This window comes from Onychostruthus taczanowskii, unplaced genomic scaffold (genome assembly GCF_017590055.1).
Source record: "Onychostruthus taczanowskii isolate IOZ18803 unplaced genomic scaffold, ASM1759005v1 scaffold32, whole genome shotgun sequence".
Classification (NCBI taxonomy): Eukaryota; Metazoa; Chordata; class Aves; order Passeriformes; family Passeridae; genus Onychostruthus; species Onychostruthus taczanowskii.
Window position 1 is genome coordinate 2,382,335 of NW_024500572.1, and position 213,140 is coordinate 2,595,474.

At 46.9% G+C, this 213,140-nt stretch overlaps 8 protein-coding genes across 38 annotated transcripts in view; 5 read left to right on the forward strand and 3 right to left on the reverse strand.

Moving 5' to 3' along the window:
- Positions 1–2,728, forward strand: part of CDK2AP1 (cyclin dependent kinase 2 associated protein 1) — a 14,766-nt gene extending 12,038 nt beyond the window's left edge. The window contains exon 4 of the mRNA XM_041410077.1: positions 1,858–2,728. Within this exon, the coding sequence (XP_041266011.1) occupies positions 1,858–1,925 (68 nt within the window). The 3' untranslated portion in view covers positions 1,926–2,728. The remainder of the gene's footprint in view (positions 1–1,857) is intronic.
- A 1,209-nt stretch (positions 2,729–3,937) lies between these two features.
- Positions 3,938–5,881, reverse strand: MTRFR (mitochondrial translation release factor in rescue). Its single transcript, XM_041410076.1, has 3 exons — positions 5,797–5,881; positions 4,865–5,175; positions 3,938–4,172 (listed from the first exon to the last, which is right to left on the reverse strand). The coding sequence occupies exons 1-3, from the start codon at positions 5,864–5,866 to the stop codon at positions 3,960–3,962; spliced, it is 594 nt and encodes a 197-aa protein (XP_041266010.1). The 5' UTR covers positions 5,867–5,881; the 3' UTR covers positions 3,938–3,959.
- A 3-nt stretch (positions 5,882–5,884) lies between these two features.
- MPHOSPH9 (M-phase phosphoprotein 9) lies at positions 5,885–29,717 on the forward strand. Of its 10 annotated transcripts, XM_041410069.1 has the most exons (25): positions 6,220–6,485; positions 7,241–7,320; positions 8,496–8,628; positions 8,852–9,002; positions 10,221–10,310; positions 13,210–13,634; positions 13,876–13,999; positions 14,786–14,876; positions 16,094–16,215; positions 16,587–16,712; positions 17,479–17,915; positions 18,498–18,656; positions 19,598–19,685; positions 20,571–20,786; positions 21,615–21,662; positions 22,024–22,088; positions 22,520–22,621; positions 24,184–24,321; positions 24,468–24,643; positions 25,362–25,526; positions 25,844–25,964; positions 26,287–26,390; positions 27,205–27,395; positions 27,763–27,831; positions 28,736–29,717. In XM_041410069.1, the coding sequence occupies exons 3-25, from the start codon at positions 8,522–8,524 to the stop codon at positions 28,835–28,837; spliced, it is 3,417 nt and encodes a 1,138-aa protein (XP_041266003.1). In that variant the 5' UTR covers positions 6,220–6,485; positions 7,241–7,320; positions 8,496–8,521; the 3' UTR covers positions 28,838–29,717. The 10 variants fall into 10 exon arrangements, 9 of the variants coding, with proteins under 9 accessions (XP_041266000.1, XP_041266005.1, XP_041266006.1 ...); XM_041410066.1 differs by lacking the exons at positions 6,220–6,485; positions 7,241–7,320 and adding an exon at positions 5,887–6,179; XM_041410072.1 differs by lacking the exons at positions 6,220–6,485; positions 7,241–7,320 and adding an exon at positions 5,888–6,179 and having other exon boundaries at positions 17,845–17,915.
- Positions 29,718–33,877: 4,160 nt separating this feature from the next.
- On the forward strand, positions 33,878–157,192 carry PITPNM2 (phosphatidylinositol transfer protein membrane associated 2). 10 transcript variants are annotated; one of them, XM_041410444.1, is made up of 28 exons: positions 33,878–33,987; positions 36,774–36,947; positions 46,522–46,621; positions 93,601–93,774; positions 108,543–108,757; positions 109,977–110,098; positions 111,412–111,645; positions 118,060–118,383; positions 121,212–121,307; positions 124,420–124,524; positions 125,382–125,452; positions 128,103–128,347; positions 128,795–128,984; positions 130,005–130,124; positions 130,442–130,653; positions 134,690–134,865; positions 135,227–135,397; positions 137,330–137,479; positions 142,398–142,562; positions 144,369–144,572; positions 146,279–146,427; positions 149,049–149,165; positions 149,805–149,921; positions 150,230–150,378; positions 151,019–151,168; positions 151,246–151,429; positions 152,647–152,775; positions 153,036–157,192. In XM_041410444.1, exons 4-28 carry the CDS (start codon positions 93,697–93,699, stop codon positions 153,366–153,368), a joined length of 4,206 nt encoding a protein of 1,401 aa, XP_041266378.1. In that variant the 5' UTR covers positions 33,878–33,987; positions 36,774–36,947; positions 46,522–46,621; positions 93,601–93,696; the 3' UTR covers positions 153,369–157,192. The 10 variants fall into 10 exon arrangements, 9 of the variants coding, with proteins under 9 accessions (XP_041266378.1, XP_041266380.1, XP_041266377.1 ...); XM_041410446.1 differs by lacking the exon at positions 33,878–33,987 and having other exon boundaries at positions 36,009–36,947; positions 130,005–130,112; XM_041410443.1 differs by lacking the exon at positions 33,878–33,987 and having other exon boundaries at positions 36,011–36,947.
- On the reverse strand, positions 157,002–164,367 carry ARL6IP4 (ADP ribosylation factor like GTPase 6 interacting protein 4). Of its 6 annotated transcripts, none has more exons than XR_005953112.1 (7): positions 163,438–164,367; positions 160,776–160,973; positions 160,110–160,448; positions 159,596–159,713; positions 158,395–158,464; positions 158,015–158,198; positions 157,002–157,140 (listed from the first exon to the last, which is right to left on the reverse strand). XR_005953112.1 is itself a non-coding variant. In XM_041410457.1 (6 exons), the coding sequence occupies exons 2-6, from the start codon at positions 160,963–160,965 to the stop codon at positions 158,142–158,144; spliced, it is 774 nt and encodes a 257-aa protein (XP_041266391.1). In that variant the 5' UTR covers positions 160,966–160,973; positions 163,438–164,367; the 3' UTR covers positions 157,254–158,141. The 6 variants fall into 6 exon arrangements, 2 of the variants coding, with proteins under 2 accessions (XP_041266391.1, XP_041266392.1); XR_005953111.1 differs by lacking the exon at positions 157,002–157,140 and adding an exon at positions 157,254–157,714; XR_005953110.1 differs by lacking the exon at positions 157,002–157,140 and adding an exon at positions 157,254–157,745.
- A 151-nt stretch (positions 164,368–164,518) lies between these two features.
- On the reverse strand, positions 164,519–170,099 carry OGFOD2 (2-oxoglutarate and iron dependent oxygenase domain containing 2; the record flags this gene model as incomplete). The annotated part of the gene is made up of 7 exons (XM_041410401.1): positions 164,519–165,129; positions 165,674–165,928; positions 166,154–166,278; positions 167,015–167,114; positions 167,587–167,697; positions 169,528–169,584; positions 169,662–170,099. Coding segments are annotated over 7 exons (1,365 nt in total), but the record flags the coding sequence as incomplete, so codon positions are not given.
- Positions 170,100–177,975: 7,876 nt separating this feature from the next.
- On the forward strand, positions 177,976–191,824 carry ABCB9 (ATP binding cassette subfamily B member 9). Of its 8 annotated transcripts, none has more exons than XR_005953105.1 (13): positions 177,976–178,112; positions 179,549–180,239; positions 180,575–180,689; positions 181,141–181,271; positions 182,307–182,512; positions 182,895–183,092; positions 184,657–184,785; positions 185,928–186,116; positions 186,652–186,825; positions 188,231–188,390; positions 188,477–188,613; positions 189,666–190,154; positions 190,475–191,824. XR_005953105.1 is itself a non-coding variant. In XM_041410456.1 (13 exons), exons 2-13 carry the CDS (start codon positions 179,627–179,629, stop codon positions 190,414–190,416), a joined length of 2,391 nt encoding a protein of 796 aa, XP_041266390.1. In that variant the 5' UTR covers positions 178,017–178,112; positions 179,549–179,626; the 3' UTR covers positions 190,417–191,824. The 8 variants fall into 8 exon arrangements, 2 of the variants coding, with proteins under 2 accessions (XP_041266390.1, XP_041266389.1); XR_005953103.1 differs by having other exon boundaries at positions 189,666–190,108; XR_005953104.1 differs by lacking the exon at positions 190,475–191,824 and adding an exon at positions 190,247–190,274.
- Positions 191,825–197,821: 5,997 nt separating this feature from the next.
- Positions 197,822–211,436, forward strand: VPS37B (VPS37B subunit of ESCRT-I). Its single transcript, XM_041410190.1, has 4 exons — positions 197,822–197,978; positions 205,410–205,581; positions 206,132–206,214; positions 207,320–211,436. The coding sequence occupies exons 1-4, from the start codon at positions 197,874–197,876 to the stop codon at positions 207,821–207,823; spliced, it is 864 nt and encodes a 287-aa protein (XP_041266124.1). The 5' UTR covers positions 197,822–197,873; the 3' UTR covers positions 207,824–211,436.
- The last annotated feature ends 1,704 nt before the right edge of the window (positions 211,437–213,140 follow it).

Here is a 213,140-nt window from a genome sequence, read left to right on the forward strand (position 1 = left end):
TTGTACTGGCAGTTCTCTCCTTCTCTAGCATGACATGCTTACTTTTCCCAACCTTCCTGTGGTCCTTGTGATGAGATTGGCTCATGCATTCAACCCGGAATGGGAATGTTACTGTGACAGACTAAGTTCAGCACCTTGCAAATCCCCCTCACACTTACCCCAGACTACAAAGCTTTATTTAAGGCTCAACCATTATGGAAGAGTAATATATCTGCCATGACATGCAATAAAATGACTAGTAGCTGTTCTGGGAAAGGATGCAATAAAGTCTGCTGATGAGTGGTAAGTGGAATCTGGCCCAGCTAAAATCAATGTTGCTGGAGTCTCTCTTTATTGCATTGCCTGAGTCAGTATTAATAGATCATGAATGGCAACAGGCTAATGGGGACAGCTTGAGAGAGACTGAGAGAGATGCAGATGTTCTCTGGACTGGATGGTTTAGTTCAGTGAGGAAAAAGTTGCTTTGCTTCCTCTTGCAACAAGGTAGGTTTAAGATACAATGCTGCCACTGTGACTTGCCAGTGTTGCACAAAATCCTGAATAAATACTTTTTGCTGCCATCTTTTGGTCACAAAGGTACCTCTCTTTCCATTTTGGGAGCCTGGTGGCTGAAGGAGCATGTGCAAGTGTGAGAGCAGAATGATTGAGGGTAACACGTGACTGCTGCCTCCATGGCCATGGAGGTTATCCCTGAAAAAAGTCCCTGTCCCCAGCTCTGCCCGCTCCTGAGCACTACTGACCTCTAAAACTGGCCCAATTCCCAGTGTTCTACATTATTCAGAGTAGTTCTGCTGCATGAACTGGGCATCCTGCCACCAGATCCAGGTCTAACACACTGCCTTGAGTTCATGTTTCTGCATCCCACAGCTGCAGCTTTCCTCCTCCGTGGCACTTTAACCCTCTGCAAAGCCTTCCACTCACCAAGTCCTCCCAGGTCGGTAGGCTCGCTGTGATCTGGGCTAGCAGCCTTCTAGAAGCCTTTATCTCCAGAGATTAACCCCCATCTATTGCCTTACTACCCTTCCTCTGCCTTGTTAAGGAGCATGATGAGCAGAGAAATCACCTTCTGTCTTGCCTAGTCAGCAAAATACATAAAACTTTGTTGTGAGAAAATCTGTCCACCTCTCATTTTAACACCTACCTCAAGCTCTTGTTCTTTCAGCAGCTCTGTGAGCATGAATCCACACTTAGTTCCAGGATTATGAACCAGAGTCCAGATTGCTGGAACTCAAGGCTACAGGACTTGTAGTGGAAAATTCCACAATATGTCTGTCAGATGAGAGCAGCATGTAAAGGGGTGATGATTTACGCTGGGAGCTGAGCCAGGGTTAGGAGGTAACTTTTTGCATACACAATAAAAAAAAAAAAATTCTTCTTTTTACATGAAAGACACAACTTGTCTTTAACAGTATTATGATGGCTTGGATTTTGATGCATCCTCCCAGAGGAGAACTATCCCAAGGCATTAAGAGCTTGCTAAAATGACTCCCCAATAACTTTGTAATTTGTTTCACTCCACTAGCAAAATAACTCACTGGTAGGCAAGATGCTTTTTTCCCCCCTTAAATCTTTGATTTTAAGGAGGCCCACACTGCACATTAACATCTACCTGCCACTGCAGACTTACAAGTTTTACTGTGTTTTCATTCCTGGTTTAGTCCCTTTTCAATTTACAATGCAAGTTTGGGAAGGCACACTTGTTTAGTGGCAGCTGATGTTTGGGGAGCGAGGGCTGTCCCCTCTGCTGAGGCTTTCTGTGGTAGCCTTGGCAACTGGGGACAGAAATACATAAACCTTCCTGTGGGCTGTCACTGCAGTGTGGCCTGAATGGGATGATTTAAACCAACTCTTCTGCAGGCATTATCCATGCTCGAGGACTGGTTCGGGAGTGCCTGGCCGAGACGGAACGAAACGCGAGATCCTAGCAGCTGCAAGGTTCTGCATCTCCTCGTGAGGAAAAAGTAACACTTCTTCTTTTTGACTCTTCAAACATTCAGACAAACTCCTTTACTTTGAATGTTTTAGCGTTCTTGTTTTGCCCTTGCAAAAATGTACAGTTAAGAATGGGGAAAAAAAAAAACCAACAAAAGGGTTTTTCAACTTACTGAGGGTTTGCATTTTCTAAAGAAGTTAAAACTCCCTAAAATGTTTCTAAAACATGGAAACCGAAGTGCATGCAGAGGAATGCTCTTTCTCTCCCAGGCTGTATTTCAGTTCTCTTCTTATCCAGCCACAGCCTCATTCTGTTTGTTTGTTTGTTTTTTTTTCCTTTGACTATGTTCACTTATCCCCAAAACGTCAATCTTTCAAAGTTTGACATAAGCTCTAAGGATTTTTTTTAAAATAAATGCAGAATAGCATGCTGTACCTAGTAGTCTGCTAAGTCACAATTTGTCATACAGCATAGACCCTGCTTAGAAATAACCTTCCCCTTCTCTTATTTTTCCTTTTTTTTTGTTCATTTTGCATAAACATTTGCATGACTGTTAGTGCTTTGAAGTCCACTTAAAGTGCATGAGCTATATGGAAAATAGGGAAACCTATTAAATAATAACAAGGTCCTGGAAAGCTAATTTCTACACTAAGGCTGGAGATTTCAGTTTAAAGTTTGCAAAAAAAAAAAAAAAAAAAGAAAAGAAAAAAACGTTCTGGATAAATTACTAAAACTGTTATTTGCATCTTTGTATGTATTTATTACTTGACGTAATAAAGCTTATTTTCATTAACAGTTTGTATTAAAACTATGTACAGTCACTTTAATCAGATTCATACTCCAGGAGCAAGAACTCTCAACAGATAAAAATTAAACTTCATGCAGGAGTTTAGGAAAGGTCAAGGCAAGGGGCCTGCAGATTTCTGGAGCACTCCATCCATGGCACAGGGTGCAGCTGGTCTCTGGGACAAGGAGGTGAAGTTCTAGAAGTCTCTGTTGCCTTCAAAATCCATACTCTGGCTTTGGGTCACCAAAACATGGTGGCAACTGGTGAGGGTGCTGTCCAAAAATGAAAGAGAAGTTCTGGTTAAGCTGCTGGAATTGTTAGCAGGACACAACCAGGGAAGATGTACTTCAGGAGTGGCTTCAGAGGAATGGTGACAAAGGAAACACAGCTGCATTTGTTCCTATAAAATGGGACACTGTCAAAATGAGTGAAGGTACCAACACGGCCAAGCTGAACTGCAGCACAGCATAAACATAACAAACACTTCTAATTAATTAATTAACAGCTTGGATGAACTGGACTCTGCTGCCTTGGGAGGCAGCTTCCAACACAGGCAATTTTTCATCTGTAATGACTCAGTTTTACCCCTGAACTGGAGGGCCATGAGTGACCATCCCTGACCTGCAGGAGGGCCCTCCCTGTGCCCCAGTGCTCAGCACCACTCCAGGTAAGCTCTGGAAAGCTGCTGGTTAAACTTAGAGCTGAGTAGGACAGAGCATTAGTTCAGCTGATGGGTCTGAACCAGTGACTGGTGTCTCTTCAGCAGCAGCTCAGTTCACACCACAAAACCAGCATCCAAACCTGCTCACAGTTTGTAAAGGATTTGTGTCACTGCCTGGGTGAGGATGGGAAGTGAGAACCTTTTAGTGCTGTTCTCATGTGCTGCAGCTCCCAGGAAGCAGCCCGAGGTGTCATCTGCACAGAAGGAAATCTATTGATTTTTTTTTTGGTTTGTGCTAACAATGGTGGAAAGCTTATAGCTCCTCTTTAACAAGGATTCCTTTATCTCCTGGACCTGGCAGAAAACCTGATTGCTGAATGTGATTAATGAGATGATGGCAGGGAGAAGCAGGAGTACATGAGTGCTTTTATCTCCTCAGCTTTGCAGGAACAGCAGGTCAGCACTGGGGTTTCAGCTGTGCTTATGAAGCCCTGCATCATTTGTTAGCTGGAAAACTGTTTGGGTCTAATGACAAACAATTCTCTTACCCTGCTAGGGCAAGGCAATATTTCACATGTTTATTCCTTATCCAATTGTTGCATCTCTTTAAAAAGCTTTTTCCTTTCTAGGTTTTCCTTTGCTCTTCTTTTTTTCTCCTGCTTTTGCTTCTCTGATGTTTTCTTCTCTTTAAAAACATCACTGTCTTCACCTTTGTAGAAAAGGTCAACTTTTTCCTGCAGGATTTCTCTGGCAATCTTTCGGTTCTTCTCCACTGATCTTGTCTGATGACACTGAAGAAATACAAAGGACATTTTTACTTAAACCTTAACTTAAACCTTAACTTAAACCTGTCTATTCTTCAGCCTTCCCTTTCAGTCTATACATTCCTGCCATTAAAGAAAATCCCCTCCTCCCCAAGCCAAGAGCATCCTCCCACCAATAACAGCTGCAACTTTTAAATCCAGATGATATATTTTAATAATTATTTGCTACTGTAACTCATCAGACTGGCTTTTGCATTAATCTTTAATGCTTCCCATCTTACCCTGGAAAGCTGCTTGAGTTTAACTGAACTGTGTCTTCCCCTTGTGACAGGAAGCAAAGATTAATTTCAAGGTATTAATCCACAAGAAGCAGGTAAGAGAAATGCTTAAAAGGATCTGCAAAGTGATCAACTTGCTAAGGAACAGATTCTAACTCACATGAGGGACAGGAATGTGACAGCTACAATGAAGATTAATTTAATTGGAATCTACAGAACTGTAACTGGGTGGCAAAGCCAGGAGAAGGAGCTCTGACTCCAAGTTTGTTTATCTGCTGACAGGCAAGACTGCTTCTTGCTGAGGCTCTTTACTATATATATATATATATATTTATATATAAACTTTTCCTCCATGCCACCTGCACTGTGATTATGCTTTATTCTGAAAGGACACCTGGAAGTCCTGATGCAATTTGACTCAATAAAACAAAACACAATTACCTTCACTACAATCCCAGATGGAATATGCTTCAGGACAACACAGTTGTTTGTCTTATTTGTGGCTTGACCTCCTGGGCCATCACCTCTCACAAACTGTTCTTCCAACTCTGCCTCATTTAGTTCAAGGAGATTCAAAGAGTTGTTTTTTCTTGCTGCCTGAAGCAAGGGAAGGCTGGGCAGAGAGAGCTGCTGCTTCCTCAGAAGCCACCGTGCCCATGGTGGTGTTTGCACCGCTCTCAGTAAGAATGCAGAGTGAAATAAACCTGGGACATTCATACAGAAACCAGGATGCAACTTCTCTGGAACGAAACCTGGAAAGGAATGGGAGAGAGGAGTTTGCCATGAGAATCCTTGTTTTAAGATGAGCTGCTTTAGCTGTACATACTGAGCAGTATTTCAATATTCAGATTTGTTTTCACGGTTACCTGAACTGGTTTCATTTGCCTTGAAATATTTACCATGCTGAATAGAATTTTGGTTCTCAATATAATTACGTTTCTTAAAATATTTTGAAAGGGATCTGGAAAACAGTCAATAAAAGAATACTCCTACCAACACTTGGAAAACACTAAACATATAAAAAGAAAAAAACAAAACAACAGAGGGAAAAGAGGTTATTTCAGTCTTACAGTCTGACCTGTAGAGACTAACTGGGAAGCTGATTTTTCCCAGGTGAAGGAATTCACAATATAATCAATAAAGGTGTGCCTGAAGTGTGCATTTTCCTCATGGATGATGAGGAATGGCAGCTCCTACTCCTGTCAGTCTTTAGTAAGGCATTAGGTAAGCAACTAAAAGACTACATGCTTGAAATACTTTATTTGGCTCGGAAGAAAATACTTCAGTGTGTGAAGAAGTGCCACATGGCAATAAACAGAAAATCCGAACCAGGCCAAGCCCGACCCCTCCGGTCCCGCTCGGGCCCCGCTCACCTCCACCGGCGCTCCCGCACCGCGCATGCGCACGCCGCGGGGAGGGCGGCGCTGCCGGACTGATTGGCATATGGGGCGGCCAATCACTGCGCGAGAGGGGCGGGGATGGCGCTCGCCCCCCCAATCGGTTCTCTCGGGGAACGGCGCCGCGGCGCGCGCCAATCCGCTGGCGGCGGCGCGCGGACTTTGCCGCGCAGCGAATCAGCGCGGGAGGCGCGCGCTCGAGGCGGCCAATCACGGGGCCGGGCCCAGAGCGGAGCGCCCTCTACCCCCGTCCCCGCGTTCGAAACTCCCGGCCGGGCGGTGCAGGGCCGCGCCTGTTCGTCGCTTCACGGCCGCGGGAGGAGGAGGCTGCCGGGCGCCGGGGGCTCCCAGCGATGCGGGTATGAACCGAAAGAGCCCGCGGGCAGCCGGCGAGGGCAGCGCCGCCGCGCTTGGCCGGGCCCCCGCGCCCCATCCCGGAGCCGCGAGGCCGCTCCCAGCGCGCCGCCCCTTTCCCCGCAGATTGACGGGCGCTACAGCCAATCGGAGGCGGCGGCGCTGTCAACATCGCGGAGCGCGAGGAGCGGCCGCCCAATGACAGCGCCGGGGCGGGGCTTGGCCTGAGCGGGGCGGGGCTGCGGAGCCGCTGTGGGGCGCTGGTGAAGGGACGGGGCCGTGGAGCGGCCGCGCCGAGTGCGGGGTGACCTGTGAGGGGCCTGGGCACGGCGGGGCGAGCGCGGCGCCTGCGGGCGGACGGGGCGCACGCGGAGCCGGGGAGGGGGTTACGGACGCACGGGAGGCGGCCCCGACGGTGCGGACGTGGCGAGAGGGGTCCCTGCGGGGCCTGAGCCCTCGGGGCGGCCGCTGCAGCCCCGGACTCGTTGTGCCTTCTGGGGCTCCCTCAAGGTCCGTGGGCAGGTGGGGGCCTGGCGGCGGCGGGGACCGAGGCACCCTGTCAGCGCTGAGGGCTCGGAAGGAGTCGGGTCTGGCTCAGGAAGCGCTGCGGAACCTCACGGGCTGTGTCCGCGCTGGCGTTAGCATCCAGATCAGCGCCGATATTTCTGAGTTCAAAACGCCTCGCGGCTTGTTTTCCGCAGCCGTATAAGGACCGTGCTGGGCTGTGCCATCGATGGGTGACAGCGCTCCCGCAGCGCACTTACAGCTCGCTAATATATATATATATATTTTTAATCGAGAGCAGACTTCTAATGAGGTTATGAAACGAGCCTGTGTCACAGCTAAGTCCCACCCATTTGCTGTGCTGCTGAGATAGGCCACCCATGATTCCATCCTGGGCTTTCGGGGTGACTGATGCCGCCCCCATCCCCTGCTCCAGTCACTCTCCAGCCTCAGCTTGAGCTGTCGGCTTAGCAGCCTGATAACCTCCGAGTTTTGCGGGCTTCCGACCTCTAGAAAAAGAAGAAAGCTATGTTTTTTTTCTTCTTTTCTTTATCCCACGAAGCTCTGCCAGAGGGATGTGTGTGTCTGTGGTAACTTCCTTCCAATTCTGGCATTTTCAGCCCTACCCAGAGGAGATAGTGAGTGAGTACCCAGAAAACATTTCTGCTCAAGCCAAGCAGGCTCCAGTAAAACAGGAGAAAATAGGACAGTTGTCCATTAGTTTCCTTCTGGTGAAAATATTTTATATTTCTCAAAATATTAGAGACGTATCTCCAAGAACTTGCAAATAATGAAAACTTGAATCTGTAAAAGCCATCAGCCCACAAGCCCTGTAAAGAGGAGTTGTGCTTTGGAGGTGTTGTGCTTCTTTAAGGCAGCAGGAATTTATTCTTAGCATTATCAGACTACCAAGATGATATTTCTTAATGGCTCTTTTTGCTCTCCATCCATGAAATGATCATAAGGTTTTTCTACAGTGTTAGAACACAGGCTGAATTCACCAGGGTGTACAACATGCTGAAATAAGCCCTATGTAAGAACTGCTTAATTAATTATTTCAAGGGTTTTCTTCGTGAAAGTATGCAAACTGGAAGAGTATTTTAGTCTCTTTACAACCAGTCTGCTTTGAGTGCTGTAAGACTGTGGCCCAAGTATTGTGTATTTATTTATTTATGATGCTTTCAGTTAACCAGCTGCTGTTTTCAACCAATGTGGGATTCCTGTTTGACTCCTTTTTTTGTTGTTTTATTAGTTGGTCAGAAATGTAGCTCAATTTTTAAGCTTTCTGATTTAGTGTTGCTTAATAACAATGAAAAAAGTGATCTGTGAAAAAAGTAAGCCAAACATTACACCCAGAAATGGCAGAGTTGGTCGACCCCAGTCTAACTCAGTTGATCTCAGTTTTATTATTTTTGGTGAGTGTGTTTCTTCCAGTGAAGGTTCAGCTCTCCAGTCACAGCTAAATATGTTGGTAACAGGAGATTTCACACCTTGCACATGGCCTGTGGAGCCCCAGATTTAAGAAAAAGAACCAATCAGAGCCTGAGAACAGGGTTTTACCTGGAATGTTTTGTATTTCCAGCCCAGTGTGGATGTGTTGGGAATCCTTGGCCTTGTGGGAGGCCCAAGGCTGAGTGAGCAGCACCTTCTTGCAGGGATGGCACAGAAGGGAGGGAGCCTGGTTGGGGAATATTTGCACTTTCTGGGGTGGTTTGGCTGCAACAACTGTCTCTTCAGTTCCAATTCTGTTTTTTTTTTCACACAATAAAGTCAAATGCTTTTTTAAAGAGAGTGATGTTTATTCTCTCTGTTTTCAGGGTAATGTCTTACTTGGGACTAAGATATGGAAAACAGCAATGTGGTGAATTGTGTCCAAGAAACCCCTTTGTCCTTTGCAGACTCTGATGTCAGAAACACCCACAGCTCTGTCTGTGGCTTGAATTCTAACAGGTAACGTGCTGAAGGAACCACTAACAAATACTTTGATTATTTTGGTTCTGCTTAGTTAGCATGCCTTCACAGTAATATTGGTATTAGGGTGATATTTTTATTTCAGCATGATGAGAGTCCTAAATTGAGTGTGTAATTCTCTTCTGGCAGTCTGGCATATGCAGTGTATTGCTGCACACCTGACACAATAAATAATTGAGCTGTTTTCCTTGTGTTTCACTAGAAGTCCTTCATCCAATCCCAATGGAGTTTCTGGTTACTCAGGGAATACCAGGTCCTCATTAAAGCCTGGTTCTGTTGAGCTGCTTGCCTCCTTTATGCAAGATATCCAGAACATTGGACATGCTAACTCAGAGATTGTGAGGAACTGTGAGGTATTTGATATTAAATTTTGTTTTTAAAAAGTGGTATGAATGTATTTGCTTTGCATTTTGGAAGGCAAATCTAATGATACAATTCACAGCAAGGTCTGTGTTTATTCTTAATGATGGGACAGATCCTTTTACAATAAATGAACTAATCACCTGGCTGGATTTTACTGCAATTTTATTTTTGTGTTTTACAATAATTTGTCTTTATGCCTTGGTGTTTTATAAAATAATAGTATTATATTAATAATTTATATATATTATAATATAATATGGATCTGAACATTTTTTTCCAAAGTTACAGTAAAGATAGGAAGTTCTTGAACTGAAAAATTTAAACCATTAAAACTGTGTCACATCAAACTGGTCTGAAATAATCCTAGAAATTAGAAGGGTTTTTTTCTAAAAATGGTTCTGTTTTGCTTGATTTATTTATACAATCCATTTGTAAACGTGTAGGGGATTAGTTTGTTTCCAGATTTAAACCAATGCAAAAACAATTATATGGTTTTAATGAACTAATTCTCCCAAACACTTTTTGGAACGTTTTTTGTCCTTTTGTATTTTTAATTTTACGATTATTTTTAGTTATCATAAGGAGCATCAGTTTTGCACACCATGGGCTTCTTCTTGCAGATTTTTGAGCTCCCTGGCTGGGATCCATCCAAGTGTGTGTTGACAGATGCTTAATTTGGGTTCTCTTTAACACCTCCAGGAACAGAATATTGATGTCTGTGTCCCGTGTCCTGTGCTTCAAGCACCAGGCTCCATAACATAAAATAGTTTTTGAACATCAGATTTTGCCATGTTTCATGAATGCTGTGTATGTGATTTTTTAAAAAAAAAATTATCTCTTAGTTTCCATGACACAATTATGCATCATGGCCTTTAGCTGGAATGCTGAGGGGAAGAGTTTCTTAGTGAAGTGGATGGACAGAAGGGTGTTTAATTCTCAATTTTAGAATTGCCTACAATTAATGGAACTGGAATCAACCTTTCCAGAATTTGACTGTTCTTTGCTGGCAGCTGTTCCTACTTTTAGTTTCCATTGATTGGCATGGTGGGGGCTGAATGTACTGTGGGGTGGGCAACCACAGTGCTCTTACTCAACTTTGTATCATGTCAACACCCAGGGATGGCACTGCAAAGCTATTTGTAGCCAGAGAAAAAGGTAAGAGGTGCAATATTTCTGTGCTTTAATTATTTCACTTTGTGATTTAATAGACAAGGTGGATACAGCTGCTGAGACTGGTAGAAAAACAATGCCAGGAACAAATAAATGCCCAGCAAGAGCAGTTCCACCATCAAATCCAGGTAAGTAATGACTGTTCATGGAACTAGATAAAGCTGAATGATCTTTTTTCTCCCTCCAGTCCCATGCTCCTCCAAAACAATGCAGAGGGGCAGTTAATGGAAGTGGATGACTGGAGTGCTGTTTAAAGGAAGCATGTTTGAGACAGCCTTGGTTAATTAACAAAGTAACTGTTAGGAGCCATTTCAGGAGTGATTTGTGGATTATTTGTTTTCAGTTATTTTGTTTTCACGAACATTTGGTTCAGAATGCTCACCTGATAATGTGATTTTGTAGGTATGAGGTTTTTATTAACTGTTAGATGGTATAATTTCTAATTTTGAGACAATATAGCTTTCTTATAATTTAAAAAATATTATACAATTTATCATCCCCTCATCTAGAGAGTATATAGCCCAGGAAACCATCCCTGAACACCCATTTCACCTTCAGTTGAACAGTTTCCTTTCTGAGAATGAAAAATAACCCATGTGAAGATTCATATTTTTGCTGAACCCTGTTTTTCCATTAGAAGAAAAGCAATGTATTTGTATATATAACAGACAGTAAATACTGTAAATATATAATGCTTAATATCTTCATCATTTTGGTTGCTGTTTTTCCCTTCCCTTTCCTGATGCCCTCCACACTAGTAGTAATCAGCAGTTCCTGAACTGAATTACCAAGAGGTACTGTCCTTTTATCCTATCTCCTGTTTCTCCTGCCTCACCTCCCCACCCTCCCTCCCCCTTTCCATCTTGTTATTTTCCTGTTTCCTTACCCTTGCTTTTCCTTCCTCTTACTGTAGTGGTTTGATTCACTTGTTGCTGATCATAGTCTTTACTAATCCATTGTGTTGGCTTTGGTGGTTTTTGTCTTTTTTTTTAATAGGAAAGGCTACCTCTGGAAGAGCTGAGGGTGTGGTGTCAGCAGGGGCTTTCTCACTGCATGGGCTGCCACACTAAATACAAAATCAACAGCTAGAACTGAGCTATTTTATGCATTAAATAAAATAGATGGGGCTGTTCCAAACTTACCCTGGTGTGCCAGTGACCTAGTGAAAACACTGAAACACAGGCAGATCAACACATTCCAGTGAGAGTAATAAAAAGACACAATAATAATTATAATAATAATCTGCTTTTTGTGGTAGAAAAGCACAGACATAACTTTGAGATAAGGTTTGTTCCATGCTGGGTTTCAAGACCAACTGTATAAAAATCTCCATCCATATGAGAATAGGGATAAAAAAACCCTTGAGTTCCTTTTGGAATCAGTGGGCTCAGCCCTTGGCTTATGTGATCTATACAATAAAAGATAACTGTGCCAGGGACAAGCTGGATCATCCCAAGATCAGACTTTATCAAAGAGATTTTAAAAACAAAGTTACAATCCCAAAACTGTAGAAAGTACATCTTATTTTTCCCTTTTTTCTGTCTTATCTTGCAGTCTTTTGTGACTATGCAAAAAGAGGTAAAAATGCAATTTAATTGGAATAGGAGCCTTTCACTTTTCCTGCACAGGGTATTAATGACAAAGATTAAATGTCAGCAGTGAATCTGATCCTCTCTCCCCCCACTCCAGTTCTGTTCTTTCCCTCCTATTCTCCCTTCCCTGCCTTCCTGACAGTTGGATCACAGACTTAAAATACAAGTGGTTGCTGCAGTCATGATTGAAATCATTAGCAGAACATAAAACTTTGTAGTGGAAGGAAACTTCATCCCAAGTTTTTTGTTTATTTGTTATTTTTGGCAGGGAAAGGCTGAAGTGAAATTCAGCTGTTTGTTCTATTGCAAGTTAATAAAAAATCTGAGGCTTGATCCTGACTAGCATTACACGTAGGTTCCTCTGAAATTAAGTCTTCTTTTTTATTTCTTACTTGAGAGAATAAATCTTTTTTGTTCAATTTGTGCTCTCCAGTTGCTATTCACATGTGAGTAATGTACTGTAGTTCTGTGAAAAAACATGAGTTCCATGTTCTTAAAATTATTGCAAGTTTTTTCCTTCTTTCTTTCCTGAGGGAATTAGTTTGAAATATATTCTTGAAAACAATTCTGTGCTCTGTCCTGTCATGTGCAAGAGTTGTGTGCTCCTGCAGTTCAGTAATCTCAGTTGAACTCTGCAGAAGTCCTGGCCACAGGCACAAATGTGAAATCTCTTCACAGCCCTTGGCAAAAGCATTAATTATTTCTCAGAGCTGTTTCAGTATTGCCAATGCACAGCTGTAAAACTTAGAACTTCAAAAAATTACTTACCTAATATACTGAAATAAGTCTTGTAGACTAAAGAGTAAGTGACCTGTTAAGTAATGATCCAGTTTTGCGTTTGCTTCATTCCATCAGACACCAAAACAATCAAAAAGTAGAACTTTGTACCATGTGAACCTAACAGCAAAATATCTAAATTGGGTTTTTAAAGTCGAGTTTTATGCAATAATCTTGCAGAGGTACATTATTCCTATTCTCATGATAGAGTAATGGTTAATACTTCCATCAAAGCATCCTTGCAGTCTTTGAAAATGTATATCCAAGTGGAAAAGTGTTTCAGACTTAAATTTAGCCTGGATAGTTTGTATTTCTTGAGCTGGTTGGTCGGTAACTATAGTTCTGAGGGCAATTAGTGAATACATTCATGCATGTTTTTTACATGAATAAATGACTACTGAGACTCGTAATTCACTGCATGGAATTAAGGATTGTTCCCATGGACATTTTACTGTTATTTTTACTGTTTTATTTATATTTTACTGTTATGCACAGTATGTATTTATCTACTTTATGCATGAGATGTCTGCACATGAAAACCTGGAGTTACATGGAATAAATACTCTAAATCTCCCACTAACAACCCGAATGGAAGATGCATCTAAACAGGAATGTGATTTCTGATGGGAGTTTTGCCTTTTTTCCCCACCCCGTGCAGCTGATTCAGGATGAGATAAAGGAGCTGGTGAGTTTGCAGAGCAGCACCTGGGCCAGGAGCCGGGCCGTGCCCGCCCCGCTCAGCCACAGCTTCCCCTCGCTGCCGAGCCCCATGGGGATGTGCTCGGAGGCGTTTGAGGAGCAGGGGAGCCTGGTGAGCCAGCTGAGATCCGCCGAAGGGGAAGGCCAGCCCGAGGCCTCGGGGGTGCAGCAGGAATGTGCGGGCAGCGAGGCCTCCATGAACAGCGGCTACGGCTCCCTGTCCGCCTCGGAGCTGAGCCCGGGGCTGCGCGGCCCCGATCAAAGAGAGCTTGCAGCAAAAAAACCACAGGAAAATCGTTCACCGGGAAGGAGGGATAGCTTGGTTTTTCCCGCTGGGTTGGAACATAAAGCTGATGAAGATCATCAGTGTGGGAAAAAAGCCAGGTAAGTGATAAACTTTACAAATCTGGTCATTTATTATAGACAATCCCCGTTCAGTGAAAGTCTTTGGGGACAGGTCTGAAGTTGAATGGAGCCTCTGGATGTTCTGCTGCTTGATAGATAAATGTATTTATTTAGCATGATGTTTCTGAGTGATGCAGGTGTGCATCTCCAGTGTTTAGCTGTTGTAAATAAATTTAGGGGAAATATCTTAACATGTATGTGTGTGTTTCTTACCACCTAGTAAATCTTTAACATCATGGGCACAAAAGTTGAAACAAACCCAACCAAAAAGAGTAACTGCAGATGAAGTATGTGTGAACTCTATGCAAGAAAATGAGAGAGTGAAGAGATTACCACTTGAGAATGTAAGTGTCTTTTTATTTCATTATGTTTTTCTAATGCTATTCTTGTAACTGGTATTTTTTCAGAGTTACAGAATGTTCTCATTCAGTATATATATATGCTGAATATACTTTCATATTTTAAGCATTTGAGTTCCCATTCATATATTTAAAGTTCATGTGGGCAAAGTTTATTTCTTGGATCATCCCATACTTAGGCACAAAGCTATTTTGGCTTATTTTATTCATTATCTAATTTTTGTCTTAACACCTCCCTGGGTGGTACATGTTCTCTCCTTGTAGAGATAATGGCCACACTCTCAGCTGAGGCTTCAGGTCATGGTAATTTATTGTGCCCTGTAATTTTTGAAAGATCTTTGATTTCAGCTGGTGATGCTTCTTCTGGATTCTTTGTGTGTTAAGGCATTAACCAGTTTGCTCAGGACAAAAACACAGGCACATGTCTTAGGAAATATCAGTTTAATGATGTGGCTTAGCTTAGTTCCACTTTTGGCTGTGATTACCCTGAATATAAATTCTGTAGGTTTGGATCATGCTGTATAATTGTATTTAATCTTTTTGCTTAAAAAGACTCATAACATTTACATGCAATTTTAAACCTTATACCCTTACTTTTTTTTTTTTCCCTTGTCTTGTGATTTTCCTTCTGAATTTGTTTTTCCATTGTACTTTGCTTAAAAAAACTCATAACATTTACATGCAATTTTAAGCCTTATATCCTTACTTGTTTTTTTTTTCCCCTTGTCTTGTGATTTTCCTTCTGAATTTGTTTTTCCATTGTAATTTTAGACAAACCTTACTGATGCTGCTTTGCCACCATACACTTTTTACCTCAATCAACCCAAGGAAAGTCCAAATTCTGTAGTGTCAGAAGCTTCAGGTATAGTTCATTTCTTGTACTTAAATTCCCTTTCTTTTAAATTCTCATTTTTAAAACTCATACTGGAATGCATCTCTGATAACTTCAGGGAGTTGAGGAGGATTTAAGCACTGACAAGCTTTGCTATGGCATTAATTCTGCTTTTTGCTCCTGTTTTCAAACTGATGGCAGCTCCTGTGTACTGCTGCTGGCAGATGTAGGACATGCAGCAGTTGGGATTTTTTTCCAAATTTCTCAGCATTTTAAAGCTGAACTTTATGTTTAAAACTGTTTCATAATGGAATTAATGTTAATATCATGGTAGGGTGTGATGCATTAGCATCAGTGGTGTGGTAATTAGAGGAGTTCATGGTAATAGAATCAGAATTCCTTTAAGCCAAGGGCATGATTCTATGATTGTGTAAATAGACAAGAACAGAATAATGCAGTGTGTAACCTGGTGATTCTTTAATTCTGGGGGGAGGGTTGGTTTTTTGTGTTTTGGTGAGGTTTGGTTTTGTGGTTTTGGGGGTGTATGTGAGGGGTGGTTGGTGGTAAATTTGCATGGGTTTGGGGGTTGTGGTTATTGGGTTTTTTATCAAAGCCACACAACTAATTAATGTATTTTGATCATAACAGGGTGGATTCATTTCAGTAACAAACAGGGGCACAGAGATGCAGCTCTGCAAACTGTGTATAATTATTGCTTCTTCACAAGCCACTGAGAGAGGGACACATTTAAGAGATTGGAGTGGGATTGAGGCTGTGTCTGTTCCTCTTGTGCCATCCCTCTTAGCCCTGGTAGTTTGTCTTTGCATGCTGCAGAGTGCTGCACAAACTGAGGAGTTTGTAATATCAGGGGCTGCCTGGGATTATTCCTTGGCTGGTACCAGTTTTAAGTGCTATACTGGAATCATTAGAAATGTAAGTTCATGGTAAATGAGGATTTGCCCCTTGAACACCAAATCTGTGTGATTTAACTGATTTATAGCTTTTCTCCCTGGTGCTATATGGTGTGAGACTGATTATGTTGCCTGTGCTTTGCATTGAGATTTTTGTAACTCTGGCCTGGTAACAAATGCTCTAATGACATCCTTAAGCACTAAATGCAAATAACTAATATACTATTTTTGTTGCTGACAAAATAACATTTTACTAATGGGTTTTGGATTCCTGTTCTATAGCTGCCAGCTTGAAATCTGTAGAATTAATTTTCTTTTGGTATTTTTTCTCATCAGGACTTTCATACTGGAAATTAGATGAAAAGGAGATGTATCACACTTTACCAGAGAATTTCAGAAGTGAGTTGCCTGATGTTTTCTCCAAAAGTACCACCAGTACAAAAGTACCACCAGTTCAGGTAAACTTTGTACATGTTTAAAAGTTGTAATGTAGTTGCTTTTTTGTCTTTGCTGTTTGCCTGTGATGGAGAGAACTCTTTTGTTATCTCAGTCTCTCCATACCCTGGCTCTTCATTATTCCTGCACCCCACTAACCTCACTTGGAATTTACTGACCTTTTGTCATTCAAAAGAAGCTGTGTATAGATGAGAAGTGACCAACAAATATGTTAAAGGTGTATATGCCTTGATAAAAACCCTTTTTTATCTTGAATAAAGCTGTGTGTTCTGAGCTGCTTTATTAGCTAAACTCACCCCAGAACTTGCTTATCTCTGTTGGGGGTGGAGGATTGTGTTCAGAAAAAGTAATGTAGCAATTTTACCTGTTGAAGTTGTCTTCTGCTGATGAAGGGAAGTTGTCATCACTGAAGGAGATTTATCATAAAAGACAAAGGGAAAACAAGCAGATGCCAGACCAGAGCTTTATGCCTTCTTCCCAGCCAAGTCACCCACCAGAGGTAACATTAATTTCTTTACATCACGGAGCAGTTGAGGCTGTGTTGGGCTGGTTTCACACGGCTTGGCCCCTGCTGCCACCTCCAGAGTTATGCTGGAACAGCACTTTGAGCAGCTTGGGAAAGGATCCAGCTTGGAGGAACCTCTAAGAACAGCCTGAGCAGAGAAGCACCTTTGCTGCACAACCTTGAGGATGCCGCAGGGACGGATCCGCTGCTGCTGGGGCTGCAGCTGCTGAGCTGCACCTGGAGCTGCAGTGGCAGGGTTTTCCTGCAAGACAAGTTTGTTCCACCCATGGAACAGAACAGGCACAGGTTGTGGAAATGATTCTTTCTCATATCTTTTTTTTAATAGCTCTCAGTCCTGTATATAACCCAGTAATGGTGGCTGCTGTGTGACTGTATTGTTTAGGTAATTGATGAAGTGCTTTTGTAACCCTGCAAGGTTATTGTTTCAACACACAAACAGACATCCTAGTCTTTCAGGTTGCATAACTGAAATTTCAGAGGTTTTCTACAAAGCTATAGATCTTGGATATGTCCTTTATTAATGGAAACTTAGAAAGCCAAGTTGCAATTATTGGAAATGTGTATTGTCATTTCAGTGTTGCAGGTGCCTTCATTTTGTTTGTCACTTCCAAATGATTGTAATAATATTCAGTATAATACTTGCAGTATGTTGTATGGTTTGCTGTTGTCTTGGGATAAATTTTGTTCTTGTAAATGGAATTAAATCACAGCTTTTTTAGCATTGTAACTTATTTCCCAGATCTTGACGTTGGACCCAACCCTGCATATGAAGCCAGGCCAGCAGAACCAGGGACTCTGTTTTTTCAGGACTCCTGCAGACTCTGCTCCCTTTTCTCCAGACTCTATGGCAGAGCCCGGATTTCCAAGTCATTGTGACACAGACTCTTTTTCACAGACAAGTCATTCATCTCAGTTAGATGATTCTCCAACACCCCCTGCCAGCAGCAGAGCTGTGCACTTGGACCTGTGGAGAAATCACCCATTCCAGGGTGAAAACAGGGCCAGCTCTCCCTTCCCAGTGGCTTACAGGGATGCTGACAATGATAATTCTGTCAACACTGAGGAGGAAGAAATACTGACTCTAACTCCATCTTCTGTTACTCAGTGTGCTGACAGCAGTTTGCCAGATTACAGCCTTTCAGTGGCATCTCTTGAAGATCCCGTGGTAATGTCAAAGTAAGTGATTTTTTTCTGTTTTAAAAGTCAGAAGTTTGGTACTTTCATGAAAGGAATGAAACAACAGTAGTGAGCCAAACAAAATATGTGAGTTCTCTTGGTCATGTCTCTTTACAAATAAAAATAAAAATACATGCTTCCCTCATAGGCTGTGTGAGGAAGTTCACTTAGGCAGAGAATTTCAAATTTTTTGGAGGGGTTATTTTCCTCTTTAGAAACAAATGTGGAGAAGCACAGAATTTACTGTGTTTAGGTAAAATAAATATCCTCCATGCACTGTTGAAGCTCTGATGATTTGCACTGGACTATCATACAGGGCATTTATTCCATGTATGAGGGCTTGTAAAAAAGTAAATTGTTATTTTGTGTTTGTATATATTATTTGTATATAATAATCATAATATTTACCTCTATTAATGTGATGACAAAGCTGTCTTTGCTTTAGGTTGAATGCAAATAGAGTTTTGTAAGAGACATGTATATGCTGAGTTCATTATGTGCAAATGAATCCAGAATCCACAAATGAATCCACATGGTCATGTGGATGGCTGGAATTTTCTAAAATTCTTATATTGAAAATAGGATTAGGCAGAACCTGAGGGAAAAACACGCCCGACACATCGCTGATCTACGAGCTTACTATGACTCTGAGATCCAGAGCTTGAAACAGCAGCTGGAGTGCAGCCAGAGAACTGCTGCATCTGAGGAGCTGAAGAAAATCAATCAAAGCCTTGCTGACAGGTACTGTTTGTCCTTCTTGTCTTTCTCTTTATGTGGTGCTCTGTATATTTTAAAGACCGAGTATCCTTGTTGGGAATATCTTGAACAGTTTATGTCCCTCTTCAGTTCTGAAGATTTCATGCATCTGTGATACTAATATTTCCCTCTTAAGTATAAATTTTGCATTATTTCATGCAGTTGCTAAGTTGTGGCTGCCCCATCCCTGGTTAAGGGGTTGGTCAGGGCCCTGAGCTGCCTCATCTTGTGGAGGATGTCCCTGCTCTTGGCAGAGGGGCTGGAGCTGGATGAGCTTTAAGGTCCCTTCCAACTCAAAACTATTCCATGTTTCTGTGAAGATCAGTTCACTGTTGTTAGACAGTAAATGTGGTGTTTGGACCAAAGTTCTTGTTTGACCTGTTTTTTTCTGGAGCCAGTGCAAGCTTTCCTCAGGACTGGCTGGCAGGCAGAGGTGGTCTCAGCAATTTGTAATGGAATGATTTGTGTTGGGAAGATTCTGCTTTCCTGTCATGCTGGTGAACATCATCCTCCTGTACCTTCCCTGTCACAACCACAGGTGGCACAGGACAAGTCCTGAGTTCATTGGTGCCTTTACCCTGGAGTCTGTGTGCCCCAGCTGTGCCCTCCATTACTTACAGCTTGAGTGTTTGCTGTACAGAGAATATTGATGTGATTTCTGTAGAATTATTGCCAGTTAAAACACATATTGCAAATTTAGACAGCTGAAACACTGCACAAAATTTGTGTGTTCCCAGTTTCCTTCTCATCCCAGGCCACCACAGCCCTTCTGAGCAGAGACTGCTGGGGCTGAAAAATGTGGGAGGAGATCACAGGCGGGGCACCAAAAGTTGTGGGGATGCTTGAGGAGGGAAAAAAGGCTACAAAATGTAGGTTTATTATTTGAAAATTTCAAGAGATTGGTGTAATGTCTGTGTTCTAAGTAGGTGTGACCAGTTAGATTCAGCTCTGAATGAAGCAAGTGCTCACATAAAAGCCCTTGAAAATAAGAATAATCAGCTAGAAAAGCAAGTGGTAAGTATATGTTCTTAAATCAAGTTGCTTTTTAAGTAAAAGGGTAAAATAATGAACTTTTTCATTAATGAGCTGGTCAGTCTTTCCATACTTCTCTTTTGTTCTTAACCTTTCAAACTTTCCCTTAATAAATAACATCAGCCCACATGTTGCACAGTGACTTTCCTACCTGACTTTCTTAGGATTCCCTACTTGAGCCATCATCACTGTTGCTCATGAACTTTTTTCCAGGTTAGCAGGGATCAAATGAAGTCTAAGAGTGAAATACTGTGATGTCTTTATCACGTTCCTCTTTAAATTTTCTTAATTTATTTATTTTGTTTTAATTACTTTCTTATCAGATCATGATTAAAAAAATCTCACTTATGCTGGGGCAAAAATACTGTCTTTAAGTATAGCTGCAGTTTTTCTAGCTAGGCCAGACCTGTTTGCTTGTGCATAAATTAATGCATAGCTGCATTAATTATTAGTCAAATTAATTAATTATTAGTCAATTAATTATTATTAGTCAAAAACCAGGACACTTGGTCATGACAGTTGAACTTTGTCATCAGAGTTAGACACCTGCAGAGACTAATCCCACCTTCTTTCTGCATTTTTCTGTGCTGGGAAATAAAGCAGTTGGATGGATTGGAGGCTTCACCTCTAGATATTTAAAATCCTGTGACATAAATACATTTTGGGTGGGTTTAGTCTTCATTTTTATTCTTTCCAAGTCAAAGAAATGAGCAAAAATCTTGTTTAGTTCACGTACATGTATACCCTTGTTTTCTGTGCAGGCGATTTTAACATAATTCTTTGAAATAAAAATAATCTTAGAAATAAATAACCTGTTAAGGAATAAGAACGTTTCCAACACTCTGAGGGATGTTTTGTGTCCTGCAGGCAGACTGGAGGGAGCGTTTCTATGCCCTCAGTGACAATTCCAAAGCCCTGCAGGAGCGGCTCGAGGAGATGCGCGCGAGCCACAAGGAGAAGGACAACACCATCAGCCGCCTGCAGTCCAGGCTCAGGGAGCTGGAGGAGGCTTTTGAGAAGGCTTACAAGTTATCTGACAACAAAAACACAAGGCTCCAGGAAGAAAACAAAATGTTTCAAAATGTGAGTAAGAAAATGGATTGTGATGTTGGCAGGGGGACGACAGCAAGTCCCGGGTGTGAAAAATACTCTGAGCTTACAACTGGGAAGTCTTAAGGCACAACAAGAAGACAGAAATTCCTCAGCTGGCTCCTTGCTAGGCTGGGTGTTGGAGGGAAATGTGGACCTAAAAGATACTTTAAAATTATTTAAGGCAACAAGTGTATACTTGATGAGGTAACCCTTGCAAAAGTCTGTCTCGAGAATTGTATTACTCTAAGTTGAAGGTATTACATGAAATCATTTTAGAAAGTAATTTTTCCTCTCTTAAGTTTGTTGGAGATGGACTAAACTTTTCATACCTCATCCCAACTTGCTAAAAATGTTCATTGTGTATGATTTTTAGACTGAATCTAAGGAATTACTCCTCTGATTCTTTAGGAAGAGCTTTATGGAATGTTTAAATGGACTGGCAGAATGGGTATTAGCTGGAATTACGTATTATCATTCTCATTCTTTTTTACAATTGAAATTTCAAAAGACCAATTCACTTTTAAAGTCTCTGAGGAATCCTACTGGTTCATTCATTCAGTTTCTTTAGAGACAAATAATGTGAAAATTAGAAAGACATTCTGTAAGTAGCTCTGTCTCCTCTTGTCCTGCCTATAACTTTTTGTTCCAATTGGAAGATGATAAGAAGAACTTAACAAATACTATTAAAGTACATTTTGTATCCCCTGTAGTGCTTCTGCATGTGTTAGCCAAGCTGTTGAGATGATTTTACAGCAGCCAACAAAACTGTTAATTGACTGTGGTCTCACTGTGGGTTGGTGTTCTTTTGTTTTGTTTTAGCTTTTAGGAGAATACGAATCCCTTGGAAAAGAACATGAAAGAGTAAAGGTAGGCACACAGTGGATAATTAAAAACCCAAACATGCAAACTTTGTGATAATATTCCATGGAATTAGCTGAATTAACTTAAATGTTTTGAAAAAGCTCAAACAGAAAGATCCATATTTATCTTTACTGATAACTTTCTCTTCAGAGTCCTGGAGGGAAAGGGAAGGAAACTGGAATCTGTTATTTTCCAGTCATAGGCAGCAAAAATACTGCAAAGTCAAAGCTGAAGAAATTTAATGGACCCTTTGAAGTAGGAAGGTGTAATTGATGTGTTGTTTACAAGACTGATGTGGAGTTACTTGGGTTTTATTTAATGCACTTCTGTAGTTTCTGGGCTTCTTACATTTTTCTTTGTGTCGTAGGATACATTAAATACTACTGAAAACAAATTACTTGATGCAAACACAGAGATTTCTGATTTGAAAAGGTAACTGTGAAACTTACTATTGTTTTAACAATATGAAATACAAACTGTGGGCTAAATGTCTACTCCCAGAGTGTGAAGGCTGTAGATCTTTCAAGTTTAATCACATTTTATGAAGCATTTCATTTTGCTTCATGCTGCTGGTACAAACTAAAAATCTCATTAATTTAGGATATGCATTTTTTTTCTACTTCCTCTGCTTCCACAGCAGCGTTGCCTGGTGCTGTCTTTCTGGCCAGATTACCTGATTTAACTTCAAATTGAAATACATATTTATATCCATATTTAGGCAGAGATGCATAGACAGAAATGCAGCAGTTGCTCTTGTTCTCCTGCTTCATCCAGAAAAATCTGAATAAAAATGGGCAAAACTCTTAAGAAATATGATGTTTCTTTTATGCCATTTAAATCATCTCCTAATGCATCTTTTTAAGGACAATTTTAAAACTTGAAGCTCAGCTCAAGCAGGTGGAACATGAAAATGCACTGAAACTTCGCCATATAAGTGAAAATCGTTTAAGAACCCCTTGTGCCAAGTAAGTGAACATTCAGACATGAAAACAATGTGTTCTAGAATAACTTTTAGCATGTTTTGGCTAAAAATGGGTCAAGATGAGGTCAGTCCATGGGCTGAACTGGATTAAACACATGTGATGTAATGCAGAGATTGGATGTGCCAAGAAATAATTAAACCCAACTGAATACTCTGGCTGATGCATCTCTGGCTTGGCCAGCTGTCCCTGCTCTTCCCAAATGAGTGTTTGCTAGGTCTCAACTGCTCAGCTGAATTCCCATACTCCACAAAGATCTTGGAATACAAACTCATAGTCCAGTTAGGCATTGGAGGTTTTTCCTTGTGTGTCATTGGTTTGAAAGGCTGATTCCTGCTCAGTGTGGTTCTAAATATCATTTGTACAGGTAACCTGAGAGTAGAGGGGAAGTTCAGTTAGAATGGACACTCTGCTTTGAGTTGGGATTTATGTTAAAGAAATTCAAGTTGATCTGTGCACTGGTTTTGTTTGTTTGAGGGTTTTTTATCACGTTTGAAAGGCCTCAAAAGCTTTGTCCCCCTCTGGTTTTTGTTACTCAGTTATGGCCTGTTCAGTGTCTCTCCCATTTCAGCAGTGATGCTGTGGAGCCCAAAATGACAATTAATGTGATTTGGGGATGTCCATTTGGATGCATTGAACAGGAGTATCTTGGGGAGATTTGAATTTTGATGATTACAAAGACAGAAATAATTTATGTATTAATATATTAAAGGGACAGATTTCTGTTTAGAGCTCTTTTTAATATTGATGAACCAGACCCCAACCATGATCAGAAGAAAGGAAGGGCTGGACATGGCAGACCATGTTCATCAGGGAGGGGGATGTTAGAGCCAATATGGATTTAGAAGTTAATCTGTCCCTAACTGATCCCAGAGGCTCAAGGAAAGCCTCATTCCAATTGAATGCCCAGCAGGATGGATTTATAGAATAGTGCCTATAGTTCATAGCTTGGGTAAACAAGTCCCTTTTTTCCTAATTATCTGCTTTCCTGTGTATAGAAATCACATTTTTCTTTTGATATCTCAAGATAATGATCTACTAATTAATACTTATTAGTTGATATTTGTCACTCTCAGGATATCAATGCTGGCTTTTTCTTGGTTTTTTCTTTTTCTTTTTTTTTTTATTTTTCTAATAATTGTTGTCCAAAGGAAAGCTGGGATCAGATGCTCTGAACTACTGCAGTAATCTCCACCAAATGTTTTCGTTTAATTAGTTGAGATCTACTTGCAACCCAAACCTGGGTCTGAGTAAGCAGCATTAAATTACAGGAAGATCTTTGTGGAGCTCTGCATTCTGAGCATATTGTGTAATTTAGACTGAAACCTCAACATATGGCTTTTTTTCCCCCCCCAGATATTCTATTTTTACCTTACAAGCATGTTTCAAAAAGCAGATACTTTTTCCACAGTATTTACAAGTTCATTGTATATTTGTTTACTGGAATAAATTTTAGGTTTTTCTTAAAAAACAAAACAGAAACAAACATAAACCCCTCTGCCAAACTCCAAAGCCTTTAATAATTTTGAAGCTTTTTATTCCCACAGCAAGTTGGGAACTCCTGATGTCAGCAGGCGAAAGTGGTTGATACCAGGAGCTGAATATTCCATCTTCACTGGGCAGCCTTTGGAGGGCCAGGAAAGCCCCAAAGACAACAGGCTGGAAGAAACCTATATTCCTTCTAGGTGAGTTGGTTTCTGAAACTAAACTAAAATCTGAACTAAATTTTGCCATGGTTTTTGTTTATTCTGTTCATGTTTGGGTTTATGAAATGAAATAAAATAAAAAACTTGATTTTTTTTTTTCCTTCCACCACCTCACACTCTTTAAGGCACCATTCTCCTCCTGAGAAAGACTCCTCACAGGAAGACTCTTCAACCAACACAATAGAAAAGAAAGAAAATGAGATATCAGAAGCACCAATTATAAAAGCCTTTAAAGAACTTGAAGAAGGAAAAATTGTTAAAGATTGGGGTACACAGACAGAAAAAGAAGATGCACCAGCTAGTAACTCTTATTTTTATATTCCTGAATGTGTCTTTACTGGCTGTTCTCTGTTTGCATGTCTTTTGGCTTTGGTATTCTCAGCATTCAAATCCACCAGGCTTCAGTGGTGGGATAAAAACAGTTTTGGCATGCAAACTTGTGGGGCTCTCCTAAGAAAATTCAAAGTTAGATATCTTAGTGATTTGTTTAGAATAGAGGGGAATGCAGAGGTTGTTGTTAGGTCTCAAGCTGAAAAGTAGTTAATGTCCCCTTTTCTAAGAATATCTCAGTATTTATAAACAGTTAATGGAGTCCTAACAAAGCTCTGGCTGCTGTACATCCATTTCAGTTTCCCTGGTGTTGTATGGGAATGGAATTGAGGAAGCTGAACTGCCCTGAGCTGTTGTAACAATTCTGATTTAGAGAAAATGCTGAGTCTTTCTTGAAATCTTGTATTCTGGGCCTCAGGCAAGTCCTTCAGCCTTTCCCAAAATATGCTTTTGTCCTGATTTCCACTGTTTCTCTACCAAGCAGTGTTACTCAGCATAATTTCATCCTCACACACTGCAAAGATCTTTTTTCCTGAGTTAAACTGTTCTGTGGGTAGGGAGAGAGACTTGAGCAAAACAGCACAAATAACACTGATGTGAGGGAGAAAAAGCTCAGTTCAGGGGAATATTTGTGAATTCTTGTGTTGGAAAAGATGGATTAATAGAACAATTTTTTTTCTTTTAATTAGAGCCATCAACTCGACGTCAGACTGTTGGGTTTGTTGAACCTTCTGTGGCTGCAAACCGATCTCCAGAGAAGGGGAGAGACCAGCACAGACCCAAACGCTTCAGCTCCCCCTCTGGCCAGAGGTCATCGTCCCTTCCTCCTGCAAACAGGAAATCCAGCACTCCCAGTCAGTGCTTTTCTCAGCTTTGCTTTGTGTCACTCAAACAGCAGAATCAAATCATGAAAGGCTGCTCTAGAAGATGGAAAAATAGGGGCAGGGTTTTTGCATTGTTCTGGCAGTCTGAAAAAAGTCATGCCTGTAATCACAGAATATGTGAGGGTTCTAAGTTTATTTTCATTTTTGCATGTTGTGATGCACTTCTCATCTAGTTTAGATAAACATGTAGACAGCTTTGAAGAGCATTCTTTTAAGCTGTAAGCACATGAGTGGGAGGTACTGCACTGGGGAGTTTGAGGTAGATAAACATACTTTGTCTTTTGCAGCAAGAAGAGAGATAATGTTGGCACCAGTGTCTGTGACATACAGCCCAAAACGATCTCCAAAGGAAAACCTCTCTCCTGGATTTAGCCATTTGCTCAGCAGAAGTGAAAACACAGTGACAAGGTAGGAGTCTGGTGAACACAGTTGTGTTCTGATCATTTTTACAGCAGCAGAGGATGTTTATTCAGGCTTAATGCTGCTGTTTCTTGTTCATTAAATGTCCTCAAAAATGAGTTGTGAAGATTTCTGAATATAAAGCTAAGTTGTGTTTTTAAAATCTGGCCAGGAAAATCTAGAATGATTGAACAGGATTTAGAAGACTTAGAGTCTTCTTCTAAAAAAAATTAAATTGTTTATTCAACCAAAAGGTGAAAAAGTAGAAAACAATGTATTGCTTGATACATGACTTCTAACAAGTAATTGCTGTGTGTTTCCTGCTCTGTAGATTTGATATACTTCTAGATGACCTGGAAACTGGTGCTACTTCTACTTTACAGCACAATAATCCAAGGAAAAGGCTCCAGTTTCACTCACTAGATGATGTAGAAGGTAATCTGTCAAAGTGGAGGGAAAATGTTCTTTATTTTTGTACCACCATTCTTTCCACAGTGCTAGAGCTGTTTAACTAGAAAGCTGACTCCTTACTCTGTGAAGTCCAACTTTTAAAAATCCTCTAAAAGTTGCCTTATTCCTGTAGACAGAGAAATCCTGTTCATACAGTATTTTATGTGTATGTCTGTGTGCACAAACACAGTGGAACAAGAAAAATAATGAAATTGAGAAAGGAGGGCAGTACATTTCCCTGTGCTTAACTCAGTTATCCAATGCATATCTCAGTGAGGTCTGTATTAAGATGTACACACTGAGTCTTACTAATAAAATCCTATTACTAAACACTGCATTATGGACAGCAAAGAGTAACTAATAAAACCAGTTGTTTCACATTTTTTGAAATGATTGATCTTTTCTCCCTTCTGTAGTTTCTGTCACAATGTTCTGCTTTTTGGTTTTATCCATGCTCTTATTTAGACTGGTGTTTGCATGACAACCAGTCAGCTTGGTGATATTTGGAAATGTACCAGTAAAAGTAATTCCTAATTAGTACAACACAGGAATCTGGTTGTTAACCAAAAAATATGCTGTGTTTGAAAGATCCCTTGAAAGATGACCCATACAAATGTTTTGCATTCCTTTGGGAAGCTGTTCATGGCAAGGACTGAGGCTTTGCTCATCCCTCTCCTTGGTTCATGCACTGCCAAAACCACGCTCCTTGTGCTGCCATTAGTTTTTTTTTTGTCTGTCCTATGTAACAATTTCCCAGATAATTACAGAACAAATAAAAAGATCCCTGTTCTGTTGATAGGAAGGCAGCATTCAGGTGCCACACACAGCTCCAGTAATGGAATGAAGAAAGCAGCAGCTTGGGAGGAGAGGAACCAGAGACACGAGGCAGTGCAATCACCTTGTGAGGAAGACTTCAAGTACACAGCAAGGATTCCAACTCTGGCTGAAACAGAGAGGCTTTTTGATGAGCTGACTCACGAAAAGCAACAGGCAAAGATTATTTTTGTTTTCAAGTTGTGAAAAATAGTAATTGTTCTATGAGAAGTGAGGGATGGAGCCGTTTATCCATGGAATGCGTGGCTGAAATCCATCCACAGCTTCAGTGTCACTTCAGGAATGTGCCATTATCCTTCCCTGCTCTACTTGCAGTCCTTCCCTGTCCCCAAATTCATTAAAGGAGAGTCACTGTAACAAACACAGTGTGGGTGGGGGTTGGCACAGCATTATGGTGTTAAAGAGCAAAACTCTCCATGTAGCTGTAATCCATACACCTCACCTCTCCTTCTGTAAGAGGAGTTAGGAAGGCTCATATTGGCTCTTGAAACTAATTTACAGCTGAAGTGTTTTCTGTTATTAGATTGAGGCTGCCCTGAGCCGAATCCCTTGTTCTGGTGGAAGAATGACCTTGCAAGCAAGACTAAATCAGGTGAAAAAGCTTCTCTGTATTACTGTTCTCTTCTGTTCTTCCACAACTGAGAATACATAATGTAGAGGAAAGATCCTCTAGGTAGTGAGTGTGATTACTGTGGGAATTTTTATATTGGTTTTTATGTTAGGGTTTTTATATTGTTTAATATCTTCTATTTTTTGTACATGGGATGCATTTTGCCAAATTACTGGAAGAATAGTCTGTTCTTGTGCTAAAACTGAGAGGGAGATAAAGGCAGTGCATTAACAAAATGCAGTGACTATGAAATAGATCCCTGAAGCTGCAGAGAGGATGTTGTGCTGTAGGAGAAATTGAAAAGTTAGTTTTAGTTTGGTTGGGCTTTGTCTCCTTGAAAGTACAAAGTAAGAAGGTTAAAATAACTGGTTTTTAGGTGAAATACAGGAAGCTTTCTATGGAAAACTCTGCAGACTCTTTTAATAAAAACAAGTCTCAAAGTTGTCTTTTAGAGGTCTCTGCAAAGCCTTCAACTTCAGCATTTCCTGAATTGTAATATCAGGGTGCATTATCAGTTTATCAATTTGAAATTAAAAGTGCATTCCAGTAAATCAGTACTGCCACACACTACAGTGATCAGCTGTTTCCTAGATATGCCCAGTATTCCTAAATATGCCTAATATTCCTAACTATCAGCCTGTCCTAATTCATGTCAGGTTTCTCTTGTGGAGTTTTGTAAGTCACATGTTAAAAAAGCCAAAAAATACAGAAAAATAACATGACAAGTTTGTAGGTCTGGTTTTTGGGTGGCAACAATGCACCTAAGGCCCCAAAAAGGATACCAGCAATATAGGAATGATAGCAGTTTCCTAATTTTAGAAGGATAATTTGATTTCTTAATATGTCATTAATACTTTTTGTTCTTTCTTTTAACTCCTCCTTTTAGGAAGCCCTGGAAGATCGTTTGGAAACAATTAACAGAGATTTGGGGTTGATACGAATGACTCTGAAGAGGTTTCATGTTTTGAGAACCTCTGCAAATCTTTGACAGTTCTCTCTCGACTGCAAATATACTTTTTTTTTTGCACTAATATATAACGATGCACTCAGTAAATGCAAATTGTTTTGTATTTTTATAAACCCTCAAAAGTAGTTTTGCAACCATGTTACCCTTTACAAACAGCAATATTTTGTACTTCAAACAGCCACCTCTATTTTAAATGTATTTTGTTACACCTGAGAAATCAATGTTTATCCTGTATTGTAATATTTTTAGAAATATCAATTATTTTTAAATAGTGATATACAATTTATAATAAGAAACTAAAAGGCAGCTTGTTTTCAGAAAAAAATGGTAGTGTTACCCTTTTGCACTTGGTTTTCCTCCACCATTTTATAAATATTTATGGTGTGATGTAAATATTAGCCAAGAGGAGATTTTTGGACTTTAATACAAAAAGCAACATGAGTTACCTGTGTTAAAGAGAACCACTGTTCTGTGGTAAATCCTTTTAATTTAAACCTTTATCATGGATGTTTCTCACTGGGACAGAACTGTGAGCAATACTTGCACTGTGGCTGGCTGGGGCAGGAAAATCCTTCTCTGCTGGATGTCATGTCCCCCAGCAGTCACAGTGAGGAGTATTTTGATACTGTGAGTACCAGGATTCACCTGGCAGCAGCCTCCTGCCTCCCAGTGAACAACTCACCTCCAGGACTGGAACTCCTTACCTGAAGTTACTGGTTCCATGTGCCAGCCTGGGTTTTGTGCCAGTGTTCTGTTCGTGTGCATTTCATGTATTTGTGAACATAAATTAATTTTTCTTGGTGAAAAAAAATACATATTTGCCAGTTGATATATTGTTGCATTACTGTCCAACATTGATATTTTGGTTTGTATTTTAATATTAAATAAATGTTTAATTAGATTCTTTCCTCCTGCCCAAGTACAGTAATAGGCTCTGGGATATTACATCAGAGATAATGTAGGTTTTAATCATATTGTGTGTTTCAAATTCTGTCCTTGTTCAAGATGTTTAGCCACCAATGATGTGATTACAGGGCCAGAATAGCTGTCATAAAGGAAGCTTGAGAAGGTCTGATTCTAAAATTAGAGTGCTGTGGTTCAAGATATTTGATGAAGAATTGTCCAACCCATGCATGATCTTTTCAAAAATTCTGTAGTTTTTGCAATCCCTTCTACCCTGTGGGACTTCCAGTGCAAAATCAGAGCTGGGGAGAAGTCAAGGATGGGAGTTTCTCATTCTCTCCTTTACTCTAAAATGCAGAAATTGGGTTTGAATGGTTGGAGAGGACTTACTCCAATGTATTTCCAGTCTCCACAAAGAGATGTACAATTCTGATGGCATTCCGTCTTCTCACTGGTAATTTTTACTTAGAGGGCTGGAGGGGGGGAAAAATAATCTTTACTTCCCTGTATAACTCTTTTCAGCTGCAGTTTTCCCACTATTCTTTTATTAACAGGTACAATTTTAAAGCATTCTTCAGAAATATCAGTCAGCCAGCAGGGTTTTTCCAAGGAATCCATCACGGGAAAAATTCATGAGTCCAGTAATGGTCTTGTTTTCTTTCATCAGTGCTACAGCAAAACCAAAGAATTTTCCTGACAGACATTAGAGGCAAGAAGGTAAATCAGCTCAGCTCTTTCAGTGCCTCTCCTTGTACCCTCCCTTCATCTCCACTTCATTCTCTCCAGCACTATTCATATTCATGGACTCTTTTTTATTACATCCAGAAAACTGAATTGTGAGTCAGAATTTATTTTTTAATCAAAAGTCTTCCTCCATCTGTTGGAGCTCTTTAGGCTATTTCTGTTCTATTATAACACTGAAAGGGGGGAAAAAGTGTTGCTTTGAGTAAACTTCTAGGCCAACCTTCTCGAGTGTCTGTGTGACCTGTTCAGTGTGGTGCCTTTGGCCTGATTCATCAGAGGGGCAGAGAGGCTCTGCAGTTCCAGATTAAATCAGTGGGAGGCCTGAATGCTCAGTGCTCCTGAAAATCAGACCCGAAGCACCAAAAACTGGGACACAGGGAGTGTTCACTGCCTGCTGGCCCTGCCCTTTGCTGGACGTTGTCCTTTTGTTTTTAATCCCCTTTCAACTTCCTCTTAACACCAGAAAATTGCCTTGTTCTTTCTTTGAGGACACATAAGGATTTCCAGATAACCAGAGAGGCTTTTGCTTCCTTTGTGGAGGACTTTAGTCATCTTCCTCTTGTGTTCTCACCTGACACCTCCCAGCTATGTTGGTGTTTATCGCCTTTCCAGATCTGCAAGGTCCTGCCTGGAGCCCCAGGCTCTCCTCTGCCCCAGTCTGCCCTTGCAAGACACTCCCAAGCATAGTTTTCTCTGTGACAATAAATATTTCAGCTCCTCCAGCTCTGAGATTTAAACTTCGGAAAATAAAATTTCTGTTTGTTCACATCTCTAGAAAGCAAATTTAAAAAGTTGTAGCTTTGATAGGTGTAGGCATAATCTACCTTGCACAAAGCTGAAACGTGGACCACAACTTAGTGTGGCAGTGCAGGGAGCAGTAAAAAACAAACTGCGAGCACTTCGCCTCTGCAGAGAGGGAAGGAGCGCCGGGATGATGGATCCTGAATGAAAAACAACCGCAGGAAATTTACAAAGCTTTAAAAGGCCACGGTAAATTTCATCGCACGGTCTTTTCCTGAGGTTTCTGCATAAAACGATCGCCGAACTTTTTGCGATTTTTATTCTTTCCCACTGAGCTTTTCAGAGAGTAAAGCTCGAGGAGCCACCAGCGCTGCTCCGGGGGCAGTGAGGGCACGGCGCGGGCTGGGGCTCGGGGAGCGCCGTTACCCTCGCTGCGGGCACCGCTACCGGCAGCGAGCGGGCGAACGAGCCCGGCGCGGAGGAAGGCGGTACCAGCCCGGGGATCCCCGCACCATCCGCTGGATCTTTCCCGGCTCTTTCCCGGCTCTTTCCCCGGTACCGCCGCGCCTTCCCCTCACGGCGGGGCGGTCCCGCTGCCCCGCGCTCCTCACCGCGGCCGCCAGGCGGCGCCCCCGCCCCGCCCGCTCGGCTGAGGGAGCGCGGAGCGGCGCGGGGAAGGAAGTGGCGGCTCCCGGTGCTGCCGGTGCGCGGGGCTCGGCTCGCTCGGCAAGCGGATAAATCCGCGCGGCCGCCGTGCCACGGCAGGGCGAGGGCAGTGCCGGTGCGGGGCTCTTCGCCTTGCCCGCTCTCTCCTCCCCCGCAGCTGCGGCGGCCCGCCCTGAGGGCGGGCGGGGGGCGGCGGGGCGAGCACCAGCACCTGGCGGCCCCCGGGCCGGCCCGGCAGTGCCTCGGCGGGGGCGGGAACCGCTGCGGGCCTGAGGGGGGCTGAGCAGGGGTGGCCGGGCCCTCGGGGCGGCTGCGGCTCCGCGGAGGGGCCGGTGCGGCGCGGGGGCCCCTCCCGGGACCGCGGAACGGCCCCCGCGGGCCGCGGTGGGTCCCGGCCGGCACCTGGAGGGTACCGCGGCCTGAGCGGGGCCGGGCTGTCCGTCCTCCCACGGGATGCGGCGGTAAAAGTTTCCCGATGGAGCAGTCGGTGACCGGGAGGGCCCCGCGGCCATAGCAGCGCCCGGCACCGCACGCCAGGGACGCGGGACCGCAGCCCCGCGCTGCCCGGCTCCGGCGTGTGGCACGGCCGGTGCCGGGCTCTCCCTGCGCTGGCGGGCTGCGGGCGGCAGGCACCGCTCCGTGCCCGCGGGGACAACCGGGGACGAGCGGACAGACGGACAGAGCACCCTGCCCGCCGGCTCGCGGCACCCGGAGCGTTCGGGGCGGTCATGGCTCGGGGTCGGAGCCAGCCCCCGGGAGGGCTCCGTCCTGGGCCCCTTCCTCGGGTACCGCATCTCCGAGCCTTGAATTTCACCGAATTGGGTTCTGGCAGAAGCCCCCGGTGGAGGTTTTGCCGTGCGGTGGCCTCGGACGGGGCCAGGCCGTGGGGAGGGGCTGCCCGGGGGTGCCTCCATCGCTGTGGGAGAAGAGGGTGAGACCCGCAGCAGCCTCAAAGAATAAATGCCGGTGACTGATCATAGCTGCGGGACAGCCCTGTGGGCTGTCGGGGCTCGAGACCCCTGTGTGTCAGGGCACTGCTGGGTGGTGACTGGGAGCTGGCCGCGCTCCTCGGGCAGTGCTTTTCTTTGCGGGAGTGGGAGGAAGCGATTCTTCCCTTTGGAAAGAGCAGAATGGCCATTCCTTAGCTGGATGATGGGCTGCAAGAGGAGATTGTTTCTGCTGGGCCCGGCTGTCCTTTCTCCTGGCCTCCCCACCCCTTGACAGAAGGAGTCCTGCCTGGTGTTCCCAAACAACCCGGGGCTCCATCCTGGAGCGTGCTGCTGCTCCATGGCTACAGTGTGAACAGCTCCAGCTTTTTGCCCAGCTGTGGGAGGATTAAATCCCTTCCTTCACGTCCTCTCCAGCTTCTCCTGTTCCACTGGAGGAGCAGAAGCACAGAGTGCACTGAGGTGCTCAGCCTGGGGCTGGGAGCATCATTCAGGGAGCCCCTCAGAGGAGCACCCTGCTCAGTCAGCTACACAAGTCAGTCCTGTCACATTTCACGTTTAAATGCCATGACTGAGGTGAAGTTTACTTAAACTGTGTGTTTAAGGAAAAAAAAAGTTTCTTCGTGTGTTGGTACCTGCTCTAAAGTGAGAGCTTGCATCTTTGTGTTCTGTGCGTCTGGAAGCTGCTAAGTGGAAATTTGATGTCAGGAAGCGTCTCCAGTCTTTGAAGACATAATCCGTGAGTGCTCAGCTCTGAACAGGAAAGTGGACATAGATCAGCCTTTGTGGACATCAGAACTTGAATGGGCGGATGTTTGAGTGCATGTGAGAGTATCAGTGGCTGTAGGACTCCTCATCCCCCCCATGGCACCGATTCCTGTTCCGTGCCCACATCTTTTTGCTCGTGCTGTATTTTTATCGCCTGGTTTATTTTTGTCGTGACTGCTTTGTGCTCCGGGTAACACAAGACGACTGGCTGCCTTTCAGAGTTCAGCACTGGCTTCTGGGTGAGGGGTTTTCCCCCCACCCACTGTTGAATAGAAGACTGCTGTTTGTAGGGCAGCCCTTTTCCTCCTTTTCCTGTGGCAGACCTCGTGCCTCCGATGGATCTCTGAGTGCCTGGTTATCGTGACAGGTAACCAGCTCCTTGCTGTGGCCGCGCGCTGCTCGGTAATTGAAGCTGCTCCTCGTGATACACAGAATAAACAGGCATGGAAGCAGTGTTGCAGACTTGTCCTGGCTTGTTGTTTGTCTCAGGATTTCTGCTTTGTGGTCCTTGCAGTGTGTTCTGGTTGTGGCAGCATCTCTGAGAGGGGAAGAAATGAGCAGCCGGGGCTGGGAACGCAGCTTGTGCTGCTTTTGATGGAGCAGACTTCTGCTAGGCTGCTGGGCTTCATTAATCATATTTAAGTTTCTGTCACTAACTTTTAATTAAAAGCATAGTTGATACCACTTTAATGAACGTACAGATGTTAGCCATCTTCATGCATAAAAATGCTTTTTAATTCCCTTACTATTCCCTTTATGGCCCTTAGATGCTTTTGTTGCCATCTAAACCGTGTACAGTAGCAGCTGTTTATCTTCTTAATAAAACTTTTTCTTGCATCTGTGTTCGGGAAACAATAATGATGTGAGTAAACAGTTCCCTGGCATCCTTGAACAATATTTTTTCAAGAACTTGGCAGAAAGGGTCAGAAGTGGTGCCTAAATAGTGAACTCCAAGGCTCTTGCTGACTATAGCCCTGAGCCCAGTGCAAGTCACCTGAGATTGTTGTCTGTTCTCAGGCTTATGTGAAGTGATGAAGAAAATAAGAATCCCTCAGTGTATGACTTTTGATTCTGATGAGCTTCACGAGGATCTTTTCCCCAAATGACAACTTCTTATTAAAATATCTTTTCTATTTTGGGTTTGCTGCTGATGGTGTGTGTCAATGCTTTGTCGCTTGTTGTGCATCTAACAGCCTGAGCATTTATTGTGATTTACCATCTGGCACGTGGGAGTTTTATCTAACTTCTCATTTTACTTGACAGCAACCAGTTTGGAAAGACCTTGTCCTGGGTTTTTTTTCGCCCTAATAGAAATTCTCAAAACTTAAAACTGACAATGGGGCTAAAAGGTTTTGAATTTAAATAATCACTCTCTTTTTATTCACAAATTGTTACTGTTTCTGTTAGCTGGCCAAAGAGAGAAGCAGCACATCCTCCAAGTGAGCTAATTTAAAGAAGGTTCCTCCAATTAGTCCTAAGGAGCCTTAATCTCCCCTCTGCATTCAAATAAAACTCTTGTCAGTCAGTTGCTGCCTTGGCAGCCTGAGTGGAAGGCTTCGGAAAATGGCAAGTGAAAGCTGATGCTCGCTCCTGAGTACAGTTTGACTCATGCCTTTCATGCATATTCACCATAATGTCCTGTTCCAGGACAAGCAGGATCCCTCGAGAAACATTTCTTCTTTTAAGGTGTTTTTCTTTTAGGCTTCCTCTTCTTAGAGGTTCAAATAAAAGGAGAGGCTAGAAACAGGCATCGATGTGTTGCTTTGCTTTATTTGTATTTTCTTAGAAGGAGAAAGCAACCCATGGTTTTCTTAACAGCCAATTTCTCTAAATGGTGAAGATGCCTTCTCATTTAATTTTAAATCTGGCTGACGTAGGGTGTGATGCAATTAATATTTCTGTTTATCTCCCCAAATTGGTAAAATATGCCTAAATTTAATTTTGAGCCCAAAAGCATCTTATAAACAAAAATGTTCTGTAGTTTTCAGTGTGAATGGAAATGGAATAATTAATGGGGGAGGGAGGAGGGAGTAAATAAAACACTTTTTATTTATAACTTTATTTCCTGGGTGTTGGAGGAAACCCAAGTGCCACAAGATTGTACTGGGGCAGAGTCTGTCTGAGCTCACCCACGAACTGAGAGGGAATGTGGCTTCTCTAATTGTGGTGTCCATGCCAAGAGTCCTAGGAAAATTTAAATGAACAAAGTAATGGATGATATTTGGATGTTCTTAGTGTAAGAAGAAAACAATCTAGCCTGGGGCTGGCCCAGATCCTGTCACTACAGGGAGTTCTAATCAGCACCATGCCAAGTCAATAGACAGAGCTCCCAAAGTCAGGCTTGTGCATTTTCCATAGGAAATAGGGTTTGCTGGTGTGACTGGATGGTGGTTTCAATTTTTCCTTTTAATTGAACTAATATTTCTTAAATGCTCACAGCAAAATGCTTCAGTAAATCCCACCGGAGAACTTAGAAACCATTTGGAGAAAGATATCTTTCATTTTGAAGGAGGGAGGGGGAGGTGCAGGGGACCTCCTGAGGGATGGCAGGATCTGGAGACAGAGCTTCCCCTTCCTGCAGCTCTTCCTGAGCGTGTGACACAGGGTCAGGCTTCACAGGGGAGAAGAGAGAAGAGTTTGCTCAGGCAAGTGGAGTTTTTGGGCAAATCTGGGTGCAGGGAAAAAATCCAGTTGGCACAGGGCTAAAACCTGCCCTGGGGAGCTTGGCCACTCCTGAGGAGGTGCTGGCTTTGCAAGGAGAGGCCATCCAGGAGGGAAATGGGAGGGAAAGCAGCACCTTCCTGCCTCTGGGCTTCCTGTGCCAGGGGTGGTGAGGAGGGTGAGCAGGACCCTTGGGTTTGGTGGCTGGGTCTGCAGGGTGGGGGCCTGGCAGTCCCGGGGTCATTGTCCTGGGCTCATTGTCCCGGGGTCATTGTCCCAGCAGCCTCGGACCTGGCGCCGGGCAGGGACGCACATGCCAGCGCCCTGAGTGTGCCCAGGGTGCCACCAAGGGCAGGGACAAAGCACACACCTGGCTGAGGAAGGAGTGCTGATAGCAGCAGGGGCAGCCACGGCAGAGTCTCGGTCTCCCAACAGCAGCACGGGCTGAGTTTGGCTTCTCCTGACCCAGGCAGTGGTTGAGAACTCCAAATTAGATTTTTATTTTTTATTTTTCTGGCTTTAAACAGCCTCCAGAAAATCTTGCTCAGACAGATTTGAAGACCTACAACATCCAGAAGTCTGCACCCCTGTGGACCTCAAGTTGTTTTCCTGCAAAAATAACCCTAGCCTGAGTACCTTGGATAGCGAGGACTCTGCGCAGCTTTTACAGTCCTGGCTTTGTGTTTGGACAGCTGAGATTGGTGAGTGCTGAGGTGTGGGCACAAACCTTAAAACTCTCCAAATCCAGGTGGGATTAGGTGAATTGGAGGGAGTCCCTCGATGTGATAAGGAAAAGTGATTTGCCCCGCATGACTTTCTTTAAACAGCTGTCTCCAGTCGGAGACCAGATACTGGGATTTCTACTCAGGGGTTTTCCACCAGTTTCTGTGGTCTCATCATGGTGGGGGGAAGAAACTGAGATCCAGAAAACCCAGTAGTGGAACAGAGGTGGTTTGCTGTGAGCTGGTAATGCACAGCTGGTGAGGACTTGGGGAAGAAAATAGTGAATGAACTGCTGAAAGATTTGTAATTCACCATTGGACAGGGATTCCTGTAATGGGCAGGGAAGCTAACTCTGATTTGTTTGGATTGCTGGCACTTACATAACGATCAGGGAGCTTCAGGATACTAATTCAGGCTTAACCCTCAGAGCAGTGACCTGGGAAGGCATTTTAATGGCACGATAACCAATTTGGAGGGTGGGAGTGTGTAATCACATCAGCACTCTGAGGTATGTGGGCACTGCAGGGCGAGGCCACCTTATCTCTGGCTCCAAAGAAGTTTGGTATTTGCGTGACTTAACTCTGGATGTGTAGAGGGACCTTAATTCCATTATGTGCTTTAGAAGGTTATGGGAGGATTTCAGGTTTTTCTGGTACAGCCGTGGTAAACAACAGTTTAGCTTCAGCTGTGTTTTGTACAGGTATTCGTAAGGAGTTGGGTTTGGATCATTTTGTGTCTCTCTTCAGATGGTATGAGTTGGAGTCAGAGTTATCCATAGCAAAACCTGGAGAGCTGTGGGCATTTCTGAAGAGGTAAAAAAAATAATGGGCTGCCATCAGGTACTACCTGTTTGGAAGAACAGAAAAACAATTTCACTTATGCATTTGTATATAAACTTGGTGTAATTATGTTTTGTATACATCAGAGGACAATTCAGTGGGAATAATTCCACTTGTAATTTGTTTCAAGATCAGTACCATAACTGAAATAACCTTCTAAAGGTACAAACATGGTAGAATCACTTTCTCTATGTGGGTGGCTTACCTATTTTAATGTTGCCTTTTTTTTTTTTTTTTAAAAAAAAAGAAGGAAATAGAGATTTAGTATTTATCATATGAGATGAAATTGAAATCTAAATATTTACATCTTTTCACTGGATCTGGGGTTGAGCACCAGCTGTAGGCGTTGCCAAGCTGTTTAAGTTGTCTCCTCCACAGAGCAGGTTGATTTCTCCAGGGTGGTGGAGAGATGGAGCCTCGTGTTCCTGGCTCTTATTTTCTAGCCTGGCTCTGCATCTGGAAATCCTTCCCTCTGTGGGCTCTGTGAGCCGGCCTCACGTTCAGAGGGTGTTCCAGCCTAAACATGCTGAAGCTAGACATGTGTTGTCTCCACCAGAATGCAGAGTAAACTGCAAGCTGTGAAACTGGAGGGGGAGTCTGGGACACGAGGATGAAAATAACTCGAGATATTTGGTGGAAAAGAGCAGGAGGGAGAGGAAGGCCTCTCACTTGATTTTTCTCTGCCATCCCATCTCCTCAGTAACATCTTCTGTGCTCTTCACAAGCAAAGGTGGAGGATCACTTCTGTCTTAAAGAAGGGTAAAACCAGGAGCAGACATAGGAAATGTTGCAGGCACAATTCAGCAGAAGAGACACTAAAATTCCTGAAATTTCTGTCTCTGGTTTTGTTTTGCTTTCCTTGTTCCCCTGTTAGTTTCTTGAGCAGGCTTGACATGGGGCTTTTAGGTTTCTCATCCACCAAAGTGAACTGATGGAGAACACATAGCCTGTTTTGTTTTCCCTCTCTTGTTTCTGAGGATCATTTATCCAGACTCACGGGACTCTTTGTTTGTCTAACCTGTCTCTGGCTTGTAAAACATTGTTCCTTGTGTTAACTTCAACAAACAATAAACATCTTCCATCAGATATGCTCAAAAATGTGTTTAGCCTGGGCACAGCTGTTTCTATTGAGACTAGAACAATTTTAATGCTCTCTTTTGCTTACATTTAATACTTAAAAATAAGTTTTTCAGAAGGGCATCTTCATCTAGCACACTGCCACTCAGAGAAGAAAGAGCATATTTGGAAAAGCCTACTTGAAGGATTAAACTTTTTTGTTCAGCTTCTGTGTGTTGCCCTGGCTTCCCAGTTTTCATTTATTCTTTTGTTTAGAGCAGGGAGAGATGGTTTCACTTGCCTTGCTGGGGGTGGGCACTTGGGTATCTTTAGGTCAGATCTTCATATCTGCCAAACATCTGGGCAGAGAGGATGGAGAGGAAGGAGCTTTCTGTCCTCCTGCCTGTTCCTTTGTACAGGTGCCCCAGCAGCAAAAGGAGTTTGACATAAAGGGGAGATTTATTTCACTGTCTAATGGAGCATCTGTATTATCAAAGGCAGATATGTCTCCCTGCTCTGTCTTTTGTTGTCTGAATGTCATTTTGCTGGTAGAACTTGTGCTGTATTCCTTGTTATCAAAGTAGAACTAAAAGAAAAAAAAAAGAGGTGATGCTTTGTCTTAAACATTGTTACCAAAATCATCAGCTAAACCGTGTTGAGTGAGGATTTTAATTCCTGGTTTAAAGATTGAGTATAATTTGGCTTTCAGACCTCCCATTTTTCCTAAATCAAGTTTATGGTAGCAGCAGCCATGAGTGTCAGTTTCTGATTATAAACAGATTTGGAGCCACTAAAAACCTCCTTGAAATCAGTTTGACAACTGTTTGAGAACCACCTTTTTAATATTCTCAGCAAGTTCCCTGCTGAGGTCTCTTGCAGCAGCCTTGTAGATCTTGTAGATGTTAGTCTTTCCTGCATATTTTATTTTAACTCGCTCATAAGCTTCCTAGGAGAATGCACATGGATAAGCTTTTCCAAGCTTTTGAAAAATTCATTTTTACACGGAAACTCGGGCTCAGCGAGATGAGAGTTGAGTGGAAACTGGTTGTGCTGTGCTGGGGAGTGCAGCACCTTGGTGCTCAGAGCACCTTGCAGGGAGATGCTTTTTGCTTTTGTTTGGTTTTCTTGAGGCTAAATCCCAATCACTCCCTGCAGTTTCTGACTCCAGGTGGATCTCTGGACCTGCAGGGGAGTGGAGGGCGCAGCAAATTCATCACCATGGGAGGCAGTGGGATGGGCTGGGGGTCTCAGGGTGCACAGGCTCAGGTGGGAGAGGGGAAGGGAGATTGGCTGGTGCTGGTTTTCATTCCTGCAGCCTGTGACAGCCCCTGGTCAGAGCCACCAGGCTCAGAAAACCTGAGCAGTTCCTAAGGGAGCATCACCCTAGGCCTGTGCTGCGTGCCCAGGGCTCTGCACTGCAGGGATCAAGGGATATTCCATCTGGAGGTGGGAAAAACAACCCTGGCAGCCTTTCTTTCTTCGAGGCTGGCAGGAGCAGAGTCAGGGACAGATTTCCATTTGACTCATCCGTTGTTGAGATGGTGACACCCTTGAGTCACATTAAAAACGAGACCTTGTAGCTGAATTGGCACATCACAGAGCAGGTGTTTGCTGGGGTTTTTGGGGGTTTGTCCTTGTTTACAAAATTATTTTTGCGTTCACTGATGTGGGATGAAATTGATGAATGGTGTTGCTGATGTTCTGGGTTAAAAATAACAGGAAAACCTGATTCAGGTGGAATGCTGGAAGTTAACTGTCAAGATAACCTGCTTGAAATAGTTGTAAAGGCCTAAAAAATAAAATAAAATAATAAAAAAGATGAGTGCCCAGTAGCCAGATGGTTGGAAGAGAACACCCCACGATCAATGAGGCAATATGTAAATATTTTCGATCATTACCACAGTACTGCTGTGTTGACATTGAAATTCAGAGTGTTATTCTGTGGGACTCCTCATTGATCAGCAGATGAGCTCTGATAAAACAGAGGATGAAAGCACAATACTGAGCATTATTATGGATTGTGGATTTCATTGACAAGGACAGGCTTCCATCAAGGGCTAGGAATGGATTTCAGACGCTCTTTAAGCACGTTGCTGAGCCACTGTGTTCCTTTCTGGCTGTCAGCTACCAATTAAATGGTGTTTTATTTCTTGAGCTGCTTTATTTAAGGTGAAATACTGCATAATTGACTAATTTTTCTGTGCTAATTGCTACAGTTATATGGGATGGGGCAAGGTGGAAGCTGACAGAGTTCTCCACTTGAAATATACCTGGCTAGAAATGACTGGAAAATAATATCAATCAAGCTGCTGAATTAAATTTTTTTTTCAAAAAGATCCTCCTGAAACTGGTTGTAGAGACCCTGTCTGGCTGAGTCACTTAGAAACCTTCACGGGGTGATGGCATTCTCATGAATAAAACATGAAGTGCCTTTGGCATAGGCAGGTGCTGAACCCACCCAAAGGCTTTTTCTTCTTTCTCCTTAAAAAAAAAAATCCCATCGGTTTTACTGCTCTCAGAGGGGAGTCTGAAGCTTGACACTAAATGGACTCTTTTGAAAGCTGCTTTTTAAGATCTGCCCACCCCAAAGCAATCCCAGCAGGGGCTGCTGCTGGTGGTTCCTGGGCTCCCAGCCTGGAGGCAGGAGGGAGGTTTGGGAAGGTGATGTGTGTGGGGAGCAGGTTGCCACCTTGGTGTGATATTAAATGTGACTCTTCTTGTTTTACATAGACTGGTGTGAGGTTCCTAAAAATCTTATAAGGGTGCAGATAGAATGCAGGGTTTCAGTCTTTTTGAAATACTTTTTTCTTGCAGTTGATCAGAGCAATAGGTTGTAACATTTCCCATTTCATATAAGGGAATAAAGACTTTTAGGAAAGGATTAATGACTTCTGAGGAAAGAGGGAGAGGACTCTTGGCAAATGAAAAGCTCATTATAGCTACAGCAGGGTCCAGAGCCCAGGCAGCTTCTGGAAGCATTTTGCTGTTTGTTTTCCCTCCCTTTCCCTTGGGTCTGGCTGCTTACAGTGCAGCCAGGACCTTGTGCTCCTTTGGGAACGTAACCCCGGGGCACTTGGAAGGTCCAGATGCTACAAACATCAGAGAGGGAAATATGGTCTCAGTGCCTTTCCAAGCTCTCGTATTTTCCAGTTAACTGCTGCATTTCTCTTGCATGTTGATTAATTTCCTGGCACATCCTGGAGCCTCTTCCTCCGATTAGAGTTCTTCAGGATTTTGAATTTATTTCCCTGTGGTTTGTTGATTTTTAGTTGCTCACTTGTATCCCGTTAGTGCTTTAGGGTGGCTGGAGGGAGAACAGGAACCACCTTTTCTGAGGATAAAGGGCTCTGGAGACTCTGTGGTCTGAAACTGATGCTCCCAAACCATGGGCATGTGGTGTTTGACCACAGCTGACACTCGGTAGCGCTCAGAATTTATTCATGCAGATTGGGCAAGAGCAGGAGGCTGAGCTAGACCAGCTGTGGTGATCGTGAGGAACAGTTGTGCTGGTTCATTTCTCCCTGCAAGGCGGTGCTGTCAGTGCCTCTGACTTTGCAGAAGCTTTTTTATTGCCTTGGCAGGGCTCTCGAGGCCGGTGAGTTGAGGTTTGGGGTTGTCATCACTTGTGTTCAGGTAATGGTGAGGAGGGAGCTCTGCCCATCCCACCAGTATAAAGTGATCTAGTGGTGGCAGCGATGGTGCCTCCTGGAAGGACTGGAAAGTGAAGTGCAGCACATCAGTTCAGCAGAGAAGCCAGCAGAAAGCATCTTATAATTAATTAATCATCCTCCATGGAAAGGTAAATGCCAGTTCTGTTAGTGCAATGTGGTGCTTTCAACATTGTTGGTAAAAATGAGCTGTGTGGCACCTCTGCCTTCTTTGCAAAAGATATTTACATGTGAATCTGTCTATTAATAGCTGTGGGCTGTTTTCCTGTGCCTCGGGTGCTGCTGAGCTGTCGTGCTGCTCCAGAACCAGAGGTGGTCTTTGGTTTGGTTCTGGGCTGCTCCAGTGCCCAGATGCTTCCCTGAAAGCCTTTCGAGGAAGGGAGGGAGTTTGTAATGTTCCTTTTTGCAAATCACCCACAATAAAAACGTTGTTGCAGCCTTTTGGGAGCTCTTGCATTAACTCACATTTCTGTGTTTTTGTTGTGTTGCTTTTTCCTGGTGGTTTGGACAAATGTGCCCCTTGTTTAACAATGCTGAATCCTCCCACACTTCAGAAGTGTAATTTTAAAGCAGAAGCAGTTTAAACCGTGTAATTGATTTCCATTTAGCACAGAATCTTTCTGAAATGCAGACAGGGTTAATGATTATAGAAGAGGATGAAAATCTGACAATTTTTAAGTTTAAATTTTGCCTTGGTAATCTGTTCTCACACCTAAAAATAAGTAAATTAAGAATAGCATCAGCGAGGCCTCTGCAAACTGCAGTGACTTTAAAAAGTGATGACTTGGGAATACAGTCAAGGTGAATTGTTTATGATTATTCCAGAAAACACGTTTCATAAATGTCATAATGTCCTAGGCTACATTAATTATCTATTACTTTTAGTGTTTGCTGCAGAGAAAAGGCCAGTGTTTCTCTTTTCCCAGAGGCAATACTTTCAGTTTTTCTTGTAGAGAAATGTTTTTGCTTTTAATCACTTTTGATTGCATGCCATTAACAAGTGTGCTGAGAAATCAGTTCTTCTGTTTGGAACAATTGCTGCAGACTTACTGTCACTGAAAAAAAGAACTTTTGTCATCCTTCCCTAATCTAAACACAGGGGAAAAACCCCAACCTCAGAACAAAAAAGAATAATGGAGGTAGGAAGATTGATTTTTCTTACCTAGAGGAGGCTTTGTGGCTGCCCTTCCAGGTTTGCAGGTACCCACTCTGGGGGGCTTTGAGATTGGCCTCACCCAGACTCTGAAACCCTTTGAAGCCCTGTGTCCAGGCCCCGCTGGTTCTGAGAACTGTTCCCTGCTCAGCAAAGCCAGACAGAGCAGGGCCCTGCTCTGACTCAGTTTTTCACATTTATTTACCAAAGTGTGGGTTGTAGTGGATGGTTCTTTTAGGAGGATGGTGTCTGGCATATCCAGCACCTAGAGAGACTTGTGTAGCTTGTGGAAAATGGGGAAAGAATGGATATGGACAAATTCCAGTGTGTTTGAGGAATGAGTTATTGTATAACCCATAAAATTGGTAAGGCTCAATCAGACTGGATGTGTATTGAGTTAAAAACTACATAGCTATAATGAATCCTTTCAAAAGAGAAAGGGAATATGAGGATTCTTGTTTACTTGCAAATTATAATGGTAGAATGGCTAAAAGGACTAATGAAATACTTGCTTTCATAAAAAGGCATTTAAAATTCCAAGGCAAAGCAAGATTAAAATGTTGTATTTAAATATATTTCCATCATACAGATTTGAATAGTTCCTTTGGAGAGAAAGTCCTTTGGGCTTTGCATCATCGTATTGTATGTAACAGTAGGGGAAAAAACACTTTACACTTCCCTTTATGAAAAGAATTTTTACTTAAAGCATTCATTAAGAATTTAGTGGGTTAATTCTGCCCCAAAGTGCACATACAAAATACTGGCACAGGTATCAAATAATTGAATATTTTTTCTTCAGTTATCAAGAGGATATAATTTTAAAAGTAGTGGTGATTTTCAGTGTTTATTTTGTTGTGAGCCTGAAGAATTAATTTTATTTATCTTCTGGTCTTGACTGTATTAACGTTGGCAGCAAGATCAATAGTCAGTGAAAGAAAAGAAAACTTAAGATTCAGTTTCAGATAAATTCTGATTGGATCCTAAACCACAGAGCCACAGAGTGGACCTGTGGTTTCCAGTTCTGACAGATTCAGTCTAAAAGGTGCATCATGGAAGGTTTTGAGATAGGTTAAGCAGCTTGATGTCCAACACTTTCAACATTACTATTATTATTATTATTATTATTATTATTATTATTATTACCACCCAGCCTGGGAAAGCAGAAATGCCATTTGGGCTCTATGTGCCTGGCTCAGCTGTGAATCAGCAAATGACGTTAATAAGCATTTGTGGACTAAATATATTTTTAAGCTGTCTGGCTGCTTGCTCCTGGTGAGATTTCTGAGATTAATGGTCCTGAAACGTTACTCACATTTGCTCTTCCTCCAGGATGAATCTGACCTGTGCAAGCACTATTATATTTTTTAAATTGCTGTGCAAGAAGTTATAAGAGTGAAGATCGGTTACTGGGTTTTTTTAAGCTGTTGGCAAGACATAAATTTATGTTAACTGAAGCAGTGTTTGCAGCTAAAGGTATTGATGGTTTTTCCAAACATTTCAGTTTCTGTAGGGAAGGAAACAGGGTGTATTGATGTTTTATTTATTTTTTGTGTAACACTTTGGTAGCAGGTGCTGGTGTTGAGGCTTGGATCCAAGTCCCAGTCAAGGAGATGTGCTTTTATTTGTGTGGTTGTGCACCCAGATTTGCATGTTCCAGTGCAAAACACAGCCCCTGCTGCTGGGAGGGAGAACGGGGAAGGACAGCTGTGCCCTTTGTGACCTGAAGGGGAAAGGGATAATGGGGAGTTCAGTGAGACAGAAACAGTTTTAATGTGAGCATGTGGGAACAACGACGTTCCCCACTCCATCACCCTGTTAGACCAGTGCTGAGAGAGCCCTGGCTCTGCTCTGCTGCTGCTTGGAGGACAGAGAAAAAAAGACATTAAAGAAGACCTAGAGGAACCTGGATGTACTTGGGGAGATCATCAGTAGAGAGGGTAGTGGAGAGCACATGTGTGTGCCCTAAGGTGCAGCCCAGCTGCTTTAAAAGCAGCATTGAAACCATATTTTAAAAAAGCCCAGCATTAAAATCAGTTTGCAGTGGATGGAAATAAAGATGAGACTGCTCAAAGAAATCTCTTAGAAAGGCAATGGGGCTGCTTGGAATGTCGAGCAAAGCAGTAACTTGCTCTGGTTACAGGTTCCTTCTGCCCTCAGCCCTCCTGACAAAACTCAGCCTTGGGGGAGAGCCTGGAACAGGAGTGTAAGTGGGGTGCCTGGGCTTTCCCCACCTGGGTTTGCCCTCCTGGGTGCTGCTGGTTTGTTCCCTGTGGGAGCTGCTGGCTCCTTGCTCCTCCAGTTGTGGAAGGATTTGTGGGGATTGCAAGGGCAGCTCCAGCTCTGCTTCCACCCTCAAACGTGGGATCCTGCCTAGGCTCTGGGGGCTCCCTGGAAGAATCTGTGGGGTGCTGGGTTTGTCTGTGGTGTCTGCTCCGTGGAAGTCACTGAGCTCCAAGCTCAGAAGGGAGATGCTTTGAGGAGAAGAGTTGTACAGAGGGAGCACGTGAGAGTGGTCAGTGCAACGTGTGTGTTTTTTCTTCTCTCTTTTTTTCCTCCTTAATTTCCATGAGTTAGAGATGACGATGACTCATGGTTTGGAACACACTTTAAATCCCTGAGGTGCTCATTGCCGCCTACTATCACGTATTGAATTTCTGACATACCGGAGGGATGTCTGCAGAGAAACTCTGATGTGCAATTATAAAATGTTGTAGCTTTATGTTGTTTGCATAGCAGCCATTAGCATGGTGTAACTGGAAAAATAATGCAGCTTTATTCTTGCTCTTGATTTCCCATGGGCATGGCAGTTCAGCTACTGTGTTCTGTCTTTTTCTAGGATGTTGACACATGTGGACCAACAGTGACATCCTTTTTCAGCAATGCTGTTTTTGCTCCCTCCTGCATTCAGAAGCATCTAGAAAGATTTTTTGCAGAAGGTAGGTTCTGACATTTCAGCTGGATGGCTGTTCTTTTTCTTCTGGGTTAGAAAAAAACATTTAGATGTTACTAGGGAGAATGGTAATTTATATGAGTGATACTAACTTGCTGTTGGTGAGAGGAGATTAACCTTAGCTTTGGTTCCACTTGAATAAATGCTTGGGGAAAACATGGTGAAATGTAGGCTGGAGAATGGCTGCAGGAGCTCTTTGAGAAGGGCTTGCCAGTCACAGGACATGGCTGGTTTAAATTGCATAGATGTGTGCATTGGTAATAAATTTCTTTTGAAAGAAAGCTCACACTCTGCCTTTTTCTGTTTAGTCAGCATCCTTTTCTCCTTAAAATATTTCAAATAAGTAAACTAAAAGGGAGAATGGCTGCACAGGATGTGCAATTCATATAATTTTAAATTTAAATCTTGGGTGTGTTTTTTTTTCTCAAAAAAAATCTCAACCTTGTTGATTTTATTTGTATTGAAATAAACAGTAGTACAGCCTCATTTACTACCATCAAATTGTAGTTTCTACCTTTCTTTGTCCTCTGAACTTTAAATTTGTTTTACATTGCAGTAGGATTGAGATGCAGAACTTCCCAATAAACAGTGTGGAAGAGGAAGCAGTTACCCGTGGTGGCTTTTAACAAGGAAAAGTGAAGAGATTGTGTTTTTTCTGAATGTGTGTACCTTTTACTCCCTTATGCTGTAACCTTTGCAGTGTTTTTTGGGTGTTCACTGTGTGTGTCCAGCTCCATCCAAAACTCTTGTGTGAATTCTAGAAATGTGTCTCATAGTGTGAACTCTCACTACAAAATTAGTGGCCGGAGTTTTTTGGTAGACGGGGGTGTCAGCCTTTAGCCTGACTGCACCTTCTGCATCTTCTTTTCCTCCAGTACATTGCTCAGCACTTAAGTGTACCATTTCCTTTATCAGAAATGATCTTTTTGACTCCACCAAATGTTTCTTTGGGGTGATACTAAAATTTAACAATAGTCAGGTTTTGCTTCAAGAGCAACGAACTGCTGAGAAGAAGAGAAGGAATAAATGAGTTTGGATCCAAGACTGTTCAGTTACCAGACTGAAATATGTTTTCAGTCTCTCTGGGTCACAGCAGTTACACTGAGACTGCAGTGACACCAGCTCTGAAACAACATGCAGTATCTTTATCAGAAATTGTGGAAAACTAGGGGTGATTTGAATACCTTAATTGTCTCCTGTCAGGAAATTGGTTCCCAGTGAATTCATTGCCATTCTCCAGGTTGATTTCCTTCCTGAAACCTCTCTTTGGGATTAGCAGAGCCCAGTGCCAGGCTGGGTAGGCTGCTCCTGTGCTGTCTTGTCCCTCTGTGGAATACCTGATTTCCTCGGGAGAGAGCCCAGCAGCTCCTGCCTGCCCAATGCAGTTCCAAAGGAGCTGTGGCCAGGTCTCTCTGGGATCAAAAGCTGCTTGAACAGAGGAGTTCATGCTCAGAGAGGCATTAATTGCCATGTGAGTTTGTGCTGCTGTGCTGAGGGGGAACATCTGTATCCCGAGAGCTTTGCCTCCTGTTTTAGGTCACACACTCCCTCACAGGCTGTTGCAGAGGGAGCATTTTTCTCTGAATTAGCCATAACAGCAGAGAAGAAATGCAATCCTTGGCAGAGCTTAGGGTTTGCTTTGCCCCAAGGCTGAGGCTCCATTCATTTAGCTTTCCTGAAGGATTTTACAGGGCTGATGAGGTGCCCAAGTGGTCATTAATTCTCTGGGTAGGTGAGGGGAAATTGCCTCCAGAATGGTGTTCACAGGAAAATGAATCCCTGCTCTTGCGTCACTAGAGAGGAGTAACGTCTGTGAGCTGGCAGGTAGAGAATGTAGGGAGAGAAATGGGTTTTAAACCTTGTCAGGGAATGCAGTGCTCATGGAGACAAAAAGCTGAACCACCATGTCCAGGAAAATGCTGTAGGTACTGGGTAATTTCCCCCTCTGTTTTGCCAGCATCGCTGTGCAGCCCTTTGTTTTTCCAGACCTGAAGGCTTTCAATCCAAACTGCTGGACAGAAAGAAAATTCTGGGAGAATGCTCCTCTGCAAGTCATCCTTGGGAGTATTTTGCATAGAACTATTTCAAAATCTAGGAGAGTGTCCTCAATCCCTGCTGTGAGCAGGGCCCGAGGGACGTGTGTGCAGACATGAGCTGTGTGTGCCAGGGATGTTGGGAGCTGTGGGACCTGGCAGGGATCCAGGGGGAATGCAGGGTGATCAGGAGATGGGGGGTGTTGATACAGGATGGGGAGGGACCTCCTCTGTCCCTCAGCATCCTCACTTCCAGCTGTCCTGGGCACTGTGCTGCCTTTTTGTGCTTCCACTGTTCCTGCAGCTGCAGAAGCCTGGAGGGGATGAGTGTTTCCTGTCTGTAAGGAGAAGCAGAGGCTGACATTGGGCAGGAGGATAATAAGAGGAGAAGGTAGATGAGGTTGAATCCAAGGGTGCCTGAGAAAATGTGAGGCAGGCTGGGGACAGGGGACTTGTGTCCTGGGGAAGTGATGTCCCCTCTAAGCAATTTGTAAAGCCACTGAAGGAATGTGTTGTGTCCTGTCAAAACCAGCATTGGTTTGCATTTGCCTCCTTCTAATGTCCTTCCAGCACTCCCTGCCTTGCCTGCAGCACCTGTCCCTGTGCCTGTGTCATGCTGGGCTGTGATTTTCCACCCCTGGCTGTGTGATGTGACCAGCTTTTCTCCTTCCAGAGCCTTATGTCCTATGTGGACACAAATTGGGCCTGAATCTTACTTTTGAATCTTACTTTTTCTGCACCTTGTACTTACCAGGGGACTTAGTGTGGGACCCGTGACATGAGAACTGAACCCCTTGCAAGGGGTGAGTTTGTGGAAACCGACTAAATGCAGAGAAATCTGTCTTCATGTTGGATCCTTCATCCGCTGGATTGAAAAACTCACTGTAAAGAGTTAGATCAAGGGGATAACACTCCAGGGAGCTGGGTGACAGCAAGGAGAGGAGCTCTGTTTGGCAGCATAATGGAGCAGCACAATTGTGACATTTCCCTGTCTCAGTGTGTAAAGGCTGACTTGCTACTGTGCCAGGCAGGGAGAAGGGGGAGCTGCTGAGAGGTGAGGAAAGGAGAATGGAATCTTGTAAAGGTGGGAGAGAGTTACAGGTAAACCCATTTAGACCTGCCAGGAAAGGTACAGAAGGACCCCTTTTCAATAAGAAGGGATCTGCTGAGTCTTCTGTATAATCTGGCACTATGAAATTTCTCATGGAAACAGGGGTGAGTTTTTCTTTTGGTGGTTTTCCTCCTTTTACAATAGAAACACAAGACACAAGGAACTGTTTGGACATACGTCTTTAACTGAGAGGAAAGGGCTGTGATGCTGCTGTGGTTGTAACCACAAACTAACTGACAGTTTCCTGCTGCAAGTAACTTTCTATAGATCTAAACCTCCTTCATTTGTGTTTGTTTTTCTGTGCTGTTTAAATATCTGAGGAAGATTGTGTTGCTGCTAGGCTTCTATTTTTTGACAAAGTCTTTGTTATAATTTTGGGGGATGGTGGCATGAAGAGAGATCATTACAACACTGATACATACTCAGGTGGAGTCCAAAAAGTTTCTGTTACAATCTGGTTTAATGTAGAAGTGAAGAAGTAACACCATTGAATCAGACTGATTTTGCAGTTACATTTGCATGTACAAAGCTCTGTTTATTTCTGAGGAGAAAAGATGTCATCACGTGAACCTGCCTGTGTGGCTGAGATGCTTCATGAGATATTTCCATGGCATCATTACTGGCTTCTAATTCTCCTGCCTCCTTCCCACCCTTCTCCCCTGTGATGTGTTAAATATCACAGCTGTAGAAATGAGGGCACGTTTTTTCCCTGCTGTTCCCATTCCAGCTGGAAAACTTGGACAGAACCTTCCCTTGTGGTTTGTGATACTGTAAATAAAGGCTTGGGAGGTCACACGTTTTCCATCTCAAGTTATTTTGATTCCAGAGCTGGAATGGGAGAGGAGGAGGGAGGAGAGGAATAAAAATAAAAACAAAAACAAAACCTCAAACTCTTGTAGCTTATTGTGGGAAAAAGAGCTCATTAATGCAGAGGGAAAGCAATTGGGAAAAAGGCCTTTGCAGAGAGGACTTCGTCTTTGACTGAAGCTGCAGCTTGGATAATTAGGGTCAAAGATTTCAGAGGAATCTTCTATAAAACTTTGAAATAAAAGTTATCTACAAGCCAGAGGCCCTGAACACCAGCTCTGTGATCTGGGGCCGTTGCTGGGCAGTTGCTCTCTGCCTTAAAAGGTGCATCAGCCTGACTCTCTATAGGCATGTGGGTGAGTAATTCTACCCATGTCCCTCTGAATATGGTTACTCATACTCTTAAATGTCAGTTAAGTGGGCTTTAAGTGTGGAGCTGAGAAATTGTGGTTGTAGGTCTCACTGGCTGTGGTCGGGTGAGCTGGAGTCGCATTTGCAGCCTGGGCAGTACCCGTGGACTGGGATGTGGGGGTGGGAAACCTGTTTGCACATTTTATCAACGTTAGTGGTGCAGTTCAGCCTTTTGAAAATGCCCACAGAATCGTGCTGCTGTTCACAGCTGGTGTCCCACATCTGCAGGCTTGGGCTCCTCAGCTGTGTCCCTTCTCATGCTGGTGTTTGAGGCTGTGCATACACGCAGAAAACACTGTTTAGGCTTAACCTTGTTGTGTTTTCCTCTTTTGGTATTTGTATAATCATGTTTTGGACTGAGTAAGAAATGAGCTCAGGACAAGGTCCACTGGGCTTTACTACCTGGTGGTGATATGCTGGGTGTGATGAATGTTGTCTTGGAGAGGAGACGCTAACACTTACTGGAAACTGTTGCTCACTTTAGTGGAGTTCTGCAGAGACCTTTTCCTGGTAATGATTTTTTCTGTTGGCTTTTTCATCAAAACAGGATACAAAATGTGAATATCATTTGTCACCGCAGAACTCACATTGTACCTTGACACTACAGAAGTATTTCTTTTTCCATAAACTGTTATATTTATAATGTACAGCAGGAACAAAAGAGGAACATTCCACATCTAGATGTTAATCTCTGCACCGGGTAGTCTTTTGATTCAATAACTTTTCTTCCTTGATCTTCTTTTCCCATTTTTTTTTCTTTAATAGGCACAGGACATATGGACATAAAAAATAATGGCCCAATTTCACCCCTGCTGTAGCTCATTGACGTCATTAAAGCTACAGCAGGGATGACTTGGCCCAGATTCTTTAAAAATAAGACCTGATGAACAACCTCTCCTGGAAAAGCTCTGTGGAGAAGGTTGTCCTGAGCACAGCACAGAGCAGATGGGATGCAACTCACCCTGACATTTGATACCATTCCCCTTGATGCTGTTCCATTGAGATGCTGGGTCCTTCCTGGAGGGGACAGAAGTCTGCAGATGTTTTCCAGATGTGATTTTACCATGTCATGATAGTGTGATGGAAAGGGGCAATTAATGAAGTGAGAGAAGGGCACTTAGGGCAGAGGCAGGTCTGGGTGGAAACCTCACTTACTTGGAAGCTGTCTGTGCCTGAGGACTGGGCTTGGCACATGGTGAGGCAGAAGATGGAAATGTAGAGTTATCTGTGAAAAACTGTTGCTCTAAGCAGGTTTTTAGGAAGATGGTTTAAGTGTGCTTTGCATTTTTGTACTTTTTCCTCACATCCTCTGTGATGTCTGGGTCATTGCCACACAAGGATCAGCCATCTGAATGTGGCAGTTCCTGGCATAAAGGAGCACTGCAAGGTTCAGTATCTCAGGGTAGGTCTAAGGTGCAGCTGCTTTTTCAGGGCATATTTTCCTCCTTAGAACTGGGAATAGAAATAGAAATTCTAGGTAATGTAGATCAAAAAAGGCAGCATGGATCATGGCAGAATAGTAGATATGACCTTAAGTGCTGAGTCTGAATTAAGCTGGAAAATGTGCTTTCAGATCTGAACACACTGAAATCAGAAAGGTGAAAATGTGAAAGGTTCTCAAGAGCTGTTGACTACTTTCTGTTTACTAAAATAGTGGTGGCGATTCATAGGTGGTGACTCCAAAAATCTTCATGCTAGCATACAAAGTGAGTGTTTTACTCACTGTTATTTATAACTGCAGGAAGAAACACCCTTTAGAGAGCAGTCAGAGCCCCAAAGCTGAATCTGAGCTGGGTGAATGCCTGATCACTTTTTGTAAGGCCAGTATCCATTGCCCAGGGTATCTTTAATTTAACTGAATCCTTGGTGGTTATAACTGGCCAAGCCAGGTTCTCTTGCAGTGAGTCCAAGAAATCAGATAGTTCTTTTTCTGATGCCAGACTCTTCTGGTCCATTGAATATAACTGCAAGAACACATAGTTCCTAAGGAGGAAAATGCTTACTGTGTTTTTGGTGACAGCTGAAGCTAACTTGGGGGAGGGCAAGATGGAGCAAATGGCACTTGTCTGCTTATGAGAGCATGTTCATTTTAAGGGAATTTGAGTTGGAAAGTTTTTTGCAGTGAAAAGCCAGAATAGTGTCAAAGTGACATCGACTAGTATAAATAGTGAAGGGAGAATTAAATCTTTAAAATATATTCAGTTCTTTGATTAGTCATCCAAAACTCTGCTGGTAAGACATTGAAAGAAATCTGGGCTTAACCTGATAAATGTCCTTCTAGTGGTGGAAAAAGTCATAAAACCCAAGAATTTAATTCATGATATCCAGAGAGGCCATGCAGCAGCTGGCAGCAGACTGCTAAGGAAGAGTATTAATCCTAGAGGAAACAGGGAAAAGGTAACTGAAAACTCTGCAGCCTTAAGGACTTTTGGAAGTAAAAGATATTTGTTGTAATGCAGATAAAGATGATTAACTTTTTTTATTGCATAGAATACACCCTTGTCTGATTAACTATTTTGCTTTGAAGTTCTCTTTCCTTGTATTGTCTCAATCTATTTCAAGCTCCTCTGTGTCATTGTGGGTGGACCTATTTAGGATCTAACCCTGCTTTTACTGAGGTTAAAAGCAAAATTTGATGGGTGTGAAAAGAACCTGCCCTGGGACTTGGAGTGAACCCCCACCATCTCTCTCTAAGCAGACTGATGAGCATAATGGATTGAATATTTATGCCAGTTCCAATAAAACCTTGATGATTGCAGAGAGGGGTTGAGAGAAGATCTTCTACCTGAGTAAAAGAATGTATGAAAATTTTAAATTGCATATCTTTGTGACTGACCTATAGCAGTTAATTTTCCAGAGCCAAGACTACGAAGTCATCAGTTTTAGCAGAGTAGAGAAATGATTAATTTCTGGGGTATACAGAGATCTTTCTTAATAATCAGAAGCATGTCATCTGGTTGAAAATACAATTTTTCAGGAAGGAGGGGAGCTGTGAATGGGCAGCAGCTCGTTGTTATGGATGCAGTCAGACAGAGCACAGGCATCCCCGTGAACCAAGCCCGGCTCCCTCTCTGTGGCACTCAGGCAGTGCTGGGAAATGATGAGCTACAGCCAAGTCTGGTTCCTCTGGAACGTCAGCGCGTGGCTGTCACGCTGCACACACGTCCCTGGGCTGTAGGAGGTTATCAGGGAGATAACCTGGCTGAACCCCAGCCACTCGTGATGGTATCTCAGCTTCACAGCCTCCAGTGGAAACTCCAGGAAATTCCAGTTCCTACTGAGGCAGCGTGTTGTGTGTGTTAATCCCTGTGCAGGGGCTGTGAGGGGAGAGAAGGGCTCACCAGCCCACGCACTGACAGACCCATGTACCTGTTTTGTTTGTGAAGAGTTAGGAGTTGAAATCAATATGCAGATCAGGAGTGCTCTGAGTACCTAAAGAAAATCCTTTGACTGTGGTTCCTGCATCATCCCAGCAGTTTATTAGAAAAATAGAAGGAAAAAGAGGGGGAGGCAAATACCATCTGTATTTATTCAGATTAAAAAGGAGTGTGGGGATGGAGCTGTAGGGTGAAGGGGAACTGTTCAGTGCTGAAGCAGAACTTTCAATTTATTTGATGGGAAATTTTAATCTATTCTGCATGATTTAGCTGTTAAGCTCTAGACTCACTTCAGCTCATCACCTGCTAAGTGCTTTGGTTCCACTGGGTACTCTCAAGTCCTGTAGAGGCCCATGATGTTCAGCTCTATTCCTAAGAGCTGACAGAGGGTAGGAAAGAGTGAGGTAAAGGAAACTTTTTAAAAACACTGTTTGTGTTTATAAAAAAAACAAAATAACCTTGAAATTAATTTGAGCTATCCCCTTGATCAATGACTCTACATTGTCCACTAATTCTTTTGTATATATAGCTAGAATGCAGCCTACCACTAAAAGTTCTCTTCATTTCTTACTATTTTGAGGTTTATTTTGATGGATTATGTTTCTAGGTAACAGTTGAAGGTTATTTCTGGGAAATGCTGCCAGAATGTTTATTAACATGTGACTAGACCCAGGTAGAGTCCCTTGAGAAAATCTGGCTCTTCTGTGCACTCTCAGCGAGGGGCAGTGACTGTGCTGGAGGGTGAGAGTCCTCCCCGTTCCCTGCCCACGCTGGGCCTGGAAATAACTCTGTCAATAGTAGAAATGTCACAGCAGGAATGACTCGCTGGATGTGCCCAATTCCGTTTATCTAAATGAGCTGTGATCCTGGATTTAATGTGCTGTTTCATACTTAAGATAAGAGTCACATGAATTAGATTATTGTTGGGAAAAAAAATAGAGGGGTTCTGATATAAATACTTCTGTGGGAAGTTTGGAGAGCATTAGCAAGTCTTTTTACATTTATGAACAGCAGTGGTCAAAGCAGTTTCCTGCAAGAGATGCTTTCCACATGATAGGAGCTCTACTCATTAAAAAAGCATGAATTGGATTAAGAAGTGTAGGGTTATTTTAATTTGCCTTTGAGTCTTCAGATGTCAATGCAAGCTTTAATCAGCAGCTGTGCCAGTGAGGAACCACCTCGTGAAATGGAAAGGGAGGATGTGGGCAGAGATGCTCCTGGCCGAGTGGTTCAGGGGCTCCCCTGCACCCTGAAGGGTCCTGCCCAGCAGCTTCTCAGTTCTCCAGGACGGCATGAGCCCTCATGATGCCCCTTTTGTGAACCAAAGATGTTCCTGTGGTCTGTGGAGCTGAGGATGTGTTCAGCAGAGGGGCAGCTGTGTGAACAGTGGGGTGGGTACCCAAGAGCACTCCTGCCTTAGTGTGAGACTTCTGGGTAAGGACATGTGGCAGAGGTAGTAAAAGTCTTGTGACATCAACAGCTGGCTGTCTCCTGGGCAGTTGTCTGATGCCTTTCTTTCAGGTGGACTTCAAAATACTATTTCTTCTTCCTGCTGGGATCTTTCTCTGCATGTGAAACAAACTCCTGGAGCCCTTTGTCTTTAGTTTCACATCACCCTTATGGCCTGTGGTGCCCATTGCTTTGAGCACCTGGCTGTGTTCCCCAGGGTTCAGTGGGAGATACAGCAATGACAAATGTTAACAGCTCAAATTCTTCTCTCTGTGTGTGCTTAAAAAGCAAAACATCATCTGTGTTGTTTCAGAGGCAGGGATGAGCAGTTCTCTCCTTCCCTGTGTTCTCAGGGCATGGATGCTCAGTTTTGGCTCAGTACCAGTGATTTTGTCGTGAGGAGGCAGAAGCAGGAGGGCACAGAGGACGGCTTTTCTCAAGGCCATGGTGGGTACAGCAGTAATGCTCATGTCTGAGTGGATGGCTGTGTTCTGCAGGTCATGATCAGGGAAGAGGCATATTCCCTGGACAGGGTGGCAGGAAGTGCAGGAGGTGGGGCAGCAGGAAGCAGTTTTCTGATCCTGAGCTCCTGTTGGTAGAAAAGTTGTACTTGTTCTTATTTCTGCTCTGGCTCTGTGCTCTTGGCAAAGCTTGTGTTTAATTTTGTGGGATGTTCAGGGCAGTACCTGCCATCTCTCTAGACAGCTGTAGTCACTCCTCTTGTTATCACCATGGCTGTTCACTGGTGATAAAGGAGAAGCAGAAGAGGAACCAAAATCCTGATACTTGGGAACAGTGCAGCATTTTATTTGAATTGTCTCTTGTAGCAGAGAGAGTCCAGGCACTCTGGGGATCTGCTTCCTTGAAGACCTGAAATGCACTTTTATTGACTACTCAAACTTTGAAATCATGATGGGGCAAAGTAGCAAAATCATTGGAAAGAAATCTTCCCTCCCCACATCTTAGTGCTGTCTTCATAGGTGCCTCTTATGAATCTAAATACCCTCTGTGCCATTCCCATATAAGCTTGCCTCCACTGCAAATAAATATATTAATTTAATATCACAGTTGCCTGAAATCAAGTGGCTCCAGTGTTGCCAGACTCATGTTGCTGGTAGCTCAGGGGGATATTCTGCCCAGCAGAGATACCGATGTGCTGCTGCTGCATTGTCTGTGCTGTGACCATCTGACATTGGCCTTCCTTTTGCACCAGAGCAGGATCTGGTAACTCACACTACCAACCTTTCATAATCCTCCCTGCCATGCTGATTTAATCAATTCTCCATCTCCTTTCACCCATGCCATCACACACACCCTGACTGTTCCACTTACCAGCTTTCCTGCCCTGTGGAATCTGCCTCTTGTCCTTATCAATGCCTGGCATCAAAGTGCAGCTTGGGGGAGTGCAGGGTGCCTGCTGCTTTTGCTGAGGTGTTCCCTGGGCTATTCCCAGTCACTCCTGAGCTGTGGGGTTCTTCTTTCTGATGTCAAAGCAGAGGAGTAACTCTGGCCAGGGGCTAAACTGCATCGAGCTTTTGGAGATTAAGCTGATTGTAGATCTCTCATAAATAAATCTCTCTGTATTAATAAATAAATGCCTGCAATAGTTGCATTATTACAGTTCATGAAAGCTTTCAGAAAGAGAAAAATTTCCTGAATGAGCCATTTCTGCAGTCTCAGCTGGCTTTTAAAGACTGGTGTCATTAATTGAATTTTGGCTTTTCCTCTGGAATGGAGCCTGTGCTTTTTGCTTGAGCATATGGTTGATGTACATGAAAGAGAAAAGGAGGAGGTAAAGTCTTCAGAGCTACTTGCATGGCTTCTTTGGCCATCAGGTTACTGGGGAGAGTGGGCAGCCTTTCAGTGGGGCTGCCCTATACTTGGGTCTTTGAGGTGTGAGGCTTTCCCCACTGAAGCACACGTCATGGTTGTTGGCTGTAGAGACCTGGCTGCTTGTCTGCTGCTGACTCATTCTTCCTGCAAAATTTCTCTTGAAACCACAAAACATGGTCTATATATTACAAGTAGCCAGATTCTTCTTTCCACAGGGAATGATATTTGTTGGAAATCTATCTTGCCTAATTCAGAGCATCGCAAATGTAATAATTAAGTGCTCCTTTATTTCCATACTCATTTGGTGGGGAGATAATAGCTTCTTTTTCAAAACAGGGCTTTGCCTTTTGAAAATACTCTGACCAATGTTACAAAGAAACCATATTGCAGCCCACCCTTAATAGCCACTGATTAGAGGGTCCTTTGTGAAGTGTTGTCTGTTTCTGACATAAATTAATTAATGTGGAACCAGCAAAATTCCTATGGAAACAAAGCAGAAGTAAATTTAATACCAGATGAATGTGTGTTTTGGGCTATGAAAGTGATCATGAAACTAATTTCTTAACAGGACCACTAGAAGAACAAACAAACCTACAGAGAGGTGGTTGTAAGCCTCAGCTAGAAATGTATGTTTGTGGATATAATTAAACTTTAGTTAATAATGTATTGTCCTCAGTCTTGGCAGAGAGCTGTGCTTGGGCTGTGGCTACACGTCCAACGCATTTTTACCAGATTAACTTCTCTGTGCAGCCTGGTCAGGAGCTCTCCAGTGGCTGCTCTGCATCTCTGCTCCTCTGTCAGCTCGGAGAGCACATGAACCCTTTCCTGTGGCCCTGGGTGGCTGTCCCTGTCCCTGTCCTGCTCTGGGGGAGGCAGGGGGCAGCTGGAGAGACTCAACAGCAGCCTGAGGAAGGATGCAGTGTGTGAGGGTGATGCTTCCTGATGCACTTTTTGCATTGCAAATCCTGTTTCGTAAGTAAGCCGCTTCCACCGATACCTTAAACGTCTCTCAGGGCTTTTCTTCACCTGCAAAAAACCAAAATATCATCAGTGTCTTTGAAACCTCTGTGCTGAGCATTATATGATTAAGTTGTACTTTTGAAGTGACGGGTTTGGGCATATAATTTTCACGACCATCTTTGCTTTCAGGGGTCATAAATACTGGTTCTAGCTGTAATGAAGTGCTGTACTACTTACTATGTTCTTATCATTGTGTGTGTCTTTTTGTTTAAATTACTAAATCACAGTGGCAATGGCCATAATAATGTGGTTGTTTTATGTCTTGGAACAGGGGAAAATAATTTTATTTAGTTGGAATAATGTAATTGTAATGTGCCTCTGGGTTGTAGTTACAGGGGGAGGTGGTGCAGGTGGCTGCCAGGGCAGGGCTGTTCTCTGGATGATTTTCTGTGGCAAATTCCACAGCCGTGGAGTGGCAGCACATTTGTTTTTAATGGAACAACTTGTGAGCAAACACTGGGATGTTTATGATGACAAGGAAAGTACTAGAAAAATAGAGGCTATAAAATCCCACTGGTTAAGGGCAACACATGGATAATTGGCTCAGTCAGGTGCATCTTGGGGGAGGGGATGTGGATCTGAGATCTCGTCTAAGCCATTACTGGCTAAACACTTGAGCTCTTTGCACCTCTGAAGGCTGTCTGTAGGGAAGGCAGCTCTGCCTGGGTGGTTTTGTGAGGCAAAGTGCCAGGGAAGGACTCGGAGATCCTCTGATGGAAACTGCTTTAGAGATAAGGTGTTTATTTCCCCTTTTGAAGGGAAAAGATGTGTGATGGTATCTTGAATCAGGATGACTGCACCAATTCAGATCTAATTTGATAAATGAAGTATAAAGGCCCAGTGAATGACCTTCTGTAAAATGCAAGAGTGCCTGAACTATTTGTTCTCTAAATCTTGCTTCTCATCTCTGTATTTCCTGCTCATGCTGTTCATTAGTCTCCTGTGCCCTGTTGTTTTGGGGCTGATAATGGATGGCTGAGTGGTGATGCTGAAAACAAAGCTCCTGTATAAATAACCTGCTTTTCTCAGCATAAATTCTTGTGGGTATGGGGCACATACCCACACACATTTTTTTGTGTTTGTAGCTAGTCTCTGACATCTATTAGTTTTCCTTATGTAGCCCCTCGAAGTTCAGTTGATTGAGGCATCTCTTTCCCTGGTGAAAGCTTACTTACACTGCTGTGGCTGCACACGGACTGTGGTTTCTTTCCAAATGAATCATGAGGGTTTTACAAGCTGTAAAACTTCTCTGGAGAGCTTAAGGGTGTGACCAGCTTACAAGCGTGGGTGATTTTTTTTTTCCCTTTTTCTGGTTCAGAGCTGAATATATCCTCAATATCTGCTTGGTGGTTTAGATTCCCAGCAGGATTTGTTTTTCCTTTAGATGGGATGCAGCAGTATCCCAGACTTTTGTGGCTGCCTGCAAAGCTTTGCTGGGACTCCCTTGGGGACTTGGGTGTAGGGAGTGATAAAACTTCATTAGTGTAGTTTCCTCCAGCCAGTGTAAACCTTTTATGAGCAATAAGTTTGTGCATTTGGAGAACAAAATTGCTCGTTTCTCTGGCTGGGCTTTACTTAATGTAAATGTGTCTTTTTGCCTTCCACAGCAGCTCTTTGGCCAGGCCTGGGGAGGCAGATTTGACCAGTCCAGCTTAGTCCAAACCACTTCTCTCCCAAGCTGTTTGTTCTCCTATCATTCCGTAGGTGGTGGAAGAGCCCTGCACAAGGGACTGTGGGTTGGCAGAGCTGCTTCCCTTGGGCTCATCCCTTTTCCTGCTGGGCTCTTCTGGCAGGGGGGTGACAGCTGGGAGGTCTGGGATGTACTCTGCCACTGCCTGGACTTGGAACATGTGAGCAGCCCTGGGGAGAGCTGGCACATCCACACTTGGCTCTGGCATGTGTGCTGGGCTGGGGAAATCTGGAAACCAAGGGTGTTTGCAGTAGTTGGAGCTCTGGGTGGGGGCCTGTAGGAGCATTTCTTGCACGGTGTCCTGCAGGGCTCATCCCAGGTTCCTGCTCTGGTCCCTCTGCTCTGACTCAGCCTTGGCTGCCCCAAAGAGAGACTTTCTCCAGAGCAGGGCACTGGCCAAGAAATCTGGAGCTGGCAGTGATATGGAGCTGGCAGAGGACAAACCAGCTGGTAGGAACTGTCAGGCGCTTTGGGAAATAGAGGGGAATATTTTTTTCCCTTTTTCAGGCATATGCCAAGGGTAGGTGGTTCAGAAGGGGAATACCTGGCACATTATGATGCCAACTTACCCAGCTGCCCTAACAGGATACTTTTGCCAGGAACCTTTGGACCTATTCTTCTTGGTGTAAACAAAATCAAATAAAATACTTGTTACTATAAATAAAATTAGTATGATTACCTGGAGTCTCTGGAGGCACCTCACACGGTCAGCATTTGTTCCTTTCTGCCTCTGCCAGCAATTACTGGAGAAAGAGAGAACCATCAGTGTGCACAGGCATCAGCCAGGCAGCATGGAGGCTCATAATAACTTTCTTCTATGATAAAGGAGATATTTTTATACTCTGAATTTTTTATTTTACTTTCCCCCTGGTGGGAGAGAATTACTGGTGATGATAGTTGGTAGAGCAGCTCCTGTTGGGAAGCACTGAATGGAGGAAGGATTTATTGAAGGGAATGTGTTGTGAATTCCTTTATAACGGACATTTCTTCTTTCGCCTTTATTTAAAGAGGTTGTTTATAACTAAGAGACCATTAGCGCCCAGGAGGTAATTTTGCTGTAGCAGTACCTTATTGAATGAAAGCTTGGTAGTCTGTTTCTGGATGGAAGCCTTGGGAACAGCTCCTGTGTAATGCTGTACCTAAGCTTTTTTTTCATTTCTCCTTTTTTATACTTTAAATTGCAGTTGGTGCCGTTCCTTCCCATGTAGTTGAATGAACAGCTTTGTGAAGTACATGTCAGCATTTGAATTATGCTTTTCATTTACTGTAGCCAGTTCGAGGCCTCTCCTTTTACCCCCAGGGTTTCTAGAAGGTTTCTTGACAAATCTCTCTTTTCACCCCCAGCAGCCCAGAGACAAAAACCCAGGAGCTCCTTTGTGTGCTGCTTGGCTGCTTTGCCTGGCTTGCTGATGCTGCTAGAGAAATTCTGTGATTTTTGCAAATGATACTAAAATTAGGGTGTGGCAGAAATGTGCTCTGAAGAGTCCTGCTCAGGTTGCTGCCCAACAGCTCTGAGGAGCAGTCAGAATTTATCAGTGTAAAACCCTGTACACTAAGGGAGTCAACACCACAGATTAACTGGTGCGGGATGGTGAGCACTCAGCTTCCCTTGTTGTGTAAAGTGGGGCTTGTTACTTCTGGCTTGAATACTGACCTCGTACTTACAATCCTATGTCTAAAGCACCTGCCAATCATTCCCCACTGTAGCAGTTAAGAGGTAAGAGAGAGAAGTGTATGGCAAAAACTGAGGATCATTGCAGGAGCTGTGTTCCTGTTTGGTTTAAAATAATCTTTCATGTGATCAAAGAAAGGGTGATGTGTTCCTAATTATCTCCACTGTAAAATCTTTTGAGCTGTTGCTGCAGGATGTCTAATCCAGAAACCTCTTTTGGGGATAAAAATGGTGAAGGAAGGTCATGTGTATTTTGCATCTTGCTCCTTTTACCCTCCCTTTAGTTAAAGCATTTGGGATGGAATACACTGAGCTACCCAGGTGCAGAGGATATTACAGATTTCCATATTGCAAGCCCTAATTTTAGCTTCTCTCTGCAGGGTTCATGCCAATATTCACCCACTTGCATTTGCACTTTGGGTAGCACTCATTACACAGTGTGAGCTTCGCACATGTGCCACTCCTCCAGCAATGGGGATTTGTGTTCCCTCAGCCAAACACAGGGGTCTGCGTGGGGCAGGGGCAGGTGGGAGGCTGCTCACAGCTGGGGATGTGTCCCTGCAGAGCACCAGGCTCCCTGCAGCCTGTTGGAGCCAGTTGGATGGGAGCAAGGGGAAAAGAGCTCTGTAATTCCCTTCTGCTCTTGAGTGAAGTGGAGAAATGGCTCTGCATTGCACGTTGTGCACTTTGACTGTGGAAGGACTCCCAGTCCAATTTGTCAAGGCAGAGACTTGACGTGAGTCCAAATGTACTTGACAATAGTCTCTCTGCTGTCAAAACCTCTCCTCCTCCTGTGATAAAAACACAGCTCCAAGAAACACTCCTCTCCTTCCTTCCTGTGTCTCTTAAGAAAGACTGCATCCCAGAGCTGCTCTTGGGAGGAAGTTTTTTCCTGGATTCAAAGCACTTAGCCGTTTCCCATTAAAAAGATTTGACAGAGCAGTGCATTCAAAACAAGATAGCCACGGAGAATTTGGGTTTATGCTTTCTTTAATTGGCCCACATAAGATTTTATTTACTGATAGTGTCCAAAGGGAGCTGTCGAAACATTGCAGAAAGAGTGAATGTGTCCATTGTGGTAATGTGCTTTTGATAAATGCATTATGGCATAGTTATGAAGTCAGGAAGAAGCCTTAATTACTGTTATGAAGCCATTAGAGTCTAAAGCAGCAATTTCAGCTCTTGTTGCAATTGTGTTTTATATTTCTTCATTGAAGACTTCTGCACCAAAAAAAAGTGCTTGTTTTAGAAGGGAATTTATGCCTTTTATTTCCTTTGCCTTTTTAAAATGATGCAGGAGTGACTGTGATAGCAGTGAGCTCCACAGATTCACATAAATAAAAAAATCCCACAACCTTTGTGCAGAGATGTACGGGGAATTCATGCAGGGAAGTGATGCTATATGACCTGCTGATTGTTTTCTTCTGTTAATATGGCATAAGAAATGACTGAGCTTGATTCTCCTATGATAAGAAAAAAAAAAAATAGGGAGAGAGGGGGAAGGATTCGTCTCCAGGAATCTCAGGCAAATATTCCTCTGGGGTGTGAGAGAAGGAGACAGACAGACAGGTCTTGGAAAATTTTTATTAATGAAAATTGCTTTGGGAGATCAGTCAGTTCTATTATTACCTGCACATGGGGTCAACAAATTGTCTGTCCCTGGAAGCCTTTGTTTTCCACATCATCTGTTCCCTAGCACAGCCAGAGTCTCCCTTGGATCTCCCCTGACAGCCACCACAAAGCAAATTGTTTGGAGCTGACTCTTTTACCAAAAATGTGTGCAAAAAAAAGAGCTTTTTTTTCAGATGCTTATGATCTTTTAATGTTATAAGTTATTCAGCAAAAGGCTGTTTAATGTTCACTCACCTGGTTTTGGTGCTTTGTACGTGTTCTTTGACTCTTGTGTAGCACGTTAGTTACAGCAGATGTTAATTTAATGGTGTGAACTCTGTTGCCCTTCAGCGTACAAGCATGTTAATTTCAAAACCAAAACTGACCAACGGGGTTGTAAATCAAAGGTTAACAGGCATAACAACACAAAGGCATTGTTTGCTTGCTTGTTAAACTGATAGTGAGCTGCTTTCTTAAATGGAATATTTCTTTAGCAACAGGAAGGCTCAGTACAAGTTGTACTGTTATGAGAAAGGAGGAATGAATGTTACTTAGTGTTTTTCCAAAGCTGATTGCTTAAAATAATTGCAGGTGCAACACGGTAGGGCTGATGGTTTTTACAGCAGCTGTGGGAAGCAGCTGTGGGTGCCTCCAGCCACTCTGTGCCAGCTCTGAACTGGCTCTCTCTTGGCCTCAGTCTGGGCTCTGACTTTTGGCTGTTTCTTGGAATAGATTGCCCAGAGAAGCTGTGGCTGCCCCGTCCCTGGAAGTTTCTGTGATTGTAGAAAGCAGCAAGGATCTTTGCTCATAACCTTTGGAAAGCAGCGTTAGAAGAGCCCTTGCCAAGAGCAGGAATATCCTCGGTGCACCACACCTCCCAGGCCGGCAGGGTGGGGGCCTCCACATCCAGCACTGTGGGGAGTCTTGGGTCATGTTGTTCGTGCTCAGTCTGGGACTCAGCCCCTTCAGCTGACACTCAAAAGATGTCAGAGATGTTGAGAATGTCTGCTCAACATGTTGGACCAGTTTTTAACTTTCCCAAAGTGCGTTTATCTTTGCTGTCCAGGGTGGTTTGTGAGGGCTCTGACCTTGGCATGGTTTTCCTGCTTGATTCAGTTACAAGTAATTTAAAACAAAGCAAAACTCCTCCCAAACTCATCCCCAGCCCCCTCTACCCCATCACTTAACTATTCCAAGGCTGTGTCATTTTCCTCTCCATGTGCTTTCAGCACGCTGAGCTGGGGAGGGTGATGATGGTAAATATCACCGCCTTGTTTCCAAAAGCTGTTGGGTAAGATCTCTCACTGCAGCATCTGAAGCATTACTGGAAATATTCAGAACTGTTACAACAACATCTCTGCATAATTTGTCTTTTCCAAAAGTCTTTCCCTTCCCTTAATTTTGGGTGGAAGACACTAATCAGAGAGATTCAGGTGTCAGCAAATGTTCCAAGCTCCTGAATCATGTGGCAGAGAGCGAATGCTGCGACATTCCCCTTCCCTTTGGATAGCAACATTAATTCTCAGAGTGCACTGGTAGTGCTGCTGCAGTTATCATCATATCTGTGTATTTTCAAACTGAATGTGCTTGCAGTCATGATGTTTGTCCTGATTGACTATTGTTAGAGGTGTTCTGGAATTTGGGTTGACTTCTTGAAGTCTGGCACATGGCATAAAAATTCTCTGTGCCTCATCTCTGTAGAGTGACAACACTACAGATTAAACCTAAGTATTACTATTCCCAAGGAGCTAGGCTAAGTATTTTTTCCTCTCCAGAGTACTCTACACTGTATAGCTTTACAATTAAAATGGATGTATCTTTACCTACTTAATCTAATACCTATTATTTCCTCTTTGTTTCAAATTTGAGTAATTTATGGCAGTTCATGCTTCAGAGGTCTAATTTAAATGAATTTGTTCACAGCTGTAAGCTTATAGATGTGTAAGGTAATGTGAAGCTCAGAAGAAAGACTGGAAGAGTCCAGAGGAATTTAACCAGATGATTCCCCTGCTCTCCAGGCATGGTTCTGTTGGGTTGTCATCGTTCCAGTCACTTTCACCAGCCTCCAGCACAGCCCTTCCACAACTGTGTGTGTATTTATTTATTCAGAGCATCTGGTGTCAATGTCTAGCTTGCAGCCTGGTGCTGTTTGACCATTTTGTAGTTTGTTAAAATGTTCCCCAAAAGGTTCCTGGCATTACTGCTGCTGCTTAGTCTGCATTTCCACTGACAGGGGCTGCCCAGCTTGTCCCTGCCCCGGTGAGGGGATTAACCAGTTCACCTCTGTCCCTTGCATAGTTCCCTGGGAAGTTTCACCCCAGTTCCACACACACATCAGTAGATTTTGAAACCAACCATTCATCTTCAGGCATTTGGGGCAAATGCCGCCAGAAAATGGCACAGAGGACAAAAACTAAATTTGCCTTCTAAAATCCTTTCAGCTATTAACTACTACAGATATAATTAGAAACACAGGCAAGGATTATTATCCTGTAAATGCCTTTCTAGTCTGTTCTGCTTTTGTAACCTTTTTTTTTCATCTGTCATCCTGCCTCGCTGCGTTGTTTCTCCTTGCAGCCTGGCGTCTCCACCATCGTGTCCCATTGCTGCTCAGTGCTTTGCACTGACTCTGTTTGCTTTCTCCCTCTATTTACGTCAGAGCTGTCGTCGCTTGGCTCTGCACTGGTGTTCTCATGAAGCCACCATCACTCAAACAAATAGGTGGTTCTTATTGCTGCAGGAAAATGAAGAGCTTCTCTCTGCAATCAGTCTCTCCCCAGGCTGCGCATCTTCCGCCTTTACACTTGGTCGATAAGGATTTTTGGAGTTTTTGTTTCGTTGTGTTTTTAAAGTGCCTCAGATAGTTGAGGCTTCGTGTAAATTGGTCCCTGCAGGTGCTGGTGTGGGAGGCAGAATGGGTCCCTTGGAGCAGGGATGCAAGTCCAGGCTGGAAAACCTCCAGGAGCTGCCTGGACATGGCAGAAAGGAAAGCCATGGCTTTCCTGTAAGAACATGCCCCAGTTTGCCCAGACCAGACACCTGAGAGCCCCTGAGGGGGCAGGGGATGTGCCTCAGCCCCTGGAAATTCACCTGAGCTCAGATGGCCGAGCCCTTCCCTGCCTGAACACTGTGGTGTGCTGGAGAACCTGGGTGAGGAGTCATCTGAGGTGGTGTGAGGGTGCTGCCCTGAAAAACCCTCCTTAGGAACCACACAGCTTTTCCTCCCGCAGCTGATCACCTCAGGCAGGACCTCTGCAGTGTGGTTTTGTATGTGCACTTCCATGTGCCTGTGTCAGTGAGAGCTGAGGGTGCTCAGCAGGACTGAGATCCAAGGTACACGGGCTGGGGCACCCACTGAGCAATGCCAGAACCTTGTAAAACAAACAACCCCCCCTAAAATCCACGCTCATCGTTTCCCAGACACAGCTGAGATGCTCAGCCCTGCCCACAGGGAGATCGATGGTGTGTTTGGACTCCCTGTTGCTTTCCGTGGAGGTGAGTGTGTTTATGTTATTTAAGGAGTTGGTACATAATCAGTCTTAAAATTAACTGCCTGCCTGTTGACTTGTCACCCTGTGAATGAAAACACATTGCTTGTAATTTGTTTGACATTATTCTGTCCTGTTGTCAGGCTTCTAATTACATTTAGAACATAACCCAGATGTCTGTCTGTCTCCTGCCTCTTTTTTTTAAATTATCATAATTATTATTATTATTTATCTTTTTTATTGTCAAACATAGAAGGAAGTATTTCTCTGAAGTGATGGAAGTCTGTTTGTTCCTCTCTGTTTTCAGGAGATAAGAGATAAGCCTGCAGCCACCTACTTAAAACTGCTTCTTTTAAAAGGAGGTGTCACTTTGGGCATCCAAAATTGCTGCTCCTTTGTGACTTTGGACTGACCTCTGTGTGCTTTAGAGGCATTGAAATATGTTTCTGCTTACATGAAAGTAGGTAGAAGGTACAGCTTTCTAAATACGATCACACTCCCCACCTTATTTATTTTTAAAGAAGAGGTAAATTGCTTGTGCTTTTAGAAGTTTAAAATATTAATGTATTTAAATATATCAGTGAAAGAGAGGCGAGGCAGAAGGGGTTGCCCTTTCAAAATGTGCACAAGTGAGCAATCTTTCATGGAAGCCATTGGATAAGCCTGTCATACTCCTTGCCAACAGTGGCTTTGGATGATTAGAAAAGGAAACTCAAGCTGTTCACTGGGAGGTTTTATTGCTCCAGCCCTATCCTGTATTTTCCTCAAACCACAAGATTTTAAGCACCAGAGCCACAATTTTTCTACAGAATACTGGATCACCAATGTGACCAAGCCCAGTTTTCCAAAAGCATTAAGTCACTTAAACATCAAAGGGCTGATACTTCCTTAATGGGACTTCTGAATACTTCACCTCTGTTCCTACTTGGAGAAAACTCTGTTGCCCACTGAACAAGCTCCATTCTCCTTGTGGTGGTTCTTTTTAAACTGATTTAAGTTTGTGAAGCAATAGGAGTTTGTGATAATTGTTTTTAGGGATTAGAAACTTGACTCTTGCTCCCTGCTGACTTGGGTTTTTGGTATTATTGATCACCAGCTACCCTAGCTCTGAGCTGTGGAGGGTTACTGTTATACTTGGACACTGTTTTCTTAGGCAAAATAGTCAGATCTGGCTAGTTCCAGCAGGAGACAGATTTTTCTGTTCTGCAAAACCTTGTTCAAACAGAGCTCGTGGTAGGGGAGAAGGTGAAAGTGTATGAAAGACACAGTGGGCTGCCATAAGAGAGAAAAACTGGGAATAAAGAATAAAGGAAATAAAGCAAGTTTCAATACAAATGATACATGTGAGCCTTAGGCACAGAGACTGCAAATTATTATGTGGTCCCTGCCATTAGTACAAATACATCCCTGATTTTCCCCTCTGCATCCCAGCCAATGGAATCTTAATGAAGGACAAACTATGCAAACAAATTCCCTGAACCACTTGTGCCCCAGCTTGAGACCAGCCGTGTTCTGCATCGCCTGGGTGGCTCCGTGTCACTGGGATTGTGCTTTTTGATCTGCTGCTGTTGTTCCGTGGGGTCTGGGCATCTGTCAGTCCTGCCACCTGTGGAGAGGGCTCCTGGCTGTGCTGCCAAAGGTCCTTTGAGTCTGTAAAACTGCAGGGACAGAGAGTAAACCTTGGGGTTTTTTTGTGATGGAAGAGCCGCTTCCAAAGGGACAGAGCTGGTGAGTCGTGTTGAACTTGGCTGAAATGCTGCTGGATTTTGCAGCTGGGAGAGAGGCTGGAGAGGGGGATGTTGTCACTTGAAGTTTCTCTCTGATCCCTTCTTGCTTTTGTTGGCAGCCAGGAATTAAAGAGGGAAAAGGCATTTCTGGCTCTGGGCATCTGGGCCCAAGCCTAGCTGCCACCTCAGTTGGCCTCAGCCACTTCTGAAGATCTTGGTCCTTACAGGAGCTGACAAACAAGAATGAATTGGTGACTCACCAGCACAATAATGTCAGAAATGCTAGTTTTATTTTGCTGTGCCTGCATGTTCTTCAACCTGTAACTATTTATGCATTTTTTAGCCTGAAGAGAGGCTCTTGTGTCCATGAGAGCAGAGGATGAAAATGCAGAGTGGGTGCTTTTGGAAGAAAAGTCTTTTTGGTGCAGTGGGATGCTGCAGGTGGATGGCTTGGCTTTCACCAATATCAGGAGGATTGGCAGAGCTTGATTTTAGTCCAGGTGGTTGGTGGAGCAAAAAAAGGGTTTCTCTAAAGGTCGTGTGTTTGGTTTTCTCGCTTGTTTTTTTCTCCTGAAGCAGCACAAAGGAGAACTGTGTTAGCTACCTGCATTTGAGATCAGGAAAGCTCTGTCCATGTGTGTTTTCACAGGTTGGGGCTTTAAGTGACAAGTTAATTCTCAGATTGAGGAGGGCGAAAAATCCTTGGAACAGCAATGAAACTATGTCAGTTTTGGGAAGGGGGAGAAAAAGATCTTCACAGAAGAGGAAAATTATGCTAATTTACAGTTCAGCTAATGAAGCAAGAATTTAGAAGATATAACAACATACATTTCTTGAGTTGTCTTTGTATTTATTAGTTGCTGTGTTCACTGAGCGTGGTTCCAGGCTTTTCTTTCTTTTCAATGCTGAGAAGTTATCTTAATAAATTAAGGGATTTATTAGCAGGAGCTATGTGTTTTCCAGTCTTCAGCCAGGCCCACCTCTTGAGGATGCCTGAATCCCCTCGTGTTTCTCTTTGAGCAAAGAGCAAAATGGGCTCCTGGGTGTGAGCATGTCACACAGGTCCCTCCTCAGCTGTGGGGACTCTCTTCTGTCCCTTGTGACAATGTGCTCGGTGTCTAATCTGTATGGATTGTGTGAGTGATTTTGATTTGGTTTTTTTTTTCCCTAGTTTGACTTTCCTTCTCCTTTTAGCCATTCTTTCTTGTTGTTCCACAGTATGCTTGGATATTAATCATATGGTATTCAACCTCTCCCACTGTGACAATAACAGCTGCTTGATCGTTTTTGTAAGAATTTTTCCTTTACAACTGCAGCCTTCCAAAAAAATCAACCAAAAATACCCCAAAGAACCCAACCTATGAAAAACCCAGTAAGGCTTTGAAGAAATGTCAGTGTCATTTAAATATGTAACACACACACTTGGGCTTTCTCTCTGTACCTGCTGTCTAATTTCCCTTCTCTCAATAGCTCTGACTAATCCTGGGATCTTTCCCTGTAGGAGCTCTGCAATTTATGAATAGAGCAAGTCCTATCTGTGGACTTGTGAATGCTCAGAGTATGTGGAGTGCTCAGATTAACAATGTGCATAAATAGCAGAGAGCTGAAGGACAAAGTCCTCAGAATAACAATTGGGAGGAGATGACCCTGTGGAATATGTGGTGAAGGAAACAGCTTTCCCTTGGTTGCTGGCACCCCTGAGGGTGAGGGTGTGTTTCTGTTGTGGGACTTGCCATGAAGAATCAAGTTCAGCATCCAGAGATGATGATCTCCTGAATTCTGCTGATCCTAACAGGGTAGTTTTTTTGAAATGGTGCTGAGGGCATCTGCAACAGAAACAGTGATTTTTCCTCTTAGTGCAGCCCTCCTGTGTGTGTTCACATCACTCTTGGTGTTCCCCTCTATCTCTGAGCTATAAAGGAGAAAACAAGAGTGCTGTTAACCTGTCTAGTGCTCCTCTGGAAACGGAGAGCTGCCTCTCCATCCTCACCAGGAGCAGAGAACAAAGCTGCACCTAACATGCTCTCCTGACAAAGGCTTCAAGTGCTTACCAGCCCTTCAGTGGATAAAATCCTTGGAGCACAATGCTGTTGCTTATTTAATTACTGTTACTACCTAGTGTGTTTAGGGCAGCAGTTTAAGTGTAACTGGCATAAGGGATTTGCTAAACTCATTACTGGTTCTGCTTGTAACAATTTCTCTGTCTCCCTGGCCCTTCTTGGGGAAAAGAATCCACTTAAAACATCTTGAAAGAAGGGCTAGAGAGAGCCTGCTGAGGCCAGGGCAATTCAAAGTATGTGGTGGCAATGTTGATGCTCATTTTCTGCTGGGTGTCTGGAACTCCTGTTAGCATAAAAGATTTGATACACTCGTTTCAGTGCAGAATAAGCATAAAGTGCCCTTAGCTGTGTTTCCAGGAGGCAGCTGGCACACGGACCTTATCTCTCTAACATTTCAGCAATGATAAGGCATCTGTAGCTCTTTCCATGACACAGTTTAGTAAATCCAGCAGCAGCCCTTTGCCTGACTCGCAGAGAAGATGCGGAGCTGCTTTTTGAATTGGCTGCACAAAGTGGTGTGTGATGAGCACTCTAAAATTGGATCATTTATCTGTAAGTGTGAACTCTGATTTCAGTCTCATTGGGCTCTGGCTGCTGTGGTTCAGTTTTCCTTGGTCATCCCTGCACAAGGATCTGCTTCACAGCAAGGATAGAGGCCAGGACGTGTCACTTTTTGGTTCTGCCTTTGCACATCTCTTTTGTAGGTAGTGGGAGAAATGTGCTCCTGCTGTGCTCAGGGACGGGGTGCTGCCAAGGAAATTCAAGCCTGACTGGGAGCACTGGTGGCTCAACTTGGTCTTGGGCAGGTGGGGCTGTTCTCGTGTGTGTGGTGATCACACTGCAGTAAAGATCAGTATCTTTTCATGATATTTCTGGGACTGTCACGAACTGGTGCAGCTCCATTATTAATGCTGACCTTTTCCCTGCCCGATGAGACATCCATCTGCAGCATCCACTGCAGAGGCTCAGGAGAGCAGCATCCTGATCCCTGCTGTCAGGAACAGTCTCTTTTCCCCTCGTTGTGAACCATCTCTTGTGATGTTTCCACATGGCAGCCCCAAGTATGTAAAGACGTGTGTGTTTTCTGTGAACACAGCTGCTGCTCTTGACCCATCTGCCAGGAATTCTGCTCTTCAGACACAGCTTGCTTCCTCCTGGTGTCTGTCTCCCTGTTCCATCAGAAACAAACATTTTAACACAGCTTTGCTTAATGCAAAAGAGTAACACACTCTCCTTTTAAGGGCATGGTTCAGAGAATGAATGAGTGCAAGGATGGGCTGAATCTCCTGTCAAATGGGTGGTTTCGTTTGGACAGCTGTATAAAGTATTTGTTGCTGTGGAAAAACTCTTCTTCAACTGCATACAAATTCCCTAAGCAAGTGTGTCTGGGCAATGCCAAACCTGGTTAGTGTAGGGTGAAGCTTCTTGGGAGTCTCTGTCTTTCCTGCTCAAAAGAAAACTGAGTGAGTCCATGCTTCATCTTTGAGTTTTGCTCTGCTACATGAGCTTTCTCAGCAGCACAACCAATATTGGGACAGGAGAAAAACCAGCAATTTGTTTTACTATTGTAAGGAAGGAACAAAGAAAAAATATTAAAAACCCCTCAAACACAAAATAAACTTAAGGGCAAGCTGCTTTTAAAACATCTGCCTCTCACCTCTGCTAAAAAGGGGATGTAACTGAATTATGGAGGGCCTGGATCATGCTCTCAGGAGTCTTTCCACACCATGGTCATGGTGCTGCCAAGGGTGTGCTCACGAGATGTCCTCTAATCCAGTTAGAAGAGCTCTTCCAGGAACCATATCATTATAGAGTTGGGAATTCTGGAAACTGGGTGGATGCAGTAGCACAGGAGAGCTGCTGTGCTCTTCCCCTCTTTGAGCTAAAAATGTCTCTGGAATGAGCCCTGGCTCTGCTCCTGCTGGCTGGGCACAGCGGCCTCCAAAGGGCTCCTCTCCCCTCCTGGTGCCCTGGCTCTGGCTCTGGGCAGTGGCAAGGGCTCTGCAGGGCTGGGTGAAGCCTCCTCTGTCCTGCTGTGCCTCTCTTCCCTTCAGGACCACCTCACTGATGAAGTGATTGGTTCTTTTTCTCCATCAGGAGGGGCCTCCTGACCTTTGCATCCCAGAGGTTAAATTTTTGATGTAAACGGGTCTGCTTTGGTCCATAGGTCACATTGCCTGTGCCTGGCTCTTAACCAGCAGAGCATCTGATGGAGGTTGGGCTTTCTGCCTTACAGGGCTGTGATTTGGTGGGAAATAGCGACAGGCACAGGAGGAAAATCAGCTGCAGCCTTTGGGCTCCCTTTTTTTGCTGTTAGGTGTTTTTGTTTGTTTGTGTTTGTTTGCTTGTTTGTTTTACTGTGCTGAGCCCTGGCCACTTTGCTTGGCCACCCCTGATATTTGGTAAGTGTGTGCTCTTTTAAAGAGGAGTAGCAGCTTCTGAAATTCCCTCTGTGCTGCAGTCTCTGCTGTGAAGGACCAGGATGGGCAGTGACTCCAGAGGAGCAGCCCTCATCCCTTAGAAGAGATTCCTCACTGTGAGGTTTCTGCAATATGATGTTGGATCTGATGCTGCCGTGTCCAGAAGACATCTGGACCTTTTTATTGTAATCATGTTTGTGCATTCAGACCAATTTTGATGGTTATGAAGGTTCAAAAAAATCCCAGAGATCTTAATAAGCTAATTCAGTAACTGTTTGTGGCTTTTGTTGTTCCTCTTTGTTGTGAGGACAGAACTGGTTCATGCTGATGAGTGCTGCATGAAAATTATATTATTAGTAATTACTGGTAATTTCTGTCTGGAAGCTTCAGGTTTGTGGGAGCACTTGAATCCATTTGCTTCTGTGTTCCCTCTGGCTTGGCTGTAGCGTCTCACAGTACCTCAAGACACTTGAGCAGTTCCCTTTCCTCCATGGCAGCTTCTCACACCAGTTCTGGGTGGCAGAAGCAGTTCCCTCTCTGTCCTGACGTGGATTTTCTGTCCTCAGGGCATCACTGAGGTGCTGAGGCTTCCCCCAAGTGAAGGGAGCAGCTCCAGCCCTTGTTCATGAGGGATGTCAGTGCAGGGTGATGGCTCAGGGATGAGGGGGAAGGCAAAGGACCAGAATGTGCTTCTACATTTTCCCTTTAAAATTGTAATTTTATTTTAAATGTGCTGTGGTAACACCGTGGTTTCTGTCAGCTGGCAAAGTGAAGGATTAGTCATAGAGGTTTATTTTGTTTTCTTCTAGGGAAGCTGGCAGAAAGGTAGAAAGAAAAAAATGTACCATTAAACAAAAATCCCTGGAAAAACAGCAACCCTAAACCACCAGTTTTTCAAAGAAAATGACATATTGCTGTATTTGCTCTTCATGGGGAGCATCACCTGGCTATGGTGTCTCAAGTCCCTCTTTTAGATTTAGATTAGGGATATTCCTGATTTTTGAGTTGTGCATGGAAGCATGCATTGGAGATAATTATACCTGGCTTAGCTAAGGGAATAAATGTAAGTACTGCTTAATTCTCCAGCTTGAGAGTTACCTTTACTCCTTGTGCCAAATACTGAGTTTTTTCTTCAAAGATCATCATTGGAATAGAAACATTTTTATCCCTCTCTGAGCCTGAGATTAATAGAGGAGGACTTCTTAAAAGCTGTGTCTTCTGTTTTGATTTGGTTTCCAACATCCTAATTACTTCTACTTCCAGCCATGCCTCTGTATCTGCTTTCCTTTCATCTTCCCGACTCTGATTGGAAGTAGCCTTAGAGCACAAAAGGAAGAACTTGGCTGTAGGTGAGACAAGCAGCGTTTGCAGAGGAGGAGGGCCCTGGCTGCACCTTTCACAGGACCTGCACCCTGGGAACACTCGGGAATGCAGCTGGAGGTGGGGCAGCCACAGGGTCATCTCACACAGCTCTGGCAAGGGCTGCTGGTTTGAGATTTGCCTGGGAATAAATAGTAAGTAAACCCTGGATATACTTGGAGAGGCAGTTCCTGCAGATGTTCCAAGCTTTTGTGAGAGGAGTGAGCAGGAAAAGCAGGGGGGCTTGCACCTTTTTTTTTTTTTTTTTTTTTTTTTTTTTTTTTCCCTAAGCTGTACTAAGTTTATCCACATTTTCAACCTGTTTGTTTTGGATACCCAGCTATTCTTAATAAACACCTGATTCCTTACTGCTTGGAGATGCTGATGGGGTGGGGACTCTGGGGTATAAGTCCATGGCTTCTGTCCAGGTGACAAGGTGGCAGCAACTTTGATTCCTTGTGTCAGCATCTCTTCATGACTTTTTGCTCAGGAAGGTCAGTAAATAACTTGTTTTCTAAGCAATGGAAGGTTCCTAAGCAGGATGAGTTTATATTTGTAGCTTTGTTTTGAATTTTGTTGTTATTGGCTAAAGAAATGCTTGTGCTCTTCTGGTGCTCTGTGAACTCAGCTGCTGTGGTGCCCTTCAGTGCCTCTGGATTCGGAGTGGGAGGAATGCTTGTTATTTTGTGTGATGGAAGGGCCTGGCTCTTTTCAGACTCGGAGATGTGTAAAACCCTCAAACGCCAAAATGTTGGCAGAGTGATGCTAAACTTTCCTCTTGACCAGATAAGTAACGGGAGATTTACTCTGAATTGTAAAATAATAATTTCTCACTTGTTATTTAATGTAAACACTGATTTTTTTTTTTTTAATGAATTTATTTTCTTGCTGCCCCCTCCTCCCCCTGGGGAGAGATCTTTAGCAGCACATGGAAAATGTGACTGACCCACAAAGGTCAGATTCAGTCTACCCTTCTGCTTTTCTTATCCTGCTTGTCAGACAGCGCATCTAGCTTGCTTTATCTCTTGTCCAGATCTGTTGGTTTTTTTTTTCTGTATACCTCATTTTTTTTGTAAGTGTGAATTTTAAATAGAATTTCTATAAAATATGGTGGCAGTAGAGCTGTTCCCTGAATGTAATTTACTGTGCTTTATGGCTTCTGCTGATCTTTTTTTAGTTTCTTGCTACGGATGATATTGATTGGAGTACAGAGTTTTTATGCAGCTGAAGGGAAAGGTTATGCTATTACAGATTATATATATTTTTAAAGACTGTCTTACAGTAATAGACACATACAGGCAGTGGTTACCAAAACTCATTATTAAGTAGCTGTAAAACCTCTAACAAGATAAACTGTTTAATGTATTGGCTAGTTAGTGTCTTTAGCCCTGCCTTTGATGGCGTGGTAGGTAGAGTGTATATTTAGAAACTAATTCCAGAAAAAAACCATCTGTCAGACTAAAGTATTTCTCAAGACCTGAAGAAGAATCCTGTTTTTCTATTTTTCTTAAGCAGAAAATCATGTGCTCTGCATGAAAGATGCTGGTGGTGAAGCTTTAGGGAACAAACAGGGGCAATGGGTTTGTAACATCCCAGCCATCCCAGGAGAGGGAGATTCACGTGGCATTCCTGCTGGGATGGAGAACTTGGATGAACAGAAGAGTGTTGATGTCCAGATTCACTTCCAAACCTCCTGGATTTGGGGTTGGCTTTTATTCCTGGCTTTGGTAGTAGAGCTCAGGGGTGTGCAGTCAATTGAGCTTAGCACCAGGCACGCTGTGGATGTCATTCCTCTCTCTGGAAGGGCTTTGGAGATGCAGCAGGCATCTCAGGGAATGATTCAGTTTGTAACAACCAGCCCCCTTCCACGCATGTTTGTGCCTCTCCTGGAGGAGCTGCCTTGCTTCTGCCAAGCACTGGAATAGGGCTGGTTTTCCTGAACATGAGCAGAGCACCCTGAGTGATTTAAAAGCCATTGCTAAGCACTCCTGTCTTTTTCTTCCCTTTTCTTCTTTTTCTCTTTCCCTTTTTTGATGTCACACAAAACCACTCGTTTGAAGTAGGGAAGTGTGTGATAGAACATTTAACTTCTTTACTTTTTTTTTTTCTCTGAAAGTGGCCATTAGCTCAGCTCATTAGCTGAACTTGTGTGCTCTTGGTAGTTTGGGGTGCCTTGGGGTTTTTTTCTTGGATTTTTTTTCCAACAGGGATGTGTATATGACTGAAAGAATCAATTGTTTCTCTTGCACATCCCAATATTTATTTCCTTAACTGGTTCTGCTAATGAGGAAAATGTACGTTCTGAAAGGCTTTAAACACACTAAAGAAAAGTTAAGGAAGCTTCTTTATTTGTAATGACACTTAACTGCAAGAACTGACCCATAAGTAACAGGGAAAAAGTTGCTTCTAATACCAACAGCTTTGTCCTCTGAAATACCACTCCTGGGAATGTGTGGTTATTCCCACCAGGCAGCCTGAGAGATCTGAAAAAAAGCTTTATTGGCATCAGTTGTGTGTTACCTGTGTTAGTCCCGAGTGCCTGAGCTGCTGGGGAGCTGCGGAGGAACTTGCACATGCAGATTTTTTTCCACCAGAATTACAGATTTCACCATGTGTGTGTTTTATCTTGTCAGTTTTTTGAGGCTTTTCTCTTTTCCCTCCGTGGTTTCTATGGGAATGTCACGAGTTTGGGTGGTGTGTGTAACTCTCCCAACTGCAGCACAGTCTGTCTCTGTATTGCTTAACTTTCGGGGATTTTTTTTGGTGCTCATTTTGTGATGCAGGACAGGAGCAGAGGATGTTTAACATTTAACTGGGGGTGCCAGTTACAGGGATGGCAGTCACAGATGATTTCTCCATCCTCTGGAGGTGAAACAAGTAAAAAAGCTGCACAAACCGTTGTTTCCACACAAGCTTGAGGATGGACCTTTATCATCCCCAGTCCCCTGGGGAGTGATGCAAGCTGGGAGCCATCCCAGGGCTGGAAAGTTGGTCTGGGGAATGAAGGAGAAGGGAGATTGCTGTGGCTGACCCCAAGAAGGGCACTATTGAGTGGAAGGTTTGTCTCTACCACCTTTTTCAGAGGAGCTGGTATGTGCTAAAACATCTGAGGGAACTGGGAGTGTTCCTAGCCCTGGGCACAGCGCTCCATGCATTTAAAAATAAAAACTGCTGACATTTCTTTCAGCTGTCCTTAGTGTGAATCAAAGCACTCTGGTTTCCAGTATTTCTCAGCACTGACAACACCAGGCTGGGCAGCAGAGATATTTTAGCCCTGCATACAGGATTAGTGGTGTCTTAGGGAGGAAAATGAGGCACCTTGTGTTCCAGCAAATGAGCAATTTACTGTTCACTGAAAAAAGTCTGGTGCTGCCTGGTGGATGGGTCTGTGTTTCGCAAGGCTTTTGATCTGGAAATGCTGTCAGTCACCTGCAAGCTGAAGAGCTGGAAGAGGGTTGTGCTTGCTGGTAACTTCATGTTCATTTGCTGTTCTGGCTCAGGGAGCTTCTTCCAAAAACTGTTCAGTGCAGATTGTGCGAGTGTCTTTGGGTGTAAGAATTGAACTGCAAAGGTATAAAGGAATTTAGTTAACGAATCCCCTTCCCCTTTTAGAATGTGATAACTTAAGCTTCAGTCCTAGGGCACTGCAAACCCTAAACAAGAGGTTCAGGTGGGATTTTGGAGACAATTGCCTGTGGTGCAAATACCACATTTTGCTGATTTCTCTGCTTTTAAAACCTCTTTATGCTCCTTAGCTTCCTGCCTGGGTGCTCCCCTTGCCCTTGGTCTGGCAGCATTTCTGCTGGAAGAGCTTTTGGGCCACTCAGGGTGAAAGACACAACAGGAATACAGTAAATGATCCCCTTTGTCCTTGTCCTGGCATCACCCCTTGTGCTGCACCCAGAGCATGTTGGTTTGGATGGGGAGAGTGGAGGAGCCTCTCCCGGGAGAGTTTTTGTAGCCATTCACAGGAAAGCTCTTATGGAACATTGCTGGAGGTGTGGATAGCACTGGAGGTATTAATGCAGGCTTTTACCACATCATCTCAGCAAACCATTTTCTCCAATAAATGTGACAAGATGACATGGGGCTTCCAGAGGAATTTGTCCCTGAATCCTGGAGGAGCTCAGCCCTGGGAAGTGTTAGGGAGGCTGACACTGCTGTTTTGGGAATCTTGGAGGTGATTGCTGGGGAGAGGAATATGAGAAAATTGCTTCCTTCTCTTTCAGATGTGTGCAATTTGTAACTGTTTGGCTAATCTGATTATCTCATCTTGCCTGGGATGACAAATGGAACAGATAGCTGTGCTCTGCTCCGTTGGGCCCTTTTGTGCTGAAGGAGCACATGACCTTATTTTGAAAGAGTAAACTCCTGCAGGAATAAATACTGTAAAGAGAAAAATGCTGCTTTCTCTACTTTCCCCTGTGACAGGCTTCAGAAACTTGTCCATTATTCTGTAAAACAGTGTAGGTATAATCTGTCTGTCAGCATGGAACTGGAAAATATTTTCAGCTCAAAATAACCTCCACAAAGAAAATGGCTTCCATGTGATCCCCTATTCAGAGGAAAGCTACTGGACTTTAGTCCTAAATAAAGATTCCAACCCACATTGGTGCTTTAAAGAGCAGTAGTGGTTGTCCTAAATTTGACTTTACCAAGTCCACTCTCCTGCACAGCCCTTTGCTTTGGTCAAGTCAACAGAGCAAGTTTCACATTGGCTTCTCTTTGTTGCTGGTGCTTTCAGTTGCTTTGAGAGTGGCTTCAGTAGTGTGAAATGCAAGGAAAATTTTCCAAAATGTAATTATTGAGCCATCACTTAGCTGGCAAGTCATTTTCAAAGCTTGCCATTGTCCTTTTGTCCTCTTTATAATCGCTGGGAAAAAATGCATTAACCTGTGCTTGAGAAGACAATGATTTGCTTGGTTTTTGATACAGTCAGACCTATTTATTTTGTCAGCAGGAGATGCTTCTAATGTATTTAGCAGTAAATCATCCTCAAGCCAGGGCTCTGAACAGCTCTTGCTCGTGTTCTTTCTCCTGATGGGGCTGTGGAGACGTTGTTGCTGAATGTGCAGAAGAGAATGGCTGTTCTTCTTTCTCTTCTAATTTCAGAGATCAACAGGGATCAACTGCATTGCATTTTTAGAAGTAACAATTCTGGTTAGTTTGGAACTTGGAAGCTTTCTCTCCCATTAGCTAATTAGGACTATTATACTCTATTGTCATTATTGTCACTTGGTATTTTTGAGAATCAAGGGTGAAAAGTGACTGTATAAAATGAAACTCATCAACGAGGCTCCCTGAGCCTATTGTGAGTCACCCTCGCTGATTTTAGTGACAAAAATAAATCTTCTATTACAACTGTTGACTCCTGCAAGCCCTGCAGTTACTCATTGCAGGAGCTGGAGCTGGTTTGTGCCTTGGAAGAGCCACTGTCACCAACACGTGGCCACGGATGCTTCTCACCCATGGGTGGCTCCTGTCAGCCAGGCTCTTTTCTTTCCACCTCTAGCTGAGGATAAGTTGTTAAGCTTTTACTACCTCTTGGATGGTTTTGCTCTTTATCAATTTTATTAAAAATGCTGAAGATGAATAGTGCTGTCCTGAGGAAGGAGGGGCAGCTGGTTCTTGGCAAAAGCTTGTGTTTTAGTGGAGAACAGAGAGGATGAGGTCCTGGATTTACACAATTATTGATAACTTTTTTTGTAAACTAGAAACACAAATTGCACACCTGAGCAGCTGACATAATCTTCTGGCAGTGGTCTGTGTAATTAAAAAAAATTTTCAGCAGCTTCTCACTAAAAGTATGGGTTGTTAGTGCTGCCATTGCTTATGCTTTGCTTTTCTTCCTTGTAATTGTCGTGACTGGTATTTTTGGGGCAGCTTTGCAGCTTTTCTATTTTCTCCCAAGTTGGCTAAAAATGCTGGTCTCACGTGACATGATAAATATTCTCTTGGAAACTAATGCTGTATATATCCTGAACTTCCTATTCTACTGATGTCTGGATTCATTCCTGAAAATTGCAGGAGCTGGAAGAAAGGTGTCCCTTTTTATTGAAGCCTGGGCATGTGGCTGTTAATGGTCTTAAGAATAGCTTGAATGGTCTCTGCAGATAAATCTTAGACTGGAATGTTTTTGTTTGCTTTAGCTTTTAGGTGGTATTAGCCTTAGCTGTAACCTCTTTCAGTTTCTGTTATCATTTAATAAGGACTTCCTAGAGCTCTGATGCTGCAGTGAAATCCATGCAGAACGTGGCTGTGGCTGCAGCAGCGAGGCTGACACGGAGCACGGGGCTGCTGCTGTGCTGCTCTGGTGTGCAGCTTCTGCACTCAGTGCTCCAACTTTCCCCTGGAATCATAGGGCTTTTCCTGTCTGTGTCTCCAGGACACCTGAGTGCACATTTCTCAGACGTGTTGAGAACTGCACGTTGCTGGTGCCCAGCCCCAGGACTTGTCCCTGCTGTCCTTGTCTGAGCTCCCACCTGCTTCTGGGCAGGTCTGTGGAGCCTCAGCACTGGCTGAACACCCACCCAGAAGGAGGCATCTGCTTTTGTGTTACATGTGATGACAATGCTTAACCCAAAAACTCAAGCTTGCAGTGGGAACCTTTCGGTAAAATTACTGTATGTCCTCTTTTAGTGACACACTCCAAATCCAAGCAGGCTGTGAGGTGCTGGTGGGTAATCCTTGGGTGGAAAAGGTGTCATTTGTGAGCTCTTCCAGACAAGGTCCAGCTCATGGATGAGCGTTTGCTGTGTGTTAGGGCAGTGTTGTTTCGGTTGATCCCAAGGTTTCCCACCTGGCTCTTGCAGGAGTTGAGTGTGTGCTGTCACTGCTGGCATTGCTGGGAATGCTGCTCCCTAACACCCTCTGGAACCCGTGAAAGACCAAGGCCCTGTTTGTGTTATTGATTTCTGGACTTTGCTGTCATTCAGGATATTTGCTTACTGAAAGAAGGAAAATAAAAGCAAATCTGCAGAAGAGAAGAAATGGAATTTTTAGGCTAATGAAGCTGTATTGTGTCTGACAAATGGGTGGCTAATCTGCTGGAGAAGGGGGAGGGTTGACTTTTAATGAGAAGTTATTACATGTTGAATAGCTGTTAAATTGCTGTATTAATAAAGTGGACAATCCTCTCTAGCTTGTCTCCTTAAAGTATTCTTTTAATTGAGAACCCCCTTTAATCCATTATTTTAAAAATTAATTAACATTTTGAAAAACACTTCTTTGACTGTGGTGGCCTGGTTCAGATTAAATTGGGGTTATGTCATGACTGCTTCCTTATGTACTTTAGTTGTAATTTATGGACTCAGTGGATAACACTAACTTCCTAAATAAGAGCTTAACACTTCTAAGAACAAGACTAATGGGCTGATTTTTTTGGTCGCAGTTCTTTGAATTGGCAGCAAACAGAATAATAGAAATGAGATGAGAAAACAGGGTCCAGTGCCTGGAGTGAGAACTTCGATATTATTTTCAGTTCAGCTCTTGATTGTTTTGACTGTGAGCCAGCACTTGCAGTGAATTTTGGACTAAACTATCCAAACTTTAATCTCCCTCAGGTATTGCATTTCTTGTAGACTTGTAGCAGGCAGCTTTTTTTGCACAGACTAATTGTCCTTCATGCCATGTTGTGATCAAGCTGGAATGTTGAAGTCCTTTGGCTCCTCTATTACACTTCATGGATATCCCAAACCCTCCAGCTTTGAGTGGTTTTGACTTCCCACCTGTCAGTTCTGGGGTTTTTGAGAGGCTGTCCCTCAGGACCAGCAGACACGTGTGCTCTGGACGTGGCTGTCTAAGAAAGCCCAGCTCCTGAATCAGGTCACTGTTTACAAAGCAGATTTATGTCAGATATAAATACAGCTGTAATGCCCTTTAGCAAAGGGCATGCGGGGCTGTGCAGTGCTCCTGCAATCCGAGAGCTGGCAGAGCTGGGTCAGCCAGGATGGAGACATTCCCAAGGTGTGAAGCAGCTGGCCAGGCCATGGCAGGGTCAGGGAACTGCTCCACTCGGTCAGAGCCATCCCTGCAATCTGAACCGAGGGGTTTGGACGCTTTCTGCTCTGTGCTTTGCTTCCTCAGCTGCTGTCAGGCTGGAACAAGGCTTCCATCCAATGGTGCATCTCATGAAAAGGAAAATTTTGTGCCTGAACCCTTCGTAAGCTCGCTTTTGTAACACTGTCTTGTAAGGGACACTTCAAAAAAGAACACCCTCGAAACAATTTGGATATTTGTTGGGGAACCAAGGAAAAGTTTATTTGAATGGGTCTCGGGGGTCACGAAACAGATTTTGTTACTTTTGTTTTAATTTACATTAAATTGCTTTTTTTTGACCCACATGTGCAGCGTGACACCTTGTTGCAGGACACCCTGATGGACTTGTGAAACTGAATTTGTAGTTGGAGGAGGTGGTTGAAATCCCATTTAATTTGAGGAATAAAACCACACATGAGTCCTCAAGGAACAGGAGAATTCCACCCTTGGGAAAGCTCTCTGCTTGCTTTATCAGGCTGAAACCACAATATGTGCTCTACGGCTGTTAAATGCTTTGATACATCCAGAAATTTTCTGTAGAAAAGAGAATTGTTTCCTGGAGAGAATTCTGAGCGAAGCCAGATCTTGGCTTTCTGAAACCAGTGGCAGTGGGAAGGGCTGTGGGAGGGGTTCAGCAAAATGGGTCAGAATTAAAGGCCAAAGGATTTGCTTCAGTGTTTTGTCTTGTGGATTTGACAGCTGAAATGTCAGTTTAGTTTGTGATGTCCAAGATATTAATGCAAAAATTGGGTTCAGAGCACTACTTAATTGCATCTGAGAATATTTTCCTCAGCAAGGATTATTTGATGGGGGTTTGGAGCTACTGTTGTGAGGGTTTCAGCATCTTTTGATCTTGAGTAGTTTCTTTCCTTGTCATTTGTAGAAACAGTAGGTCTGTAACCCTTCTGGAAGAGGGAGGGTGGATATTTGGTTGTGGCTGTGCTGGTCTGAGTGTCACAGGCTGCCTGGACAGCTCTGCCAGTCTTCATTCTAGTTACTGCATTGACCAAACCTGCATCTGCCAAGATTTCAACAAATCACTAAAGTTCTTGAAGCTCCCATGTGCTTTCTGGCAGGAAAAAGATTTGTCTGGGGGTGGCAGGAGTTGGGGTGATATGTGTGCTGGGCTCCTGGGGAAATTTTATATTTTCAAGAATCGTTTTATTTTCTGCAAAAATTACTGTTATCTTGAAAGGCAGTTGGTAAGAAGAAAAAAAAATCTTCACTTTTTTTTTTCTTGCAGAATCGTGCCAGTTATCAGGAAAACTGAATTTGCTTGAGCTATTCCACTCCCTCCTCTCTTTATAAAAAAATTATTTTGTGGAAAAAGTTGGATCCAATCTTGAATCTGCTCTGTCACCAGTTCTCTCTTGGATATTGGACCAGATAATTTTCTGTCTCAATTTCCTTGCAAATGAAGGATAATGATGGTTGTCCCTGAGGCCAGGGCAGAGCTTTAATGTATCCCTCAAGCACCGGGAGCTGCTGCAAGGAGCAGGGCTGGGCCCCAGCCAGGCACTCCTGCTCCTGTGGCTCTGCTCTGGGTGGGTGACTCAGAGAATGTTGTTTCCTCTTTTCTTGCCAGTACCTGCATTTGTCTCCTTAGGTACCACTCCTGTCCTTGGCTTGGGTGAATTCATCATTTGTTTATTTTTTTTTTAAAGTCCTGGCTTTAGTTTCCAGTTTCAGCTCTATTTTCAATGATCATAGTGTGTCCTCTGGGTTGTATTTTTTATGGAGTGGGCAGAGTGGGGAAGGGGTATTTTGGGTTTTCCTGGAGGAGGTGAAAGCTGGGGGTGTGGGTGACCCCTGGCAGTACCCTGGGGTCTCTGCTGCCTGAACTGCCCTTGTATCCTGGTCTGGAGGCACGTGCAGAGCTCCTGGGTGTTGTGCAGCTGCAGCTCTGGCTCCGGGCAGCAGCTGGATGTGGGGCAAAGCCAAGGCTCTGGTGCCATCAGCAGCTCCCCAGAGAGAAACCTGGAGCTGCCTGTGCCCAAGCTGGGGCTGTCCAAGTGGCTGACAAAGCTTTGTCCTTCCTTAGACTTCTCAAAGAGGAGTAAGGGACAGAAATGACCCAGCAATTTCTTACCCAGACTAAAGAAACAGAACTGGTCTGGCACTTCGGTCTCCTCTGTCTCAGCTGGCAAAAGTGCTCAGCTGGAAACACCCTGGAAGCCTCTAAATGGTGTGGGTGTATTTAGAGGCTGGTTGTTCCATGTTGTGGTTAGCATTAAGGATGATTTGCAAAAGCAGTAAGATGTGGTGTTTTAAAAATGCACCATCACTCCGTATGTGGGATGTGGAATGGTGGAAGGGAACAAAAATCACCAGCCCAAAATGTGCTGACTAATGAACTGAAAGTGGTTATTGATTAGCTGTGCACTTTCATTACCCTGCTGCAGTCTGAGAGCAGTGAGCGATTCTTTTTTCTCTATTAAAAAAAAAAGGAAAAAAAAAACCGTTCAAAGGCGTTTATAAAATATTTAGTGTAATTATTTCCAAGATCAAAACTCCAAAGAAATTACCCAGCCACAGAAACCTTGTTAATCTGTTGGTGTTATGGATGAAAGACGCAACAGAGATATTAAACATTTACTGCTCTTGTGCAAAATGGCCCTGTACTTTCCACCTCAATTGCACCATTATTCATCAGCCTTCACTGCTGTGTCTGTCTTGCTCCCCATGTAAGAATTTTAGGTGTCATTACAAGTTTCTTCTGATGGAGTGGGACTTATTTTCTTTTTCCCCATTTTGCCTTTAGGCAAGGCAAGTCTCAGCCTAATGAAACCTGTGAAGTATTACAGTGCTCTAACACTGCCTTTGCAATGGTACAATGTTTTCCTCCATGAAATAGTCTTTTTAAACCAACTTTGAATGCTCATTTCCTGTTCCACATGACATTTGCATAAGTGAGGGAATGAAATGGTTTTTTCCATCAGGACTGTAACTGCTGAAAAAGTGAAGTAGCTGTTGATGACCCTTTTCAGTTTGAATGGGGAGTTACTGAGGAAGCAATCCACAGTCTGTCCAATGTTGACTCAAATCCCAAAATTGCGTTTTAGTGTCTCAAAAGCAGGTTTAGTGGATCTGCAAGTATTTGGAGATAAAAATTCAAATTAACATTGAGAAATAGCCTGAAATGGGCTGATGGTTGGAAAAGATGAGCATAAAGACCCATGAATAAATAAGCTATAAAATGGGGAATGAGTGCTGTGGTTGCCATTCCAGGAGAGGTGGGATATGGCTGTAATGGGTTTGGGACTGAGGGGCTTTCAAGTGCCTTGTGCAGCAGGGTAGGAACAAAAGTCACAGGAAATACATAAAGCTTTGGACTTCAGCCTCCCTGCTCTCAATTTCTTACTTTCATGCTTAGTGACTGGGAAGATGGAAGAGTGGGAGTTTTCATGACTTTCTGCTCTTGATGTTTTAATAGAAAACTGGGATTTCCAGTGCAGCTACTGATGGAGAGGAGAGAGGGGTGGTGTGGACATGGACATTAAAAGCCTGGATGGATTTGTGGCTGGGATTTTACTGCTTAATACAAGTGAAGCCTTGACCAGCTGGAGGGAACTGCACCAAGCTCCCTTGTGTTCCCTCTCCTGATTTCTGTCAGGAAGAGGGATTGTAGCACCTGGAGCTGTAAAGTGTAAATGCAATAACCTCCCAGGGATGCTACCTGGGAAATTAGATATGTTTATTTTGTTTTTAAGCTTGCCTGCCTCCCATCTCCCTGCCACTGCTGCCCACAGTGTGTAGGCTTCTGCATGCCAGTGGCCCTTCAGACTAATGGATGTGCCACCAACCAAAGAAAAATCCTGTCCATGCTGTTTGCCTGTGGCATTCCATAGATTTTTCTTTACAGCAGTTGAATGAGCTGCCAGCAATTTTCAGTCTGTTTTCAGCCAACATGCTGTACTTGCCACACTGTCAGTGCTGCTTTTATTTTTGTTTCCCTGTGTGTGTATATATATATGTATGTCTATATATATGTGTCTATATATATATATTACACATCTATATTTTTGTATTTTCGTGTGTAATGTTGGCCTGTTTTCAGTGGATAATGCTGAGTCTTGGACTAAGAGCAACCCCATTAAAAGCAGGATCTGCCCAGTTCCTTTGGCTCACCAGGCTCTGCAGCCTGGCCACAGGACACTGGGGTTTGTGGCTGTTCTCCTCATGCAGACTACTTGGAAACGTTTAAACTTTAATGTCAGCATCCTTTTTAATATTTATCTTTATCCCCAGTATCAGCAAAAGGATTAGAGGCTGGTTTGTCTTTCCCTCTGAACTCATCTGTGGCTCGAGTGTGCTTATTAGTTCTTTTAATGGCTTCTTTATTAGTTCGTTATTGCATAACCTCCAGGCACGGCAGGACTTGAAATGTTAATTTTCCAACCAAAGTTCAGCTGATGGACTTCACCTGATCCCCCCGGAGTCCCTGTGTGCATGGGGAGGGCTGGCTGGCCTTGCACCACACCATCTCTTACAGAGCAGAAGGAAGGCAGTCAGTTTTTCCTCTCCTGGGTGTTAAAAGAGTAATAGGAATGGAAAGTACAAAAAACCAGCACAATATCCGAGAATGTTTAAGCAGAAAAGGTGGTGGGTGTTGTGCACACTTTGCTGTGGTGTTACTTTCCCCCTTCCCCTTCTCCTCATGTTGCTTTGAGCCAGTATTTGGCTGCCCAGTGAACTATAACAAGATTTAATAGCTCCAGTGTCGCTATATTGCATTTGGACTGCTTCCATCCTTCAGCTGTAATAAACGTCTACTTTACAATGAGCTCTTAAATTCTATAAGTGACGTCAAATTGTATCTAATAATGGCAAAAAGATCAAGTACTGGAAATGTGACTTGCTTGCCCTGTCTTACCTAGCAATGTTTGTCCTCAGCCCCTCGCTGTGCTGCTTCCTTCGAGAGCTCTGGAGCTTGCCCCACACCTGGGAAAGCTGATTGCCACAACTGCTTGTGCTTTCCTTGTGCCCTGGCTGTGCTGCAGGCTGTGGCCAGCCCCAAGGGAGCTCCAGCTGCTCCAGCACTGGACTGCTGCAGTTGTGCAATGTGGGCACTTGTTCATTAGCTGCTGATTCACTGTGGGATGGGATCTAAGCTCAATCATGAAGCTGGGATGTGCAAACATCTGCATGGCAGTTTTTCTCTCTGAAGATGTGACAGATGAGATGGGGGATTAGGACGAATGACCCTGCCCAGAGTCACACACTGACACAGTGGCCTTGGAGCTGAGAGCGTGTGAACTGTGCACTTTTAAGGAGCTTTAACTTTTGATGAGTTTTTTCTTTTTTTTTTCCCCAGGCCTGATGAGTTTTAAAATCTGCTTAGCTGTCAGTGAGCAGGGACGACCCACACTATGAAAACTGAAAATTGCTGATTTTCAAAGGCTCGTTCTCTCTCTTCAGTTTAGTGTACGTGTGTGAGAGAGACACAGTTTTGAGAGTAGTGATGAGTGGTTTGTGGCCACAAAGCTACTAAATAGAAATGTTGAGGCTTTTTAACCTTCCAGTGTAGACATGGCTTGAAACAGTCCCACTGGAGAGATCACTTTGGTGGGGTTGGGCAAGAAGGGGAGAGAAGGGAATGGTAAAATACGAGCACTCATTATTCATCTCCTTGGAAAAGCCTCATTAACTGTGTTTTCCCCTGACATTTACAGAGTAGTGATCAGTCATGAGAGATTCACAGTGACACGCTCCAGCCTAGAGTGTGCTGAGCACTCACAGACCAAGAACCAAGACACTGTCCTGTCTCCTTCCCGTGGAGCCAGCAGAGGGATGTGGGCAGGACAAATGCCAGCCTGTGCTGGTCCCTGTGGTGGATCTTGGCTGTGTGTGCCACATCTTTGGAAGAGGATTGGGCAGGCAAGGCTGGTGAGTTAGGGCTGAGCACGGCTTGACAGCCAGGCTCTGTAGATACTCCTGGAAAGCTTCTGAGAGGCAGGGACACTGTGGACAAGCAGGATCTGAGTGACGGGGAATGGTCTTTGCAGCAATGCCACTCTGGACAGATAAAGCTGAGCAAGACTGCTCTGGGCCAGGAGGGAAACTGCCGCATTAATCAAGGTGTGAGCACCGAGGCTGCCTTTGAAAACTGCTGACTTAGGCCCGGGGATTCTGTTTCCCATTTATGCTGCAGCTTCTAAAGGCATAAATAAATCCAAGCACAGTAAGGATGCAGTGCTTCCAGTCATGGAAGAGCGCTGTGTCCTCCTCCAGGGAGCTCTGCAGGAGAGGGAAGATGGCTGGGCTGCTAAGCCTGATCTTGCTTCCCAAAGTCTAAGAGTTTGATCCACTGACATTTCTTTGATATCGCTTTCTTCAAGGAAGCATCTTCTTGGGGGATAAAGGTGATGTAGAGAGCCTAAGGAAAGTTTTTAGGGAGGAAGGTGAGGTCTTCAGGTAATGCCTTCACTCATCCTTTTGCCATTACAGGTTTGGCTTGCTTTTCTTACAGGTGTTTCTGTTAATTATCTTAAATTTCTTGGTGATGTGAAAATATTGCAGGGAGAAATTTTCAACAGCTGAGTCAAGAATATCAATCCTTAGCTCATGAGTGTGCTCTTTCATAGAGGAGACTTTTCTCAGCTTCTGCAGGGAGCACAGCCCTTAGCAGGCAGTGGGTGATCAGAACCTGAGACCTGGGGCTGGGACCTGCTTCTGCTACCAGCTGCTGTATAAGCCTCCATGGTGGGTTTTCCTTTTAACTTTACAATAGCATAAAATGAACCTCCTGTGTGAGGCTGGAAAAAGCTCATTATAGTTGCTCTCTGTCATGTCTCTTGGAAAAGGGATGCAGCATCCATGGCCTGAGGTGGGTTCCTGCTGCTGGGGCATTGCTCACTGCAGCCCTGAAAAGCCTCTGCTCAGCAGCCTGAGCATGGAAAAAGTGAGCTGGTCAAAATTTGTCATTGAGGTGACAGCTGGGAAGAGTCATAGCAGCTCTTTCGTAGCCTGAACCCACGGCATGAGTGGTTCTGCTACCCTGAACCCGCCAAGGAGCTGGGATTTCTGCTGTCACACTCAGTTTCCGTCTCCTCAGGGCTAGACTGGGAAGCCTGGCTGGGATTTGGCCTCCAGCACTCCAGTAGCACACTTTAACCACCCTTCACACACTGAACTTACTCCTTAATTACAAAGCTGTCAGTTGTTATCAGGCCTTTGCTACCTCCTTTAGTACCAGGGAGGCTGCCCGGGCACTCCCGAAGTGAGCCAAGTTCATGGGTTAAATGGAGAGATTCTGCTGGGTCTCTTGGTCTGTTCAGCTTCTGCAGATCCAGATAATGCTCCCTTGATTTTAAAGCATGGGCACTTTTTTTAGGGAGTTTGTTGTTGTGAGGGAGACTGTTAAAATTGGAAGTAAATGCAGCAGGCTGTGCATGAGCCTTCAGACAGCCTGGAGCAACGGCTCAGAGGTGAACCTGACTCATCTCAGCAGGATATTGACTCTGCAGCATAATTATGATGCTTTGAGAACCTGATTTTAAAATAATTGAGGTATAAAATTATGCGCCTGGCTCTCCCAGTTACTACAGCTCGGGGTATAAATTGAATAACGGGCTGTACAAATGTGCCACTTGGCTATAGCAGGAGCAGCAGCGAGTCTGGAAATGTCCTGCGTCACCGCTGCTTGCCTCTTGCTGGGAAGCCAGCTGCAGGCTGAGGTTTGCAAACAGCCTCTGGATCTTCCAGTTGTGCAGCCACAGGGGTTTGGCAAATCCATGGAAAGTCCAGATTGGTGTGGCCAAAATCCAGTGGTGAAACCCTGGCTGTTTGCTAATCCCAGCATGTGGAGCAGCTCAAACTCCTCTGGCTGCTTCCAGCAATGGACTGGGTGCAGATGAGTGCCATGGACACATCTGGGGTGTTGACACCCATTCTCCAGAGCTGTGTGGTGGCTTCCCTGCTTCCAGAAGTGCTTTTTCCTCTCTCCCATTATTTCTGCAGACAAACTTCTGTGTTTTGTTTAGACAATATGAGTGGTCTTTGATTCTCTATGAAATCCCAGGATTTTGGAAGGAGGCCACCGTCCTCAGTGAGTTGTCTGAAAGGGCCATTTTGTCACCCCTGTCCCACCTGGAACGGTGTTCCCCCAGATGTGAATTTGGTGAAATCCTGTGTTTTTATTTCATGGTTTGATACCTGGGCTCCACTGCCCTTGAAGGGGTAAGAACAGGTTATTTTCCACCCAAAGACAGCCCAAGCTGCAAATGTACCTCGATAATTTACTTTTTTTTGCTGGTCTGGCTAAAAACCAGGCAAACAAGACAGGTGTGTTCTCTTTGTGCCTCCTTCAGTGTCAGGCTGCCGATCCCAGGTGCCTTTCCCTTGGTTTGAGGCTGGGATTTGCTCCATGGTGTTGCCCAGTGTGTTTCCAGGGTTGTTTTCTCCCCTGCCCTCAGGGGCTGGTTGCAGTAGCTGGAGTGGGTCACTTCCAATGGGCACATAATCAGGGGCTGCTGCTGCCTGCAGTCCTGTGGGCTGAGCCCAAATGCTGCTTTTTAATCACTGGCCACAGGGAAGGAGAAACCTGCAGGAGGGTTGATGCTGAACCCTCAGCTCCCATAAAATCTGAGAAGGAAGCTGGAGCAGGAGCCAGTGCTGTGACCAGACAGGCTCCACATGCCAAGGCTGCTGCTGTGCCTGCTTGAGACCAAAATGTTGGGATTTTTAGTCTCTAATAAAGTAAACCCTCTTGTGTCTCAGCCATCTGAATTATTACCTGACTGGCACTTCATTATAAACACCTTTTTTCCATGTTGGTACTGGTTTCCTGCCATTTTACTGCCTTTTAGGTTCTGTTTTTTGTTTTATTCATCTCTTTCAATCAATACAAATGTCCTGTTTTTAGCAAGCAGCAAGGACAGATGTGACTGATGTCCTTATGATGGAGCAGAATCACTTTCAGAGCATTTGGGGAACAAGGGGAGAAGCTTTTCAATCTAATTTTCAGAGATCCCTAGAGCACAGCAAACTGCTCAAGATGTGTAGCTGAGTCTCCCACTGGCATTGGCTCCAGCAGTTGGGATCCTGGAGTTGCACCATTGCAGATCTGGTCCTTGAGATCCATCCTGTGGTGGTAACTGTTGTTCTTTGCCATGACACTAATTAAAAACCACTTATTGAGATTGTCTTCACCTGTTCTGGAGGATTAGTTTGATGGAGGAAATCCTGTATGTGTGTGGATGCACACACTTCTGTGCAGAGCTCGGCGGTGTAGGGAAGCAGAGTTTTCCCAGAATTATTCTCTACAGGCTTTGCCATAGCAAAGACTTTTTTATCCTCCCCTCCACGGGCACAGATTGCTCTGACAGCAATAAAATGCGGCAGAGAATTGAATTTGGAAATAAATTGTTTAGATGATGCAGCACCAGACGGATCACTATTCCAGAAGAGTCGGTCCGGGGTGGATTTGCTTTAGTGCCAGATTGGAGATGTGGCAGTCACAGGGAGGAGAGCTGGGGGCACCGTGGCACGGGGCTGAGTGTCCCCTGGGCAGTGTCCCCCAGCAGTGTCCCCTTGTGTGCTCAGCACTGGGGCAGCTCTGGCAGAGACATCGCAGTAAACCTGGCTTATAAACACTGAATGTTGTCCCTGGTTGCTCTGTGACCATGGGCATGTGTCTGAGCCTCTCTAAACCTCGTAAAAGGTTGGTGAAGTGTTGTGCAAACACCGACTGGCACTAAGGGCTGTTGATAGCGGTGCGGTTTCCTGATTCCCACATCGTGGGTTAATCCACAAGATAAATTGGTTGGGGTTATTCTGTTGGTTGTTTTCACCAGTCACAGGGCTTGGGGCTGGTTTGGCTCCAGCAGCTCTGGCTGAAGGCATCCAATAAGCAGGCACAGCAGAAAGGTGGATTTTGGTGGCAAGGAGGAGCCAAGTGAAGGGTTTGTGTGCTGTGAGAGCCATCACCAGATCCCACCCAGGCTGACTTGGGCTGATAACAGACTTTGCTTCTTGCGTCCTCTTCTCCTCACAGTAATCCTTTTATTTCCCCCTTCCTTACATAAAGTTATTGTCTTTATCCACAGTCCATAGGGGGTATTAAAGGTATTTGAAAAGTTCCTGCTTTGACCTGTGGTGTAGTAAATGCTGTATTCCCTGAATTCTTACTAGTAATTCTGTTACATTGCCTTGAGGTGGGATACGATGGGATTTTTCTCTGTTGCAGTGTGATCTTTGACTGTCTTCTCATGCAGTGGGAGTGTAAAAATGAGCCTGACTTTGACAGAAGTGACAGGAGGATCTTGCCAGCAGACTGTTTTGGAGGTGCAAAAAGAAAGGGCCCTAGCAAGACTATAATTCAGAATAAAGCAGGGAAGAAAAGTACATTTCTGCTGTCTTTATTCTTAGAATCCAAAAGTCTTTCTTCATCAGATTGTTACTGAGGGCTGAGGAATTTGAATAACTGCCTTTTCTTGCTGCTAAATGAATTTGAGAGGATAAAACCTGATGCTTTTGAGAGGATGCATCTCCAGGTGTGTTGCTGACCCTGGAGACTGTGGGCAGCAGCTGACTATTCATTTGGAGCTTTTGTCACATCTCTTCTGTGGAGATGCTGTTGCATATGAAAGTCTGATTGATACTATGGCAAAGGTCAGGAGAGTAATAGCTTTGATGGTATCCCCTGAAGCAAATCAAAATTCTTCTGAAAGATTCTGTTCAATTTGGTATCAAAGGTCTGGTTGCACTCCAGGGATTCTTCCCTCTGCTATTATGCTTATAGCTATTACAAAAATTAATGTTTGCCTGTTGTTTTTTTTTCTCCTAAATAGGATGTTCTGCCATAAGAATGGAAAATAACCACTTCTCTCTTTCCTCCCCCCTCCTTTCTGTCTGTTTCAGGGATCCTCGATGCATTTCCTTGCCATTATTTAAGGAGCCTTTACTAAAAGCTTTTGGATTGTGTTTCTGAGCGGACAAGAGATTTTTGTATCCAAAATGCTCATAAAGGAATATCGCATTCCTCTTCCGATGAGCGTGGAAGAATATCGCATCGCCCAGCTCTACATGATCCAGGTCAGGAACATCCTGCTCCCTGCAGGGCTCTGGGGGCTCTCTGGGGGCTGGGGGAGAATTCCTGCTGGATTGGATGTTTTAAATTTGGATTTTGCTGTATGCTTATAAAGGAGTAATGGGGAAAGTAACACAGACATCAATTTCTGACTTGCTTCCTCTTCTGCTTAAATTGGAGAACCTCTGTCTGAGCTGGCTGGGGAAACACAAACCTGTTCCTGTGGAAGCACTCAGCCCAAGTGTGTGGGAACCTACTGCAAGGGATCAAGCTGTAGGGCATAAACAGGCACTGATTCCAGCTGGGTGGTGGTTACTGGTCGTGCCAATTCCAGTTGCAAACCAAATTCTGTTCTTCTCTTGGGAAGCAACAGTCTAATATAAACTTGAGAGGGTAAACCAAAAGCATAATTTGGAATTAAGGGAGGAAAAAAAATAAATGTAATATATCTGTGCTCATATCCCACAATGAAGCAGATACTAATCGGTTTAGGCATAAAATGTAGATTATTCTTAATAGGCTTCTGAATACTGATGGGAATTTTTGCAGAATTCCCTGTCTGCAGTAAAGCAGTTAATTAAAATGTTGGGTTTTTGTAACTGAAGTCCTCTGTGCCCATATTCTCCCAGTGTTTTAAATCCAACCAGGAGCAGTTATAAAAGGAAATGAAACTGAAGCGTTATTTTGTTGTCTCACACTTTAAATAAAATGTAATTTTGCTCATCCAGCAAAAAACACACATCTAATATTGAGTTTGCAGGAGAATTCTGCTTTCTGAAGCAGTGTTAGAAAAATCTGCTTTGGCTTAGAACCTAAAATAAGGGGAAAAAGCAAAACCCCCAAACCAAAGCAGAAGCACAATTCCCCCATTTCTCTCCTGACCACCACCTGTGTTCCTTAAGGATTCATGCACTTGGGCTTGACTGCTGAAAGAATGCATGGTGTGTATTTTGCAGTAATTATGGTCAAATTCAATTTTCTGACACAAATGCATCATCTTTCTGTGTTTAACCTAAATTTTGGCATAAACAGGTAAACATTTTTCTTAGGTGGCTTCGTTTTTCTGTTCCTTTTTCTGATGCTGTAGCTGATTTGAATATTAGTGTAATTATTTTGTTAACAACTTTGTCTTCCTAATTTGTCTCAGCTGCTTTACATGAAGAGCTGGTGGATGGCAGCAGAGTATTATCTGTGCAGAACTTGTCAGTGAGCAGCAGAGCGTAGGGGAGAGTGATCTGATTAGGAAGGAGGAACCCACCTGATTAAACAGAGGATGAATCCTTAATTGGGAAGTGTCTGTGGAGCCTCCTGGGAATTCTGGAGGACTTGGTCAGGGAGGTGGATTTGCTTTTTGATCTCAGAAGTTAAATTGCTGGTTTTAATTTCCTTAAAGCAGAACATTGAGTTCTGCTTTGTTACTTGACAGGGATTTTGGCCATATCTTAACATCAAAAGGGCATGAGAAGCTAAAAGGGTTTCATGCAAGGGGAAGTTCACCAGCTTGAGAAACTACATCTCCAAATTGCCATCCAGCCCTGCTTTAATTTTGTACTGCATTTCCAGGCAGCAGAGTAAGGTTTCCTCTTAGCTCAGGTGTCAAGTCAGGTTTCTGTCTCCCCCCACTCTCCTGGAGCAGGGGGCTAAGCTGGAAACACTTGATGGAGCCCAAGTCTGGGGGAGCTGGAGGAGTGCATGACAAGCAGGGGACTTTGCTGTGTTACTTGTACAAGTAGCACAAGAGCAAAAGTTAGCTGTGCTTTTCCTTGGGAATACTAGTTTCAGCTCAAGTTTGAAATAAACAAAAAGCAATAGCAAAACAAAGACCACTTAGGGTAGAGTTCATAGTTCGGTAACGATTTGCTTCAATTGTTCCTGCAATTGGTGGAAAGATTCCTGCTGGCTGAGCTATTCCTAGACCAGGATATCAAATGTTTCTTTCAGTTTGATTTAAAAGTGGAGGTCTTGTCTTTGAGACGGGCAGTGGGGAAGGAGCAGTGGGGAGCGTGACTCTGTCCTTTTCAGAGAATGACAAAGTGCTTCATGTCCATCCTTTTATTTTACCTCTGGAACGCCTGAAGAGGCCACAGGAGAAGTAAGTTCTGTGTGTTGAGCCCCCTTATGGGAACAAGCTGAGATGTCTGTGCAAAGCAGCAGTAGAGAGGCATTTCTGAGAACTCTGTGGCTGAAATGTGGAACAGAATGTTTTGAAGTAGTTCCTGGGAAGAGGAGTGATTCTTAGAGGCAAAAGGTTAATTTCTGAGACATTTGTCATGTACAGAATGGTGGCATTATTGCTGGCAGCACCAGGCAGCCTGGTCGTGTGAGAAGCACTTCTCCAGCAGTGCAAAAGGAGATGTCACAATTGCTCCTCAAGGATTTCAGGGAGCCTCAAGCATGTACCTGAAGTTGATCACTCGTTTACCTTCAAGCTCATGAGTGAAAATTCCCATTAAATTCCAAACCAGTTGGTACAAAGCTGCCTATTTTTTTTTTTAATCTTTTTGCCTAATCTTTTTTGCCTACATTTTCCTGGATTTCAGGAAGTTTTCCAAAAGGCCCTTCTCCCCTGAGCCCTGTGGTGGAGGTGGTGCCTCAAAGCCATGTGGTCAGGGATGTTCAGACTCAAGCTGTAGTACTGTCATCACTTTTCAAAACCATTTCCATGTAGATTTTTGCTCTGCAGTGGAAGGATCAATCATCTGTTTCCATGGGAGAACAATCCCTTCTTATTCATAGAAGTCTCAACAAAACTTTCCACCAGATTTGTTGTAAGCAGCATCATGCCCAAATAGCAAAGGATCCTTCCATTAAATGGGAACAGGCTGTACTCATATTTGCTGTGTTTACTGGATGGGAGAATTAAAATTGTGCAGTATATAATCCACATCTCTCTTGCTTCTCTGCGCCACTGGGCAGGCGAGACGTGCAATAAATCATTGTGTGCATGCCTGTGTTGCTCTGTAATTCCTCTTATAACTACAAGTTCTCCAGGCTGGTGTATAAAGCTGTGAAAACTGAGATGAGTGGCCTGCTGCTTTGCTTTTTAGTGGTTTTTTAAAAATTTGAGGTGAGAGAGCAAAAAGTCTCCTAAGTTGCTTTCTGCTGGCTTCTGAAATATTATCTGCAGTCAGTGGTTTCAGTACTTTAAGTAGCACTTAAATTCTTCCCTAAATAAGTTAATTTTACATTACAGCAAGGACTTAATGTACCCTCGACTTGCTTGAAGCCTAGCAGATCTGAATTGTTTTTCTCTATTAAATTTCAGACTTTGAATATCCTTCCAAGGGAAACCTCTCACGCAGCATTGTCAGCCTCTCCAGGCTGGGAGCCCTTGCTCCATCCAGAGCAGTTGGGTTTAGCTTTTCCATAGGCATAAGACCTTTTTGAATCATTGCTGAGGTTTTGTCTCTTTTTAGGTCCAAATTAAAACATACTAATTTTTATATCTGAGCTAAGAACAAGCAATCTTCCTTCCTGGTTTTATTCTGGTGCATAAAACAGGCAAAATATTTCAAAACAGTGAAATTACTCTTTATACCTCTATTAATGTAATTTTTCCCTGAAATTTATGTGCACATTTAAAAGCCAGTCCTGCTTCCAAGGGTGAGGGTTTTTCAGTGAACTCAGCCTGGAGCTGAATTGTCCATGGGATTGGGAGTGTTTGATCTGGGGAAGCTGCAGGCTGATGTCCTAAAGTAAGCAGAGAGGAGCTGGACATGAGCACTGCAATGAGATCCATGAAACACAAACCATTTATGGAGGGAGCAACTGTAACCATCTGTAGGGATTTGTTTCTTCCTGCAGAAGTTTTGAGCCAAGGACTCTGTCCCGGATGTCTTCTCAGACTCCGCACGTCGCATTCGAGGTGTGTGTGCTGTTTCAGTCTCTGCAAGGTGAATCCTGCTGGGCACAAAGGGATCTGTGTTACACATTAGAGAGATCTTATTAAAGGGTCTCTTAATTCTTCCCCTTCTGAGTCCTGCATATTTTGGTCTCAGCAGCAATCTTTTCCTGGAACACAGACATCCTTACCTTGTGTGTTCAGGGAATCCTTTCTGTACTCCTCCTCCTCCTCACCCCAGAAACAATGCACACATTAACGTAAAGTCTCTGTTTCATAAAAGCCTGAAATACGAGCCCTGAATGCATTTGTTGGGATGTTATTAGCCAAAGGTCAGTCCTTTTATCATCTTAATAATGTTCATTACTGTGCTTCCACATGCCATGAGATTCCGAGAGACTGCTGCCCTTCTGACCCTTTCATAAGACAAGAGAATTCCTCTTGTTATTAAAACTTATTTTTATATCAGTGTGCGCAGCTTGCTTGTCTCTTGTAAATAACTCTGGTCCTCATTTTGTCTACACAGATTTCTTTGGGTATTTGTGACCTTCCTCCAAAGATAGTGTGCTTTAAAAATATTCTTCTGCTGGACCTAGTGATTACCTTTTGAGGATAAGACTTATTTTAAGATGCAGCGTCATCCTTTCGAGTTAATAACGTTAATACTTTGTCATTCATCACTTTGAGGGTCCATGACTGGGAAAGGCCTCTGGCCCTGTTTGTGGCACTTCATGGAAGATAACCCATCTGCTCAACACTGCCTGCTGAACTCAGGCAGAATCCTGGGAATTGAGGGCTTCTCTCATGTTTTAACATGAGCCTCTCCTCTACCGTCCTCCAGGGCTTTGCATTTATTGCCTTCCCTGAAAAATCAAATCATGTTCCAAGCATCTGCACTGTGCTGTAGTCTCCTGTCCTGGCTGCTGATGGAGTATCCCGAGTCACTTCCCTCCTTTCTGGAGGATGGTGGTTTGTCCATCATCTCAGTTCACACACACCTGCACTGTCCTATTTTCCCCTTCATTTCCGTGTAGCTCTCAGGAAGCACTTTGAGAACAGACTTAAAGCTCTGCTTGGTGCTGGTGGTAATTCTTGAGGCCGTGGCGTGATACCCAGGTGCAAAAGTCGTGTCCCTTAAACCCTCAGCTCTGCTTGGCAGTTGCCAGCAGGCTCAGCAGATGGTGAAGGATTGATTGAGTGGGGGAAAGCAAACTAACCCTTCATCTCTGGACACTGAAAACTGGATGGCTGATTATTTTTGTTCTGCCTGCAGATGCCTTGGCCATCTGCACAGACAGACATTTATGCTTCAGTTTTAAAGCAGGTGATGCTGCTGACAGCTCCAGAGACCCTGGAAGGCTCACAAGTCTAAAAGCAAAGCCTGGTTTGAAGCTTTCCCCCTGGTTTCTGTGTTGCAGCGTTAAAAACCTGTGGCTTCTGTATTCTCTCTTTTTCCTCTATTTTTTGTAACCTTTTCTTTGTGACCATGAGGATTTGCATCCTTCTGGAGGAGGAGAGTAAGGCACTTGCAGGTGTTTGGTTTTGAGGACAAGGGCAGTACAGTTATGTTTGGTGGTACCACACTTGGGGTCTCATTTGCACAGGTGACAGTGACACCCATACAGGTTATCATTTTGGGAAAGCATACAGAAGGAGCAAACACCTTTTCTGCATCTACTTTTTTCTTGGTTTGTAGTCACTATCCTTGAATTCTTAGATTGGGATTCCATATCATGTTCCAAAAAAGATTGATTTTAGGGTAGTGAACTTGATGCTGCCTTGACAGTTCGTGTGCTCTCTTTCTCTTAACAAAGGTGAATGAAGCTGAACACAAACAATTTTAAACTTGCAGATTGACACTAATTTTAATACAGGACACAGCGCTGCCAATCCTACTAAACTTGTTGGCTGTCAAAACCCCTGTTTCCTTTTGTATTTTTTTTTATTCTTATGAAAGAAGGACAAAAATATTGACTGGGATTAGGTTCTCCCTTTTTCAAATACCTGAAGGCAAGTAATGAATTAAGTATTAGGAAGACTATGGGGATTTCTTTAAGCCAGTCCTGCGGTATTTTAGCACACAGCCCATTGTTAGTGAACAATTGCATTGGGTTCTTAAAGTATAAGGGATGTAGTCAGAGGATTAGATTTGATCCAGAGCAGCCCAAGTTGAAATTTTGTCTCTGACTCACAATATAGTAATGGGCAACTTGCTTTGCCTCCCTTTAAACCAGGGACAATAATTCTCACAGACAGTGTCTGTGGAATAGTTAATGCAGAGAAAAATCAGTTTAAAGACATGGAAGGAAATACTTGGAGTAGATGAAATACTGAGCTGGAAGTGTAGTAGACATTTGAAAGATGAGGCATGTGGGGTAAACAGGTTTGAGGTATCTCCATAATAAAGTGATCCCTAATTCATGTGCCTGTGGCACATCCAGCCCTGACTAAAGGACTGTGACTGGGCGTCTTTGTAAGGCAAAGTGATTAATGAGTGGCCATGAGAAAGGTTCTCTTAATGCTGTAAATTTTTTATGACCCTGCACAATTGATTGTCCCCAAAATACCCTGTTTTTGTACAAGCAGCTTCATTAATATCTAGCCCTGATTCTAAATAATGCAGTGCCTACAACACAAAGTGATGTGTGTACAAAGTGATGCTGTGCCTGTTTCTGCTCCGCCTTGCAGGAGCCTGCTGCTGACAGCCCAGCCTGCCTGCAGCTTTTAGGGCTTTTTTACAAAAAAATTGTGTTCCATTACAAGCAAAGCAGGCAGGAGTGCAGGTAACATGAGAGAGGTCCCTTCCTCAGGGCCTCCTGCATGCCCAGCTTTGCTTGTGCAGCTCTACATGTGCCTCTCTCTGACAAAAAGACCCTTCTTGGTCCCCTCGTGTGCTGGATGTCCCCTTGGAGGCAGCATTGAGGGTGGTTACAGGCTTGCCTGGTAGTCCAAATTCTTGCTTGGTAATTTGTGTTCCATTACAAGCAAAGCAGCCAGGAGTGCTGGTGCTGATGGTGCTGCAGATGCAGTGCAGGTAACATGAGAGAGGTCCCTTCCTCAGGGCCTCCTGCATGCCCAGCTTTGCTTGTGCAGCTCTACATGTGCCTCTCTCTGACAAAAAGACCCTTCTTGGTCCCCTCGTGTGCTGGATGTCCCCTTGGAGGCAGCATTGAGGGTGGTTACGGGCTTGCCTGGTAGTCCAAATTCTTGCTTGGTAAACTTGAGGGAAGATTCCCCCCCCATAAAATCCCTGCCACAGGTAGGAGTGATCAGGTGGCATCTCCCTGTGAAGGTGGAAAGGACCCAAAAGGGAACCTCCTGGAAGCTGCAGCTCATCAGTGCTGGCTTGGGAAAACAGAGGGTGAATACTTTATGGTTCCTATCAGAATTAGGTGCAGCTGGTGAGGTGTCAGTGTTTGGGGACAGGGTTGCCTGGCTGGAATGAAGCACTGCATATTGCCCAGCCCATTGATCAAACCTGCAAAGGGGGGTGTTTAAAACAGCTGCTCTTTTGCCTTTATTAATGAAGCTGTTGATGAGGAACAGATTTCTTTCCCCTCTCCCCAGGGTTTCAGGTCATTCCCGTGTATTTGGAGCAGTGAGGCTTAAAGTGCTATTGTAAAGCCTCGTGTTCTGATCGTTATCTTGTTGACTCAAACTAACCTTCCTCCCTGAAAAAAGTATTGACATGGCCCTTCATGGTTTTTTTTTTGTTTTTGTTTTTTTTTTTTTTTAACAGCACTAATTGGATTAAAGTAATTGTCACGCGTGAAGGATGCGTGTTAGAGCACAAAGGGCACAGGGGAGGCTCAGCTGTGGGCACCATGGTTACTGTGACATCACTGGTTTGCTGTTCCCAGCAAGGATTCAGTGCAGTTGGAGCTGGAGTGAGGATGGCCCAAACTGGGGGATTGCTGATGCAGCCCCTCCCGTTGCCATGGAAACAGAGGATGCAGTTTAAAGTTGCCTGCATGCATAACGTGGTGCTCGTGGTGTAAACAAAACCAGGGTCCTGTGGGGCCCACAGCTTCTGGAAGGGCAGGAATGGTGTCATGGGCAGAGTGAGGAATCCTGTGGTTGGACTTGTTTTCCCATTGACTTTACTGTGCACAATGAGACAGAGTGAGCCTTGCTTTGAGGGACAAGAGCAAAACTCACAAGTCCCTTGCTGTCCTGAGCAGTTTTGTGGTTGAGGGACTGCCAGTCCAACTTGACATAATTGTTTCTGATTAGACCTTAAAAAGTTGAGGCTCAAAAGTTCTGTTAAAACCATCCTTGGGATAACAGGGTTCCCACTATTAAAGGTAAGCCTCTGCCTACCTTTAAGATTTTCTTTTTAATATAACCATTTAGATTGTTCTCAACTCCTGCAAAACAGCAGTAGAGAAGCTTCCCTGTTTGAGGACTGTTTTACTATATTTTGAGAAAGGTCCCTACTCCAGCAAAGAGTACTGTCACAAAATGGTTGGGGTGCTGAAATAGGGATTCAAAGATCTGGGTACTGGATCTGCCCTGCCAGCAGCTCTGTGTCTTCAGGTTACTTTATCTTTCTCCAAAATGGTGCTCTCTTGTTGATTCCATGATCTTTAATATGAGGGGACTCAGCTGTTCTGACTGGGGCACAAAAGCCTCTGACAGCCAGAAGTTGTGTGTGTCATTGTACTTCAGTACTCTCCTGCCTAAGCAACAGTAAGGGTGATTTTTATTTGTAATTTAGTTCCTGTAATTTCCTGTTTGCTTTCAGAACATTGTGCACTGATAAAATTATGTTGGTTTTGATGTGACAAGAAGTTCTGAGTTTTGGCTTCTCTAAGAGTGGAATAGCTCCATCTCCTCTGCTCCCTTCTTTTACTCTGAACAAAGACCTTTGCTCAGGTATTGCCCTGGTTATGGTGATATGATTTTAATTGAGTGTTTCAGGTCTTTGACACACACATAAAGAAATGAAAAGAACAAGTTGTAAAGTATGAAACTGTGGTACTTTTAGGATAACCCAGCATTTTGTTTTCATAGGTAGGTTTTGGTTACCTGCAGTAAATAGTGACCATGAGTGGGGCCTGGTCTATCAGATATCTGCATCAGCAGGCAGAAGGTTGCTGGTGGTGAAAGCAGATTGCTGGTAATGAATTAGATGTCAGCTCAAATGCTGGTGAAGGAGTGGTTAACAGAAGCCAGAGCTGAGTCATTCCGCAGCACAGGCGGCTGGAGGCAGAGCTACACCCTGAGCAGGCACACCCTGCCTGGGCATGGTACCCATGTGCAGCAGTCCCTTGCTGGGAAAACCCATTCAGAATAAACCAGGCATTCCTTCCAGGACCTTTTGGTGTTTCCCAGTGTGTCCATCATTGGCTTTCTGGGTTTTGGTGCTGTTTAATTCTGGCAGCTATGGCTGGAATGTGCTGTTGTATTTTGTACTGGTTTGTTTGTGGTGTTTGACTGCTGATACTGCCACAATAAGTCAAATTTTACATGGCTGAGACTAACAGGCTGCTTTTCTCATAACCTCTCCCAGCTTTTCTGTTAAAATTTGTAACATGCAAGGTCCCAGCCACAGTGTCACTGGTACCTCCTCAGTACCTGGTGCCTGCAGGTGAGAGTGAGGATGGCAGCTGCTGGAGCATAGCAAGGCAGGCTCTTGGTGGTGGAAAGAAGACACCACTTTGGAAAATCAATTGTAAGAGTGAAATATCCCTCAGCCTAAATAATGTTCAACTGGAGATAGTTGGGAATATTTTTCCCTTAGTGTATGAAAGAGATTGAGAGCAAAGAGTTCATTCCTCTCCCCCAGTGTAAATTTTGTTTGTACCTTGGGTGCCTTTACACTTTCTTTCTAAAACTGAACAGAACAGGTCTGGTTGGTGAAAACAGGTCTTCAAGAGCTCTCCAGTGATGTCAGGATCATCTTGCTGAGCAGCTTCAGGCATTTTTGTGGTCTGATGGATTGTGTGAGGCACTTCATGCTTTCTCTGGTTCCCAAAGGAAAGGTCTGTTTCTGGGGACTTAATTGGTGTTTGTGGTAGCCTTAGCATCCAAAACAATAAAAAAAATAGTAATTGGTCATAGAGAATGTTTTCTCAGCCTCCCTTGCCACAACAATATGAGCAAGTATGTTAGTAGGGTCCTCTGGGGATATTTGCTGTCATGTTCTTGTTCTGTGGTTACAGAGATGTCTTTGCTGTCCTCGTTAACTGAAACCATCAGTCAGCTGGAAACTTCTCATATCCCTGTCTGTGTTTAAGTGGGCTAAAAAAATCCTGAGAGTTCAGTGTTATTTTAATGCATTCTCCCAGAAGAGTTTTGTCCAGACTATCAAAATACCCCCTTTCCAAATGGGGAAAAAAAAAGGAAAAACACACCCCAAAAAAAATCTTCTGTTTATTGTTTCCAGACAATGATTTGTGTCTTCCTTACCCACGCATGAGAGGTCTGTCAGGCATGGTGCTGTCAGTCTTCATAATTGGAGTAATCTCAAATCAGAACTCTCGTGGGTCCTGTGGCACTGTGTGACTGCACTGCTGAAGGGAAGTAAGAACATCAGGAAGCTAAAGCATCCCAAGCTTTTGTAAGCACTGTCTCACTTATTTAGATTGAGAGGTTGTACTGTACACAATAATCAGTGGTAAACAAGGTGAGAATGTAGTTATAATCTATTTTGGAAAGTTAGAGCATGCCTGGATCACCCATTATCACCATGCAGCCTACCCTGTCCTGACTGTTCTCTGCAGGAGCATTGCCGTGCTCAAAGCAGTTACAATAAAAACTTGAGAAGCTAAACCAGCTGAGCTGTTTGCAGTGCTGCTGTTGGCTTTGCAGAGATTCTCTGCTTGTAGACCTTAGCCTGTGAGCAGCCTGGGCTGGATTCCACTGCAGGAGCACAAGGAGGACTCTGGATTAGATTAGTATTCTTCTTGGTGTTCTGAGTTGGTTGATGGGGCTGTTTTTCTTCTAATTCCCCAAAAGCAAAACATTACAAGGCAATCTTAATTTACACAGCCTGACTTGTGTATTTCTCCATCTGATCCAATAAGCCACATCCTTAACTGTTTGATCCAGCATTATGCATTCCTGTTGTGGGAATGCTGTTCCTTCAGCTGTGCTGAGACTCCTTAGACTGTGAAGGTTTCTGTTGCCATCAACCATCATTCCTTTATGGAGCTGTGTCCCACTAGAAAAACAAACAAATTGCATTGAGTCACCTGGTTCTGTTCACCTGGGCCAGGTGATTTGCTAGACTAAGGCTTTGCAAGGTTTGCTCTAGTTGGGAGACACATTTCTAACTGGGAAAGGAGATGGAAGATCTGAGAACTGATGAACCTGCCTGTGGAGGCTCTGTTTACAGCTGTTTGTCTGCTGTTGAGAAGGGCAGATGATAAATGGGGTTAGGCTGGCCCAGTGGTTAAGTGATATTCATGGGAATTATTCATCTGTGATTGTTATGCTGAGGTCATGTGCTGTGTCCCATGCTATGCTGCTGTGCCAAGAGATTTATTTTAATAGAAGCCTTTAAGTAACTGGCATTCTTGCTAATCATGGTGCATCTGCTTCTCTGGGTTCCCTGTTACGAGTAATTTAATGCTATTACTTTGGCTAGAAGGGATCTGTGTCACCATCTGTCCTGAAAAGCTATTGATGGGGCTGTGGGGAACATGGAGTGTCATCAGCAGGAGAGGGGGACTTGGAAAGGGATGACTGGATTTCCTCTTGTAATACAATATAAGATGGTTTACTGTGCTTATGGGTTAGATAACCTGCATATAGAGGCTGTCAGCTACTCTTTGATTTTGTTGGGGACCATTCCTCAGGTATTTATAGAGGGGGAAGATGCTGTGTCAGTAGTGAGTAGCAATGACCCAGGTAATCTGCTAAATAAAGTCTCTACCTTTCTCCGAGGCTGAAACCTCTGAGGCTGACCCTCAAGTGCCTGCACATCAGCACCTCCAGCAGATATTCCTTGGAGAGGGCCTGCCATACACTTCTCAAGCCAAATGTTTTCCTAATTGAGGGTTATTTTTAATTGTTGTTTACAGACCACTTCCTTGTGACAAGCCCTCTCCGGGCTGTAGCTCAGGCACAGGAGGCATGAAGAGGCTGCATGGCTGCAGAGCAAATTGCTCTTCACTCCCACAAGTGCTTCACTTTCACAGCACCACTTATGCCCAGAGTGCCATCCTGGTCTCTCAAGTGCATGTGGCTAAAGTCTTTATTTTTATTATATGAGACACATATTTTCTCTTTGGCTTTCTGACTGGTCAGTAACTGCACTGTTCACCATCTCTCCTGACTCTTGGCCCTTCCTTACTTCACTGCAGCTCGTTGTCTTCTCTACAAGCCAGCTGCTAAGTGTGAGAGCCTGGAGGGCTGGGAAGCAGCTTTGTGTGGCTTTATCCTGGGGAGTTTCTCTTTGATCATACTATCCTTCCCAGCAGTGTGGTGTGTTATGAGTATAAATTTGGCCTGACTCACAAGTCCTGGCTCTAAAGATAGTTTGGGATATAATCTTTGGATTTTTTTTGGTCAGCAGAGCTACAGCTCTTATTTCACATTCATCTGAGAAAATGGTCTTGCTGCCCTTGTCATATCTTACGTAGATAAGTGACAAGTAGGAGGGCTGTGAAGGGCCAAAATTTGCCTAGGGTTTGTAACTGGGTGACAAAGGCTGTGGGCTGGAGTTGGTCCTCTGGAAAGGCTGGAGGAGGAAGCACACCCTGCTCCCAGAATAGGGTCTGCAGCTGCATAGAAGTGAATAAAATAACCACAATTCAGAAGTGGGACATGAACTGACTTTCACAGAGAGTCTCAGTGAACTTGTTTTTTCCTTCCTGCCTTCTCTCCCAATGAGTTGGGACAATGACACTGTGCCACCCTCACATCTCCCACCATCAGAGCGTCACCAGTTCCACGTTGGGTGGAGAAGCTGCTGATGGAATTATTCATGTACAGCAAAAATTGGCCAGTGTTGTAAGTTCTTCAGGGTTCCAGCTGTAGGGTGAGAATCAGGCAGCTCATCTCCATGCAGAGAAGTTTTTGTTAAAACCAGCTGAACAGGGAAAAGTGAAATGGGGAATTAGTGAGTAAAACCCCTCAGTGGATTTTGGTCCCAAATGAGCACTTGCAGAATTGCCTGGAATTGCTGTAACTGTGCAATCTGGAAGGGAGTTTTGAATAACCTGGCATGAAGAAAACTCATCTTTCCTCTGCTTATGATTTCCACGTGCTTCTGCCATATAATAAAACTCTAAATCTCTGTAATTTCTATCAACTGTTCAGAGCAGATGTTGTGCAGTTATTCTGTCTGACACTTCCACTGTGCTGGCTGGGTTACTGCCTTTTCTGAGACCTTTGAATTAACCAGATTTTGGGGTCATCACGATTATTTAATGTTATTTCATAAATATTTGTACAGGACTTGGTCAGTGCTTATATAAGAACTGAAAGACAGTAGTTTGTTAGAAGAGGATGTGTGCTTTAATGAACTGCCAGCTGAGTGTTAGAAATAAACTGTAAAAAAATACTTTACTTTTTTTCTGTTTTTTTTTTTTTTCTATTGCAGTTTGTGGGGCAGGAAAAAAGTGATTATTTAGATTGTCAGTTATCTAGGTTTGTCAGTTACAGCTGTATAAATTTAAAATCGCTTGAGAGGTCTTTATAAACAGGGTTATTTACTTCTAAGCAGCTCTGTTGGCTTAACATCCTGTCCTCAAAAGATAAGAATTTGATCTCTTGCATCTTATTAATAATTTTCTGTTAAACCGTGTTATCCTTCGAATTGTTTGTATGCCAGAAATGAAGAGTTGTTATTGTGTTACATTTCACAGTTGATTCTTGGTATAAAATTCCTTTTTTGCTCCCTTAATTTCCAAAGTACTGTGCTCTCGAGATGCTCTCAAATACAAACAATAATCTCAAAATGCTAACAGAATGAATCTGTTGTTTGGAAATGATGAAGGTTATACATCATCCAATCTGCTGAAATGTGTGAGAAATTAATAAATATTTGGTTTGTCTCTAGCTCATCTTAGAAGCACTGAAATTAGTATTTTTTTATTGAGGGAATTTTTGCCAAGTTTTCACTGAAGGACAGTCCTACAAATAAGCCAAAATGCGGAGGCTGCCAGGGGGTGCAGTGATCATTCTGGCAAACTTGGGCTGTTTCTTCCAAATATCTTAATTAGCAGAGCAAAATCTCCAAGCTGTTCTTGGAGAGCTGCTGCTGGGCCAGATCACATGCAGCAAACGCCCAAATCCTGTGGGTGTGGGTCCCAGAATGGTCTTTAGCACTGCGATCATGGAATCATTCAGGTTGGAAAGGACCTCTGAGATCATCAAGTCCTGCCTGTGACCAATTCCCAGCTTGTCAACTCAACCAGAGCACTGAGTGCCACGTGCAGTCATTTCTTGGGCACCTCCAGGGGTGGTGGTTCCAATGTCTGACCACTCTTCCAGTGGAGAAATTCTTCCTGGTGTCCAGCCTGAGGTGCTGCTGCACCAGGAGCGTGATTCTTCACGCTGACACATCACCACGGGGCTGTGCCAGGTTGGACAAACTCCTCTTGGCTGCTGATGCAAAAGGGTTTTGTGCTGTTGGGTGGTTCAGAGCTGGAGCCAAGGGTTGGGGTGTGATGTGTTACCTGTTCCAGGAACAGGAGTTGAGGTGTCATTACAGCTCCATTCAAACTGAGCGTCCAAATGGAAATTGGCATGGGGTCCTGAATAAATCAAGTCTCTGTTGGCCAGATGAGTCTCTACATTTTGCCTTTGTAATCTCTAGGTGTGGTAATCTTAGTGCTGGGGTGCTGCTACAGCTCTGCTGTGCCCAAAAGGAGTCCTAGAAACCATCCCCAGTGTCCAGGTGCTTTGAGAACCCGATCTGTGTACGATGCCCTGGAAAATGAACATTTTTGTGATGTATTTTTGATCTATTTTCCCTTTCAGAAAAAGAGCAGAGAGGAGACATGTGGGGAAGGCAGTGGAGTGGAGATCCTGGAGAACAGGCCCTACGTGGATGGCCCGGGGGGCAGTGGGCAGTACACTCACAAGGTTTACCACATCGGCATGCACATCCCCAGCTGGTTCCGCTCCATACTGCCCAAGGCAGCTCTGCGCGTCGAGGAGGAGTCCTGGAATGCTTATCCTTACACAAGGACAAGGTAAAACTGGCAAAATGTCCACAGCTCTTTCCCTGGGTTAAAGACAGGGCTTGATGTCACGCTCTGGCAGTGGCATTTCCCTCTCCAGTAATATCCTTCAGAGCAACTGGGGTCAAGTCCTAAAATTCCTGTGCAGTGCTTGGTCTCTGGAGTTTGCCTGGGCTGACTGCACACCTGCCTGAGAATTTGTGGCTCCTTGCTGTAAAAATGTGGAGCTGTTTTGTCTGTCAAAGCTTGGGCAATCATGAATGGTTATTTAGTCATAAAAAAGTATCTGCTTAACATTGCAGATCTCTGCAAGCTCGGGGAGATTATAAATGTGCATGGTGCTGGGACAGATGTCATGCTGAATCCTGTCAGGGAAGACAGGATGCATTTGTACAGGGGAAAGAAAAATATTAATAAATAAATAAATAACCACAGCACTTCTTTTCTGAGAACTGTCTATCATTTAACAAGAAAATAACAAACCTACATCCTATGGTTTTTGCCCTGAGGAAGGAAGAGAGCCAGAGGCTCTGTGGAGCCATCTGGGACCTCCTTGTTTCATCTGATTTTGTCAGGCAGGACTTCACATACCCTGGAAAAAAATAACCTTTGTGCCAGTTACTCCATTTTAGAGCATTTGCTCTTTTGCAGATTTACAAATCTGATTTCCCTGACATCTTGCAAAATAAAAAGATTTTAATGGGTATTTTGATTTTTATGAAAAATCTGGAAAAATTTTCTGGTTCGGTTTAAGCTGGTCTCTGCAAGTAGCATAAATCCTGGGAAGGTGGGGAGTCAGTTTGTGCATGTGGGCTGTTGCCAGTGACTGAATATACTGGAGCTGCCTGACTTTTAAGTGATTAAAGTTCACTTCCAGTCAGTTTTTATCCCTTCTCTTGAAATGCCTATGAGTCAATCAGTTGGCCAGGAAACCTGTGCTGCACAGAACTAGTCCCTGTTTTATTCTGCCATAGGTTCCAGGCAGGAGCTCTGCTTTTCTTCTTGCACAGGTGCATTTCCTGGGTGTCCTTGTATCAGTATCCATGTCACAACTTTTTAATATAGTGGGCCCAAAATTTATTTCCTTGCTGAAAACTGGTGAGCTCCTGTCTTAAGTTATTAAGGAACAATCTCTAGTTGATATTTTAAGCATACCTGAAGGAAAACAGGAGTGAAGTCTGGCTGGGATTTGAGGCTGATTTACTCTAAGCTGTGTTGTTCTGGCTCCCAGGTACACGTGTCCTTTTGTGGAGAAGTTCTCTATTGATATTGAGACCTACTACAAAACTGACCCAGGAGACCATAACAACGTGTTCAACCTTTCTGCTGCAGAAAAAAGACAAACCATTTTAGGTAAATAGCCTTCTTCCTCTACTTTTCCCTGGTTTTGTCCTTTTCTTTCTTTTCTTGGTGTGTCCATGTGTCTGTCCATCCTCCCTAAACACACACCTACGCCCCTGTCACTGTCACTGCAGGTGGGGTTACATCAAGTAGGGTGAGGATACAACTTCTAGGTTTGATGTAAATCCCATAAAAATAATTTGAATCCCCCATCTGTAAATTTAAGCTGGTGCTTTTCCATCTTATTTATGCAGCTCCCAAGAGGAGTAAGGCATCTAATGAATTTGGGGTTAATAAGTAGCAATAAACATAGAAGAGGAAAAAATAGCTGTAAAATGGTGAAAATATTGCTGTTTATTTGCGTGGCTCCTTCATGTATATGAAAATTATTCCTATGTGGACTTTTGAAGCATGAAGTTGCATTTAATTTTTGTTCCTTCTCCTTTTAGTCCTGCCCTCATGTAGGTTAACGCTCACTTCACAGCTGTCTTTAGATGATTAAGTTAACGTAAGGAATTAATGAGACAAGGCAAAAGTATTTAAAAAAAAGTACTTTTGTACTTCAACTGTCCTTATTGCTGGGCCTGTCTGACAAGGCTTTCACTGCTGAGCAGACTCAAGTCCCACCACTGCACTGAGAGGTGTCACAGAGCTGTCACTTGTGGGGAAGTGAGATCCTGCCCTTCAATCCAAATTTCAGATGCTTCTGCTGAGCTCTGGGGGTTGCAAGTCTTTAAAATATGTTAATTCACTCCACTCCTGCTGCAGCTTCCACTTCTCCATTGTTGGATTGTTAATTAGGACTTGAGTTAAACTTTCTGCTTTCCAGAGTACATCTGGTCTAACAATAGCAGATGAGGAGTTCCCAGTCCCCTCCTCTGATGAGATGTTCCATGGCAGTGTCTGTTCCATAGCAGGGCAGGTGTGTTTAACTGTCTTGGCTGAGACAGCTGCAGCACTGAGTGATATTAGAAAAGCTGGAAGGTGGAATGTACAACAGATCTGTGTGGAGCTGGAAAGACAGAGTGTGCAGAGCTGCCAGAGTGCTGTGGATCTGCAGTTACTGTGGGCAAAAACATCTATTTGGAGCAAAGCCTCTGTTTGCTGGAACTGTGTGTGCTCGTTCCTCTGGCAGAGCTGATCTCTGCCCAGGAGCAGTGTATAAACAATTTAAATATCAGTTGTTTAAGTGTAAGTAAAAAGAAACTAAATTGCTGTAATGCTTCTGGTACTTACTTGAAACAGAAATAACTCATGAAAAATGATGTTTTCTTGTTTTGCTCAGGAAAAGGAAACGTCTAACTGTTTCTATTCTCTGTCTGTAGATCCTATTGATATTGTTAAAGATCCTATCCCTCCCCATGAATACAAAGCTGAGGAGGATCCAAAGCTGTATAAATCAGTGAAGACTAAAAGAGGACCCCTCTCAGAAGATTGGATTCAAGAGTACAAGAACAACCCTGGGAAATACCCCATCATGTGTGCATACAAACTGTGTAAAGTGGAGTTCAGATACTGGGGGATGCAGTCGAAAATCGAGCGCTTCATCCACGATGTTGGTGAGCATTTATGGCCTTGCAGAGTTCACTCCTTAATGTGTGCACTGAATTGAAACATGAAGGTGAGCTATGTGCAATGCATCACATTCCAAGACACGTCTGTGGAGAGATTGTCAGATCTGATGACTCTGTGGGTCAGCTCAGAAAAAATCCTGTTATTTTGTCACTTACAGTTGTGGTGTGTACAAATCCAAACCACGTGCACCCACTGCAAAGGTTTCAAGTCCTGTGTAGGCAACATCTTGCATTCTCCTTTTTAATTTTTTTTTTAAGATAAGCTTGCCAGATCATTTTTCAGTTCTGCCAGTCTTCTTTATTGTGACCAAAATCCATCCTGAAGGGCTGCCTAAAGAAATCAGCTTCACTTCAGCATCCTGATGGTTCCAGAAAACCACTCCTGGGAGTATCCATAGTTTCTACCTGTGGCTCTGAGTTGTGAGTAAATGTCCTTCTTTGATGGATGCATCATTGGTAGGTCAGGGCTTTTAAGGAGGAATTGGATGTGTCTGGGAGTAACTAAGTGGAGACAGTACAGGTGCTGGCAGTGCTGGCAGTAATTTATTCTTTGCAGAAAATCTATAAAACACCTGATACAGTTTCTGAGCCTTGCCACAAATGACTGGTTCTATGGCCGAGTGGAAAACCTAAATAGTGTTTTAAAGGAGCATTCCCATGTGAAAGGGCAGAGCTCTGGCTGTCTTCTGGCAAAGAAAATGCAAAAAAAAAAAGGATGTGTAGAGGATGCTACCACATTCCAGTGCACTGTAAATCCTCCTGCATGACTTCTACAACTCTGCTTTTGATGTGCAAATCTTCATGAAGTGCCTGATTCTAGCGTAAGTAACTTTCAGGCTCTTTGTAGTCACATTGCTCCTGAGAGCTAATGTGAAAAACACTGATAGAGCAGTGGAGAATAGTGTGCCCCTCTCTCTGAATGCTCACAGGTTTTCTTGCAGCTCCTTTGCTTTTCTTTGGGCAGGGATGGAAGCTTTTCCTGCTGTAGGCTGTTACAAGTGCCTCTCTGCACTGAACTCCCTTGGCATTTCGGTGACACGGGTTAATTCAGTGTGTGCTGGAAAACACGGAGGCAGAATAACATCTCCATTGTATCTGTTAAATGAAAAAGGAGCACATGACTCTTCCAGTTCAGAGGTGTTTGGCATAGATTAACTGTGGTCCCTTAGAAATATTGCTTTTGTATTCCGTGAAAGATTGCCTGCCATTTCCCTCTTGATTGAGGCTTTGCAGAGAGCAGAGCCAGCTCATTGTCTGCCTTTCAAAAGCTTTTCCAGCCTGTTATAAAGATGGCAAATAGTGTTTTTTAAAGTGGTTAAGATGCATAAAATCAGGGAAGTCTTTTAGGCAAGACAAAGTAGAGTGAGTGAAAACTGAAAATAAAAGCTTGAGGTATCTGCAGGAGCTGTGTGGCCTCCCCCTGCCCTGGGATAGCTGTGGGGAAGCCATGAGTGGGCAAAGTGCCACAGCATTTGTACCAAAGCCAGCAGTGCATGAGGATGTTTAAGTTGGAAAGATGTGGTTACAACAGGACTGACCAGGCTTAGGTGCAGATCCTCGTGTAGGGCTTTCAGCTGGTGGCCAAAAGCAGATGGAGACCTTTGTGCATTGTGCACCTGATGGTGAGCCAAGTTCCCAGGAGCCAGAATTGTTGTGGTGGTTCTTCCTTGGTTCTTCCTCCTGGTTCCTCTGTTCCCAACTCGAGCAACTTTATTTCTTGGGGAATTACCCACCCTGTGCAGGGTCACCAAGCCAGCAAGGACAAGATCCAAACTCTGCCCAATGGGGAGCAATGCTTAGTGGAGCAAACTAAAATTAGAGAATGGGTTGAAAAAAGAGCAGGTATGAGGTAAGTGATGGATGGCTTGTGCAATGTGGAAGGGCTGCTGAGCACAGAGGGTGGAACTCTGGGGGACGGTGTGGGAACGTTCTCACTCGTACTGAGTGCAGCAGCCATTCTTTCCCATGACTAATTGGACAGTTACTCAGTGCTTTGACAGCCTGAGACACAGACTAAAATTGTGATTGTGGGCTATTAGTCTGCTTGGCTGTAATATTTGTATGCTTTTTTACTCCTTTCCCATAGATTTTAAGTTTAATTGGACTGGCACTGCATAATGTTCTGCTCCCACTTGCTTCCTAATGGTGCATGTGGGCTCTGAGTCTTTTGTTGTTAAACAAGTGTGTTGACTGTGTATGGGTTATTAATTATATACTGTGGCAAAGTGTGTTCCATCCCAGTAACTGGAGCTTTGTCTAACCCACTGTGTCCTAGGCTAAATATGCCCAAATTGCTGCACAGTGGTGAAGTGGTTTTTGAAAGCTCTTTTGCAGAACTTTGGCTTCACCAAAGCACTCAAATGACTCAGTTCATCCGCTGGCCACTGGATCCCAAAGGTAGAGTTTTGTCTTTCCAAGGGGAGGCAGGTTGCAGGTGGCATGATGTGGATGTGACCACAGACTTTTCTTTGTGAGGGTTCTGAGCAAGGGAGGGCAGGGAAGCAAACAGGTGTGACTGCAGGTGGCCTTTGGTTGGATTGTACTGGCAAGGTTATGGGATCTCTTGGGACTGTCAGGGAAATAGTGTTGCACATGGACAATCAGGCATCCTGCATTTGCTGTCAGGAAATTGTGAATTATAAAATTATTTGGGAGGCTGCTTCTGGCTACAGAGGCAATGGGTATCTGAACAGTTGCTTTGTGTGGATACTGAGGGCATTAGGGGCACAACTTGTTGGTGAGTTTTGTGATTTATTTGCATTGAGTTCTTATTACATTCACTATTTTAATTTCGTGTTGGAAAACAAGCCCAGAACTACAGACCAAAGCTTTTTAAACTCACATGAAGCCACCTCTCTGCCCTGGCTTGTCTAATGGTCATTTACGCTTCCTTTTGTATGATGGAGTCCAACACCACAAATCATTTACAGCAGTCAGCACCTCAAGGATTCAACCAGCCTCTGAGTTGTTGAGGTGGTGAGCTGGAAATCAAATGATTTAAATGTTTGCACCCTGCTCAGCTCTTCACAGATGATCTTTCTGCACAGCACAGTGGGAAATGTTACAATAATTAAATCAACACATGATGACGGGCGCTCTGAACTCAGCCTGAACATTTGTGCATGTGTGGTGTTATTGTTTGTTTGTTTGTTTTAAACAAAGCATTGCACTCTGGAGAAATGATAGTCTACTTAATGACTGATAACCAGCTGGTAGCTGCACCCTTGTCAAAAAACCTCTTCCCATTTTTTCTGGGTGACTTCAGTGAGGTGTCTGATGAGGCTGTGGGGTTTTCCTCTGATTCTGGGGAAGAAGGCTCAGATAAGCTTGGGACATGGTGGTGGAGGGTGAAAACCTGCTGGTAAGGCAAACTTCCAACTGTGCTGCAGCTGGGGCAGTATGTGACAGGGACTTCTGTGGCTGAGTAGGACACATTTGCACCTTCTCTCCTTCCAGGGAGAAAAAGGAAAGCCAGCTGGGCCACAGATTCCCTCAGCACTCTTCTGATGGGCATCTGTTCCAAAGAGAGTTTTTCCCCATTACTCTCTTTCCTGGGTCTGGTGTCTCCCTTCCTTTACACTTGACAATAAAAAACTGGTTTTTCTCTAAGATTTTGATACAAAAATGCTTTGAGACTTGTTTTTTTTTCCATTGCACAGGGAGAACAGCAGTGTCTGGACAGGTGAGGTCAGTCATTTGTAGCTGGATCCTGGCTCCCTGTAGCTGTGTGGGACACTTGTTGTGTTCCCTGGGTCTCTGCAGGGAGGCTGCAGCCTGGGCAGGAATTCAGTGCCCACTGCTGTGCACAGAGGAGCCCCTCAAGTTCTCTTCCCTAGCACTGAAGCCTCTTCTGCAAGCCATGACTTTTATTTTTCCATTTCTTTTGTACCTGCACAGTCTCATTCTCCTTCAGGTTTTCTCCTCGTGTTTAAGAAAGAGAAATGCAGCACTGCTGGCACATCCCAGGTGAAGGCCAAATGCTGGGAAAGTAATGTTTTTTGGACTTCTTAACTAACCTGGAGGGGTAGAGGCACAGCAGCTCTGAAGTCCTATGGTGCCATCTTATTTTCAAAGGAGCAGAGCTTTAAGGAAGGGTGGGTTGGGATGTCTAATCAAAGGGATGTGAGCAGGGCACATGGGGAGGTCTGTGAGTTGGCAGGAAGCAGTGCAGGTGATGTTTGAGATCTAAGAAGGCAGAGAGGAACTTCAAGGGACTTTTTTTTACCCCCAGGTGGTTTTTATGTTCCCTGTGATGTTAGTCCATTAAAACACAGATATGTGGTTGGTGGCATCTGTGCCTCTACACAGAGAATTTCTGAGGAGTTGGGGCACTGATACATCAAGGCTGGATTCAGGAGCAGGAGTGGAGCCTGCTGAGCCCTTGAACGGGGGAAACTGTGGGATTAGAGCAACATTCACTTCTGTGTCTGATCACAGTCTGTTTTCAAGGTGTTCCAAGCAAGGTGGAATTGGACACTGTGGGTGTGGAAGTCCAAAGGATGGTGGGGACAGCAAGAGAAATGTTTTCTTGGCTTTTAGTGTGGGTGTGATGCAAATTTAATCTTGATTTTTAAGCACTGCTGGTTGTCAATCATAACAGAGGTGAAGAGGCTAAAACATTCTCCTGTAGTTCTGCAAAAAGTAATCTGGCAGGGGAAATAACTCTGAATCTCAGCTCAGGTCGAACAGAATTAAGGTGCTGAAGGCTGTCATTCTGCCCCAGAAGGTCACACTCTGCTGGCTCAAACTTGCCTCTCCCTCCTGAAAGTCAGTCAGCAAAATACATCAAATATTGATAGATTTAATCTTACTGTGTAAATGAAGTTCAGGTTGAGCTGGTCCTGGCATTAGCTGCTGATCTCAGTGGCCATTTCCTCCTGGCAGCCTGGCTTGGGATGACTGGTGACATTGAGGACTGACCAAAGAGCAGAACAGACAATAAACTGCTCAGATCTGGAAGGAGATAAACATATAAAAACATGCTTTTTGTGTGTTTAAGAAAACAAACCAAAAGTGATTGCTGGAAACAAACTGGATCTTTAGGCTGAACATCACAGAAACTGTGACAGTGGTGGGATCCAAGGTTTGCTGTGCAGCAGGGAAGCTCCTGTTGCTGGCAGCACCTTAGAAACCCTGCACATGGTGGGACCATCCCCCTTTGGCCATGCTCCTGGAGATGGAGAGGGGCTTGGGTGGGATGTCTTTCCTCATGGTGGTGCTTAGAGAGCTCAGTCTGCAGCTCCCAAAACCTAAATGATTCTAATGTAGCCCGTTGATTGCTCTCTTAATCCCACTGACAGCAAATCCCACTGGTGCTTTTGGCTTGTCCTTCAACCCATCTCTGCCTCAGTTTCCTAGTAATTAGAGAGGGGCAATATTAATTGATGGTTTATTATCAGAAAAACTCCTGAGGATCAGTTGTTCAGTATTTAGAGAAGCTTTAAAAGCATCATTACTGCTGTGTGATCCCATCAAGAATAAATAGCAGTTTGGAGTTTTGACCTGTTGTGAGCTTTTAAGGAATAATATTGGTGAAAATCCTGAGTGACTCTTATGTTTTAAAAGTCTTGGGGGTGTGATGATGTTAGTCAGTCTTGGGGAGAGTATCTGTTGCCTGGGCAGGTGCATTGTGTTTTGATACTGAGGCTGCTCTTCCTTTCAGATATGTGATATATTGAAATATTTTAAATTGGCTTTACCCACTCCATTTTTCTCTTGCAGCAGAAGACAGATGGTATCTGCAAAATAAAGCATCTTTATTCCCTCTCTAACTTTGCTTTCTATCCCATTATCTCAGAAGCTCCAATTTGTGGTGCTGTTTTACTGATACGTAGAAACCAGGTGCAGAAAACGGGTTTCCAAGGACAGGAATGTGGGATGTGCTTCTGTAATGTAACAGCTGGGGAGGGCTGTGGAGCATCCATCAAGGAATGACTTAAAACTCTCCAGGATTTAAAAAAAAAAATAAAATCAGTACCTTCTTTTCTTTTTTCTATTTTTTTTTAAACTTGGTAATACATTTCACTTTGAAGTCGGGATCCAAAGGTTGCTACTTCCAGAACTTCGGGGAGTTGAAACTGTAGTCTGTGTGTGGCTCCTCCTTGGTGGAGCAGGCAGGCAAAGCCTTCCATCCAAAATTAGGAAATCCATTTCCAAATTAAAAGCAGTGATGAAGACTGGCTGATTTCAGAGATTTCAGGTTGTTTAGGAAGAATGGAGGAGATAAAGTAGATGAAGTGACCAGGTTGCCACCCTGACTGTGTGAAGGTCCTGCACTGCAGCACTGCGGGCTGGGTGTCCCTGTAGTGTCCCTGCCATGGTGTTGAGAGGCTGTGGGAGGGGAGCACGTTGATTGCTGCAGTTTGCAGCTCTGGTGACAGGGACGTTTTGGCTTTGCAGGCCTGCGGAAGGTCATGGTCCGGGCCCACCGACAGGCCTGGTGCTGGCAGGACGAGTGGTACGGGCTCACCATCGAGGACATCCGGCAGCTGGAGAAGGAGGCCCAGCTGATGCTGGCCCAGAAGATGGCCCAGTTCTGTGGTGAGAATGACCCAGAGCAGCACGGTGTCAAGGACACTCCTGGGGAGAAGGACGTGGAGCCCAGCACGGGATCACCTGCCGACGCCGAGGACGCCTCTGCCAACAGCGACGCGGCCTCCGGCAGGTCGCTCACCAAGCAATGGTCCACCTCCTCCAAGTCCTCACGGTCTTCAAAGAGAGGAGGTAAGATGCTGCTAGTGACTTGCTCTTCTGAACTCATGGAGGTTGGGCTTTTGGGGAGTTGGACCACATCTCCTTGTGGCAGGTGCCTTTGGGACAATGTGTATTAGTCCTATGAGTCCTGTTAGCTCAGAGGCCTTCTTTGGTGGTGCTGCATGCTCAGTCTTCTCAGGTGACCCGTTTTGGGTTTGGGAAGGTTTCTCACAGTCATCCCATAACTGTGACTCAGTGTCACGTGGCACAGTTGCCAATGTCAAAAGCACAGAATCTGTAAAAACACCGTAGAGAAGCAGGCAGGAGCTGGCTGGCAGCACTGGGGCTCAAGAGACAGCCAGCAGCACGGAGTTAGCCCTTGTTACTGAGGAGCTACTGGTGGCTTTCTAAGGCACTTCCATGGTGTTCCCTTGCGGATACCTGTGTCACAGCAGGTACCTTTCCTCCTTGGCTAGGGTTCTGTGCCAGCACATGCCTGTCATTTCAAGAGGGGTGTTTGGCTCCATGAAGGTGCACATAGAGAAACATCTCAGCAGCTGCTGGGGAGATTAAGGCAGGAGCACCCAAAGGTGTGTGGGGGCTGCTGCCTTCCCCTGGTGATGATGCACAGCAGCTGTTTGGAGACAAAACCTCACCCTGGGATTCAGTGGGACTGTACATTGCCTTTGAAACACCATTCAGGAAGCTTTCAGGATTTTGATGTTAAAGCTCTGCTGTGGATACCCTGTAAGGACTCAGCTTTGAGTCTTGGATTTTGTTACTCACCTGTCCCTTGGGACTCACCTCATTTTGCTGTACTTCACTTCTTTGGACCGTTCTGTACAAAGGAGTGACTCCCCAGTGAATTCCAGCCGCAAGGTTCAAACCCTCAGCAATTCCCTCTCTGATTAGCCAAGTGCTGCTGGCAGCAGGGAAATAGCAGCTCTCACTGCAAGAGGGAAAAAAACCCCATGAAAACCCCAAGGGGCAGCATTTCTTCCAGTGATGGTGGAAGGGAACATCTGGGTGAGTGAAGCTTCTCCATCTATCACATGCACTAGATATTGGGAGCTGAGTCTCCATTTTTATTTCCCACTCCATCACTGATTTCATCGTGGGGTGAATGAGAGAGGAGCACAGTAGTTTTACCTTGTGATGACTCACTCGAGTGAGCCCCAGGGAAGAACCTACCAGATGCTTCATAAATCACTGCATAAAGATAAAAATACTGGCTACTTTGCCTGCACAGGGATTTTATATTGATGCACCCATCTCCCATTATGCTCTTTGCACAAACCCCCTCTTCCACTGCTGACATGTTCACTGGGATCTGGAGTTTTCAGACCTCTCAGGATTTCACCTGAAGGTTTTCACCGGGAGTAAAGCTTGAATTTCTTTTCAACTGCAGAATGTCTCAGCTTTTACAAGGAAAAGTAATGAAAGAAATTAATTGTGATGTGCTGGGAAGTACGTCACACAGATATTTTAATCCTCCTTCATGCTGGCAGCACATTACCATATGGAAGCAAGGAGGGCTGTCGCGACGCACCGCCACCTCCAGCTGAAAAAAAAGCCTTTTCTCCAAAAGGTTTTCCTTTTCTCCACCACCAGAGCGAGACCTCTGGTGATGGCAGGACCCTTGTTGCCCTCCCATATGTAATTAGGTGCTCTATTTTTAGCAACTATTATGCGAGTGCCTTGACGTCACTGGGGCGTGAATTAGCTCTGCTCCGCCACCTCCTCTCTGGCTGCTCCCGAGGGTGGGTGCTGGGGTGCTGAGCTGCAATTACATGACTCTGCACAGGGTCTCCATCCTTGTTCCATGTGACAGCCTGGTGGGAGATCCGGAGAATTTTACTTCTATATTCAACTCTGTTGGAACAATAGCACGAAACGGCTTGTGCGGCTGTCACAGTAACCAGAGCCTTTCAGGCTCTTGTACATGCTAAATGAGAACTTGTCAGTCTCCTCAGGTTTTTGTTGGGTTAGGTGGCTGCTGCGAGTGCTTTGTGTGCTCTGTGCGACAGGCACGAGGGGACAAACCCTCCCTCCCATCATTCTCTGGACAGCGCTCCCTTCAGCAGGCGGCTGTTCTGAGACAACTTCAGCCGAGAAGTGCTCAGGCTGGATGGCTGCTAAATTATATCTGAAAAAAGAAAAGAAGAGGCCGTAATGTGTTTATATTTAGCTCAGAGAACTCTGGAGGCGAAAGTGAAAGGGAGTGGGTAGGTGTGGGAACAGGAGGGCAAACAGCACTAAAAGGACTTTGAGGTTTCTCCTTGCTCTGTCAGGACCGCCGCTCCGACAGCTCCCTTTGAAGTAGTTGGATAGCATGTTGTTTAAATCATTCAAGTTTAAAGTTTAAACAGATCTCTAATCCAATTTGTGTGGAAGCAATTTCCTTCCAGAAAACAGATTATTCCTCTCCAGGCTGCTCTGCTGAGCTACCCACCCGAAAGTTAGTGAAGCAGAGGCATGGCTTGTGTGCTGATGAGAGGCACAGAGAGAGCTTCCAATCAGCCTGCTTCCTTCCTAATTGCAAACTTTAAAACCCAGCTGATTTTGCACGTCCTACTAACAATTATAAATAGCTGCCATTCAAAATAGCAGAAGAGTGATCCAAGCAGCTTTGCTTTAATGTAGCATCTTGCTGGCAGGTTCTACCAACAGTAAACAAACAGGATCTGTAAAGCAGTACACTGACATCACACCAGCATCATCAGGGTTTTGTGTTTTTTAATATTGCAGCAGTGAATTTTCTTGGAGAACACATGATTCTTCCTTCAGCAAAGATCATGTTGGGAACTCTCCGTCTTGTGGATGTAGCGTTTCGCATAAAGCTTTTCTGTTTTTTCCAGCAAGTCCCTCGCGCCATAGTATCTCCGAGTGGAGGATGCAGAGCATTGCCAGGGATTCAGATGACAGCTCAGATGATGAATTCTTTGATGCACATGGTATGTGGAGCCTAAATCACCATCGTTTCTTCCATGAAATGGTGGGGTAAGAGAACGGAAGGCATGAAGGGCGGGGGGTGAGCAGGGAAGGAAGCGAGACTCTTTTGCTTTGAAGTCTTTTCCTTTCTAACCATGACGTGCAGCTTCTTCCAGCATCACCCAGCAGACTCTTACGTTAATGCAGCACCATTTCAGGTGCAGTCTGATCTGTTTGAGGGGATCTTGAACAGTCCTAGCCCTAGGGGTTGTATTTTATTTGGTGCAAATGAGTGTGCATGAAATCCAGCAGTACTAACTGGACTGTGGGTGTGTCCTAATGATTCACTGTGACTGATGATTTTTTAATTTGTTTTTTAATCACTAAGAGGTATGATTAATTGTCCTGTCTGGGCCTGAAGAGACCCAAATTTGCCTTTATTAACTCCTTATTGTCCCATTCCAAGAAATACAACAGCAAATGCAGCAAGGTACTTCAGGTGCCAAAATTAATCAGTGTTGATTTCAGAATTCTCAAAGTAATTTTGATTATCTTTATTAAGATAACACTGTTCTATTTTTTTTCCTCTATGCATGTGTGTGTGAGGAAGCTTTGTTCCTCTGCACTCATTTTATATATTGTACTTTATGCAAATTTAAGCCTGGAGAGCTCCATCTCTATTGACAACAGATGGACTCTCCTCCTGGCTTGTCTGATGGAAGTGAGAGGTGCAATATTTGCTGATGAAGTTGGGAAATGCAGTTGTTAAAAAATGACACCCCAGTTTTGCAAACCTGATGCTCAGCTGAAGTTCAACCTCCAGAAATTGATAGTATCATGTTCCATGTTCCAGAAGAGTTCTCCCATGAGTGGTTAGGCCTGGATCTCAAACTGTGGGGCAGAAAGGGGTGTGTTAGTGTGGTGAGCTGCACAACAGCAGTGAAATGGCTGGGACATGTGTGAACTGGGATAAATGCGTGTCTCCTGCAGGAAAGGGAAGGGCCAGCTTAGTTTAAGTGTCACTATTTATTAACTTATGAAGCATTTACAACAAGTATGTGAGGGATTTATTGGAGCAATGTGAGGGAAGAGGAGTGAGTCATCCCAACGGTACCGTCGCTGTCCACGCGCTTTTTGCCTTTTTAATTACTCAGTAATAAAACTGAGATGGAGGCAGCTCTGCCTGGGATCCAGGGCCCAGGGAATCCCTGGCATGCTCCTAACAGGCCTGGGAAGGGGAATTAACAAAATGAGCCTTGAGCACCTCTGTTGCAATACTTGCAGGAGGTTGCTAAGAGTAAAAGCAGCTGCTCTCCTGCGAGTCTCTGTGTACGCACAGTTTGTCCTCTGCAGTCAGCACGGTTGGGTTGAAAAGTCTGTCCCTAAATCTGGTGGGATTTTGGCTCGTGAGTCAAAGCCTTGGCATGTGTGTGCAGCTGAACAGAGCCCCATCCCCAGCAGGGACCTCTGGGTGCCCCTTGGCCCGCAGAGACTGCGGGTCTGTGAGCAGGGATGAGGCTCAGCTCGCAGCTCATCCTGCCGGGGTCGGTACCATGGGAACTGGCAGGGCTCAGGATGTGAGTCAACAGCCAGCAGAGTTCCTCAGAAGTGCTTCCCATCCACACACACACATTTCCTCGCAGTGCAGTGGGCGTAACCTGAGCCCGAGAAGATTCCTTGTCTCCAGCTTCCCACTCACCCTCATTCACTGGTAAAGATAGTGACAAATACAGTAATATCGAATATCTATCCTGTAATAAATGCTAATAATGGGAGTAATATCCCATTCAGGGATCACTTGAGCAGCAGTAAGGGCTGTAATTAGACCTCTCAAGGAATTAAGTTTAATATTTGGATTAAGTTGCTGGAGGAGCTTAGAGTGCAATCGTCCTCTTAATTCTCTGCCAGCACATGTGTTACAGGCTTGGGCTTTCCACTTGCTCTGGACAGGCAGCTCCACACTCCTGTGTGCAGGGAAATTGGGATTTACTCAAATTCTTTCCATGGCTGAAAAAGGAAATGGCATGCTGGTAAAAAATTTCCAGGTTGCTCTCTTTTTATGGTCAAAGTTGAAATAGAAACTCCTAAAAATAATCAGGCTTGCTTGGATCTTCACATAGTGCCCTTCATACATTCTTTTTTTAAGCTATTGCTCAGATTTGCTGAAAAAGGATTAATATATTTCATAATCTTTTTTTGTTCCCCATTGTGGGATTCTTCTAGCTAATTATTTTCTTAGTAACTGTTCAGCAATAAGAAAGGGGAAATCCTAGTCTGGGACTCTGAAGATTACAGCTTTTAGATCTTCAAGACATCTGTAATTACTGCTGTTATTACGTTTATAACTCTTTATTCAATTTACAAGCCCAAAATTTTCAGGAAAGACATACTAGGCACAGAGGTATAAATAAATTAGAAAGCACTTAACCATCGTAGCAGCAAAAGATGCATCCTCAATGGAAAAAAAGAAAAAAAGAGAGAGAAAGGAGAGCTCTCCTTTGTATGTCTCTTCCTTTTAATTACACTTCTAAGAAGATAATATTTTTTTGGGACCCTTATTCTTTATTGACTATGGTTGAACTGAGCCAGGGGATTTGGAAGATACTGAGATAGGCAGGAAAACGCAGATCCATGTGTGTCTCATCTCCTGAGGAAATCAGCCTGGGAAGTTCACATTCCCTTTATTGCTCCTGCCTTTTTAGTGTTTGGTCCTATGAGCAGCAGTGATCCTTGTCCCTTCTTCCCCCAGAGAAATCCCACAGCTCTCAAACAGGGCTGGGAGGATCCCAGTGGGAATGCTTGCTTTGTCCTCTCCTGTGCTGGAGCATTCTGGCTGCTTTGGCACCATCAGAGAGAATGGCAAGGGTACCATTAAAGATCTAGATTACTTCTTTCCATGTTTTAGGAGTTTTGTTTGTTTAAATCATGCAGCTAAAACATTTTGTTTACTTTTCAAAAGGTGCTTTGGTTTCTATGTAACAAAAGCTGGTGAAGTATACGGTTTATTTTGACTTAAGCTATCCAAATGTGTGTAGATTGCACAGAGTTGTGGGTTTTATTTAAAATTCTGGGTTTTGCTCTTTTCTGTATACCTGTTTTTGTGTTTGTGACTCTCAAAAAATCTGTTTTTTAAAGAGGACTTGTCTGACAATGAGGAAATGTTCCCGAAAGAAATAACCAAATGGAGTTCCAACGATCTGATGGATAAAATTGAAACCCCCGAATGCGATGATGTCCAGGGTAATTCTTTTCCAAGTACAAACTGCATGTGCTATTTTACAGTATTTCCAGGCAATTGTTACAGCCTCATTGTGAACAAGGTAAAACTTGTTATCCTCATCTCACAAAGGGAGAAGCTGAGACAGAGCATAAAAATGACTGCCCAGTGCTGCTGGAAAAGATTTGCTCAGTGGGAGCTGGGATAGCTTTTGATTCTCTTTTATTTTCCACGTTGATTTGGCTCCTTTGTGTGACAGCCAGGATTCTCTCATATAATGATGAAATATCCCAGCTCTTTCTCAAAAGACTTGAATTTCTCCTGGCTCTTCTTTCCTTTTGCTCCATCCTTTGTTCCTGGCTGTATCTGCCTCAGTTTTATTTTCTGCTCATCATTATGAAATGGTGAAAGGAAGCTGTAGCTCCTCAGCCAGAGCGATCACGGTGGAAGGTGACACTCAGGCTTTTTCTACAAAGTCGGTCTGTGTAGGCACAGATGTAGGAATACATCAGATCTCTACTCCCCAGCGTAGTTCAAGCAATTCCTTTTATTTTCCCACAAACCAATCATTTCTGACAGTCGTGCAGGGATTTCCCATTGTTGCCATCCTTAATAAAGCAGCAGTACCAGATCTCTGTAATGAGAGAAGAGCTCACTAATGTCCTCAGCTCTTACCCAGGTTACGAGAAATTGCTGGAAAATAAATGACCCAGCATTGCCCAGGTTTCTCAGGTGGAAGGAGGCAGGAAGGAGGGAGAGGATGATTTGATGAAATAATGAAGGAGATGTGAGGCATTGGAACAAGAATTGTCTTTATGGAAGAATGTCTTTGCCAAAGAGCATCTGGCAGTGCTGACATTTTACACCTCTGTGCTCCCAGGTGACTTGTACCAGGAGACATCAGCAGAGTACCACGTTGGCTCCAGCGTGGAGAGGCTCAGCATCATCGAGGTGAGTGCTTTGGCTTCTTGTAATGGGATCCTTTGCTGCTGGAATGTCTCTGTGTGGGATAAGTGGGTCCCTTTGCTGTGAGCAGTGTCTTGTCTCCATGTGCTGCTGAGCCCTGGTAACACTTGTGTGTGTCCTTCTGTAATTCTGATTTAAGGGATTTTTCACCCATCTTTGGAACATCATCTAGAAAATGCTGTGTAGTTTGCAGGCAGCATCAGGTATCCAGCTGCAAAAAACTGGCAATCCTGTGGGAATCAGAGCAGCTCAAGGATAGGGCTATCCTGCAATGCCAGATGAGTGTGGATGTGGGAGTGGGAGAACACGTTCCTGCAGCACCTAGGTGCAAAGGACAGCACTCAGCTGTAGCCCACAGCATGGAGCTGCTCAGAGTCGTGTTTGGAATCCAGTTACAGCACAGCCTGGGTCGGTACTCTGGGCAAAATAATGAATAAATAACACCACAGTGAGCCAGCCCAGCTTTCTGCAGTTCAGAGTCCTGGTCAGACACCCCGGGCTGGCTGTTCTCATCCTGCCCTTCAGCAGCTGCCTGTCTGTGCTGCAGGGGTGGTGCAGCTGCTTTGCAGAGTGCCTGCATTGTGTCTGAGTGGTCCATCAAAGATCATGAGTTTTGGAATTACTGTCTGTGCCAGGCTCTAAGTTCATGGTGGTTTGGCTTTTCCATAACAGACTGAGAGCTCAAGGGCCGTGAGGAGAGTGGGTGGCTGGGAGGGGAACAGCTCTGGCCACCTCAAAATAAGTTAAGTCACAGCCCTAAGATTTCTCTTGGAGCTCAAGATGGTGTGGGAAACTTGTCTTCTTCAGAGGGCTGTGCAAACTCAACCCCCTCCTGTTTCTGCCTTCATTTTAGAAAAAGAACAGACTTCAAAGCAAGATGAAAAAGACAGTTATTTGTAGTTGTTCACAAGCTGTCTGCTAAAATAGTATGAAATTCCTGTGCCACCAATTGCAATGATTTTCAGGTTAAAAGCTTCCCTCACTTGAAGGTGGTTCAGGATTTAGGTGTTTTAAGAGGCTCCAGATCTTACAAGGAAGTTCTAAATAGTTACCTCCACCCTTAAACTGATCAGCAGTTCCCCACTTCCTTCAGAGCAGAGGGTAATGAACTGAAAGGTGCCTCCAAAGCACTGCTGATAAACTTCTGCATGACCTGTGCTTGGTGACTCATGTTGTTCTCCAAATGAACACTTAGAACACTTGTTTGGAAACTGAAGGGGTGCTGAGACGCTTTGAGGGCTCCTCCTGTGCCACCACCCAGGGAAAGGTTCACTGTGCAGGTGCTAAAACCGGAGTCAGAGAAGGTTTGAAGAGCAGGCATGAATACAGTGGAATGGTGCTAAATAATTCAAGGCCATTCTTATGCAGGAGGTCTGGAAAAATCGTTATTACAGACCTGGATGAGAATTTTAATACTTCTGGTGGGCTGTGTAGTAAGACAAGCTAAAACATTATCTGGCGAAAATGCAATGTAGTTATTAGGCTGCTAATGTGTGTCTGGGCATGCTTTCCTCCCACCAGCAGGTCTGTCAGGGACTCAATCACTGCTCAAAGGACAACAGGTGACTGAGGATGCTAGAATTAGAACAGTTTGCCAAACGGAAAACACTGCTGCCCTCCATCCTTTCCTTGCCCCCTCTGGATGGCAGCAGGGGGTTGCTCAGGATGTTCTCAGATGTCTCTGTGAGCACAGGGGTCAGGTACAGAACAGGTTTGCACAGATCTCACAGGTGTGGGATGGAGCATTTGAGTCCGTGTGGGAGCTGTAAACACTGAAAGCCCTGGTAGCAAATAGATATTAAAAATAGTTACTGCTCTGTTGTGTTACAGTGTGTGCACATGGATGCTCTTGTACCTGCCTGGGGCATCAGGAGTGGGCTTACAGCTCTTCTGGCAGGGCATTAATGATAAGAATACAATTCCCTCCTTCCCCCAAATTACAACCTGTCTCTTTAGGCAAGAAATTGGTTCAAGACAATAAGCAAATCACCTGGACAGCCAAATTAAAATCCCTGACTGTGTTCATGCAGCAGTCTCCCAGCCACATGCTGGCCATTCCTTAGGTTATGGGGTCATGAACTTTTTTCTTTTCAGTTCCTCTCTTGCAACAGTTTAAGCAAATCTGAAGTCTTATTTATAACTTCTGTGTTAGGCAAACATGCAATGACTGATCTTCCCACAACTTCTCAGTAACTTGCCACTTGCTGACCTGTTTGATCTCATTTCTTAATTTTGCTGAATGTGTTTCACTGCCAACTGCTGCAGCTGAGCTCAGCACCCCACAAAAAACAGCACCCATCTCTTATTTCTGTATTTTTCCACCCTAATATACACAAGAATGTCTTTACTGCTGCCATGTTTTACCTGGATACAATTTTATCCAGGGTTTTGGTTTTGGGGTTTTTTTTTGGGGTTTTTTTTTTTTTTTTTTTTACTTTCATTAACAGCTTTATTTCTGACAAGGCAAACTGAGGCTGTGTGCATGCAAAAGTGTAGAATAAGAGACCTGAAAGAAGTACTCAGGTTCTCAGTATTGTATTGTGGTGTATCTAATAGCCTTTGCCATAAATTAAGCACAAGTCACACCCCTTTGAAAAATGAGCATTTCTGTGTGCTCTCTTCCATCCCCACCTAGGATGAATCAGTGCAGCCATTAATGCAGCCAAGTAAAATCCATGTCCTCCTCTTGGTCCTCCATGGAGGGAACATCCTGGACTCAGGAAGTGGTGACCAGAGCTCCAAGCAAGGGGATGTCAACACCATCACGACCGTGTTTGACACGGTGATGAGGGTGCATTATCCAGCTGCTCTGGGACACATTGCCATCAAACTTGTCCCTTGCCCAGCCATCTGCTGTGAAGCATTTTCCCTGGTGTCCAGGTAAGTTGATGCTGTTTTATCACTGAGTGTGGGTTTGTTTTGTTTTATTTGCTTCCCTGAGATGTTCTGCATGTAGCACTGGGAGCTCTGACTGTGCTTTGAGAATGCATTTATTAATGTCCCAGCCAGGCATTCAATCTCGATTTCATACTCAGCTGCAGTGAATACAGTAATCATGCAGCACAAGTTCTGAGATTGATTTATTCTAATTAATCCAATAAATACTAAGGATTTAATTCCTTGTCTGGAGGTTGTTCTGTCAGTGTAAGTATGTTGTCCTTGAAGATTTACGTTTGATGGGTGGGAAAGATTTATTAAGCTCTCACCCATTCACAGAGGAATAAATGGCCTTTCTGTCTTGAGGCTTTTTTTTATGAACCACAACACTTGACTGTACTGCCTGCAAGTTGTTTTCCCCTTATTCCCACTGTCTCTTGCCTTCTGCAGCCTCAGCCCATACAGTTATGACGAGGGCTGCCTGTCCAACAGCCAGGATCACATTCCCCTCGCCGCGCTGCCCCTGCTCGCCACGTCCTCCCCGCAGTACCAGGAAGCCGTGGCCACTGTCATTGTCAGAGCCAACCAGGCCTACAGTGAGTTCATCAAATCCCAGGAGGGCACCTCCTTCAATGGCCAGGTGAGCCAGGGGCTGCTCAGGCCACAGCCAGAGGAAGAACAAGGGAAGCAATTTCCTTCTGAAACTCTCTTTGCCATAAATCTCTCAGGAGGGATGGAAATGTGACAGTGCTGGGCTGCAATAAGGAAATGCTGTGCTTTCCATTCCTTTCTTTCTGAGAGGGAGAGATTATTACTTGTGCTCTGTCCTGAACCTTTGGGATTTGAAGCAAAGCCTGAGTTTGTGTTCAGAAATGAAGCTCCAAAGCTGTGAAGTTAATCAGGTTTCAGTGTGACACAACTTGCCTGAGCAGGAATGTTGCCTTTGTTACTAAACATGGTCTCGTCCCCATTGCAAACCAAGGCTGTTTAAGCATTCCTGGCTTTAAAGGACCTTCAGCAGCTCATGCTGGAGCTGTCACACCCATGGGTTTATTTTTTGAGGCTGTGTAGCTACTGCACCTCATAAAGAACATAACTGAGCCTCACACCTCTGAGCAAAGTGACTCCCCAGCCCCACAAGGGCAGAGACATTAGAGGAGCTGTGACACTGCACTGCTGTCGTGTGGTTTATTCACTCTGAGCTTCTTCCCAGCCAGCCCTCTCCTGCCCAGGGATTTTGGTGCTTTTCTGTGCCTGTCTGCTCCTACCCTTGGAGGCAGAACACTGTTACCCCTCGGGATGCAAATGGGCAGAAGCTTCCCTGAGGTAGCACAGGCAGCTGGCAAGGGGATCCAGCTTGGTTTCTGCAGTTAGCACCAGGATCAGGGCTCTGTGTTGCTGTCCTGTTGCTCCACATGGCTGGTGGGGACAGCCAGGACAGCTGAGCTGTGTGAGAGAATGGGAGTCTGCAGGCAGTGATGGATTTCACTGGCTGAGCAGTTTTACTGATGAAGGCACTGGGCATCCTGTCACTCCAGCTTGTCCAGCTGTAATCCAGCTCTCTGTATAACTTAGTTCTGAACTGAAGTCAAGGGGCTTCTTTTTTTAATTTCCTTTTTATTCTTCCTCCCTGTCCTCCCCTGCTTGTTTCCTGTCTCAGGTCTGCTTGGTAGGGGACTGTGTTGGAGGGATCCTGGGATTTGATGCCTTATGCTACAGCAACCAGACCGTGTCTGAGAGCCAGAACAGCAGTCGGCGAGGGAGCGTGGTGAGTGTCCAGGTAATGCTGGCTCCCAGCTCCTCCACAGAGCCTGGTTTGAGTAAGGATCTCCTGAAACAGCAAAGACTCTGTTCATTATCAGTGGCAGATGTCTCTTAAGGTGCATATGGGTGTCAGTTTGGGTGTGTTTGCTCTAAACAGGGATGTTTCACCCTCTGGTGTGAAGCATCACCCACACTTTAGGGAGTGTTTGGGCCTGAGATTCTGTACTGGCCTCAACTGGATCTTGGGGTAAATGGGGAAAGGAGGAGAGGAGGGAGGTGTTACCATGTGGGTGTATTCTTAATTCAGCTAAATCCATACGTTTCACATCCCAGGATACCGACCTTCTGTCTCCTGGGATAACAGTGAACAACAGCCACTGTTCCAGTGGCTCTAATCTGGAAGCCAGCAGACACCTCAGCAGGAGCAACATTGATATTCCTCGTAGCAATGGAGAAGATCCAAAGAAGCAGCTGCCACGAAAAAGGAGTGATTCATCCACCTATGAGCTGGACACGATAAAGCAGCATCAAGCCTTTCTTTCAAGGTAAGATGTAAGATTTAAGATTTGGAAGGAACAGATCCAGCAGTGTCCTGGAGCTGAGGGTGGTGTATCTGTGGAACCTGAGTGTTGCTTTGTCACTCTGTGATAAGCAAGGTGTAGGAAAACAATTTAGATTAGAGGGTTATCGATTTCAGTGTGTTATATATGCAAAAAAAAAATTAACAGCTTTTGCTGAGTGGCACTGAGAGAATCCAGCTTCTCTACTGCATCAGTGGTTGCAATGGCAAGAAGCCCTTTGAGCTGTTGTGTCACAGCCAAGGGAGCTGCTGCTCTGCTGTGCTCCAAGTGTGGGATGGAGGTCAGAAAGCAAATGGAGAAATCGTGTAAGGGAACTTGGCGAAGCAGAGCTGGGAACCCAGCGTTGTATTCATTTTAAAGCATCTCTAAAACCTGATTTTGAGCTATTCTGTCCCCTGCCAAGGCTGCTTCCTTGCACCAAGGACATGTTTCAGGTTTGTTACTCATTGTTGAAGCCCCCAATATCACATTTTTAAGCTTTTTCAAATGGGCATTCAGAAATGTGTCTGTTAGCATAACCCATGGAATTTTCACAGCAGTCTGCCCATGACCACTGGTCATCAGGGATTATTTCTATAAATCCAGAGGATTTTTCTGACTGAATCTTCTTCTTCAGCCTCTGAAACTGGACAGCCCAGAGCTTTTTCTCCTGCAGGCCTGGAGGAACTGTAGTAAATATGCTCTTAATCCCTCTTCTCTCATGTCCCAGGAACTGGGGAGCAGTGACCCCCACAGCAAACCCCATTACCTGCTTTGCTGCTGCATCCAAGGCTGTTCCTTTTGCCTTGTGCTGAAGGCTTCTCCTGCATTTCTCCCCCTCCATCACTACTTGGAGTCATTGTTTTAGCACAGGGATTTGTGTTGTCCTGCCATGTCAGGGCCCTTTGGTAAATGGTTTATGGGAGAGAGAAGGTATCAAAGTGAATGTTGTTGGTGCACAGAGATAGGATATTCAGAAAGACAGCTGCATTTGCAAAATCCCCAGTGAGGTTCTTGGCTATTTCCAGCAGGTTAATAAAAGGCAATCAGGCTCTTGTTCTTGCCTCCTCAAAACAGTCTCCTGTATTACAGGGAAAATATGAGTTGTGCAAAAATGTGCTGATTTTCCTCCTTGTTATTGACCTCAGGGGCACAGACTCAGTTAAGAAAATCAGGCTGGCATCTTATGCATTTTTGCACCTATTTTAGAGTAAGTGCTGGGCCTGATGTGGATAATGGATTGCTCATTTTGTTGTTCCAAATAGCTTTGTGCTGGTCCTTCGTGTTCCATCTCTGAAGGGCTCTGCCTGCACCCAACATGCAGCACTTGTAACTCCCTGGCAAGAGCTGTTGGGATTCAGTGGGGTGACAGATTGGTACATCTTCTTAAGAGTTTTATGTCTTTTTAAACCTCCCTTTAGACCTTGAGCTAAAAATTAGTCTCTTCCCAGAACTCAAAACCAGGATTCCCTCAGGGAAAGAGGCAGGTTGAAGCTGAGGTAGGAGCTGTCTCTGCATGTCTCTCACTCAGCTTTGTGGTGCAGGGGAGGCTGGGGAGCAGGGATTCACTTCATCCCTGGTACAGGGGAGGCTGGGGAGAAGGGATTCACCTCATCTGTGGTGCAGAGGAGGCTGGGGAGCAGGGATTCACCTCATCTGTGGTGCAAGAGAGGCTGGGGAGCAGGGATTCACCTCATCTATGGTGCAGAGGAGGCTGGGGAGCAGGGTTTCACTCATCCCTAGTGCAGAGGAGGCTGGGGAGCAGGGATCCACTTGTCCCCTCCTGCATGTCAGCAGGACATTGCTCCTATCCCTGGACCTTGTTCTCCCAGCCAGTACCAGCAGAAAGCCCACTGGCCTCTGCCATCAAGGAATGATTTTTCCCATGCAAAAACCAAGCCCTGGTGTGACGTGGCTTTGAGCAGGAGGTTGGCAGAACAGAGCCAAGTTTTCCTCCAGGGCTCGGCAGACGGGCAGCCTGGCACACAGGGACCTTTCTGTCCGTGCCCACTGCAGATTTCATCCTGTGCCAAAGACACTCATTTTTATTCATGTATCAGACCTACCCACTTCTCTGGGATAATGCCCAGCAAGCCAGAGCAGCATCTGGAGATTACAATCACACGTTTATTTTTAAATTCAGTCCTTCTGCACAACTACATTATTTCTGGCTGTGCCGTACTTGTATTATTGTAAATGAGTTGATTTGCTTCTGAAATCCATAAGCTCTTGTTTAATTAATGCACACAGTACATCTGCTGCTCTTTAAAGGGAGAACAGGGCACTGCAGGTTGCTTGGAGCATGACAGATCCAGAGTTCCCCTTGGCTCTCATTTCTTTTGATTGCTGAAAAGGCGATACCAAGTTCCCGGCAGAAGGAGTGAAGACGCCCAAATTGCTCCGTGCTGTGCCTGCTCTGCTTCTTTCCTTCCCCAGGAAGAGATGCTGTGGGAAGCTGTGTGGAATACACCAAACAGCCCCTGCACCCATCCTGCCGTGGGGATAGCTTTTCCTCTGGAGCCTTTGTTGGAATCCCATCGCTGTCACCCTGCCTGCAGCAAAACCCAGCGTGTTCTAAATGACTTTGCATTCCTCACACACAGCAAACTCACTGCGTTGCATCTTGTTAGCTAAAGCAATAGTAGCTCCACCAAAGGTGGCTTGTTCTCAGAGCTGTTTCAGGGCTGTGCAGCCTCGTTTGCATCACAGAAACAGGAACAGGCTCGTTTGAGCTGTCACTGCTGTAACCTCCCGTTCCTGCCGCTTTTGACACTGCTGTTTTGACTCCCCGTGATGTGTGTGTGTGTCTGGCATAAGTAACTTATCATTCCCTGGCTGGGAGCTGGGAGAGCAGAGCCGTGCATGTGCGTGTGTGCAGCTCCAGAGGGAACACAGCACAGCAGGAGCAGGAGGAGGTTCAGCATCCTCTGGGAACGGCGTTCAGCACTGGAGCTGTCACTGGGATTATTCCTTATTTGCCATGGCAGGAAAGCAAAGTCTACCTGAAAGCCAGTTTTCTTCCCCAAAAGTGTGAGCATCTGCAGCTGCTCCCGGGTGGTGGCTGTGTCTGAGGGGTCTGTGAGCTACTGCTCTGTGCTGAGGGTGGTGGAACAGCCCTGTTTTGGGACCACAGCAGTGCTGGGCTGTCACTGTCCTCAGAAGGTAGCTGTGATGAGCCAGAGCTGTTGCACATGAGGATGTGACAAGTACTGGTCACCACCACAGAGCTGGCCAGCAGACTGTTGGATCTGCATCATTCCCAACTCCAGGCCTGTAAACCCTTTATCCAACCCATCTCTTATGATATCCATTTCTCCTACATGATTTATAGAACCTGTTCTGATGCTTTTTTAAGTGTTTGCAAACACCCTCTTAAGGAACTGCTGGTACTGTCTTCAACTCTCTGCTTCTAAATATAATGAGATAACCCACTACAGCTGCCACTGGAATCTGCACAACCTGGAGAGCAAAAGAATATGCAGCTTTGTGCTTTCGGGTGGGAACAGAAGCATCTCAGAATGCCTTTTGTGAACCAGGTTATCAGTGTTACACATCTGTCATTCCACTTGCCCAGATTTAGACTGCAAAGAAGCAACTCTCCCTAATGTGGGGGTGGATTTCCAGGATTTTCACTTAAGCAATCCTGCTTCTTCTTCTTCAGTGTCCAAGGAAAATGTGAATTTAAATCTCTGTGTTAAACCTGTGCATTGCCCAGCCTGCAGAAGACAGAGGTGGAATTTTGCAAACAGATTTGACACCTGAGAGAGGGAGCAAAAGCTGGACATGTTCTATGATTCAAAGAAAAAAGATTTTGAGGAGATGGTGTGTAAATGAAATCACCTGAAGCTTGGATTTGTACATTTAAATGATGCCAGTGCAGTGGGGTCACTGTGGGTTGATTAGCACAGTTCCTTCACTGAAGAGATAGAAATGATATCCACTGTCAATCAGTAACCCAGCCTTTAATTATGAAAACACAGTGACAATATAATTCAGACTTTATTTTCTGTTTTTGTCCCAGTTTACATTCTAGTGTCCTGAGAAACGACCCCACATCCAGGCGATCCAGCAGCTCCACGATGCTGGATGGAGGAAATATTGGGAAATTTGACTTTGAGATCACAGACTTCTTCCTCTTTGGGTCTCCCCTGGGCCTGGTGCTTGCGCTGCGGAAAACTGTAATTCCAGCTCTTGACAGTAAGTCCTGGTGCAAACTGCTCCCTTGGTGGGTGGTGTGACACCTCCTGCTGCACTTGCAGGAGTCTGGTGAAACCCAAACATTTCTGTGTCGTGTTTATTGCTCCGTAAAGAAGCAGATCTCCCTGTGCTCTATGCACCACCGATTATCCCATTTCCAAACAGGAAAAGCACTGGGCAATTCTTGAGTCTGTAAACATTGTAATAAATAGTTTCAGTTGAATAAACTAGGAGATGAGAGAGATGATAAATCTTTTGCAATTTTATAACCTGACAGTTGTCCTTTTTAGAGACAAATATCTACAGCATTCTAACAAGCAATATTTTGATACTTGAGGGGTTTTTTTCTTTGTCTTTTTAGTCTTTCAGCTCAGACCAGCATGTCAGCAGGTCTATAACCTGTTCCACCCTGCAGACCCATCTGCTTCACGCCTCGAGCCTCTTTTGGAGAGGAAGTTTTACCTTTTGCCCCCCTTCAATATTCCCCGGTACCAGAGGTTCCCGCTGGGCGATGGCAACTCTGCTGTTCTGGGTGAGTCCCTCTGGGTCCACAGCAGCTGTTAAAGGGTTACAAATTACATGTTACATGAAGTTATCAACACAACTGGAAATGGTGACAAGGAGAACTGGCCCTGTAGCATTAGCTTGTTCCTGATTTATCAGAAAAGGAATTTTCTTGCAGTGAAGTCAGTGCCTCGTGTCCTGTGTGCCCTCTGTTTGTCACACAAGGGCCTCCAGCTGCTGAGGGTCCTGAGGTGGTGACCTCTCTGTAAAGGCTTCTGTTTTACACCCAGACTGGTGCTTGTGATTGAGAGTGAATGAAACACAACTGAGTTGGCAGAATTTAGGACTTGTAGGACCAAAGAAGACTGGAGGGAGTAGAGTCTACAGTGAGATGATGAGATGATTTATTTGTTTGGATCCCATTTGTCTAATACTTGAATCATGCAGGACTAAATGAAAACTGTATAACTAGAGCTGGATAATTCTGGTGATCCTCTGCATAATTTTAAAGTTGAAAATCCAAAGAAGTGACCTTCTATATGTATCAGTGTCTTCAAGTATTGTAATTGCTCAGTATAGAGGTCTGATTTGTTAGATGGGCACAAACTAAACCCCATGTTTAATGAAGTGAATAAAATGCTTTCTGCAGGCCCCACTCACTTGTCAAATTTAGCCAAGATCTTGCTGCAACACTTTTTAAAAATGGATCCACCCACAACTGCATTTGTACCCAGGCCAGTTACAACAGCTCAGGGAATCTATAGCAACTTGAAGAGCAATTTGCTTTTTGGGTGTATTCTAGGTATCAGCTGCAAGGGGCTTATTACAAAAAAAAAAAAAAAACATGCAGCTAAACATCTTACCTTCTTTTTCTTAAATACATTCCAGAGCCCCTGTTCTCACTGAACCCAGAGGCAGAGTCCCCATTGACGCTAAACCTGTGTCCTGGTTATCATTCTGTACAGCAGCAGGAACACTAGAGCCTCCCTGGACCTCTGAGTTGGCTGTGTTTGGAGAGACACTTGCTATGCAGTGAAGTTAAACAGCAATTAGCTCCCCTATGAGAAGGGCAGAGTGATGGCAAAACCTCCAGGTCTGAGCCGTGTTATTTTAAGAGATACTGCTCTGCCTTCATGAATAAAACTGACAAAAACCAGTTTTAAATTATCTTTTTCCTGTAAGACAAAGCCTCTTCATTTGCTTATCAGAAAGTAGCAGGCAATTCCTTTCCATTAGAGTCCATGTTGTGATGGACACATTACCCAGACATGATTCACCAAGCTGCTCCTGAAGTTAGTGTTCACTGGAGGGCACTCCAGAAAAGTTAATTGCTGCCATAATGAAGCTGTATGTTTTGCTGATCACATAAAATTCAGGTGCTCAGTTATAATTGGTTTTGTACAAAACCTTGTGTAACGCTGCTTGTGCACATCTCCTCGTGCAGGTAGCTTTTTTGGAAGTCCACAATTCAGAAAGCCTCTCAGGCTGTTTTTTTCCCCCATTTTCCCATCTGTACTAAATGCTGGTCCCTGTTTCATTTCAGTTAACTTGCAGAGTAAAATCAAACTCACATCCCTGCTTACTCCTGTGCTTTGTACTGTGTAGGCTGTGAGTCTGATTCTTCCCTTATAGCATATTTTTTTCCACTTGTAGTAAAAAAGATTTCTCTGGATCTGCTGTGTATTTATGGATTTGGCTTAGAAGGGGGTGAAGATGCCTCCCTTTTGTTGTGGAAATGCCATCGTTGTGTTCTCCTCTGCTCCCAGTTAATCTCTGATGTTGGTCTGTTTGGAAATCACCCGTTTTGTTTCTTTTACTCTATTTGAAGGTTGTCTGTTCATTGAAGACTCATAATTAAGTGCTGGGGTGTAACTGTTTGTATGTTTAACACTTTGTGGCCGCATGTCTGTTGTTCTTTGTCCTTCTGTTATGTTTTTTTTTTTTCCCCATCTGCTTCTAGTTGAGACAATCCAGAACAATCCCATCCTCCTCATGGAAAGTAGCCCTCTGGGTGCTCTCCAGCACCAGGACAGCTTCATGGAAACAAGTATCCCCGTTCCCGTACTGAATTGGCAAGATGTTTCCAATAAAAGTGCTGGTTGTGCTGAGTGTGTGTAATCTACACTTTTGTATTGTCTGTGGTGTTGGGTTCTTGGGGTCCTTTTTTGGAGATCACACTGTTGCCTCCTGGAGTTGAAACCTTCGTGCTGTGCCTCAGGCTGTGCCACACAAAATCACCACTGGGGATCACACCTGGCTCTGGGAGAGCCACTGTGGAAAAAGGGCTTGGGGTTATAAACTCTGTCCCGTTCTGGTGTTGGTGCTGGAGGGAGCTGCTGCCATGCACGGACTGGTTTGCTCTGTGCTGCTGGGCAGAGCCTTTGGCAGAGACAGTCTCACTGGCCCTGCTCGTGTGGTGCTCACCAAGGGCAGGGTGCCTTGGGAAAGGGTGTCCTGCACTCTGCAGCTCCCCAGCCACGAATCACCATGCCCAGAAGTCCCTTTGATGTCCATGTCACACCAGATTTTGTCCCTTTGACTGTTTGCTGTTTGGACACTCGTGGCTCTGCTGAGCACAGCACTGAGGCTTTCAGATCCCAGGGTGGCTCTGCGTGTTGGTTATTTAAATTAATTTCTTGTCTCCCGCCTTAAAAGCAAAGTCTGATGCATTTGTTTTGCCTTATTTTCCATCATCAATGCTGCATGGCCTCATTTATTCTGATTGTGGCTGGTGCTACATCTGCAATTTTGATGAGATTTGCCTTTGTTTTGGTTTTTTTCTTTCCCACGTGTCTCACTTGCCCATTCTCGTTCCTTGCTCAGTGTTTTGCATTGAGAGCTGGGTTCTGCTGCCCTGTTTGTCTTTAACAAGCTGACCCTCACTGTCCCTGAGCAGTTTGGGCTCTTATGTGGTCATACAGGATGGCAATATCACTGACTTTTCCCAGGGGTCTCTCCTCTGTCTCCTGGAGGTGGAGAGGATTTTTAGGTGTGCAGTTGTTGCCTGTGCTGTGGGGTTTGTGGTAAAGCAGAGGGAGAGGATCTGGTACTATCAATTAACCACTTTGGAGGTCCCTGCTGAAATGCCATTTCCCTGGGAGCTCATGCTGCCTGTGGTCAGGACAGAGCCTGTAGAAGCATCCCTTGCCCATGCCCAATTAGATGGTCTTTAAGGTCCCTTCCAACCCCCAAACCATTATAGGATTCTACGATTTTCTGCTTTTTACATTGTGAGTCAAGACCACAATGTGTCCAAGCAGTTCTTGATGTGAGTGTAGCAAGTGCTGAATCCCAATTCAGCCACTGGACTGAAGGAAATTTCCAAAATCACCAGAACTTGTGGACAGCAGAAATCTGTTGCTCTTGGTGTCAGGGTAGTGACTGCAGAGTGCCCAGCACTGACCTCCAGTGTGAACAGGGCCTGGCCTATGCTGAGCAGCTTGCCTGACTTTTCTGTGGTTTTTAATGTTTTTATTGATCTGTACATATTTTTTGATGGCTTTCAGTATTTCCTGCTTTGGTGCAATAGCTCAGTCTCCAAATAGCACATACCAAATCTGTCTTTCAGATACCCCAAGGACTTACCTGAGAGGATGGCTCAGGGCTGTTCCCTTATAAGAACATTGATAATTGAGTCCAAAAGTGAAAGAGCACGTCACCAAAATGAATATTAAAGATTCTTAGGTAGGCCAAAACAAAATAAGTGATTTGGCTTCCCATGTCCACTCCCCTGGAAGTGCAGTTAAACCTTGGGCCATGGCATGGGTTGTGCCATGTGGCTCCAGCAGCAGCAGGTGCTTTGCTGGGAGGGTGCTCAGGACACTGCTCCAGCCAGGCTCCTCTTCCTCTCTGTGGTCCAGTGGCCCTGAGTCATCCCTGAGTCACAGGACAAAGTGCAGTAAACAGGGACACCTCTGTCCTCACCGAGTGACAGAGGAACAGCTGATCTTGATAAAGGTCTTGCTGCTGCTGGACCTTCTGGCTTGACTCTGGGCTTGCCTGGAGAACCTCCCTGTGGCTGCCAAGACCTGAGCTGTGCTGGACCTCCCTGTGGCTGCCAGGACCTGGGCTTCACTCTGGGCTTGCCTGGAGAACCTCCCTGTGGCTGCCATGACCTGAGCTGTGGCTGGGGATGAACCTCTGGGTGCAGGAGGCTTCCCATGGCTCCTGTTAGGAACACCTGGCTGCAGGTGCTGGGGTCTGTCTGTGCCAGCATGGCAGTGCCTGTGACATCCCACCCTGGTCACCACACTCCTCAAGAAAGCCCCTTTGGTTTCAGAACTGCTGCTCAAGAGACATGATGCAGAGAATACACAAATTCAGAAATGTGTTGTTAGCTTTGTGGGTTTTTTCTGCGAGTCAGGTCTCAGGATTTTCTTTGGAAGTTGCTATCACTGCAGCTTTGGTGTGGAGGAAGCTTTTCTGAGTGGGTTGTAATGCATAAAACAGGTTTTTCTCCACATTTCCCACCCTGCCTTTTCCTGGCCTTCGTTTTTCTCAGAAACTGCCCTTTCTCAGGGACAGAGAGTGAGTGACTTGCGGAAAGGGAGAAGCACAAGAGCACCTGAGTGGGCAGGAGCAGGGGAGCACTGCCATCAGTGGCACCTTGTCCCCTGCAGAGCAGACCCCTGCCACCAACGCAGGCAGTGCTGAACTGAACTGTTCAACAATGCTGAAACACCTCAGGCTGTCACAGGAGTGGGAATTGTTCCTCTGGTGACACCAGGATGGGGCTGGAAGGGCTGCTGAGGTTGGGTGCTTTTGCTGCACACTCATTATATTCCAAAATCCGTGGTCAGCCCAGGAAAACATTGGCTAAAAAAGAGCAGGTTCAAAATCTCACTGTTTCTTCCTTAATTCACTTTCTGGGTTCTGAAAAAGGAGCTGAAGTTCAGGCAGAGCCAAGTGAAGATGGGCTAATGGAGTCAAAGCTGTGACCACCCCAGGCAGAACATGTTGGGCCCAGCCTTTTCTCCTGTAGCACTCTTGAACTGGTCTTCCTAATTTCAAGCCACAGGTGCTTTAGGATAAAGCAGAGGAAGAAGTTCAGGTTTCTCTGGTGGTGAAACCTGAATCTGGCGTTTTTCCTGACAGACAAAGCCAAACCTCTCCTTGCATCTGAGGAGGTTCAGGGAAGGTGGTGATCATCACCTGTTTGGTGACACAAGAGCAGGAGCACAGGAGCATCTCATAGGCAAGAGAATGGAGAGGGAGGGGTGATCAGAGAAGAGAGGGTTGTTCCAGGTCTCCCAGCAAAGGGAATGAGACCCTTCACCCTTGAGACCTTTGTGGGGTTCAGTACAGCTCCTGTTTTCCACTTGGATTGCCTCTTCTTGCTCATGCTGGTGTTTTGTGCAGTCAGAAAACAGCACTGGACCGGCTGGGTTGTGGATCCTGGTCACAGCCTTGACAGCCAGCAGCTCAAGGCAAGGTGGAAAGAGGGGGAAAGTGCTGAGAAGGGGATGCTGCTGAGGGCCTTTCAGGCACAACGTGGGCTGTGTGTGCAGCTCATCATCAGGTCAGGCTCCCGCTAAGGCTCAGATCTCACAGTCCACAAAGCTTTTACACAGAGCAGCTTGTGGCCTGATTTTCCCTGCAGAGAACAGAACTCTTTTACTGACACTTAGCCACACATTTTCTGCTTCATACATTCCCTCTCCCTCGGCTGCAGCAGGATTTGTGTGGGCACAGACGCTGCTGCTGCAAACTCAGGGATTGGAGGGAGAAAATCAGTAGCCCCAAGCAAAAAAAGATTGATATTAAAATAAACCAATTGCTAAAACAACACCCCGTGTCAGCCGTGTGCCAGGATTAAATCCCAGGATTAAATCCAGGGATAACTAAACAGGCTGGAATAGGTGGAGGGTGTTGATGTGTGGGAGTAATGTGCTCACATTCCTTGTGATATCTCCTGCCTGATACCTGGGAATAAATTCAGGTGCTGCTCCTCAAGTGCAGCAGAGATGGGCAACCTTAAACCCATAATGAATTGCTTTGCTTTTGCATGTTAGTGCCACGCTGGTGCTGCCTGCTGTGAGCACCTGGTGTTGGCATTACCAACCTCTGCCCTGCAGGATTAAGATATCCCACTTAATTGGACCTCATAGCACCCTCAGAGGGGTGGGTGCTCTCAGCACTGTTCAGAGACAAAACTCAAATGCAGAGATTTTAATGTGGCTTTCAGCATCTCTCGTTTTGCCACTCCTGAGTGTTTGAGGTCCTTTTCCCTCTCATCTATATGTAAGGTCCATGTGAGCATGATTTTAAACCCTCCTTTCTGTATTTATGTACTGAGGGGTTCGGCCTAACTTGGTAAACCTCAGGTTGGGATTTAAAAATCCAGACCTGCGTGTTGTACCAAAAAAGCTCTGTTTTCATAGAGCCTGAGTGCTCCTTGGTCTGCTGACTCTGATGGGAGATACAAGTGCTCAGCACCAGACTCCCTTCAGTTGCCCTTTATCCAGATTTATGAGTGTTGGCTGTGTCCTTCAGCAGTAAAATACAAGTCCAAATTTAGTCCCTGCCAGGCATGAAGATGTTTTCTTGATTTTTGCTTTTTAATAATGCTTCTATCTTGGAGAGATTCATTTAAATTTAAATATCTCAAGAAAACAAATACCTCTTTGTAAGGTTGTTTTTTGTTGTTTTTCTTACCTTGGTTATCTTGTCTCGATGTGAATGTATAAAATAGTGTATATTCACATCTGTATGTATGACACATGCTTGTTACTGCCGCTTGAACAAGTCTGCCTGGGTTTTTCTTTGGATCTGGTTTTTGAGCTACTTACTTTGCTTCTCTCAATCAAAGGCTGCTCCTCCAGCCACATGTCTCTGCCTGCTGTGCTATTTGCTTTCTTTTCTAACCAGAGCTCCAATGAAATGTGGGGTGTTTCTGTTTCATTCCAATCAGCTCTGAAAGGTTTTTGCACCTACCAGCTTTGTTTGCCTCCTTCCTTCCCCCCGAGTTCATCTTGCCCAGCCTCTGTCTGTTGGTCTAATATTTTGATTTCCCTGTTTCAACTTTGTAGCAGATGTTGTTCAGTCTCATGGTGCCGTCTTCATGGAAAACGCGTCCCTGTCCACCCCCATTTCAGCCCCTCAGTTCAGGGGCTTCCGGAGAGCCAGTGAGATCAGCATTGCCAGCCAGGTCTCAGGAATGGCAGACAGTTACACTGCTTCCAACATAGCCAACAGTAAGTGTTGCACCCCTCCGAGGCTCTGCTCTGCTCCGGGCTGAGCAGCTTCTGTCCGTCCGTCTGTCCGGGGGGTGCTTCCCATTCATGACCAAAAGCTTGGAATTATTCTGGTTCTGCCACGCTCAGTGCCCTGTGTTAGCACATCCCCTGCAAGAACAGGGGATGTGTTTGATGACCACGGCTGTGTTGCGCACGTTGGACCTTGCTGGTGATGAATTGTTAAAGAAAAGATAATAACTGTGGCTCTGAGCACCGTTTGGCTGCTGTGTGCGGCGAGGGTTAATCCAGAGGGATGTGTCTGTGCTGCCATGGTAAGTCGTGCAGAACTGCTTGGGATCAGCACTTGAGACCAGATGGGTAATGCAGGATGTGGCTTGATGCAGATCCCTCAAATGTGGCCCGCAAAAGCCGGGATGAGTAAGCCCCTCTGTAACGCTGAAAGGCAAGGACAGGTTGGTTCAGAACAGAACATTTATTAATTTGCATTAAAGATTCAGCTCTTCTGCAGCCTGCAGGGCAGCTCCCAGTCACTTATGACCCATTTCCCAGAGCTGAATGAGGAGTAGAAGGGATTTTTTATTTATTGTTTTTCCCCAAGACCTGTATAACTTCCTAAGTAGTACAGTGGAGAAGAACAGACTTTGTTAAGTGGAGAAGAACAGACTTTGTTAAGTGGAGAAGAACAGACTTTGTTAAGTGGAGAAGAACAGACTTTGTTAATGGCTCAGCCCCTTCTTTGTTTCAGCTCAGGTATGAGATGAACACTGTGTCCTCATGGACCTCTAGTAACTCAGACCAAAAAAAAGGTTGAAAACTCAAAAAAACCCAAAAAAACCCAACAAAACAAAACTTAAAAACCATGCATATGAGGAAATGTTCAGCCCAAACTCTATTCCCAGAAGATCTCAAAAATTTAGAGATGCATTCCTGGCACGAGCTCTGAATTACTCACTCCATCATTAATTGCTGAGGTTAATAATGCTCCCGGAGGCAGGTGTGAGTTGTTGAAGGTCTGTGGGCGCTGCTCAGGGGCTGCTGTAACCTCCTGCCCTGTTTGAGGCAACACTCAGCAGCAGAACTAAAATGCCTTCTCTGACAAATAAGGCATTCTTGCTCGAAGTGTGTCCAAGAGCCGACACCGCACTCCCCACGTGCATCCTTTTACTTGTCCTGACATCCTGCCAAGCACTGCTAAATAGGAATCTGCTTGGGAAGCAGCTCCTGGGGGAGAAGGTGTTTGTTTTGTGCTGCTTTCCCACCCACAGGGAGCTGCTGGGCTGGCACACAGTGGTGGTTCTTGGGGAGGTGTTTGTGCCAGGGTGAAGCCCCGAGGCCGGCGTGTCCCACGGAGAGATCTTTGTCCCGAGCTGCAGCAGGGTTGGGTCACACAAGACTCACCTCTGCTTTCCCCATGCTCTCCCCCCTTGTGCAGCTTCTGCTTTGTGTAATTTATTCCTCCACACAGCCATCCAAGCCTGTTCCTGAGATCAGGGAGGAAGAGTCTTTGACTCCGAGTTTCCCCTGAGCTGCGGCTCTGCCTTTGCTGCTCTTGCTCTCAGCCTCGTTGGTGTGCTGGTAACGTGGAGCCGTGGCACTGAGGGCTGGATGTGATCCCTGCTTATCCCCAGGGAGAGCTGGAGGAAGGTTGGAGGGGCACTGCAAAACCACAGCTCCCTCCCAGGAGCCTCCCTAGGGGTGCAGCTCCCCTGGTACCGTGAGTTTGTGAAGAATGAAATCAGTGTGTGCCATAATAATAAGTGATTTCTGCTTTTTTTTTTTTTTATGTTTTATTTTTCCTTTTAGAAACCAAACACCACTTTTATCATTGTAGGGGGTTTAGCCTTCTGTCCCAACTTGCCCTCCCTCACAAATCCCCTACCCAAACCTCATTCAGGAGGAGTAGGCAGCATAAACACGAAATCCCTGCCAAGGGAAGGAGGCTCAAAGGGCCACGGAGCCGGGCTGCAGGCTGTGCTCTTCGGATACCAGACCTGGACATCAAGACAGGTATTCTGGAGAGATCCACTCCTGTCAGCCTCCTCTCTCATTTGGTAGTCACAGAACTTTACAACAAATCTCTGCGCTTCACTGAGGCACTTGCAGTTTCTGATTGCATCTTAACAAGTATTTCTGTCACTTTGTCCTGAAGATCCATCATAACACCGCTAACAACTTGGCAGGAGCAGGAACTCTTCTGGGCAGAGCTGAGGGGACAACGCTTCTGCCTCCACCGCTGTCTTTTGAGCATGGAAGAGTCAATCCTGTCTGCTTCCTGTAAAGAATCTGAAATTACCCAAGCTGGGGACTTGCATGAGCAATGGAAGTTGGGACATGACCAGGAGCTGTCAGTTTGGAAGGCAGGGAATCAGAAGTGGCTGCGAGGAGGTGCCTGTGAGCTCTGGAAAAGCCACGTTGATCTGTCAAACCTTGCTCCTCCTTCCCATGGCTCTTCAGAAAAGTGGGGACTATGAGGGTGAGGGTGAACTGGCACCTGGCACAGCCAGGGCAGGGCCATGGGGATGTGCTGAATCCCCATCCCTCTGCATTTGCTGTGGTGGGAGCTCTGTGCAGGTCTCTGGAAGGAGCTGGTGGATCCATCTTTTCAGTTTGGCATCTCTGCTCATCACCAGCCAGATTTCCCTTTGCAGAGGGGTGCGTTGGATTGTACCTTAAACCTGGCAGCTTTCCTGGAAGTCCTTAAAAAGGGAACATTGTCACAGAGACAAACCAAGCTTGGAGGAAGCCCTTGTCAAAGCCCCAGCTTGCATCCTGCATGCAAACACAAACAAAATTCTTCTGCTGCTCTCTTGATCTCTGTCTTTTCTTTCCTTGGCTGCTTTTCTGGGCTGGAGTGCACAGGCTTTGAGGACTCCTTGCTGCTGGGAAAGCCCATGGCTTTGGGGTTTGAGGCTTTGGACTGAGACATGCTCATTTCCAGGGCTTGGGGCAGGACGTATGTGTGGGCAGAGCTCAGGGCAGTTGAGGTGTGGGGGTGTCCCGGGGTGAAGGGTGCCTGTCAGACACCTGCCTGCAGTTGTTGGCTCCCAAGAGAGAAACTTGTCTGTTTTGTTTGTATCCCTGCTCCCCACTAAATCCCAGTGTATTTTTCAGTCCTCCATGCAATGAAGTCCCAATACTGCCAGGTACTTGTCTTGTTGTCCAGCACAGAGGCTGTGCCCCTGGGAGGGCTGGGCTGCACATCTCTGTTGCCTGTACCATGGTAGCCCAGGAGGGCAATAAGGATTTGTTGGGGACTGCCAGTCCCGTCATCACGTGCCGTATTCCCTGCCTTGTGGTGCCTTTTAGCATCCTGTGGATTCCAAGTATTCAGTCCTCTTTAGTGTGGCCAATACCTGGATGCAATTCCCTGGTGAAAGCTAAAGGAGTTGGAAGCAGGGCCGGAGACGGGCAGAGAACACCCACCCTTCCTTCCTCCCACAGCTCCAGGGAGATGCACAGGAGCCTTGAGCCCCTTCCCTGGGGTCTGGACTAACAGCCAATTACCCTGTCCTCCAGTGCCTTCCTCTTTGCCTAAACAAGGGAGAGCTCACTGCTGGTGCTGTGTTCCTCCCTTGGTGTGAGCAAACACCGAGCCCGGGGCCGCCCGGGACCAGCCAGGGAGCAGCCTCCTGGCAAGCCTGGAGCGAGGAGCCAGAGCCCTGAAATCCCTTCTGTGAACCCCCTTTGTCTGAAGGAGTGTTTTGTTTCTGTAGTTGCTGCCAAGTGGTGGGGAACCAAGCGGATCGACTACGCCCTGTACTGCCCCGACGCCCTCACGGCTTTCCCGACCGTGGCTCTGCCTCACCTCTTCCACGCCAGCTACTGGGAGTCCACGGACGTTGTGTCCTTCCTGCTCAGACAGGTACAGTCATCCCCTCTCCCTCATCTCCCTGGGGCTGAAAAATGCTTAGGGCTCTTTGTTTTTAACAGTGTGCCTGACGTAAGACTTGTGGATGCATAGAGGTGAAAAAATACCCTTTGCCCCTGCAGATCCATTTTCTTCTCTTTTTTTTTTTATCTCACCTGTGGTGTTGGTGATGCTGCACACATACAAACTTCATGGATATGCTGCCACACCTGCTTGGTTTGGGGCTGTTTGGTTTTTGGGCTCTTACCATCAGAACAGGTTTCAGTTGGGCTCACTGGAGATCCATGGAGAGAGCCCAGGGCAGTTTCCTATCACATCCATAGTGGCAAAGGTCAGTGGCACTTGTTTCTTGAAGTGATCTATGTGCCAGGTCAGATCTCAAGTCTGAAACTGAAACTTCTCAAAGGACAAATAAAACCTGCACCAGATACAATAAAACCAAAGGGGAAGTTTTATATGAATTCAACATGAATTGAGAGGCAGAATGCAGTTCTCCATTTTGCCTTTCTAAGTTATTGTTGTCTCCTCTAGGAACTCATTGGGATTTAGTTCTCATTCCTGCAGCACAAAGCAATTCTAGGGCCAGAAGAATGGGGATAGCTGGTGTCTGGAGTCTGACACCTCAGATTTTATCAATCTATATTTGGTCTAAAACATGTTTTTTCCCTAAAATAAACATTTTCCCTTCAGTTCCTTGGGGATGAGGGGGAGTTATTTGCCTTAAAAAATATGAACTTCCCAGAGAATGACACTTGGAGCATGGAGCTGGAAAAAAACAAAACTCAAAGCAACTCTGTGGTTTGTGTTGCCCACTTTGGCGCCGGGTTTGCTTTGCGTTAGCTCAGCTGTTAAATCCTCCCTGCTCTCCTCCAGCCTCCTCTGCTGCAGCTCTCAGTTATTTATGATTCTGTTGGCAAACTTTCTTTCAGTGTTATCTTCCAAATAGTGTGAGAACCATAAACAGCAGCAGTGGCAGCTGAGCAGTGCTGATAATCCAGTGAGACCCTTCTCTTCCCAGGCTGTGTCCAGGCTCTGCCTGCACACTCCTGGCTTGATGGTCCCACATCCAGCCCAGCCTAACAGGGCAGGAAAGAAGAGAGAGCTCTCATTGTGCACGAGGGGAAACAGTCATGACAGTCTCATACACAAAATCTTCCACTTAGGAAACAGCCAGTTACTCAGATTTCAGCCCAAACCTGGGTCTGTAGCACTGTGTGGTGTTTCAAATCTTGTGGCTTGAGTACCTGCAGGTACCTCTCCATCCATTCTAAACCTGCTGGTGGCTGCCTGGGTAGTCTGGCACCTCCTTGCCCAGTGCCTGTCTCTGTTCACTCCTCTTTGCCTTGAGACCAGGGTTTTTCTCATCTTTTGTCTTCTCGCTGTCCTTCGCCAGCACCACACAACTGCTTCCCCTAATAAGGACTTGTTTCTAATGGCCTTTGAAAGTCATCTCTGGACAAAATGTAAAAAGAAGCTGTTGAATAGTTTTAGTCTCCAAAGATTCAATCTTGTTAAAACAAGCCCAGATAGGATTCAAAATACATTCCTGATTTAAATAATTTTCAGTAAAATTTGTTATTTTGTTTACATTGGATTTCCATGAGCTCCTGCCCCAGCAAGCTCATCCTCCCTGGGGTCCTTTTTCCATTCCCTGGATGAAAACCAGCTTCAGCTCTGCAAAGAGAGCTCGCCCGTGTCAGCCAAGCTCAGCTGGAGAGCTGCTGACCTTACAGAACATGTTCAGGACCTTGTAAAAGAGCCCACATTTAGGAGGCTTCTTAATTTTTTGGTCTCTAAGGACTACTGGCAGTTTTGGAGTTCTATGTGCAGGGTCACCTCCCAATCCTGAAGAGACTTCGAGCTGTCCCCCAGCCTTTGGGTGTTATTCTTCCATTCTAGAATTTAAGAGCAACCTCGGTAGGAGTTAACCCTTCTCTCTCCATGTTCCTGCCTCCCATCCCCATCCGTGCCCTGGTGACAGGCAGGAATTGCCCCACAGAACTGGCTGGTTGGCAGTGATGTCCCACCAGCACAAAGTCCTGGAGTTCTGTCAGCCAGGATGGACAGACAGCCTGGGCTCTGCCTCACATGCAGCCAAGCCAGACCCCTGTGTGCCTCCACAGGGGTCAGATCAGTGAGAAGAGCAAAAGCCATGGGACAAGAGTTGGGAATTTCAGTAGGAATTAGAAATGAGCTGAAGGAACAGCATCTGTCGGCATGCAGCCAGTCAGAGCAGCTGGTGCTGGATCTGCTATGGAATGGGGAAGGTTCCTGTTCCCTTGCAGACCGTGGGAAGGGACTAATGAATCCCTGGAGGAAGGGCAGGTATCTCAGTGCAGAGCTCATCCCGCTGTGTTTGAGTCAGTTTTGTACCTCCTGACAATCCAAAAAGCCTGCATCCCAGCCAGGATGAAGTCAGCACTGGCCACAGGCTTTGCCAGTGCAGAAAAGGCCACTTGTCCTGTCAAACCTGCGAGCTGACAAGCCAAAGGCCCAGCAGCAAACTCAGGGGCCTCTCTCCAGGCACTGCCCTTCCTCACTGCAGGCTCAGGAGATGCAGAACAGCCAGGCAGGAGGAGAGGGCTGATGCCTTGGGGGGATCTGTCCTCCTGCAGGTGATGAGACACGAGAACTCGAGTGTTCTGGAGCTGGATGGGAAGGAGGTGTCTGTCTTCACCCCCTCCAAGCCCCGTGAGAAGTGGCTCCGCAAGAGGACGAACGTGAAGCTCCGGGTAAGGGGGATTTTGGGGCTGCACAAGCTGTTCTGAGGGTGTGGCACAGACAGAGGGTTGTGTTGCATTGCTGGGCTGTTTTAATGGTTATATCCTACCTGGGTGCCTGTAAAAGATGTGTGTCAGCAAGGTCTCCTCTTAGCCTCGAGTCTGTTAAACACAGGAAGCGTTGGCTGTGGGTCAGGGAACGAGTCAGAATGGAACATCTTTCAAAGTCCAGTAATACCAGTTCTCAGCTTAGTAAATGCCCTTTGCTCCCAGTAAAGTTTCCAGTTTCTGAGAGGGCAATTCTGTGCTAGAACTGAAACAGTGTCAGCAGATTTCTCTGGCAGCTGTGTGTATTTCCTCTTAACTCCAAAGTGATAGAGTTAATAGAGAGTATCAGAATTGCACATACAACCTGCCATGGAAATTGGCTCTTCAGCACTCCAGTCCACCCATCAGTTAGGGCACAGAGCCTCACCTCTGCCACAGGTCAAATTCTTTCCCAGAGCTGAGGGTGGAGTGGAGGGGGGGAATGGCACAGAGAAACCCATGCTCCAGTTTGTCCAGTTATATTTGGCATTTCCCTGTGAGGTTATCCATTGCTGCAAACTGCTGTTTATTTTTTATTTCCTTCTCCCCTCTTGCCTCGTGCAGAACGTCACAGCCAACCACAGGATCAACGACACCATTGCTAACGAGGATGGGCCCCAGACCTTAACTGGGAGGTTCATGTATGGTCCATTAGACATGGTCACCCTCACAGGAGAGAAGGTATTGTGTGCTGGGGGGTTGTCACCATGTGGTGACAACTGTGGGACAAAGGTAGCGCTGGTCAGTGCTCCCTTGGTCCCTGCTGGGGTTTGCTGCCCTTGTCTCCTGGCCAGGTTCTCCTGCTCAGACTTGTGGGTGCCTCCCAGCAGGAGCAGCATTTGTCATCTCTGATGTTTGGGTGCTGCCCAGCTCAGATCCGTGAAGTGCAGAGGGTGGGAGCAGCCCCAACCCGCTGCCACCCAAAGGGGCTCAGGTGGGATGTCCCTGTGCTTGTCCTGCTGGGGGTGACGCAGGCTCGCTGTCCCCAGGTGGACATCCACATCATGACCCAGCCACCATCAGGGGAGTGGGTGTACTTTGACACGGAGATCAGCAACAGCAGTGGCAGGATTTCCTACGTGATCCCCGAGGAGCGGCGCCTGGGCATCGGCGTCTACCCCGTCAAGATGGTGGTCAGGTGAGGGGCCTGGGGCTTGCAGGAGGAACCAAGAGGAATTGGATGGCTCTAGAGCATGGTCCCTCCTGTTGTTGGGTGGGTTCAGAGCCTGGTTTGCCAGCAACAGAGGCAAAGCCATTTGTACTCTGCAGCTGTAAGGGGAAAATGAACATTTTATTCTGGCTCCTGCATCACCACCAGCATGGGAATTGAGCTCCTGCTGCAGGAGCAGGTCTTCTGCACCACAGGGCCTCATGGGCATCTGCAAAACTGCACGACTGAGCATATTTTAAAGACCATAAACTTGTCCTTGAGGGACAGGACTTCGTGATGATTCACAGCCCAGGGGCTCCAGCTCAGCTCCACTGCTGGTGTTGGGCTTTGAGAGGGGGAGGAGGGGAGCATCTTCTTGGTGGTCAGCCCGGCAATGTTTTTCTGGGGGTAACTTTTGAGTCTCTGCTGCCAAGGAGTACTAGTCCAGCCCCACTTGAACACAGAGACCCTCACACAGTGCCTGTTCCTGCTCTAACCGAGAGTGGCATCACTGTTGGAGCCTTTGGGTCAGATGTGGGAGCTGCTTTGGGCTCGTGGTGCTCCGCAGGTCCTGGTGATGCCTTCTGGATGCTTTGATGCCTCTAAACACCTGCATCCCTTCCCTCAGGGGTGACCACACGTTTGCTGACAGCTACATCACGGTGCTGCCCAAGGGGACGGAGTTTGTGGTGTTCAGCATCGACGGCTCCTTCGCAGCCAGCGTCTCCATCATGGGCAGCGACCCCAAAGTCCGCGCCGGGGCCGTGGACGTTGTAAGGTCAGGGCAGGGCCTGGGCCAGCTGATCTGACACTGGCCGTGCTCTGCAATCCATTGACTCGTGGCTTTCCTTCCAGGCACTGGCAAGACCTCGGCTACCTCATTATCTATGTCACGGGCCGCCCTGACATGCAGAAGCAGAGGGTGGTGGCGTGGTTAGCACAGCACAACTTCCCCCACGGGATCGTGTCCTTCTGCGACGGGCTGGTCCACGACCCGCTGCGGCACAAGGCCAACTTCCTGAAATCCCTCATCACCGACGTAAGCCTGCCCCTGCTGAAGTAGGATCGTGGCACGGGTTTAGATTGCTCCTCGTCCAGCCACCACTGTCAGCACCAGTCTCTTGGCAGCAATGTGACCTGCAGTGGAAGATTAATCTGTTCATTTTGTTTTCATTCCTTTATTGCTCTACAAAAGTGTCTGTGCTGTTAAATTGTGTTGCCTCTGCTCTGCGCTGCTCCGTTTCATCACTGCTCCTCAAACCCCTAATGGAACAGGGGCAGCAGAGCCTCCCTTCCCCCCACACATGCACTTTTTTCACCTGCTTGGTGGCTTTTTGGCTGCCTGTGGTGGAGGTAGCAGGACTGAGAGGGGATGGAGCTGATACAGAAATAGCTTTACTGGGAGACTCCACAGAGATCTTCCAGGCTTTTGACTCTTGGAAGGTCCTGATTGCTCAGCCCAGAGCCTCAGGGAAGCTCGAGATAGAACAAATTTTTTTGTGTCTGCCAGGTAAAGGAGCTGCCAGTGTCCCAAGCACTTGCTCTGCCTTGATTAGCAGGAAAAGCCTGTCCTTAACTTTCTTAGGCTCCCTTTTTGGTCTGAGTGTCAGTGGAGGGAGCAGCTGGCCCTCAGTTGCTCTGTTGTCCTCCACAAGTTTGGGACCAGGGTCAGAAATTCTTTTTCCATCTCCCTGACCTGTATTTCTGGGCTCAAAGCTGGCCAGTGTGTGGTGGCACCAATGCCCACACTTCCCCTGCCAGCCCCTGCTCCAGCCCACTACAGAAGGGGTTGTCCAGGAGCTGCTCTCTGCTTGGAGTAGAGGCAGAGGTATCCCTGAAAGCAGCAGGTTTTGCTGCCTGTCCCTTCTCCCTCTGCCCAGCAGGTAACAGCAGCTTGGCTGTGGAGGGGAACATTCCTGGCTAATGATTCCTGCACAGGTTTGCAGCTCCTCTCCCCCAGTGACAGCAGGGAAGTGTGCAGCATCCTTGCCCCCTGCAGACCTCAAGGGAAGGCCGTGGATCAGCAAGTGGAGATCTGCTCTTGTATCGCTGTCGCTCCTCTTGTCACGGCCTGTAAACATCCCCAGCTCTGTTAATTAGCACTTCCCTGGGTGGTTCATTATCCAGCTGGGAACTTGCATTAGTTCCAGTGACCTGAGATTCCCACAAATGCTATTGCAAAAGCCAAAGCCCAGCCTGCTGAGCAGCGTGGGGTGCCTGTGTGTTGTGACCCTGTGCTGCTTTCTGTCCCCCCAGCTGCACATGAGGATCCACGCAGCGTACGGATCCACCAAGGACATCTCCGTGTACAGCTCCATCAGCCTCCCGCCCACGCACATCTACATCGTTGGCCGACCCACCAAGAAGCTGCAGAGCCAGTGTCAGGTAGGAGCCAACTTGCCTAAGCCCTGGAGATGCTGCCAAGAGCCTCCCATGGGAGGGAGGTGGGAATTTGGTCATCACAAGTCTGCTGACTGAGCTAGCGTTGGCCAGCAGGGAACTGTCCCAGGGAGCAGGGCCACATAATGGGTCTGAGCGGTTCCACAGCCAGTCACCCCAGAGAACCCAGCAGTGACCCTCTCTGGCTGCCAGTGGCTCTCAGGGAAACGTGTCCCACCCCTCTAACGCCTGCCCTCACCCCGCAGTTCATCACGGAGGGCTACGCGGCCCACCTGGCCCAGCTGGAGTACAACCACCGCGCGCGCCCCGCCAAGAACACCACGCGCATGGCGCTGCGCAAGGGCAGCTTCGGGCTGCCCGGCCAGGCCGAGTTCCTGCGCAAGAGGAACCACCTGCTGCGCACCATCTCCTCCCAGCCCTCGGCCGGCGGCCACCGGCCCGAGCGCACCCAGAGCCAGTCGGACGGCGACAAGGACAGGGACAGGGAGCGCAGCCAGAGGAGCATGAGCATCGCCACGGGCTGCTGGGGCCGGAGCGCCGCGTCCCGCCTGGAGTCTGGCCTCTTGGGGCAGAAGTAGCCAGGCCAGAGCCAGGATTGTCAGCTGCAGCCACCGGAGGAGAAAACAAAAGGAAAGAGGGACGAGGCCAGTGTTTCGGGCTGGAAGGGTAAATATGGTGCTACTCTAATAACACGGTGTTCTGGGGAGAGACGGGGCGTTTCCCACACAGAACGTGCAGGCCTTGCAGCGGGGGCGTCAGGTTTGTGCAGCGTGAGCCCGAGGAACAGCTGGGAACCGGGGGGAAGTCTCTCCTGCCTCCTTCTCTCGTGCAGGGTCAGTGACTGTAAATAGGTGCCTCCTCGCCTTGTTAGCCATCCACACGGTGACCGAGTGCTGTCCTCAGAGCCACAGCAACAGGGCACGAGGCTGGGGGAGCTTCTTCTGGGCTGTCCCGGGAGTCAGGTGGGGGCTCTGGGGTTGGGTAACGCCGCTCCCCCGGCCCCAGCGAGGGATTTGTCGTGGGCTGTGCCAGGCAGAGCGACCGAGAGCTTTTCCTGGACAGAGAGCTCCACGTGCAGCCACTTTCTCGAGGAGCTGGTGCAGTGCAAAGCTGAAGCTGCATCGAGGCCGTTGGCAGAGGCAGAATGTCGGCAGATTCGTGCCCAAGACAGCGGGGTCATTATTGTTATTACTGTTATTTTTTAAACAGATCTTTTAGAAGCCGATGGAATTTAATGTGTTGACCTATTAAAAGAGGAATACAAGCTATTTTGTTTGAGCTGTTACAAACCTCAGACACTTAATTGCTGTTAAAGTCTCCAAATAGTCTCGCTATGTATTATTTCCAGCAAGTAACCACCATATATTTGGAAGCAGCTGAAGGCACTCAGCAGCTGGATTGCATTGCAGTTCTTCTCATCCAAATGCAGGGTCTGACTCTCTCAACGTCCACCTCTTGAGACCTTTTTTCTTCCCAGGTTCTCTCCAAGTTCAGTAGCAGCTTTCATGGGAACTAGACTCGCTTCTTTTACCTATAGTTACTGAACTGTAAAACCTCATTGTTTTTTGCACTGATGATTTTTAGAATGGAAACCTGTTACCATCTCATGTAGCTACACCAGTGTTTGTAGTGCATGACAATGAAATATTGCTAAGCCAGGGTGTGTGTGGATATCTATACATATATACACACACACATATATATATGTATATACTTAAAAAAAAAAAACACAAAAACAATCTGTGCAGAAGTTTTTCCAGCAGTAAGGAGACTGTAAGGAAGTGTGCCAACAATGTCAGGCAACCTTAAGAAAAGGCCATATCTTAATTTTTCTGGTGTGTTTCTCAGTGGACGTGCCTGAGGCACTGGGTTTGTGCTGCTGGAGCGAGCCGGCGGGCGCGTGGCGGAGGGCTGGCACCCCGGTGGCACCCAGACAGGGACAGAGAACAGTGCCTGGAGCCAGGGCTTGCCAGAAAGCCCCTCAGTGCTGTCCCTCCCGGGGCCAGCCAAGGTTCCCTCCTGGCACACACCTCCCGGGGCGGAGGGGCATCCACACAGGGGTTCCACGGTGCCCATTCACAGACTCCAGTTGGCCTCTTCACGTGGAGATTTTCTAGTCCTACCGAGCTCCCTGACCGTGTGTAACCCCGCTTTCCCCACCACACTCTCCTGTCTTTATATCACTTTCTACTTACGAGGATCTTATTTATAACAGAGAATTTTTTAGACTGGCTGCTTCATTTTCTTACCAGTTTCAATAAGAACGGTGCAGGACGGCCGCACTGAGATACACAGCACTGTGAACGCTGCTCTGCTCACTGCCTCTGGGCCACGGCAGACAAATCCAACTCATCCAACTCATGTGCTCGTGGTGTGGAGGGTCCAGGCCGAGGCAGAGCAGGGACAGTGCGGAGCTGCCGCCGGCATCAGAGCCCCTGGAGCGCTCAGACCCGACTGCAAAACGTTTAACCACTTCTCTTTGGTAATTATCCAAGTACAGAATGTACCTGATGACTTTTTGTTACCAGAAACTGACTTCCCTTTCTGCTGACTCAGCTTGGCTCTCTCTGAATGTACATCCAGAGCTTTTACTGGGTTTAAAAGCATTGAGAATTTGTCCCAGCTTTTTGCTAACCGAATGTTCTATCAAACAGATGCCATCTAAGTAGGAAGCCAAGCCACAATCCATCCTGTGAAGTCACCAAACCACATCACTAGATAATTTCCGCAAATTTGGATATGGCCTTTGCAAAATTCACCTTTCCTCCAAGTCCAGAACCAAGGCATGACCTGTACATTTTCCAGTTGACGAGATGTTCACATTTTCTTATGTGTAGATAGTGTAAAACAGAGGCGAATGTAAATGTTCAACATAAAAAGTGGATATATAAAATTGAAAGTTATTTATTTATGTAGAGGAAAAAAAAAAATGTCTGGAGGGACTGGAACCTTCAGGGTTTATTAATATTTTAAAAATGTAGCTTTTTGTTTCAGGCATTATGTACAAAGCAATTATTTTATGGACCAAGTTTAATGTAACTGTCAATGAATGCAGAAGTGCAATATGATACTCACCCTCTCCATCACTTCATGTTTGAAACAGCTCCTAACAGTTAGCCTGACAATCACAGCACCTCCGTCCTCATCCTTTGTTGAGCTTCTTGAACCTTGCCCGGGTCCTTCCCCTGGCCCCCCATCCGTTGCCATTGTATGGATCCAACACGGAGAAGCAATTGTAGAGCAGGACCTTTATTGCTGCAATAATACCCTGGGAGGTGGGTGCAGTTACCAGGAAATAATGCCACTAAGTTTCTCTTCACCAACTCAGTCCATCCCCGTCTCCATCGCTCAATCCTCAGCCGCCCCCATCTGGCACTCATCCCTCTGAAGCAGAGATCAACACTCACAGAACAATAGCAATAGTTTAACTCTGTGTTTGTAACCTGTTTGTCCCGAGCTGTTTTGGAGAGCAGTGCATGTGACCCGATGCCTTTCCACGTGTATGGAAGAGGATCCGTTTGGATGAATGTATATTCCATCCTTACTGAAGGGGCACTGTCAGGGTAAAGACCTAATTTATCCTTGTTACGAGTAACTTGTTTGCTTTGAAAGGAGAGAATGGGAAGTTTCTTGTCCTCCTCCCTCGGCCGTTGTCTGGGCAGCCCTCGGTGACGGCCCACATCCTGTTCTGCACATCAGCACAACACAGCCTCGGGCTTTGGGGTTGCTTTTCTGTTTCCATGGGAATCAAACTCTGCTGCAGAGCTCAGATTTTTTACGAAAAGCAGCTTTTTATATTACTGCACCCTTAGGCCGGACTTTCTACCTGACGCTGTCCCTTTCAAGTCTTTTAAAAAACCAGTGAGAGGAGCCCGTGCATTCCCTCCGAGTCGTTTTCCTGGGTTTGCTCAGATCACTCAGTCAGATGAGGCGAAATCCTAATACCAAAAACAGTTTACAGTGTCGGGGGCACGAGCCCAGAGCAGAAATCAGCCAAAGGGTCACCACCACCCTCCCAGCAGCCGCCGTGCTTGCTGTAGCAGCCCCTTCTTCAGGTATCGCCACTGTTTGCTGCATTTCCTATTAGTTCTAGAAGCCTTACGGTCCCCTCCCTCTGCCTGTTGATACCCTCGACTGTCAATTTTATATTCCAACAATGTTAGTTATATTTTATTTATAAAAAATTGCTCTAGGGGTACCAGCTGTGCGTGGGGAAGCAGCGGGGGATGCCCGAGGGCGCCGGGAACGCCCCGCGTGTGCCGTGCCGATGACTCGCGTGTGTGTGGCAAACCTTCTGTGCAACTTCCTTCTCCTCCTTGCTGTTAGTGCATCGTTCCAATGCCTGGTGTGCTTTGTGTACAGTACCATTGTGAGTTACACAGATTAAAGAAATGGGAAGGCTCTTCTCTGTCTGCTTTTTTGGGGGAGTGGGGGAATACTTCAGGAACAGACAAGTCATCAGGTGTGAGCAGGTGCCAGTTTAATGGGGTTACAGCCATGAACAGAATGAGGAAACCCTCTGTGGAGATCAGTCCTGCAGGACTCATTTGTCCTTTAACCCATTTGTCCTTTTGTTTTTTTTTTACAGTTTGCAGATTTATGGACTTCCCAGCAAGGGAAAAGGCTGCTGTGTTTGCTTCAAAGCAGCCCTGGGCCCTGAGAAGCCCAGAGCCACAGTGCTGCCCAGGGCCTGTGCTGTGGGGAAGGGACACGAGTTGCATGCAGGAGCAGAGAGCAAGGCAAAGCCACCCCTGCACAAAGCACACCTGCACAGATGCCAGTGCAGTGTGCCAGGTCAGTGCTCCCCTACCTGAGGAGGTGAAGCTGCAGGAAGGCTGGGAGAAACTCAGGGGTGCAGAGGAGCTGCAGCCTGAGCAGAGCCACAGCCACTCCTCTCTGAGCAGGCTCAGTGAGTGCAAAGGGCCTGTGAGCAGGGAAAGGGCCATGGGCAGCCCCTGAGGGGAAGAAGTGGCAGCCAGCTGTGTGTTGTGGCCTTGGTACACACCCTGTCCTGCCCCCAAAGCCCAGAGCACCCTGAGGTGCTCAGCACCCTCGAGCCTGTCCCCTGGGTGCTGCTGAGCTCCTCCAGCATCCAGAGGAGCATCAGGGCAACTGGCTCAGGTACATTACAGCCACACTGGCCTGAGCTGGGACAGGGAGGGGAGAAGCTGTTTACTGGGAGATGAGCCACTAAAGTCGCTCTCCTTCCCGGTCAGTAACTTACAGAGCAGCTGGAAAGGGCCCCTGGGGAACATCTTGACACGGTGCTGTCTGCGAGGTCCTGAGGCAGAGGCTCCCCCCGGGCTGGCAGGGGCAGCAGGACGGGCTCCTGGGCTGGCTGGTGCCTGCCCTCACTGCAGCATCCCCGTCCTCACCTGGAAGGCCAGCCCGTCCCCACGCGTGGCTTGCTGCAGGGGACACACAGCACTCACAGCCCGCCCTGCCCTGGGCTGCAGCACCACCAGCACCACCCCGGGGGCCCTGGCAGTGCTGCCAGGGCTCAGCTTGTCCCCAGGGTGGAAACACAACCCCTCTGGCTGCAGCAGCTCCCTGGCTGTGCACAGCCACCCCGTGCAGCTCATGCTGGTGGCCAGTTCCCACTACCTTGTTAATCTCCTTGTGTCTCTCCTTGCTGACGATTTCTTCCAGGACTTTCCCGTCCCCTTTAATGAGCCTGCAAGACAAGCACAGGCCCAGGAGCCATGAGGGTACTGGCCAGTTCCTGCAGCTGCAAAGGTGCTGACCCCCACCCCGAGGGCTCCTGCTCTGCCCCAGCTCCCCCAGACCCAGGAGCAGGTGCTGATGCTCCTCCAGGCAAGGCCAGCACTGACCCACCCCTGACATTGTATTTTGTGACTCTGTTTTTGTGTCAAGCTTAAACAGCACAGCAGGCTTTGCCATTGCTCCCGTGGAATTAATGTCACCACACTGCAGCAAGGCAGGAGTTCTCCCCTGAGAACTGAGGGCCAGCTGACTCTGCCCCAGGCTGTGGGCACTGCCTGCTGTGTGCAGTCAGTCACACTGGCACAACAAAACTCCTGGTGAAAGCATCCCCTGTCACCCTACAATCCACAGTGCCCCAACCCATGCAAAACCTCTTATTTTTCTCATAGAATTCAGGTGTGGTCCTGGCTGCCCCAGGAAACTGCAAAGCCATTCAGGAACAGGAGCCAGTTTGGGCCTGAAATGCAGCCAGGATGGGGAATATCTTGCTGAGCAAATTCCAAGCAGTGTTGGAGGCGGCTCACACCTCCAGACATGAACAGAAATTTAATTGTCTTCATTACGTGCCTTACAGGGAACCGACCTTTGTTCCACACCTCCCTGAGCCCTGCAGGCTGCCTTCTATTTTAAGACTGGACTTGTCATACCCAATTCTCTTCAGCATGACGTTTTCTGCTTGCTGAGAAGATGCAGTTTATTAAAAACTGGGTCATTTCTATTTGGCAGCTAAATGAACTTGGGTTTGATCACTGCCTGTAACCCACAGGGCACATGCTCCTCACTCCCACCTGGGTGCTTCCAGGGCCCAGGGCTTTGGAGCTGAAAGGTAAGTGGATGCAGCAATGGGATACTGGGACAGCCCAGAGTCCCTTGTGTGGAACCCCAGCACAATTCAATGATTTGGTGTCGTTGTGTCCCTTTCTGGGTAAGTCACACCAGGCCTGATGAGGGGGGACCTGTGGTGGGTTGGCTCAAGGCTTTGGTGGTGCTGCAGTGCCATGGACAGGCATCCTGCAGGCCCCCAGCCCGCTCAGCACGGATGGCAATGGAGAAGCCATCTCCCTCCTGCCCAGGGCCGTACCTGGTTCTCCCCGTTTCGGGATCCACCACTCTCCTTATGACGCTCTGCCTCGCGTCCCACTCCTCCTTTGTCATTGGCTTCATGGCCTGGATCCGGGATTTCTGTTCATCTGTCAGAACTGGAGTGCAGTGCTCAGTCAGAGCTGTGCTCCAGGAGAGGGGCACAGCACCAGGGTTCAGCCCACGGACAACACTCCACGCCCCATTCCTGGCAGTGCTCGGGGTGTGGTGACAAACCTTGCAAAGAAAGGGACACTTCACATCCCAAAGCCAGGACCAGCTTTGCCAGGATTTACTGCTGACTGTGTCCTTCCATTTGGCCTCTTTGTTCCCCACTCACATCTATAAACCACATCCCAACACTTCACAAAGCAATCTCTGAGTGTGGCTCAAAGCCATACAGAGGAGGGAGGAGAGCTTGGGGCTCCTCCCTGTTCCCAGCCCTGCTTCCCCCAGACACCCCAGATGGAAAGGGACCAGCAGAGGCTCCAGCAGGAGGGAAAGAGCCTCGTTACCTGGCCCAGAGTCCACCACTGACTCCTTCTGCCACTGCTCCAGCGAGGGCCCGGGCACCTCTTCTCCCTTGGCTTTCTCCTCCTTAGCCCTCTCCTTTGCCTTCTTCTTTGATTTCTTCTTTATTTTTTTCTTCTTCTTCTTCCTCTTCTTTTTGTCTTTTTGTTTCACTCGCTTTTTTTTGCTGTCTTGACTCTTCTTCACTTTGGAGTCGCTGTCACTGGAGTCATCAGAAGAGGAGCTGGAGGAAGAGGAAGATGAGGAAGAGCTGGTGGACGAAGACGTCCCAGAAGAGGTACTGGCCTTCCTCTTCTTTTTGTCCTTTCCTTCCTTTTTCTTTTCTGCAATACACAAGAAGAGGGTGAGTGGAGCAGCCAGGCCCTGCAGCAGCAGAGATGTTGGTTTTTATCCCCCTCCCAGCCTGGTTTCTTTCCTGCCTGGAATTCCCCTCTGTGCCCACCTTCAACCCAGGATGCTCTGTGGTACCAGGGCAGCTCATGGAGGGGCTGAGAGTTCTGCACTTGTCAGAACGAGACCAAAATGAGCACAAAGTGCAGGACAAGGTGACAGACACCAACTAAAACAGGGATCCTCTCCTTCCCCTGAACCCCCTGTGTGCCCCTGCCCCAGGGACGTGGTGACACCAAAGGCTCAGGGGCCTTCCCCACCTTCCCTGGCTGCTGCCAAGCTCGAGGTGTGTCCGTGAGAGCCAGAGATCCTCTTCCTCAGTGGAGAGCTGCTGCCCTGCTGCGAGTCCTTGCTGCTCTTCCTCCTCTTCTTCTCCTTCCTCTCCTGCCTGCTCCGAGAGTCGCTTTTGCTCCTGCTCCGCGACCGCTTCTGAGAGCGGCTGCGGGCCATGGCAGCTCCTGGGGAGAGGAAGGGGTCACAGCAGAGCCACGGGGGCACCAGCCCTGCCCAGCAGCCCCAAAATCCTTCAGTCTGAGCCAACAGCCCTGGCAGACCTGCTCCTGGTAAACTCCCTCCCTGCTCACACAGCTCTGCCCATCTCCCATCGCAGCCGTGGCCTCGGGGATTTCACCAGCCCCCAAGAGGGAGCCTGGGCAGGGAGCTGGCACAGGGACAGCCTCAGCTGCCCACACAAGTGTCCCCAGGCAGGCTTTCCACCAGGAAAACCTTCCAGCAGGTTTTCCCTGCTCTCCTGCTGTTTGTCCCTGGAGGATCGGGCTGACCCTGCTGGGGCAGGCACGGAGGGGCAGCAGCAGGGCTGTGTCTGCAGCAGGGCTGTGCCCGGGGCCACTCCATGGTCACCCCATGGCCACTCCATGGTCACCCCATGGTCACCCCATGGCCACCCCATGGCCACCCCGTGGCCACCCCATGGCCACCCCATGGCCACCCCATGGTCACCCCATGGCCACCCCATGGTCACTCCATGGCCACTCCATGGCCACCCCACGGCCACCCCATGGCCACTCCATGGCCACCCCATGGTCACCCCATGGCACCAGGGCCCAGCAGGAGAAGCTGCAGCACAGGTGGCCAGAGGCAGGGCTGGTGGACACTGTCAGCAGCACAGAACGTCCTCCCCACGTCCATCACCCCGTTACTTAAAATGCTGCGAGCAGGCACAAGCCAAGGGGGAGAATGAATTTTTAATATTCCAATTTACTCTTAGAAAACAGATGATGCATTGAGCTGCTACCCCTGTCCATCAGCCCCAGGCCAGTGAGATCCATGCTCTCATTAATTTGGAAAACAAACTGGCACCGTGGGCAGAGCAGGAGCTGGGAAACGCTTTCTCACAGCCACCTTCCAACCACCACATTTAATGAATTGTTTGTTTACCACCTCAGCATTCCCAGGCAGCAATTTGGATTTGCTCCCAAGCGAATCAGACCTTTGATTGATTTCCACAGGGAAATTTTAACCAGAAAAAAACCCAGAACCAATGACAACCATTACAGGCATGCAGGGAAGGATGAGAGGATGAGAGGCTGAGAATCCTCCATGGACACACACCCAGCAGCTGCCCCTTGCACCAGGGCCTCAGCAGCAGGGAAAACCCACTGTTATCTATCCTCAGCAGCAGGAAAAACCCACTGTTATCCATGCACAGCAGCAGGATCAAACCCACTGTTATCCATGCACAGCAGCAGGAAAAACCCACTGTTATCCATGCACAGCAGCAGGATCAAACCCACTGTTATCCATGCACAGCAGCAGGATCAAACCCACTGTTATCCGTGCACAGCAGCAGGATCAAACCCACTGTTATCCATGCACAGCAGCAGGATCAGTGGCGCTGGGGCTGGGCTCAGGCAGCAGCATCCCCGTGACGAATCCCAAATCCGCCCCAGCAGCACCCCGGGGCTGGCTGAGCCCCAGGCCGGGCCCGCAGCGACTCCTCCCGCCCCGCCCAGGCCGGGCCCCGGCGCTGCTCTGCCCTGGGCGCCTGCAGGGGCCGGCCCTGCCCTGGCCCCCGGCACGGGGAGCCTGCGGCACGCAAGGTGTGCTGGCCCTTTAAGAGCTCAGCACGGGTGCGCTGGCCCTTTAAGAACCCGTGCAAGGTGCTCTGGCCCTTTAAGAACCCGTGCAAGGTGCGCTGGCCCTTTAAGACCCGTGCAGGCTGAAACCCCCCTGTTATCCATGCACACAGCAGCAGGAAAAACCCTCTGTTATCCATGCACAGCAGCAGGATCAAACCCACTGTTATCCATGCACAGCAGCAGGATCAAACCCACTGTTATCCGTGCACAGCAGCAGGATCAAACCCACTGTTATCCATGCACAGCAGCAGGATCAGTGGCGCTGGGGCTGGGCTCAGGCAGCAGCATCCCCGTGACGAATCCCAAATCCGCCCCAGCAGCACCCCGGGGCTGGCTGAGCCCCAGGCCGGGCCCGCAGCGACTCCTCCCGCCCCGCCCAGGCCGGGCCCCGGCGCTGCTCTGCCCTGGGCGCCTGCAGGGGCCGGCCCTGCCCTGGCCCCCGGCACGGGGAGCCTGCGGCACGCAAGGTGTGCTGGCCCTTTAAGAGCTCAGCACGGGTGCGCTGGCCCTTTAAGAACCCGTGCAAGGTGCGCTGGCCCTTTAAGACCCGTGCAAGGTGCGCTGGCCCTTTAAGAACCCGTGCAAGGTGCTCTGGCCCTTTAAGAACCCGTGCAAGGTGCTCTGGCCCTTTAAGAGCTCAGCGGGCGCGTTCTGCGCTCGCGGCTCCGGGCGCGGCCCCTTTAAGTGCGCAGCTCTTTATCGGCCCCCCCCGGCCCCGGAGCCGCCGCAGCGCTCGGGCCTGTGCCCCCCCCGGGCCCCCTTCTCCGGTGTCCTCAGCCGGCCCCGCCGCAGGTAAGAGGAGCGGGGGGGAGCGGGGACTCACCGGGCCGGGTCCCGCCGCCCCGAGCGGGGCTCCCGCCGCCGGGGCCGCGCTGGCCGCCTCCCGCCTCCGTCCGCCACGCGCGGGGCCGGGCGGCAGCCGGGCCGCGCTCTTTGGTTCCGGGGGCCGCCTAGCCCGGGCAGCAGCTCAGTTTTTGGGGTGAATTCGAGCAGATCGGGAGCGCTCACGCTCGCCAGTGAACGGGGTAAAGGCTTCGAGACTGCGTTTCTTGGCAGCGACTCCCCGCTCAGATACAACCGCCGGCTTCCTTCCCTCGGTGTAATTTTGATGAGCTTTGCTAATGAGCAGCTCATCGGCGCCCTGTGCTAAAGGCAGCCCCAGCCAAAATCCAGCAGCCCCAGCCAAAATCCAGCGGGGCCGCTGGGAGAGCTTCAGTGAACACCTTTTGTGCGAGCTGCTCACGTTCAGCCCTCCACAATTACCGAGTCTGATTACTGCACTGAACACCTGAATGGAAAAGCCCCTCATAAATTCAGCAGCATCTATCCAATAATCGGGTTAATTTTCCACGGAGAAATCAGAAGGTATTTGGCTTCTTTAGTTTGTTTAGCAGATGGAAGAGTCATGTGCTTTCAGCCAGCTGGGAGGAAGGAGGGGAAAGCGCTCGACCCTTCCAATCCTTCAGCTCCTGGGGGATCTTGGTGCCAAATTAAGCAGCCCCAGGCCCCGTCTGCTGCAGCCAGGCTGGCAGAGTTATTTGATATTTTCACTGGCTCATGTAACTAAAGCAGAGGGAGTTAAATGTGCATCAAGTCCTCCTCTGGGGAGTTCTGCTGTGCTGCAGGTGGCTCCCAGAGCTCAGGCTCTGCTTCATAAGGTTCACAAAACCTTTGAAAGGGAAGTTTGTGCTCCCAGGAAGCCTGGGGAGATCTCCCAGCCACCCTGGGGGATCAGTGTTGCTCCTGGTGGGTTTTCCTGAGCCTGGGTGGGACAAACATCCAGTGATGGCAATTCCCAGCAGCTCGCTGTGAATCACCTGCATCTCATCCTGAGCAGATCCTTCCTGGCCACTCAGCCACACAAAGCTCTTCCCCTCCCCTGGCAGAGGACAGGAGGCCCTAAGAACAGCAGAAAATGATTTATTGTCCCATTCTGCCCCGTTTCCAGGGGCACCTGGGGTGCTGCTGCTGGCAGAGAGGCCAAGGAGCTTTGGCTGCTTTCCTGGTGCACTTGGAAATATTGAGAGAGCTCCTGCAGGGAATCAGAGCTGGGCTTTCTGTGCCTCACAGTCCTCCAGCCCCAGCCTGAGCCCTCGGGAGCCGAGTTCCAGCTGGAATCCTGGCAGGGCTGGCTTTGCACCCCTCCCAAGGCCAGAGCAGCTCCCTGCAGGACTCAGCCCGCAGCGCAGAGGTCAGAAAGGAGCGTGGGGCAGCTCGGTGTGGGGGATCCCCGCCGCTAGCCCAGGGCACAGACATCCACGGTGCGCGGCAGCTCCTCCCCCGGCGGCGGCTCCGTGAAGCCGTCCCCGAAGCCCTCGGCCTCCACCAGCTCGGGTTTCCTGCGGCACATGGGGCACAGGCGGTTGCGGACGGCCGACGATCTCATCCACACGATGAGGTTCCAGCGCTGCCCCGAGGCGATGGGCAGGGCCCCGTGGATCTGTCCCCCGCGGTGCAGCAGCCCCCGGCCCCACACGTGCTCCACCTCGATGTACCGGGGCACGGGGCTGGGCTCCTGCAACACAGGCAGCGGGATTTGTCACACCGTGAGATCCCTCAAGTGGCTGGAATTTGTCACCTCTTACCCCACGGCACTCAGGGAACACGACAGAGAGGGGAAACCCTCATTCCCAGTGGCAAGCTCAGAGGGAATTTAGAGAGATTCAAGAAAAAATCCCATGTTTCACTGCTGTGTGACAGCTTCTACCCCTGTCTTGCCCTAAAAACAGGGGCTAGAGATGTAGGCTGAAGTCACATCTGAAATCAATCTCTCCCTCAGCACCTCCCTGCTCACAGTTTCAGATGTGGAAAGGGGATGGTTTGTTCCACTCCAGTTTCTACTGTGAAGCTGCATCTGTCCTCTCTTTAAAATACTGAATATTGGTATTGGATGCTGGAATATTGCAGCAAGAGGCTCCTGTATAACCAAGCCATGCAAGAAATGGGGAAGGGACAGAGCAGGTTTGGCTGTCAGAAGTGAAGAATTGTTTTGTAGAACACATTGGAAGCCTGGAAGCTGAGGGGTGAGGAGGGAGAGGCGAGCGAGCCGTGCTCAGTACCTGGTTGAACTCCCCAAAGTACAGATTTCCTTCTGTGAATTCTTTTCCCAGGGAAACGTTCAGGGTGACTTCAGCGTTGTCGTAGTGAGAGCTCAGGTCCAGGTCCTCGTGCAGGGAGTACCTGACCACGAAAGCTTTGTGGCTGTCCAGGCAGGCCCCGCCCAGCTCCGGGTACAGCAGCGCCGTGATGGGCCGGAGCCGCTCCCGCAGCGGCGTCAGGAAAGGCTCGTCCATGCCCAGCTCGTTCAGCAAAACCTGAGCGAGGACAGCAGGGGGGAGCAGCTCAGCAGCCTCGTCTGCTGCTGTCCTGCAGCCCTGCTGCTGGCTCAGAGCACTTCGGAGCAGAGGGAAAAGGAAGGAGGATCAAAGTGAAAAAGGATGGGGGAAAACAGAGTAATAAGATCAAAAGGGGAGTGTTCTTTAAAAACTGCCACCTTGATTAAAATTTGGAGGAGAAGAAGCACAAGGGATGAGTCCTACCCCGTAGTTGTTCATGGTGTTGGGCCTGCCTTTAGGCATATCCGACTGCTCAAAGTTCTCCAGCTCATCCACCAAGGCGTGGCAGAACTGCTCTGTGAACACCGGGAGCCGGTAGATCCTCTTGTCTGCCGGGACAGGGCACAGGGTTTGCTGGGAGATTCCCAGTGCTCCTGCCTGTCCAGCTGCACTGTGCACAGTGAGCACAGCACCCACAGGCTCCCCTTGTGCTGGGGCCATTTCCTGGGGCAGCCCTGGGGTGTATTTGTTGCTTTTCATGCTGTTTTTTTTTGTTGATGTTGTTGTTTTTCATGGTGGTCTCCCATTTCCAGAGCAGAAGGCTGTGTCTGGAACTGGTGCCCTGGATAAATCAGAGCTCTGCACACAGGCATTGCTGTCCTTTGCCTTGAGGAAAGGAGGCAGCTCTGCCTCTTCCCCTCTGCATCCTGGCAGCTTTTCTGCTAGGCACGGAGCTGCCTCCAGGGAAGCTGAAAGCCCAGCTCTCTTTTTCAAAGACTGAAATCTAGACTGAAGCTGTTTCAGCCCAGACTAACCCACAGGAACTGTCTGCAATGGGAAAGCACTCAGGGAGGAAAGCCAAGCTCCCAGTGCTCCCTCAGCAGGCTCCCTGGTGAGGTGTGGAACAACCAAAACCCAGCCCTGCTGCAGCTGGAGCTGCTGGTGAGACATCAGCAGGCTGGGATGGGAAAGCAGAAAACAGCCTCTGATCCAGAGCAGAGCTGCTGCCTCTCCAGAGACCCTCCTCAGGCAGGAGAAACATCCCATGTGCCTCAGCCTGTGCCACAGCAGAGCTGTTCCACACAGGGCACCAGGGACTTGTGTGTGACTGAGGTGTTTCTTTACCTGAGAAGGACTCGAGGTAGCTCAGGAGGCCCTGGAGATCAGCACCTGGAGATGTGCAGAACCTCTCGATTTCCAGAAACTCTGGGGCCAGGAAGGAATCCTGGTGTCAAGGGAAGGATGGGAGAAACACACAGAAACACAATCAGCCTGCAGAGCCCAGAGGGAAATGGACTCCCAGGGAAATACCCAGAGCCTGGGGAGCAAGGCTGAGTCACACTCAGTAATTCCACAGCAGGAATGCAGAAAGGCACTGGTGCTTTACCAGGTGGGGCAGGGAACTTGCTGCTTGCTTTGGTTCATGGTTTTTTTAGGAGTAACTGGCCAAATTTATCACAGACATGATAAGAAAGAGCCTTTCCTGGCTGGAACACCAGGAATCTTGCCTGGAGAGCACAATGTGCTGTCGTGTTTTTAAAGTTTTAAATCCAGTTTTCATGTGCTACACCTGTGTTTTAATTCAGTGCAGCTTTAGCACCGTGCAGTCCCGAGGAGAGGGGGAAACAAACTGCAAAAATAAAACTCTCAGGTGATTTTTTTCTGGGTGCAGAAGGGATTCCAAACCTCCTGTGTACCTGCAGAGTGTACACCTCTGGGCGTTTTGGTTTGTAGCACTTGGAGATGATGGCTCTGCGTTCCACTGACTGATGGATTAACTCTTTTCTCCTCTTCACTTCTGCCTCAATCTGCAAGTGAACAACAGAGCACACTGTCAGAAAGCAGCAGGGCTGAGTGAAACAGCTCCAGGAATCTGCTCACTGTTTTAAACCAGTTATTTTTGTTTGGGGGCACCTCTGGGAGACAGAGTGTTTGCTTTGGTTCTCTGTTGTCAGGTCGAGTCCAGTAAATATCTGGAACCAAATGCCTGGGAGGAGCTGATGTTCCCTTTACACAAAAGTGACTGAGGAGTTTTCTGTGGAAGTGTCAAGTGCAGCTGTGAGGTCTCAGCCCTTTCAGGCATTCTGACACTTCCAGGATCTGGCTTTTGTCCCGACAATAGAGGCATTGTCCAAAACAGAGACATTTGCTGGGAGTGAGACAATGCCTGTCATGAAGGGATTAGTGCTAAGTGTGGTGGAGACCGGCTAAGCTGCCCTGTCAGAGCCAACAGCTGATCCCAGCAGCTCCTCCCGTTTGTTTCCCCCTCACGAGATTCATTTGTAACAATCCTCACTGAGGAGAGAGTGAGCAGCCATTCCCTGGGACCAGGCAGCCATTCCCTGGGACCAGGCAGCTCCTGTGTTCATTCCCCTGGGAACCAAGCAGACAAATCCAACAGATTTCTCAGCTTCCTTCCCCTCCCTGCCAGCCCCAAGGTCCCTGGGCACCAGCTCACAGGGCAGGGATCTGTAACCCAGCACTGCCTAAAAAATCAGTATCAAGTGGGAAATTTGGACTGGAATTGCTGCTGGACAGGGAGAGCTGTGCCCTCCCCAGCCAGGGACAGCCACTGTCATCTGCTTCCTGCCAGCACTGAGTGACTCTTGTTTGTTTGTGTAATTTTTAAGTCTCCTTTATGATGTTTATATTGATACAGCAAACCCTGTATGCAGATCTGAGCAGATCTGCAGAGAGCCCAGGTGATTAAGCAGTGCTTAGGACCAGGGTGATCATAAATTACAGCCAAAGTTGGGATCTTGTTTTTTAAATTCTATATTACATTGCTCCTTGTGCTCCATTGATTCTGCCTGGGGAAATCCTGTACTGTTCTACTCATAAATTCCCTGCTGTATGAATCATAATATCCAGTTAATAAAGCTTTAATTACAGTACGATTTACAGCCACCATCACTCTGCCAAGAATTCCTAAAAGAACCTGTCTGTCCCCTTAGTGTCAGGTGGCACTGGAGCCGGTGAGTGACTGATCCCTGTGCCTGGCCTGGGAAGAAGCAGAGATTCCGTGACAAAGGGTGAATTTCTGCAGGATCCCATCTCGGGGCTGCCTTTAAAAATGACCGGCACAAGAAGGGACGAGGGAAGACACAGCAGGGCGCTGGCGGCCGGCGGAGGGGAGCGGCTGGGATGCGGTGACTGACAGGGTTTAATTGCGGGGTGTTGGCTGAATAAACTCCTCGCTGATGGGCGCCCGAGGGGAATTCTTCCCTCGGCGCTCCGCCCGGCACCGGGCAGGATCGGGAGGAGCGGAGGGACCCCGGCAAGTCCCAAACTCCCTCGGGGAGCGGCCCCGGCGTGTGGCACTGCCGACAAGGGGCGGCAAAAAACGGAGAGAGAGAGACAGTTTCCTAGGGCTGGAGTGACAGGACACGGGGAATGGCTCCACTCTGGCAGAGGGCAGGGGGAGATGGCGTTTTGGGGAACAATTCCTCCCTGTGAGGAGGTGAGGCCCACAGGGGGCCCAGAGCAGCTGGGGCTGCCCCTGGATCGCTGGCAGTGCCCAAGGCCAGGCCGGAGGGGCTGGGAGCACCCTGGGACAGAGGAAATGTCCCCGCCGTGGCCAGGATGAGTTTTAATGTCCCCCCGAGCCGCCGGTGGCCGTGAGGGGCTCCCGCTCTCACCTCCCTCAGCACCTCCCGGAGCTGCTCCTCGCTCCGGCAGCCGCGCTCCCTCAGCGCCTGCAACACACGGGCCCGTCACCGCCGCGGCCGCCGGCGCGGCCCGCTCCCCCCGGCGCCGCCCGCCCCCGCGCTACCCGGCCGTGGTCCCGGCGGAGCTGCGGCCCGTCCCGGTACCGCACGTGCAGCCCGAACCGCCCCACGAAGATGTTGTCGGTGAAAAAGCAGGCGCAGCCGCGGAACGTCGGGCCCGCGGACATGTTTCCTGCCGGCGAACGCGTCTCGGTCCTGCCCTCAAAGGGCTCCGCTTCCGTCCGCGGGAGGGCGCGTCGGCAAATTCCCAACCGGGGCGAAAACGGAAAGCGGCGGAACTCGCCCGTTCTCCCCGGTTTTACGCTGGTTGTTTTTTTGTCATCGCCGTGACGCCACCGCGGCCCGTTCCCGCAGCGCGGCCGTTGCCCCGCAGCCCTCAGGGCCGGGCCGGGCCGGGCCCGCTCGGAGCGGCAGCGGCCGCCGAAGGTTCTTTGCAGACGGTCCCTGAGCTTCCCTGGCGGGGGCGCGCACGGGCGGCGGGGTCAGCGCGGCCCCGGCCCGGCCCGGCCCGGCCATGGACGCGGCGCTGCCGGAGGCCGAGCGGGAGGTGGTGGTGGCGGCCGAGCCCTGCGGCCACGGCAGCAAGTTCGAGGACATCTACCGGCTGCTGGCCGAGGGCTGCTTCCCGCCCAGCTTCTGCTCCATCAAGAGGAAGAACCTCAAGCGCTACGCCCAGAAGTTCGTCGTGGACGGTGGGGACCGGGGGGCAGCGCGGCGGTGTCGGCCTGCCCCGGGGGCAGCCTGTGGGGGGAAGGCGGCCCCGCAGGCACGGGGGGATGTGGCGGAGGCTCGGCCTGGGGAGGGGATGCGGTTTGTGGGCAGCGCCGCCCGGCCGGCCCCGAGCCCCGGCACCGCCTCGGGGCCCGGAGCGGGGTCAGCCCGGCCCGCTGCCCCACGGCTGCCCCCGGCTTGGGTGCAGCGCAGGATTTCACACGGTCCCGGGTGCAGAAAAGCTCGGTGGGCGTGCGGAGGGGTGATTCCAGTGTAGCAGCTCCTCCAGGAGCTCCGCAGGCAGCGCAGCCCGCGGAGCTGTGTCTCAGCTGGGTTTCCCGGTGCGGAGAATGACCCTGTTCTGGAGGCGAGCCGCTGCGGGAGGGCGTTGTGGCAGACAAACCTCTGGCATCCGCAGGCGGCTGCCTCTACTACGTGGGACCCAAGAAGGAGGAGAAGCGAGAGGTGATCGTGGATCCCGAGCGGAGGCGCCAGGTCTTCCTGGAAAGCCATTTCACCGAAATCGGGAACCACCTGGGCCAGAAAAAGACCGTGCACCGCATCCAGAGCCGGTACTACTGGCTGGGCATCGTGAAGGATGTTGTGGACTGGGTAAGTGGAGAGCAGTGACCGTGTCCGTGACACCGGTGCTGGCAGCAGTCCCGAGGCAGCAGCCACAGGAGCGCTGGTGCAGGGATGATGTCATTCCCTGTGCATGTGCTGGGAAGCCACACACCGAGCTACTCTGCAGGTGAATCTTGGAACGTCCCGAGGCAGCTGGGTAGGCTGGATGTCTTCCCCTGAGTGTCAGGAGCCTCCTCAGCCTCCTCGTGCAGGGCAGTTTTGGTCAGCATGGCAGTGTGGGATTGTTTCAGACAACTTGCTGAGCCTAGCTTTGGGCAGTTTGGATTCTTTCCAGAGCTGCCCAGTTCCCTAAACTATGGCAAGAGGAGGATCTCGGTGTCTGCTGAGCTGCTTTGCCTCGCCTGTTTCATTGCTGGCAGTTCCCTGCAGCAGGACTCTGCAGCACTGTGGTTTGAGGCGCGTGCTTGTGTTGCATGGTCTGAGCAACTCCAGCATCCCAGGGCTGAGGATTTCTCTGACCAGCAGTAGGAGGTCAAAATACAATAAAAATTTGCCACGAAATGGGGAGAGAAATAGCTTAGCTGTAGGCCACGTTGAGAAATTTGGTTATTGTGTCAGAGAAAGCTGTCAGGTGAGCCTTGTGAAAGGCGAGATGCGTCAGCCTGTTGTGTTTCGCCCTTTCTTTCCTGCACCACCTTATTTTAGTGGGAGAAAGGAAAGTGCTCAGCCCTGCTGTGTGTCTCACGGTGCAGTATGAGTCTCACAGGATCCATCAGCACATTCCCAAGTCCTTTGATCCCTCTTTTTCCCTCTGCAGATCAAGATGTGTGAAACGTGCCAGAACGCGGAGCACAACAAGAGCACGACGCGGAAAGCCAGGCCCCTCAGGGTGGAATCCCCCTGGGAAGTGCTGGGATTAGACATCCAGGGTGAGTGAGTGTCTCAAGTCAGGGTGGAATCCCCCTGGGAAGTGCTGGGATTAGACACCCAGGGTGAGTGAGTGTCTCAAGTCAGGGTGGAATCCCCCTGGGAAGTGCTGGGATTAGACACCCAGGGTGAGTGAGTGTCTCAAGTCAGGGTGGAATCCCCCTGGGAAGTGCTGGGATTAGACACCCAGGGTGAGTGAGTGTCTCAAGTCAGGGTGGAATCCCCCTGGGAAGTGCTGGGATTAGACATCCAGGGTGAGTGAGTGTCTCAAGTCAGGGTGGAATCCCCCTGGGAAGTGCTGGGATTAGACATCCAGGGTGAGTGAGTGTCTCAAGTCAGGGTAGAATCCCCCTGGGAAGTGCTGGGATTAGACACCCAGGGTGAGTGAGTGTCTCAAGTCAGGGTGGAATCCCCCTGGGAAGTGCTGGGATTAGACATCCAGGGTGAGTGAGTGTCTCAGGTGGCTCTCGGGGCTCCTCCCCTCAGCCCGGAGCGTGGCAGACCTGCTGCCACACGCACCGAGGGAGAGCTGCCGCTGCCTCTGAGGAGGTGCCAAGGAGGCCACAGCAGCCGCCCAGGCTGCAACCTGATCCCTGGGCTTGGCTGGGCTCCCTCTGCACACACAGTGAGAGCTGTGGGCGGGCCCTCTTCCCCAGAGCTGAAACTCCCATGATGTATTTTTGCTGACCAAGGTCACTGATAAATGTTCTGGCTGAAGGACATTGCAGAAGAGAGTCGTGGTCACTTCTGCAGCAACTGGGTTTTTCACTTTGCCCACTTGGGGGATATGAGGGCATCACATTGATTTTTTTTTGATGGCTGTTTACACAGGGCCTTTTCCTGAGACAAGCCAGAGCAACACACACGTCCTGCTTGTGACTGACTACTTCACCAAGTGGGTGGAGGCTGCTCCTCTGCAGAAGAAGGATCCCTTCTCCGTGGCTAAAGCCCTGGCTACTGTTTTTTACAGGTGGGCTCCTCTGCTGTTGGTTACATTGCACCCCTGCAGTGCATGGGGAGCACTGGGGTGTGTTGCAGAAATACCTGGTGCCCTCAGGATGTTTTCCTGTGAGAGCAGGAACTCTCCCTTCTGCAGGAGAGACCATGCAGTGCCTCTCAGTTGCTCTTTACAAAGTCCTTGGGAAGAGCCTGTTACCCTGTTACGGGCCGAGAAGAAAGAGGCAGAAATGTTTCTCTGAGTAGCCCGAGGCCAGGGGAGCTGTGTCCCAGTTCTCTGCAGAAGCTTTAAAGCCATTCCCAGATTTCTCCTAGAAAGTGTTTCTGTCACCATGTGACATTGTCCTTGTGGAAAACAGCGTGGGGCCAGTGGAGATTTGAATTCAGAGCAAGAAGCTGCTCTCATTTCTGCTGCTGCCTCATCATCCAAAAGCAAACAGGCGTGGCTGGTTTGGAGCAGAGGGACCAGCAGACCTCTCTCTGCTCTTGGGGAGGTCACAGCAGCCTCATCTGGAGGGTCCTGTCCCCTTCCTATCCCATTTGCACCCATAAAGATGGAATTCCTTGGGCTCTGCCTCAGCTGATGGAGTAAAACCAGTTGTGTGTCCTCTTCTTGCCCAGGTTTGGCGCCTCCAAGAACATTTACACCAGTCAGAGCTGGGACTTCTGCGAGGAGGTAGGTCTGGTGTGGGGTGGTTCAGGGGGAAGCAATGTGACCTTCAGCAGGTTTTTTGGGCAGTGTGACCTTCAGCAGGCAGCAGGTCCTGCAGGCAGAGTTGTGATGTGCTGTGTAGGGGGGGTGAGGCGCTGATGCTGCAGTATCCCTGCCACAGTCCTGTTGAGAGTAGGAGCTGATTTGCCAGTGCTTTCACCTTGGAAGAGATTTAAGGTTGTGGATCAGTGGTGCAAGTCCTCTCTGCTTAGAAGGAAAGACCATGTGCACAAAATTCCAGCCCTACCCCGGGATTAACCCAGCTCCTCAGCACTGTGGAGAGCTTCAAGCACAGGAGCAGTCATTGCAAAACATTTTCTCAAGCTCTCATTTTTCTGGGGAGCATTTTGTGCTGCACATCTGCTGGCACAGGGAGACAGTGGCTCTCCTGGCACAGGGGGACAGTGCCCTGGAGGCTGCTGTGGGGCTGACACGCCGTGGTCTCTGTGCTCTCCCAGGTCAGCCGGCACCTGTGCGAGCGCTGGAACATCTCACAGCTCCTCACGCCCACAGACCCCACAGACCCTCCCAGCCCTGGTGACCGCAGTGCTGAGGTGCTCAGGGCCTCCATCTGCAGCGTGGTGAACGAGAAGCCCAGCGAGTGGGACGCACACCTGGACCCCGTCCTCTTCGAGTTCCGCACCTCGGTCAACTCCGCCACCAAGTACAGCCCCTTCTTCCTCATGTTCAACAGATACGTGTGCCTGTCCTCAGAGGTAACTGCCCGGCCCAGGGAAGCCTTGCAGGAGCTTTGTCCCTGCCGTGGTTGCAGGGTAACACCCGAATCTGTGCCTTGCAGGTGGATTTTGTCAAGGACTCTAAAGAGCAGGGGGCTGGCTCCGGTAAGGCCGACGGCCTCCCGCCGTTCACAGCCACGGTGCAGGAGCAGCAGAACGTGGTGAAGGAGATTGTAAGTCTTGTGGTGCCTTGAAATCATTTTGCAGGAGAGGTGGCACCTCAGTGTGTGCCAAGGGCACCAGGAGCAGAGCTGGGCCAGCACCACAGGGGAGGTGCTGGTGGTGCTGCTCAGAGATGGGTGACGATATACGAGGGACTGACTTGCCCCATCAGGTTAATGAGAGCTGTGTCCCAGCCTGCCCAGCTCCCTGCCTTGTAATCTGCATCCCAGATCAGCCAAAGGAGTCCCTCCTTAGGCAGGACAAGAAGCCTTCAGGGAGATGCTGTGTAACTGCAAAGGTTTAAAGTAGCCCTGCTCCAAAACGTGAGGAGGTTTGGGCTGCTGTGAGGAGTAGTGGCCCAGTGGGCAGGGGTATGGGCTTGGAGAGCAAAGTCAGCACGCAGCTCCTGACTGTCTCTGACGTGCTGGGTGACCTTGGCAGCTCTTTTTGTGTCTCTAGTCTTTGGTTCCCTCACTTGAAAAATGACCTCAGTGCCCCCTGTGAAGTGCTCGGTGAGCTGTGTGCCAAAAAACCACATACAAGGCTCCAGTGCTTTGTTTGCTCAGTCATTTCTTACACTCAGTCAGGGCTGTGTGGTTCTCTCTGATCTCACCTGGACTGTGGTTGTTCTTGCCAGGGAACAACAGGAGGAATATGGGACAGGAGGGAGGAGGGCCTGGGAACTGGATATGTAGGATCTGATCCCTTTGGCAGCTCAGGTTCACTAGCTCAGCTCCCCTTTTGTGAAATGGAGCTGCACATCCTGGCACAGGGCAGTGAGGGCTCTGTCCTGTCCCCAAGGGAGCCTCGGCTGTGGGATCACCGGCTCTCTCCTGCGTCCAGGCAGGGATTGGGGCTGTAATTAACGGGAGGTGGTAAAGCTTCCCTGGGCTTTGTGGCATTCCAGCCTAGATCAGGAACATCCTGCCCTCTGCTGACTGACAGCTCTGAGTACGGCCGCGGAATTGCAGTTTCACATTGCGAGGGCTCCTGCTGGTGTGGGGTGGTGAGAACAAGGCTGGGAAGTCCCTGCTGAGTCCCTCCCTTGCCCCAGGTGCATCCAGCTTGACGCTGCCAGCTCTCACTCACTCTCAGCCTCTTACGAGGAGAGACCGTGGGAGCTGGGCCTGCTCAGTCTGCAGAAGACTGAGAGGGGATCTCATCAAGCATGGAAATATCTCTGAGGGGTGCGAGATGATTGTGCCAGGCTCTTCTCAGTGGTGCCCAGTGACAGGATGAAGAGGAATGGCCATAAACTAAACCACAAGAAGTTCCACCTCAACATGAGGAAGACCTTCTTTCCATTAAGTGTAGCAGAGCATTGGAACTGCCCAGGGAGGCCGTGGATTCTCCCTCTGTGGAGACATTCCAAACCCACCTGGACGTGTTCCTGTGTCACCTGCTCCAGGTGACCCTGCCTGGACATGGGGTTAGCCTGGATGATCTCCAGAGCTAAGGACTCCAGCCTAGATCCCCGTCTGCCCTCTGCTGACTGACAGCTCTGAGTACGGCCGCGGAATTGCAGTTTCACATTGCGAGGGCTCCTGCTGGTGTGGGGTGGTGAGAACAAGGCTGGGAAGTCTCTGCTGAGTCCCTCCCTTGCCCCAGGTGCATCCAGCTTGACGCTGCCAGCTCTCACTCACTCTCAGCCTCTTACGAGGAGAGACCGTGGGAGCTGGGCCTGCTCAGTCTGCAGAAGACTGAGAGGGGATCTCATCAAGCATGGAAATATCTCTGAGGGGTGCCAGATGATTGTGCCAGGCTCTTCTCAGTGGTGCCCAGTGACAGGATGAAGAGGAATGGCCATAAACTAAACCACAAGAAGTTCCACCTCAACATGAGGAAGACCTTCTTTCCATTAAGTGTAGCAGAGCATTGGAACTGCCCAGGGAGGCCGTGGATTCTCCCTCTGTGGAGACATTCCAAACCCACCTGGACGTGTTCCTGTGTCACCTGCTCCAGGTGACCCTGCCTGGACATGGGGTTAGCCTGGATGATCTCCAGAGCTAAGGATTCCATCCCTAAGGATTCTGTGATTCAGTGGGCTTGTATCAGAGCTGAGCTGATTGCTGAGTGACACCTGGAAGCCCAGCCCCTCCGTTCTCCTGGCAGGTGATCTCCAACATGACCACGGCCTGCAAGCGCGAGCGCAAGGGCGTGAAGAGGAAAACGCGGGGGCTGCCCTCTCTGGCCTTCAAGGTGGAAGACAACGTGTTTGGGGGCAGCCCTGCCAGCTCCCTGAAGAAGCTGAAGAAGGGCCAGTTTGTGTCCTTCCAGATCGAGACGGTGCTGCCCCCCGAGCAGAGCATGTCCGGGAAGAAGCCCAGTTAACCCTGGGCGTGCCGGGGTCCTGCGGCGCCGGGGACAGCACGGGCTGTCCCCAGGGTTTGTGGCCCGGCTGCGTGGCAGTGCAGGGTGCAGACGTGCCTGCTCTGTCCTGGGAGAAAGGAAGGGGAAGGTTCAGACAAGGGGGTCTGTTCAGTCCCTTCCCAGTCCGGGTTTGCCCTTGGATCGGACCGAAGGAGGCGGCACCATCCTCCTTTAGGTTTGGCAGGGAGAGACTCGGTCCTGCCAGAAAGCTCCACCTTGACTGTGGCTTGGAAGTTGCCCTTTGGGAGTGTTTGGGAGCAGACCAAAGCCCGGGAGTGATCTGGGTGCAGGTGGAGGAGAAGCAGAAACCAGACCCAGCCACGGACAATGTTTCCTGCAGCTTAAAAGCGTCCCTGCTGAGAGCCTGAGCCAGGAATAGTCACTCCAGCTCTGACTGTGTTCCTGGTGGATGTGGGAAGGGCTTGAAGTGAGAGATTTGTTTTTTAATGTTTTGTTTTAAGCACTTACTAGCAGAAATAAAACCAACAACAGAATGTGGTATTTTTGGTTTTGCTTATCCAGGCAGATAAAAATTAATTTGTCTTTTGTAATGTCACCGTTCTGTTCTCTCCAGAAATGGTGCAAACTCCAGGAATTTTGACATCTGTGCCTGTGCTAGTGAGGGTCACAGGGGTGTTTTTAAGCCCAGCACTCCAAAAACACCTGGAAATTTTGGGATAATGACACTGCACCTCTGTCACCCGTATAGCTCACCTGGATGCATGGGTGCTGTCCAGGGAGGAGCCGGAGCCCTTCCATTCCTTAAGAGTTGGAGTGGGAGGTGAAGGGGAAAATAATTTACAAGCTGGATTTCTTGAAAGTGGATTCGTCTGTGTTAGGGGTTAATTAAACCCTTGCCAAGCCCCTCTTAAGGGGTTAATTAAACCCATCAAGGCCCTGTTTAAGGACTAACTTAAAATATTATTTCGAGCTCTTTTCCCGGTTGCTTTTGAGCCAACTCCTGTGTTGTATTTTCCCTCTCTACTGCAGAAATGACATAGAACCAATAAAAAATTTTAAAAATTTAAAAACATGTATATTTGAGGAGGATAAAAAACCTTCTAAGGCGGGGAAAATTTCAGGGCTGCCTTTGCCGCATCGGGGCGGGGTTTACCGGGACAGGGAGGACCGGGGAACCCCCCTCGAACCCCGAATTTTGGGGTCCCCGGTGCCGCTGCTCGGTCCGGCCGTGGGCGGGGCCGGGCGCGCGCCGCAGGAGGGGCGTGGCCGGGGGCGTGGCCACAGCTGGACCACGCCCAGCACCGACCTTGTTCCCGGGACGCGCCGCCGCCGCTCGGAGCGGGCTGATCCCGCCGATCCCCGACCCGCCGCCGGTAAGAGCCGTCCGGGCGGGCCGAGGCCGAGCTGCTCGGAAGCGGGAGCCGTGCGTGGGTGTCCGGCCGGGCTGTGGCGGGCACGGCCCTTCCCGGGTGTCTCCCCCTGCCCGCCTCGGGACATTCTCCTGCGCGGGGAAGGCGGGATGCGAGTGCGGACCTTGGGCGGCTCCAGCTCGGGGGCTGGGGACGCTGCTGCGGGTGGTGGCGAGCTGCGGTGGCTGCCTCCTCCTCCTCCTCGGGCCGGATCCGCGCAGCTTTGCAGCGGATGGCAGCAGCGAGCACCCTGGGAAGCGTGTGCTGCTCCTCCCTGGCATCGCTGCTCCGCTTTGCGTCCATCCCTCCTTCCCCACCCGCCCCGTAAACCCCCGTGCTCCCCCAAATCGCAGCCTCTGCCCTGCTTTCCTCCCCTTTTTAGCTTTTTATCCCACTTGCCCGACCGCCGAGCGGCTGTCCCCAAGGGCGCAGCTTGTCCAGCGCCGAGGGCTGCCCCTGGTCCCGGTGGTTTGGTTTTGGGGCGCTGCGGTCACACGGGCCGGAGTGTGGCCGCCACATGGCACCCTTAGCGCGGTGCCTTCCGCACTGTGCACCGTCACCAGCGCTGAGCCAGCACAAATTCCAGCATCGGGCACCTCGATCGGGCACCTCCCTCTTGCCAATGGCACCGGAGCAGGTCAGCGGCTCGCTGGGCTTAGGGCAAGTGGAGCTTTCCGCCCTTTGCCGTGTCCGTTCAGAGCCTGCCCCACCGGGCACACCGGGCGGCAGCAAGGGCAGCGTCCCGCCCGCCCCGGAGCCTTCCTGTCCCGCGGGACGCAGCCGTGGAATTCCAATCCCTTTTTAATTTCCTCTCGGGATTTTTGTTGTGTCATTGAACTGCACGCTGGCTGCACAGCGGGTTCAGTGGGCTACCCCGAATTACTGTCCAAGAGGGCTGGGGACGGTAAGGTGTGGCAAGCTGCGGTTCATGTGGTTTAATCTTATTTTGATGAGGGGGATCCCTTATAGAGCTGAGCTGCTCCCCTTGTCTGCTTTCCTACGGTTTTGACTGCTTGGTTTCAGCTTTGTCCTGGGAAGGGTGGGCAGGGACTCTGGGATCATGACTGTCCAAGTGTAACACCTCCACGGCTCCGTAGCGCAGGACACGTGGCTGCATGGATGTGATGGCAGCGCCACAGCCAGATTCCCATCGGGATTTGCAGATTTCTGCTTTGGGATTCAGGATGGGTGAAGGCATCTGGGAGGGAAGTTTGTCTTCCTTTGTGCTGCTCATTTAATGAAACACCATGTGCAGCAGGGGAGGGAGGGAGGTGCAGACAATGATGTCTGCGGTCAGGATGGGTTGCTGGGGAGCTGGCACGGTTGTCCCCCCATCCTGCTTCCCTTTCCCTGCCTCCTCCCTGGGCTAAATAACCCCGTCCCCCTCTCTCACCCCGCAGCAGAGGCCGACATGAGCACGTCCTTCCTGTGTTAGGGCTGCCCTTCACCACGTCCGTGACCCCAGCCCGGCGGCGAGGATGCGCGCCTGGAAGGCGGTTGCCAGCACGCTGGCGCTCAGCGGGGCCGATGTGGCGGTCACCACGCTGCTCTACACCCACGGCCAGGGCGGCCGCAATGTCCTGCAGGACCTGCGGCACTTCAACATCTTCAACTCGCTGCTGGACATCTGGGGGGGCTGCCTGTACCGCAGCTGCGTGCTGCTGGGGGCCGCCATCGGCGTGGCCACCAACACGGCCTACGGCCCCCGGCGCCTCAGGGCATCGCGGACCTTCATCGCCGTCGTCTGCCTCCTCATGGGCATCTACATGATGGTGAAGCTGCTGCTCTACTCGGAGGTGCGGAAGACCATCAGGGACCCCTGGTTCTGGGGGCTCTTTGCCTGGACCTACGTGGCGCTGGCGGCCACCTTCGGGCTGTGGCAGCTGCTGGCCTGTGTCACCTCCTCCCGCGAGGCGCTGGGGCCCAGCTCCGAGTCCCGTGCCGAGGTGGAGGAGAGCTGTGATGGGGGCACCCCGAGGGACAAGAGGGAGGAGGCAGCAGGTCCCACCATCCATAAACTGCTGTCCTACACCAAGCCGGATGCCTTCTTCCTGGGCATCGCCTCCTTCTTCCTCCTCGTGGCCGCCTTGGGTGAGTGAAGGGACCAGGCAGGCCGTGGTGTACTCCCATTCCCACCAGGAGGGAGGGAGGAGCCTTGGTGATGGGGCATGGAAGCACCCTAGGATTGCTTTTCTGGGGGGTGCTGGGTGGCACATGCTGCATGGGGTGGGTGAAAAAGTGCAACAGAGCAACACCAAATGCAATAGGGGATAAAATACTCTGGAATGTAACGTCCCCATTGTGTGATGGCCAGGTATCTGGGGTGGGGATGGGGTTGTCCACAGGCTGTCACAGTTGGGAATACAGATCCTGTGCCAATCCCATTCAGTGGGGCTGAACCCCCATGTCCTGTGCTTGTCCTGCAGGAGAGACCTTCCTGCCCTACTACACAGGGCTGGCCATCGACGGCATCGTGGTGCAGAAGAGTATGGATCGCTTCTCCACGGCAGTGCTGGTCATGTCACTGCTGGCCATAGGAAGGTAATGCAGGGGCTGGATCTGGCCCTGGCAAGCAGTTTGGGATTTTCCCACAGGAGCTCATGGTGGTGGTGGGCGCAGGCACCCGCTCCACCAATTTGCTGCCAGGCCCCAGGGATGTGCTGTGAATTCTCTGCACAGAGAGGCTGTGGCTGGCATCACAAGGCCTTTGTGTGACCCTTCGTGTCCATCTGCTGGAGGTGGGGGAGCAGGAGTGGACACAGGGAATGGGTTCCCTGGGGAGTGCTGTTCCAGCAGTGCTGCATTCCTTCCCAAAGCTTGTGACTACCATGGTTAGGACCAGCCACCACTGTGCTGGTGGCACCCAGGAGAGGTGTGGGCTGGTGATAAGTGGTGTCAGCACTGCCCAGGCCCTTGGCCCGGCGTGGGGGTGTTGGTGTTGCTGAGAGGGTTTCGTGTCCATGGCTCTATAACGTTTCTTATCTGCAATTAGCTCATTTGCCGCAGGTATCCGGGGCGGCGTTTTTACGCTCATCTTTGCACGGCTGAACATCCGCCTTCGGAACTGCCTCTTCAGGTCCCTGGTGTCTCAGGAGATGAGTTTTTTTGATGAGAATCGCACAGGTTGGTTCCTCTCTCCCCTGGATTTGCTCTAACCCCTCTATCCCATCCCAGATTTTTTTCCCCTTGGCTTGATCTACTGCCATGCAGCAGACTGGGGGCAGCCAGAGGCGGCACCCACGTGCTCGTGGTTAGAAATAGAGACAGAAAGTTCTTCCCTTTCTGTTGCCTTCCACCGTGGGGATGTCCCATTGCCACCCATCAGCCTGGCATCCACAAGTCCCACCCCCAAAACTCCCATTTCCTTCCTCCCATCAGTGCCTATTGGTGGGCTGCTCTCCAGCTCTGCTCCTGTCCCTGAAACCTCAGATGTGTGAGGCTTGCTGGGTGTGCTTATTGCTTTCCCTGCTTCCAGTTCAGTCCCGTCCCAGTCCCAGGCTGTGTGTGCCACTCTGGTGTAACTTGCACACATTTAATTTTGTCTCAGTGGTATTTTTAGTTTTGAGGCTGCTGCTGTATTTAGCAGTCACTGCACAGTGCCTTGGTAGCTGAGGGCAGCAGAGATGTTACTGGAAGTGGGATGTGGGTAACCCTGGACTTGCACAAAAGCATGGGAATTCAGCTGGACTCAAACACATGCCAAGGATTCAGGAGCCAGCTCAGTGTGATGTTTGCTGGCTGTAACACTCAGCTCCACCAAAAGGCACCGCCAGAGCTTCACCCCTCAGTAGCTGGACCCATGTCCTCAGGTCCCTCGGGCCAGCTCCAGGCTGTGGACTGTGGGCTGCCCTCCAGCACAGGATGCTGCCACAGTCCCCTTTGCTGTCCTACAGCCACCCCTGGTGACCCAGGGATGCAGCTTGTGCCTGCAGGTGCCACCTCCTGCTCCTCGTGCATGCTGCAATCCAAGCTCCTCTTTTGCTCTGCACCCACAGCGGTGGAGAACGGCCCCCCTTCCACGCCACCCTTCAGACCCCCAGCTGGATGGATGGGGAGCTCCATCTGGCCCCTGGCATGGGATGTGGGACACGGTTAGGCAGTGCCCTGCCGTGGTGACACGTCCCTGCTCTCCCTTTCCCTGACCCCTCGTTGCTGCAGGGGATGTCATCTCCCGCCTGACGTCGGACACGACCATCGTGAGCGACCTGGTCTCGCAGAACATCAACATCTTCCTGCGCAACGTGGTGAAGGCCACGGGCGTCATCTTCTTCATGTTCAGCCTGTCCTGGAAGCTCTCCCTGGTCACCTTCATGGGCTTCCCCATCATCATGCTGGTGTCTGATGTCTATGGGAAGTACTACCAGGTAGGCAGGAGCAGCTGGCATTGCCGCAGTGCTGGGCTGGTCTCCCTGTGAAGCCATCAGAGAGCCTTGGAACTGGTGGGAGTGATGCTGGAGTGTTTTGCTGCCAGCAGTGGGGACAGAAAGGTGACATTAAACCTGTGTGGGCAGACAGGCGTAGCCTGGGCTCTTACCTTGCTTCATGCCCAGGAGTGTGGAACCATCTCAGGTCTGATAGAAGAGGTGGCTGGGCTGTGGAATGCCCTGTATGCATCTGCCTGTCCTCATGCCATCTCCCTCTTTGGAGTCATCTGGTGGGGTCCCAGAGCCCGGGGCGAGCAGGGAAATGTGCCATGGGCAGCCTGGCACCCACTGAGCCCCCTCTGCCTCCCCCTGCTCCCTGCAGAAGCTCTCCAAGGATGTGCAGAGCGCTCTGGCCAAGGCCAACAACACGGCTGAGGAGACCATCTCGGCCATGAAGACCGTCCGCAGCTTTGCCAACGAGGAGACGGAGGCCAACGTGTACTGGCAGAAGCTGCAGCAGGTGTACAAGCTCAACAAGCGGGAGGCCATGGCTTACACCTACTATGTCTGGTCCAGTGGGGTAGGTGGATGACCCTGGGGCTTCCCTGCGTGGGGCTGGGATGGGCAGGGGAGTCTCTTCAGATCCCAAAGCACACGTGGTTCTCCTCTGCTCACAGGGAACCCTGTGGGGTGAGCCCAGCCCTGCTGTCCACTGCCAGTGATCCCCGGGCTCTTGATCATTTGTTATTTTTATCCACCCAAAAATGCATCCCGTTGCGCCCCGAGGCAGCGTTGTGTCATTCCCTGGAGCTGCTTGTTTTCCCCTGCAAATGGGGCAATAATTGCTAAGAGCTCAAGGTCGTGGAGCAGCCCATGGCTGCGTGGTGCTGCAGTGAGTGCCTGTGCCAGCTCCGCTCCGGGCTCCGGCTGGGAACAGCCGCGGCGTTGGTTGAGCTTCTGCTCAGGAACGGAGATCTTCTGCGTGTGGGTGGTGGCAGGGGGAGGCTGCTGGGCTTTGGCTTTGGGCATTTTTTCTGCCCCCCCCCCTCCTTACAAAATGCTTTTTCATCATTTAGCACCAGATGGTTTGGGATTTCTCCAGGGCAAAACTCTCACGTGAGGCTGCCCTTGTCTCTGCACGTTCAGGGATCGAGGCAGTCGCTGGTGAAGGGTCTGTGAGTTATGGTGCCTTCATGCAGCTGTGAGAGACTTTATGGCTTCCCAAGTCTGGAAACAAGATGGGAGCATTATTAGCATTGTTTCTGGGCTCCCAGGTGAAGCTGGAGCATGAGTGGGTTGACACTGATCCTGACAAATCTAAGAAGGCAAAAACCTGCTCCTGTAGGGCTCACGTAGAAAGAAGACAATGGATATAGCTCAGCCTTGGTAGAGTCTTTCTTGGAGGGAACACAGGAGCTTAAGGTCAGACCTTGGCAGAGCTACAGAGGAGGCTTTTTTCCCCTTGTATTTTTGTCTGTGTGAATTTACAGCCTCTTCTGGTCCTACAGGGCACGAGGGCATCACTGCTTTTTGGAGCACCAGGGCAGCATGGAACAAAACCAGCTGAATAAAAGGGGCTGGTATTTGTCACATCAGAGCTGATCTGTCTCCTTTCTAGAGTAGGTGGTACCCCCCACACTGACTTCAGGTGACAGCTGGGGTTATGCTTCAGGGACTTGTACAGGCAAGGAGGATATTCTGCATTAACTCCTGGCTTGATTTTGTGTTCTAAATTAAAATGTGTCACACTCATATAACAGAAGGTTTATTTTAGTGGTGAGGTGACTGCATGCCTTGGGTAATTTGAACATAGATTATTATGCTTGAGGACCTTAGTCCAAGAGAGAAGTTCATGAGATGCTCTGTTATTTCAGATAAATTCTGCCTCCATGGCTGGTGTCCCTCGGGACTTGTTTTGTTGAAAGATATCTGCCCAGCTCCTTAAATCAGCCCATGTACTTGAGTTGTTTTTCTCATTTCCATGCTCGCTGCTAGGGCTGTCAGCTGCACTGTCAGGGATCCTCAGCTCAGGGCTCAAAGAATAAATGTCAGCACATCAAGATTGGGCTGTTGTGTGAGTAATGACAAATGCACCAAAATATCCATTTGTCCTTGCTGATTCCGGGGTGTTTTCTGGCTTTCAGCTGACCCTGCTGGTGGTCCAGGTCAGCATCCTTTACTACGGTGGGCACCTCGTGATCTCTGGGCAAATGACAAGTGGAAACCTGATATCCTTCATCATTTATGAGTTCGTCCTGGGGGACTGCATGGAGGTGAGTCATTTTTAGCAGGGAATCCCAGAATGGGTTGGGTTGGAAGGGACCTTAAAGACCATCTCACTCCAGCTCCCTGCCATGGGCCGGGACACCTTCCACACCTTCCCAGGTTGTTCCAAGCCTCATCCAACCTGGCCTTGGACACTTCCACAGGTGGAGCAGCCACAGCTGCTCTGGGCAACGCGTGCCAGGGCCTCCCACACTCTGGGCTATCCTTCTCTCTCCCAGAAGGTCCCAGGGCAGTTGCAGGGATAGATCCAGTGCTGACTTTCCCATGACTCATCTCTTTGGTGCTGTGGCACTGCCAGAGGGGGACTCTCCCCTCTGCTCCCCATTCCTCCCCTCCTGTGGTCTCACAATCTTCATGTTCCTGAAGCAGCTTGTCCCCCAAAAAGGCAGCTGGGACCAGAGGGGTCAGGCTGGCCCTGCTGAAGGGCAGAGCCCTGGCTGCCTGCCAAGCACATTTCCTGGCGTGAAGAATGAAGGGATTACAAAGCTGCCTGTTAAATTTCAGGCTTCATTAAAAACTTAATTATATTCCTTTTTTTTTTTCCTTTCCCTGGAATAGGCTGCAAGCTGCTGCGTTGGCAGCGCATTAGCAAGATGGGATTGTGGGTGGGATGGTAGAGCCCACCCAGGGCTGCCTTCCCCTTGCAGAGGCATAAACTTGGCTAATCCAGGCAGGAATGATCCAGTCGAGGTTTCCTCACAGCCAAGTGTGGTTTTGGTGGTGCTTCAGCCTCTGTGCAGGGGCAGAGCAGAGCTAGAGGCAGCCTGCCCAGCTCTCGCCATCTGTTCAGATCACTGCAGGCTCTGGTGGGGTTTCCAGGCTGTGGTTTTGGTGTGGATTTAGTTTGGTTTGGGGTTTTTTTTCCCCCTCCTGCTGGGAGGGCCAGCTACAGTACAAACTGTTCTGCAGCTCTGGGTTTAACATTGCAAAACACCCTTTCCCAGGGCCGTCCATGTATCCCTTCCATACCCAACAGAGGAGGGAGAGTTTTCTTTCCCTGTGTCTGATGCCTGCAGTCAACGTCAGGCGATGGCAGACTGGGGAGTGCTTCAGCCACCCCCCTTTTGAGTGGCACTGGCTGATTTCCCCATCACTCAGGAGGGTCTCACTGCTGCCTCCTCCCTTGCAGTCCATCGGCTCCGTGTACAGCGGCCTCATGCAGGGCGTGGGGGCTGCTGAGAAGGTTTTTGAGTTCATCGACCGCCAGCCCACCATGGTGCACGACGGCTCCCTGGCCCCGGATCACGTGGATGGGAAGGTGGAGTTCAGGAATGTCACCTTTTCCTACCGCACTCGCTCCGCCACCCAGGTCCTCCAGGTGAGCCCCGGGGGCACTCCCAGCACCACGTGCTGCTGCTCCATCCTGGCCAGGAGCAAACCCCAGCCCGTGGGGAATGGCAGCTGCCTGTCAGAGATGTGTAAAGGCAGGCTCAGTGCTTGCTGGGAAACAGATTAAAAGGAGCAGCGGGTGTTTAGGGCTGGCTTTCCTTACAAGGAATGAGATTTATTAATAAAACCCTTGTTCCCTGCTCAGGCATTAAACATGTCAGCGTGGTACAGGGCTTTGTGCCAAGCTGCCTCAGACTGTTTCCGTGGGAGAGGGGCTGGGATCATGGGACAGGGGGAAGCAGCAAAGAGGTCAGTTTGCTTTTTGGAGCTCCTGCTACATCAGCAGGCAAATCTGAAGCAATTTGGAGGCTTTTTGCTTCCTCAGAGCCAGGAGAAATGGCTGATGTGGCACACCACCAAGGCAGAGGGGCACTCTGGCCAGATTCTGGCTCCTTCTCTTGTGTTGTGCTCCAGGACGTTGAGAAAAGCCTGGCCCTGAGCACGCTCTCCCATCCATGTTGCAGGACGTGTCCTTCACCCTGCACCCTGGCAAAGTGACAGCGCTGGTGGGTCCTTCAGGGAGTGGGAAGAGCTCCTGTGTCAACATCCTGGAGAACTTCTACCCTCTGCAGGACGGGCAGGTGCTGCTGGATGGGCGTCCCATTAACATGTACGATCACAAGTACCTGCACTCCGTGGTACGAGCGACTGATACCTGTATTCTGGTTGTGATTCCTGTGTTCTGCTTAGCCCACTTACCAGCTGCAGGGCTCTGAGGGGATGCATGGCACTGCTGCACGTTGCTTTGGATTTGATCTGGCAGCTCCAGAAGTGTCCAGAAAGCTGGAGGCTGGAAGTGGTCCAAGAAATGAATTTGGATAATTTGTGGGGGTGGAAGGGAAGGAGATGGAGGGTGGTTTCAAGGGGAAGGGGAAGTCTTCCAAAAACAGAACAAAAACATCTTTTGTTTGGTATTTTTTGGCCAACACAGTAGAAATATGTTTTTGGCTGTTGGATTAATTATCATCTAAATTGGGTTTGGAAAAAGAGTTTTGTATTCCTCCAGCAATTTCTACCTTAGGATCTTAGAGTAATTCTCAGCTAATTGGGAGTTAAACCTCTCAGGATCCTGGCAGCAGCTGGAGCACCAGAAGGGCTGGTGCTTTGCCTAGGAGAGGGGTCCGGGCCCCTCAGCTCTCATCTGTGTGTCAGCACAGATCAGCCTTCATCTCTGCAAGTAACTGCCTCCTTTGTTTGCCCCCAGAGCAAATGGCCTCAGCAGTCAGCAGGAAAACCTGAAAACAATTGATCAGAGACAGGCTGGAAAGCCAAAGTCACTGTGACTAATTTACATTCCCTGCCCGTACAGAGCAAAAATCAAAGGCCAGGCAAATCTTTCAGTTCAGAAAGCCTGGTGTGGTGTTAGGGGCATGGGGAGAACTCAGTTAAATATGACTGTGTCTCCCTGGCTCTCTCATGCACAATTCTGAGTAATAGTTTGAAAGGTTTGATTTATTCCAATATCAATGATTTGATAAAGTGTCTGAGCGTGACAGTGAACAGCTATGGCTGTAAGGCAGGACAGGGAGGCTGTTGCTAAGCAATTAAGGAATTGCAGCAGTTACTTCCCTAACTTGCTCATTTGGGATTAAAAGATGCAAGAGGGCTCATTCACACGGCCCAAGTTTGACTACTGGCCTTGAAAGGAAAATCAGCAAGGGTCTGGGAGAGGGTCTCTCCAGCCTGACTTATTCCAGCAACTGGTTTTCCATTCTGAGAAAAGCAAACATTGATGGGAATAACAGATCTGGAGCAAAACCACAGCAGGCTTTAGGAGGGGGAAGCCCATCCCAGATGCCAACGTGCCAGCATTGCTTTAGGTTTCTTTCCTGCAAAATGGCTTTCCAGCAGAAAATGCAAACTGCGTACCCTGACGTTGGCATCCTCACTGGAAGCTCACCTTGAGCACTTCTCTGTCTTGGTTAATGACATTTCTAAATCTTGATCTCGGTCCTTACTCAGCAGGAACAAATATCAATGGTCAGAGATATCACGCAGTGCATCTTCTGCTCCTGACCCCTGCTCTCCCTTTGCTTCCTGCAGATCTCCCTGGTGAGCCAGGAGCCCGTGCTGTTCGCCCGCTCCATTGCAGACAATATTTCCTATGGCTTGGCTTCAGCCTCCTTCGAGTCCGTGGTCCAGGCTGCCCAGAAGGCCAACGCCCACAACTTCATCACGGAGCTGCAGGACGGCTACCACACAGGTACGGCACTGCTGGGCCTGGCACTGCACGTCCTGGCACCTCCTGCTTTTCATTTTGACCCCTTCCTCTCTCCCTTGACCCAACAGAGGCTGGGGAAAAAGGAGCTCAGCTGTCAGGTGGGCAGAAGCAGAGAGTGGCGATTGCCAGGGCCTTGATCCGAGCCCCTCCCATCCTCATCCTGGACGAAGCCACGAGCGCGCTGGATGCAGAGAGCGAGCACGCGGTGAGTGGGGGGCCTGGCTGCTTGGGACAAAGAGGGCTTGGAGGACAGACTGTAGCCTGTTTCCAGCCAGTGGACAAACTTATTCCTGATAGGGTGCTAGCAGAGGGTTGAGTAAAGCACTAATTCTGTAGCAGGAATTTGATTCCGATGCTCTTGTAGCCAGCAGAAAATAATTCCATGCTCACAGCAGACAATGCCTGACAAAACTGATGAAGTAGGGATCTTTGCTGATTTTTTTCAATGTGGAAGGTGTTAATTGTCATACAGAGAGTCTGTGCAGCCTTTTAGGACAGGATACAGAGGAAGACCATATAAAATGGTGCTGCAACAAGGAGAGTAGGAGTGCCTGAGCTCAAATCCCAGCCAAGGCACCAAGGAAGCCGCATTTGCAGGAAAAACCTTGAGCATGCTGGGAACTGGTTTACCTGTCTGGAAGTTTGGCCTCCCTGATGCAATGACATGAGGGAAAGATTGTTCAAGGTTGGGATTTGAGGATGTGCCTCCAATCCCAGAGGACAAATCCTGCTGGGGCAGCACAAGTATCTGACCTTGGAGCAGCTTGCTGCCTCACAGGTCCTCAGTCACGTGTGTGGTACCTGGTGCCAGCCCAGGGTTGGTTTTGGCTACCCAGGGGTGTCAATGTGACCTGTGCCTGATGGCCACCTGCCTGCCTTTAGACGTCAATGTTATTGTCTCTTGACTGGAAAAAACCTCTCTTGCCTTTCCTTGATACACTGAGGAAAGAACTCTGCTTTTCTGAGCAGCTGCAGTCACCAGGTATTCCTGCAGTCTCTGCCAGCACCACGTGGCCTCCAAATTTGGGGCCCAGCTGTAACAAGTCCCCAGCTTGCAGGATCAGACCTGTGCTCGTAGCTCACCTGGCTGGACTGAGATGGTCTTTGGGCTGCAGCTGGAAGCTGGGCTGGACATGTTTGTGCTGGTAGTGCTGCAGGGAGCAGAGCAGAACACATCTCCTGTCGAGGTTTCTGGACAGAGACCACAAAGCTGCTGCTCTCGCAGTGCCCGGGCACTAACGCCTTTTCTCCCCGCAGATTCAGCAGGCGATTTACGGCGACTTGCAGAACCACACGGTGCTTGTCATAGCCCACAGGCTGAGCACTGTGGAGAGGGCACACAACATCATTGTGCTGGACAAGGGCCGCGTGGTGCAGCAGGGCTCGCACAAGGAGCTGATGGAAGAAGGAGGCCTTTATTCCAAGCTGGTGCAGAGACAGATCCTGGGGCTGGAGGGGGGCGGCACGGACAGTGGCCAGCCTGCAGCCCGGGGGGATGCAGCCAAGGCGCCCGGAGGGCTGCAGGAGGAGTTCAGGATAGACCATTCCCTGCCGGCCGCGGCACAGGACGATTTCACCAACGCCGCGCCCAAGTGAGGGCGGCCGGCGCTCGGACGCTCCCTGGGATGGAGGTGGCAGAACGGCTGGGATGGAGGTGGCAGAACGGCTGGGATGGAGGTGGCAGAACTGCTGGGATGGAGGTGGCAGAACGGCTGGGATGGAGGTGGCAGAACTGCTGGGATGGAGGTGGCAGAACGGCTGGGATGGAGGTGGCAGAACGGCTGGGATGGAGGTGGCAGAACGGCTGGGATGGAGGTGGCAGAACGGCTGGGATGGAGGTGGCAGAACGGCGCCGCTGGCTCGCCCCACGTCACGCACCCTGCACACCCAAACACACACCATAGAGCTTCCTGCAGGACACCCTGCCGGCCGGCAAAACAGGGATTCACTGGAGGGAGCTGGGTCTTTAGCAATTCAGGACGATTTCACCAACGCCGCGCCCAAGTGAGGGCGGCCGGCGCTCGGACGCTCCCTGGGATGGAGGTGGCAGAACGGCTGGGATGGAGGTGGCAGAACGGCGCCGCTGGCTCGCCCCACGTCACGCACCCTGCACACCCAAACACACACCATAGAGCTTCCTGCAGGACACCCTGCCGGCCGGCAAAACAGGGATTCACTGGAGGGAGCTGGGTCTTTAGCAATTCTCAGCATTTCTACTGGGTTCCTTTTCTTACTACCAGTAACTCCTCTCGACTGGGACTTTTCTCCCATCGATCTGCATGTGTAACTGCTATTAACTGTAATGGATGTTAAATGCATGCGTGGGGGGGAAGGTTGAAAACCCCTCCAGGAATTTCAGGGGGTGGCTTTTGTGGCTGGATAGAAAAATGATGACTGTAAAGCGAGGTCGTGCTCCCTCTGTCAATCTATGGGGCTAATCCAAAGTTGGCTGAAGCCTGTAGGGAGCTCCCTTTGGCTTTGGTGAAAACTGGATCACTCCCATGGAGCTGAATGCCGGGAGAGTTTTGCACTGAGTGCCTGCAGGCTCAGGCTCTCAACCATTGCTGCTGAGCTTGTATTACGTAGTATCCATCCTTGCTGGGACAAGCCGGGGGACTGGGAGGCAGATGTTACTCTCTGATTTGCTCTTGGTGCTTGGTGGGTGTTTGTTTTTAAGGATGAAATGTTTTACCATAACAGGGTTAGGTTTTGGGGCTTGGGGTTTTTTTTGGTTCGATTTGTTTGTAGTTTTTTAACGTTATTTGTGTGCACTGTGCAATGTCTGTCTGGCTCCAGCATCCACTGAAAATTGGTCTGTTATTTCAGAATTTTTTTTAACTCACAACCCCGGTGCTGGTGTGAAAAAAAAAACACTACTAAAGACAGGCAAAAAACACTACAATACAGCACTTTATAAATCCCACCAAAGCTTTGTTCAGCTTCAGGCCATGCTAGCGACTTCACTGCATGGGAAATCCGTTCTGTCACGTTCCTTGAAGTCCAGCTTCAGCTGCCTGAACTTTATAATGTGTTTCTTTGAAAATAATTTATTTTAGTATGAGGGGTAGAAAGAAATGTGTCGCTCCTAGCCCTTTGGGGTAATGGCTCTGGCTTCGTAGTGTTATCTTGCTATAGATTGGTGAAAAATCCTATGCAGCCAGGCAAGTGCTGTTTTAAAAATAGCATTTCTAGGGGAACACTGACTTCAGACTCTGCATAGTTAAGAAATTCTCTCAAGCACTTTAGCTCTCATGTTTTCTGATACTTGAATGCTGCTGCATTTTCCTTTCCAGCAGGTTTGCATTTTTGTTATTGGCAATGTTTTGTTTTCAGTTAGTGATGTTTTACAAACTCTAAATTTAGTGTCCTTGAGGAGGGATGCTCAAAAGAAATAAAATACTACCTCTGCCACTCAACGCTGAGCTGCTCTGGCTGGGAGTGTTTTTTGCTTTCTGGGTTTTCAAGGTAACGTTCATCTGACACCACAGCTGAATGCAGCTGCTCCTGCACACGTGTTCTGGGGAATGACAAGAGGAACCCACAGAGAAGGAGGTATGTAAAACACTTCAGCATCTGATGATGGCTGTGAGCCCAGCAGTCTGGAGAACTCATTTCCACCCCGGATCCCGTTGGGTGTCAGTCTCCCAGGGAAGGACAGGCAGTCTAACCTGTTCTCAAAGCGTGGTGCTTCCTGACTGGAATCTTTTCAGCTGCTGGCTTTTGTGATATGATAACAATCTGTGCCTCAGAAGAAGAATAAGATCTGTTTTTGTTTTCCCTCCCTCCACTTAGGGAACTTGTGTGGTGCTCTGAGCTCCTCAATCATCCTTCAGTAAATGGCCAGGAGTTCCTGCTCGATGAAAATTTGCTCTGTGGGTATGAGGAGGCTGGGGGTTCCACCCAGTGCTGACAGGCAAGTGATTAATTCTGCATTTTTATCAGTACCTGGGAGCAGAATGTGGCCACCAGTTCCTAGAAGTGGAATTGATTTCTGCTTAATTAAAAAACTGGGGGAAAACCCAAATTGGGTTACCTGGGGGAAGCCAACTCACCCTGCAAAGTACTGGTAGGACAACGATCATTAGTACATGAGATGCCAGGAAAGAGAATTTGATTGTGTCCCTCCCAGGCATGACTGCAAAAAGGGAACTGGAGGATGCAATCAGATTAGTTTTATTGCAAAAAAACTACACTTGAATTTCAGGAAGGGGAACCCTGTTTCCCAAGGCTGCTGTGATGACAATCCCAGCATTGTATTCCCAGGTTAGGTCCAAACAGCTTCAACTGAAATGGCACTCTAGAAACAGCAGATTGTCTGTGCTGGTGGCACCAGTCCAAGCTGATAACAGGGCCTGACTTTGTTCATTGCCACAGGTGCTGAATTCTCTCTTCTGCATCCAGATAACTCAAGGCTACTTTTTCCCCTGAGCCTCTCATCCTGTGGCTTGAACGGGCCCTTTTATTGTGCTGTTGGCATGTGACAAGTGGCACTGCTTGTGTGCTGAAGCTGTGAGGGTTTTCTATGCCCTGGAAGATGGGTGGGAGCTCCACACAGCACCAGGGATCCAGCAGAATTAATCTAATGCAGATCTTTTTGCCTGCACAAACCCTGGGACTGCATGGAAAATCCTGCCTTTCTAAATCATTCCAGCTACAGCTTCTTTTTGAAGTGAAAATCAGGGTCAGCCGTGCCCATTAGCCAGCCTGAGCCTGGCAGCAAAGCTGGGCTTCACCCAGAGCAGCAGTGGGAACTGCTCCAGTGCTGGAACAGGAGCTGCTTCCTGGAGCTGCCCAATCCCTGGGGCCTGGCTGCCTGTGGGCAGTCTGTGTTTCAGGCTGTTCTCCTGGAAACAAGGCCACTGTTCCCTCTGAAACCCTGGACTGTAGAATGTTGTGGCTGTGGCTTTGCCCAAAGTTGGGAACGTGAGCAAAATCAGTTTGAGAGCTTTTCAGTCAGAGTGATAGAGATTAAAAGTTCTTTTTCTTCAAAGGCAAAAGTCCTCTTGGGGAACTTGGAGGGGTTCATTTGAAACCTTAACCTGGGGGCACTGAAGACTGTCCTGGCAGAACTGTAAGCAATTAAGCATTTGAAAGCACAACTGATTGCAAATTGACTGCATATCCCATGGCAGGTTGTTTGCCTCACTATTTATAAGCTCTAACCATTCCCTGTAATAGGTAAAACCACAGCTTTATTTGATTTAAACAACAGTGAACCCCATCCAAGGTGAAATTTGAGAGTGGATCCTACAGTCCCAGTGCTTCCCCAGGGACAGGGATTTACCCTGTACCCTTTGTACCAGGGTCTGTGGCTGACTGACCCAGTAAATGAGCACACAGTGATGGAAAAAACACAGCTGTGTTTATTCCAACAACTTGTCTCCTGCCACACTAACCTCTGCCTCAGTAACCAAGTGTGTGTGTTTCAGTGGCTGCACTTTCTAGGCCTTCAGCAGGTCTGGAAGTGCCACAAGCAAACAGAAAGTGCTTCTAGCTCGGGTTCAGAGATGTGGTTTAGTCTGGGGAGGAAAAATAAAATCTGCCTCTTCTATTCCAGCTTCACTGTGAGCTTAAGGCAAAGAAAATAAGTGCAGGTAAATAAACCTGCTGCTCTTCTGACACCTGCAGCTCCCTGAAAGGAAGGAGCACCTTACAAACTCCTAATTCCTGCTCTCTCTCAGACAGTAGGGACACTGATCTCTCAAACAGAAGGGCTGTTTCTCTGCCAGGATGCTGGATATGCAGGTCATTTCCATGTGTGAAGGAATCTGGGTTATGAAAACTAAACAGAAGTATGGGCTGTGCTTAATATACAGAAGGAAGTTAAATTGCAAATAAGCCTCAAAACTTATCTGCACATTGAGCAACCGGACTAATAGGGGTTAATGTACACCAGAGATGAGATTTGCAAATTCAGTGTGTACATAACCAACCAGTTTGTCCAGGAAAAGAAAATAAGATGTGAAGGTGACTTGCAAAATATGTCTAAATCTAATAAATATGCATGAGGGCAGTGCTACTGACCGTAAAAGGATATGAGGTACCAGGAGGAAATTCAAGATCAAGTTTAAATAGAAAAAAAATACCTAACATCTTATTAAAACTAGTCTGGATGCCAGTTCTCCCCAAGATTGGAGCCTGACTTCTTATTCACCATGACGTGGTTTCCCCTGTAATCTTCACAATTCTTTTACTCCATTTCTCCTGTAATAAGAAATCCTCACTTCTGTACTTTGCCTGCTTACAGTTCTAATGTACTCAAATGCTGTCACCCTTCAAAAGGATTTCAGCAAAGGCAAATAGGAACCAAGCCTGGGGAGATGATAAATCCCAGCCTGCAGCACTGCAATATTTGATAAACCCTGTAGTCCAAAATCGTGGTTTATCTGCAGTCCTTCATATCCTGTCCCAGTGATGTGCTGTCACAAAACCTTTATCTTCCATGAAGACTGCAGAATGGGAAGGCACCCTCCTACCTGTCCAAATAGAAAATATAATTATACAACAGCAGTTGACTTCTATCTTGTGTTTCAGTCTCGGCTGCTTTTCTGGACAACTGGAGAGCTCAATTACATGCAGGTGCTGACCAAAGTGCTCAAAAACAACCCAGATGTTTAATGGAGACTCCTCTCCATCATCACCAGAACCCAAATTATCCACCCAGGGAGAAACAGTATTTTCAATGTATGTTGTACTTGAGCACAAATGAGTTATGTTCTCACCTGTGACTGAGCAGTTCTTATTATCCCCCTTTTTCAGCAAAAGGCACCATGGGAATCTGAGAACTCCACTCAGGATCACACAGCAAGGCAGTGGTAAAACTAGATTTACAACATGAAGCTGAGTCAGACTCTTCTGAACCACACTCCCCCCAAACCATTTATTTAGTTATGGTATGAAGTTCAAATTACCAATGTTCTTGGGAAGAAAGGGCTTCTCCTAATCCCTCAGCTAATTCCTCTGTTTGCATGTGTGCATATCTGTACGTGTGTTTGCATGTGCAGATTTACAGCAGGTTTAACCCGTGGCTGTAACCCTGTTTGATGGGCATGTGCAAGTACAGGCTAGGTGGAACGGTGTTGGCAGGGCGACTATCTGCTGGTTTTAAAGAGCAAGGCAGGGCTGCAGTGACTGTGCAAACCCCTGCCAGTGCCCAGGGCACGGCTGCTGACTCACCTGGCGCAGAGCACATACCTGCAGCAGGCAGGTGTGCTGGGGTGGTGAGAGCTGTGATGCTGGGACATTCCTGTACCACTGAACACCTTCTCCCCACCCTGGGCTCAGCTTCCTGCCGCGCAAACATCGCGCCCTCACCTTCCTCTGAGCGCGCCCTTGGATCTGCACCGGGCTGCCAAAAGGGCTGGGAGGCTTCTTCTAGCAGGGTCACCTTGCTGGTCGTTATTGCCTGTGGATAATGATGACAAAGAGGGCTTTTGGGAAGGTGGGAGGTGTGGGGAGCTGAGTTTAGTTATAGGACAAAAGAACAAGCATAAAGCTGTCACGTCATCGCAGTGTCCTGCCAGGAACTGCTGGGTCACTTCCTGAGTGTGACTGCAACTTCATTGCATCAGAATTGTATTCGGTCACTGTATGGATTTTCAATTGTTTTTTTCTTCCCAGTTAGATCAAAAATATCAACTCCAAAGGACAAGGAGCACGTGGCCATTCCCTCCCCTGTTCCCTTGGCTCCTGGCTCCTTTTGGCTCTCTCTCTCCAGAGTTACACACACGGAAATAATACACACACCCACACCCACGTAGGGACAAAAGCAGGCCAGGAAGGTGCTGCATGCCAAGTGATGCATATAACTTAGGCTCTTTTAACACAATTAATTGTTTCCAGGCATAATTGCCTTTATCAGCTCTGCTAACAGCAGCAGTAATTGGGAAGCTGCTGCTCCTAAGGGTTACCACACACTGCCTACTCCAGTGCTGGTGACATGACTGATAAAAATCAGAAGAACAAAATATATGGTGGTTTAATTGACGCAGTTTTTACTACATTGCATTTCAAAAGTATTTAAATTTACCATGAAACACATCTTTAGCAGATTATTTATTGATCTTCACTGTTGAAGAAGAAAGGGTTTAAGATGGATGAAATGGCCTAGCACCAAAGCTTGGCCAGATATGATTTTTAGCTATTTTTAACCTAAAAAAGCATTCAGCCTAGGTTTGAGAACAATAACGCAGTCACTCTTTTGAGATTTACTCCAGCCAAGTCCCAACTTGGGTAAGGAAATGCGAGTTAAATCTGACTGATTTTCCTTCCAAATTTACAGCTGTGGAGTTTTAAACAAAGGAGGCCACGAGTGGCTATGGCACTTCAGGCAGGAGCTGGGTGCTGGAGGGGCTGGGAACGCTCTCTGGGAGCCCAGCTCCGTCCAGCAGGACACGGGACAGCCCGAGCCATCCCAGGGACCTGCCCGACCTCCGAGTGTCCCAAAGCCACAACTCCGGGGCCACACCTCGCGTCCTGCACCCATTTCTGGGGCCTCCATTCGGGATGAATTGAGGAGCGTGTCCAGGGAAGGGAGCGGAGCTGGGATGGGGCTGGAGCACCAGGAGAGGCTGAGGGAGCTGGGAAGGAGCTGGAGCACCAGGAGAGGCTGAGGGAGCTGGAAAAGCGACTCAGCCTGGAGAGGGAACAGCCTCAGGCTGGGCCAGGGGAGGCTCAGGCTGGACACCAGCAGGAATTTGTTAACTGGAAGGGTGATAAAACATCAGAAAGGGCTGCCCAGGAGTCCCCATTGCTGGAGGTGTGTAAGGAACTACTGGACGTGGCGCTCATGGCTGTGGTCTGGTGGAGAAGGTGGTGATCGGTCACAAGCTGCACTCCATGATCTCAGAGGTCTTTTCCAACCTCAGTGACCGATCCCTTGGGACTCCGAGGGCCCCGAGCGCCTCACGTGAGCGCAGCACACAAAGCCCGCTCTGTGTGAGGCTCTGCCCTGCGCTCTGCCCATGGAGGGGCTTCAGCCACAGACCCTCGAGGGGCTTCACCCCCTCACAGGGGCTCCCTCCATGGACCCCTCACAGGGGCTTCACCCCCTCACAGGAGCTCCCTCCATGGACCCCTCACAGGGGCTTCACCCCCTCACAGGGGCTCCCCTCACGGACCCTTCACAGGAGCTCCCTCCATGGACCCCTCACAGGGGCTTCACCCCCTCACAGGGGCTCCCCTCACGGACCCTTCACAGGAGCTCCCTCCATGGACCCCTCACAGGGGCTTCACCCCCTCACAGGGGCTCCCCTCAGCGCGGGCTCGCTCAGCCACCGCGGCCCCCGTCCCCAGGCCCCTTTGGTTCCGTCCAGCAGCGCCCCCCTCCCGCCGCGCAGCCCCCCGTGGTACGCCCCGACACGCCCCCCCGGCAGGGGGCGCTGAGGGCGGTGCCCGCCGGGCCGGGGCGAGACCGCGGCGGCACTTCCGGTCCGGGGCCGGGGCGGGAACGGGAGCGGGGCCGGGATGGCGCTGGACGCGCGGCGCCTGGAGGCGCTGAGCCTTCAGGAGCTCAGCGCGCTGCTGGACGACGAGGAGCAGCTCCAGGACATGGCCCGCGAGATGGAAGAGGTGAGGGGCTGCCTCGTACTCCCCGGCCGCGGCCTCTCCTCGGGCCGCCCCCCTCAGCCCGCAGGGTCCCCGCCGGCCCCGGTGCCGCTCGGTGTTGGGGCGTTCGTGACTCCGCGCTCCCCGGAGCCGCCGGGCCCCGGCGTGGAGCTGCCGGTGCGTGAGGAGCCCCGGGGCTGCGGGAAGCGCTGCCGGTCCCTTCCTTGCTTGCCCTCCGCTGCCGCCCCCGGCCCCCGTTCTCCGGGCCCTCCCGGCCTTTTGTTCACCGGCCCGCGGCGGGGGGATCGGTGCCCGCTGGGTGCCGGAGGAGGGGTGAGGGCTCGGCGGGCTGAAAACGCGGAATTAAATTAATTCGACCACTGAATTAGGAGACAGTGACGGCCCGGAGGTGGGATCAGCTTTCCCGTCCGCACAGCCCGTGTTTTGTGCCGTGGCCGTGGTGAAGGATTTTGCCAGGGTGAATTCAAAACAATGTGAAAGGGATTTCTGTGTGCCTCGGTTGGTATGCCGGGCGCAGCCAGGGCTGTCAGGCTTTTCTGCTGCTTGTTTTGCCTGTTTGAAGTGTCTTTGTCAGTGCATCAGGCTCTAAGTCGTGCTTTTGGATCTGTGATTCTTAAAACAAAATAGGAGCCTGTTTTCTTCCTCTGGCTGAGGTTGTCTTTAACTGGTTTTTCTGTGTGCCAGTGGGCACTGGGTGTTACTGTTCAGATACGAGACTATTCTGGGTTTATTTGGCCAGAGATGTCCCTGAAAGAATCTTACTCTCAGTCAGATAAGAGCGAATAAGATGAAACTATATGTATGAAAACTTGAAAAGAAAAAAATTTGCTCTGCTTCTCTGGGTCCTGTATTTATTGGGTTTTTTTTGTTAAATTAGAGGACAAAAACTTCAGGAGAAGAAAAACATTGGCAATGTATTCTTGAGAAAGAAGCTTAGTTTATTAAATGAAATCAATTATAATTGTGTTCCCTCAAAGTAATATTCTGGCCCTTTTGGCGCTTCTGAGAAAATTGTTCTGGATCACCTCGAGCCAAATAATCAAAGTGTTACACATGGAGAGGCCCACTGAAGGCTGGGGCTGAGTTGATGAGGTGTCCTGGGGAATTTATTTGCTGTATTATTCAACAATTTGGATTTTGAGCTTTGTGCCAGTGGATTTCTGAGAGTGGGGCAGCCATAACAACTTTTTGTGCAGGCCTGTATTTTGAGAACTTAGAAGAACCAGGCGGTGCTGTGGAAAGTAGAACAGGCAGAGAGCTCTTGGTTTGCTGGGGGCAGGAGCACCCTGCTGAATAAGAACTATTTAAGGAAACTCAGCGGGTTATAATGGGCTTAACTTGGTGGAGATGTGAACGGGTGCAGTGCTGCTGCTTCCAGAGTGACCCCTGACAAGGGACACAAACACAAGGCCTGCCTTGGTGGGCTCTTTTTTATCATTTATTTATCAGTGTGGACTTAAGACTGTAGGTCAGAAGTGACAAAAAACCTCATGACCTCAGTAGAAAAAATCCTTCCTCTCAACCCAACCAGCCCATATTCTCGATTTGACCCTCGGGTTTTCCTCTTTGGTTGGCATCTTAAGGCTTCTAAATTGTAGAGTGAAGTTCTGCGGGCCCGAGGGAATATTTTGTGGTGTTTGGAAAGTGTGGCCAGGTTTGGAGGTGCTCAGGCTGTGTGGAAACAGGGCAGTGCTGCTGTCTGCTGTAATCCTCTTTTATTGGATGTGGAGGCTTTTACTGGAGTCTGTTCAACTGGAAATGTGTTTACCCATCTTGGAAGGAATTGGCCATGCTTGGATATTTCTTCCTCCTCCTGTTTTTGCCTTCACTGAATTGTTTATTGCATGTGCTGCTGAGACCTGAGTTTTCACTGGGAAGTGTGTGGCAGGAAGAGGGAGAGAGGGAAATCCTGAGCATTAAGGAGGCACCGTGGTGACCTCGCTGCTGTTGGCTGTCAGTCCATGTGTATCCAGGTTGTGGGGTTATTCCAAAGTCCTTAAATTCCTGATTTTACTGTGACATTCCAGTCAAATCACGATTCTCGAGTCGTTTCTCTGAGGTGACTTGTGTTTTCACTGGCAAAGTTGGTTAAAGCTGATTATTCCACAACTGAAAAAACCCTTTGTTCTCCTTGTTGCAAGGGAAACCCAGCTCAAACCCCAATGTTTTGTTCACAGAGGAGGAGGATTTGGAAAAACCACTTGCTAACAGCTAAAAATAGGCACTTCCAGCCTTAGAGGGAATGCATCCTGTGTGGCATTTGAGCAGGATTTGTGGGGGTGTGTGCCTGTGTGTGTGTGCCCACGGGGTGATGTGCTCCCAGAATGTCCTGCACGTGTGTCCCCAGGTGTGTGACACGGTGGCATCAGAGCTGAACTGCTGCTTTTCCTGTCTGGGGCTGGGTTTGCAGGGCTTGAGCAGCGAACATCTTGTCTGCCAGAAAAAGGAAGGAAGCTGCTTGTCTGGTACTCCCAGTCTTCTAAAACTGAGGAGGGCTTTTTTTATCATCTCTCAGGTTGATCTCTGCAGTGCATGCACAGCATCCATCTTCATTAAACAGACAATCACAGGATGGTTTGGGATGGAAGGGAACTGAAAGATCATTGAGTTCCAAACCCCCTGCCGTGGCAGGATCATAAAAGTAATTTGTTTATAAAAGTCAGTCTCAGTGAGATAACCCTAAAAAGCACAGATGGGAGAATTTGTGACCTGACACTGGTGATGATTTGATGAATCTCCCTGTGAAAGTCAATTTTCTTTTTATCACTTCTGTAGCAGTGCAGTGTTGTGTTACTGACTGCTAACATTCCATGGCCAGAAATTGTTTGCTTTTCAATACCTTAATTATGTGAAATCAAGAAGTCAGAAATGTATTGCCTTCTTCTCATTCCAGCATTTCAGAGTACACTGGCAAGCACAAAAGGAATTTTTTGAGCATAGTCCTTTTCTCAAAAGCTGGTTGAACAGATCATGCAGGGCAGAAAGTCCAAGTTAAACTATGTGCATTCATGCCCAGATTTCTTGGATTCCTCTCCTGTCCTAAAACCACACTGTGCAAGTGGTCATGTTCTTGTTGGCCAAACATGAAATTTAGTTGCAAAGTTAGGAATTAGACTTGGTGACAACTAGAGATTTTTCTCTTCTAGCTGAGCATCAAATGAGTAATCTGTCTGTGTCTGATGAGTGCAAATTGCAGTGCTGAGTGTCTTGCCTCTGCAAGAAATGTCTAGGAACTGCAGCTTACCTTCTAAGCTTTATTTTATCATTTTCAAGTAATCAGAAGAGCTAAATTTAGCCAATCTAATTACTTTGCAGTATGTTTTAATATTTATTACAGAACAGATGTTGTTAGGGGGTGTATTATTATTCACGAGTCCTTGATGAAAAGCACTCCTAAATCTTCTGTAAAAGAAGTCTCTTCTCCTACTCTGCACCTGCCAGCTCCTGTTTCAGGGGTTAATTTGACACTCCAAATGTGCATCTTTGTACTTCCACAGTGTGACTGCATATTTTCTTCTTAATTTACAAGCATGTGTAAGTGAAAGAGAATGTGGGAATGGTAGAGGCTGGAGAAATCTAAAACTACCATGGATGTGTCCTATGTATAAAGCAATTAAAACAGTGCCACACAAAGCTGCTTTTTATTTATAGCTCCTTAAGAGACTTTTTCTCGAAGGTACCCAGAGACTCCTTGCTGTGGTGCTGGCCAGAGCAAACTTATAATTATAGCAGCTCTTGATGGACTTTGTGGGTAGTCAGGATTGCTCAGTTTCTCAGGAGGCAGCTCCTCTGGGAATGTGCTTTTGGATGAACCAAGGTGACGCTCCTCAGAGATGTTTTACACAAATAACTCTTGCTGCAAACCATTATTTTGGAGTAAGGGATCAACATTTATAGTATGAATGTTGCTAAGCTAGTACTAGTTCTGGTTTAATTTTATCCAGTTTTTTTTTTCCCTTTTTTAAAAGTGGGATGAAACAAAGCTGCAGTTCATAAAAGTAGTAGACTCTAAATTCCCAAAGCAGTTGCTGCTGCCTGCTCTTGGAAATGCTCATTAAATAAATCCTTGAGTAAAATTATTCAAATTTTGCCCATTAAAGAAATTAATTTTTAAGCAGCTGAAATTTTGAAGTGCTGCATAAACCGTGACTTTTGTTTTTAATAATCTCTGTGTGTCCCTGGCTTCATTTTCTTGCAGCACACTTTGGTGTTGAGTGGTCTGCTCAGGAGTGAGCAATCCTTGTACCAAGAAAATCCCCCTGTAAGCAGCTCAGTATGGTTGCCATGTTTGTCCCATTCAGAATTCATAGTGAGAGCTTAGCAGTTAAAAAAAAAAAAATCATACATTCTCCTTAATATTATCCTGTCTCATTGTGTCTTGTGATTCTGACTGGTATTTTCATCTGGTTTCAGATTAAGGTTTCCTGCCTGTTGAAGTGCTCATGACCTCAAGAGTCTGGTTAGGAATTCTGCTGGACTCCCACTGACTTTTATCTCTAAATAACTTTTTTCCCCTCACACTTGCAGTGGGCAGGTGAACAACCAGTGCAGGAGCAGTTCCCTGCTGATGCACATTTTTGTCACACGTGACAACAAAATACCTTTTGTTGGATTTATTCCTTCCTCAGCCTTTGTCTTGGGCTTGTGGAAAGCTGTGAATGGATGCTGAAAGCATGCTTTGTGCTGCACTGATAATCTTAATAGACTGCTCATGCTGGACTGTGCCTTCAACCCTTGGATGATTTTGCAGCTGTTTTTTTTTATAGTTTTAAATTACTCATTTTTAGAAAGCTTTTCTGCAGCACTCTTCAGGCAAACTTTGCAGTGTTTGCTTTCTGATTCCTCGAATTAACTTCCAGTTGTGGTGGAACAGTTGCTGTAAGGTTTTTGCACAGACCTTAACATCAGTGACAGAGATTATTCTAGTTTATAGATTGTGACTGTATTCAAGTTGCATCATTCTGGGATTATTTCTGTTCTGTTTGTGAAATAGAATTCACAGACTTCAAAATTCTTTCAGGGACATGAAATATTTCAGTGTGCTGAAACGAGTGGATGGGTCTTCACCAGCTTCTCCTTAAGTTTCATTAAACATAATTCCTAAGTTTGCTTTGTATCTGAGGAACTGGTTCTTCTCATGGTTTTGGGTGAGATTCAAGTTTCTCATCTCTCCAAGTGTGCATTGTTAAAAGAAATTTGACACAGACCAATGCTGGCAGTGAAGACTTCAGGAGTGACATTTTAATTCATCATTGAGTGTCAATTACCCTTTTTTATCAATTTCTGTTAGAAAAAATATGCCCTTCTCAGAAATGCTGTCATATGGAGAAAGTTTAGTCATTAAGTCCTGTGTAATTTCAAGCACTATAACTTAAAGTACAGTTACAAATACCTTAACTTCTTCAGTTTAAAACAAGTATTTTTAAAACTTTTGCTAAAGTTTAGTCCATAATTATTAGATATCAGGTGCAAAGGACAGGATGTCACTCTGCCTCAGAGGTGGGCAGGTCATATTAGTCACGTTTTTCTTATTTTTACAAGTCAGATACATCGTGTCATAGTGGTATTTACTCATCTTCACACATTTGAAATGATTTAAAGTTATTCAGCAGATCTTTATGAAAGGTTAGGAATTTATTGCTTCTATCTCCTGCCTGGTGCTGTTGAGAAATATTCTGACACTTGAGGCAGGGACAACATCACAAAAGTCTTGTCTGACTTTAGGAAACCTTTTCTTACTCTGTTTATTTGGAGTTCTACCTCCTCCTCTTTGCTATAAATGATTATAGTGAAAGCTTCCTTTTCCTGCTATTTGTGCTCTTGAAAGGCTTACAGGTCTGTGTCCACTGGCTTTTTCTCTGCCCTGAGTAAATGTGCATCTTCTTCATCCTAAAAGAGAGCTCAGAGTTCACTCATTAAGCTGCTCTCTCCTGACTGTATCAGCCTCCCAAGCAGTGCAGATACTCAATTTGCTGTGAGGAGGCAGTGAGCTCATTAAAATGGTGAAAGAGGCACCAGAACCCATCAATCTTTTTGCACACAGTTTTCCTTGGCTGGCAGTTCAGGAGGCAGCCAGTAACAGGGGTGATGGCAGGGGGTTGGTAAGAGTTGGATGCCACTAATTAAGCCGTGTGTTGAAGTTTCCTTCATAATTCTTTTTTAAAAAATGTAAAATAGGGGAACTTCAGCTTTCTGAAAGCAACAGTCCTAACTGGATCAGATTATATGAGAATAAACAAATGGAAACCAGGTTAATTTAAATTATTTTGCATTAGATTCAAAGGTAAGAAGAGAACATTCTTTTTATTCTTTGAAAGGATCCACACTGAACACAAGCATAGGGCTGGGTGCTTATTTAGGCTTGAGAGACAAAACAATATTGAAAGGGTAATTCCTGAATTTCACAGTTTGGTGTAGAATTGGGATTGATGTAGAATTTAGGATTATCTTCCATGGTGGTTGTTGGGTTTTTAAAGGATTTGGTAAGAACAGGGTGAGAGTGAAGCTTTGGCATTTGAAGAGCAGTATCTGGGGACAGAAGTGTTTAAGTAACACCAAGCAAGTTTTGAGTTTAGGAAATTAAAATGGCATATAAATATTGCAAAAGGAAGTAATTGCTCTTGGGAAAACACCTGAATTTTGATGCTGACCTTTTCTGGGGCTATTAAACAGCTCATTTGGGTTTCCTCCTTTGCTGTTTGTGAGGTGTGGCTCTGTGTCCACCCAGAAGTGTGGCAGGAGCAAGGTCTGTGCTGCTGCTTGCAGGGGCTGTGAATGGGAGCAGCTGGACAGGGATAACCTGGACCAGAGGAGGTCACAAAAATGTACCAAACTTCTGCTGTTGATTCAGCCTGAGAATCTGAAATCAAATCCCTTGGTTGGTTTTTTTTTTTTTTTTTCCCTTTTGACATCTGAATATTTTAATGAATCTAATGTGGCACCCAGGGCAGACTTCTCCAAACACTATAAACTCATGTGCATGTGTGAGTGTGAGCAAACTGGAATCTGGCTGAATCTTGGGTGTGTGAGAATTGTCACTTTTTCTTTAGGCTAGGAACTGTTCAGCAGAAGGATTAACCTGAAAAAAAATGAAGGTTTTGGCATTAATCCAGGATTGGTGTCACAGTTGGGGAAGAATATTCTGGAGAAGGAACAGTCACGATGCAATCCTTATTTTTTACACATTAATAAGATAAGGGATGATCATCTTCTGCACCCATTGTATCTCACTGCTGGAATTCAGATTTTTTCAAGAGCTGTTGCTTTATCTGTCAATTTTCATCATTTGTTCATCAGTTGCAGGTCCAGTGCCACAGCACTAATTCTTACATACTTCTGTTGTTTATTTAAAAAAATTCAAAGCCTCATCTTGTCTTGCTTAATAATTTCACTGTCATTTCACACACTTTTTTTTGGTTTTTAATTTCTATCCAGGCCCAAAATGTTCAGCACAGCAAGGACATGACTCTTGCCAGCAACCGCAGTCTGGCAGAGGGAAATCTCCTGTACCAGCCAAAGTTGGAGTCTCTGAAATCAAATTTAACCGAGAAATATCAAGAGCTGCAAGTTCTTTTTGAAGCATACCAGATAAAAAAAACAAAACTAGGTAACACTGGCTGTTGACAATTATGACTTGCTGGTTTTTTAAGTGAATGTAAATCTGTTGCCTGCTTGTTGTTTGGTTTTTGGCGTCTCATTTTTAGCTGTGTGAATTAGGGTACAAAGTGAAATGTCATTCTTGTGTAGTGCTGAAATAGATCACACTTCTGATGATTTATTAAGTGACTGTCACACCTAGTAACAGATACTGTGGATTCTTCTGTTACCTACCTGTTCTTGACCTACTCTTTTCTAAATTATCTACTTCAGTTACCTTGCTAAAGAGCAAAACACTTCGAATTTTCAGTGACTATTTATAAATCAAATGGAATATTAAATATAACTTTCATACTGAATTATATTGTACATCTGATAACTGCACTTGCTGAAGTGCTCTCAATATTATAAATGTATAATTGGAATTAAATTTCAGCTCTTAGCACTCTGACAATATTCTTGATATATTTCTTACTGTTGCCTTGGAGGTTGTTGTGTAGTTCCAAGTCACTTAGAGCCTGCTCTCATTTTCTGTCCTTTTCCTTCCTGTGCCTTTGCAGACAGACAATCCAGTAATGCTTCCCTGGAGACCCTGCTGGCACTGCTGCAGACTGAGGGGGCGAAGATTGAGGAAGACACAGAGGTAATGACAGAACTCCCCAATTCTGCCACTTCACCCATTACCAGAACCTTCCAGTGTCCATGGCTGCACTGCTGGGCTGAGCATGTGACAGATTAAGGAGCAGTTTTAAGAAAATGGACTTGTCTCTGCTTTGAACTTCAGGGAGCAGCTATTTGATTCCAGCAACTGTATTTCTTTTTTATCTGAGTAATTTTTTGCTCTTAACGTATTTGAAGTTCAAGAGAGAAAGTGCTCTTTTCTAAAAAAAGATAGGCAAACCCTCTTAGTTCCTTGGCTTTGCCTTCAAACTTGTAGAGTTTAAAAATGTGGAATCTTTTTTCAATGGGGTTTGCCTGGTACATGTATTACTTCATAATAAATGTCAATTAGTAGCCTAATAAAAAAACCTGTGCCTGTGCTGCTTTTCCTCCAGTGTTTCTGGTGAAATATTGCATTGTGATTTTCAGTGGTCACCACTTGCTGACACACAAGTGCTTGAAGGGTGGTGTGACTTCAGAATAAATGGGAGTGTTTGGTTTTGTTTGCTGATTTGCATGCAGTCATCTTCTCTAATTAATCAGGAGAAAAAAATGTGCTTATTAGCCTTGAGTTGTGATTGTAAAAAGACATCCCAGGACAAGCTGAATTTTGTGATTTTATGTTTGTTCAGCTCTCAATCATTAAACATCATTTACCCAAAGCCACAAGTAAGGGTGAGTCTTAAGCCTGACTTAGCAATAGTCTCTGTGCTGAGTCCCACAGAGTTCCCAGTGTTTCTGCTGGCATTCAAGGAGCACTCAGCTGCAATTCAGCTTAGCTGGCAGTCTGGGAAACTGCTGGACCTGGTTAGTTCCCACCTCTGATGATCAGGGGAGCACTCAGAGCGAGATTCAGATGTTTTTATTGCTGTTACTTCAGTATAAATTTATGCATAAGTGATATTTAACTCTCAGTGCTTCTGAGTAATAAGTAACTCAAAGTTCTGCTCAGAATTCTTCAGTATGCCAGTCATCTTCCATATGCCAGCTGGAAAATCACAGGCAAAATGCTGCTATTTTTGGGATGTGAGCCATTTAGATTCTGTTGCAGTAGGCTGTTTCCTAAGAGAATGTTCTGTATTTGACAGAATATGGCAGAAAGGTTCCTTGATGGTGAAATACCACTGGATTCTTTCATCGACGAGTACCAGAGCAAGAGGAAGCTGGCTCACCTGCGCCGGGTGAAGATCGAGAAGCTGCAGGAAATGGTGCTGAAGGGACAGAGACTTCCTCAGGTTCAGCCGCCGGCACAGCCGAGGGCACCCGAGCCCGCAGCAGCCCCCGGCGATCCCTACAAGGCGGATGCAAACCCTCCTCCCTCGGTGCTGCCCCGGCGGGTCCCGCCGCCGCCGCCGCCCTCGGGCCCGGCTGGACGCTTCCCCACTCCCTTCACCGCAGCCACGGGCTCGGGAGCGGCTCTTTCCCACCCCGCTGCTCCGTACCCTCCTCTCCCGCCTCGGCCGGGAGCAGCTCAGCCCGCCAGCCAGATGCCACAGCCGGGATACCCAGCTCAGTTCGTGCCACCCTATCCTCCACCTCTTCCCCAGAGACCACCACGCCTTCCACCACATCCTGGCTTTATCCTCCAGTAAATGTTTGGGTGCGCCTGACTTACGTATTGGTGCTTATTTTCCTTTTCCCCCATCAGAGACTTGCTGTAGGCAATGGGAAGCCTCTGTTCTTTGCACAATGGAGCACAAAGCTGTGGCACAGAGGTTTGCAATTGCTTTGCTAAATGTGATGATGTTTGTTTGCAAAGGTCAGTGGTGACAAGGTTTTCCTAGGAAGGTCTAAATTCTGTAAGTCCATCAAACTGGGAAGGCACTGGCTGTGGATTTGCTGACGCTCTGAATTCCTCAGTGATGGGAAATCAGCATCCTCCTGTGTTCTGATGGATTCCCCTGGCAGCTGGATGGATGTGTGGCAAACGGGGAGCTGGTTGTCCCTCTAAGGAATTCTGTGACAGTGTTGGGATGGTAACAACCATATCTGACTGCTGGGCACGGGGTGTGCACAGGACCCCCCTCGGCGTCCTTTTGCATCCAGGGCAGGTGCACGGTGTTTTCAGAGCTCACTGAGCTGGAACTCCTGTCAGAACACCTTGGGGGGGTTTTAGACAGGGAAAAGGACAAGAGTTTCATTTCTGCATTTCAGTTGTTACCTTAGACAGTGTGTAATCAAAGTAGGCACTACTCCCACTCCTAAATAGCTTGATACCCTCAAAGTCCTGGTCTCTTGAAATGAAACTAAACTGTTTGTAGAGCCAGTTTAGGGTTTTATAGACACTTTACCAGGCAGTTTTACTTCCTTGCCTGTTAAGACTCTTTCTAACAGTTGATTTTTGTCTCCTTTTCCACACCTTGGATACAGAAATGTTTTTTTTACACAGGTGCTTAGCTTTTGCTACCATGTGATTCCAGGAATCTAGGCAGGGTATTTTCTTAATCAAATACTGGATTTTCACATGTAATTGCCCACTTGAATTTCCACAATTTCATTTTATCTCTTAACTCTGTCTCTGACTTGGCAGAACTACTTTTAACTTTCCCATTTCATTTAGTTTTGAAGTTTGGGGCATGTATATCTATCTGGATTTTGCAGTTAATGTTTCTCTGCAAGTAGGTAAAAAAGAAAAGCCTTTTGCAGTCCATGGTGGCTGTTTGCATCTTACAGGATTTGTTCTTAACTTCTGCCACTGGATGGGAGAGGCTTTTTAGGGCAGCTCAGATTTCACTCTCGATGTGACTCTTGAAGCCTAAGGTACAAACACATGCTGGTATTTTAATCCAGCACTGGGGGAGGCAAATTTTAACCCCTGTTGTTTGCACAGAACCTGTCTGTGAATTTGTTATCAATCAGTCCAGAATCTGCCAAAGCCCCTGGTTTATTTCAGTTATTTTGGTATCATTGTGCTGGAATGCACTACATTGTTTGGAAGTTTGTACTGCAAACATCAGTCAGAATAGAACATCTTTTTTTTTTTTCTTTATGTAAGACCTGGATAGTTCCTTAATCATTTCCTCTGGAGTGTGGTGGTTAGCAAATACTGATCTGAAATTAAGCTAACAACAGGAAGCTCTCTATTCTGAGAATATGATATGGTCATTTGGCTGGTTTTGCCTTCTGCAGACCAGGGGCAGAAGGTTGGTCAGTGTTACTGGCATCTGAACCAATTCCCCAGTGTAAGTCTGGCAAGTTTTTATAGATGGGGGATTTTGTGAAGCAATGTGCATTGGATTTGTTTGCAAAGTGTGTTTTTTCTGTAATCTAGTGATGGTACAGGATGTGGTTGTTTTGTTTTTCTTTTAATAGTGTGATATCTTTTCTTGGTATTATTTTCTCACTGAAGCTTTGTATAAGCATGGTTAATTATGACTCGTTTCAAAGTAACTTTGCTGTGCTGTTAGTGCTGGTATTTGGGTGGCAGCTGTTGTATCTGGATGCTAAACATGAGTCTGCTGTAGAAATGGTTTGTGTCCTAGAAGGGATTAAAGTGGGTGGGGGCTACCAGGGTGGTGTCTGAGTACAGAAATTCATACTTTGAGCCTGCTACACAAAAACTCTACAACACTCCCAGGTCAGTTTTACTAAGATTTCACAGAAACAACCAGGTATATTTTACACTTATCAGGTGCCAACTTTTTTTCTGAGGGTTGGAAATCCTCAGAAGTGATGGGGGTGATAGGTAAGTGTATGGTGAATTTGCACTGCATTTTATGTATCAGACTTTATTGGTATTAGTAGTCCAGAAATATTTTTACTACTTGTTCAATCTTCTGTCTTTTGGTAACTTTTGTGATAACAATGACCTTTCAGGGATACTTTATCTGAAAACAACCTCTTGTGCACACTAAATACAGACAAAGCTAATGCAATTTTTTTGTCTGAAAGCAAAACAATGCATTATTGCATATGCATGTGGCTGATGTGCCTTAGGATCACTACTTGTGATTGTAATTCTAGGATATTAGCATTTTTATCATTTGAATGGCCATTGCTTAACTCTAATTTAAGGGCTCTTCGAGAGCACTGACTTTTACAAAAACTGACCCTCATACTTCAGAAAAACATCTGTATCTGCTATTTGTAAGCTTATAGTTGCCTTCACTGATGGGTAAGTTTGAACATAGCTGATGTAACTAATGTGATGTTTCAGTTATTGCAAGCTCATAACTGAAGTCCAGCTGCTCATGGAAAACGTTTTGCCATTAATTTTGTGTGTGTGTGCACACAAACTGTAAATATTTACTTGACTGCTGGTGATGTTTAAGGGTAAAGGAGAAGAATGACTGTGGAAAGCTGTTCAATCCTTTCAGCAACAAACTTGATGAAACACTAACCTGGCAAGAGCTGTGTCAGTGCTTTCAACCTGTTGCCCTTCAACAGCTTCTCCTGTTCTGTTATAGCTAATAAATTAATTCTGCTCTGGCTAGGATGTTTAGAATTGTACTAATTTGCACTGTTTATAAGATAGTGAGATTAAAATGCCATAGGCAAGCTGAAACTTGAGAGGGGGTGGCTCATGATGCTTGCCAAAAAAAAAAAAATATATATATATTAAAAAAAGGATTTTTGATGTCTGCTACAAATAGCATATACTTCCCCAAAGCAATTGGAGTGGAGAAAAATCCTTTAAATACAATGTGTAACACGGCTTTAGGGTGTTGGTAGCATTGGAAATGCTCTCTTTGGGCAGCATTGTTTGTGCCAGTCTCGTGTGCAGTTCTGTGAGCAGTTCTGCCTCTGGCTGGGCCTCGCTGCACTCAGGGCTGCCTCCCAGAGAAGGTGGAGTCCTTGTTCCAGCACAGCTGATCCACACAGGTCACCTCACGGCTGGAGGGAGCAGGAGCTGCCCTGGATGCCTGCAGGCACCTGGGCACTGCTGCTCCAGGTCACCATCCCCATGACTGCCCCAACCTCCACAGCCTCAGCGTCCACCTCTCCTGGGCCTTCTCTGCCCTCTCAAACTGGAATCAGGACGTAGATACAGAGCTCAGACCAACAATTCTTTTACCCTCCGTGGAGCTCAGAGGGGGCAGAGTCGTCCTGTGCCTGAACAGTTCCTCTGTGTGATCCTGGACTGTCTTAATAAGGGGCAGTTTTATATGCTGAGCAAGTTGTGAACATACAGTGGAGTTGTTTGCATAATAAGTCTTTCTGTTATCTACTGTGTTCTGATTTTAAATAAAATAGCATATCTCTTGGTGTCCTGTCCCCTTGTGCCTCTGTTCAGTCGTGGTGCAGTTATATTAACGATTTTCAACCCTAATGGTTTTTTTTTCTGTAGCAACATAAACACAGCTGTAGGTGGATGTAGAACATAAGATTGCAAAATGCTTTAATTATTCATAGTAAATCTGCTGGCTGTGGTTTTAGTGACTGGATATAAAGAGTCCATTTTGTATGGAGCTGATACAGGATGGGTTTGCTCACAGTAGATTTCACATGTTGTAATCAGGGCACTGGGGTAGGTGGGCTGTCTGTCAGGTAAAACCCCTTTGCTTTTCTTCTAATTTCCTACAATTAGCTAGTGGGAATGTTCAGAATCACCTGGAAAGGCTAAAGGGAGAAAGCTTTTTTTTTTTTTTTTTTAAGAGAGGAAAATCTTAGCTATCAGCCAAGTTAGGAGAAATGAGTCAACCAGAGTTATTTAGGAATATGAGTCAGAGGGCAGAAAAGACCTGATGTAATTTTCTGTGATATGTGTCACTTTAGTAGTGATGCAAAATAGAAATCAGAATAACTGATCAGGGAAGAAATTCCCTTTTTTAATTGTTTCTTGATCCCTTCCCTTTGTGGTGGCTGCAGAGATTGGATACCCTTCTGCAGAAAAGGGAGAGTGCAGACGAGGAAAAGCTGCTGTGCTGACTCAGTGCAGGTGGGCGTGGGCAGGGGAAGGTGTTATGTAAAAACTGCAGCTCTTCAGCTCAGCTCTTCTAAGAATTTGCTGTTTTGTGCCTTGAAGAGCTCTGGGGCTCCAGCTGTGCCCGTTCCAGCCCTGGGGTTCTGGTGGCCCTTCCCTGTGGTTGCTGTCCCCAGAGGTTGGGATTGTTCCCAGTGCAAAGGAGCTGTCACCTGATACGGTCGGACCTTGCCGGGGAGGGGACTCGGGTGGCACTTGGGTGTTGAACAAAGCAAAATGCCACAGTAAAAGGTGTTGTGTTGGGGACACACTCCGGTGTCCTTGTGGCTTGGCTTGTCCCTTCCCTGGAGGTGGCTTTGGAGGCTGTGCAGGTCCTTCCCTCGCCCTTGCTCTGTAATTTGAGTCCCCTCAGGTTGTGCATTAATCATCCCTCATGCCAGGCTTTTGCAGCTTTGCCTCTTCACCTGTCTGAGACGTGGTCACCAGGAACTGGGCGTGTTGCTTGAGGGTTTTTCAGAGATTTTGGGTCTCCACTGAAGTTTTAGAGGTGCCCTGCTGAGGCTGTGCCCAGGACACCTTGTCCCTGAAGGAGGCTGTCCCTGGGCAGCCTGTGCTCTCACTCCATTTTTCCTCCTTCCTGCAGGACAAATCCAGGCTGCTGAGGCTGGGAGATGTGCCAGTGCATACCCTGGATCCTGCTGTAAGCTAAAAGCTATTTTTTAAATACTGATTATTATTTTCAAACCGCTCAAAGGTGCTTTTTCTGCACTCCTGTAGCTGATGAGTAGGAATTATTTTTTCCTTCAAAGCTAAAAATGTTTCCTTCTCACCACATAATCCCACACCTTGCTACTTGCACTTAAAACTGCACATTATTCTAGCAACCACTGCTGGGGCAGGGCTAATTTCTATGTGTTTGTTAGTCCTCGAGGAGCCACAGAGGATGGGAGGTGACAAAGTGGCTCCAGTTCTCAGCACTGCAGTGGGACCACCTGGCTGAGCAGAAAATGCTGGAAATGCCTTCTGGCCTGGGGTGTGTTGTCTCA

Bases quoted from the DNA above. Each gene is read 5' to 3' on its own strand.
- MPHOSPH9 (XM_041410066.1), top strand. From the start codon at position 8,522: ATGGAAAACAGCAATGTGGTGAATTGTGTCCAAGAAACCCCTTTGTCC. The intron at 24,322-24,467 runs GTGAGTTGGTTT...ACACTCTTTAAG, and splicing joins GAAACCTATATTCCTTCTAG to GCACCATTCTCCTCCTGAGA. The intron at 27,396-27,762 runs GCAAAGATTATT...TTCTGTTATTAG, and splicing joins TGACTCACGAAAAGCAACAG to ATTGAGGCTGCCCTGAGCCG.
- PITPNM2 (XM_041410444.1), top strand. From the start codon at position 93,697: ATGCTCATAAAGGAATATCGCATTCCTCTTCCGATGAGCGTGGAAGAA. The intron at 110,099-111,411 runs GTAAATAGCCTT...CTCTGTCTGTAG, and splicing joins AAAAAGACAAACCATTTTAG to ATCCTATTGATATTGTTAAA. The intron at 135,398-137,329 runs GTGAGTCCCTCT...ATCTGCTTCTAG, and splicing joins TGGCAACTCTGCTGTTCTGG to TTGAGACAATCCAGAACAAT.
- ABCB9 (XM_041410456.1), top strand. From the start codon at position 179,627: ATGCGCGCCTGGAAGGCGGTTGCCAGCACGCTGGCGCTCAGCGGGGCC. The intron at 184,786-185,927 runs GTGAGTCATTTT...CCTCCCTTGCAG, and splicing joins TCCTGGGGGACTGCATGGAG to TCCATCGGCTCCGTGTACAG. The intron at 186,826-188,230 runs GTACGAGCGACT...TGCTTCCTGCAG, and splicing joins ACAAGTACCTGCACTCCGTG to ATCTCCCTGGTGAGCCAGGA.
- MTRFR (XM_041410076.1), bottom strand. From the start codon at position 5,866: ATGCCAATCAGTCCGGCAGCGCCGCCCTCCCCGCGGCGTGCGCATGCG. The intron at 5,176-5,796 runs GTGAGCGGGGCC...ATTCCTTTCCAG, and splicing joins GTGCGGGAGCGCCGGTGGAG to GTTTCGTTCCAGAGAAGTTG. The intron at 4,173-4,864 runs GTAATTGTGTTT...GTATTTCTTCAG, and splicing joins CATCTGGGATTGTAGTGAAG to TGTCATCAGACAAGATCAGT.
- VPS37B (XM_041410190.1), top strand. From the start codon at position 197,874: ATGGCGCTGGACGCGCGGCGCCTGGAGGCGCTGAGCCTTCAGGAGCTC. The intron at 197,979-205,409 runs GTGAGGGGCTGC...ATTTCTATCCAG, and splicing joins TGGCCCGCGAGATGGAAGAG to GCCCAAAATGTTCAGCACAG. The intron at 205,582-206,131 runs GTAACACTGGCT...GTGCCTTTGCAG, and splicing joins GATAAAAAAAACAAAACTAG to ACAGACAATCCAGTAATGCT.
- ARL6IP4 (XM_041410457.1), bottom strand. From the start codon at position 160,965: ATGGCCCGCAGCCGCTCTCAGAAGCGGTCGCGGAGCAGGAGCAAAAGC. The intron at 160,449-160,775 runs GTGGGGAAGGCC...TGTGTATTGCAG, and splicing joins CTTGGCAGCAGCCAGGGAAG to AAAAGAAAAAGGAAGGAAAG. The intron at 159,714-160,109 runs GTAACGAGGCTC...ACTGCACTCCAG, and splicing joins AGTGGTGGACTCTGGGCCAG to TTCTGACAGATGAACAGAAA.